Source organism: Salarias fasciatus (assembly GCF_902148845.1).
Source record: "Salarias fasciatus chromosome 23 unlocalized genomic scaffold, fSalaFa1.1 super_scaffold_20, whole genome shotgun sequence".
In the NCBI taxonomy this organism is placed as follows: Eukaryota; Metazoa; Chordata; class Actinopteri; order Blenniiformes; family Blenniidae; genus Salarias; species Salarias fasciatus.
Window position 1 is genome coordinate 1 of NW_021941230.1, and position 257500 is coordinate 257500.

The 257500-nt window shown below is 42.9% G+C and overlaps 8 protein-coding genes, 2 non-coding genes and 2 pseudogenes across 19 annotated transcripts; 9 read left to right on the forward strand and 3 right to left on the reverse strand.

Moving 5' to 3' along the window:
* Nucleotides 1-23333: 23333 nt before the first annotated feature.
* LOC115384197 (uncharacterized) lies at nt 23334-44185 on the forward strand. Of its 2 annotated transcripts, none has more exons than XM_030086500.1 (3): nt 23334-23401; nt 34079-34125; nt 42025-44185. In XM_030086500.1, the coding sequence occupies exons 2-3, from the start codon at nt 34118-34120 to the stop codon at nt 43604-43606; spliced, it is 1590 nt and encodes a 529-aa protein (XP_029942360.1). In that variant the 5' UTR covers nt 23334-23401; nt 34079-34117; the 3' UTR covers nt 43607-44185. The 2 variants fall into 2 exon arrangements, with proteins under 2 accessions (XP_029942360.1, XP_029942359.1); XM_030086499.1 differs by having other exon boundaries at nt 23339-23401; nt 34076-34125.
* LOC115384255 (putative nuclease HARBI1) lies at nt 27425-29964 on the forward strand (annotated as a pseudogene).
* Nucleotides 44186-71030: 26845 nt separating the features above from the next.
* Nucleotides 71031-80880, forward strand: LOC115384256 (uncharacterized; annotated as a pseudogene).
* An 11599-nt stretch (nt 80881-92479) lies between these two features.
* wbp4 (WW domain binding protein 4) lies at nt 92480-101886 on the reverse strand. The gene is made up of 11 exons (XM_030085991.1): nt 101765-101886; nt 101543-101615; nt 100052-100114; nt 99825-99951; nt 99538-99738; nt 96758-96843; nt 96597-96681; nt 95779-95951; nt 95592-95706; nt 94141-94306; nt 92480-92734 (listed from the first exon to the last, which is right to left on the reverse strand). Coding segments are annotated over exons 1-11 (1326 nt in total). The 5' UTR covers nt 101767-101886; the 3' UTR covers nt 92480-92499.
* A 505-nt stretch (nt 101887-102391) lies between these two features.
* On the forward strand, nt 102392-102463 carry trnae-uuc (transfer RNA glutamic acid (anticodon UUC)). The gene has a single exon. It is a non-coding gene; the product is annotated as a tRNA-Glu (tRNA).
* Nucleotides 102464-102700: 237 nt separating this feature from the next.
* On the forward strand, nt 102701-128852 carry LOC115383794 (glycerol kinase-like). Of its 2 annotated transcripts, XM_030085989.1 has the most exons (20): nt 102701-102886; nt 108258-108331; nt 108744-108850; nt 109026-109103; nt 109196-109275; nt 110424-110561; nt 112046-112155; nt 113837-113903; nt 115259-115276; nt 117758-117793; nt 117878-117945; nt 120440-120482; nt 120732-120812; nt 120907-120985; nt 122063-122159; nt 122231-122315; nt 122403-122523; nt 123815-123958; nt 124033-124119; nt 127152-128852. In XM_030085989.1, the coding sequence occupies exons 1-20, from the start codon at nt 102794-102796 to the stop codon at nt 127244-127246; spliced, it is 1701 nt and encodes a 566-aa protein (XP_029941849.1). In that variant the 5' UTR covers nt 102701-102793; the 3' UTR covers nt 127247-128852. The 2 variants fall into 2 exon arrangements, with proteins under 2 accessions (XP_029941849.1, XP_029941850.1); XM_030085990.1 differs by lacking the exon at nt 115259-115276.
* Nucleotides 128853-130028: 1176 nt separating this feature from the next.
* On the forward strand, nt 130029-140186 carry LOC115383799 (NF-kappa-B inhibitor zeta-like). Of its 2 annotated transcripts, none has more exons than XM_030085996.1 (10): nt 130029-130084; nt 130582-130642; nt 131950-132038; nt 132123-132397; nt 133784-133889; nt 133965-134111; nt 134712-134775; nt 134845-135014; nt 135848-135958; nt 140100-140186. In XM_030085996.1, exons 3-10 carry the CDS (start codon nt 131979-131981, stop codon nt 140184-140186), a joined length of 1020 nt encoding a protein of 339 aa, XP_029941856.1. In that variant the 5' UTR covers nt 130029-130084; nt 130582-130642; nt 131950-131978. The 2 variants fall into 2 exon arrangements, with proteins under 2 accessions (XP_029941856.1, XP_029941855.1); XM_030085995.1 differs by lacking the exon at nt 140100-140186 and adding an exon at nt 137744-138024.
* LOC115383800 (protein jagunal homolog 1-B-like) lies at nt 140054-146723 on the reverse strand. Its single transcript, XM_030085997.1, has 4 exons — nt 146620-146723; nt 146364-146458; nt 141481-141553; nt 140054-140518 (listed from the first exon to the last, which is right to left on the reverse strand). Exons 2-4 carry the CDS (start codon nt 146450-146452, stop codon nt 140138-140140), a joined length of 543 nt encoding a protein of 180 aa, XP_029941857.1. The 5' UTR covers nt 146453-146458; nt 146620-146723; the 3' UTR covers nt 140054-140137.
* Nucleotides 146724-146916: 193 nt separating this feature from the next.
* trnai-aau (transfer RNA isoleucine (anticodon AAU)) lies at nt 146917-146990 on the forward strand. Its single transcript has one exon. It is a non-coding gene; the product is annotated as a tRNA-Ile (tRNA).
* Nucleotides 146991-153140: 6150 nt separating this feature from the next.
* On the forward strand, nt 153141-185407 carry LOC115383791 (FERM, ARHGEF and pleckstrin domain-containing protein 1-like). Of its 2 annotated transcripts, none has more exons than XM_030085983.1 (26): nt 153141-153277; nt 162254-162358; nt 163283-163325; nt 163428-163506; nt 164817-164914; nt 165581-165695; nt 166005-166152; nt 166885-166980; nt 167049-167215; nt 167293-167361; nt 167466-167535; nt 168190-168337; nt 175527-175627; nt 175703-175792; nt 176858-176991; nt 177791-177872; nt 178016-178256; nt 178885-179015; nt 179245-179313; nt 179446-179535; nt 180069-180151; nt 180420-180526; nt 180606-180745; nt 181732-181839; nt 181918-182069; nt 184594-185407. In XM_030085983.1, the coding sequence occupies exons 1-26, from the start codon at nt 153242-153244 to the stop codon at nt 184667-184669; spliced, it is 2778 nt and encodes a 925-aa protein (XP_029941843.1). In that variant the 5' UTR covers nt 153141-153241; the 3' UTR covers nt 184670-185407. The 2 variants fall into 2 exon arrangements, with proteins under 2 accessions (XP_029941843.1, XP_029941842.1); XM_030085982.1 differs by having other exon boundaries at nt 167052-167215; nt 167466-167574.
* A 1513-nt stretch (nt 185408-186920) lies between these two features.
* LOC115383801 (gamma-glutamylaminecyclotransferase B) lies at nt 186921-190636 on the reverse strand. Its single transcript, XM_030085999.1, has 2 exons — nt 190550-190636; nt 186921-187918 (listed from the first exon to the last, which is right to left on the reverse strand). Exon 2 carries the CDS (start codon nt 187876-187878, stop codon nt 187423-187425), a length of 456 nt encoding a protein of 151 aa, XP_029941859.1. The 5' UTR covers nt 187879-187918; nt 190550-190636; the 3' UTR covers nt 186921-187422.
* Nucleotides 190637-192645: 2009 nt separating this feature from the next.
* LOC115383797 (ADP-ribosylation factor-like protein 13B) lies at nt 192646-207322 on the forward strand. Of its 6 annotated transcripts, none has more exons than XR_003930749.1 (10): nt 192646-193074; nt 196861-196931; nt 197010-197259; nt 198138-198243; nt 198321-198523; nt 199635-199749; nt 201082-201184; nt 201274-201384; nt 204905-205068; nt 206161-207322. XR_003930749.1 is itself a non-coding variant. In XM_030085993.1 (10 exons), exons 1-10 carry the CDS (start codon nt 193016-193018, stop codon nt 206172-206174), a joined length of 1101 nt encoding a protein of 366 aa, XP_029941853.1. In that variant the 5' UTR covers nt 192646-193015; the 3' UTR covers nt 206175-207322. The 6 variants fall into 6 exon arrangements, 3 of the variants coding, with proteins under 3 accessions (XP_029941853.1, XP_029941852.1, XP_029941854.1); XR_003930750.1 differs by having other exon boundaries at nt 206348-207322; XR_003930751.1 differs by having other exon boundaries at nt 206226-206303.
* The last annotated feature ends 50178 nt before the right edge of the window (nt 207323-257500 follow it).

Here is a 257500-nt window from a genome sequence, read left to right on the forward strand (position 1 = left end):
TTTTATTTTGAAGGGGTGTGAGGCTTTTATTTTGATAGTCATGTGTGCTCCAATTTAGCAAACACCAATATATCCATCTTGCTCCGTCACAAACATCCATTTACATGACTTGACCTCATTATGTTGTAAATGGGCTTTTATTTTGAAGGAATTATGACCTTCTATTTTAGAAACATAATACAGGCTTCCACTAACACAGTTTAACACGAAATTATGAAGCTGCTTTGTTAAAAATGTCATTTTTTGCAAAAAAGTGACTTTTATTTTGATAGTCATGTGTGCTCCACTTTTGCAAAAAGTGCAAGTCAAAGTCTCCCTATGCACAAGTGCATGAGGCTTCACCTGTCTCCGTTTCTTACCCCCATGCCACACAGTCACTGTGAGTAGTGAAAGCTGCAGTGGGGGGGGGGCGGGGGGTGTGAGACCTGTGTTCAACACACTACCCCATTCTATATATGCTGAGCAACTGGTTAGAAGGCAGTATGTACTATTTTCAAGGTGTTCGGTATGACCCGGCCGGGACGCGAACTCACAACCTTGTGGTTGGGAGGCGGATGCTCTACCACTCAGCCATCACTCCGGCAGAGAAGTAAGTGATTCCACTAACACTATTCAATACAATACAATCCACTTTATTTCTATGGCACATTTAACCAACAGATGCTTCCAAAGTGCTGCACAGCAGAATAAAAACTACAATGGGATATAAAACTGAGAAATAAATCCATCAGAACAAAAAGAAAATTCAAAGATAAGTAAAAAAAAAAAGAAAAGAAAAAAAACCTGTTGAACCTGAAATTATGAACATGAATTATGAACATGCTTTGTTAAAAACGTCATTTTTTGCAAACATGTGAGTTATTTTGAAGGGGTGTGAGGCTTTTATTTTGATAGTCATGTGTTCTTTGCTTTCACGAACACCAATATATCCATTTGAGTGTCAGAGTAGCGTTATTCCATACATCCCATTGTCTGTCTGTGCATCCACGTATCCATCCATCCATCATTTATCCACCAACTTAAAGACTGATTTCAGGTGTATGGTGTGTATCAGGTGACATTTCTGCAGGGTGACATCTGTTTAGATCATTCCAATGTGTTTCAAGTGTTGCTTCCTCAGTGGCTTGCTGCTGCAGGGGCACTGTTGCTTCAGTCATGTGTGATTTGTGGTCACGGTGCGCCATCTACTGTGGAAAGCCGGTACAACATGCAGAATGTTTTACAGCAGCTCTCAGATCAGCCCAGAGCAGCTGCTATGCCCATATATGGCTTAAGTAGGTCACATGATGTTAGAGTGTGACTCGGCAGACACACAGTTTCTCTTTGGTCAAAACAGCTGGGGAAATGCATTTCCGTGGACCAAAGTGAGCAAACAATGTCAGAAAGTGACAGGAAATTTAGTTGTCTTTCACTGTAGAGCTTTTCAGAGCAGTCAGACTTATAGTTTTGAAACGGGAGGCTTAATTGATGAAGAAGGTGAGATTTTTGAGCAAAATTTGAGCAAAATTTTGAGCAGAAAGTGTGAATGACGGACTTCCTGTTGCATTTAGGTCATAGGCACGAGTGAGAAAGTTGTAGATCTCGATGAGACGAACGCGTGCATATGTTTCTTTTCTCTGTACCACACTGTGAAGGGTGAAACAGTCCATATTAGTGGTTTTTGAGTGAAAAGTGTTTTGAGGCACATTTGATTTGACAGGGAATAACGGACTTCCTGTTGGATTTAGGTATAGGTATGTCTCTTGGTAAATTGTAGAGCTCGATGAGACGAACTCATCCATGTTGATTTTATTTCTCTGCGACATTCGTGCGGGTCGCACTGTCCATTGTAGTGTTGCAAGTGCGTTTTCAGACTTCAAACTTTAAGGGTTAATAAAATCCACACCCTGAGACTTTTGAAAAAGTTTTGAACATCGTCGGAAGAGAAGCTTGTCTTCTATTATTTGGCACCACCCTGACGTCTCCACGACAAGCGGTCTCGGAGCAGATAATTTTTAAATGAGGAGTCATTTTTGCCAAATTTTACACTGAAAGGGAAATAGCGGACTTCCTGTTGTATTTACGTGAAAATTAGCAAGGTCGTTATTTATAGATCTCGAGGAGACGAACGCGTGAGTGGTGATTTGATCTCTCTACGACATTCCTGTGGGCCGTGATGGCTATTTTACTGTTTCTAGGTGGCGCTAGAGAGCGAATGGGGTTATGGGGTTAATTTTTTCATTTTATCAAAGGTACCACCGGTCCAGATGTGCGTGTCAAATTTGATGAGTTTTCATGCATGTTTAGGGGGTCAAATTAATGCTCGAGCGCGACAGTAAAATAATAATAATAATTAAAGCCGCAAGCGGCATTGGACGGGACCTCGCCCTCTGGCAAGGTGGCCCGACTGAGGTCGTCCTCGTACCTTGATGACCGAAGTCCAAGTCACTGGGAACCTTGCTCCTCCATAGACTTCCAGCACCCTCTCACCCACTAACATGGAGTTGTTAGCATCCCCCATCCACTGACGTGGAGCTTTTAGCATCTGTCATCCGCTAACATGTAGCTGTTAGCATCCTCCATCTGCTAACAGGTAGCTGTTAGCATCTCTCATCCGCTAGCAAGTAGCTGTTAGCATCTCTCATCCGCTAGCAAGTAGCTGTTAGCATCTCCCATCCACTCACATGTAGCTGTTAGCATCTCCCATCCGCTAACATGTAGCTGTTAGCATATCTCATCTGCTAGCATGTAGCTGTTAGCATCTCCCGTCCGCTCACATGTAGCTGTTAGCATCTGTCATCCGCTAACATGTAGCTGTTAGCATCTCCCATCCGCTAACAGGTAGCTGTTAGCATCTCCCATCCGCTAACAGGTAGCTGTTAGCATCTCCTACCCACTAACATGTAGCTGTTAGCATCTGTCATCCGCTAACATGTAGCTGTTAGCATCTCCCATCCGCTAACATGTAGCTGTTAGCATCTCCCATCCGCTAATATGTAGCTGTTAGCATCTCGTATCTCTCACCCGCTAGCATGTAGCTGTTAGCATCTCTCACCCGCTAGCATGTAGCTGTTAGCATCTGTCACCCGCTAGCATGTAGCTGTTAGCATCTCTCACCTGCTAGCATGTAGCTGTTAGCATCTCTCACCCGCTAGCATGTAGCTGTTAGCATCTCTCACCCGCTAGCATGTAGCTGTTAGCATCTTCCATCCGCTAACATGTAGCTGTTAGCATCTCTCATCCGCTAGCATGTAGCTGTTAGCATCTCCCATCCGCTAACATGTAGCTGTTAGCATCTTCTATCCGCTAGCATGTAGCTGTTAGCATCTCTCACCCGCTAGCATGTAGCTGTTAGCATCTTCCATCCGCTAACATGTAGCTGTTAGCATCTCCCATCCGCTAGCATGTAGCTGTTAGCATCTTCCATCCGCTAACATGTAGCTGTTAGCATCTCTCATCCGCTAGCATGTAGCTGTTATCATCTCCCATCCGCTAACATGTAGCTGTTAGCATCTCCCATCCGCTAACATGTAGCTGTTAGCATCTCCCATCCACTAACATGTAGCTGTTAGCATCTATCATCTGATTCAGCAGGGGCCACGGCAATGGATTGCAGTCCGGGAAGCTCCATTGCCGTGGCCCCCGCTGAATCGGTTGGATTTAAATAACTTCTGAAGGAATCCAAGCTGCACCATGTTTGTCTGAGTGAGTATATGAGCAGGCACACACCTGTAAATAAGGTCCAGGTATCAAAAAAACCGGACTTGCCCTTTAACACTGTTGAATTTGAAATTATCCCTGTGCTTTGTTAAAAATGTCATATTTTGCAAAAATATGGGGTGTGAGGCTCTTATTTTGATAGTCATGTCTGCTCCACTATGTCAAACACCAATATATCCATTTGAGTGTCAGAGTAGCGTTATTCCATACATCCCATTGTCTGTCTGTGCATCCACGTATCCAGCCATCCATCATTTATCCACCAACTTAAAGACTGATTTCAGGTGTATGGTGTGTGTCAGGTGATATTTCTGCAGGGTGACAGCTGTTTGGACCATTCCAATGTGTTTCAAGTGTTGCTTCCTCAGTGGCTTGCTGCTGCAGGGGCACTGTTGCTTCAGTCATGTGTGATTTGTGGTCACGGAGCGCCATCTACTGTGAAAAGCAGGTACAACATGCAGAATGTTTTACAGCTGGTCCCAGATCAGCCTATGCCCATATATGGCTTAAGTAGGTCACATGATGTTAGAGTGTGACTCGGCAGACACACAGTTTCTCTTTGGTCAAAACAGCTGGGGAAATGCATTTCCGTGGACCAAAGTGAGCAAACAATGTCAGAAAGTGATAGGCAATTTAGTTGTCTTTCACTGTAGAGCTTTTCAGAGCAGTCAGACTTATAGTTTTGAAACGGGAGGCTTAATTGATGAAGAAGGTGAGATTTTTGAGCAAAATTTGAGCAAAATTTTGAGCAGAAAGTGTGAATGACGGACTTCCTGTTGCATTTAGGTCATAGGCACGAGTGAGAAAGTTGTAGATCTCGATGAGACGAACGCGTGCATATGTTTCTTTTCTCTGTACCACACTGTGAAGGGTGAAACAGTCCATATTAGTGGTTTTTGAGTGAAAAGTGTTTTGAGGCACATTTGATTTGACAGGAAATAACGGACTTCCTGTTGGATTTAGGTATAGGTATGTCTCTTAGTAAATTGTAGAGCTCGATGAGACGAACTCATCCATGTTGATTTTATTTCTCTGCGACATTCGTGCGGGTCGCACTGTCCATTGTAGTGTTGCAAGTGCGTTTTCAGACTTCAAACTTTAAGGGTTAATAAAATCCACACCGTGAGACTTTTGAAAAAGTTTTTATCAACTTTGTGAGAGACACTTGTCCTCTTTTATTTGGCACCACCCTGACGTCTCCACGACAAGCAGTCTCGGAGCAGATAATTTTTAAAGGAGGAGTCATTTTCGGCTGATTTTCATCAAAATTTGACATATAACTTGAAATAGCGGACTTCCTGTTGGATTTAGCATAAAAATATCAGATCCTTTTTTGTAGATCTCAAGGAGACGAACGCATGAGAGTTGGTTTGATCTCTCTGCGACATTCCTGCGAGTTACGGTGGGCTTTTTTCACATTTCTAGGTGGCGCTAGAGAGCGGATGGAGATATGGGGTTAATTTTTCCATTTTATCAAATTTTTCACCAGTCTGCATGTGCCTGTCAAATTTGGTGAGTTTTCATGCATGTTTAGGGAGTGAAATTTGCCGTCAAACAGGTGGTGACGATAATAATAATAATAATAATAATAAGAAACGAACGAAGAACAATAGAGGCCTTGCCCTCAGGCAAGGTGGCCTCAGTTCTGAGGCCACCTCGCCCTCGGGCTCGGTCCCTAATAATAAGAAGAAGAAACAAACGAACGAAGAACAATAGAGGCCTTGCCCTCAGGCAAGGTGGCCTCAGTTGAGGCCACCTCGCCCTCGGGCTCGGTCCCTAATTAAAGCCGCAAGCGGCATTGGTCGGGACCGAGCCTCCTTGCTGGCCCACGCCTGAGACGTCCAACCCCTATCATGCGAATTATTAGCATCTCCCATCCACTAACATGGAGTAGTTAGCATCTCCCATCCCCTAACATGGAGTAGTTAGCATCTCCCATCCACTAACATGGAGTAGTTAGCATCTCCAATCCACTAACATGGAGTAGCTAGCATCTCCCATCCACTAACATGGAGTAGTTAGCATCTCCCATCCACTAACATGGAGTAGTTAGCATCTCCCATCCACTAACATGGAGTAGTTAGCATCTCCCATCCACTAACATGGAGTAGTTAGCATCTCCCATCCACTAACATTGAGTAGTTAGCATCTCCCATCCACTAACATTGAGTAGGCAGCATCTCCCATCCACTAACATTGAGTTGCAAGCAGCTCCCATCCACTAACAATGAGTTGTTAGCATCTCCCATCCACTAACATGGAGTAGTTAGCATGTCCCATCCACTAACATGGAGTAGTTAGCATCTCCCATCCACTAACATTGAGTAGTTAGCGTCTGCCATCCACTTACATGGAGTTGTTAGCTTCTCCCAGCTGCTTTTGACAGTCACTGAATGAAGGCAATCAGTGGCAGAGTTTGATTGACAGCTGCTGTCAGCTGTGTAACTGCAATGTATGCCCATATATGGTCATTTCAGTTAGAGTGGAGAGAGGAGAAAATAAAAGTCTTTTTTGGGGAAACAACTGCTCCTTGTTCCTTTGCTGTTTGGCATAACTGAACAAAAAATATCACGTTTGATAGGAAAATTTGTTGTCTTTCAGTTGGTGAGGCTTTCAGAGCAGTCAGACTTTTAGTTTGGACACCAGAGGCCTCAGCTTGTGAGAACCGCGAGATTTTTCCCCATCCGGCTCCATTATAACTGAGAGCAAAAAAAATGCAAGGCGCACACCAACTTATACCTGTGAAAACATACATATATCATGAAATTTTCCCCACTTATGTTACATCATCTTGTTCGGGAGAACCTGCTGGAACTTTGCGTGTGCTCGGTTTGTTGATAGGAGTTACGGTTTAGCCGCAGTCACCACTTGTTCGAGGTGCTGAAAAAAGGCGACTTTTTTCCTTTTTTCCCCATTATAACGGATGAGGGCCGGAGAAAGGCAGGATTTCAGACTTCCAACTTTGAACGCTAATAAAATCCACACCGTTAGACTTTTGACAAAGTTGTTCACAACTTTTGTAGAGAAATTTGTCCTCTTTCACGTCGCGTGACTCTTATATCTGTACGACAAACGGTCTCGGAGGAGATAATTTTTTCGTGAGGAGTGATTTTGAGCAAAATTTTACTTTGAAAGGGAAATAGCAGACTTCCTGTTGGATTTAGGCCAGGGGTGTCAGCACGTGAAATGTAGATCATGATGAGACGAACGTGTGAGTGTTGGTTTGATCTCTCTACGACATTCCTGCGGGCCGTAGCGACTGTTTTAGGCGTTTTTGGGGATATAGGTGGCGCTAGAGAGCAGATGTTGTTTTTTTTTCCATTTTATAAAATTTTTCGCCGGTCCCGATGTGCGTGCCAAATTTGGTGAGTTTTCGTGCATGTTTAGGGGGTCAAATTTGAGGTCAAAGGCGCGGGGAGTATAATAATAATAATAGCTAAGAAGAAAAAAAAAGAAACGAACGAATAACAATAGAGACCTTGCCCTACGGGCAAGGTGGCCTGCGGCCACCTTGCCCTCCGGGGCTCGGTCCCTACTTAAAGCCGCAAGCGGCATTGGTCGGGACCGAGCCTCCCCGCCGGCCAGCGACTGAGACGTCCACCCACTAACATGAAGCTGTTAGAATCTGTCTTCCATTAACACAGAGTTGTTAGCATGTCCCATCCACTAACATGGAATTGTTAGCATCTCCCATCCACTAACATGGAGTAGTTAGCATCTCCCATCCACTAACATGGAGTAGCTGGCATCTCCCATCCACTGAAATGGAGTAGTTTGCATCTCCCATCCACTAACATGGAGTAGCTAGCATCTCCCATCCACTAACATGGAGTAGTTAGCATCTCCCATCCACTAACATGGAGTAGTTAGCATCTCCCATCCACTAACATGGAGTAGTTAGCATCTCCAATACACTAACATGGAGCTGTTAGCATCTCCCATCCACTAACATGGAGTTGTTAGCATCTGTCATCCACTAACATGGAGTAGTTAGCCTCTGCCATCCACTAACATGGAGTAGCTAGCATCTCCCATCCACTAACATGGAGTAGTTAGCATCTCCCATCCACTAACATGGAGTAGTTAGCATGTCACATCCACTAACATGGAGAAGTTAGCATCTCCCATCCACTAACATGGAGCTGTTAGCATCTGTCTTCCACTAACATGGAGTAGTTAGCATCTCCCATCCACTAACATGGAGTAGTTAGCATCTCCCATCCACTAACATTGAGTTATTAGCATCTCCCATCCACTAACATGGAGTTCTTAGCATGTTCCATCCATTAACATGGAGCTGGTGGCATCAGTCATCCACTAACATTGAGTTGTTAGCATGTTCCATCCACTAACATGGAGTTGTTAGCTTCTCCCATCTGCTTTTGAGAGTCACTGAATGAAGGCAATCAGTGGCAGTTTGATTGACAGCTGCTGTCAGCTGTGTAACTGCAATGCATGCCCATATATGGTAATGTGAGCTAGAGTGGAGAGAGGAGAAAATAAAAGTCTTTTTTGGGGAAACAACTGCTCCTTGTTCCTTTGCTGTTTGGCAAAACTGAACAAAAATTTCACGTTTGATAGGAAAATTTATTGTCTTTCAGTTGGTGAGGCTTTCAGAGCAGTCAGACTTTTAGTTTGGACCCCAGAGGCCTCAGTTTGTGAGAAGCGCGAGATTTTTCCCCATCCGGCTCCATTATAACTGAGAGCAGAAAAAATGCAGAGCGCACACCTTTTCTTACCTGTGTAAACGTACATATATCATCATATTTTCCCCACTTATTTTACATCATCTTGTTCGGGAGAACCTGCTGGAACTTTGCGTATGCTCGGTTTGTTGATAGGAGTCACGGTTTAGCCGCAGTCGCCACTTGTTCGAGGTGCTGAAAAAAGGCGACTTTTTTCCTTTTTTCCCCATTATAACGGATGAGGGCCGGAGCAAGGCAGGATTTCAGACTTCCAACTTTGAACGCTAATAAAATCCACACCGTTAGACTTTTGACAAAGTTGTTCACAACTTTTGTAGCGAAAATTGTCCTCTTTCACGTCGCGTGAATCTTATGTTTGTACGACAAACGGTCTCGGAGGAGATAATTTTTTCGTGAAGAGTGATTTTGAGCAAAATTTTACTTTGAAAGGGAAATAGCGGACTTCCTGTTTGATTTAGGTCAGGGGTGTCAGCGCGTGAATTTTAGATCTCAATGAGACGAACGCGTGAGTGTTAGTTTGATCTCTCTACGACATTCCTGCGGGCCGTAGCGACTGTTTTAGACGTTTTTCGGGATATAGGTGGCGCTAGAGAGCTGATGGTTTTCGTTTTTGTATTTTATAAAATTTTTCGCCGGTCATGATGTGCGTGCCAAATTTGGTGAGTTTTCGTGCATGTTCAGGGGGTCAAATTGGCGTTTATTTGGTAGGTCAGTATAATAATGAAGAACGAGAACGAGAAACAAACGAATAACAATAGAGACCTTGCCCTACGGGCAAGGTGGCCTGCGGCCACCTTGCCCTCCGGGGCTCGGTCCCTAATTAAAGCCGCAAGCGGCATTGGTCGGGACCGAGCCTCCGCGCCAGCCCACGACTGAGACGTCCATACACTAACATGGGAGTTGTTAGCATCTGTCATCCACTAAAATGGAGTTGTTAGGATGCCCAGTCCACTAACATGGAGCTGTTAGCATCTGTCATCCACTGACATGGAGTTTTTAGCATGTCCCATTCACTAACATGTAGCAGTTAGCATCTGTAATCCACTAACATGGAGTTGTTAGCATCTCCCATCCACTAACATGGAGTTGTTAGCATCTCCCATCCACTAACATGGAATTGTTAGCATCTTCCATCCGCTAACATGGAGTAGTTAGCATCTCCCATCCACTAACATTGAGTAGTTAGCATCTCCCATCCACGAACATTGAGTAATTAGCATCTCCCATCCACAAACATGGAGTAGTTAGCATGTCCCATCCACTAACATGGAGTAGTTAGCATGTCCCATCCACTAACATTGAGTAGTTAGCGTCTGCCATCCACTTACATGGAGTTGTTAGCATCTCCCATCCACTAACATGGAGTAGTTAGCATCTCCCATCCACTAACATGGAGCTGTTAGCATCTCCCATCCACTAACATGGAGTAGTTAGCATCTCCCATCCACTAAAATGGAGTAGTTAGCATCGCCCATCCACTAACATGGAGTGGTTAGCATGTTCCATCCATTAACATGGAGCTGGTGGCATCAGTCATCCACTAACATGGAGTTGTTAGCTTCTCCCATCCACTAACATGGAGTAGTTAGCATCTCCCATCCACTAACATGGAATTGTTAGCATCTTCCATCCACTAACATGGAGTAGTTAGCATCTCCCATCCACTCACATTGAGTAGTTAGCATCTCCCATCCACTAACATGGAATTGTTAGCATCTTCCATCCGCTAACATGGAGTAGTAAGCATCTCCCATCCACTAACAATGAGTTGTTAGCATCTCCCATCCACTAACATGGAGTAGTTAGCATGTCCCATCCACTAACATGGAGTATTTAGCATGTCCCATCCACTAACATTGAGTAGTTAGCGTCTGCCATCCACTTACATGGAGTAGTTAGCATCTCCCATCCACTAACATGGAGTAGTTAGCATCTCCCATCCACTAACATGGAGCTGTTAGCATCTCCCATCCACTAACATGGAGTAGTTAGCATCTCCCATCTACTAACATGGAGTAGTTATCATCTCCCATCCACTAACATGGAGTAGTTAGCATCTCCCATCTACTAACATGGAGTAGTTAGCGTCTCCCATCCACTAACATTGAGTTGTTAGCATGTTCCATCCATTAACATGGAGCTGGTGGCATCAGTCATCCACTAACATGGAGTTGTTAGCTTCTCCCAGCTGCTTTTGACAGTCACTGAATGAAGGCAATCAGTGGCAGAGTTTGATTGACAGCTGCTGTCAGCTGTGTAACTGCACTGTATGCCCATATATGGTCATTTCAGTTAGAGTGGAGAGAGGAGAAAATAAAAGTCTTTTTTGGGGAAACAACTGGTCCTTGTTCCTTTGCTGTTTGGCAAAACTGAACAAAAAATATCACGTTTGATAGGAAAATTTGTTGTCTTTCAGTTGGTGAGTCTTTCAGAGCAGTCAGATGTTTAGTTTGGACCGTAGAGGCCTCAGTTTGTGAGAAGCGCGAGATTTTTCCCCATCCGGCTCCATTATAACTGAGAACAAAAAAAATGCAGAGCGCACACCTTTTCTTACCTGTGTAAACGTACATATATCATAATATTTTCCCCACTTATGTTACATCATCTTGTTCGGGAGAACCTGCTGGAACTTTCCATGTGCTCGGTTTGTTGATAGGAGTTACGGTTTAGCCGCAGTCGCCACTTGTTTGAGGTGCTGAAAAAAGGCGACTTTTTTCCTTTTTTCCCCATTATAACGGATGAGGGCCGGAGCAAGGCAGGATTTCTGACTTCCAACTTTGTACGCTAATAAAATCCACACCGTCAGACTTTTGACAAAGTTGTTCACAACTTTTGTAGAGAAATTTGTCCGCTTTCACGTCGTGTGACTCTTATGTCTGTGCGACAAACGGTCTCGGAGGAGATAATTTTTTCGTGAGGAGTGATTTTGATCAAAATTTTACTTTGAAAGGGAAATAGCGGACTTCCTGTTGGATTTAGGTCAGGCGTGTGAGCGCGTGAAATGTAGATCTTGATGAGACGAACGCGTCAACGTTGGTTTGATCTCTCTACGACATTCCTGCGGGCCGTAGCGTCTGTTTTAGACGTTTTTCGGGATCTAGGTGGCGCTAGAGAGCAGATGCTGTTTTTTTTTCCATTTTATCGAATTTTTCGCCGTTCCGGATGTGTGTGCCAAATTTGGTGAGTTTTCGTGCATGTTTAGGGGGTCAAATTGGCGTTTATTTGGGCGTTAGTATAATAATAGAGGAGAACGAGAACGACAAACGAACGAAAAACAATAGAGACCTTGCCCTACGGGCATGGTGGCCTGCGGCCACCATGCCCTCCGGGGCTCGGTCCCTAATAATATAGAAGAACGAGAATAAGAACGACAAACGAACGAATAACAATAGAGACCTTGCCCTACGGGCAAGGTGGCCTGCGGCCACCTTGCCCTCCGGGGCTCGGTCCCTAATAATAGAGAACGAGGAGGAGGAGGAGAACGACAAACGAACGAAGAACAATAGAGACCTTGCCCTCCGGGCATGGTGGCCTGCGGCCACCATGCCCTCCGGGCTCGGTGGCCTGCGGCCACCATGCCCTCCGGGCTCGGTCCCTAAATATAGAAGGAGAACGAGAACGACAAACGAACGAAATACAATAGAGACCTTGCCCTACGGCCACCTTGCCCTCCGGGGCTCGGTCCCTAATAAGGAGCGCAAATATGGCAAAAATGAAAGTGAAACTTAAATGGCGTGTTTTGCCAGTGCAATGTTTTGGCCCGATTGGCATCTTCAGGTGTTAAAAACACGGAAAATAAAGTAAATTTCCCTTCAACACACAATCTGGCTTAATAAAGTACCATAAAGTACCGTAAAACGCCAAATAATGGCCGGGGCGTTTATTTGTTGCAATTATGAACAGGCCCGGGCATTTATTTGGGACCAGGCTTCTGTTTGGGACAGATGTTTAAATCACAGAAACCCTGCTTGGCAAAAATATCCCATAAACACCAGTAAGGAACTAAAAAAACATAAAAAGTATACTGGTATATAAGGTCACTACTACAAGGACAAATGATGAAGAATAATGGCCAGATTCTGGATATACTTCAGCAACAAGTCAAATAAACATGGCACATATCAGCAAATGTCCATTAAAAACAAAAAAACAAAATCACAACAGCAACCTGGGTGTGGTAAATCAACAAAGCAACTGGCAGAACAGGCTGCTGCCAGACCAAGTCCATATCATCCTCTCAATCCTCCTCCTGATCATCCTTGTCACTTTCCGCACCCTCCTCTTCCTCCTCCTCATCATCATCATCCTCAACTAGCAGTTCATTGTTGAACTCTTCCTCCTCATCTTCCTCCTGCTGCTCGGCCTCTTCGCCTTCCTCCTGTTTTCCTCTGCCCTGAGCCAGCATCTCTCTCCCTGCTGCACATGGCTCTCAGTCTTTGAAACAGTGAATCAGGTGGTCCTCACTGCCGTGAGCCGCCACTGTCAGGCCACACACCTTTAAGCACAACACCGGTATTCCACAAATTAATATATTACACCCCACAGACTAATAATAAAGAGATCTCAATCTCTCACACACAAACACACACACACACACACACACACACACACACACACACACACACACACACACACACACACACACACACATACCTTGAAGGATTTTTTTTTCACCATCTCCGTATCCAACTCCTCCCAAGCTTCAAGCACCCAGGTGACCAGTAAGCAATGAGCTGGGGCTCTCAGAGTTCCTCCTGCACTGTAGGTCTTATCCGCATCACCGGCCATCCAGGTGTCGTAGGATTCATGCAGACTGGCTTTGAAGGGCTGATTCCAAACAATGTCGGGTGCCTGGATATATTTTGTGCATCCCCCCGGTATCACAGCTGTAGTCATGTTGTAGCCCTGCTTGAGCTCCCTTTTGGTGGCATCAGTACGAAGTTGAATTTCCCCACAACTTTCACAACTGTCATTCAATGCAGCCATTTTTAGAGGACGCTATCACCACTCCACTGATGTTTTGCATTGCCTTAACTTCCCTGATGCCTCCTTTGAAAACCACTTAGGGCTTCAGCTTCGTCCCGTCCACTTTCGCTGCCAGCACCACAGTCAAGTGGCTCTTCTCGTGGCCGGTAGTTTTCAGTGGTACACTGCGCATGCCTCATGTCTCCACAGCAGTTGACCCGACCATGTCAGACCTTACCGCAGTTTCATCCATCGCTATGATGCCTTTCTTCGGTATCTCCATTGTATCGAGACGAGCAGACGCTGTTTCTAAGTGACTCCAGACAAAACAGAGTGGCCTTCACACTGTGTTCCTGAGAACTTCGAAAACAAAGCATTATTCCATATCACTAATGTTTTTAAATGTCGTCTGAAAACTCACTCATTCTGTTCAGCGTTTGACGTTTAGCCCCTTTTAGAACTGTGTGTTTCTTAAAGTGTTTTTACTTATTTATTTAATGTTACTCTGTTAAGCACCTTGTGCTCCTTTTGGCGGTTGGAAGACGCTTTATAAATAAAATTTGATTGATTGATTGATCATGGATTGTGCTTCTACTGTGGGGAGCCCGACCATGTCCATAACAGATGTCCCAACCGGCCAAGAAATGGCCTGCCATTGGTGTTAGGGGGGATGGCGTGCCCAGAGAGCCAAGACCCCCTTATGAAAGTTCTGATGCCTGTCACGCTATCATGTGGGTCTGTGGAAGTGCAGTGCAGGGCTCTGGTAGACTCGGGAGCAGAGGGGAACTTCATTTCCGAGGCGCTGGCGCAGAGGCTGGGGGTCGACTTTGATAGGTCTGCTCCAGTCAGACGTATCCTTAGTGCTTTTGGAACCCAGGTCGCCGTCGTTTGGTTCCGTATGGCCCCAGTAACCACAGGGAAGAAATCAGGTTCTTTGTGCTACCTCGGTCCACCAATACAGTGATCCTTGGGTACCCCTGGCTGCGACTCCATGACCCTGTCATCTTCTGGACCGGCGGCAGGGTAGTCTCTTGGAGACCGAGGTTGCCGGGCCAACTGCCTCCAGTAGGCAGGCTGCTCTTCATCCCGGCCCGTGATGTATCACCCAAGTACCCAGAACACCAAACCTGATGCCCTCTCACGACGATTCGCCGGTGAAGGAGAGGAGAGCAAGAAGGCTTCCGTGGGGGGACCACTGCCATGGCCCGTTATGGAGTCGGTGCGGGAGGCATTGGTCGCTGAGCCAGGTCCTGGGGAAGGACCTGCCAACAGGACTTTCGTCTCATCCAATGTCCGTAGCGAGGTGCTACATTGGCTACACTCAACCAAATCCGCCAGTCATCCCGGGGTCAGACGAATGCTGTCCCACCTGCAACGTCGGTTTTGGTGGCCAGGTATGTGGAGGGGTGTTAAGGATGGTGTCCATACCTGTCCCAAGTGTTCTGCAGGGAAGTTTTCGTCTGCCCCTCCCTCTGGTCCATTGCAGCCCCTTTGCCGTTCCTCTGAGGAGAATGCTTCAGAGGCGTGCTTCAGAGGCGTGCTTCAGAGGCGTGCTTCAGAGGCGCGCTCCAGCCTCGGGTTGTCGGGTGGGACAGCAGGTCAGACTATCCCTGCCCTCATCTGTGCAGATTCAACCCACGGTCCGCGCATCCCAGGTGAAGTCCCGCCTATCCAGTGAACTCGGCCCCTCTTCTGCTAACCGTCCTCAACCTCGATGGGTTGATGAGGGGCTCGTCTGACTGTGCGCTGTATCCTGGATGTCCGGCATCGTGGCAGGGACTTCCAGTACCTGATGGATTGGGGGAGCTGCGGCCCGGCGGAACGGCAGTGGATTCCACGTTCTCGCATCCCGAACAGAGAGTTGGTGGCTCGGTTCCACCGAGACCATCCTGAGAAGCCAGGAGGCGTCTCTTGGGGGGTGTGGGGGGGTACTGTCAGGACCATGGTCTGGCAGGCACAATGCAGTCTCAGTCTCCCTGGGTCCTGCTAAGTGCTGATTGCACTCACCTGGGGTCTGCCACTCTGCCTGCCTATATAAACCTCCCCCTGCCACCTGCTCCTTGCCGGATCGTTACCTTTCCAGACTCCCTTGCTGCTGCAGAGGGATCTGGCTGCTCTGCCAGGCAGAGAGGTTTTGTCTCGTCTTGCCTTGTCTCGCCACGCCTTGACCTTGTCAGGCCACAACCACGCCACGGCCACGACCACAACCACGACCTTGTCACAAGCCAACCTGTGATGCTGCTGCCAGGCTGCAGCCCTCGTGGTTTTCATCAATCATCAAGCCTGTTTCTGTCTCTCTGTGCTTGGGTCTAACGGCACACCGACCATGACATTTTCAAAATAAAAGTCAGATAAAGAAACATTTAGAACTTACAGCATTTCTGAATAACAAGTGACAATTCAATTCAATTCAAATAACTTTATTTATCCATTAGGAGCTTCATTTGTGCAGAGCATCAGTGTGTGTATAGTACAACATGCATTCAAAAGAGTCAGCCCCCATGCACACGAATACCCAACAATCAACCATCAGTTGATGCACCAGCACAATAGAAAATGTCATGGTCAATGAGTGGATGAATAAATAAATAAGTGCTGATAGAGGACAACTGATGAATGAGTGAATAAAAAGTAATGATAAAAAACTATAAAATACAGAATGTATATAAATAGATCAAAACAAACGCTTGTCATAGACTCGTGCAAACATATATGGAATAGGCTTTCCAGACGTGCACAACACAACAACTTTGATACGACAGCATCAATGGAGCCCCGTTTGGACGAGTCACTGTCAGGTTTGAGCCCAGTTGCAACCCTGAAATAGATAGGTAAGAGAGCATGCCAGTAAAATGAAACAGACAGAGACAGATATCAGTTTTACTCGTGAAGGGAGGAACAGCTGCTCCATCAGGGCAGCTTCCTTCATCTGAATGGACACATGACTGGTGTTAGGATTATCAACAGTATTTGCCACCACACCCCTGTTGAAAGTGTCTTTGGTGTTTCCAGGTGCAGGCCAGAAAATCCTAACACCAGTCATGGCGATACTCACATTATTATGTGTTTTTACTAGGGATGGGACGAGATCTCGTGTCACGAGATCCCGCGAGATCGCAATGCCACGAGATCCCGCGAGATCGAATGCCGCGAGATTAAGTACGTTTATATCAAGGCAAAAACTCTTTATTAACTGGAATATTGACGGAATGATACATTACAAGGCGCACAGCCATATAAACACGTGCAAACCCCTGAATGTGCTCATATTCATATTTAAAAATCCGGTCGAAAAGGACATGAAATACTGTTCTGCGCATGTTCTATCTGCAAGGAATCTTGGTCTTTTGAGTCCACAAACTACTTGTGATACAGTTTAATTGATACGACGTAAAGAAAATGTGCGGAAACGATCATTCAGTTCTTATCTTTTATTGAAAAAACGGTGCATCGCATCAATGAACATTTTACCACGTCTTACCGGCTCACACTCTGTTTCTAACAACATGCAGAGAGAGCCTGCAGCGGCTGCGGCGCCCTTCTTCCTCTGTGGTGTCTGTGTAAAATAAGGTTGAACATGCAAACAGCGCACCGAGTGGCATGGAGTGCAAATGCAGTCATGGCGTCGTCTGTGCGCCGCGGTTTGAATGGGAATAGGGGAACTCGGCGGCCGCCTCGGGCGCAGTGTAGAGCGGAGGGCAACGTGGCCGTACAAGGGGCACTCCGACCCGACACGCCATGTTCCGACGCTGCATGTGAGTACCGCCCCCCCCGTCTCGTGTCGTCTCGATCTCGTGGACTCAATCTCGCGAGACATCTCGTCCCGTCAAATTTGTGTCTCGTCCCACCCCTAGTTTTTACCATGTGTGAATGATGCTATATTTTACCCTCTGAGTGTAAATTATGAAGGTGCTGTGAAAATAATCATGTTGCAGAAAATCTAACTGAAGTTGTAAAGATGTGATTATAAGAATTTGGCATTCATCAATGATACACAGGAGAGAAATGTTGGAAAAATGCAGATATTATCATTGCTTCAGGCTTACGCTTTCTGATTTCTCCTGTCTGGAATATTTAACCCTTAAGGGCCCATGAATAAAGGCATAGAATGCCAATGCCCATATAGCGGGCATTAGTGGAAAACATTCCCATCAAGTGGGAAATCCTGCAAGCCTGTGTAACCAGAAAAGAATGTGTATTATCAGTTGTCACTGCCCACTGATATTAGTTTAGTTTATTATTATTATTTGGTCAGCAGATTGTAAATTAACATACAGAATTATGTCCAAAATACAAAACAATATCAATATCATTCATTGATCATCATCATCACCATCATCACCATCATCATTATCTGCGACCAAGGGTTTAGGCTGAAGTAAAAACTTATATTGCCTCACCCTTTTCATAAAGTAATGTAGCAGGAGGAGGCCCTCTCCTGGCTTGTAATAATTAACCAATCCCGCCAGGGGGAGCTGTGTATAAAAGAGGGCCATTCTCACTGGTGCAGCCTCTGCCGCTGAGTCTGGAGTAGACCCCGCCCCTGGGCTTCCTCACTTCCTGGTGTGAGCTGTGTGAGCCGTGCGAGCCGTGCAAGCTGTGTTTGCCTGCTGGGATCATTTCCCCCTGAATCTGGGTGTCAACTTGCTGCTGGAGGAGTGGCTGATGTGAAGCCACAGACTCCCCACCTCTCCTACTGGGTGATCAATTTGGATGCTTTTGGCCAGGAGTGGCCAGTTAAGCTGCAGTGGAACCTTCCAGCTGTTTTGTCCTTCCGAGTTGCTGCCACGACCAGTGTGGGCACACATAATTACGCCTGGTTTACCTCTGCTCCGTGGAGTCAGCCGTCTGCAGTTTGCTGCACTCCAAGCAACTGGCTGACCACCTGAACCGGGCTTGTACGCTGGTGGAACGCCAGGCGGAGGACAGCAGCGATCTGTTTGCTTTATTATCTTTTCTCTTTGATTTGATTACTTTTGTTTAAGACAGGTGTTGGTTTATTTTGTTGTTCTTTTGGTTATTGTTTCCTTAATTGTGTGTTCATTCTTTGTTATTTTCCATTTACTTTTGTTTTGTTTGGGGTGTGGCAGTTACAGGTTTGCATTTATTTATTTTACATGTGAGTTGTGGCTGCCCTCCCACTCGTGTTTAGTTCTTAATTCTTCTTTGTTTGGATGCATGAATGTGAGGGAAAACCCTTTTTAACTCCCCTTGTCTTTTTCCCTCCCTTCCAGAAGCTGAGCACGACGGTGGCGGCATCGGTGTCCCTGGGTGGTGGGTCTCCCTCCTGTGTGATGTGCTGTGCACCCCTCTTTGTTTGAGTGTGTTCACCTTTATTTTCAGCGAGTGAGAGTGTCCACGTGTGTCTGGGGTGATCCCTCCGAGGCCTTCATGCCCCCTACTACCCGTGTCCCTCTGGTAAGCCTCAGCTCCTGATTGGGCTCCCCCTCTTCCCCTTCTTTTAAGAGGAGTGAATGTGATTTTGAAATTTGACTATTTAATAAAGAGATTTTCTGTTGGCCAGAACCCACGTCTCCTGCTTCCTAAGTCACGAACCTGAGTGTCCTTACTTTTAGTTATTTCCTTGGGTGCAATTCCCAAGGTGGCGTTGTCCGGCTTCCGTTAATCTGATTCCTCTCGCCACAAACTTGGCGTTGTCGGCAGGACCACTTTTGGTTAGCAGAGACGTGTGTTCTGGTCTTTTTGGTTTTTTTTCTCTTTTGTGTTTCATCTTCCATATTCTGTGTGTATATCTTTGTTTGGAATTTACTGTTCTCTTTTTTTCGCTTCTTTAAGGACAGAACAGCTGCCGGGTTCCGGTGAGTCAGTTAGGGTGTAGTTATGGGGGAAGAACTGCAAGAATTGAGGGAGTTGGTTTCACAGTTAAGAGCAGACAATGAGAGGTTGCGACGGGAACAGGCTGCGGCTGCGCCTGGTCCTCGCTCTGCCTGTCACTCTGGTTTGGCACCACCTCCTCCCCCCTCCATTTCTAGTGCCCCTGTCACAGAAAGATGAGTTTTCGTACCTCGAGACAGAAAATGCCCCAGTTTCAGGGGAAGGTCAGGAATGGCGTTAAATGAGTGGATTGAGGAAGTCCAAGCCTGCATGAGGGCACGCCATTTATCCCCATCCGATCAGGCATTTTTTGTATTTGATCACCATGAAGGAGAGGCAAGGGAGGAAAAAAAGTACCGCCCCAGCGCAGAGAGGGATGATCCAGACAAGATTTTCGCTATTTTACAAGAACTGTATGGTTGCTCTGAGTCCTATGTAGCCCTACAGGAAGCATTTTTCTCATGGCAGCAACAGGAAGGGGAAACGCTCCAGGGGTTCTCCCTCGCTTTGATGAGCCTGATGGCGTCTGTGAAAGCATGTGCACCTGAAGGGGAAGTACCAAATTCTGAGGTTCTGCTGCGGGACCAGTTTGTGGAACATGTGATGGACGGTGCCCGGTGTCACCGGTGTCAACGGTGTCAGAGCTTCAGGAGATAAGGGAGATGTTGAGGCTCCAGCAAGAGCAGTTAAACACCCTCACTCAAAGCCTTGCTGCAGTACAGAACCCCCAGCCGCATCGTCCTCCACCTCGTCGGGGTCCCATTATATGCAGACGCTGCCAGCAGCCGGGTCACTATGCAAGTGATTGTGATAGTGTGCGTGTCCCTCGTACCCGGTCCTCTTCTCCTGCACCTCAAATGGCCAGAAGGCGTCCTGCTCAGGAGTCGGAAAACTAGCGCCCGCCGAATTGCAGAGCCACAGTTTGGGCGGGGCGGACACTGACACTTTTTGCTCTGACCATGTATCACACCAGGTGAATCTAATCAACCCTGCTCCTCAGCTTGTCTGTGGTACATGGTGAGGGCAAAAACATGGCATGGAGATGATTTGATCTGGCTCCATTCTCCCACCTCTGATTCACAATATCTATTCAGAACTCAAGGAGGAACTGCAAAAACTCCAAATCTGAGCAAACTTCCCAAACCCGCTCCGAGCGAAAACGTCTCACCGTACCCGATCCAAGATAAATACACCCAAACATCACATCCCACCAAGATAAAAACTCCCGATTCAAGAGAAAACCCTCCGAAACCCAAAAACCCTCACCCGCTCCACCAGCAGACTTCTTCACCAATTTCAAAGTAAAAGTATCTTGATTCAAGAAAAAAAATCTGCCAATGGAACAAGTGAAAACCCTCCCGATTCCAGAGAACCCCCCCCCCAAAACCAAGCCCCTCCGTCCCAATGAAATACAATACCCAAGCGAACCCATCCCAAACTAAGCAAAACGAGACATCACCCAAAACAAGTCTTAAAAAACCTGCCCAGATCCGGAGCCTCCGCAGTGTTCATAAAGACCAGGTGGTTACACAAACATTTTGGAACCTGTTATTCCTGGTATTTTTCAAGAATTATTTGTTTGTATCTATAGCTGGGCCGTTAACAGCGATGACATGATGCATTATCACGAGAGTCTTATTGCACGAGAAAAAAATTGTCGATGTTAATCTCATATGTCCTGTGCCCCAAGCCAGAGAATCACACCGCGCTCCAGCTGAGCGTCAAAAAAACACACACGCGCTTTTAGCGGTGAAACACGGTCCATTCCTCATTATTTGCCATATTGAACTCGGCCGAATGATCAGAAAAATCATGAGGAAAATGCTGGTATAAGGCACAAACTGAAATAAGGAGCACAAATATGAAGAAAATGAAACTTAAATCGTGTGTTTTGTCGGTGCAGCGTTTTGGCCAGCTGGGCGTTTTTCAGGCGCTGAAAACAGGCAAAATAAAGGACATTTCCCTTCAACACACAATCAGGCTTAATAAAGGTCAGTAGGAGGCAAAATTGGGCGTGACTGAATTTAGGCTGTCTTGGAGATAGGATGAAGTTTGAGGAAGTGAGCGCTCACAAGAAACTTCTATTTTTCATCTGCTCTTTTATTGGTGGTGTGTGTGTGTGTGTTGGGGGCAATCTTGGTAAAGACTTGGTATTTTAAGCTCTTATAAATCATATTTGATGAATTGTAAAATTATTTATGTAACACACATTTTGAATGGAATCGGCAGACTTCAATGAGCCAATTTAATCGCGATTAATCGCGATTAACTCCAGGATTGGAGTGTGATTAATCGCGATTAAAAACGTTAATCGTTGCCCAGCTCTATTTGTACCGCTTTTTTAAATATTTTCAGAGTTTTACATGTTTTTGTTCTATCATCTAGTTTATTCCAATTGGTTACTCCAATTACAGAGATACATCTCCGTTTCATATGGTAAGAAAGAAGCTTGGGGATGAGCAGCTCTTCGGAGATGAAGGAAGCTGCCCTGATGGAGCAGCTGTCCCTCCCTTCATGAGCAAAACTGATATCTGTCTCTGCTTGGTTGTTTTTGCTGGCGTGTTCTCTCATCTATCTGTTACCCCTTTCCCACTGGCCAAAAAACCCGCTAAAACCCGCTAACTATTGCCTCCTCATGGCAGTCGGAAAGCGTATTACCAGGTCGAAATCCTGGGTCGTTCGACCCTGCAATCGACCCGGTAATTTACCGGGTTTTTTTGTCCCAGCATTTTAGTTGGAGGGACACATCTGGGAAGTTACATGATGACGTCGACGCAGCGCAGCTACGTTAGCGTGCTAGTTGTTGTTTCTGGACACAGCGTGAGATTTCCTTCAAGATAGCGAGACCAGAGAGCTTCTCCTGATCCGTGGGGAAGAGGAGATTCGTCTATAGGCAACAGGGACTGTGTTCCGCTGCATTGTTTTCTTTCGTTTTGCTCCGACGCGCTGATGATGTCATCAACGTGGGACACTATCGGTGCGGGAAAACGCAGCATCGCGGCTCGCCAGCAGGCGGTGAGACGCGGGTCTGCAGCCAGTGGGAAAGGAGTCTTAAAAAAAAAAGCCGCTCGTTAGCGGGTCACAGACACGGGTCGACGCGCTAGTTGCAGTGGGAAAGCGGTATCTTTCAGGGTTGCAACTGGGATCAAACCTGATAGTGACTCGTCCAAGCGAGGCTCTATCAATGCCGTCGTATCAAAGTTGTGCTGAGCTCCGAAACTATTCAGAGTTGATCTAACTCAAATCTGCTTTTCTGAACTGGAAAACTCAGAGATTCCTGTCTCAGTGTCTCAGAGTGTCTCCGAGTCGGTCAACTCACAGTTCAGGGTGAGACTCAGCATTTGTTCAGCCTGCTTCATTAAGTGGACCTCAGAACATCTAGTAACTCTGGATGGAATGCTTTGACCTCCAGAACCTCTGAGAGGAGCCTGTTGGACCAGGATTTATCTGTCCACATTGAACAGATCTACAGAAACACATTTTTTAACCTGTGTGACGTTTCTACAAACAGGAATGAGTCAGAGAGACCATTTGATCATTGTGTGTGTGTGTGTGTGTGTGTGTGTGTGTGTGTGTGTGTGTGTGTGTCTGTGTGTGTGTGTGTGTGTGTGTGTGTGTGTGTGTGTGTGTGTGTGTGTGTGTCTGTGTGTGTGTGTGTGTGTGTGTGTGTGTGTGTGTGTGTGTGTGTGTGTGTGTGTGTGTGTGTTTGCGCGCGCGCGCGCAGGTTTTTGTATGGGGGCGTATGGGTCCTGGGGACATTTTGTCCCCACAACATAGGAAAACCAGGCCAAATGTCATTTGTGGGGACATTTCTTGGGTCCCTATGAAGGGAAACAGCATTTTCTTGACCATGTTGTTGTTACTGAAAAAAGTAAAAGTGCAAAAACATTTCTTTAGGGCTACGCTTTGTTTTGGTGTGGGTTAGGGTTAGGGTTAGGGTCAGGGTTAGGGGCTAGAAATGAATGGGAGTCAATGGAATGTCCCCAAAAGAGTGGGAAACCCAACACGTGTGTGTGTGTGTGTGTGTGTGTGTGTGTGTGTGTGTGTGTGTGTGTGTGTGTGTGTGTGTGTGTGTGCTTCTTTGAAAAGTCCAGTTTCTGTGAAATCACATGACCTCTGGTGTGTTTGGGTGGTGTGTATATAAAGCTTGTGAACATCCAGACAGCAGCTCATTCTGATCACAGCAGCAGCAGCAGGTGAGTCTCTCTACTTTTCTCCTTTGTTCTCCAGGATTTTTTCCACTCAGAAACTTTTAAAAAAACAACAAATGACCCAAATGATCAGAGACCAGGGGGGTATTGCACAAAACCAGGATAAGGGATTAAGCTGGTAAACTGTTGTTATCCTGTGGCGATCTTGTTGTTATCCTGTGGTGATCTTGTTGTTATCCTGTGGCGATCTTGTTGTTATCCTGTGGTGATCCTGGACAAAGTTATCCTCAAGTCGATTGTACAAAAGCTGGCCAAGTTTATCCCGGACCAGTCACCCTGTTGATTTATTCTCTGCAGCTCGCTGCTCCACAGCAGGCTGACTACCCAGGATAAGATCAAACTGCCATCAACAATGTGAGGAATGGGTGTGGTTTACAGCATTTCCTGGATTTTTCCACACATTACATCATTTAATCCTCCTGCAGCCAAATCTTACAACTGTAGTCGTTGCATTTGCAGGGTCTGGTTGACTTTCGTATTATTTTGTTGCTCAGATTATATGAAGACCAACATAACTTTCAACACAGACGTTTCAGAATCCTTTCTTTATTAATACAAGTCCTACAATAAAAGGTTCACAATTATTTTAAAGACAATGGAAAAAACCCCTTAATGAAATTGGTACTAAACCACACTGATGTAAAAAATAAAGAATAAAAAATAAAATAAAACAACCCTGAGGCTACACAATGAGTAAAATGAGAAACAAAGGAAAAATAAATGTCTCACACCACTGAAATGGACACAATATAACAGACAGCATATCATTTTGTCTTAACTGTCTCCTGAAAATAGGAAAATCGTCCTATTTCAGGACTCCAGCTTTAGGAGTGAAAGGGTCCCACATCATTCTGACTCCACTTTTTTAACAGCTAAAATCAGACAGAAATTCGTTCTCAGAAGAAACAAATTTATCACTTCATGTGATAATTGCTCCTTGGGCTACCCTTAAGTAACTTACCAGACTGCAGAATATTTTTATGTCTGGTTTTCACCTGCTGCAGGTTCTTTTCTAGCCGGACAGGTTTGTTCTTCATGACAGATGAGGGATGAAACAAAACACAGAATAAGAACAATTGATTCAATAGAGAACACGGACACAGAGTTGAAATTTTCTTCAATAAATATCCTAAATATTGGCAAAATGCTGTTTCCCGCGCATTTTCATTTATCCTGGATGTATTGAAACCAGGATAAGGGCTTAAGCCGGCAAACTGTTGTTATCCTGTGGCGATCTTGTGGTGATCCTGGACGAAGTTAGCGCCAAGTCGATTGCACAAAAGCTTTATCCCGGACCAGTCACCATGGTGATTTATTCTCTGCACCTCGCTGCTCCACAGCAGGCGAACTACCCAGGATAAGATCAAACTGCCGTCAACAATGTGAGGAATGGGTGTGGTTTACAGCATTTCCTGGAATTTTCCACACATTACATCATTTAATCCTCCTGCAGCCAAATCTTACAACTGAAGTCGTTGCATTTGCTGGTTGACTTCAGTATTATTTTGTTGCACAGATTATATGAAGACCAAAATAACTTTCAACACAGACACTGCAGAATCATGTCTTCATTAATACACGTCCTACAATAAAAAGTTCACAGTTATTGTAAAGAAAATGGAAAAAATAAAAAAACCTTACTAAAATTGGTACTAAACCATACTAATGTAAAAAAATTTAAAATACAACAACCCTGAGGCTACACAATGACTAAAATGAGAAACAAAGAAAAAATAAATGTATCACACCACTGAAATGGACTACAATATAGCAGACAGCATCATTTTGTCTTAACTGTGTCCTGAAAATAGGAAATCGACCCCACCTTTAGGAGGGAAAGTGCTCCCACATCATTCTGACTCAACTTTTTCACTGCAACAATCTTTCTATTGATTCATTCATTCGGTCGCATTATTGTCAGCCCTATACATTGGAATACCAATAAAGACAACTTGTCACATTGCTGCCAGAGGTTTGAGTAATATGTATACTAGGGGTGTAACAATACATGTATTTGTATTGAACCGTTTCGGTACGGGCCGTTCGGTTGGGTACAGGGCTGTGCACGGGTGAGTTCACGGGCCAGAGGGTTTTTTTTTTTTTTTTCCCGGCTCACAGGCCGGATGGTGCGTGTGTTTACGTTCTGCCGCTAGCAGGTGCAGCTACACCTGCAGCCATGACTGCTACTGCTAGCAGCTTCGTCCATGCTTCACATGTCCGCGTGGCGCATTGGTCCCTGGGACGTAATGTCGTGAATTTCTGTCCACGGACGTCCGCGCGCAGGACAGACTTTGTGACCGCGTTGCTCGTATGCGCACGTCGCGCCGGTACACGCATGCGCTAGAGCACCACAGCAAACTAACCATGACAGACGCTAACTTTGAAAAGTGAGTCTGTGAAGCAAACTGTGGTCTATTTCACCAAGCAGGTTGAAAAAACTCTGAGATTAATCCTGAACTCTGTGTTGATCTACTCTGAAATGGAAAACTCTGGGTTTTCGGTTACACAACAGCTGATTTGAGTTGGATTACTCAACTTCAAGTAGTTCCACCTGGAGTTGAGCATGTGCATGACAGCTATAAAAAGCCAGCATCAATGGAGCACCGATTTGACGAGTCACCATGGCAACAGAGAAGCGGAGAGCGACATGTGGAAGCTGGAACACATTTTTAGAAAAAAATGCAACGCCGCTGCAGCAGCGAAAGAGAGGGAGATGGCGTGGCAGAAAATTGCTGCCTGTGTCAATGCGTAAGTTTAAATTTAGTCCTTTATATCAGAATATTATTGAACATTAAATATTATTACAGGGAAACTGTTTGAATGGTCACCAGTTAAGGTATTTCATTTAGTTGTAATCCTGCGGGGAAGAAGCGCAGCAGCTAAAGATGAAATATAAAAACATTGTTCAAAAGACCTCGTCATAATCTCATTGAGGTTCATCATTTTAAGCATGTTTAACATTGTAAAGTAGCATAAATACTAAGTGGCTGATGGACTGTGCAGCTGTTTTATGTCACACATCATGTTATGTTAAATAATCCTATTTAATCGAATATTATTATCTATTATTTGAGTATAATATTTTAAAAATGTTATTGATACAAATATGTATTTTGTCTTTCATGTTCTTTTCTTCTTTTGGCCCAGATTGTGAAGGTTCTGTCTGCCTGCTGGAGCCCCTTCATGCTACAACCAACCTGAAACTGTCAGCAGGAAATACTCAGAATGTTTTTGCCAAATGTTAGTTTGGAAAAATATACGCAAATATACTGAAAGATGTTATTTATCCAGGATGAGGAGGATGAAACCATGTCTGCTGCCTTCACAGAGGATCCAGAAAGTCATATCGATCCAGATCCATATCCAGATGAAGAAGACCAAAACATCTCTGCGCGGTCTGTAAATAATCTCCCGACGAATATTCAGTTCTCGCTGCAGTAATGCCGCTCCTTCATCTGCAGGATCGCTGATAAAAGGACATGACATTTTGACAGCTACACAAAAACTCGCCAGCTGACTGAAAGAATGAGGAAATGGAACAGCGCGGGGCTCACCTATGGGGGGGGGGATGTGCGTGCCTCGGAGGGAATATGTCTGATTTAAGTAACGCTTAAGGCATAGCGCCCCCACGCTTCAATGGTGAGGACAAGTACTGCATGCAGGCCGGCATCTTTATTAAAGTGAAATAGTGATGCGCAAATCATCCATTAAAATTGGCCTAATTCTGTATACAATCCATTATTATGAACATACAAAATCAATAATAATAAATTAAAGGAAATACATGGGGGAAACAGCATTTTTCCAAGATTTAGAGCCCCCCCAAAATTTTACAAATCATGTTTTCAGGGGGGCTCATGTCTCATCAAGGGGGGCTGAGACCCCCCTGGCCCCCCATAGTTCGCACCCTGAGTGAAAGTATCTGACGCTCGGGCGCCGCCCCGAGATTCAGAAAAAGAAAAAAAAAGGCTAAATAAACTCTGATACTAAATGATAACGTACTGACAATGTATGTGCCTCATTTCTTATAAATAATCTGAAATAAAGGAGCAGATAAACAGTCTAGAGAGCCGGAAAAGCTTCTCGAGGATGTGTGGATGAGTGTGCCTGCATGGAACGAACACAGCTGAGCCCAAATGTAGCAGGAGAGAAGAGTGTTGGCATCGGTGATGTGCCGCAAAGCGGACACAGACACGCGGACATGGGAAGCAACAACAACAAGAACATTTAGGTTATGCATTTTGTTCCCTACTGTATCGAAACCGAACTGAACCGTGACCTCAGAACTGAGGTACGTATCGAACTGAGATTTTTGTGTATCGTCACACCCCTAATGTATACCACTGCATTTAATTGAATTGTTGGCTTTAACGATTGCTGGAGTTGCAAGGATGATTTCAATAGCGACTGACGAGGGCAACATAGTATATATAGGTCCAACTTCCTATTCACCTGTGACCTCTTCATGATGGCATGCCCTTTTGTGAAGGACGTACTGGATGAGGAAGCGCTCATCATCAGACGAGCCTTTCAACGAGAAAGACTGTTCAGGGACAGGTCAGACCCACTGGCATGTGATGAAGACTATCTCTTTGAGCGGTACAGATTTTCACGGGACGGACTCAAGTACCTGTGTAGGCTCCTCGGGCCTAAAATACAACATCGGACCGCTCGGAGCCATGCCCTGACTGTGCCACAGATGGTCTGTGTGACATTGAGGTTTCTCGCAAGTGGAAGTTTCCTGTACTCTGTTGGGGATGCAGAGAACCTCAATAAAGCAACTATTTGTCGCACAGTCAGACGCGTTTGCCTGGCCCTGAAGTCAGTCATCAACATCTTTGTCACCTTTCCTGGCCACAGAAGACTGCATTACATCAAGGAGGACTTCTACAAGATTGCAGGTAACATCAGTTGCAGCTTGCAAATATTGGTGCCAATTCGAGCAGTTACAGCTGGATACTGTTTTGTGTTACAGCTTTTCCTAATGTGATTGGTGCAGTGGACTGCAGACACATTAGAATTAACTCCCCTCAGGGGAACATGAGGGAGATTACATCAACAGGAAGTCATTCCACAGCATCAATGTTCAGGTAAGAGTAATCTGCAGCGAGTCCGACCTCTATAGATTGTTCAGTTTTTTGCCTAAAAGGATGTGAAGAGGTTACATGTCACCTTTTCAGATCAACTGCCTGATTAGCAATCTGGAGGCAAAGTGGCCTGGATCAGTCCACGACTCCAGAGTCTTCAGGGCTGGTCCAATCCACAGGACACTCTCACAAGGTAAGCCACGCGCTATATTTGCTAGCACCTTGGACATTATGAGTGTGTAAGTACATATAGTAAGAAGTTATGCATTTCATTATTAGGTGAATTCTCTGGGCTGCTGCTGGGAGACAAGGGCTACGCCTGCGAGTCATTCCTCCTGACTCCTCTTGCTGACCCCCAAACCCTACAACAGCAGGCCTACAATCACTCGCACAGCAGGACAAGGGCTCGCATTGAAATGACCTTTGGCCTCCTGAAGTCAAGACTTCAGTGCCTGCACCACCTGCGAGTGTCCCCACCCAGAGCATGCGACATCATTGCAGCATGCACAGTGCTGCACAACACAGCAGGCTTATGGAGGGAGAGGGCCCCGACTCCAGTGGCTGACGAGGTCTGGGAAGATGCTCCCATATTCCCGGACAACTGGCCGTGTTCTCAGGGAGCAATATATTGCCAATTTTTTTTCTTAGCCTTAAGTGCTATTGTGTATTGTGAATAAATGATCTTGTGTGGTCCGTTTTTTTTTCTGTCATTGGTAGTACACTGTGGAGTCAATTTCTTAAGTCCACATGTCCAAATCAGTTGGATACCACACATTCACAGTAAACGAGAACAGAAGAACATTTTTTTCCCAGTTTTTTTTTTTTTTCTCCATACAATTGGCTGCTGCACCTATATAAAAACATGACAGAGGGCACTGTATGTTTTTTTGACATTATAGCGGGTGGTGAACTGGGGCGTGCACACTGAGAATTCAAGTATGAACTTACACCAGAGCATCAGGAGGGGCCTACGACAGATCACCATTAGTCTAACCCACCACAAGACAACAAGGTAACTGGGTCCACAGGTAGAATGTGAAGAGGGAATAAAGATCAGTGTGATTATGCTGCAAATATGACCTCTGACCAATGACAAGGCCAGAAAGCAGGCCAGCGACCCCCAACACACACACACAGTCACACACAAAAAGCATTTCCAAATTTTATTTGTCTTTATTTATTTGCTCATGTTCTCAGGTGTCATTCTGGAGCTGAGAGTGAAAAAGTGAAAATGATTAACACACTCAATTTACAGATATAGTTACAGTGTGCACTGCTCTGTCTACTCACCCCCCGTTCCAGTGTCTCTATCTGTAACTCCAATTTTCTCTGCTTCCTTTTCCTAATGTCGGTGTCCAGATCCAGATTCCTCTTCTCCCTCTGAATTTGCACTTCTGCCAGCTCAACCTGTTTCTGCAGGTGTTTGGCATAGAGCACCTGGATAGTTTGGGAATTCTGTAGAAGAATTACCAATTAGCACAACAGGATATGTGTATCACAGAGATTTACTTCCACCTACAGTATACTTACAATGTTACCGGCTTGATTATGAGGTGGTGCAGTCTCTAGGTCCTGTAACAGATTTGTGTTGGCACTGCATCACCGACTTTCTATCCAGTTTGGACTACAGCAAAGTAGCTCCACTAACTTCAAATGATACCTCAAGCCTTCTGGAGTCCGCTGAGAGAGTCTCCTCATCTGCAGAGGTGCACTCAGCAGCTGCAGATGTGCCTTCCCCCTGCCACATGAGTCAACAGAACTCATATTTACATTTGAGGGGCCATGTAAGGCCTGTGATTTTGAGTGACATTTACTGTACTTACTGGATCATCTTCTGGTGGCTCCAGGAGCACAACTGTGTCCCCAGACACTACAAGTGAATTCAAAGTCAGACAGTATAAAACTGTCAAATGTGTTGAAACTGCTGAGGAACTGCAATATTACCTTTTAGGAAGGTGCAACTTTCTGGAGCAAATAGAGTCTGTCACAACCCCCCCCCCCCCCCCCCCCCCCCCCCCCCCCCCCCCGGATCCCCTCCACCACTGGCCTCCCTTTATTTATGTCAAGTGCTGCTCCTCTGCTGGGGTCAGGTCCTGGCTCGGTGGGCCACCCCCTGTGCTGGTTTTATATGTCTTCTTTTTCACGGCTAAAACGGTACATACATTCATTCTCAGGAGACAACACATTTAGCGCTTCATTTGACAATTGCTCTTTGGGCTACACTTAAGTAATAACTTACCAGACTGCAGAATATTTTTATGTCTGGTTTTCACCTGCTGCCAGGTTCTTTTCTGGTTTGTTCTTCATGACAGATGAGGGATGAAACAGAACACAATATGAGAACAATTGATTCACTAGATAACACGGACACAGACTTGAAATGTATTTGAACATAATTGTACTTCACATAACTGGAGTAACATGCACTTCTATGAGCCACATTTAAGAAAAACACCAGTACAGTATTTATTAGTGGACTTGAGAAGTCATCAGCTCCGCATTCTTGAACTGTAATGATGACAGTGTCTGTGGAGGACAATTTATTAATTCTACGTGTTGGCGCTACTTACGCATTGAGCCGGTCCGTTATTAACTGCCAGGCGTTTTCCCTCTCCTTTTTTGCGGCACTCGTGTTGCCTTTCTTCCGGATTATATGTTTCACTTCTTCATATAATTGAAGAAGCAGTACCTGCTCATCCCGCGTGAAGTAAGATGCATGTCCTTCGTCCATTTTCGATCTGTGATTCTGTGATCGATGTCGTGGTCTTCTTAAGAACGCCATGAACGCGCACTTATCCTGATGCTCAACACCTGGCTTGAGTGAGCCGCGTCTTTTTATCCTGGCTTGGCGAACGTGTAACCGATTAATCCGGGAAAACACCGACGAGGCTTACTCAAGCCGCGCATTTTCATTTATCCTGGATGTATTTATCCTACTTTTGTGCAATAGCCCCCTGGTGTCCATGGAAACCATCAAGCATTCAATCCAATACCATTTATGAAAAAAAAAATACTATAAAAGAAAAAGAAGAAGGTGCATGTTCTCCACGATAATAATGGTTTTCCTCCCTCAGTGTCAACAGCTGATGAAGGTTAGTTATTGACTGTAAAAGATGAGTTTATTTCTACCCACCAGTCAATTCATCCACTTTGTTGAGATAAATGTAATAAAAAGTGTAGTATCTATAGTTTATTGCAGGCCTGGCCTGAACCAATCCGGCGCCCTCTGCAAGGTTTTTGGTGGCGGCCCGTTACACTCACAACAAAGCTGATAGCTTTGTCTTTGACAATTCTTTATTATTTAGAGACAGAAAATTCTCAATCAGCACAGTTAACAAGAAAAATTCTAGAGAAATGTTACCAAAAAAAGGAAGAAATAAACGGATCTCTGAAACACAATATGAATACTTATAACATGAAGTGCAAATGATACAGAAAACCAGACATAAAGCTTCTTTCAGCAGCAGCCACTGGAACAGGAACAGTGGCAAAGAGTCTCAGAGCAGGTTGGGAGAAAGTTCTGCTATAATGAAAGTGTAGCTGAGGTGGAGGCAGGAGGAGGAGCGCTTGATTCTGAGGTGGAGCCAGGAGGAGGAGCGCTTGATTCTGAGGTGGAGCCAGGAGGAGGAGCGCTTGATTCTGAGGTGGAGCCAGGAGGAGGAGCGCTTGATTCTGAGGTGGAGCCAGGAGGAGGAGCGCTTGATTCTGAGGTGGAGCCAGGAGGAGGAGCGCTTGATTCTGAGGTGGAGCCAGGAGGAGCGCTTGATTCTGAGGTGGAGGCAGGAGGAGCGCTTGATTCTGAGGTGGAGGCAGGAGGAGCGCTTGATTCTGAGGTGGAGCCAGGAGGAGGAGCGCTTGATTCTGAGGTGGAGGCAGAAGGAGCGCTTGATTCTGAGGTGGAGCCAGGAGGAGCCTTGAATCTGCTGCATCACTGGTGGATTGTGTTGCTGAGGTGGAGGCAGTCGTGGTTGAATGTCCAGGGGGGGTTTAGAAACTTCAACAGTACGTCTGAAAAGAGTCTGTGACTCCACTGAGTATCTAATAATAAAAACACATCATTCCGAGCATAAAATGAAATGATAACATAAATAAAAAAACAAAGAGCTGCATGTGTGTTTTCCACTAGAGTGCACTCAGAATATACAAGGTCCTTGTTTCAGATTCGCAAACTGGATGTTTATTTGTTGTTTATTGTCATTACAGTGGAATGCTGAAAGGCAAAATGCAATGTGATAATAAACATCTGAGTGAATTCCAGCAGTGCTGATGTTCACAGCAGCATTCCTCTCCTGTGATGCTCTAAATTAATAATAATGATGAGCCTTAACAGCTCAGCTCTCAACTATTAGATATGGGGGGAAAAGTGACTATTAGCAGCCGGGCCAACGTTAGCTAACCAGACGGCAATAAAAATGTTAAGAATGAAAGAAAATATAAACACTGTCTGAAATGATATAATATAAATTTCTGTGAGGAAGGTAAGGTGGGAGAACCAGTAGTTACCCACATGATCTACATTATGTTCCATAAAAACAAGCCCGTCTAAAATAATGACTGGTATTAAAACCAGTGTTGGGCAAGTTACTTTTAAAAAGTAATTAGTTAAAATTACAAATTACTTCTCGCAAAAAGTAATTGAATTCGTAACTCAGTTACCTCATTGTAAAAGGAATTAGTTACTCAGCAAAGTAACTGACGTTATTTTTCATGTTCTATACATTACTAAAGACTATTCTTACAACATTCTATAACATTTATAACATCAAAGAGGTTTATGTCAACTGACTGAACAATAAAAACACTTTAAACAGTATTTTAGAACATTTGGTATTTATTTGAACTAAACTGCAGCCTGTTAAGAAAACACAAGTGTAAACCTCTGGCCATTAAGTGGTGCTAATCTCTGTAACTGTACATTAGTTACTGTGTACCAGAGTACCTGCAGTCAGAGTGTTCAGCTCGGCTCTGGTCACCTGGAGCGTTGCTCGTTTTAACAGAGCGACTCGTCTCCCTCCTGGCTGCATTTGGGCTCGAGGTGGGTTAGCATGGGGTTAGCATGGGGTTAGCATGGGGTTAGCATGGGGTTAGCAGCAAGTGTCATGCTAGCATGTGTTGATGTGAGGTGCTGCTGGAGGCAGACGTGGATAAAGTCTTCCAGTGAAGCTTCCAGTTTCAGAACGCTGCCTTTGAAGGTCTGAGGCTCGACGAGCTCCACGCCATTGTCTCTGTCTTGTTGTGTTTACCGGTCAGCGCTTGCAGCGAGTGAGACACGTGATCAGGGCATGATCCGCCCACCAGCCAATCATCATCGCGTCACAACCTTATGTTTTCAAGAAAGGTACACAGCACTTTCTGTGCAAGAGTTATTTGAAGAAAAAAAAACAGTCAAAGATCACACAGTGTTTTGTGAAAGTTTTTTTTTTTTTTTTTGCTGTGTTGTTAATTTATTCCATATTTCTGCTCAAACTGTTTACGGATCTTTCAGGGTTCCAACATGTGTCCCCACAATGCTCTGCTCAATCTACAACCTTAATTACTCATCTGATGCCGTCTTTCTTCTGTATGTTTACAGCAGTGTGACTGCAGTGAAGCATCAGGACATCACCTCAACACCATGGCATCGTGAGTATCCTGACCAATGAACACAACAAACATGAGACCTAAACCCTGAAGAGGGATAAACCAGTCCTGAATATCTGTTTCCTGGCTGACTGAGTCAGACATGTGTCATCCTTGGTAGTGGTGCTGTGAATCCTGTTAAAGCCTGTTATCAACTCAGTAACTCAGCTCAGGGTTCCACTGGTGATCAATATGTTCACAGGAAAGGAGTCTGGAGAAATCAGACCAATAACTAGTGATGGGCAGAAAAGCTGCACGAACAGCTGTCGTTATTTTCTGAAGCCACTGGATGGTGCTGACTGTTTGACAAGAAATGTTTGAGAACACACTTCAGAATCAAAATCAGAATAGTCTTTATTGTCATCGCAACAAGTTACCGAAGTTACAAGTTACAACGAAATTACTTGGGTTTTAAAGACGCCCAGGCAGCCAATTATGGCGCTCTGTCTTGAAAAAGAAACAGAGTTAAAGGTATACTGGAGGATCCTTAGAACCAATCAGAATTGTATGGTTCCAACTTATGATTGGGCAGTCGTAATGCCAATCAATGTGGGAACGCATTTGCGTGATGACGTGTCACGTGGAGTCGCCGCCTCTGTGCGCACGCTTGTCTTGAGCCGCGCATGCGCAGAACATTGTTTAGGAAGTGACATGCAGCAGGAGTGATCATCGCAGAAGCCGCAGAAGCGGCTTGTTCCCCTCGCGAACACCTTCGAACAGGGGCGGGTTGGCCATCGGGAGGTTCGGGAGGTTTCCCGAACGGCTGGTGTGTTCCCGGCCGGTGGGGTCTATTCCGGGCCGGCGGCCACAAGCACCCCCCCCGCCCACGCCCCCCACGGCCCGTGTGCGTGTCCGCTCTCGGGTTATTTTTGGATAAAACGGGTCTCCAAACGAAGCTCCCGGAGGATAGAAGAAAGGCCATAGAAAAGAAGGAAGAACCCGTGTTTTACTGGGAGATTCCTTTACGAGGTGGCGGACATTCAAAGCACAAAAGGGATTTAGGACTGATCACGACGGGGGAATGTTTCTGCTGGACAGGTAACATGCTTATTATCCCATTCTAATGTGTTTCTGTTGCATAAACACGTAAGAAACTACTTTACGGATCGTATTCTTATGGATGATTGGAAGAAGAGTCCGACATGATTACAAATGTGTTTTAATCCTATGCGGAAAGACGATGCTCCAGCTGCGCGGATGTAAACAGACTGACATGCGGCTGACGTGTGCGCTCCCACAGTCCTCATGTGGAGGGAGCCGCGCATGCACAGTGCTCCGAAAATGACAAATAGGCCATGTTGTACGAAATCGGCGGTGAATCCTTCAGCATACCTTTTATAGAAACTCAGACAGAAATTGGGGGAGGGGGGGAGGGGTGGTGGTTAAAAAAAAGATACATCAATTCAGATTACGGTTCCAAAAGGGAGTCGTGATTAGAAGTAAGAGACCAAAAAAAAAGCCAACCTGCACACAAACATAGCAAGACATGTAAGGCTAAATCCCATTTCACCCCTTAGCCCTTCCCCTTGGCCCTACCCCTCGTTTTGCGCGTTCACGTGGAGGGGTAGGAGTGTCCCACTTGTCATTATGACGGAGGGGTAGGGCCAAGAAAGAGGGCCAGTCACCCCTCCAAAAGGAGATTCTCGAGAGGCACACTCCAAACGGAGGGGTATCGGCCGATGGCGAGGGGCGCTTGTTCTTTCAGCCTAGATCATGCCTGGCGGGCGGGGTTAATTCACTTCCGCATTGGCGGGAGTGATCGTTTCCACACCCGCGCATTCCAGGCGCATTCCAAACACAACAGATAGACGATTATTTTCAATAAACTGGTTTCTTCAACACGGCCCGCCTGGAATGCGCGGGTGGGAAACGAGCGCCCCCGCCAATGCGGAAGTGAACTAACCCCACCCGCCACTGATGGTCCAGGCGAACAAAACAAGCGCCCCTCGCCACCGGCGCCACTGGATGACAGATTTCTCAGAAAGCCTTCCAAGATCGGCAAGATGGCGGCGTCCGCAACGAAAGACGTTCATAAATGTCAGTATTTTGTCAATTAATAAAGTTTTAAAATGTAAGAAAAACATTCTTCTTCGGCAGACAATTGTCGCATCTACCTACGTCATCGGCAGCGGCGACTACTGATGACGTACGTGATTGTCGGAAGGGTGTCCCAATTCGGAGGGGTTGACTTTCTCCCCTACCCCTTAGCACTCCGTTTCATAGGGGGAGGGCTAAGGGGTAGGGCCAAGGGGAAGGGCTAAGGGGTGAAATGGGATTCAGCCTAAGAGAAGTTGCTATCAGACTAGCAGATCAGCGGTCGCAGCTATACGTCATCACCACTCGTCGTCAGCAGAAAAGTGTGGTGGACACGTTGAGAGTGGGGGAGGAAGTGTGTGTGGCATGTATATGGCATTTCAGTTCATCAGTCTGTGTACGTGTGTGTGTGGTTTGGCCCGCCTCCCCTTTGTGCTCCAGCTCAGATGGTAATTGCCGGGACGGCCTTGAACGAATCAGTCCAAAGGTGAACTTGGGTTGCAGCTGAGAGTAAGAGAGGGAAGATAGAGAGAGCAATCAGTCTTGTCCTTAAATCTTCAGGGAGAATTGTTTAGTATTCGACGGGCGCCAAACACAATCAGAAGATATCTTGTTTTGGCGGAAGGAGCCGTTTGACCTTCCTTTGCTCGGTTCTCCACATTTCAGACAAAAGCTGGTTTTAACCCTCTCGGCGATGGTGACATCCAACTTGCGACTCAATCGTCTATAACCCAAATTGTCCACCTTTCGAAAGAGTTCGCACAAACGGTCAGTCTCAGCTTTTGCCTGTTGATTTGAAAAGACCGTCCTCCCTTGGACGTCTTTTGTGGGGGCGGTCCTCTTAGTCCTCCAGAGGATCACACTAGTCGCAGCACAAGCCAATCAGCAGCAGGCCGATCATCATAAATCCGAAAATGTAATAATCCACAATGACCTCGACGGACAGGGGTGCCAGGCATGTGACACCCCTCCACTTCTCCCGGGCGTCCATCACATACCCAGCATGCCGAGTCCCGTCCGGACAGGCAGGATCCCCGCTTCTCTGCTCTTTGTTGAAAAACTCGTATCAATTGCGTAGAGAGACCAGCTGATCAATTCCATGGTTGATATTTGGTTTGTTCAAAAAACCAAGTCAAGTGATTCCTCCAGTAAAACAGACGAGACAGAGAGCAGCAAGCAGAGACGATAGGGAGGGAGAAGCAAAGTAGGGAGCGATAGAAAAAGTGTCCGCCTCCTCCGAGAGCCAGCAAAGAAGCACTTTGCCTCAGCCTGTTTTTCAGCCTCCAGCTTAAAGCCAAGAGCACCATCTAGTGGCTTCAGGAAATACAGTGATTCATGAGGACCTGCCCATTACTCCCAATCACAAACCCTGCAAAGCAGCTTACTCTTCGCCATGTAGGAAACTACTGTCCAGACAGGAAGTCTTCAAACATCATCCCAGACCAACCCCTGATGCTCACTGGATGCGTTCTGGCTCTGGTCCGGACACTGCAGCTAATCCGTAGTCATTAAAATCAATGCTGTGGTGCACACCGGCTGCGGTCCGCCTCCGGTCCAGCTGCGGAGCCTCTACGGAGCTCCGGTCTCTTTCCGCAAAGATCCTATTTTTCCGCATGCCGGAGCCCTACCGCGTCAATTCAGACGGAAGCAAGTCGGGCGCCGGAAGGAAACACGATACGTGTTCCAAAATAAGTGACTTCAAGATAAATTCTGTGTCGTGTTTTTGCCTTAATATTCTATTTTTTACTTCTTCTGGTAGAATACAGAACAAACAACGTGATGTAGTCATTATACGCTTTAGAAGAATGAATGGTTTTGTTCTTCGTCACTGAAGGAAAGTCAAATGACTCCAAAATGGCTCAAAACAGCTCTGTGACCAGAGCAGCTCTGTGTTGCCAGATTGGGTGGGTGTGTTCCAAATCAAGCGTCTTTTTTGAACACGTCGGACGGGTTGATGAAATGATGTGTTTATGACAATTTTTTTTATTATACAAATATGGTTTTAACGTGCATTTTCAACCGAGATGGCGGTTTGGGCTGCTTTCTATTGAGTTAAACGGGTTTCAAATTGTTTACGGGGGAGAGAGACAGATCTGGCAACCTCCTCCAGCAGACTGCAAAGACACCGCAGGCGGTGTGAATCACAGTGCTGCGGTGTACCGGACCGGAGATGGACTGCATCCAGTGTGCATGAGGGGTAAAGCAACTCTGCTGCTGTAACTCAAACCTGGAAGGCCTCTGTGGATGTGTAACCTGGTGAAACTAGTGACATTAATAGTGACATTAATTAAATTGACAATATAAACATACATCACTCTGATTACTGTGTCCATTGTTTCCTGCTTAGACGTTTAGCGTGGAAATTTCTCAGTGTTCTTCATTCATTTAGATTTTAGTTTGGAGCAGAACTTCCTGTGTTCTTTATCGTAGAGTTTGGTTTAGAGCAGAAAGGTGGATTAATGAGTGGTGAATGTGGAGAACGCTGTGGAGAACCTGGATCCTCTAATGCAGGGGTCCCCAAACTTTTTCCTGCGAGGGCCACATAACTTTTCCCTTATCTGATGGGGGGCCGGGGTCAGTTTGAAAAAGTCCCACTTTATTATTAAATGCAAATGCACATACCATATTTTTCGCACTATAAGGTACACCACATTATAAGGCACACCGTAAATGTATATATATATATATATATATATATATATATATATATATATATATATATTTTTTTTTTTTTTTTTTTTTTATTATTACTTCTTACATATATAGGACTCACCGCATTATAAGGCCCAACAGCCTCACGGCAGTTCATGCTCCGAGTCAGGTAAATTAATCTACTGAATCCTGTCCAGGAGCAGCGCTCTGCACTGTTTTTTGTGTCCCACGTCACTCTTTTTAAACTAATACATTTCAATGAGAGTCGCCTGGCCATGCCCCCCTCACATTAAACGATGCATATACTGTTGTTTCTTTTATTCAGACGCTCAGATAACAGCCACCATTACTACCATTGCCCTGTTCACACTGAAGGTAACTTTAAAGAAGTGTGCAGCCACACTGCTGAACAGGAACATTCTGGAGACATGGCGATAGTGTCCAGTCCAGGATAAAAGGGGAGAAAAAAATTATCCACGTTCTGTATGAGCGAAATACATATTGCTGATCCAGGTGGTTCCATTCTCAGTGGAAATGTGTTCAATAGTGAGTAAAGCGACGTATCAAAGCCAGTTGGACTGAGGACGCTCCTCTGCACGGACATGCAGCGCAGCGCGGCCGCTCCCGGTGTCGCGGCGGGGCAGTCCAACAGCTCGGACCGACAACCGGCTGGTTTTTATTACCGTATTTTCTACAAAAAAGGTGCACTGTTGGTTTTTGAGAGAATTAATGTCACGGATGCGGGGTGGAAGGACCCAGGCGCAGGCAGCCAGGTGGGGAAAAAAGTCTTTATTTTCCAAAACAAGGGAATCCAGAACTCAAGGCAAATCGGGAACTCAGGAACACAGGAACAAAAAGGCAAATGGAGCGGAGGTGCAGGCAGGGACATGGAGGCACACAGATGGAGGCACACAGACAGACCCACAAGGAGCCGACAAGACACACCTGGAGCACGGGACTTAAAGAGACTTAAGGCAAGATTTGTGAAAAACTACACATGCATTTCCAGTTTATTCAATGCTAATGGGCCGTGAAGCATTAAAAACCTAAAATAACAGGCCAATCCTTGTATCTGTCTGTTGCCTTATACAGGCTGTGTGCCAAATAATTTGTTGCTGTTCGGGGTCCGAATTGACGCTGTATGCGCGTTGCCGAACAGGAAGAACATGGCCGCCGTGGACACGGACTCAAACACTGCTGGGATCAGGGGCGGGCAGTGTTGCCAACTTGGTGACTTTCTCGCTAAATCTGGCGACTTTCCAAAGCCTCTTGGTGACTTTTTTTTGGTCAAAAGCGACTAGCGACAAATTTAGCGACTTTTTCTGGTGCTGTGGAGATGTGACAGGACGTCTCCGCTGTTCTCAGCAAGCAGCGGATGCTGCGTGAGCCCCTCCCCCGTCCCAAAGCACTCACAGGCGGCCAGTCTCAGCGGCGCCCCCTGCTGCAGGCAGAGCAGAGAGGAGACCCACACCGCTCCTCCACACGTCAAATGAATCGCACGTGCGCAAATACGCCGCTGCTCACTTGCTGACAAACGAAGAATCAACAGAAGAAAGTTCATCTGCAGTTCTATTTGTAGTTTCATTTGTCCGCTCTCTCGGTATATTATATATTTGCTCCCGTCTGTGAATCGAAGCAGGAGCCCCCCCGCGCGCTCTACAAACAATCGCATAACTGCATCCACTCAGAGCCCACAAAAAACACCACGAAGAAAAAAAGGACTTTATCAGTGTTATCTCATGAGTCCAAAAAAAAAAAAAAAAAGACCGAAGCCGCAGGCACCCGAATAAATATTGGATATGCGTTTGATTCACGGAGGGAACTTCAGCTACATTTGGGAGTGAAAACGGATGCTGACAAAAATCACATAATATGCGCTGTGGTCTTGCAGTAAACCGCGACGTAGTAAACAGCAGGAGCATCCCTGGTGCAGCGCTGTGAAGCCGGACATTCTGTAAAATGTTTGTGCGCGCTCCCGTGCCGCCTTGGCTGGTGGCTGCAGTTCCCCACAGCACCTATCGCGGCAGCACTGAGGTACATTTTGTAAAGTTGCCTTAAGTCCCTTTAAATACATGGCAGGGCAGGTGAGGCACATTAAGGAGTAACGAGGCGGGAGAATATGAGGGCAGGTGACTTGACAGGAGAACAAGAGGAGCAGACAGGTGACCAGGCAGGAGAACATGAGGGCAGACAAACAGAACAGGACCCCAGTGCCTCCACGAGGACCCAGGGGCACAGGGCGTGACAATTAAAGGCTTTTAGGTGCCTTATAGTGCGGAAAATACAGTATATGAAAAAAATTGAAATGCTCTCTGGGGGCCGGACCAAATGTGGAGGCGGGCCGTAGTTTGGGGACCATTGCTCTAATGGAACAGAAATGCTAATCACTGAAGAGGGGCTATTAATTTAATTATTAAATTCTTATTACTCTTCCTGGGTTTGTTATTTGCACTAATGGATGTTCAACCGAGGATCTGAAATTTGATCTCAGCATTTAAAACTCCTCTGAGCTGCTGACAACAGACAGAACATAAATGCTCTTTAACTACTGAAGCTAATGCTAATCATCACTGACTGGACTGCTTGAAGGACTCTTCACACATTGCGACCTGATCGTTAGAATAACATAAATAAAACAATTTAAAGCCCAAACTTGTCTTAATAACTGCAGTTACAGAGTGGTAACTCACCTGGAGCCGTCGTCTCCTCTCAGCTCTTAATGACTCTTCTTCACTTGGTTCTGCTGCAGGGCCTCCCAGACTCTTCAGTACTTTTCTTTCACTTTATTTCTTGCTGTTTGTAACATTTTATGACTCTCTTCTTTCCACCTTTTCACAACAAAAACAAACAGACAGCCTCCATGTCCTCCACTTAGCTTGTTTCCTTCTGCTGAGCTGCAGACTGTTTTCCTCCTCCTGATTTCCCCGCCCACTGAGAACGGTTTCCATGGAGACAAACAAGGCGGGTGGAAACACAACCAAACCAAGTGGAGAGGAGTGGAGTGGGGCAGAGTAGGGTAGAGCAGAGTAGGGTAGGTGGGACTCTTCCTGTGGGTTTAGATGGTGTTTTCCTTCTTGGAGACATTGTCGGTCTTGTAGGTCGTTGTAGGTCTGGTTCTTGTGAGTTTATTACTTTTTGTTCATTTCACATGCATCATGGTAAATTAAATCTCAGTGACAGTTTGGGTTTTAATTTTCTATTTTTAATTTTTTGTAGCATCAGTAACGTCTCATCCAAATATGAAGACCTGGAGTCCAGAAGCATCCTGATCTCAGGAGGACGTCCCAAAATCTACCAGTTGAAACCCAGGAAAGAGAAGATTGGCACTGTGACCAGAATGACTGTTGGAGAGAAAAACCAGGACAGGCCCAATAAAACCATCCTGCTGGTTGGTGAAACAGGAACTGGAAAGTCTTCACTGATCGATGCTCTGTTCAACCACATGATGGGAGTGACCTGGGAGGATGAAGTCTGGTTCCAGCTGGTGGAGGAGGAGAAGAACTCTGATCAGACTGAGAGTCAGACCTCAGATGTTGTGGTGTACCAGATCTTTGGTTATGAAGGTAACGCTCCACCCTTCTCTCTGACCATCATTGATACTCCTGGATTTGGAGACATCAGAGGGATTGAACGTGACGCCATGATCAGTGAAAGACTGCTGGACGTGTTTCGAGCAGAGGACGGCGTGCGCAGCGTTCATGCTGTGGGTCTGGTGTTGAAGTCAAGTGAGAATCGTCTGAGTGATCGACTGTTGTATGTCTTCAACTCAGTGATGTCTCTGTTTGGAAAAGGCATGGAGAGAAACATTGTGGCTCTGATGACCCATTCAGATGGACTCACACCTCAAAATGCTCTGAAGGCTCTCAATAAAGCCAAAATCAAATTTGGGAGAAACAAGAAGAACCAGCCCACTCACTTCCTGTTTAACAACCTGCAGAAAAAGGAGAGAACAGAGGAAGAAGAATTCATTTTGGAAACTCCATGGAAAATCTCCAAGAGAGGGATGAACCAGTTCACTGCCTTCTTAGATGAAGTAACTCCTCAGACACTGGATGAAACTATCAGAGTCCTGAATGAACGTGCTCGTCTGGCAGCCTGCATCAAAAACCTGCAGGAGAGGATCCATCTGATAGAGCTGAAGAGAAGAGAGATCCAGCAGAAACAGGAAGCTGTGAGAGAATGTCAAGGAATGATGAGAGAGAATAAGAATTACAGCGGTCATGTAGAGGTGTCATACAAAATAAAAAAAGAGTTATCTGATGGAGGCTGGGGCTTCCTCAAGTATTCAGGAGCTGTCTGCTGCACTTCCTGTGAGGAGAACTGTCACTATCCATGCTCTGTGTCCTGGGCTGCAGGGTTTTGTGAGGTGATGAAATTAGGCCGCTGCACTGTTTGCAGTGGGAAGTGCCGTATATTGTCTCATGTCAAAGACAAATGGATATATGTCACTGAGTCAAAGAGAGTTCCATATACTAACAAAGAGATGTGTGAGGAGTATGAGAAGAACAAGTTGGCCGGAGATGTAGAAGAAGCCCTACTGGAGATGCTGAAAGACCAGGAGAAGAAGATGATGGAGGAGGAGAGGCCACTGCTGGATGAAGCCTACCAACATGTGATCAGTCTGGAGAAGATCGCCCTCAACGTCAACTCAGTGTCCACCTACGTCCACTATGACCTCCTGATCAAGAAAATGTCAGAGAGAGGAGACCAGGAGAAGGTCGAGAAGCTGAATGAGATGAAATATAAAGCGGACAAACAAACCAAGTCAGGAGCATCATATGTGCGCAATAAAATGTAGGAATGGAAAGACCGGTGCATGAAGTAAAAACAAGAGCTGAACGTCCTGGTTTTCAATTTACCGGACAAGCGTGTGATTTCCCAATCAAATATTATCTGGATTTATTGAGCTTAAATGCTGCAAAGTAAAGTACTGCATTACTCCCAGGATGGGGGGGGGGGGGGGGGGGGGGGGGGGTCAAACAGCGGAGTCCCGGACAGCTCCCCAATAATGACAGTTAGGATCCGCACCTGGACAACGACTATGACATTTGGGCTCTCACCCTTTCTCCTCTGAACTATTTTGTTTAGTAAAAAAGTCTTTAATTTTCGCCTGTTTCGACATGTGTCTCCCGCTGTATTGTTGTGCTGCGCGCTTTGTCGAGGTAATGAAACATGTGCTACAACTTTAGTTCCATCTGAAAAAAAGTTATGTTCCACATAAACCACGCCTATTCATAAAAGATCAGATTCAAGGTTTTATTGTTGTTGTTTTTTGATAAAATGATGTGGAAATGGGCCATTTTCACAGCTCCACTACTTCCTGAAATTAACTGTGCACATTCATTTCCTGTCTTGCATTATTGGCCATAATGATTAATCCAGGTGTGTCTTGTTGCAGCAGTCTAAACCAGACACACCTGGATTAATCAGTTTGGCCAATAATGCAAGACAGGAAATTAATGTGCACAGCTATTTTCAGGAAGTAGTGAAGCTGTGAAAATACCCCATTGCCTTTTTTAATTTAAACTTTGCTTGGAGGGAATATTCAAATAAAAATTGAGCTTGGAAGGAATATTTTTCACTGGACATTTTGACCGGCGGTGTTAAAATATGTCGGACTTCGGCAGATTTTACCAGTCAAAGTCCGGTAATTACCGGATAACGGAAACCCAGAAGTACATAGAAGAATTATAAATTATATACATGAGAAAGCAAAGGAGGCAGAGAGAAAGACATGCTGAAGCTGGAGGATTAGCCCTGAAGCTACCAAATGTGGTGAGGACTGGATAGGATGAATCATTGTTTAGGTTATATTGTCAATAGAGATTGAAAAAATAAGCGTTGTTTTTCAGTAACATTTTCTGCAACTTGATGGCAACTCCCTTGACCAATCGCACTTGAAGCAATTGAAGCATTTACTAATGGTTTCTTTCTTTCTTCTGTCTGTATTCTTACTTGTATTGTACGTCGCTTTGGACAAAAGCGTCTGCTAAATGAAATTGTAGAATTGTAGAATTGTAGTAACATGAGTTCACACTGGAAATTTCGTTTGATACTATTTTTTTTACTTTGATTTTTATCCTTTACTCCTTTATTTCTCAAAATTATAATGTAAGTTCATTTAATCACATATTATTTTATAATCCTGCTCATATATAATCCCAGGCATGCTGGCTGTTGTTTAACCAGTAAAGTATTGTTGTGTTTGTAATCCGACATTATCAGCTTTTGCACCAAGATTGCTTCTCTGCTCATAAAGTTGAACAGGATGCAGCTGTTGAAGTGAATATAACCTCACAAGTCGACATCCTGTCCTGATTGGTTGGTGTGAAGAACTCACCTGCAGATCCCACAAGGGTTGAGTGCATGAGTTTTTTGTTTGTTTGTTTGTTTTTTTTCAATGTGTGCCTTTGTTTTTTTGTGGAGAACTGAGGCTGAGGTTGGTTCCCTTGGTAACGAGACAGGAACTCATGCGTCAGATCAGTTAATGGACGGGAGAATATTAAAACCATGTCTTCCAGTGGCTCGCTCTCGTCCAGAGGCGGCCACCTGCTGGAGCTCTCTGAACTTTCAATCTGACAAAGAAAACATCTTTGAAGATTTCTGAAGCTGGAAAGAGTCAGCCTTTGAGGTTGATGACAATCAGACACACAAATTTAGATTAAAATCAGATTATCTGGAGCGGCGAAATCTGAACACTGCTTTCCTGAATGATCCAAATCCAAAATAATACAAGTCTGAAATTTAAGACGTGTAAGAACCAACACAAAATCAGTTCTCTTTGACTTTTTGTTCATTTATTCTGGTGTTTTACGTTTTTATCATAGTTTTTCTTGAATTATAACTTGTAATCCTTTCAGTGAATAAAACCCATAAAAAGTAAAAAGTTCTCTGGTGGAGTGGTGTTATTTCTCTGAGTCAGAGCTAGATAGGTATACGGGACAATACAAGGTTTCTTCAGAAGTAAGAGATGCTTCTTCAGCCCTGAGAGGTGAGACTTCAGCAGAACACACACCTCGACACAGAACTGATCCCACACACACACCACATGGACAGGGTAGGGAACCTGGAGTAGAACCCCTCACCAGGACCACCAAGAGGATCCAGAGTTCTGGGAGAAGCTTTATGTCCAGCTGGATGAATCAGAGGGGAGGAAATTCTTTAGTGTTGAAGTTTGTGGGACAGCCGCTCAGGCCCTCGCCGAACTCTTCAAGACTAGAATTGTACCTCAGTAGACCTTTGTTGTCTGACAGGTTTTCTCCATTGGTTCAGCTCATTTCTTGACACCAAACTTACATTTTCAAAACTCTGTGATCACTTGGCTAAATGGTCTTATGGTTCAGCTCAACACCAAAGTTCATGAGTAAAGCTCATCGCTTTCCCAAAGCTGTGCAGGAACAATGAGGAAATGTTCTAAAGAGAGTTGGGTTCCATCACCTGTGATCCTCCTGAGTTCTGCTCAGCTGGAGGTGAAGCCGCTTCACCACAGCCTGGAACCGCTGGTTCTGGATCTGGAACCACAGGGGAGGAGGGTCATCAAGGTCGAACCATGTTTGTCTTTAGAACCGTCTCTAAGTCTTTTAAATCTATCTTTAGAACAATCTCAAGAGTTTTAGAACCATCTTCAGAACCCTCTGGATGTTCTACCTGGATGTCCCTCCTGATGTGACGCTGGACTCCCAGGGCCTTCCGGAGCAGCCGGTTCTTCTCGGTGATGTCCCCCCTCCTCCATTCCACCTCCTCCCTCAGAACCTGGACCTCCCTGTGGGCCGTCAGAGCCCTCTCCAGGTCCTCCCTCAGGCCGCGGACCGCAGCTTTCTTCTCCGCTGCCCCCTGGTGGGCGGCCATCTTGGCCCGGTAGGCAGTGGTGGTGTTGTTGGGCTCCGGCTGGGAGGTGGCGGCAGTGGCTGTTTGCAGCCAAACGTTGCCCCCGGCGACGGAGAGGAGGCGGAGCCGGAGGGCAGAGCCACGGCGCCGCAGGACGTCCAGCTCCGCCTCCTCCAGGAGGAGATCCCTGCTGGTGACACTCAGCAGCTTCAGGCGCAAAGCATTCTGGGAAAACAGAAACTGACTGGTTTGTTTCTCCATAAACTTTATATAAAGGAGGGGTTTTATGCAAAATCCACTTTTTTGAGCTTTGTATAATGCTGTAGTGTCATTTCCCCATTAAAAAGACACATGGAGCTGTTTCCTGAACCATTCACGCATTGTTTAGCAATCCCTTAATCTCCCCCTGGCAGCCATGTTGAGCACTGAAACGCTCGGTGCTGCACAGCTCCACCAATGAAGCACAGCTCCGCCCATAATGCACAGCTCCACCCATAATGCACAGCTCCGCCCCAGCTCTGACGTAGTCTGTACAGCTCAGCTCCTCCTGCACAGCTGGCACTTGGGGCGGGGGAAATACACTGCAAATCGCTGAGATGAACGCTGTGAGGGGGGGCGTGTCACTAAGCTGAGGAGATTCTTAAAGAGACAGGGACTCATTTCCAGTCGTTCGAGGCATCCTGATGCAGAGGCAAATTTGATTTAAGTTTTTTTTGTCACATGCAGCTTTCACCCTCCAACTTTGGGCAAAGCTGTTGCTTGAGTGTAGATTGATACGAAAAGAGGTAAAAAATACGTAATACTCCTTTAAAAGAGTCAGAAGCAGGATCGGCGTTGGTATCGGTGCCAGAAGATATCGGTCATTAAAATAAAGGACATCAGTAAAAAAAGACCGTATCAGTATCGGCTGATATTGATGAATAAATTAAAAAATAAAATCTGTTTTGGTTGATATTGATCATTAAACTAAAGAACATCTGATGTCAGTATGGATCTGCTCAGTCAAACTGGTCTGATACCACCAGCCAATATTTCTCCCTCCAGTTCCGTTGTGTCTGTTGGTTCTCGTTGCTTTAAGTTGATCAAAGTTCTAAAAGCGGTTCTCGGTCAGTCATGGTTCTCAGATTTAGGAAAATAAAGGAATGAAGTGCTTTTTCATGTTTTCACTAAACTAAACCGTCACAGAGACGTGCTTGGTATTCGTATCAATATCAGTATCGATATCTGTGTCGGTATCGGTACGTCCCTCAGTCAGAACCAACCTGATCGTCGTTCAATGGATTTTCAATCTGGACTGAAAGTTCAGGATCTTCCTCAAAGCCTGAGGAGAGAGAGGAAAAAAAAAACCATTTGTAATATATCTTATGTCTTTAAAGGGGCTGTATCATACTTTTTTAGCTCGTCCAAACCCTATTATTGGCATTAACATGGTAATAGTTTATTTTTGGCGCTAAGGAAAAGTCATTTTGTGTTAAACAAAGGATTTTTGGAGGTTAATTCTGAAACTCGGTGGTTCAGAGTGCCTGCATCACTCTATCTCCATCCAGATGGTAATTGCTTTTTTAGCTGCAATCAGCATTATTCTAAAGATATATCTATCCCCAAATCCAGAAGGAACCATATCAAATTTTCCCAAATATAAATACTCAAACATGAGTGGGAGATTGACCTTCAGTACTTTATCCATTACCTTCTTAACCTCCTGCCAGTACCTGGCTATGGAGGGACAACTCCAGAACAAGTGGGCATGTCCAGCTCCCTCAGACATTAAAATACACAGATGGGCAGCAAACAAAAGGCAATTTGATATGTTGGGAAGCGTAGGGCGTGGAGGCATCTCAAGTGATTAAAACAGAGGAATATTCAAAGTTACCACTACACAAGCCTATTTGTTGTTATTTTGTGAAGACTTTGGACCGCCAGTCACCCAAAGTTGTAGCTATGCAAAAAGTGCTATAAAGTCCAGTGAATGTCTTCAAGGATAACTATGTACACGGCGTGGAGACTTACTGGAAGCAAACATACAACTAAATATTTAATATATTCAGTCCAATAAATCGAAGCAGATGTTGAGAATTTGGAGACTGTTTGACCTCTTGACATTTTGAGTATGTTATTTTTTTATTACTGGTTATTGTATCTTAATATCATGAATGAACAAAACAAACGGCGCATGCACGAATAGTGCGTCACGTGACATCAAGGTGGGGACAACGAAGAAGAAGAAGAGTTTCATTTGTTTTTTTTTTAATTCTCGATACACAACACATCAGAGGCCCAGAAGCAACACAGTGGCAGCCAGGATGTTCATATCCCGGTGCAGAAGGACACTAAACCACTGCGCAAGGATCCTGATCCCACTGTGGCTCAGTCAGCAATTAGGAGGTAGGGGTCTCGGCTAACACTGCTAGCTGATGCTAAACAGAAGTGTGCTTTGCATCATTGATAATTTCTCTAGTGTAGGCGGAAGAACGAAGGAAGATCCGAGTCTTAACAAAAGCTGTTTATGTTGTTTTATGTTGTGGTTAAATTGAGCATAAAGGGAGGTTAATACACTTTCCCTAAAGTCCCTAACGTCTACCTTGTAGTAAATAGCGTGTCTTTTTCACTGAAGTTGCCTAGATGTTGTACAAGCTCTCCCATATCACGTTGACTAGTTAGCTTCAGCCACAAATTTCAAAAGCTATTTACCTGCAGGCTGGAAACCATGGAGAGGAACCATGGTGGGCACGGACCAGGCTGACTGATGCTCCTACAGCAGATGGCCTGATTCAGGATCTCCGTGAATACACTGCTGAAGCACGGAGATCTTTCAATCAATCAATCAATCAATTTATTTTTGTATAGCCCACTATCACAACAACAGTCGCCTTTTTTGCCTTTTTTTAACTAACTCCATGCAATGGCATAAACCTTATCATCTAATCCAGTTGTTTTCCTTTTGATTTTGCTGCAGGTGATTCGGGCTGCCGGGCTCCACTTATTTTGACGGGTGGCTGCGGCCCCCCTCAGTATGAGATGTCAAGAGAACAGCTCAAATGTCTGAGGAGCTGTGGCTTCACAGCATCACAGATCTTAAAAGTGTGTCCACAGTGCGACGACGTCTCAGGTATGAAGCAGTCTTTCAGTGTTGCTGGTTATGCTGCCAAGAATTCTTCTGGGTGGTGTTTTGGAGGCACAACAATGCAGTGTGTGAAGTAGATCTAAACAGTACCGTCTAATCTGTGTTAATCTTTCAGAAAGGAGGATTGTCATCCACAATGGTATAGATGGTTTTAGCCACCTCATCGTCTTCCTCAAGGCCTCCGACAACAACGGGAGCTCCACTGTGATGGACAGCTTCCTCGGTGCCGTGTCCAAATACGGCGTGCCATCAAGGGTCCGACCTGACCACGAGGGAGAAGACAACGCCGTCTGCATGATGATGAACATCTTCAGTGGCTTTCACAGAGGCAGTGCTCTCCGTGGAAGGAGCCCCACAATCAGAGGACAGAGCGGCTGTGGGGTGGCCTGTGGAGAGGACTCAGCTACGTGGACTATGACCTCTTCAGCTTCCTGGAGAGCGAGGGAATAATGACGGTGGCCCTGAGGTCCAAAACACAACGGCAAATCAGAAAACACAACACAAAAAGAGAAAACACCACGGCAAAAGAGCATCAGTCGTCGCTGACTGGACGAAAGAACTGGTCCGTCCTTTGAACCGGAAAGACAATTCTGCTGTGCACCAGACAAGCAGGAAAGCAGCATGCTGCCATGTATTGTCGAAACTGTGGCAAAGCGCTTGAGGGAAAACCAGATTTCTGTAGTGAGTGTGGGCAAAGGCTGCAGGAAGACGGTGGGACACTCACGCACCACCTGCAAGTCAGTAAACAGATGTAACGTTAATGTTTATGTGAGGCTACTTTTGGACGGTGTAACGTTAGCTTACCAGAGCAAGTTAGCTAACTGTCAGTTTCCAGACCTTACTTGACAATTCCTTTGCGGGAGCTGCAGTACACACACACATACAGATATAATACGGTTATGGTCGACATGTTAAAGGGAAACTATGGAAGTCTGGTCGCTTTTCCGCTGTCTAGGTGCATTTGTTTACAACGAAACCAGCGAAAGATCAATCCATGCTGCGGTGGATAATGTTATATTATAGCCTTCATATACTATGATACGACGTGTGTATTTGTGTAACGTTAGTCTTAACAATCATGAACAAAAGATTGCGGGTTACAGACTGCGTTTTTGTCGCAGTCCTGCACTCATGTTGCAAGGGAGGTTTTCAGCCATGAGACGCCAGGTGGAAGGCAGAGGGCCTCTGTTCTCACTGTAACAAGTCACAAGTCATGTAGTTAACTATCAGTATCACAACTGCTGAGGAGCTTTGAATTAAGGTAGAAAATATATCATAGCCAAGGGAAAAATCCTGCACAGTTTCTCTTTTACGGTGTTAGGGATATACTTTAATTAGCACTACTACTATGGAATAATTGTATTAACTGTATATTAGGCCTTTCCTGAGAGAAGAACACCAAGGTTATAAGATGCTCTGCTAAGGTGTAAACATACCCACACGTTCCGGAGAAACCAACACACACTCACTAGTGTTCCAAAACATACCGGATAAGGATGTCAGCTCTTGGTTGGCAGCTGACATCAATACCAAATTGTCCAATTGCGAACAAAGTCCAGCCTATCTGTCGGGGCAGGCCCAGCCCAGAAGAACATGGAATAAAAACTCTGATTCATCAACAATCAGGATCCTTTCGGGGCGAAATACTTTGTATCTTTCCCTGTAAGGTCCAGCGCTGAACATTACATTTGGCTATACTTAAATAAATGGTAATAATCTGAAGTCAGTTGTTTTGGCATTCTTTATACCAAGCATAGAATAAAAGAACCGGGTGGAGTCAGCGGGACGGAAGTCCGGGCTCCAACAATTGGTGCCGTGACCCGGATTCTTCTTGGTATTAGGACATTCGGAACCACGATCTTTCCAGACGGGCCTGTCTTCACCACCCAACGACAAAGGAGCTCCAACAAAAGAGGTAAGCAGAAAGCCTTTTCTAAAGTTTCTGCCGGACTTCGGTCTGTTTGTCGTTTGGGCGGAGATCAGAGGTCCGGAAGAAAAATCCTAATATTCGTAAGCAACGACTTTTTAGTCCTTTCTCTCTATATAGCCACATGTAATGTATAAATCACATAAAACACACATAGGGAAAGTTAATAAGTGTCCGATCTAAATTCTAATTGGAAAACATAAGGACTCAAATGATTCTGGGAATCGGCCCTCTGTAAAAACGACGGGTGTCCGAAAATTCTTGGAAAATCCTAGTCTGGGACTAGGTAGACCTGGGACTTTACACGCCTGCAAATTTTAGAAAAGCCCTAGTCAGGGACTAGGTCGGTCTGAGACCGCCGGTGCGTATCACCGAAGACGTCTGGCCTGGGACGTGGGGTCGGGGACCCAAGGGAGTCAGGGACTCGCCTATAGAGAAGAAGAATAAAGAAGAAGTTAAGAGAATAAGTGAAGAGGAAATAAGGACACAGGGACATATTTTCATCTTTATTGTTTTTCACATCAGCTGTGGGGTGGTTCCTGTGCTCTGAAGTGAATTAAACCCTCGGGGCTCAGGCCCATTGCACGGGGGTCTCCAGGCACAGTTCTGTGGGGACATTGTGGTTGGTGATAGTGCAAAACAATAAATACGGGCATAATTTGAATTGGCTACCATAGGACACTGACTCTGAGTCTGTAGTAAAAGGGAGACCAGAGGGGTTGAGAGAAGGTTAGCAAGATTTCCCAGTTCTACGGGACTAAAAGTGGAAATACTCTCAAACCGGCGACTCGGGCCTGGGTCACACCCAGGTAGAAACAGAGCCCTCTGCCTCCCCGGCGCGGTGGACAGCGGGACCCCATGTCCCCCACTGTAGACCACATCAGACAACACGAGCAGTGTGTGTGGAACCCTTTATCGGCGTGGTGTGTATTTTCACTGAATCTGTGGCAGTAGGCCCAGGGGACACTGGTAGAGCAGATCCTCCTATTTTGACACTCACTCGGTTTCTGTATGGCGCTTAACCTCTTGGCTTGAGTCTATCGCCTCCCCAGACGTGGGGACATCGGTAGAGCAGAACCTCACTCCTTGACACTCATTTGATCGCAGTGCCGTTTGCCCTCTTAGTAGTGAGTCTATCACCTCCCTAGATGAAGAGGATACTGGGAGAACCGATCCTCATACCTTGACATTCACTCGGCCGCAGAAAGGCGTGTGACCTCTTGGCTTTTGAGTCTCTCACCTCCTCTGAATCAAAAACCACTGCTGGAAGCAGTTCAGTGTGTGTGTGGCAATCTTTGCCTAAATATGTTTTTGTGTAAAACTTAGGTTTAAAGGTTATTGACGGAGTGCAAATTAACTGAAAAACCTGTAGATACAGTATATGCGGCTCTGGAGCACAGGGTGCTCAGATAAAAGAGAAGTTAATGATAAAGTGTAAAATTCTGGTTAAAATAATCATAATCAAACAAATAAAATAGTTTTTTTTTTTTAGCCAAGCGACTATTAAAATTAGGTCAAAAGAACTCGTAAATTGTGTAACTTGGTAATTTACTTCACCTCGACAGCTGTAGAAGAGCGACAGAATGAAAGACAAAATTCTTAAGTGTTGGCAGGAACTGCCATCAGACAGCCTGGGAGGCCTGATGTTCAAAATTAATCTTAAACGAAACACCAGACTGACCAAGAAAGATCGGGGACCGGCGTTAGAACGTTTGACTGAAAGGGCAGAACAGCCTCAGACAGAGGGAGAGCTGGGAACATGAGAATGGCCGCGTCCAGAACCGCTAAGTATACAAAACCTGATGAAAATCAAAAAGGAAAAAAGAGAGAAGGGACTTTTCTTTTTGAGAGAGAGAGAGAGAGAGAGCAGACAGGCGGCTGGCAGTAAACATGCTCGAGCCGGCCTTGAGATAACGAACACACACACACACACACAGGTGGTGACCATCCAAGTGGCAACATTTAAACACTCACACTGACCCATACAGGAAGCTTGGACTGGATCTCACCTCGAGAAGATCAAGTAATTTTAATTTTCACGTTGGCAGTGAAATTCTATAACTTTAAAGTTTTCAGATTTGAGAGCATTGATCCAATATTTAAAATGACTCGCTTAAACCTCTCAATAGGTTAACTGTTTAGTAAAGAGACTCTAAAACTAGACATCAGGCCTTGAGTGACAATAATTAAGAATGAATGAATAAGAACACAAAACTGTCCTGGCAGCAGACCGGGCCATGATTGTTTAAAAGCCAAAGATTAAATATTTGTATAATTAACAACAGGTAACATAAAAACAAAATTTCTAACCAGACCTTACAGAGTTGGTGGCCACATAGAAGTCGTTTTAGAGAATTTGAAAATAGAAATAATCTAACTAAGTATAATGGAAAAAAATAAATAAAATAAATAAATAAAGGGAAATGAAATACTGCAAAAGTTATCACAATATGCAAATCTAGAAACAGACACCAGGTCAATAATTAAGGTCTTTCTCTTTCCAAAACCGTAGAAAAAGTTTTTATTCACCGATCAGATAAATCTGTTGCCAAACTCAAACTGCAGTGAAAATCAAAATAGACTCAGACCACAAAGATCCACTGCATCAATGGAGAGAAAAGATCATACCAAACTTTACTTATGGACAACTTTTCCTATAATACAGGCCGAGACAAAACTGACCCCTGACCCCCCAACCGACACAAGGGGGGTGTCAATCTCAGGAACCTTCACAACAACCAGCCCATACCAGCCCCCAAACCATCCCATGATGCCCTGGGGTGCCGAGGTCCTACAAGGGGGGAGAAGTAGCTGACTGTGTCCAACCCAAAATAATTCCCTGCTGTAGAATTGAACATAAACTGGAAAAATACTGGACTCCTCACTAACCTTACCCTCACTCTGGAACACCATACAGCACAATACACCAGCCACACACACCCTCAACACACACACCAGCTGTAATATTTTCCAGCAAAAAACAGAGCTATGGCCACTTTATAAAGAAATTAAAACACAAATGGGAGGTTATGAACTGGAGCAGACGTTTCTACTCTGATCTGACTGTCCTGTAAATCTGCTGATGAAGGTCGTGACAGCGACCATGAACGCACAAATAATCTGTTGAAGAAAAACACACTGACATTATTTTTCCTGATGGTAGAATCAGGCGGCGTCTCTGAGACAAAACATCCCATCAGCTGATACGAACAGCAGCTCAGCTCACACAGGCAGAGGTCAGAGATATGGTGGGACAGGCTGAGACATCCTGGTGAGACGCCTCTCCACGAGGCTTAGAAGAAATGGGAGCCGTGGAGGGAGAAAAGGCCTTCATCAAAATCAAACAAAAACTTCTTCTAGCCACTGAACTTGCAAACCCGGATCACAGCAAACCTTTCCACCTCGACCTGAAGCAGGACAACCGAGCTGCGTAAGGGGGGTGATGCCATCGCAAACTCCATTCAGAAAACAACTCATATAACGACGGGACATGAAACTTACGCACACACGAACCATGCAGTAACAAGTTTTATTACAAGCCAAAGAGCTTCACTTTTACCAGACAAGGAAGCTGAAGAGCGTTCTCCTTCTCCATCAGACTGACACTCGCTTTGAGGCAGCTGATAACACCTCCTCGGGGATAAAACAGAATGAACCACATGACCGCCAGCGAGTCACAGCAAGAATATCAAACACACACGACTCTGACCACAGAAGAAGTGATCAGACCTGATCTGACGTTATTGATGATGGACACAGTCACTGTTCTCCGCTGAACACCAAACAGTCATAGAAAAACTTGGATCCATTAGACGACTTTACACTCTGCTCCCCACAGAGCAGACTTGAGGATATTTATTTTATTCTGTCAGCATGAAGGACACAAGATTATAAGATGGAATTTAGAAAGCAGAAACTTCTCTGATCATTCACCAGCTTGCCTAAGAAAACTGTTTTGGATTCTGAATCCGAGCTTACATTAAAACAGCAATACTACAAATAAAACCTGAAATACAGACCTTTCTCCAGATTAATATCTGAAGAGAAGTTAACCAAATATACTCTGGATACATTAAAAGAAGTTATCAGAGGTAAACGGATCTCTCTTGGGACAGTATTTAAATAAAGAAAAAAAAAAAAAACAACTTAAAGAACTTAAAAATTACCCAAAAGGCCTGGGGAAAAATAACAGCGAGAAATAAGATCCTCAAGTAATGATTAGAATGAAAGAAGCTACAAATCAAAATGTGGACATGTATATTTTTTTTTAATCTTAGAACATTTCAATTCATTTGGGTTTTGTCGTAAAGATTGAGATAAACTTAAGGAGATGGCTTATTTGCTCACTGAACTGATAAATGAAAAATGATAGAGTGAGTATACTACACTAATTTGGGAGAAAAAAAAAATAAATGTAAAAAAAAAAAAAAAAAAAAAAAAAAAAAAAAAAAAAACCCAAAAACATAAATAGATTTTTTTTTTTTTTAAAAATGCAGCGAATAAATGTTACTAACAGCTGAAACACAAGTAGACCTTGATCACTAACAACATGAAATAAAACAATGAAAAACCTTCAAAGAGCTGCAGCACAACCAGGGACAGACAGTCGGATCAGGAAAAGAGCAGCACTCAGACACACAGCACACTCAGATCATGTTGTGATTTCATAACTAGTATCAGCTTCACCGTCTCGACATTCAGCCTAAACTGGAACAAGAACACAAAATTTACTGATACTTAATATGGTTTTTCAACTTAACTCATTTTTGGAGAAATATAGAAAAACAGAGGAACGTCTACAGACGTAAAAAATTGATTCTAAATCATCACTGGCTATCCAGCCACTGGTGTGAGCAGCAGCTCATGCTACCAAGACAGACTGCAGAAACAGGAAGTATTAAGACAGCCTTACTGATAAAACCATCCTGCATGATTTTTAATGAAAACTCCACAAAATCAGAGCAACAATTTCAGTTAAGTGAAAAGAGCAGATCTTGTTGGTGATGCAAATTAACTGAAAAACCTGTAGATACAGTATATGCGGCTCTGGAGCACAGGGTGCTCAGATAAAAGAGAAGTTAATGATAAAGTGTAAAATTCTGGTTAAAATAATCATAAAAAGGAAAAAAAATAATAATCATAAAATGGGAAAAATCAATCACCGGATCGGTAGAATCAGTAAATAATAGCAATACAAATCACATAGTTATTAGAGAACAGATCTTACTTGGAATGATTGGGAAACTACATATGATAATGTTAAGACTAAGATAATTTTTGGACACTTGTAATGATTAAAAATGATTAGCATTAAAGTCTTTAATATAAGTTTTAATTTCATATATTAACATTAGAAAATAGCTTGCATGCTTATTGTTTCATATAAACAAAATTGTGCAAATTGCTGGAGCTGTGATCTGTGGTAATTCAGGGTTCAAAGCTCCTGAAGGAAAGGTTTTCCGTCAGTACGGAGGTAGACGGGCCCAGATCAGTGAAGGGACGCTTGCTGTTTTTTCTCTTTTGTTTTTACCTTCTTATTTTTATCCTTTTAAATTTTTCTCTTTTCATCTTCTTTCCCTACACATGCATATTTACATACGCGTCCGGCAATGAAGAACGCTTGCTGCTCTTAACTGCCTTTTCAACACGCTGACACATAGTCGCAGATGTCTTGGGATGGTGAAGGATCCTGTCTGAGATCGGAATGTACCGAGAGGGGGCGGTGCTACGTCATAGAGGATTGATGACAGGCTATTTTACCTACCTCGGCATACACATTGCCACTCACACACACATACGCACTCACACACAATCACACACGTTCATTTTTTGGTGATATGATGAAATCATATCAAAGGGGGGAACTGTTAGGGATATACTTTAATTAGCACTACTACTATGGAATAATTGTATTAACTGTATATTAGGCCTTTCCTGAGAGAAGAACACCAAGGTTATAAGATGCTCTGCTAAGGTGTAAACATACCCACACGTTCCGGAGAAACCAACACACACTCACTAGTGTTCCAAAACATACCGGATAAGGATGTCAGCTCTTGGTTGGCAGCTGACATCAATACCAAATTGTCCAATTGCGAACAAAGTCCAGCCTATCTGTCGGGGCAGGCCCAGCCCAGAAGAACATGGAATAAAAACTCTGATTCATCAACAATCAGGATCCTTTCGGGGCGAAATACTTTGTATCTTTCCCTGTAAGGTCCAGCGCTGAACATTACATTTGGCTATACTTAAATAAATGGTAATAATCTGAAGTCAGTTGTTTTGGCATTCTTTATACCAAGCATAGAATAAAAGAACCGGGTGGAGTCAGCGGGACGGAAGTCCGGGCTCCAACAACGGGACAGTTTGTGTTTGTGCATATAAATTATAGACATGATAATACACGTTTTGTCACCTCGGGGTGGGGTGGGGGGCAGCAGGTTTTTCATGAATCTTGCCGTTTGGAGTGAAATATGTACCGATGCAGGTTATACAGTAGGCAGTGAAACTGAAGACAGATGAAGCATCTTCAGGGTTTAGCTTAGACATTTTCAGATAGTGTGTGTTGTTTTTAGATCTGTTCACTTTCTTGCTGCAGTTTGTATGTGTCACCAAAACTGCACCCCTGTTTTACAAAAGATGATGGCCCTCATTTATCAATCCGTCTTTCAAACGGGTGTATATCTGAGCGGTGAGCTCATCGTACGGTGGGGCTCGCGCGACATTACAGAAACTTCCGTACCTCGCTGATCTCAGCGTTTCAGTGATCGGGTGTTGATAAATACAGCAGCTGAATTTGGTTTGAAGACCATTGGGAAGGGCGGTGTTTTCCAGCTACAGCGTGGGAAAAGTGTTTGCCTTTCTACACTTCCTGACATCACTGCCGCTTGACGAGGCAGTGAGGAAAATGAGGGACTTCAACAAAGACCTGGATGAAGGACCTTTCCTCCTTCTTTATCCAGATGGCTCTGAAGTTATTAATGTCCCTGGAACACAAAGACCATTTACTCTAAAAGCATACAAGGAAGGGCTTGGCAAGTCATATCAGCGGATCACCATTTTTATCTGCCCGAAAAAAGATTTTGAGGAAGGTAAACTGTGTTTTTATGACCTGGTTGTGTCCGGTGCACAGATGCCTTGACTTGCTATAATGCTATATGTTGGTCAGTCATCACTTAAAGAATTATACTACATATTTTTTGCTTCAGTTTTAACAGAACATTACACCTAGTGTTATGTAAGATGCCTCTAGATCTTCTAATCCTCTGGATTAGACTCAAAGCCTTTGTCGTTTGACTTGCTTCATGAGGACACTGAAACGCCACTGAGTTCACAAATGAAACATGTCTGAAGTATGTATCAGAAATGTAATTGTTTTTACCATATAATCATCCCAAAGTAATGTGAAAAGTATTTCAGATTCACCAGAGTCTGGAATCATTTTTGAAGAGCTCATATAGACTTTGATGAAATGCTTGCTTTTGCAAAAGATCAGATGTTTTATGGCTTTTGCTTGTGTGTGACATGTTGACACACAAGGCCTTCATTTCAATGTAAATATTAATCTTTAATGAACTGGTTTTTAACAGGGTTTACTTCCCTTTCTGAAACAGAAAAAATATAGACTTTCCCTCAATTTTGTATCAATACTCAAACTGTTTTTTGAAAACGGCCCTTGGAATTTATTGTTTTCTCCCTACTGTGTATTCAGCATTCATGTTTGTATTCTGTTAAGTAGCTTGGAGTTATGGAAGCATTTTCTCTAGGTGTTAGCTGTCCCTTAAAGCAATTATGATAACCTTTATATTTTTCCTCGAAGACCATTGAGGAAAAGACCTTATTTATTTATATTATTGAAGTGTCAAGAGAATGCAGCAAAAGCAAAAAAGAGCAGAATTTACACAAGAGAATGTTGGGGAAAGCTTAATTGAGGTGAGCTTACTTTCATGTTTTTCAGTTGGAGGATTGTCAGACACATTTGACTCAGACCCTGAGATTGTGATAAAAACAACATCAAGAGAGTCTGATCTAGCTGATACACTGGTGAGAGTCATTTAAAACATGTTTGAGTGATCATTTTTGTGATTAACCTGTCCTCAACCTGTGTGGGTTTTTGACATCGGCCTACCAGTACTAAACAAATACTTGTATCTGAATTATGTCTTGACTACAGCCATTTGAACCTCACCACAAAGGCAGTCCTGTACACAAGGTTTAAGTAGTTGGTGTGTGTGTGTGTGTGTGTGTGTGTGTGTGTGTGTGTGTGTGTGTGTGTGTACCATAGAAAATTTTAATTTTACTGCAGGTACATACATATTTAGTCGCTATTGACATAACTTTGTAATTTGTTGTTCTTGTTACGTTTACTGTTCGCAAATGCATTGCTACGTCAATAAATCAATGTCTGTTTGGTTTTGCAAGTCACCAATATATTTTGAGTAAACTATGATTTATGCTTTTTTGCCCTCTCAGGAATGGTGCTGGGGGGTTGTCACTCTGTACTGAAGTACGTCAGGTAATGGAGTATTAGTTACATAGAGTCTCTCTATCTTCATCACTGTTCCATGACTTTAGGTATGAAACAAACAATAGCTAAATGTTTACATCGACACCATCAATGTAGCTGCTATATGGTCTAGTAAGACAACAATAAACTGACTTGATCCTCATCGGGAAATTCACTTCTGGCAGCTCATCTACCATTCAGTGAAGAATTATAAAGTCTGATGGCTGTGGGTACAAAATATCCTCTATCTCTCAGTCCTGCAGTGAAGAGAGACGAGCCGTCATCCACCATCTGTTATTGATGTTATGATTACATTTATACCTTCAGACCAAAGTCTATTGAAGTAAACTCATAATCACAGTATTATGTTTGCTGCAGTTGGGTGCTTTTAAGCTTTGCTTTTCATTCAGGGGGAGTGTAAAGCCACTTCAGATGGACTGTTAACTACAAGCCTTTTGTGAATGTGCCTGACTTAAGAAATGGAAAGGGTCTATGGAGAGTTAGATGATCGTAGATGCATCAAAGGTCACTTCAGATATCCTCTTCAAGGACAGAAGCTCATGTGAGAGACGTTACCTCAATACTTTAGCATGTTGCATTTTCTTTTCTTTCTTTCAGTCACTTAAATCATGCCATATATTTGCATCATGCAGTTTTTTGAATTGGCAATCGTACCACATTTCACTTAAATTTGCAAGAATAAAAGTAAACAGGGAAATGTGAATGAGAAAGTGTGTCCACTGAACGTCATCTCCAGGTCTTTATTATCTCACCTCCTTAAAGGGACAGTTGAATATTTTGGCAATTTTACTGATTGCATTAATCATCATCAGTCATATAAGCAGGTACATTCCGAGATGCACAGTGCTTTAAGAGCACACCTTGTCCATAAGAGCATTTGGAATAGCAGGATTGTGTATTTGATTAGTTTAGAGTGACCTGTACTGTCCAACTACATTGTATTCACTGAGCAGCTCGTATCTGTGCTTCAGGACTCTCAAAACAACAGGCATTGGTAATATACCTACTAGGGCATTAACGACTTCAGCTTTTTTCAAGTCGACTTATCCATCAGTAAAGTCGAGGTCAAGTCGACGAGTCGTGATGACGTCATCACATTGAGGGGGGAGCAACATGGACACACAGCTGTCCAGCAATGAGCAACTTGTAAAAATGTCACTGCAACGTAGCCGTGTACATTTTAACCCCAACAAAACAAAGGGTAACGCCGTGATTTCCTTTACATTTAAAGCAGCTGCAGCGTGTCCGCATATTTGAAAAAAAAAAAAAAAATTGCGTTGTCTTAATGAAATAAATACCAAAATAATCAAAAACCAATGGCTGCCAAAATTATAATTCAATATTGGTCTTGTCTGCATGGTTCACAGAACATTGGTTAGACAACAGTTTTAATGAGAAATAAATAGAAATTATACTTCAGAACCGCAAATAGGCACCAATCAGAAACCAACTTCAGCTTGCAACTTGTCTCAATAAAATAAATATCAAAAATAATCAAAACCCAATGGCTGTCGGAATTATAAGTCAGTACTGGTCTGGCTTACATGGTTCACAGAACGTTACTTAGAAAACAGTTTTCAACGTGAAATAAATTGAAATTAAATACTTCAGAACCGCAAATAGGCATCAATGAGAAACCAACTTCAGCTTGCAATAAAATTAAAGAAAATAGAACTCACCAGCCTCTAAAGATGAAGGGTAAAAAATAATCCTTATTGTTGTAATATCCTTAGATCACACTCAGTTTAGTAATCCTACTCTGGGTCACCTTCCCTCACAGTCTTGGGCTGCGCTTCATGTTTTCATCCACATGCTGGATGAAAGCTCCACGCTGTCAGGTGAGCGGCTGAGAGAAAGAATAACCTGTGACTTGTCGACTCCTCCAAATTTACGTCGACTTGTGTGACGGAAGTCGACTTTTCGACTAGTCGACATTTCTGTTGATGCCCTAGTACCTACTCATTGTTACTGCAACAGACAACTTTGCCAAAATGTTGAACTACCCCCTTTAAGTAATCCATAGATTTTGTTACATGTTGTCATTTTATTGAATATCCTGTTTCTCCCTTTCTTGACTTTCAGACCATACACTTGGATGAGGATCATACTTATCCAAGCACCTCCAGATGTCTTGGTGTCGAGAGCTCCTGTTACAGGTGTGTTTAGTGTAATTATATATAGATTGGTAGAGAAAATATCAGAAACATTATTGAGGAGTATAAACATTTCTCTCTTGACAAAGGCTAGATATTGAGTTAAGCTGGAAGAGCTCGTCAACAATGTCATTGGTTTGAGTGGATCTGTATTTATGTGTGTCTATAACTACATTGTGTGCATATAATGTCTTTCTTTTGCAGAGAGTACACCAACCTCTAGCACCTATCGTCACTGACGATGATGAAGGTGAAGTTCTCGTTCTAGAGGAAACTAAGGACAGGCCCTCAGAAGAATCTGAGTGAGTCACACAGACACAGGTAGAATATTAACGAGCTCTCCGCTCTGTCCAAAATGGAATTATACAAATGTGAGGACTCACTAAAGCGAAAACCAATCTGACATTCTCTGCCTGTAACTACTTGAATTAGGTTTTGTTAAGATGTGTCTTTGCAGAGAGTCCATTGGAATTGAGTTAATAAGAATAAGAAAACTTGCTCCTTCTTTTAGAGATGGACTTATCAGTGTCTCTCTTGTCAATTAGATGTCAGGGTATAGTCTGTGAATATGGAATGGAAGATTTTTGTTTAGTAAAGTAGCTACTGTGCTTTGAATCTGTTTTTAATGTCTAAAATAAGTTTCTCACTTTTTTCCAGACCCACAAGTGTGCAAGCCTCTGAAATAATTGCAAATTTGGCACTTGCAATTGACCACAAGAAAGTCAGCAGGTTCAACATATCGAGCTCTAATGTGTGGGATGGAGCTGCAAGAGGTTTTCGACGCAGCTCGTACTCAGAAAACAGTGACATCTGTGTGAAGTTCACGGATGATGCAGCGTCCTTTGAAGGAGGGTTGGACACAGGGGGGCCGAGACCAGAATTCCTCACACTTCTAATGAATCACCTGAGAAATCGTACCATCTTCGATGGACCTCCAAAAAGACGCTATCTTGTGTACAATCCCACAGGTGGGTTTTTTATCGTTATTTTAAAATGAGAAGTTTAAGATAATTTTCTTTGTTTTTTGTTTTAATCTTCCACTGATATAGACGGTAATTATGTATGATCATTTTGTACTTTCTATAACAGCCGTCAGGGAAGATGAGTGCTATCTTGCAGACTAGATGATTGCTGTGTCTGTCAAACAGGGGGACCTGCACCACATTTCCTCTCAGAGGACCTGGTCAAATACATCATAGTTTCAGCGCCACTGTCGAAGATGTACATGACGAGGAAATAGGGAGAGTTCTTGTAGAATAATTTTATAATATTCTTTACATCATGCTTATTATATTATGTTATTTACTATTGTTCATGTAATGCATGTCTCTGTTAGTTATAGTAGGCTAGTAGACACAGGCGTAGAAAAGACATGTATCCTTTTTCTGTTCGCCAGCCTGCCATGTTTCATTTTTACGGCAGCCTCTTGGCAGCTGGACAGTTTGTTTTTTCTAAAGTCAAGACTACAGGTCAATTGTCTCTCTGTCTCCCTCTGGTGTAAATGAGGCTCATTGGACAAGAAATGTGACACTATGATTTGTTGCACAACACCTGGCATTTGGGAAGACTTGATGGAGACTTGATGGAGGCTGAGAGGGCCTCCCAAGGGGTCACGGACCATGACCTTTGTAGGGAGGGGGGAACAATTGTGTCTGGACGAAGAGTCCATGGAGAGTTGACGAACTCCCAAGAAATAGTATAAATAGATGGAGCGGAGAGCGATCGGCGCGTCAGTTCTTTTGGTCAACCTGGCTGCCAGGAGGTTTTTTGTGGAATAAAGTCCTCCTTTTGCATTCTGACTCTGACTCTGCCTGATTTTTCTGAGAACTACGATGGAAGACTTCAAGAACCAAGAATGGATATACTTGAGGATTTTACGTTTTTTCTGGAATATATGTTTGTGGGGTTTTTTGCACCGTGACTGGCCTAGGATACTTTTTAAAATAAAATTCCACGACATATTATTGGCGAGCCAGCCAGGAGGAGTAACCGGAGATTGATTTTTATCTGTGGAGGAGGACTGATTCAGCACACTGTGGCCACAACAATTGGAGGTAAGCAGATTAATTTATTCTGCGTCTAAATTTTTTGTGTGCTTATGTCTGGTCTCTGCCCAGGTGAAATCTAAAACCGGATTAAATTAATCCAAAAGAACCTAGTTAAAGTTACAAAGTGATTTTTAAAGATAAAAAGAAAATTTAATTTAAAAGAAATTCAGAGGGGGAGTTCGGAATCAGAATGCAAAAAACGACCAAATTGCATAAGAGTAACGACCATGGTGCAGAAAGAGTCTGCTTGCTAAGGGTAAAAAGAGGCCGCTTGCATGCGCGGACTGTCTTCAGGCTGCTATGTGTCTTAACTTCTGAGGGGGAAGTGACACCGCGGCGAGAGAAGGGTAGGCTAAGTATAAGAGTAGGAGCCGCTTGAGGATAATTCTCCTAAGAGGGGAGTAAGCGCCAGTGTGGAGATGCGGATACCGCTAAGGGTTTGTTAGACAGGAACAACTGTAAATCAATACTTAAGATAAGGTTCTAAATTTTACACGGAGTAAAATGCATGCAAATTTGTTTGTTTGAATATTAAATACAAAACGCTATGTGTAACACACATTATTTACCCAATTAAATTAAAGAAAAGTTTAGATAAGTCTGAAATTTAAGTAGTTTAAATTCCTAGTGATCTGTATTAAAAAAGAGAATTTGCAGTTAAGTGATGTTTATTTGGAAATAATTAAGGTAACGATTACTCATAATTTTTATGTCTAAATGGTTGCCAAAGTTTTTCTAAGTAAATAGCGCTCTATACTTTCTTGATGCGAGTGTGTTGTTTCTGTGTAATTTAACCTTAGGGCTGAATGGGTAATCTCTGCCATAAATAACCTCCCAGGAGAGGGTATAAAACAGGAGACCCCAGGAGAGGGTCCCTTACGGACGGCCGGTCCAACCTATGAGAGGTTAATTTGTTGACTCAGCTGAGAGACTGGGCTGTCAAAGTGAACTCTGGGTCTGAAGGGTAGGTTGTAAACCAGTAAGCCTTCTAATAGAAGAAGAGAAAGTGTACACAAGAGACTCCAGGAGAGGGTCGAGCACGGATGGATCTGTCCCAACTGCGGTTACCGCCAAAGGTCAATTTGTCGGCTCAGCTGTGAGCTGGACCGTCAAAGCGAATTTTGGGGCTGAAAGGGTGGTTGTAAAACAAAAAGCCTTCTGACGCGGAGGAGGTAATTGTGGCTATGTCTAAGTAAGAGTGTGTAAAAAGAGCAAGTGAGTGTTAGAAAGATGTGAGGAAAGGAGAAGGGGTGACTGTGCGTGTGAGACTGTCTGTGAGAGTTTGAAGGAGAGCAGATGGTAAAATGAGCAGAAACTTTGGCCAAAAAAGTACATATGTAAATAAAATGTGCATGTAATCATAGGGTATTTTAGCAAAATGATATAAATAGTGTAAATAGACAGAAAAGGAAGACTGACTAAATTGAGAAGGTGGAAAAGTTACAGCAGGTTAAAGAGTCTTTTATTTAAATACTGCAGCTTATGTGACGTTAAAGTTTTTATTATGAGACGGGTATGGATAATTATAGATAGGAAATTGTATTGGGATGATGGCAGAAAATAATGGATCGAATTTAGAACCCTCTAGTACAGGGCTGCGTAAAAGAGTACGCTGAGAATAGAGTCAACCATGGGGGAGTGACTGCTAGTGAGAAGAGGCAGCAGTGATAAGGAGTATTTATTATTCTCCTGAGAACATAGGAGAGATATTGAGATGCATGAAATAACTTATTATTGGATACAATGTAGATATAAAAATGAAAACTGAAGTTGAATTGTGGCAAAATCGGCAGGAAATCATTCAGAAAACTGTGGCATTTGACCAGATGTGTTATTCTAACAAGTACAGGGGGAATTCCCCGACGTGCTCTGGACATGGGGATCAGGAGCCGCTGGAATGCAGGGGGGTTGGACGCGTTATCAGCGCAGCTGAAGTGAAGCACCATCAAGGCGAGCCACTTTGCTGCTAAGTAATCTATTACGGCACGGATTGGCAGTGAAATCCATGGTTGAATATCAGTCATTCCATGAAAGGGTAACAGGTTTTCCACAGATCGGTTCGTATCTCAGTTTAGGCTTACGGTTTTATTTCAGTATGTATTTTTGCATCCTGAGAAAAAAAAAGAGAGAGAAAAAGACTTTAAACGAAAGGTATTTTATTTTTTATTTTTTTGGAAGTTTTGAATGTAAATATATGAAGAAAAATACACAAATTTAAAATTAAAAATGCCTCGACAAACTTTTCCTTCTCGTTCTCCTCCACTCCTCCACTCGCCATGGCTTTCTGAAACGGGTGATTTGCGATCTGTAGGTGAGCGCTCCTCTTGCTCCTCTGGCTCAGATTTCACACATAGGCAGGAGGGGGGTGTGGAAGAGACAGTGATTGGACAGCTACTCGCAGGGAGGGGATTTCCTTAGCAGAGTGCTTATTTATGCAGGTAGACAGACAGAGATCTGTTCTGCAAGTAGGCGGCCAGCTGTAAGAAATTAATTAATTAAGCAACGACAGACCGTAGGTTATAGGCGAATTGATCTATGTATGGCGTACCGAAGGGTTAGGTTCAAGACCGAGAACGGCAGCATGCCTAATGATTATATTAGAGAACTAGTATTGAGAACAGCAGTTCTAAATAAAAAAAATGAATAATAAAGAAATAAATAATTTATTGTACTAATATAAACTATCCCCACAGACACAGAAGGGGGGATGACAAGAGAGCCAGCTGTGTGGAAAGAGTCAAGGGATTTAAAATGGATCAAGAGGACAACAGGAGGCACAGCTACTAATATGACAGCACCCAAAATTTGAAAAAGAAATTCTAAAATGTATAGAAAATAGAACAACAGAACTCCCGAAGGGGCAAAATGGCCTCGAGGAGTCTTTGATGAGAAATGTTGTGACGAAATGGCATCAAAGATCAAGCATTATGAAGATGAAGATTTCAGCAACAGAAGAGAAGAAGATCTGAGTAAAGAACTGACAAACAAATGGACAACAATGCAACTTGGAGAACAGAGCAAGCAAGTTGTGACAGTAAATCAAGAGCAAGGAATGCTGCAATGGTTTTGGCTGGACGGGGGGCGGAGACAGCTGACACCCACCAGGCCCACAGCTCCTAATAGCTCCACCCACCTATCAAATTCCAAGAAGAGGGATAAGAAGGGGGGCTACACAGCCAGCTGCCAAGCAGAGGAAAGACGCCTGCTGGAGAAGAAGAGACTCTGCAGACAGTGGAGACAGATGACATTCCAACCACGCTGCAATGAGTTCATCTGCAGTGGCTGCAGGAGGATCTGTAGATCTTGTATAGGCCTCTACAGCTATGCCTGACACTGTAGACCTGACTGAAGACCCATGGCATAAAAACCCCATGATCTTTCAAGATGGATGGAGCCAACAATGTTATGCCAACTACAAGCCAACATAATGTGCATACCAGATGGGGTATGTGGATTTCCCTGACAAGGAAATGGAAGAATCAAGCACTATGATGTGCCAACAACCAGAGGGGAAAAAAACAACAACCCTGATCTACTGGATCAGACTGATGAAGAACTTCATTCAACTCTCGAAGAAGACGAAGAGCTAATTCTCCAACAAGTGTCACTGGAAGTATGGTCAAGACATAAGACTGATGGGGACAGAGTCAAATCAGTGAAACCCATCCACTGCCTAACTGAAATTGGTACCCATTGAAGCAACAGGCAATCAAAGGCATTGAACCAACCATGAATAGGATTACTAGAAATGGGAGTGGTAGTTAAAACAAAAAGTTAATGTAACACACTAATCTTCCAATCAAGAAAAAAAAAACAATTCTACAGATGATAGGTTGGTTCATGATTTAGGAGCTGTCGTCGATGCTGTCGATGCTGATCCACATATGTTGTCCCTGATCCACATATGTTGTTGTTAAATGTTCCACCAGATACTAAATGGTATACGGCAATAGACCTTTGTTCTGCATTTTTCAGTATGCCAATAGATAAGGAGTCACAGTATCTTTTAGCTTTTACATATCAGAAACAACAATATACGTATACTAGACTTCCACAAGGTTATGTAGAAAGTCCATCAGTATTTGATAGAATACTAGCCTAAGACTTACAGCATATAGATGTTGCAAGCACAGTAATGCAGTATGTAGATGACATCGGAAAGAGAAACATAGCTCCATCAGATAGAGGCTGTAACTCAAGCTCTGCAGCCACAAACAGTAGGACAAATACTTTCCTTTCTGGGGATGACTGGATATAACCATCCATGGATAATTGACTATACTGGAAAAAGAAAAAAGAAAGGAAGAAAAAAAATGCTCCATTACGTGCACTGAAAAAGCTGCAGACCAATTAAATGTGAAAAAGGACCTGCAGTCGACACCAGTTCTAGGTAATGAAGTTATTCTTGATGCTCCTGAGCTCACAATCCAGCGGTGCGCCGCGGTGAATCCTGCCACTAAAATGGTAACTCCTGATGAGGGTATCCAATATGACTGTAGACAAGAAACAGACAACTCTATGAGGGTATATGATGACTTATATAACCAACCGATAACGGCTGATGTGACTTTAATTATGGATGGATCTTGTTTTAAGGATGCCATGGACAACCATGTGGGTTTTGCCATAATTGAACTAAAGCCAGATGGCACCTTTTTGAAATTATAAAGTACTAAATTGAGAAAACCATGCTCTGCCCAATTGGCAGAAATAAAGGCTTTTAGGACACCCATGCAGATGAAATTGCCAAACTCTTACAAGTAATGTTACTTTCGATGGCAGTTACAGTGATTGAATGCCCTGTCAATCAAAAGCCAAACAACTTAATAGCTAAAGGTAATCAACTGACTGATGAAGAGGAAAAAAGGCAGCAGGGGTAAGAATGTGCCCCATACTATTTGCAGTTGACTGTAAACCTTAACTATTCTATCTTTTCTTATAGCAGCACAGGACAAGGCAGTCCCACAGGAAAAAACGGTGTGGCTTAAACGGGGTGCAGCCATGAACACCCTGGATGGGCCGCAGCGGGGTTTGTGGAGGAGTTGTACTGAACATTTTGTCTTGCCACTGTCTCTGCTACGTTGTGCTATTAGGAATGCGCATGGTTAGGACCATTGCGCAAGGGGGGAAGTGTTAAGACGCTTAAGAGATGTTTGGTGGTCACAATTTCTGACACCCACAGTCGATCGAGTGCTGCATGAATGTGAAGTATGTGCTCAGTATAATACAAGGAAATCTTTTTCGGCACCTATTGCGCATATTCCTCCACCAGATGGTCCATTTCGTCATCTGATGATAGATTTTGTAGATATGACTCAAAGAATTGGATACATGTGATATATTCTTGTGGTAATATGTCGTTTCAGCAGATGGGTGGAAGAAGTACCAAACCATGCACTAGACAGTGGATCTGTAGCAAAGTTTTGTGTAGAGAGGTTTTCCGAAGGTTTAGTTTCCTGACACATGTAGTTCAGACAATGGATCCCACTTTGTGGTGGAGGTAATAAAACGTATTATGAAATACTTGGGATCAAGCAGAAGTTTGGATGTGTATAACCAACAGTCGCAGGGAATTTTGAAATCTAAGGTAATTGAGTTCATAGCGAACAGAGAGAACAAACTAAGATGTCTAAGAATGTTTTGCTAAGTGTTGTCAAACTAACTAAACTAACACACTAACCCATCTAACACTGCATGAAATATGTATAGAGAGACCCATGCATGTACCTTTTTTGAAGGGACTTTATGAAGGTCTATCTTGTGAACAGCTGAGAAGTTATGTTCAACAATTGTCCTGTATTTGTAAGGTGATTTTTCAACAGGTAAAAGGGGCCAAAGAAGATGGAGAGGCTGAAATCACACCATCTCTAGAATGAGTGCGACCTGGAGAGGGGGTATACATGAAAGGTTTCAGAGGGAATGGAACCAACTGAGATGAAAAGGTCCATTCAAAGTTGTCCTGACCAAGTTGCACTGCACTGGACATCGAGGGTAAGACTGTTTGTTTCTATTGAAACTACTGCTGCAGGGCTGACAGACTGCCCTCAAAGCATCAGCAGACACCACCTGAGCTGGAAGGGGAAGGTAATACCTCCACACAGGGAAGAGGCGGCTACAGGAAGGGAAAAGATGACGCCTCCCCTGCAGATTAGGCGCAGCGAGACAGAAATAAGATCATAAAGACTGATCTCCAAACAAAGTAGCAAAGAAACTAGGAGTAGAGGTTTGTTACCAAGTAGGCAAAGGAGTGATTCAGTTAGGATTCAACTAAGTTCGAAACAAATAGGCTCTGGAGATTTAGAGTCAGGAGAAGGACCATTAAGATATAGATTATGAAAAAGTTTAACACAACCAATAGGTTGTTGCGACCGTAAGGTTGCTATGCTACCTCATCACATAGTAGGTGGAGTGCTAGCTACTTCTGGAGAATTCCAGATAGGGGTAGTATGGAAAACAATGAAGAAAATGTTTATGGAAAGAAAAAAAAAAAGGTAACAATGTACCGATGGTGGATACCATTAGAAGAATGCTTAATGGGTTATTTGTCTTTATAGGGAAAATCATGGTGAAGGGCAATATTGACGGGAATACACTCCTGTTGGACAACATACCATCGATGACTCGAGATCAAACAGGGGAGAGGACGTCGGACAGTGTCTTCCAGCCGGAGCCTGCCCCATGGCAACTGACGATTGGGGATCTACAACCAGGACCCAGCAGACCTCGTCCACGAGAGTCCACCGGCGTGTACTGGGCTCTACCTCCATGCCGCTATCAGCCAGTGACTAGCTACCAGCATCCTTTTCCAATAAATGTCACCAGTACACAGGAGACCCTCTCCATACCTCCCCTCCCTTTATGCCGATGCAGGGATGTGCTCCATCGCGGGAGCAAGGAACGCCGATCACACACACGGGTCCCCAAACCCCTGAGAAGCCCAGGGAGACACCTTTCTCCCCAACCTATGACCCAATATCATCTGACGGCAGCGACGTCAGCAACAGCGACACCAATGCTCGCGTAGGATCCTGGTTTCTGAAAGTTTGTGTTTATACTCGGAAGGACCTTGCCACCATGCCTTTGAATGATGTACGAGAGATGATGAAAGATGTTCAGGTGTTGGAAGATACACCACATAGCTGTGTGCGTCAATACTTGCCACTCGCAAAAGATGATTTGCTCTTCGGCATTTCCGCTGGCAGCAGGAAGTGGTTCCCGCTGCACCCAATAATACCCCAAGCTTCACTGAGTAGTGTACTGCTGCTTGTATCCTTCTGTTGAGAAGGTTCAGTCAGGAGATTGATTGATAGTGGAAGGTTAACCGTTAGTAGTATAATCTCTGTATTAAGTTAGTCATATAATCTTAGTATTGATCATTTATGAGAGTGTGTATCATGTTATTAATCATTTTATGTAGATGATTTAGTATATCCATACGTGCGTGCTGAAACCACATAACCTTTTTGAAAAGGTGCAAGATGTGCCGCAGTTAAATACTGCCGTTACACGCTTACAGACAAATGCTTGTGTTTGCTATGAATAAGTAGTTGATTAGTTGTAGTGGTGTAGTATGAGACTTGTTAGTCTCAAAGGGGGGAAATGTAGAATAATTTTATAATATTCTTTACATCATGCTTATTATATTATGTTATTTACTATTGTTCATGTAATGCATGTCTCTGTTAGTTATAGTTGGCGAGTAGACGCAGGCGTAGAAAAGACATGTATCCTTTTTCTGTTCGCCAGCCTGCCATGTTTCATTTTTACGGCAGCCTCTTGGCAGCTGGACAGTTTGTTTTTTCTAAAGTCAAGACTACAGGTCAATTGTCTCTCTGTCTCCCTCTGGTGTAAATGAGGCTCATTGGACAAGAAATGTAACACCATGATTTGTTGCACAACACCTGGCATTTGGGAAGACTTGATGGAGACTTGATGGAGACTTGATGGAGACTTGATGGAGGCTGAGAGGGCCTCCCAAGGGGTCACGGACCATGACCTTTGTAGGGAGGGGGGAACAATTGTGTCTTGACGAAGAGTCCATGGAGAGTTGACGAACTCCCAAGAAATAGTATAAATAGATGGAGCGGAGAGCGATCGGCGCGTCAGTTCTTTTGGTCAACCTGGCTGCCAGGAGGTTTTTTGTGGAATAAAGTCCTCCTTTTGCATTCTGACTCTGACTCTGCCTGATTTTTCTGAGAACTACGATGGAAGACTTCAAGAACCAAGAATGGATATACTTGAAGATTTTACGTTTTTTCTGGAATATATGTTTGTGGGGTTTTTTGCACCGTGACTGGCCTAGGATACTTTTTTAAAATAAAATTCCACGACATTCTACATCAGGTAGAAAACTATTTGTACTCAAGGAAGGAATTTAGAGGACAACTGAAAATTATTTCTTTAATTGAAAGTAAGACTCGACTCAAGAGATGATAAGTTGTACTTATTTAAAGGGACAGATCTGAACTTATTCCAATGAGATGTAAAAGTCATTTCATCTTTTTTTTATGCTAGATGTGTATCCATCAAGGATGAGAGTAAGCAAGCATGGGTGTTTTGGGGTTGGCCTTCTAACGAATGCCTTTTCAATAGGTCCAGGAAGCAGAATCGGAGGAGTCTTTGCAAAATCTAATTTTGCAAAACAGCACAACGTTCCAAACAGCTGGATGCTTCCGACATGTCAAAGCTTGTGAGAAGCATAAACTCATGGAGGAGTACCTCAGATGGTACATCGCAGACCGCAACCACGTTGCCATTCAACGGTCATATTTAAAACCTTTTTTTTTCTTTGCTAAGAATCATCAAAAATGTAATAGTTTAGTCTTTGAACTAATCCAACATTCAGCCAGTATTACCAGTTGCATCTCACTGTAGCCCCTAACACACTGTGACACAGCGCCACCAGCTACTTTGAAATAGCAGCATTGAGGAGCAAATCTTCAGTTGCTAGGATCTCTTTTTGTCCCCTTCAGGGAAATGCTGGACAAAACATTTTAATGTATTGAACAATAGCAGCTAATTTTAGGTTCCATCACTTTAATGATCCACAAACTACATGTAAGTGCTTTGTTTAGCACACTTGTGTTTCTTACAATGTGAAAGCAAGATTTTTAGGGGAGAAGTCCAACTCATGATGATCTCGCCGTTTCTGACATCACAGCTAATTTCTGTACAGAATGAAATGTCTGTGTGATCCCATATAAACAATCTGCTACCTCTAGGCATGAGATTATACAATCAGAATTTATGTCAAAATATATTCAATTGTGAAAAAAAGCCACCGCCCATCTGTGGACAAGATTCTTCTGAGAGGTGCTTGAGCTGAACTTAGACACAAAAAAAAAACAAAAACAGCAACCGCACACTGTGCAATCATTATTTCGGTGACCTCCTTCAGGCATAAACGTCAAGTGACAGCTTGCATAAAGTAAAGTGATGATTGCACAGCGTAGTGCGTATGCGGTTGCTGTTTTTCTTTTAAAAATATATTGTGAGTATATTTGCACAAATTGTTGCTGTATGTTTGATAGTGTTGCTTTCTGTCAGACCTGATAAACCACACCTACGTCTTACACAATGAACAGATTACCTGAACAGATTCAAAGATGGACTGGAGTTGTTGGCTTCCCTCCAGCAGCATCCTGACGTGCTCGCTCCTCTTCTATGCTCTTCTGCCAAGGCCCTGACTGCTGCAGAGATAGAACGTCTGTTCAGCACAAAGGAAAGCAACAGATGGCAGAGAGAGGCCAAAGTAATCAGATATTTTGGGCTGATTTTCTACTGGACTGTGAAGGTTTGTCATACAGTCACGGAAAACAACACTTGTACAAATGTTTCTTTAACAGCGTCTCTACATGTAGGGTACTCATTTCATTCCAGTTTTTTTTTTTTAAATACCAACACAAACACAAGTCATTCTACTTAATGAGACTCTGATAAGGTGATCTCCTGAAACACATCAGGTTTTATAGGAGGATTATAAAGAACACTGCTGACATTAAACATTGACGTCATCCCACCGGAATTGCTGTATAAACTCCTAAGTTAAAATCTTCATCTTGTGTTGTTTAGGAATGAATATGAACATGTTTTCTTTGCCTTATTCAAGATCTGGAAACACTTACATTGTTTTGTTATTTTGACTAGTTTTCATTTTCTGCCAATAAACGCTCTAAATTTCAGTATTTCCATTTAAAACGTTGTCAGTAGTTCAGAGAATAAAACAGCAGTGTTCATTTCACTCAAACACCCACCTGTAAACAGTAAAACCAGAGAAACTCATCATTTTCAAGTGGTCTCTTATTTTGTTCCATGACTGTACATTATATGAATTGTATAGAGCAGTCATGTGTAAGTTTTAGTTTCTTTAATGAAATATAAAGTCAATGAGTCTCTTTGTATTTTTAGATCATGCAGTGTCAAACAATGCACCATTACAATGTTGACCTTGTGTTTTCAGATAAAGCGATGGCTGTGTCCCTCCAAGATGAGCTGATGTTTTGCCACTGGCTTGTCTGCACTGCCACCAGCGGGAATAACTCCTCCTCCAAGTATCCAGTTTTTAAATGATTCGCCATTTCCAATGGCAACCACATGTTCGACCACACTCAAGCTCCCACTGCTCGACTCCTGTAGTGTCTTTAAGACAATATGGAGTTTGGCATCCGAAATGCGCCAGGCTCTGGGTGTTTTTAGTTGCCAAAGGGGCTTTCATTAAGAGTGATTTGAGCTGCAGATTGATTTAGACTTTGTTTTATGTATTTTTTGTCTTTCAGCCATGTTGGCATCAGTTACTGTCCTGCCTCTCTTGTTAAAAGGCCATTTGGAACGTGTCATGTATTACAGTTTTTCACAATTGCTAAAACACTAAACCCCATTGCCTGAACCAAACTCTCAGTGACCTAAACTCATTTTTCGAATCAAACATTCTTTTGGCAAAAACTTAAACACTGTTCAGGTCCTATGCTCAATTTTCAAAACCGATCTGCTCTTTTTTGCAAAACCTCAGACACATTCTCAGTCACTAAACACATTTCACAACATTTTTGCAAAATTGTACTCACTGGCAGCAAAATGTGAACACAACTCCAACACAGCTGTCATCTTTTACACACAACAACTCAAAACTGAACACACATATTTCTAATGATGTGATCAGACCAAGTGTGCACAAAGACAAGATGCTGGGGACTGAATCTCCAGGACCGTGACCATGCAGTAGTGTGCTTTTGTTTTGTTTGTTTTGTATTTATTTTTTGTTATGACGGTCAATTTAGATATCACTTTGACTTAGATGGGTTTTTTTTTTCTAAATGCATTTCAAATACGTAAAATAAAAATTTTCTGTGCACTACACACTCTGAAAACTGCTAGGTTACTGTAAAAATAACCCAGATTGAGTGGAATTGCTGACCCAGCGCTGGGCCCAAAAGGGACCGAGCCAAAGCTGGGTTATTTCTACCCAGCAGCCGTTTGGGTTGAAGAGTTGACCCTGATGCTGGGTCAAGATTTATCAGCAGGTCTGGGAAAGTTACTTTATAGTAAAAATGTAAACCCTCAGAATTCAGAAACACGTGCCCTCTGCCATGCCAGGCTGTCAAACCCTCCACTGGAAGCCAGCTGGGGTTCAGTGCAGTTCATTGACATGTAGAGGAAAAGATTTGAACTAACAACCGCTAGACAACCACTCTACCAACTGAGCCAAAGTCACACATGAGTACAAGGAGAGGGATGTCATACGTCTTTTCCTTCTTAGCCATTGCAATAATCCTCTGTGAAAACACAGGACTCCAGTTTTCTGTTGCGTTTGTTGCCAGAAGTCTCCAGATGCAAGAAGGAGCTGCAGGAGTGTTCAAAATGGTGATTTTGTTCAAATCATCAACTCACTCTGCTGGGTCGACACAATTCATCTAATTTGGGGCAAAAGTGACCCAATCTGCACAAAATCTAGGGCTACCCAGGAAATGTGTTGGGAAAATAACCCAACAGGTTTCAGAGTGTGGACTGCTGCTGTGTCCTCAGTTATTTCATGTAGAGTCTAATGAACGATCTGAGGTGAACATGTTTTTACTTGCTGTGTGTGAGATCTGAACGCATAGTGTGGTTTTGATCACAAGAGAACTGGTTTTGAGGCGATAATTCGATTTTGACAGAAATGTCTGAGGTTTTTGTGAATGTAGTGTGGATTTTTGGATTTGTGTTTAAGGTTTTGAGAAAATGGATGGAGGTTTCAAGAAATGTGTTTTAGCAATTGTGAAAAACTGTAAAGTAATTGTTCACCAGTGTGAGTGCTTCTGTACGTTCTTCAAACCTGTGCAGTCAGCTACTTGCATATCTTATCCATAAATATCTCAGAGCGGTGTCCTCATTTTGTTAATTATTTTTGCTGTTTGCTGTTTTTTACAGCTCTATGTACATTTCTATGAAAACTTTGAAGAAGGGAGGGGGGTTGTTTAGAAGGTGGGTGAGGGTGGAGTGACAGTGGGTAGGCGGGTGTGAGAAGGCTGAGGGGGGAAGACGGTGGGCTTGGGGTCGAGGGAAGGGAGAGGGTGGAAAAATGTGGGTAGTAGATAGGAGGTTCAGCAGAGACGAGGGAGGGGGGACAAGGGCGGGAAGTTTAAGGTGGGTGTGGGAGATGGAGGTGTTTTAGGTTATTTATTTATTGTTAGATGTGCAAATGATTTTAAATTGGATTTGCTATATTCTAACAAGGGATGGAGAGCGTTGCGTTGCTGAATGAATGTGGTGTGTGGACGGTTGGGTTTGAGCCAACGGGGGACAGAGGATGGAAATTAGCCACGGCTACAATCCTGTGTTTTGTAAAGTCTGTGCACAACATTGGACACTTGCTTTAATTTTAAAATGCATTGTCCCTTTTCAAATAAATAAAATACAAATAAAAATACAAAACACTAAATAAGGAAAATATTGTCTTAATATGTCCGTGTGTAACATGTAATGAATTAAATGCGGCAAAGAAAGTAAAGATTTCGCAACTTCCGGTTAACTGTCTGCACTAAAACAACATCGAGTCCTCTCGCTGCTTTTAACTGTTCTTTTTGGTGATTTTAACATGTTTGGCATCATTACGCTGTCCGTGGAGCCACAACTACTGGGGAAAGATGAAACTTTCTCTCTCTCAGAATTGTTTGGAGCGGAAAGATCAGATCTGAACGCTGCGGACCAGCTTTTAAACTCCACCCGCCTCGTCTAAAGAAGAAGACCTCCGCTGCTGGCTCAAGCCACTCCACTTAAAAAAGCCACCAAAGCGTCCGGATGTGTTCTCCTGTCATTTTGTGGACCTGCATCCCTCACCACTTCATCCCTCACCACTTCATCCCTCTTCAGAGAAACGCTGGGCTACAAGGCTGAGTTAAAGAAGCCACGACGGAAGCTGGAGAGACACGCAGGTAAGTAATCATATGTTAAATAACAGCTGTTGCTGTTAAAGTTGGGATAATAAACACTGTAAATGATAGCGTTATGATTATCCTTGGTTTGTGTAGATAATTGTCAAAAACATCAGGGCTCCTCATGGCGATGTAAACACCATAGACATTGGATAAAGTAAACAGCTTGATGGGTCACTGTCAGCGCAGCTCCAGCCATTCTACCAAAGTTCTGTTTCCTCTAAAGACCCAGCTCTGCCGTCAGCAAGGTAAAAAGATCCTCTCTGTTGTTCTGAAGCGTTGTTATGACTGCGGTTTGGTCTGAATCAGTTTTTCATCGCTCCAGGAATCAGCATTAGCTTGTGACAGGGTGAATAACAGTAAACCACAGGAGCTGTTTCAGAAATGACAACAACCTCCGTTTACATGTTGGATAACACTGGACCGATGCAGAGTGATACAGGAGAGTGATGCAGCAGAGTGATGCAGCAGAGTGATACAGCAGAGTGATACAGGAGAGTGATGCAGCAGAGTGATACAGCAGAGTGATGCAGCAGAGTGATACAGGAGAGTGATGCAGCAGAGTGATACAGCAGAGTGATGCAGGAGAGTGATACATCAGAGTGATACAGCAGAGTGGTACAGCAGAGTGATGCAGCAGTGATACCGCAGAGTGATGCAGCAGAGTGATACAGGAGAGTGATGCAGCAGAGTGATACAGGAGAGTGATACCGCAGAGTGATGCAGCAGAGTGATACAGCAGAGTGATACAGGAGAGTGATACAGCAGAGTGATGCAGGAGAGTGATACAGCAGAGTGATACAGCAGAGTGATGCAGGAGAGTGATGCAGCAGAGTGATGCAGCAGAGTGATACAGCAGAGTGATACAGGAGAGTGATGCAGCAGAGTGATGCAGCAGAGTGACGCAGCAGAGTGACGCAGCAGAGTGATACAGGAGAGCGATGCAGCAGAGTGATGCAGCATAGTGATACAGCAGAGTGATACAGGAGAGTGATGCAGCAGAGTGACGCAGCAGAGTGACACAGGAGAGTGATGCAGCAGAGTGATGCAGCAGAGTGATGCAGCAGAGTGATACAGGAGAGTGATGCAGCAGAGTGATACAGCAGAGTGATACAGGAGAGTGATGCAGCAGAGTGATGCAGCAGAGTGACGCAGCAGAGTGATACAGCAGAGTGACGCAGCAGAGTGATACAGGAGAGCGATGCAGCAGAGTGATGCAGCATAGTGATACAGCAGAGTGATACAGGAGAGTGATGCAGCAGAGTGACGCAGCAGAGTGACACAGGAGAGTGATGCAGCAGAGTGATACAGGAGAGTGATGCAGCAGAGTGATGCAGCAGAGTGACGCAGCAGAGTGATACAGGAGAGTGATGCAGCAGAGTGATGCAGCAGAGTGATGCAGCAGAGTGATACAGGAGAGTGATACAGCAGAGTGATGCAGCAGAGTGATACAGGAGAGTGATACAGCAGAGTGATGCAGCAGAGTGATACAGCAGAGTGATGCAGCAGTGTGTCCTCCCAGGCAGAGACTCAGCCACAACTTCCACTAGCACAATGGTGACTATGACAATATCTATGTCAAAACAAACCAAAACAAAAATAATAATAATAGTAAAAGTCAAATGTATTCATATTTCCTTATTTATTTCAAATTAAATGAAGTGGACTTCTGTTGGCTGTTAGTGAAAGTTATCTTACTAAAGTAAAAAGATAAAACTGAAGTGCAATTTTACTGTAACATACAATTTCATTATTGTCCATCCCAAGAGTAACTGGATTACAGACATACTGTTTTGTGCAAACATCCATACATCACACAAGAAGATGCACTCAACCTTTTAACACACCTTTTCCGTCTATATATTGTTTCCATCCCACCAGGTAGGAAACGTGATCATTGACAGAACATTTACTAAATATTTAGGTGGGAATAAAATAAATTTCATGTTATTTGGGGACTTGTCTGATACGGTGTTTCTGTAACACCATACCTGAAATATACCCATCATTCTTTTTCCTCAGATGCATCAACCAGTGCTGGGAGTGAAAGTCCTGCAGCCAGACGGCGAGCTCCAGGCTGAACCTTCTGCCTCCTGCCTTCCTCTGTCAGACCAGGACCGAGCTGGAAGTCCTGTTCTCTACCAGACATTCCAGGGTCATCCAGCAACAGTGTTCAGCAGCATCCCAGCTGCATCCAACACTCTGACGCTCTGACCATCTCTCCCTCGTCTACACTGCTCTCCTTCTGGACACTTTCAACCTTTTGGCAGATCAACTAACAAAAGACCACGTCATCACCTTCCAGCTGGATGTCCGAGACCAGATCCTGAAGACACTCCTGAAGCTCCGGCAGACCCCTGTGCAGGAGGACCTGCTGAGAGGTTCGGCGTGTCACAGTCTGGATCAGCAGGATCATCTCAGCATGGCTGGACATCATGGAGGAGTTGAGGTCTGACATTGTGTGGCTGCTCTGAGAGACCATTGATGCTACGATGCCACAGTGTTTTAAAGAGCATCACCCAACAACCACCTGTGTGACTGACTGTTCTGAGCCGGCTCTTCAGAAACCACACAACCTGGACTCTAGGGGGGCGTCTTACAGTCATTACTGTGGTCAGAATAACATCAAGCACCTTGTGGCGATTGCTCCCTGTGGCCTGATCATGTTTATCTCTGCGGCACATGGAGGTAAACGCAGTGATAAGTTCATCACTTCAGACTGTGACTTCCTGGACTGCCTGCGCCCTGGTGATGCTGTCATGGCCGACCGGGGATTCGTCATCTCAGATCTGCTGCATGAACGCCGGGTGAATCTCGTCATCCCAGCCTTCACCAAGACAGGGAGGCAACTTTCTTCGGAGGACACAGCCCACACCAGGTGAACTGCAAATGTTGGAGTTCATGTAGAGCGGGTCATTCGCCGTCTGAAAAACCACAAAATCCTCTCTCAAACTGTGCCAATAAACCTGGCACACAAACTGGATAAAGTCCTGAGAGTCTGCAGCTCTGTCCAATCTACGGGGAGAAATTATCCATGGAAATGAAAAAGAAGACTAGCTTGAAAGTAAGGTGTGGGTGGGTGTGTGTTGTGTACATTTTGTAAAGTATTCTGATATCTGTACACTATAAACTGCATTCTGAAGTCTTGTATGGTGAGTCCTGCTGTGAAGCACTGATGTTTGAGCTGTAGCATTGTCTTTTACTATCATGATGCTGCACCGCCTGCTTCACCGTCTTCAGAGTGACTGTGCTTTAAAATCTGTCTGATCGTCTGACAAACTGTCCGGAACCGTTGGACCCATAAAGGACAGTTTTGATTTCTCTTGTTCACAATTTGAACTTTAATGTTTGACCTTTGACATTTAAACTGCACCATCTACTGGACTGTTCAAGAATCGCCAAGTCAGTAAAATACCACTGCTTTCTGACTGCTTCGTGATCTTTCAATAATTCATTAATACATTACTACATTATGACAGGAAGCAACAAGGAATAGAGAACATTTAAATCGATAGCTTTGCTTTAAATTTGAGAGAAAAAAAAACTAGACTCATAAAAAGGCCTTCATTCGAAGAACTATTTTTATCATATTTAATTAAACTATAAACAATTACCTTCCCAGTACCTTCCATTTGTAAAAGGGGCTGAAACAACTGATTAAATTAATCCAATCTATGGAAGTATTTATGATTAATTGTGGAGAATAGACTCGCTCTTCATCATAACATCAGCTGAAACCAGGCTTATGTCCAAAACGTTGGGAGGAAGAGGAGCCATTAAAGAAAATCTTCTCTACCTGACAAAGCAAAGTATTAAATTACACCTGGTCCACCTGAATAATGTGTAAACAAGGCCAAGCATTCCAATACTCATATTTTCAGGATTTTCCCTGACATCTATTGTGCCCCTTCTAATGGTTCCTGTCAAAAACAAACCACTGGTCGTGAACAAAGTATTAACTTTTCTTAACTGAGTAACAAGTACAAATACAGCAACAATAAATGTAGTGCAAAGTATCAGGTTTAAAGTTCTACTGAAGTAAAGGATCAATTTTCAAAAATATTTCATGAGGAAAAAGCTATTTCACACAGATTCAAGATTTTAGAATTCAACCCAGATTAAAATCGTGTCTAAACCAGGAATAACACCGACTCTAAACCAGGACTTTACAATGGCTGAACCAGGACGAACCACAGACCTCATCTTGTACGGTACATAAATATGTTGAAAATGATTTTCCTTTGAAGCCATTAAACAACGCAGTGCAGTAAAATGATCAGATACAGGCTTTAAAATGTAATAACAAGAAATACAAGGTGACCAACATAAAATGTACTGGAAAAGGAATTTTTTACTCGTTACTTGTACTTTTGCTTTTTACCTCCCACCGCTTCATATCAACACGCACACCTGCACACCCACAGCTTCAGATACCAGCACGAACTATAACAATACACAACGCTCTCAAAGCACCAAGCGACCTTCCTGCTGCTCAGCAGCAACAAAGGGAAGGAAAGATTTGAAATAAAAATACTTGAGACGAGCACAGATACAGAAATCCTCATCAAAAGGAAGATGGAGAATGGCCTGCTGGGAGGGGCTCCAGATCAGAAGCCTGCATCCTCTCAGCCCCGTGCAGAACAGGCCAAGCTGAACCTGCAGGAAGAAACCCTGGGGACCCTTCTCCTGAAGCTGGGGGATCCATCCACCTGTTTCAAGTCGTCCCTGCGGCTCACAGAAAGGGACTCAAGAGTCTCATTGTCCTTGAGGAAGGGGCGTTTCACCTCCAGGAGGTCTCCAGACTCCAGACCTCCATCTGGACTTGCTGACAGCCGGGGCTGCTGGGTACACAGCTCAGTCCCTTCACGCTGAGCAGGATGTCCACACTCCTCCAGCCTCTTGACAGCCAAAGTCTCCTTCTTGGAGCTCCTCTTGTGTGTGACAGACCAGGGTAGGGGTAGACGTACCTTGTTGGGTTGAGCATCTCCACTAAAGCTGTCAGAAGGCTGATGGTGGGCGAAGGAGACGTCTCTGACCTGCTCTGGCTCGATGTTCCGCTGTGTCCCTTCATTCCACTGCCTCTGCTGCTCAGTGCAGGATGAAACCAGTGAGGCCACTGGACACTGTATCCTCCACCGAACAAACAAAGCATATTTTACTGTGCTCATGGCAAATACATGATTTGTTTGTTTGTTTGTTTTAAGGAATACTGTACCTTAATATGCAGTTTTCAGGCTTAAAAGTGATTAGACTGAATGAACTTAAGATGCCTGTATACAGCTGTTTGTGGCATTTTTTTTGATTGCTATAAAAAAGGTGCATTTTAAAAGGCACCAAGGCCAATTTGTGATGTGAGTTCAGTGTACTTACCAGCTGTTAACCACAAGCTATGTGTACAAACAAATAGAGGTTCACTTTATTGGGAGATAGTTATAGTTGCAGACACTTACCTTAAACTGTAGATTAGTATGGAACTGAGTTTGTTGTCTGAACGTTACAATGGCATGTTTACTTACCTGCCATTACTTACCTTACTCCATGGTATCAATCAGAGGTTAGACAACATACTCACAAAAGGTCGTCAGTTCAGTAGCTGCTACTGTTCCAGAAAGAGCAAAAACCAAGTTATCTGTTCCAGGACAAAATAAACAGTGCATAAAAGGAAATAGTTATGAATTAAACTGAACAACTGCAGCATAAAATCCTTGTTTAGAGAAAAATTAAACAGTCTTGAAATTAGGGGTGCAGCAGTTAACCGGTTTTACTTTTAACCCCGGTTTTAAATGTCACGGTTATATAACCGCAGACGTTCGGCAACACCGGTTATTTCCGCCCACAACAGTCCGTCAATTTAGACTCCCGTGTGGCGCAAAATGCAGCCAAAATGCTCCCTTTTCCTCTCTCTTTCTCACTTTGTTTCCTACTTAGCGGGCGGACCACAACAGCACACAGATGTATGAGAACAGACCACAGACAAGTAGACTAGGAGATACAGAGAGAAAAAGAGAAACAGTGTTTGCAAAACGCATTAAAATAGACGGGAACCTTTGTTTGTGTCACAGACAGGAGCTGCAGCCCACGAAGCTTGGGAGAAACGAGCTCAGCTAACCGGGCTCTGTGCTCTATGCTAACGTAGCCACCATGGCTAGTGGAATGAGCTAATGGCAGACGTCGCTGAGCAGGCAGATGAAACTCAATCCGACAAAAGTGACCGCAATTTTACCGCATAAAATGGCATAAAACACTGCATGTTCAGTGTTTACTGCCGAAAAAAAGTTTGGGGGGGGGGGGGGGGGGGCAGCACATGGTGCTGTGGTGCTAAAGCTGCTAACGCTTCCCGTGTTCGATCGTCGGAGAGTTTTTTTTTCTTCTTCTTTTTCTCGGTTGTCCGGGCGCTGCACAATTTAGCACGGGCAGGGCCCCGGACTGAAAAGGCCTCGCGGAAACCCTGATATGTATTTGCATAATCAAGAATTTTGCTCGCGTTTTTCTGGAGCTTCTAATAATAATAATAAACATAAAACGGTAAAACTGTGGTTTTTTTCTCACACTATAACCGTACACCAAAATTTGAAACCGTTGCACCCCTACTTGAAATGTATTTCTTATGTGCCTGTCCTATTCTACTAATAAAACATTTTTTTGTTTTTTAATGAGCTAATGTAACCCAATACATTGACAGAAAAATAACTAGCAAGATTTTTGCAGTCAGCACAAATCAGGCCTCCTGGAGCAACATAAACCATGAAACGGGTAGGCTGTCAATGGTTTTAGCTGTTGTGTCTCGCTGTATGTGTTTATGTATAACATTTATAGATAATTAATGTAGAGTCCTGAAAACGTCCAAAAATCTGTAACATCGTATATTCATTAATCAAATTAAGTTTTTTTCAAATCAACATACCTTCCATAATATGGCTGCAGCGTGACTGCAGGACCGTCCCAACCCAGCAACACAGGAGTGGTCTCCACCACTCCATCAGCTGTCACCAACACCCACGCCATGTGTGGGGAGGCACAAGCCTGACTCGGGCTGACATTAGCTTTAAGCAGTGGTGGGCCGTCAGGGCCTGCAAAGCCTTCTCTGCTGGCCTAAAAAGTATCTGAATTAAAGACTGATGTAAATTATATTTTGTCCATAAATAATTAATAAATGATTCCAAACGGTATGTTCCAGTTCCTTTCATAGTTTTCCCGTGGTTGCGCTGCTTCCAGACATGTTTTTTTCATATTAAATCATTTAACCAATCAGATTTCAGGCATCATCTGTTGCGAGGGTAAAAGAAATCTGCCTGAGGCCTTCACAGTCTGTTCTGATAGCCCAGTAAAGTAAAGTAAAGCGTCAAACAGACAGCTGCTTCAACCAATCAGAATTCGAGTTGGCGACTCAGCGCCTTCTCGCTAGCTACACTAACAACAGCAGATCCAGGCCCTCTGATTTACATTCACCAAGAGATACAGTAGGGGGCGGTATGCACCTAAGTCGCTGGTCGCCACCCGCAATTATTCCAAAGAAGAAGAAGAAGAAGAAGAAGAAGAAGAAGAAGAAGAAGAAGAAGAAGACCTGAAGAGAAATAAAACTTATGCCAGAAATACCACAGGAGAAGCTGGACTTTCAGCCCTGGCTTTATGGAACTGAAACACACGGATAATCTATATGACAGAGCAGTTGAACTCTTTTTGAGGAAGGAAAGGAGGATGTATTTTGTTTACAAACAATCGGGATTTTGGTGAGTAAAATGTTCCTCTTTTCCTAAATAATATTGCTGTTTTATTAAGTTGTTGATGCTCATTGTATGTGCACAGATGTAGTAGGAGAATTGTGCACTTCAGCAAAGGCATTTATTCTGGCTGCACAAGTATCTATCTGCTGTGCAACAATTCTTTATATGCATATCAGTTTAATAAGATATTTTTATAGACATAAAATAGTTATTGAGAGGATTGGTTTGGATTGGTTCAGGCAGATCTGTTCTGAAGGCCTTAGTGTGAAATGCACGGTCCGCCACTGGCTTTAAGGAATGTATATTCCCGTTCTTGATGTGAGAAAACAGAGGCGACTTTACCGCTGTCCAAATACTGATATTCTTCAGTGCTCTTATAATTCCTCATAGCTGAGCCATCCACGCCAAGAGACAACACGAAATGGTTGAAAATATCGCTATACATGACCTGTGACCACTTGTTCATGTCATCCCCCCACTCTGTAATAAGTCGCGGATGAGGCAGACTCCATCCATTTCTGTTTTTTAAAGAGGTTTTCGTTTCTTCCCACATCACTTTCTCAGTTGAAAACACCACCACTACTGTGCTACCGGAAGTGCTACTCAAAACAGGAAGTCCCGCCCCTTGGAAAATGGGCGGGGCTGAATAAGGTAAATACCAACATGTACAACTGTTCAAATACATCCCAGTTTAGGCTATACCACAACACCTTGCATTTTTTGTAATGTATATGATGATCATTACTACCTGTGAGGCAAGACATACAGTTCATTGGGAATCCCTCCTGGACATGATGCGTGTGTGCTTGGTGGAATCCGGTGCTTGTTCCATAGGTTCACACACTCATCCAGGTCTTGCTGTAAGCACTTGTGTCCGTGGCTGCCATTGAAGACTCCAGAGTCTCTTAGGTCTCCAAACAAGTTCATCCAAATCTGAGACCTGGGGATGCATTATGATAAATAATATATATACATACAATGGGGGAAATAAGTATTGAACGCATTAACTGTTTTGTCATTACATTTATTTCCAAAGATGCAATTCATGTGACATTTCTTCCAGACACTGGTATTAACTCAAATAATCCACACATGAAAAGAAATCACAACATTCAAATCCATAAATAGTGATTATGTGGAATTAAGTGCAATAACACAGGAAAAAAGTATTGAACACACTATCTGAGACTCGTTTAATACTTTGTGGAGAAGCCTTTGTTTGCAATGACTGCTTCCAGACGCTTGTTGTATGTATGAACTAATCGCCCACACTGCTCAGGTGTGATTTTTGCCCATTCCTCCGCACAGATTGTCTTCAAATCCTGAATATTCTTTGGTGCCCTCTGGTGAACCCTTATCTTTAGTTCTTTCCACAAATGTTCGATCGGATTTAAGTCAGGTGATTGACTGGGCCATTCTAACACATTGATTTTCTTTTTTTTTAAACCATTCGAGAGTCAACTTTGCCGTGTGCTTCGGATTGTTGTCCTGTTGAAAGGTCCAGCCCCGTCTCATCTTCATCATCCTGGTGGATGGCAGGAGGTTCATCTCAAGAATTTGCCGATAGATGTTTCCATTCATTGCTCCTTCAATTATATGAAGTCTGCCAGTACCACGAGATGAGAAACAACCCCATGCCATGATGTTTCCACCACCAAACTTCACTGTTGGTATAGTGTTATTTGGGTGATGTGCAGTGCCATTTCTCCTCCAAACATGGTGTGTAGTATGACAGCCAAAAAGTTCAATTTTGGTCTCATCTGACCAGACAACATTCTCCCAGTATTCCACAGGCTTATCCAGATGCTGTTTAGCAAACTTTAGACGAGCTTCAACATGCCTTTTTTTGAGGAACAGAGTCTTGCGGGCTGAGCGTCCATAGAGGCCATGGCGGTGGAGTGCATTGCCTATCGTTTTCTCTGTAACACTTGTACCTGCTGCCTCCATGTCTTGCTGGAGTGCTTTCCGGGTGGTCCTTGGCTCTTTGAGAACTCTTCTGACCATCTTTCTGACTCCCTGGTCAGAAATCTTGCGAGGAGCTCCTGTGCGCGGCCTGTTGATGATAAGGTGATGCTTCTTCCACTTGCGGATAATGGCCCCAACGGTGCTTACTGGAATACTCAGATTCTTTGAGATAAGTCTGTAACCAGTTCCATTCTGATGCTGAGCAACAATCAGGCTGCGAAGGTCTTGAGAGAGCTCCTTGCTTTTACCCATCATGAGATGTGTCTTGTTTGACTACTTGGTGAAAAAACAACCTGTTTATAGGGCCATCAATTAGCACTAACCCAGCTGATGTTGGTTTGCACTTATAGGAAGTACAAAGACTAATTACTTTCAGGTGTGAGATGGTATGGTGCCTTTCCTTGACAAACTATACAGCTTTCCCATGCTGTGTTCAATACTTATTTCCCCCATTGTATATATATATATATATATATATATATATATATATATATATATATATATATATATATATATATATATATATATATATATATATTATTTATCATAATGCATCCCCAGGTGTGTATATATATATATATATATATATATATATATATATATATATATATATATATATATATATATATATATATATATATATAATAATGTGCTTTTACAAGAGCTCAAAGAAGCTTACATACAAATAACACTTTAAATGTGGACACATCTTAACAAAAGCATCATAGAGAAATCATAATGTATAACATATGATTATCACAACAGTAGTGAATCAGTAACTTTGAGAAAGATCTGGCTTCCAATGCAGAGGTGGAAGTAATTAATTACAAATGCAAAATCAGATTACTGTAATTAAGTAGTTTTTTGGGAGTTACTTGTACTTTTATGAGTAGATTTTCAAGTCTGTACTTTTACTTAAAGGGGACGTTGATCAGTGAAACTCTTTTTTAAACCTGTAAACACTATTAGTCTGATACCAATGTGAAACAACACCAAAGTGTCGAGTAATGCGGTTCATGTCTTTGCCCGCAAGCCCTGAAAACAGTTCTGCCTGTTTCACTGAGTTTTTTTCAAGCCGGACCGTTGTGACGTAGATGTGATCCGGGCTTCCTTATATGGTCATGCTCAGACCCGGCCCTGCCTTCTCTGTGCCTGGTGTGTGTGTGTTGGTGTTAGTTCCAGAGAACATGGCTCCCAGAAAATGTTTATTTGGATATCCTGGAAAGGCAGTTTTATTTGGCTTTCCTGAAGACGAATCGCCAGGCAGCAGTGGAAATTATTTCTTTTTCCGGGTCAGAAGAAGACAAATCCTCCAGTCTTTGTCTGCCGACGGCATTTTGCATGGCACTGTTTTGCAAGCGGTAAGTTATTACTTTTCAGTGTCCTGTGTTTATTCTGTGTTAGCTATAAAAGTTATTTTAGATGGTAAGGTTGGGTGCTCGAAGAAATCATCAGCTGATCGGGGAATAGTGCAAAAAAGTTACAATTACCACCAACGTCCGAAATTAACAGCCTCAAACGGCAGATGAATTTTCTGTTTGGCGAGTAAATAGCAGGGTTATCTGCCACACGGGGCAAGCGGGTGAATGTTTTCTATCATAATAATAATAACAGTAAGCGTTTTGGGACGCAAAGTGTGGGATCACTACAAGTTGAAACGAAAACATAGTGCAGCATGTCTGTGGTGCATCGGAGCTATCCTAGCATAACAGCACAGTATGCTACACCAGGACGTAGCATGTTTATTATCAGAGCAGCGTCGCTGCAGCAGGTCAGTGAAAATACAATCGTCTCATAAGGGTTTCTGCCAGACCTTTTCAGTCCGGGCGCCCGGCCCGCGCTAAATTCTGCAGCGCCCGGACAACTGACAGGAAAAAAATAAATTAAAAAAAATGGCGCTGCGTCTGCGGCTAATTAGCAGTTGCGCAACTCGGAGCAGCAGCAGCGACGGCCACTTGGACACTCCGTGTGAGCAGTGCACTGCTCGGCATCGCTCCCCCGCGCTCGGTAACGCACGTTCCCCCCTGGCTAAACTTTTATCCTGCAGGAAACACTGTAGGCGCAAATAAATATTTTTACAATCAGCTGTTTACACGTCTGAGTCACAGAGGAGAGCCAGCAGTCGTCACCAACTGTCTTTGAATGTGCCACACCGCCGAGGAGGTCCTTGAACGCAACGCGAAATTAAATGGAAGTGATTACACAGAAGAGGCACAATATGTTTAAAAGTTAAGGCTGGATTTCTGAAGAATGTGCCATTTCACAAACAGCTGTTATGGCAACAGTTATCTCCACTTCCGTACTGGCAAAGTGGGTGTGACCAATCACAGTGAGTGGGATGTGCACATGGATGAGACTGGGATGGAGTCAACTGAACAGAGTGTTTTCAGAGGAAGGAGGAAAAGCAAGGAAGAGGCGCAGTAAAAGACACAGATCTAAGAAGCTTTCAGTGCCGTTTATCCTGTATAGGTCTTCTAGGGGGGCTAGAAATTAAATACGAATGAGCAAAACCGGCCGATCAACATCCCCTTTAAATAGCCTTCATACAGCACATACCTCATCATTTGTGGTGCTCATGTTTTGAAAACACGTCTTTCCGGTTCAAAGGACGGACCAGTTCTTTCGTCCAATCAGCGACGACTGATGTCACCCGTTTTCCGTTTTCTCTTTTTGTGTTGTGTTTTCTGATTTGGCGTTGTGTGTTGTGTTTTCTCTTTTGCGTTTGTGTTTTGCACCTCAGGGCCACCGTATATAATGGACATGGACAATGAAAGACACACGTTTGCTCTCCACTATGTGGTCCTCCCAAGACTGAACAGGGAACTCGCAAGCTTCGTGGACCAGTGGAACCACCAGATCTTCGTTCAAGGCTGCCTGGAACGGCAGGGCCAGACCTCTACTGCCATGCAGAGTGTGTTTGGAGAAGGACAAGAGGGACCTGCTGAAGGACGAGGAACTGGTACTGGGAGGGTGGACTGGCCAGAGAGAGTCACCGTTCCTCCAAACCAGTTCATTCTGACCGATGCAGACCTTCAGGAACTCCGCACCGGATGGGATCCACTGGCAGATCTAGGAATGGAAACACTCCGTGCCGTCGTGTCATTCGGAGACTCGGTGACTGTTTAGAACAGGGTGCTCACACTTTTTCAGCATGTAAGCTACTTCTAAAATGACCAAGTCGAAATGATCTACCCACCACAAAGATGCAAAACATCTAATTATTTTCAAATGTGTTGAGGAGTCTTTGTATATACAGTGTATGTTGATGTAAAGGATAGCACATGGATGTAGCGACTGGCTCAAGCAAAGACAAGTCTTGAAAGCGTTTGTCAAACTCTGACAGACAGCTGTCGATCTACTCCGTGTAGCGTGCGCTGTCAAGTTGCTCACAGGCCATCTCTTGCGTCTCCAGCTCTGACGCCAGGTTCTGGAAGTTTACCAAATCATGGCGCTGCAGCTTTGAGGAGAAATGTTGCATCTTTGGTTTGGAGGCGTCAACAGAGCTGATCATATTGGTCACCGTTGTGCCTTTTCCTTGCAGCTCAAGATCAAGATCATTCTACAAGTTTGTCAGATCGGTTAAAAACGGCACGTCTAACAGCCACTGGCTATCATTTAGTTGCGTGTGTTCTGCATGTCCAGATACACGATACACCGCTCAGCGTGGTCGCAGTCAGCCTTCTCCAGATGTGCACGGACTAACCGTCTTTGAACAGAACGGGCAATCTTCGTTGCCACATCCATGTTGTTGGTGGATTATGCAATGGTAACTCAAAAAGTCTGGGAACGCATCGTCCTGCCTGCACACGCCCACCCATTGCAGGGGCTCCATCTGTGGCGATAGACACCAGTTTGTGCACTGGGAGCTGAGTTTTCTCGATGAAGTCTGAAATATGTCCTCTGCTCGCGGCTGTTCTTTCATGGGAAGTACTGTTAATAGCTCTTCTTTAGCAGTGATATCACTAAACACCATACGAATTAAAACGCGCATCTGGGCTGTGTCACTCACATCAGTAGATTTACACAGCTGCAGCGAGAAACACTCAGAATCTCCGACGTCCTTCCACATTTGCCGCATTAAATCCTCAGCCACGGCTTCACGGCTTCACAGGCCTCAACTGGAACGATGCTTCGGTGGCGGCTTTCACTTTTGATGTATGTTGTGTGAAAAATGACTGCTGGGATTTTATTTCCTTCACCTTTCTCTTTCTCTGCTCGCTTTTCGGCGGGAAGTCGGTGTCGCGTTTTCCATGAACAGTCCGAAAACACCGCTCCACACTTCCCTTCTTTGGTATTGCGATGGTAGACCGGCAGATGAGGCAAAAGCACTTTGAAAAATTTCCTCTGGAATTTTCTGGTTTTATTTTATTCAAATTTTTTTTGTTTTTTTAATTTTTATTCATTAAATTTTCTAGTTGTAAGTTGTATAATGTCACATCCCGGTCCTCCGCTCTCAAGCTCCTTTCCGCTTCCTCTTTCTGTTGGTTAATTCGATCTAAAGTTGTACACAGACTAGAGCGCTCATTCCCAGGGCCAGCAGGATTTTGAAAATCGCTCCGTCTCTGTGGAAATTAAGAAAAATTCTATACCTGTTTCCATGGAAACAGGGCAGAACAACTTTTAAAAAGTACCCTGACTTATTTTCCATGGAGGCGAAGTAAATGCAATCTTTCCAAAAACTTGGATTCCACCTACATAGTAAATGGAAGAAATTTTTTTTGAAAACACTCCGCCTCCATGGAAACAGGGTGAAATTGCAACTTTTTGAAAACAGTCTCCATGAAAATGGGATAAGACGCAACTTTTTGAAAAACACTGCATCTCCGTGGAAACGGGGTAAAATGCTAATTTGTGAAAACGCTCCGTCTCCATGGAAACAGCACCAAACAACTTTTTGCGTGTCAGTGTGTAGTTATTTCTCTCGTCTCCCCCTACAGGCGGTCTGATAAACAACACCGTTCTTTTAGAAAATCTCTTTATTTCTCGGTCAGTTGTCGTCGTCTCGCTGCCGCAGCCTCCTGCCTCTGCCGTTGAGCGCCCGGCTCTTCCTGAAGGTTGCCGGCTCCCCGCCGCCGGCCGGCCCCGCCCCCTCCTCCTCCTCCTCCTGGTTGCCTAGCGACGTGATGACTCGCTCCTTGAAGCGGGGCCGGGGCTCCGGCGGCAGGGCGGGGGGGCCGGGGGGCGGCTCCGCTGCCGGGGGCAGCTGCAGGTCCACGCTGGAGCTGATTAATCACAATTAATCAAGATTAATCACACTATTAAAACCTAGGTACTAAGAAAATACAGAATATCCATCGTTAATTGCAATTAACTGCAAAATATCCATATTTAATTGTAAAAATTTACAGAATATTCCGTTATTTGCAATTAATCACAGGAAATCCATAATTAATCACAAAAAATCCATAATTAATCACAGAATACCCATAGGCGATCGCAATTAATCAGAGACTATTAATTTTTAATCACAGAAAATCCATGTTTAATCAATTAATTGCATAATATAAAGTTACTTCCAATAAGTTGCAGAATATCCTAATTTAATGGGAATTAATCACATAATATTAATAGTTAATCACATAAAATCACACAACATCAATTTACTTCAGAGTTAAAAGCAATTAATTGCCTAATATACATATTTAATTGCAATTAATCACAATATCATAGCTACGTCTGATTAATTGCAGAGTATCCAAACGTATTAACAATTAATCACAGAATATCAAGTTACTTCTGATTAATCACAGGATATCCAGAGTTAAAAGTAATTAATTACATAATATCCATATTTTATTGTAATTAATTGCAGAATATCAATAGTTACTTGCAATTCGTCACAGAAAAATTCATGCTTCATCACAATTAATCAGAGCATCCATAGTTAATTGCAATGAATTGCAGAATATTCATATTTAATCATGGAATATCCACATTTGATCAATTATTTGCAGAATATCAATAGTTCACTCTGATTAATAACAGAATATCCACAGTTAATAACAATTAATCACATGATATGAAGTTAATTCTGTCAAATCACAGGATATCCAGAGTTAAATGTAATCAATTGCATAATATCCATAATTAACTGCAGAATATCAAGTGACTTTGGATTAATAGCAGCACATCCTAATTTGATAGCAATTAATCACTTATCAAATATGTCATATTTATCAAAATATAACATGAATCATATAATATCGATATTTAATCACAAAATGTTCATAGTTTGATTTATCAGAGAAAATCCATAAATTGCAGACTTTCCATTAATTACTTCTGATTCATCACAGAAAATCCATTAATTAATCACACCATCACAGAATATTAATAGTTCAGATTAATCACATGAAATCCATAACTAACGGAAAATAATAGCAAAATATACATAGTAAACTCAGAATACTTTTTTTACTAATACTAATCTTGATTAATCTCAAAACATCCGTAGTTAACTGTGATTAATCTCAGAATCTAAACAGTTAAAAGTGTTGTGTTAATAGGATTAATTATGGAGGTCTGTCAGTCTGATTGATTGAATTTAAACCCACTTCCTGTTTGGACTGATGAATAAACACGCTATTGAACATGAGGTTAACGAAGCAGAGGGTGTTCAGGGACTCACTATGGATCCTTCTCCTCCTTGATCTTCTCCCAGGCTCCGTACGGGTTGACGGTTCGACGCCGCTTCACCTGAATCTTCACCTCTGGCTCCTTCACCTCCGTCTGTCCAGGATCTGCTGCTGAGCTCTGGACCGAGGCCTGCTCTGGAGGGTTCTGCTCTGAGTCCGCTGGGGGGAATATATCGATACATCAATACATCACCATACTCTGTGAACCGATATGTAGGGGCCACATGTACATATTTATGTTAAATATTCAGTTCAAGATTTGATGTTATTGGAACAGGGAAAACTGTGTTTTGAATTCTTATTTGAATGATCATTAAGTATAAGTTTTATTTTAGGAGAATTACAGCACATAATGTATGTTTATGGAGTAATTTAAGTAGGATGAATATATTGTGTCTTTTGCTTTAAGAGGTTTGTCCTAGTTGTGACGCTGTAGTTTCGGTGCTGAGCCACTAGGGGAGGCTGGAGTCTCACAGTTTTCTGACCGTGAACCGAGGACTGTTTATCCATACCATGTTGAACTAGGTGAATATAAGAAATGGAAAAGAACTTTTTTGCGTTATGGAATTATGTATCATTGGTTTATTATTTTTTGTGCAAATAAACCTGTAAAAAGCTCATCACTGAAAGCAGCTTTTCTTTGGATGAAGACGCGTCAGCCACAGACTCCAGGATCACAACAGAGATAGGCTTTTATTGGGAAAACCTACACGATGTATCAATATATCACAATACTCTGTAACCTGATAGATCAATATATCACCTGATATATATAACCTGATAGATCAACACATCAATGTATCTCAACAGTTTGTAACCTGATTAATCAACATATAAATATGTCAATATTTCGATATATCAATATGTCAATATATCAATATTTATAATAATAATAATAATAATAATAATAATAATAATAATAATAATAATAATAATAATGCATTGGTTTTATATCACGCTTTTCTGGACACTCAAAGACGTTTTACATTGCATTATTCATTCACACCATACTGGGTGGTGGTAAACTACTACTGTAGCCACAGCTGCCAATCTGCGCCATCAGCCCCTCCAACCACCACCAACCATTCACTCTCACACTACTTTCATACTAGGCAAGGTGGGTGAAGTGTCTTGCCCAAGGACACAAAGACAGTTTTACGCCTGCGGGAGCGGGGATCGAACCGCCAACCTTCGACGACCCGCTCTACCATCTGAGCGACTGTCGATTTCAGGATCTTGTCTTATTGACACCAGTATAGTGATTCATATCCATCAATATTTCAATATATTAATATTTAAATATATCAATAGTTCAATATATAAATATACCAATGTAGCAATATTTAAATATGTCAATATTTCAATCAGTATATCAGGATGTTGTCTTACTGACAGCAGTATAACGATCCATATCATCTCATGAGGTCGCTGTCGTCTCTCTCACCTCTCGTCTCTTCTTCTTTGGTGGTGTCGGCGCTGACCAGATCGCCTGCTTTTCCCCCCTCCTCTTCTTCTTCTTCTTCTTGTTTTCCTGCCTCCTCGGTTTCAGCCTTTCTCTTCTGGAACAGACAGTAACAGTCACAGTAACCACCAGGTGACCTCCTCCTGACCTCCAGGCTCCTCCTCCTCACCCTGAAGCTGATTTTGGGAGCGCTGCTCTGCTGGACGGACTCGTCGGGGACTTCCTGGTTTTCCACGGGTAGCCCCGCCCCCTGCCCAGGGAGCTCCGCCCCCTCCGGGAGCGTCCCCGGAGGAAGAGGCTCCTCGCCGGAGGGGAAGCCAGGAGGCTTCTCCCAGCTGGATTCTGATTGGACCAGAAGATTCACAGCCAGTCAGTACATTAATGGACAATAAATAATAACAAATATCACAAATAAATATAATTATAATAATAACAGAATATATATAACATTGCTATAAATACTTCAGTATTAAAAAAATAAATCTAACAGAATATAAAATATCGAAATATAAATGCATAAGTATATAAATATCTCAAATCTAATATGATAAACAAAATAGAATACAACATATATAAATATAAACGCATAAGTATATACATATATAAAATCTAATAATGAATAAATAAAACATATATAAATACAAATACATATATCATATATAAATATAAATACACATGATATAAATATCTAAAATCTTATGGAATGCATAAATATCCAAATATATAAAATATAATAAATAAAATATAAATGTTTAAATATAAATACGCAAATATATACATATATAATCTACTATAATAAATAAATATAAATTAAATATAATAAATATAATTATATACAGTAAGTATATCAAACATATAAATACACAAATATCCAAATATGTAAAATGTAATAATACAAAAGAAATGACAGAATAGAAAATACATACATATCTACAATAACATATGATAAATAAATTAATTAATTAATAAATTAAAAAAGGGCTCCACCTCCAGTCTGGGTGTTGTAGTAGTAGGTGTAGCCTTCAGGACTGACGGCCTCCATCCAGGGAGAGCCCGAGGAGCCAGCGGAGCTCTGGAGAGGAAACAACACCGTGAGGCGGCTGTAGGAAACAACCGGGAGACGTTACGGTGCAGACCGCGGTACGGACCGCCCCCTGCTGGTACTGCTGGAACTGCTGGTTCTGCTGGTTCACCACGGATCTGATGGAGCCCTCCGGTCGGTCCCAGCGAGACTCTGAGGAGAGAGAGAGAGAGAGAGAGAGAGAGAGAGAGAGAGAGAGAGAGAGAGAGAGAGAATGTTTCTGCTGTTTCCATGGAAACAGACGCTTTCAAAACTTTTCTGAAACAATGCGTCTTATCTAGGCATGTGTCGATATGAACATTTGATATCACGATATCGGTGGCCCAAAATATCACGATTCCCGATATTATCACGATATTGGTGCGCTGATTTTAATACTATTGAAACTGCCCAAAAACACTCAAATCTATCAACATCTGTCAACAACACTGTGAATTTTAACACGCCTGAGCACATTTTGATAGAGGGAAAAAATGAAACTTTTACTCTTGCCTATTTTTTTTTCCAGATTCCATATTGAAAAACACCATGATAACAATGAAGCAGGCATAAAGCTGCTACTGACTGCATTCAGCAGCTCCTGGACTACAACTGGACCAGGTTTCATGAGATCAGCACAAAGCACACAGATTTTATAGTGTTGAGTTTGGATAGTACCAGGAGAACCCTTCATTTGGCCATGTGGAGACCAACCTGTACCAAACTATAATAAATGGGTTTATAACTTATTTGAAAGGAATGTGAATTTAAAATACTTTTAATTCCCACTACAGGAGTCTGTATATATGCAATACAGCCTTTGGCTCTGATATTTAGCCACTATATTATCTGTGTCTGCACAGTTTTTGTGCAGAAACTTATAATTGTGCACAGTATTGTGGACAGTATAAAATACTTTTTAATAAATGACTGAGCCATAACATTTAGTTTCCAACTGAAATATATTTATAATAATAAAATCTATACAAAAATAGCTAATTATATAACAGGGAAAACAGAAAAAAATCCCCTTTGCAACATGTAAACACATCAAGAAAAAAAACTAAAACAATGTGCAATGAGCTGTAGAAACGCACAATGAAGATAAATGTGCATGTTTCCGAATAAAAATTTGCCAAATATCTCAGAAACAATCACTTATTGCCATTCGCGTGTGTCTCGCTCTGCAGTGCGCACTGCTGCGTCTTAGAACCAAGATGGCGGCAGCGCTCGTGCGGTTACGCTAAAAGAAGTCTCCCAGCTGGATGATGCCTCAGTCACGTGTATCATATCGGCTGAATGCTCGCTCGACGCAGAATGTCAACAAACTTTATTTAAACTCCAAAGATTAACGACAAGCCCACAAGATGGCGACAGTAACATTCAGGCGCATGACGCGCTGTCACTACTGCAGAGGATTACGAAGTTAATTTTGGTCAGAGGAGAGCCTGGATAGATGGAAAATGACCACAAACGGTAAGGAAATAAAACATGTGTTTGGTGCGAACTGTGTGAGAAACGTGCAATCTGAGGCGCTGGCTGTGAAATGTAAAGATCGGTTTTGGGTTTGTTTTGCTGCTGACGGGAGGCGGTCGGCTCAGAGAAGATTCTGCCTGGTGTCGCCGTAAAGAGCAGCTTTTCTAGTTTCATATGAGGCCCAATATGTTGGGGTGGAGCAGACGGATCTCTGATTCTGTTGCGTTTTGTGTCGGGAGGTGCGCTGAGGGGGGCGGTACAGTGTCCGTTGGGCCGAACGCGTTAAAGCCTTGTTTTTATCATCCTGGCATAAAATCACTTCAGGGGTTTTCTATGGATGTGGGACTTTTGTGGTGGTTTGTTGTACATTTTGCTGCAGAGGATTTGACACTTTGGGTAAAATCAATAGCTGTTTGTTTCAGTAACGGGCTCGTCTCCAAATGAAACAGACGATATCTTGTAGATGACGTGATATGATCATCTCGGCTGTGCAATCTCTTAAATCGCAATTATATCGTAAATTGGCACATCTCTAGTCTTATCTTGAATCAAATCTTCCATTTCCACGGCAACAGACATCATATTCAATACACTACATTTTTCGACGTGTCTTCACCTGAAACTTTTCTGCCGTTTCCATGGAAACGAACACAGTTTTCAAAATATTCCTTTATAAACGCAAAACTTTTCTCTGCCTCTTCCTGAAACATTTCTGCCATTTCCATGGAAACAGACACCATTTTCAAAACATTTCTCTGGAAAGGCAAAACTTTTCTGAAACAACACGTCTTCATTTGAAAATTTTCAGCCGTTTCCATGGAAACAGGCCTCATTTTTAAACCATTTGTGTAAGAGATGTTTGTGCCAGTGGGAGCGCTCGATTTGCTCACCCACACTGCGGCAGGCGGCGTTAGTTTCACTCTTCTTTCTACCCCTGCGCAGTCCAGGCGGGTGGTGTTACTGTATCTATATGCGATATTCTCTGTTATTCAATGGCGTTACTTCCACCTCATGCATTTGTGGGAGCGCTCGTTTTCCACACCCGCGCATCCAGGTGGGAGGTGTTTATTTACCTATATGTTTGCACTGTTCGCCATTCAATGAAGTATTTTCGACGAACTTAATTTGTTCATTATTACAGTTTCACTGCTTGGTGAACACGGGCACCCGAGAATAAAAGCAATCCTGAAGAGCAATAATCCTGCTCCTGTGTTCGTACCGACGCCCGTCTTGAATGCTGGATCAATCCCACAGAAGCGCACCTTACACCCTCTGTCTCCCCTACACCATTCCTTTAGAAACAAATCTTTTCTCCACCTACTTCCTGAAACATGCCCGCTGTTTCCATGGAAACGGACATCCTTTTCCAAACCTGCAGCGTCCTGGCCTCACCTCCCGTCCGGGTGTTGTAGTAGTACAGGTGTCCCTCGTCCGACTGTCCCTCCACCCACACCTCCTCCTCCTCCTCCTTCTTCTTCCTCTTCTCCTCTTTCTTCTTCTTCGGCTTCTTCTCCTGTGGTGGCGGCGGCGCCGTCTCCTCCGCCGGCGGCGTCTCCTCCTCCTTCTCTGGCGCCAAAATCGGTGAACTCAACCCTGACACACACACACACACACACACACAGTTATTAAAACTCATTTTTAAAAAGTGTCACCCTCCTCCTCCTCGTTCGATTGCCCACCTCGGGCCTCCATCTCCATCCTCTTCAGGTCCTCCTCGTACGCCTTCATGGCCGCCTCCTCCATGGCGGCGAACTGTTTACACATCCGCCGCTCCTGCTTGGCCTTGTCCACGCTCTTCTTTTTAATCTGCAGAAGAAGAAGAGAGATACCGGTGGCACAGCCGGCCAATCAGAGGCCGGCGCCGCCTTTATCTCCGCCGCCAGTCGTCAGATCCGTGCCAGCTCACCTCGGAGATCTTCGCCGCCACGTTCTCTTTATGGTTCTTCCCTCGCTCATGGAACTCTATGCTCTGAAGACATTGAAAATAAATATGCTTATACATTTGTTAATTTAAAAAAAAAAAAAAAGTATATATATATATATATATATATATATATATATATATATATACATATATATATATATATATATATATATATATATATATATATTTATTTATATTATGTCTGGTTCTACTTACAGGATTAAATACTATTCAAAAATAGATAAAAAAAGATATAATTTAAAAAATAAAATGTATACATTTTATATCAAAAAAGTATAGAATTTCTGGTTCTACGAAAAAAATTGAATTTCTGGCTTTACTTACAATTTTAAATGGTATTCAGAAATAGATTTTTAAAAAAGGATTAAAAAAATATAACACTTATACATTTTATATAAAAAAATTACTGGTTCTACTTTAAGGTTTCAAAAAAATAATATGTATACATTTTTTATTTAAATAAAAATAGAATTTGTAGTTATACTTACAGGTTTGAATGCTACTAAAAATAGATTTAAAAAATTAAAAAAATAATATTTATCGATTTTTATTTCAAAACATAATTTCTTGTTCTGTTTATTAAAAATATAATAAATAATAATAATAAAAAAAAATCAGCATAGCCAGAAAAAATGTGGATCTATTGTGAAAACATTCATGATTATCACATGAAGTGAACACTAATTTTAGAAATAAATGTAATTGAAATAATTATTTGAACTTTATACATTAAAATATTGTATAAATATATATATATATATATATATATATATATATATATATATATACATATATATATATATATATATATATATATATATATATATATATATATATATATATGTATAGTATAATTTCAGGTTCTGCTTGCAGGTTTAAATGCTATTAAAAAAAAATATTATATTGATTATGTCTCACATCAGTTCTGCCGTCCCTGCTGATATCGACCAACACCAATGTTCTTATCGGACAAACCGGTCAACAGAAGATGCTGTGATCAAAACCTTAATGCTTTAATACTGCTCTGCCCCAAAAACTGGTCAACACACTGATCAGCCTGGGCCTGGCGGCTCACTGGGTGTGACTTTCTAACATGACTTTCTAACACGGGACACCACAGGGATGCGTCCTGGGCCCCCTCCTGTTCTCCCGCCTCCCATTTGATAGTGATAATAAAGATCTATCTTTTTTTAAATACAATAAAAAAAAATAAATAAAAAAAACAACTTAAATTTAATGGTTAAAAATGAAGAAGCAAAAAGAAATTTCACTTCCGGTTGTACAAATATTCTTTAAATTGCTCAACATGTAACATCATCTCACAGATGAGGAGAATTTCTGTTATTTTATTAAATAAGTGTTTTGAAATGAAAAAAAAAATCAAATAATTATTCAAATTTTACCCATATTCTATGAAGAGATAAAAAAAAAATAATTTCTGGTTGTACTTACAGGTTTGTTGTCTGCAATCCAGCATTTGCAGTACTGGCAAAACTTCCGGGGTTGAGATTTCCAGTAATCCGCCCTTATAAAATAAGAAAACAAAGAAATTAATACACATTAGGGAAGCTAATGCTAAGCTAACGCGGCTAACTCGAAGGTTTTCTTCATAAACGGAGCGCGCGCGTTACGTAAAACGAGGGTGAACACGCGGGAGGGTGGATCGTTACTTACATTTTGCGTGTTTGGAGTCAAGAAAGGAGGAGGTTTTTATATAAAATCCGGGCTAAAGGGGGAAGTTTCCCCTCATTTCAAGAACCACAACACGGTCCGACGCTGATGACGTCACGGCAGTCGCAGCCTGATGACGCTTTAATTCGGCTTAAATAAAGTAAAACGCAGAAAAGCAGTAAATTATTACTCCAAACATTCATTTTATAAAAATAACAAGACGAATAATAGGTTTAATTGTTAAAAATGACACAATAAAAAGAAATTTCCCTTTGGGTGGACAAATATTTCTGAAATTGCTCAAAATGGAAAAGTTTGTGATAATATCTGAGACATGAAGAGAAATATCAGTGACAATTTCTGTTTTTTATGAAATAATCGGTTCCTGTCGGTTGAGTTATGGAATATATTCATCTGTAAAAATAAAAAGACGATATAAAGATAGGATATAAATTAAAAAATCCAACATGGATGGCAAAAATTGAAAATAAAATATAGCTTTATCCACACAGTTTGGAAACATTCATGATTATGGCATAGAAACAATCATAATTTCGCCCAAGTAAATTTTCGATATGGTCGGTTCGCACTCATTATTTAAGCTGAAGTTTCCACCAGAAAGCGCCATCGTCCCATATGGTCTAGCGGTTAGGATTCCTGGTTTTCACCCAGGCGGCCCGGGTTCGACTCCCGGTATGGGAACTTGCCTTTTTCTTTCATCTCAAATTTTCTCACATTCTCACATTTTATTTAATTAATTTATTTAATATTTTCTCATATATTATTATTTTCATTACATCATCATCATTGTTATTATTATTACTAAAATATTCAATAATAATTCACAGGTCTCCTCTGTGTTTATTTCAGGAACGCTGCCAGGTCTTCATGTCGCTATCGTGGTGACGTCATCACCGCGCGACGCATGCTCCGGTCCCAGCTCGACTTTGCTGAGCCGTGAACCCTGAACCCCCGCTCCGGTCGCTACCGGTCCGGTGTGCCGGTTCTGGTCTTGGTCTCGGTCCCGGGCTCATGAACGGCGGCATGGCCGCGTCCTCCAACCGGATCACGCTGGGCCCGCTGGTGGCCGCCATCGACCAGGGGACCAGCTCCACACGGTTCCTGGTAGGAGCAGCGGGGGGGCGGCAGGGAGGGTGGTCGAGGGGGGTCCGGGGCTCTATGTGCTGAGGGAAGTGGGTCAGTGTGGACAACTAGATCAGCAGAACCAGGCTGGGTTCTGTTTGATGTGAGAACACAGTCAGGGTTCTGTTTACTATGAGAACTGGACCAGGTTCTGTTTTAGAACCGTATCAGGGTCTGTGTTAGCACTAGACCAGGTTGTATTTCCCTTCAGAACCAGACCAGGGTCTTCATGCTGTTTCCTGTGGAACAGTCAGAAGCTACAGTGTTGTAACCTGTAGACCGACTGTAGCTTCAGACTGTAGCCTGACTATAGACTGACTGCAGCTTCTGGCTGTAGCGTTTAACTGTAGACTGACTGTAGTTTTTGGCTGTAGACCAACTGTAGCTTCTGACTGTAGCTTCTGTTTGTAGCCTGACTGCAGACTGACTGTAGCTTCTGACTGTAGCTTTCGACCGTAGACTGACTGTAGCTTCTGTTTGTAGCCTGACTGCAGACTGACTGTAGCTTCTGACTGTAGCTTTCGACTGTAGCCTGACTGTAGCTTCTGGCTGTAGCGTCTAACTGCAGACCGACTGTAGCTTTTGACGGTAGACCAACTGGACCTTCTGTTTGTAGCCTGACTGCAGACTGACTATAGCTTCTGACTGTAGCTTTCGACTGTAGCCTGACTGTAGCTTCTGGCTGTAGCCTGACCGTAGCTTTCGACCGTAGACTGACTGTAGCTTCTGGCTGTAGCGTCTAACTGCAGACCGACTGTAGCTTTCGACGGTAGACCAACTGGAGCTTCTGTTTGTAGCCTGACTGCAGACTGACTGTAGCTTCTGACTGTAGCTTTCGACTGTAGCCTGACTGTAGCTTCTGGCTGTAGCATCTAACTGCAGACCGACTGTAGCTGTCGACGGTAGACCAACTGTAGCTTCTGTTTGTAGCCTGACTGCAGACTGACTGCAGCATGTGACATTGGTTTCAGACTGTGGACTGACTGTAGCTTCCGACTGCAGACTGACTTGCCTTTATTTTCTGTGGAACAGTCAGAAGCTGCAATGTTCATTCATTCATTCATTCATTCATTCATTTTCTACCTCTTCTCCCTTTCGGGGTTGCGGTTGGCTGGAGCCGATCCTACCTGCTGTGGGTGAAGGCGGGGTCACTCTGGACAGGTCGCCAGTCTGTCGCAGGGCTGACACATATACAGACACACAACCATTCACTCACGCATTGACACCTAGGGCCAATTTAGGGTGACCAATTAACCTGACATGCGTGTTTTTGGACCGTGGGAGGAAGCTGGAGAACCTGGAGAGAACCCACGCACACACGGGGAGAACATGCTAGCCTCGTGAACCAGACCCGCTCACTCCTCGTCCTCATTTGGATGTGGAGTTAAGCTCAGTCTGGATAGGAGCCCATAGAAACTTCTTGCAGGGGGCGTCGGTTACTCCTTTGACTGACAGCACACTTCAGCCAATCAGAGCTTCAAAACAAATACATCATCAAAATGCGTTCGCTTCTCTAAGGGTTAGCATTAGCTCATTAGCTCCAGCTTCTCTACACACAAAGACACGCGAAAATGTCTTTTCCTGTTAGAAGCTCTCCAGGCCAGACTCCTCCTCTTGCTTTATTGTTGTAATGCTTGGTATTTTGGCTAGAACTTTACTGATTGCAGCTTTCTACGGAGCCCCTAAAGGGACATGGAGGGAAAAAAAATATTTATGGGTGAAAAAAAAGATGAACTTTTGCGAGATCTCGCAAAGATTGTTTTTTTTTTTTTTTTTAAGTAGCGTCAATGAGCCAGAAGTAAAACAGAAACACAAAGATGGAGGAACACACACATCACCCGTGGGAGAAGTTTATTGATTTTTATTTTGGTGTCGGCCGTATCAGTACCTGATCCGTACCCGGAACACGATCCGTACCAGACGCTTCGGCGCATGTGCCCGCATCATCGCGGCATGATTTACGGCGAGACAGCTCGTTACGGCAACTCTACTGGGACAAACATTAAGTTTAAAGTTTAGCAAAATTACATACTTAATGAAATGATCTGTGTGTGTGTGTGTGTGTGTGTGTGTGTGTAGTTTAGAAAGAGACATTTATCCTATTATCTCACACAGAAATGATCATTTAAACCTCTTATATTGAAAATGCAATCAAACTAAACTCTTAACGGTGAAACAAAGCCAGGCAATTTTATTTGTGAAGCCCATTTTTACAAATAATTTGTCTGAAATCGCTTTACACAGCATCATAACAACATCCTCGGCCCTTGTACCCTCACATCCATTGAGATAAAACTCCCTAGAAAACTCTCAACCAGGAATAATGGAAGAAAGCTCAGTGTGAGCAGAGGAGAGCTCCCCCTGCAGGACGGGCAGACCATCAGCAGATGTGACAGACAAGAAAACAGTTTACAGCACAGAGTATTAAAACATGGAGACTGCCGAGAGGAGCTGAAGAAGGCAGGTTTTGGAGAGAGGGAAGGAGGGAGAACACGCCAAATGAAGACTATAATATAATATAATATTAGCATCCTCAGTCACTGTCATGGATGGAATACATTATGAAAATTATTTATTACACAGTAATTTTATTTCAAAGGTTAACAATTAACATTAATTGTGAAAAGAAGCTTTAAAAAGAATGTAATCTTAATAGACTGTTGAATTGGAAGCTTTCACTGTGTGTGACAACACACACTTCAGTTCAGCTAAATGTAGCTGTGATGAATGGAGCCTCTCTGGACAGTGAAGTCTGAGCCTCTGCAGTCCTCCTGCAGGCAGAGTCCCGTTCTCCAGGGCCTGGTCCCTGGCTCTCCGGGGCCTGGTCCCTGGTCCCTGGCTCTCCGGGGCCTGGTCCCTGGCTCTCCGGGGCCTGGTCCCTGGCTCTCCGGGGTCTGGTCCCTGGCTCTCTGGGGCCTGGTCCCTGGCTCTCCGGGGCCTGGTACCTGGCTCTCCGGGGCCTGGTCCCTGGCTCTCCAGGGCCTGGTACCTGGCTCTCCGGGGCCTGGTCCCTGGCTCTCCGGGGTCTGGTCCCTGGCTCTCTGGGGCCTGGTCCCTGGCTCTCCGGGGCCTGGTCCCTGGCTCTCTGGGGCCTGGTCCCTGGCTCTCCGGGGCCTGGTCCCTGGCTCTCCACACTTTGACTTTGTACATTATCAGACAGATGTGACGTTACACCAACACAGATTCAACAGTAAACATCTGACACACAACAGTTGCGTAATTTCATCACATCACACTGTTACACAGACCAGAGAAAAATCTTTTCGCTGCAGTTATTTTTAATTACATTTGATTACACTCAACTCCAGTGTGCAGAGAACAAATCCATAGACAACAAAATGTAATTTGCATGTATGAATAAGAGAAGGAATTTATTTCAAACATTTAAAAAATCAATTGAAAAACAAAGAACAGAATACAAACAAAAAGGAATGAAAAGGAGCAAGGAATAATAAAACTTATTCAATTTCTATGTAATATTATTTAGCAGTGTAGTATTGTAAGGCTGTCTCAGGTTGTGGATAAAGGATGCTGTAGTCAAAATGTTGAAACTCTGAGTATTCTTGTACTGAGTCGTGGTCTTTGAGGCCCAGATGCTGGGGAGGGGAAGGACTCCCACTGGAAGCAGGGCTCCAGGACTCCAACCAGAGCCAAGCTGTTCCTGGTCTTGGTCTTATTTAGTTCCAACACAGAAAACACACTGCATCTGCATTGGAGTGGACCAGGACCAGGACCAGGACCAGGACCCTGTGATGGTGGCAAACTTCTGGGACATGTTTAGCCCCATCATCTATGAAGACTGGACACAGAACAGAGGGAATCAGCTCTTAAATGTGACTGTTTTCTTGTTTTCCTTTCACTGAATCAGCAAACAACAAAGCTGTTCCAGTTCTGTGGTCCTGAGGCTCTGCTGATCTTGATAAAACCTGTTCCCTCTTTCCTCCTGCTACTGGCCCTGTCTCATCAAACCTAATGTTGGTTTATTAATTAAAGCTACAGGAGTGAACCAGTGACTGTCTCCTAACAGGTTAATATCACAAGCAAGTGTGTTGTAATTCCCCTTTTTTAACATGTGAAAACAAATCGTTAACAAGTGACCAGAAAACTGTCCTTAAGTTCTACACATAGACATGAATGAATGCAGAGTAACTGTAGAGATATGTCTGTCTAGTTTTATTTGACCACATTTCAGCTTGCAAACGAACTCATAAGAACAACAGCTGTATCCCATAACTAACAATAGTGAATCCTGCTCTGGAGTCCCTGATTGATCAGCATCGATACAGACCAGATGGTAGCAAGGAGCAGGCTGGGAGGACGGAGTGAAGCAGCTTCACTGATGAAGCATGGAACCCTCCGAAGAGTGTCCACAAAGCGCTCAAAACGCCTTAAAATGTTCTCACAACAGACATAAACGAATTAGAAAATGTAATTATAACTTTAAGAGAATAAATACTGAAAACACACAAACCTGACGGCGTTAGTTCATCTCTTCACGGCCTCTGAGACCAAACTAATCGAGCGCGAGTTCACAGGCTGAACAGTTAGAACACAGATCACAAAAAAAACAGGAAAAAACATTGTGAGATCTCGCAAAAGTTCATCCTTTTTTTTTTTCACCCAACACTATTTTTTTCCCTCCATGTCCCTTTAGGGCAGGGGTGGGGAACCCTGGTCCTGGAGGGCCGCAAACCTGCATGTTTTCCATGTCTCCCTGCTTCAACACACCTGAATCGAATCAAGATTCATGGCCAAGTCCAGCAGAAAGCCAGATAACGAGCCTCATTGCAATCAGCTGTGTTGAAGCAGGGAGACATGGAAAACATGCAGGGCTGCGGCCCTCCAGGACCAGGGTTCCCCACCCCTGCTTTAGGGGCTCCGTAGCTTTCAGACGATGGTTAAAGTTAAAGTCCGTCATCTCCGCTACGCGCAGCGATAGCGTCACTTCCGGTTTATCCGCCGGAATTCACCAAAAAAAATTGGAAAAACAAAAAGCGGCGACGCTGATTGGCTCGGCCGTTTCACGACCGAGTGAAATCCCCTTCTATGGGCTCCGACCCAGACTGAGCTCACCTCCAAAATCCAAACGGATGAGGAGTGGGCGGGGCTGGTTTATCAGGCAAGGGAACATGCAGCCTCCACACAGAAAGGCCCCGAGCCCCAGCCGGTGTTAGAACCAAGGACCTTCTTGCTGTGAGGCACAAACACTAACCACTGTGCCACCGTGTGGCTCCAGGGTTTCATCCTGTAATGCTCTAGACCGACTGGAGCTTCTGACTGTAGACTGACTATAGACTGACTGTACAGTAAAGCTTCTGACTGCAGCCTGACGTCCGGTTGTTTCCTTCTCCAGGTGTTCAACTCCAAGACGGCGGAGCTGCTGAGCCACCACCAGGTGGAGATCAGACAGAGCTTCCCTAAGGAGGGGTGAGTGGACCGCCATGGAGACGGGCGTCATTTTCAGAACGCCAGACTTCCCTGAAACAAAGCGTCTGAACAGGAATCGTTTCCATGGAAACGGTCGCTTTCAAGAAACTTTTTACTGAAACCATCCCGTCGCCGCTCTCCCTGTCTCCATGGAAACGGTGAATCTCCTTTCTCCCCATTGCCCTGGAAACGATGCGTCTCTCCCCTCTGTCTGTCTCCATGGAAACGGGGCTCTCCTCACTCCCCTTGTCTCCATGGAAACGGGGCTCTCCTCACTCCCCTTGTCTCCATGGAAACGGGGCTCTCCCCTGTCTTTATCACCATTGAAATGGGGCTCTCTCCTCTCTCTATTTCCATGGAAACGGGGATCTCCCCTCTCCCCGTCGCCATGGAAACGCTGCCACCCCCCCAGGTGGGTGGAGGAGGACCCCCGGGAGATCCTGCAGTCGGTGTACGAGTGTATGGAGCGGACCTGCGAGAAGCTGACCCAGCTCAACATCGACATCTCCAACATCAAAGGTACCGCCCGCCTCCACGTTCTCCACGTTCTCCACGTTCTCCACGTTCTCCACGTTCTCCGCGTTCTCCACGTTCTCCACGTTCTCCGCGTTCTCCTCGTTCTCCACGTTCTCCACGTTCTCCGCGTTCTCTACGTTCACCGCGTTCTCTACGTTCACCGCCTCTGTCTCCACAGCTATCGGAGTGACCAATCAGAGGGAGACCACGCTGGTGTGGGACAGGCGGACCGGCGAGCCGCTCTACAACGCCATCGGTACGCCACCGGGACGTTCTCCCCCCCACCACCACCAGGGGGAGCGTTCTCCAGAGAACCTGACCCAACGCTCTGTTCCGTGTGTCCCTCAGTGTGGCTGGACCTGAGGACTCAGTCCACCGTGGAGCGGCTCATCAGCAAGACTCCGGGGAGGAACAAGAACCACCTCAAGGTAATTTGGCACCAGCTTCAGGGGGTTTAAAAGGTCTTTTAATTTGAAAAAAAAAAAAAAAACAAAAACACAGCAATAAATCACTTTTTTGTTTAAAAAGTACATAAAGAAAGAAAAAAATATATAAAAAACTTTCAAAATAAGAGTTCCATATTAAACATTGCTTGCTTTTACCATTAAAATGCAAAAACAAAAACAAACAAACAAAAGAAAACAGAAAATAAGAGCTTTGGATTCAGTATATTTTACTGTTAATATTAAAATGCAAAAACAAAAAAAGATACAACTTTCAAAATAAGAAGTTTGGATTAAATGTGTTTTACTTTTAGCATAAAAACGTAAAAAAATATTTCAAATGAAGAGTTTTGGATTAAATATGTTTTACTTCTAACATTACAATGCAAAAAAAAACTTTCAAAATAAAAGGTATTGTTTAAATATGTTTTACTTTTAATATCAAAATAAAAAAAAAGTCTGTCACAATAAGTTTTGGATTGAGTGTGTTTTACTTTTACCACTAAAATGTGAAAAAAAAAATCAAAATAAGAGCTTTGAAATAAATGTTTGACTTAACATTAAAATGGTAAAAAGTCTTCCAAAATAAAAGCATCAGATTAAATATTTTTTACTTTTAGCATCAAAATGTGAAAAACAACTTTCAATAAAGAGCTTTGGATAAAAAATGTTTTACTTTTTGCAATAAAATGTTACATGTAAAAGATATTTGAGCTAAAGCGAGATTTAAACCAATGAAAGTCAGTCTCTTTCAAAATAAAGTACTTAAAATGACATTTTAACTTCAGGTCTTTTATTTTGTATCTAATCTGAATTAGATTTAAAAAGCAGAACCAATAATATTCATCCATTTATCAGCAGTAAATACTGATATACGGATGAAAAATGATGATATTCAATGAAGCGACTTTTTGAAAATGTTTGGACCCGTCTCCATGGAAACTGATGCAAAATGCAACTTTTTAAAAATGCTTCGACAACATTTTTTTAAAATGTTGCACTCAAAAGCTCAACTCTTTCCTTCATTCCTCCTCGAACAGTCTGAAAGTTGGTGTCAAATTACAGCCACACTGCTTTAACTGAGCTGTCCTTTAACCCCGCCCCCTCCTCCCCCTTGGCCCCGCCCCCTCCAGCATAAGACGGGCCTCCCCATCAGCACCTACTTCAGTGCGGTGAAGCTCCGTTGGCTGCTGGACAACGTCCCCGAGGTCCGGGAGGCCGTGGAATCGAACCGGGCTCTGTTTGGAACCGTGGACTCCTGGCTCATCTGGGTGAGTGGAGCACAGCGCCCCCTGGCTGCTGCAGGGGGGACTGCTAATGCAGTACGGGGCCATATTATCATACTGCTGTTGGTCTAAACAGTGATATCGGTGAATTTTAGCATCAGTATCGTTCCACACATTGACATCGTATCGGTCCAGGTGTTAATATTAATATTGGTCGAGACGTTGGTATCGGTTCAAAACATTGATATCTGCCATTTTTTTTACCACTGTCAGTTTTACATATTGATATCAGAAGTTTTTTAACATCAGTATCGGTTCAATACATCGATATCGGTGATTGTTTTAACTGTGGTATCTGTCCAGAACTTGATATCGGTCATTTTTGACATTGATATCAGTTCAAAACATTGTTATCGGTAATTTTCAACATCAGTATTGGTTTAAACATTGATATTGGTCCTTTTTTACATCAGTATCAGTTCAAAACACATTGATATTGGCCATTTTTAACCTAAATAATACTTCTAAACATCAATATCAGATTTTTTTTTACATCAGTATGAGGTTCACAATATTGATATCGGTCGTTTTTAAACATCAGTATCGGTTCTAAACATTGATATTTGTCATTTTTAACATCTTGGTATTGATCCAGCTGTTGATATCGGTATTGGACGTCAGTATTGGCTCACAGCACTGATATCAGTCATTTTTAACAGCAGTATCGGTTCTTTATCAGTACAGAGGTCGATATTAGCAGCATCGGCCCAGATTTCTGTATCATTCATGACATCTGTATCGGTATCGGTTCAGACATCGATAACGGTATTGTTTCTGATGTGGGTATCGGTCTCAGTATCGGTCATTTTTAACATCAGTATCAGTACAATATCGGGCATTTTGAACACATGAGCATCAGCATCACATATTGGTAACTTTCTTCCATCAGCCTGATATCGCCATTTTTAATATATCAGTCATTTTTTAATATTTGGTTTCAGAAATTTGGAATCAATCAGTATCGTTCTTAAACTGAACATTTATAAACTTATCAGTATCATTTTCATATCAGTGAGCTTTGGTACATGTCAACCGATATCAGTATCAGTACAAGACATACGTAGATATCGGTAAAGATCTTGATGTTGGTATCGGTCCAGATGCTGATTCCAGTATCGGTCCACACGTCAATATCGGTATCAGTCTGATATCAGTCCAGATGTTTACGTTGGTGTCCTTCCACATGTTGGTATCCGGTATCTGTCAAACTTTATCGATATTGGTCCAGACGTCAATGGAAGTATTGCCCCAGACGTCGATATCAGTATCGGTTCGGACATCAGTCGTGGTATCAGTCTCAGCATCGATGTGATATCAGTCATTTTTAACATCAATATCGACTCAAAACGGTGATATTTGTTATTTTTGACATGGTGTTAGTGATGCAGACATTGATATCGGTATCGGTATCAGTCCAGGCTTCATCTGTATGCTTCCTTGTGCTGATATCGGCCGTGGCATCTGTCCAGTGTCTGACCGGCGGGGCATGCGGCGGCGTCCACTGCACCGACGTGACCAACGCCAGCAGGACCATGCTGTTCAACATCCACACCCTGAACTGGGACCCCGAGCTCTGCAGGTACCGCCCGTCTCCATGGCAACCGTCTCCATGGCAACCGACGGCAGACACAACACAAAACACCTGAACGACGCTAGACAGTGAAACCTGGAGTGCCACTTTTTGAAAATGTTGGGAGTCTGAGGAAGATGGCAGCCCTCTCTCTCCTTACTTGACCTCCTGACCTCCCAGGTCACAGTTTGTAAATCCAGCCAGACTTCCTGTCAATCAAACTTTGAAGATACACTGTAAAAAATGGCCGCCTAAATACAAGGTATTAACACTAAATGAGAGAAAATAACTGTTAAAGCTAATGAAATAATCAAATTTTAATCTTGATATAAGAATTTTAAATCAAGCATTAAACCTCTCTGTCTTAAATTGATCCAAGATCAAGTGAGATGAACAGGACCAATCAATTTTGAGTTTTTGCAGTGTATAAATTCTAAATTTATGGATTTATGTGAGTTTATTTAATGAGTTGAGACTTATGGCTACAAAAATGAGACATTTGGAAGAAAACAAGTGTCAAAATAAAAGTATTGGTGTAGAAATGTAAGAAAATGTTCAATAATTGTTGAATAAAAACGACAAACAAGAACAAAAAAAATTGTCGCCGAAATACAAGATATCAGTAAAGAAGAGCAGTCTTAAAATTATCGAAATAATCAAATTTTAATCTTTATATAATAATTTAACTCTCACTCTCTGAAATTGATCTTAATTTTGACTGAAAACAAGACAAATGAACTTGGTAAGATTTAGATTTTTTGCAGTGTAGAATCTTACAAAGCAAAATTTAAAACTTGATTTGAGTGAAAATGTCTGAATTTACTTGATTTATGTTTGTATTTCAGCAAAAGTTTTCTAAAATCAAGCCAGTTTCCTCTTGTTCTTGCTCTGTTTCTTAAGATACTTTTATCTTGAAATATGCAAAAAAAAATTGTCTTAATGTTGTGAGTATTTTTAGTGGATTTATCTGACAACACATGGGAAAAAAAATCAATCACACCTCGCAAAAACATCATTTCCTCCGAGACCGTTTGTCGTAGAGACGTCGGAGTACCACCGCATGAAACAGGAGAAGTTCCTCCACAAACATCTAGAAGAACTGTTAAATATGTCACACGGTGTATATTTTAATAGCCGGCAAATTTCAATTCCCAAATCCTGCCTTGCTCCGAAGCTCATCCGCTACTGGGAAAAATATGAAAAAAATCACCTTGAACAAGTGGCAATTGTGACTAAATCGTGACTCCTATCAACAAACCGAGCACATGGGAGGAATCCCAAGTTTCTTCTGAACACAATGATGTAACATATGTGGGGTAAATTTCAAATTAAATGTCTGTTTTCTCAAAAGAGAGAAGGTGTGCACTCTGCTCTTCTCTGCCATTTTTCTGTCAGTTATGATGGAGCCGGATGGGAAAAATCTCGTGCTTTTCACAAATTGACGCCTCTGGTGTCAAAACTAAAACTCTGACACTTTTAAAAAGCTCACAGACTGAAAGACGACAGATTTTCCTGTCAGAATTCATATTTATTTCCAACATTTGGCCAAAAATTGTGACATTTCAGAGCAGTTTTCTCCCAGAGAGAAGAGTTTAGTTTTTCTGCTGAGTCACTCTGGGGTCATGTGACTCTCATGACCATATATGGAAGCAAAGTGATGATGTCATCCACAGCTTGCCCCTCCCACCAGGTACTTCGGCGTTCCCATGGAGATCCTGCCTCGAGTGAGGAGCTCTTCAGAGATCTACGGCCTCATGGTGAGAACCCTCTAGAACCCCTCAGAACACTTCAGAACCCTTTAGAAAATCTAGAACTCTTCAGAACTGTCTAGAACCCTTTAAAAGCATCTAGAATCTACAACCATTACGAACCACCTAGAACCCTTTAGAGCATTGAGAACCCTTTAAAACCGTCTAGAACCCTTTACAACATGTAGAACCTGTCAGAACATCTAGAACCTTTTATATCTAGAACCATTTGCAACTGTCTAGAACCCTTAAGAACCATCTAGAACACTTTGCAACATTGAGAACTCTTTAAAACTGCATAGAACCCTTTGGAATTCTTAAAAGATCTAGAACCTTTTAGAACATCTAGACCCCTTTACAACTGTCTAGAACTTTTTAGAACTGTCTAGAACTCTATAGAACCTCGAGAAATCTTTGGAACATCTAGATCTAGAACAGTGTAGAACCCTTTGGAAAATCAAGAACCCTTTAGACCATCTAGAACCTTTAGTAATTCTTAGAACATCTAGAACCTATTAGAATGTCTAGAACCCTTCAGAACTGTCTAGAATCTACAACCATTACGAACCACCTAGAACCCTTTAGAACAATGAGAACTCATCTAGAACCCTTTACAACATGTAGAACCTATTGGAACATCGAGAACATTTTATGTCTAGAACCCTTTGCAACTGTCTAGAACTGTTTAAAATCATCTAGAACTACCTCAAACCCTTAAGAACCATCTAGAACACTCAACAACATTGAGAACTCTTTAACATCATCCAGAACCCTTGGGAAGTCTTAAAACATCGAGAACATTTTAGAATGTCTAAAACCTTTTAGAATGTCTAGAACCCTTTACGACTGTCTAGAACCCCTTAAAGCCATCTAGAATCGTTTAGAGACCTTGAGAACATGTAGAACACTTAACAACATTGAAAACCCTTCAAAACCGCCTAGAACCCTTTGGAAATCTTTGAAAAAACCTAGAAACCGTAAGAACATATACAAAATGTCCTAAAACCCTTTAGAACTTAGAAATCTTTGGAAAATCTAGAACCCTCCACAACATCTAGAACTAGGACAGTCTGGAACCCTTTAGACAATTGAGAACCCTTTAAAACAGTCTAGAACCCTTTAGAATGTCCAGAATTCTTTCCAACTGTCTAGAACCCTTTAAACAGAGAGAACCCTCTAGAACAGTCTAGAACCCTTTTGAACATCGAGACTCCTTTTGAACCATCTAGAACTTCTGGAACCCTTTCCAGCCATCTGGAATCCTGTAGAACTGTCTAGAACCGTGTCGAACCCAGGCTGTTCTGAACGTTCTCTCAGACGTTCTCCTGCCGTGTTCTCTCTCTCCTCTCTCTCTCTTTGCTCAGAAAATCAGTTCTAGTCTGGTAAGTGAGAACGTTCTCCCATCATGCACTGCTCCTCCCAGACGTTCCCTCACTGCTTCTGTGGTGGCCCGCACGTTCTCCACGTTCTCCGCGTTCCCCACCCCTCCTCTGATCTAGAACCGCTTCTACAAAGCAGGTTCTGGATGACAGCCTGCTTTCTAGAACCGCTTCTGTTATCTAGAACCGCTCTAGATAACGCCAGGTTCTCTTATCGAGAACCTCCACCGGTTCTCCATCAGACGTCTTCACAGACAGATGTGGACTTAGGGGGCGGAGCTTCAACATCTGGAAACAAATATGGTCATCAGTCAGAATCGACAGAATCCTCAGAGTCGCATTTAGGAGTCAATATTTATTCAGTAAAAAATAAATATTAGTGAACATTTATTAAAAAAAAGTTAAACAAATTAAAAAATAGATATTATTGAATATTTAATCAATATGAAATTTTAAACAAATGAAAAAATAAGTGTTAGTGAAAATTTATTAGATGTTAAATATTACACCAATGAAAAGTTAATAAATATAATTGAATATTTATTAAATATTAAACAAATGAATAAATACATGAATAAATAAATACATATTGATGAATGTTTATTAAATAATAAATATCAAATAAATAAATAAATATTAGTGAATATTTATTAAATGATAAATATTAAAAACAAATGAATGAACAAATAAATAAATATTGGTGAATATTTTTTAAATATTGAATATTATGAGCCACAGATAAAGTAGAACATGGAGAAAGACTTGGAAGCTTTGCTTTTTATCAATGTAGATATAATACAGTCACCCTGAATTCTCTTTTTCTCAGTGTCTCTGAATGGGCCATTTTCACAGCTCCACTACTTCCTGAAATTAACTGTGCACATTCATTTCCTGTCTTGCATTATTGGCCAACATGATTAATCCAGGTGTGTCTTGTTGCAGCAGTCTAAACCACACACACCTGGATTAATCAGTTTGGCCAATAATGCAAGACAGGAAATGAATGTGCACAGCTATTTTCAGGAAGTAGTGAAGCTGTGAAAATACCCCATTGTGCCCCTAAACCCCCCCCCCCCCCCCCCCCCCCCCCCCCCACCTGACCTCAATCACCCAATCATCAACTAATAATGGTACAAACATTCAGATTCATCTTTAATTTTATTTTTGTTTGTTTTCTTTCTTTTCCCAGATGAATTAAATTGAGAATACCTGTCAAATGATGTGTTGAAACAATATGAGAACAGTAACTGTACAACTGCATACCAAAAGTGTAGTTACACTCAACTAATTAAAATGTGATGAACTGATTAACAGAGGATCCACAGCAGAGGCGTCATTTACGTAGGGTTGGTGGGTTATGAAAACCCACGGGCCCTGTTGGGGTGAAATCCTGTACCACCACCACACTGCTGAGGATTTTTGTTTGTTTGTTTAAATCCGAGGCGGAATGAGCAGCAGCTGCTTCTCTCCAGCCAGAGGCACCGCTACTGGCTCGGGCCCCGAGCTGAAGGGGGCCCCGAGCTGAAGGGGGTCCAGAGGGACGGCTAACATCAGTCAATTTCAATGACAAATTGAAGGCGCTACACTAGACGCTGCAACGACAACGTGTCGAAAATCCCTCGCATGGGGCCCTTTTCCGAATACTCACCGGTTAGTTGCTCGAAGGGGGCCGGCGGAGAAGACGGCGGATATCAGCGACACAACTTGAAACCGCCCGGACACATTACAATGACACGTCTTGAACCTACCTAATGGGGCCCGACTACTACCCGGCGAGCTTCAACGTGCAGTCAGTGTTGCTAAACACACTTTTTTCGGGTTAGGATAGAGCGTCTCGCTGTCGTTGTCGGCCACCGCCGACATGTTTAGTTCACTCGTGACGCTCGCTAACTGGGAGCCCCGCTAGCTCGGAGCTGTGCCGCTACCACTGCTGCTGTGTTTATATGCGAGGGGAGGGGGAGACGCTGGGGTGCTGCAGGAGGGAGGCGAGGCAGGGCGGAAGAACAGGAGCGGATTTTGAAAATACACTTCAACACGTTTCAAGTGGCACTAGATCCTCTTTACGATATTATCATAGGCGCATTTTGAACACGATATTGAAATTTCCTTTTTTTAATACCACGATTATCGTCAATACCGGTTTACCGCGACAGCCCTAAATGGAACATTACAGTTTAACCAGTGTTCATGACAGCATGTACTATCTTTTTGAAGTGAAAGCCCTAAATTCCTTCAAAATAAAAGCCCTTTGACAACACTAGATGGTGGGCGGGGTCCCGATCGATGCTGCTCGCAGCAATATTTCCACATTTTTTTCACAAAATCCAAGTGTCCGTATTTTCAGTAGAACTTTTTGATCAGGATTCAGTGTTTCCGATGTCGGGGCTCCGGGTGACGACCTTTCCCTCTGACGCCAGGGTGACCTTTGACCTTTGACCCGTGCTCACCTCACCAGCTCACGTCTTCGTTCTTTGACTGTTTCAGAAATCCGGGGCTCTGTCCGGGATCCCCATCTCCGGGGTGAGTCCGTCAACCGCCGCACAGTCTGCACCGCTGTAACCCGACACCCCTGACCTCTGACCCCTCTGACCTCTGACCTCTCAGTGTCTGGGAGACCAGTCTGCGGCGCTGGTGGGACAGATGTGCTTCCAGGACGGGCAGGCCAAGAACACGTGAGTGGAGGAAGTATCGGCTCCGGTATCGGTGTCAGCATCAACAGATAGAAAGATCTTTATTGTCAGTATAAAAACTTGTTAGTCAACAGGATGAACAGTGAAATATTTCTCTGATGGCCCTCCTCAGGTCGTGTAGGCCTGCTGGTCCCCAGATCTGAAAGCTGAGTGGCGTGCTCTGAGCAGGGCCGCCAGGTCCCTGTTGAGCCACAGCTTTTGATTGGGCAGCACTTTAACGGTCTTTGTCTGTGTCACACACTCAGCGCAGAAGTTGATGTGCTTCAGCACAGCTGATGTGTTTCCTTCCAGGTCTGACCCCTCAGCAAAAACCTCCCAGTCTGTGGTGTCGAAGCAGTCCTGCAGGGCTTGCTTTCAAGTTGACTCGGGGACGCGAAGGCAGCTAACAACGAGCGGAGCGCGGTGCGACAGCTTCTCCAGCTGGAGCTGCTGCTGGGTGGAGGCTGTGTCAGGCAGAGCTGGTTTACAGCAGCAGTACGGGATCTACAAGAGATCAGTCGCCATAGAAACACCCCGACAAGCTGGAGGGAGAGACGCTGAAGCTAGCACCGATGCTAATGCTAGCTAGCGAGCTACCGCTAGCAGTTCACAAGCTAGCATGAGGGATTTTATATACAACAAATCACAGAAATGTGAAAAGACACTTAGTGAACATACCATCAAGTTAACAGCTGAAACGAACCTTTAGTCTGATAACTAGTGGAACGTCTTTGATTTAATGGGATGATGAGGGGCTGTATTTCAATGGAGACAGAGCCCTCTAGTGGTCATATAGCGCAACTGCAGTAGAAAAAAATAAATCTATGAAGTCACGTGTGATCGGTTCCACGTCGGTTAGAAGTCCCGGTTACACATATATAAAAAAATTGTAAACGTTGACTCCCCCTAGAAAGAAGTAACTGAAGCCGTTACTTATTAGCTTGCTAAAGACATGGTTCCCATTAAAACTGTGCTAAAAGGCTATTTGGTGCGTTTAGTTTGTGTGTTACAAAAGTTCACTCTATTGCTGTTCATTACTTTTTATGTTTGGGTTCATTGCACATTTTGATTAGAAAAAACACTACTATTTAAATCAAAGCCAGTTTCTTTGGGTTAAATTATATATTTTTTTTCTTTTAGGATTTCACATGTTTAAATACATTTTATACGTTTTATATGTTTAACATTGGGGGAAAAAATTGTCGAACTTGCAAATTAGTCTGGAAGAATCAATAGAATATAGAATAGAATAAAAAATAGAATAGCAGATCAAATGATTTTAAAAAATCGTGATCTGATATTTTTGCCATATCGCCCACCCCTAGTCTGAAGTGGCCTCCTCTGTCCACACTTTGACTGTCTGTGAGGTTGGTTTCTCTCTGCAGTCAAGTGTCTTGTATGCTGGGATCAGGGCCAGAGACATGTGGTCAGAGAGACCAGCTGAGGCAGTGGTCTGCCTCTGCAGGCCTGTGGGACGCTGCAGTAGACCTGATCCACAGTATTTGTCTCTCTTGTGGGGAAGTTCGCATATTTGTGGAATTTGGGCAGCGCAGACTTCAGGTTGGAGCGATTAAAGTCTCCCGCCACTGTAACGATGCTGTCCGGCTGGGCCGCTAGGTGTAGGCTAATGCTATATAATGCAATAATTAGCATCGGTATCTATCTTGGTATCGACATTAAAATTCGTTTGAGCGTCGGTATTGGTATCGGCATCTCTGTTGGTGTCAGTATCTGTATCAGCGTCAGTATCAATATCCTGTATAGACATCAGTATCAGCATCAGTATCCGTATTGGTATCGGCATCTCTGTTGGTGTCAGTATCTGTAACAGTTTCAGCGTCAGTATCAATATCCTGTATAGACATCAATATCAGTACCAGCATCAGTATCCGTATTGGTATCAGCATCCATATTCATGTTGGCATCAATATCTGTATCAGTATTGGCATCAGTATTGATATTGGTATTGATATCACATCAGTATGTGTATTGTTATCACTATCCGTATTGCTGTCAGTGGTGTCAGCAAAAGTACTGGTATCAGCATCAGTATCTGTATAAGCATCAGTGGTATTGGCATCCGTCTGCATTGGAAACCGTTTCCATAGCAGCATCTCCATTGGTATCGACATCTGTATCTGTGACGCTCTCCATATTGATGTGTCAGCATCCTTATTGCCATCAGCTGTTTTTCAACTTCTAAGTATTGGTCCAAAATCAGTATCAGTATGGTATCAGTCATTTTCTAAAAGCATGTCAGTATCAGTATCTGCTCAGTCAGACTGGTCCGATACCAGCAGCCGATATTTCTCCCTCTAGTTCCGTTGTGTTTGTTTGCTTCTCGTTGCATTAAGTTGATCAGCATTCTATAATTTTTTTCTGGGTCAGTCCTGGTTCTCAGATGTTTTCACAACAGAAACTTGTTTTATACTGATATCGGTGTCAGTATCGTTCCAGATGTCTGGTTGTGTCTGACTGCTGTCTGGGTGTTTTCCAGGTACGGAACCGGCTGTTTCCTCCTCAGGAACACCGGATCCAAGGTAAACGAATGATGATGTCATGTCTTCCCCTGAGGCCATGTTTCCATGGCAACGAGTGACAACACACAACAATCAAATGTGTTTCCATGACAACAGTGCTCAGAGTCCTGTGATTTTACAACTTTTTTAAATGCTCCGTCGTCATGGTAACAAGAGGAAACATAGCCATTGTTGTCAGAATGTTGCCGTGGCAACATGGTCCCTCTCTCTGACCCGTTGCCATGGTAACGCCCCCCCTCTCCCCTCCAGCCGGTGATGTCGGACCACGGCCTCCTCACCACGGTGGCCTACAAGCTGGGCCGGGACAAGCCGGCCTGCTACGCTCTGGAGGTACCGCAGCGACCTTTGACCCCTGAACCCTCCTCAGGGTTCTAGTGGAACCTCCTGACGGTTCTCCCGGTTCTCCCCCCCTCCCCCCCACCAGGGCTCGGTGGCCATCGCCGGAGCCGTGGTGCGCTGGCTGCAGGACAACCTGGGAATCATCGGCTCCTCCGAAGAACTCGGTCTGTACCGATACCGGGGCCGATACTGCTGTGTGTGCATGTTGGGCTTAGTGATGCTTAATAAGCACTGATATCGGTACACAGTATCGATGCTTAGTATAAGCATGCTGGTAAAGATTAGTATTGGTTTTGATACTAGGTATTGGCACATAGGTCAAGTTCACAACTAGTATTGGTACTTGGTATCGTCAAGTATCTAAAGGTTAGTTCTGGTATCGGTCCTGGTATCTGTATTTGATATCTGTAGTAGCAGGAGGTCAGTCCTGGTATTGCTACTGGTATCATTACTTTTTACCTGCAGTAGCGGTCTGTCCTGGTATCGGTACCTGGTGCCTTTACTAGCTAAAGGTCTGTTCTGGTATCGGTACCTGGTACCTTTACTAGCTAAAAGTCTGTTCTGGTATTGGTACCTGGTACCTTTACTAGCTAAAAGTCTGTTCTGGTATTGGTACTAGTATCGGTACTTGGCTCCTCTAGTTGCTAAATCCCTGTCTCGGTATCGGCTGTGGTATGGGTACCTTTACTAGTTAAAGGTCTGTTCTGGTATCGGTACCTGGTACCTTTACTAGCTAAAGGTCTGTTCTGGTATCGGTACCTGGTACCTTTACTAGCTAAAGGTCTGTTCTGGTATTGGTACTAGTATCGGTACTTGGCTCCTCTAGTTGCTAAATCCCTGTCTCGGTATCGGCTGTGGTATGGGTACCTTTACTAGTTAAAGGTCTGTTCTGGTATCGGTACCTGGTACCTTTCCTAGCTAAAGGTCTGTTCTGGTATCGGTACCTGGTACCTTTACTAGCTAAAGGTCTGTTCTGGTATTGGTACTAGTATCGGTACTTGGCTCCTCTAGTTGCTAAATCCCTGTCTCGGGATCGGCTGTGGTATGGGTACTTTGCACCTATAGTAGCTGAAGTTTAGTAGTGGTATCGGCACTGGTATGTGGTATCTTAAGTAAAAAGAGGTTATTACTGATATCAGTACTGGTATCAGTACTTCAGACCTGCAATAGCTAAAGAGCTCCCCTGGTATCGGTACCAATATCTGTCCCAGCCACACTGACGCCCCTCCCCCTCCCTCCAGAGCAGTGTGCCGCCTCTGTCGGAACCTCGTACGGCTGTTACTTCGTCCCGGCGTTCTCCGGCCTCTACGCTCCGTACTGGGAACCCAGCGCCAGAGGGTGAGAACCCCCCCTCCTCTTCTAGAACCCCCCCCCCAGAACCCCCCTCCCTCACGTTCTCCGTGTTCTAGGATAATCTGCGGCCTGACCCAGTTCACCAACAAGAACCACGTGGCGTTCGCCGCCCTGGAGGCCGTGTGCTTCCAGACCCGAGAGGTCGGTTCGGTTCTCCGGTGGTTCTCCTCCTCGTTCTCCTCCTCGTTTTCGGGCGACGTTCTCACGGTTCTCCGGGTTCTCGTGCAGATCCTGGACGCCATGAACCAGGACAGTGGCATCCCGCTGAGCCAGCTGCAGGTGGACGGCGGCATGACGTCCAACCGGCTGCTGATGCAGCTGCAGGCCGACATCCTCTGCATCCCCGTCGGTGAGACAGACAGAGAGAGAGAGAGCCCGGTTTCCACGGCAACAGGGACACTAGCTGAGTTTTATTGTCAGGAAAAGTTTCACAAAGCGTATGAAAAAGTTTGCAAAGTGACGTTTTGAAAACGATGTCAGTTTCCATGGAGATAACAGAATCCTGTTTCCATGGAAACAGGCACTGACTGTTTTCAAAAAGTTGTGTTTTCACTCCGTTTAGATGCAGATTAAGTTTCAGTATTTTCAAAAAAAAAAAATTTTTTTTATTAGAGACAACTTTTTCTAAAAAGTTGTGCTTTCCACTGTTGGCATGGAGACAGTCGAGCATTTTCAAAAAGTTGCACTCTCCCATTTCCTTGGAGATTCTTTTAAAAAAACTTGCATTTTTCCTCAGACAGCTTTTTCTAAATAGTTGCACTTTCCCATTGCCTTGGAGATCAATTTTGAGCATTTTAAAAAAAAGTTGCTCTTCCCCGTCTTCCACACAGAGTTTCAGTAGCTTTAAAAAGTTTCATTTTCCCTCATGTCTTAAGAAATGGAGAGTTTTTCAAAAAGCTGCGTTTTCTTCATTTTCTTGGAGATGGAGCGTTTTCCAAAAGCAGCAGACCTGCCAGCCTGCGCGCATTTTAGAAAATAGAACCTTTTACATTTTCACACTAGCAATATCGAGTAAAGAAAATTTCAATAAATTGAATAAATTTATAATTTTTTTTTACTTCTTAAATTTGCTTTAAAATATTTAAAATATATATATATATATATATATATATAAAAAAACAACTTTTTGTCTATTTTTCTCAATTTTTTACTCTCCTGTAATTTAAATCTCTTCTGGATCAAATATCAAAGAGAGAAATGAGCCAATCAGAGGCCGCCTTAGAGGAGTTCTCTCTCGACCAATCAAATCGCTGGTTATGAAGCGACAAAAGAAAACAGGAAGTGAAGAAAAAAGCTGGATTTTTGTGTTAAATTCAGTGGAATGAAGTTAGTTTGAAGCTGAGTCAAAAAAAGAAGATATTGAAACTGAGAAAGCCTCAACACGGTGTTTCAGATGAAGTGGTGTCCGTGTTAACTGGTGACCCACTTCCTGGTGGTGGCAGCTCTGAGAGCTGCTGCAGCAGGGAGCTGGGCACCGATTAACAGGGAGACCAGTTCATACAGAACACCAGCTCCAGGTTTAATGTATAACGTTCTCATGTCGTTCTCCTGGTGCTCCTGACGTTCTCCTGACGTTCTCCGGGTTCTCCTGACGTTCTCCTGACGTTCTCCGGGTTCTCCTGACGTTCTCCGGGTTCCAGTGAAGCCCTCCATGCCGGAGACCACGGCTCTGGGCGCCGCCATGGCAGCAGGAGCGGCGGAGGGCGTCTCCGTCTGGAGCCTCCGGTCTGAGGACCTGAATGAAGCCACCTGCGACAAGTTTGAGCCCCAGATCAACCCTGAGGGTGAGCAGACACACCGCACACTACACACACCATATACACACTGTGTTAAAGTGTGTGTTTGGATGTGTGTGCAGAGAGCGAGCTCCGGTACGCCCGCTGGAAGAAAGCCGTCCAGAAGTCCATGAACTGGGAGACGACGGAACCGCTGAGCAACGGGAACGGTGGGAGAACCTGGAGAACACACACACACACACACACACACACACACACACACACACACACACATCTGTGGATCATAAATACCATAAACTTTTAATTATTGGTCCAAAAATATTGATTTTAATTAAAAACTGAACAGATTTTTTTTTTAAATTAAATAAAAAAAACAAATACTTTTTAATTATTAGAAAAAAAAATTAAATATAATAAAAAAAATAATACATAGTAAATACTTTTTAATTGTTAGTAAAAAAAACAATATTAAAAATTATAAAAACAAATAACACAAATATTTTTTAATTATTAGAAAAAAACATTAAATATTTTAAAAGCAAATAAAACAAATACTTTTTGATTATTAGTAAAAAAGTATATTACATTTTATAAAAAAACACAAAAACATAATAGTTTTTAATTATTAGTAAAAACAATATTAAATATAAAAAATAAATAAAACATAATACTTTTTAATTATTAGTAAAAAAGAATATTAAATATTATTTAAAAAACAAATAGAACATAATACATACCTTTTAATTATTAGTAGAAAAACAATATTGAATATTATAAAAAAAACATACTAAATACTTTTTTAATTACTAGTAAAAAAAAAACAATATTAAATATTGGCCACAAAATTATAATTATTGGTTAAAAAATTAATTTTGCCATTAATCATTGCTCAAAAATAATCTCCCCCCTGACCTGCCACCTTATCGTGGTGGGGGAGTTTGAGAGCCCGCATGATCCTAGGAGCTATGTTGCCGGGGGGGCTTTATGTCCCCTAGTAGGGTCTCACGTGGCAAACAGGTCCTGGGTGACGGGCCAAACTGAGAGCAGTTCGAAAGCCCTTATGAGAAAGAATACAACCAAGGTTGTGACGTGGCCCGGCATGGCGCAGCCGGGGCCCCACCCTGGAGCCAGGCCTGGGATATGGGCTTGTAAGCGAGCGCCTGGTGGCCGGGCCTTTGCCCGCGGGGTCCGGCCGGGCTCAGCCCGAAGGGACGACGTGGGCCGACCCTCCGGTGGACCCACCACCCACCGAGGGAACCGCAGGGGCCGGGTGCAGTGTGGATTGGGTGGCAGCCGACGGCAGGGTGCCCGGCGACCCGACCCCCGGATACAGAGACTAGCCTCTGGATTGGCAGACCGGGGGTGGTGGTCCCCCTGTTTAAAAAGGGGGACCGGAGGGTGTGCTCCAACTATAGGGGGATCACACTCCTCAGCCTCCCTGGGAAAGTCTATTTCAGGGTACTGGAGAGGAGGATCCGACCGATAGTCGAACCTCGGATCCAGGAGGAACAATGCGGTTTTCGTCCTGGTCTTGGAACACTGGACCAGCTCTATACCCTCCATAGGGTGCTCGAGGACTCGTGGGAGTTTGCCCAACCAGTCCACAGGTGTTTTGTGGACTTGACAAAGGCATTCGACCGCGTCCCTCGTGGCTCCTTATGGGCGGTGCTCTGGGAATATGGAGTCCGGGGCCCCTTGTTAAGGGCCGTCCGGTCTTTGTATGACTGGAGTAGGAGTCTGGTCCACATTGCCGGCAGTCAGTCGGACCTGTTCCCGGTGCATGTTGGACTCCGGCAGGGCTGCCCTTTGTCACCGGTTCTGTTTATAATTTTCATGGACAGAATTTCTAGGTGCAGCCAGGGGCCGGAGGGGTCCGGTTCAGGAACCACAGGATTTCATCTCTGCTTTTTGCAGATGATGTTGTCCTGTTGGCTTCATCGAACCAGGACCTACAGCATGCACTGGGGCGGTTCGCAGCCAAGTGTGAAGCCACAGGAATGAGGATCAGCACCTCCAAATCCGTTTAAAAAGTTAGTTTAAACAACCATATTAAATATAAAAAACAAATAAAACATAATAAATAATTTTTAATTATTAGTAAAAAAAATACATAATATAAAAACAAACACTTTTTAATTATTAATAAAAAAATATTAAATATTAAAAAAATACTTAATTATTAATAAAAAACTATATTAAATGTTATAAAAATAGTAAATACTTTTTACTTATTAGTAAAAAAACAATCTTAAATATAAAAACAAATTAAACATGATACATACTTTTTAATTGTTTGTAAAAAAATTAAATGATATAAAAACAAACCAACGTAAGTACTTTTTAATTATTAGTTTAAAAAGCATATTAAATATTATAAAAATAAATAAAACATAATAAATAATTTTTAATTATTAGTAAAAAATGATATTAAATATTTGAAGAAACAAATAAAAATAAGTACTTTTTAATTATTAAAAATCGATATTAAATGTTATAAAAACCAATAAAACAAATACTTTTGAATTATTAGTAAAAAAAATTAAACATATACAAAACAAACATAAATGCTTTTTAATTATTAGTGCAAAGCAATATTAAATATTAAAAAACAAATAAAACATAACTACTTTTTAATTATTAATTAAAACAATATTAAATATTAAATAAACAAATAAAACATAAATACTTTTTAATTCGTAAAAAAAATATTAAATATTGGCCACTATATGATAATTATTGGTTAAAAAATTAATTTTGTCATTAAATATTAATCATTCCTCAAAAATATTATGTACTTTAAAAAAATGTTTATTTTTAAAAATAGTTTTTTGTGAAAAAAATAAATATATGCAAAAACATAAAATAAATAATTATTTTTGTTGTAAGAAATACTAGATATTGGTCTTTAATCAAATATTATTAAGTTTTAGTAATTATTAGCCAGTAACATTATTTCTCACCACTAAATATTTATTCTTCCCCATTAAATACAGATTTTTGACCAATAAGTTTTAAATTTTCACCAGTAAATATTCATTTCTGATGACTAAATATTCATTTTAGACCACTAAATATTGATTTTTCAAAAACAAATATTGATTTTTGACTAGTAAATATTTGTTTAACCACTAAATACTCATTTTTGACCAATAAATATTAATTTAAGGACATTACATTGAAGCTTTTGACCAGTAGTTGCTAATGTTTGGCGTGGAGTGTGACGTTCTGTGGTTCCCCGCAGGAGAAGCCAGCATCTTCAGCAGCGTTCCTCTGGGCTTCTACATCATGGGCAGCATGCTGATGCTCATCGGGGCCAAGTTCCTCCAGCCCTCCTGAGCGATGACATCACTTCCTGGTTCCTGACCAATGGAACGTTCTCCAGAGAGCCTCTGAACGGACTTATGATTTGTGCATGAATTGTTCTTTTTTTTTTTTTTTTTTTTTAACTTTCTGGGTTTGTTTGTGTGGAGAAACTCACGTCTGGTTTCATGAATATTCATTTTCTAATTTGCATATTTTGGACACAAATCATTTCCTACATTTATATTTATTTGTCAATAAGTGTTTGCCAAAGTTTACAGTAATATTCACTGGCCCCTAATAATATTTAACTGACTAAAATTAAATTTTTAGTGGTGACAAATCAATATTCACTGACTTCTAATTCATATTTAGTGACCAATATTTACCATGTATGGACCTGAAATATATATGTAATGGACACTAAATATTGTTTTAGTAGCCACTGATTAATATACATTGTTAATATTCACTGGCCAAATTATTTTGGAGCCAAAAATGTGTTTATTAGCCACAAATATATATGTATTTGCCTCAAATTAGCATATTTAGTGGTCACTAATCGATATGCATCGCCAGGAATCAATATTTCGTGACCATTCATTAATATTCATTGCCCAGAAATGAATAGTTTGGGTTACCAAATATTCATTGGCAGTTATATTACTATTCAGTGGCCATTAATTAATATTAATTGGCTGCTAATTGATGTTTAGAGGTCACTAATTAATATTAATTGGGCATAAATTAATATTAAGTGGTCACACATGAATATTTATTTGCTACAAATTAATGTTTAGTAGTTACCAAAGTTCATCATCAATAATTTGTGGTCATTCATAAATATTCATTAGTAAATAATTCATATTTTTGTGTCATCAATTAATGTGCATTAACACTAATTGACATTTGGTAGCCACTAATTGAAATACACGAGTCCTAGCGTATTTTGGGATCTATAAATAATATTGATAAAACACTAATTAATAAGCATTGGCCTCTGATTGATTTGTGGCCACAAATTAATATTTATTGGAGAAAAATTAATATTCATTACATTCATATTTAGTGGTCGCCAATTAATATCTATTGGTCACTAATATTTAGTGGCTACAGATTAATTTTCACTGGCCAGAGATATATATGAATTGGCTGCTAATTTACATTTTGGAGAAACTAATTAATATTCATTGGACAAAAATTAATATTAATATGCTGCTAATTGTATATTCATTGGCCATTAGTTGATATTCAGTTCTCTGAAACATGTTTATCAGTCATAAATAAACACTTAGTGGCCACAGGTGATGAGTCGATGAGTTAGCCAGCTGTCAGGGTGGAGTAGCTTCAAGATGTGAGCTTCTGGTCTGGGGTCTGTAGTTTGAATCTGAACATCAGAGAGATTAATTTGCACTAAGAGATTCACTCAAAGGGAGGCTCCTTGTTGTTGTTTATTGTTGTTGTTTTTTTTTCTAAACTAATACTGTTGGATTTTCATTCTAATGTGTTGTAACATTTCCGTCTGCATGTGACACTGTAGTTTCTCTGACTGTACCGCCGACGACCGGCTGTCCGGGTCAATAAAGGATCAGTAATCCCCGTTTACACCAAACTACAGGCGGAGGGGTTTCAATAAAGTCACGTTTCAGTAATTCGATGTTAGCTCCGCCCATCTTTTATATACAGTCTGGGGATGAAGTCACGTTAGCTCCGCCCAGCTTTTACATACAGTCTATAGATGACATCACATTAGCTCCGCCCATCTTTTATATATACAGTCAATAGATGACATTACGTTAGCTCCGCCCATTGTTGATATGCAGTCTATAGATGATGTCATGTTAGCTCCGCACATATTTTATATACAGTCTATGATTATGTCACATTAGCTCCGCCCATCTTTTAGACACAGTGACGTCACTCTGGTGCCAGGAAGTCCTCCTGGCTACTGTCTGTTCTCATTGGAACATTGGCCTCTAAAAATTATTTTTTTGGCCACTGAATATATATGTATATATGTATATATATATATATACATATATATATATATATATATATATATATATATATATATATATATATATATATATATAGTGGTCATATATTTTTTTATATTTTATATATATATATATATATATATATTTTTTTTTTTTTTTTCCAACTGTAATAATACCATAAACTTTAGCCATTAAATATCAATTTTTGGGTTGTAAATATTATGTTTTTTTTGCCATTAAATGATCATTTTCTTTTTTTTTTTACTTTTTGAAATGTAAATGTAATTTCTTAATTTGGACAATAGAAACAACTGGAAAAGCAGGAAATGCTAAAGGGAGCCGGTCACCAGTTAACAAGGAAACCAGTTCATTTGAAACACCGTATTGACAGCTTTATGAGAGGTTTCAGCAACGGGAAGGACACACACACACACACACACACACACACACACACACACACACACACACACACACACACACAGACACAGCCACTGCGACAGAAACAACTTGTTCTTTTGAAACAAAGTTTAAAACTTAAAAACTCCACAGGACATTTAGCCGGGGTGGGCGGGGCTTAAAAACCTCATGGTCACATGACCTCAACCAGGAAGCTTCGGACAATGACATCAGTTTCCATGGAAACGCCACAAACCCTGAAAGCCATGCCGTTTTTTTCTTTTTTTCTAGCTTTGAAGTGAAAAAAAAATCTGATTCACAGACTGAAACAGGAAAAATCAAATCCAGGCTTTTATTTTGAAGAGGACAGCCAGCTTCCTGCTGGCAGGTGAGTCACCTGTGAACCAGGAAGTGACGGTCAGACAGTCAGGCTCCACTCCCTGTCCCAACAGGCTCTACCACTTCTGAGGAATCGAACCAGGTAACCACAGCTCCTGCTGCCGCTCTGCTGCTCTGAGTGTGTGTCTGAGTTTAGAAGTGTGTGTTTTAGTGTGAAGGTATTTATGAGTGTGTTTTCTGTGTTTTGTGTGTGTGTGTGTGTGTGTGTGGGTGGGTGGGTGTACTAGGGGTTGTGTTTGTGTGTTACTGTGCGTTTGTGTCGTGACTGTGTGGGTGTAGTTGTGTATATGTGTTGCATTTGTGTGTTTTGTGTGTGTTTTTGTGTGTGTATGTGCTCCCGTTTGTATATGTGAGTGTGTGTGTGTGAGTGTTTTGTTGTGTTTGTATGTATATGTGTGAGTGTATTTGTGTTCTTGTGTGTGTGTGTGTGTGTGTGTGTGTTTTGATTTGATTGTATGTTTTCAGTGTGTTCATGTTAGTGAGTTAATGTGTGCTTCAGTGTGTTTTACTGTGTGTGTGTGTGTGTGTGTGTGTGTGTGTGTGTGTGTGTTACTGTGTTCATCGCTGTCTGTCTTTCAGCCATGTTGGATTGTGGGCGGAGCTTAGAGTGACGGTTCTACTGGATCTACTGAGACACTGGGTCAGTCTGTCTAATCCTGGCTTAATCTCCACTTAATCCTGGTTTTAATCTGGACTTAATCCTGACTTAATCTGGATTTAATCTTGATTTAATCCTGACTTTAATCTCGACCTAATCCTGGCTTTATTCTGGAATTAATCTGTTTATATTCTGCCTTCAATTTGGATTAAATCTGGATTTAATCCTGACTTTAATCTGGACTTTAATCTGGGTTTAAGATGTTTCTTTTCAGGTTTCAATCTGGATTTAATCTGAACTTGTTCCTGTCTTTAATCTGGACTTAATCCTGATTCTAAACTGGGTTTAATGTGTTTCTATGGTGTTTCTCTACTTGTTGATCAGAGTTAAAGGAATGAGGAAGTTCATCAGTGAACATTAACTCCAGCTCTTATTCTGAAAAGCTTCACTCACACTGAAGTCAAACAGAACAACAAGCCCACGTTTTATCTGCTGGAGCTTTTATTCCGAAATGTTTTAATTGATTTAAATTTTATAGTGAAAGGTTTTAGTTGGTTTAACCTTTATTCTGAAAGTTTATAGCTACTTTAGCCTTTATGCAGATTTTTTTAAATCTGTTTTGACCTTTACTCTGAAGGTTCTTATCAGTTTAACCTTTGTTCTAACAGATCTTTTCTGCTTTAGCCTTTATTCTGAACATTTTAGATAGTTTTATACTTTATTCTGAAATGTTAAGCTTCTTTAATGTCTATTCTGAAAGTTTTTAGCGGTTTTGAACTTTATTTTGAAACTTTATGATGTTTTAAAATTTATTTGGAAAGTTTTAAGCTACTTTACCCTTTATTCTAACTATTTGAATTGATTTAACTTTTATTCTAAAGGTTTTAGCTGTTTTAACCTTTATTATGAATGTTTTTTTTTACCTATTCCAACCTTTATTTTGAAAGTTTTTAGCTGTTTTAGCCTTTATTTTGAAAGCTTTTAGCTGTTTTAACCTTTATTCTGAAAGATTTTTACCTATTTCAACCTTTATTTTGAAAGTTTTTAGCTGTTTTAACCTTTATTCTGAACGTTTTTTACCTGTTCCAACCTGTATTTTGAAAGTTTTCACCTGTTTTAACCTTTATTTTGAAAGCTTTTAGCTGTTTAAACCTTTATTCTGAAGGTTTTTTTTTTCTATTTCAACCTTTATTTTGAAAGTTCTTGGCTGTTCCAGTCCTTGTTCTATCAGAGTCCGCTTTTCTGGCCTTTATTGTGAAAGGTTCTCCGTGTGTTGTGATGTATAACGATAGAACCAAACCCTGGAGAGAGAACCTCATGTTCTTCCCTGATGGTTCTCCTCTCTGCAGCCTGGAGAACGGTTCTGCCTGGAACCAGCATGCAGGCCGGTCTGAGGAGGAACACGGTGAAGGATCTGCTCATCATGAAGCGCCAGCAGGTAGAACCGTGGAACCGGAGAACCCGCCGAGTCTTTAGAACCGCCCCGTTCCTCACGTTCTGCTGGGAACCCTCTATCTTCCAGAAGAGAACCTGTTCTCCGGACGAGCAGCGCGGAACCAAACAGCCCAGGTTCCAGTGGAACCTCGACGCCTTCGGCTCTCCGGACGGAACCCGTGACGTTCCTCCTCCACCTCTTCACCACCTGCAGAACGCTGATCCCCCCTGCGGTTCCCCCGGTTCCTCCTCCGGTTCCCAGGAGAACATGAGTCTGTTCCACTGGCAGGTCCAGCAGGCGGAGCGCAGGGTGAAGCTTCTAACGGCGGAACAGCTCAGCGACCAGGACGAGGACGGAGACACGTAGGTTCTGCTGGAGAGGATCTAGAACCACACTCATCTAGAACCACACTCATCTAGAACCAGAGTGAGCGGTGGTGGTTATGTAGAACCAGACTCATCTAGAAGTAGACTGATCTAGAACCAGAGTGATGTGGAGGTTATCTAGAACCAGACTTAGAAGTGTTGGTTATCTAGAACCAGACTGATCTAGAACCAAACCGAAAGGTGGAGATTATCCGGAGTCAGAGTAATCTAGAACCAGAGTGAGACATGATCTAGAACCAGACTGACAGGTGTGGAGACAATATGGGACCAGACTTATCTAGAACAAGGCTGAGGTGGAGACGTTCTAGAACCAGACTGCTCTAGAACCAAACTGACAGGTGGAGATTACCTAGAACCAGATCAAGAGGTGGACGATCCAGAACCGGACTTATCTAGAACCAGACTGATTTGGAGACATTCTCTAACCAGACTGACAGGTGGCTTTTATCTAGTACCGGATTGAGCTATAACCAAATTTGCAGATGGTTATTACCTAGAACCAAACTGATGGGTTGAGATTATCTAGAACCAGGCTGATCCAGAACCAGACCAAGAGGTGGTAATTACCTAGAACCAGACATAGAATTGGAGACGTTCTAGAACCAGAGTCAGAGGTATTCTTGAACTAAGTAATCTAGAACCAGACTGAGAGCCGGTGGTTATCTAGGGCCAGACTGATATGTCAAGATTATCTAAAACCAGAATGACCTAAAACCAGAGTTGCATGTAGAGATTATCTAGAACCAGACTTAGCAGTGTTGGCTATCTAGAACCACACTGATGAGTCAAGAGTATCTAGATCCAGACTGATCTAGAACTAGACGGGGAGGTGGAGATTATCCAGAACCGACTGAGGTGTAGACATTCTAGATCCAGACAGAGACGTAGAGCGTATCTAGAACCAGTTTGATCTAGAACCAGACTGACAGGTGTTGGCGATCTAGAACTGGACTTCTCTAGAACCAGACTGATCTAGAACCATACTGTCAGGTGTTGGTCATCTAGAACCAGACTGATACATCAAGATTATCTAGATCCAGAGAGATCTAGAACTGGACTGGGACTTGGATGTTATCGAGAACCAGACTTATCCAGAACCACACTGACAGGTGCAGATTATCTAGAACCAGACTTATCTAGAACCAAGCTGAGAGGTGGAGATGATCTAGAACCAGACTGAAACGTCAGGATTATCTAGATCCAGGCTAATCTAGAACCAGACTGATAGATTGTGTTTATCTAGAACCAGACTGACAGGTGGAGAGGATCTAGAACCAGACTGCTCTAGAACCAGACTATGAGGTGGATATTATCTAAACCAGACTGAGAAGACCCTCCAGACCATTCTCCTGTGTCCTCCAGGTTCCTGCACATCGCGGTGGCTCAGGGGAAGCGTTCTCTGTCCTACGCTCTGGCCAGCCGGATGTCTCAGACCGGTTCTCTGGACCTGAAGGAACACAACGGACAGGTTCTGCTGTTCCACCGCATCCCGGTTCCTCTCTCTATGTTCTGGGTTCTAAAGCGGAACCTCTCCCGGTTCTAGACGGCGCTGCAGATCGCCGCCGCCTCCGACCAGAACCTGATCGCCGGAGACCTGCTGAGACACGGAGCCCGCCTCGGAACCCGGGACCAGTGGGGCAGAACCGAGTTCCACGTGTGTGCCGAGAAGGGCCACCTGGCCACCCTGCAGGTAGAACCTAGAACCCAGAACCTAGAACCCAGTGCCTGGCCACGATGCAGGTAGAACCTAGAACCAGAACCTACAACGCAGAACCTGGAACCCAGAACCTGGCCCTGCTGCAGGTAGAACCCAGAACCTAGAACCCAGAAACAGGCCATGCTGCAGGTAGAATCTAGAACCAGAATGCAGAACCTGGAACCCAGAACCTGGCCACACTGCAAGTAGAACCTAGAACCAGCATGTAGGAGCCTACAACCTAAAATCCAGAAACCAGAAGGTAGAAACCTAGGACATAGAACCTAGGAACCAACAGATCAGAACCTAGAATCCAAGAACCTTCTGGTAGGAACCTAGAACCCATGAACCTGCAGGTAGGAACTTAGAACCTAGAACCCAGAACCGTCAAGTAGGAACCTAGAACCTACAGGTAGGAGCCTAGAACCCAGGAACCAACAAGTTAGAACTCAGAACCTAGAGCGCAGAACCCAGCAGGTAGGAGCCTAGAACGCTTGATGTCTCTGGCCGTGGTTCTCAACCCATGGTCCTCGGACCGGGTGCGTCCCGTCCTACAGCGTGAAATGTAGTGACAGCCTGCGTCTCCCCGTCCAGAGCATCTACAGGTTCCTGACGGAGAACCGACAGCAGGCGGATGTGGACATGGTGAACTTTGAAGGTCAGTGGAGGTCGGGCGGAGAACCCGGAGAACGTTGACGGAACGGTTCTAACAGCTCCGTCTGTCCAGGTCTGACCCCGCTACACTCGGCCGTGCTGTCGCACAACGCCGTCCTGAGAGAGCACAGAACCCTGAAGGAACCCTGCCAGTTCATGAGCCGCCAGCTGGAGAACCGCAGGAACCGCCACCGCGACTGCGTCCGCACGCTGTTGCTCATGGGCGCCAACTGTGGGGCACAGGTGAGGACGATGGGGGGTTTCCATGACAACAACGCTAGGAGTTGTTAGAGATGCTTCCTTAGAACGGTTCTCAAGGTGGAACCTTTTGACAATGTTCTGACTGTTTTCATGGAAAGGGGCTGAAATGCCAGATTTTTAAATTACACCGTCTCCATGGTAACACAAAAAAAATGCTGTCTTCATTTCCATGGTAACAAAACCCCCCAAAACACCCTGACTCTGCCTCCATGGGAACAGTCGGAAAAATCCATGGTAACACAAAAAGAAAACATTCAGACTCCGTTTCCATGGTAACAGAAACATTTTCTGGCTTTGTCCCCATGGTAACCAAAAAAAACCCAAAACTGATCTGTTTCTATGGCAACGGAAAGAAAAAACACTGACTTCATCTCCATGGCTAAAACAAAAAAAAAAAGCAGTGACTCCATCTCCATGGTAACAAGAAAAAAACCCCACCCTGTCTCCATGGTAACAAAAAAAATGTCTGGCTTCATTTCCATGGTAACAAAAGAAGTTCTTATTTTGTCTCCATGGAAACAGTAACATTCTAAGTCTCCATGGAAATAGTAGAAAAAGCCACTTTTTGAAAACATTGCAACTCCATCTTAATGGTAACAATGAAAACCCTCTGACTCTGTCTCCATGGAAACAAGAAAAACAGCTTTATGAAAACCTCCCGACTCTTGCCATGGCAACAGAGGAAAACACAACTTCTCTGAAACACTGTCACTGTTCCTGGTCTGATTGTTCCTGTTTACAGTATATTGTTTCCTTCCTGCTGTTTCCGTGGATGTTCTTGAGGTGTTGCCATGGTAACGCTGCTGTTCCTCCAGGACCTGAAGAGCGGTCGCACTGTTCTCCACATGGCGGCGGAGGAGGGGAACCTGGAGCTGCTGGAGGTTCTCCTGCAGGCTTCCTCAGCCTGGGCTGCCGTCAACAGCAAGGTGGGCCTGACGCCACGGCGACCGTCTGTCAACAACAGTTAGGGAGTACCGATACCAATCTGCCTAGGCCTGATATTTACTGATATATAAGATAAAGAAAGATTGATATCAACATTGATCTGGTACAAATGAGAGATGGGACCGGTATTGTTATTGATCCTGATACCAATTACCGATACTGCTACTAGTAGTACACTGTTACTGATGCTGTTATTGATTGCATTACCGATACTGTTACCGATACTGTTATTGATTCCGATACCGCTTCCAATAAATACCATTGTCGATACTGTTACCGATACAGTTATAGATACCAATACTGGTATTGATTCCGATGCCATTACCGATACCAATATTGATACAACTAGTGATACTGTTACTGATCCCAATGCTGTTATTGATACCAAAACTGATACCAATATCATTATCGGACTGATATTATGTTAAAAAAAAAAAAAAAAATTGATACAAAATACTGATATTTTAAAAAGATTGCTGTGATGCAGTTAGCAAAACCATTACAGACACTGTTACCCATACCATTAATTCCATTACTGATACCGTTGCCAATACTGTTATTGATTCCATTACTGATACCGTTGTTGAGTCAAATAGTTACTGATATCGATACCAATATTATAGGACCAGAACAGATATATAAAAAAAGATACAAAATCCAATTAGTGATACCATTACAGATACTGTTACGACATCGATATTGATTGCGATACCATTACTGTTGATCGATATCATTACTAATTCCTTTACCGATACTGTTACCGGTACCGTTATTGATACTGATACTGTAAAGGCCCGTCCATGCTTCACATGTCCGCGTGGGTGCGCGTTGCGCGTTGGTCCGCGTGACGTAAAAATCGTCATGAATTCCTGTCCGCTAGGGTCCGCGCGGACCGATCCGCGGACGTCCGCGCAGCAGCCAGAAATTGAGACCGCGTTGCGCATTGCGCGCAGGTCGCGGAAGTGTGCGCCTGCGCCAGAGCACCATAGCAAACAAAACATGACGGTAAACGTGAAAGTAGACGGAGCTCCAGCCTGATGGCTCCACTTAAAGACACGGAAAGAGTGAAAAACTCGTGGAAAGAGAGAGAGACTGTCTGGAGGGAGGAGAAGGTCTGCAGACAGAAGTGAAAAAGTAACTAATCGCTCCGGCGCCGCCCCCGCGATTCAGAAACAGAAAAAAAAGGCTAAATAAACTTTAATACTTAAAGATAATGTACTGACAATGTATGTGCTTAATTTTCTCTAAATAATCCGTAATAAGGAGCAGATAAACAGTCTGTAGAGCCGGAAAAGCTTCTCGAGGCTGCGTGGATCACCGCGCCTGCATGAGACGCGCACAGCTGAGCTCAAAATGTAGCATGGGAGAAAGCGCGTCCGCATCGGTGGTGCGCGGACCTTCCAAAGCGGACGCGGAAACGCGTACATGTGAAGCATGGACGGGCCTTTACCGACACATTACGAATACTGATACCGATACTGTTACCGGTACCATGACAGATACTGATACCGATACTGTTACCAGTACCATTACGGATACTGATACCGAAACTGTTACCGGTATTGACACTGATACTGTTAGTGCTACTGTTATTGACACAGATACAGATAGTGTTACCGATACCGTCGCAGATCATTTTCACCAATACCCTTACCGATACTGTTACTGATACCATTACCATGAATAATACTAATATGGCTACTTATAGCGTGACTGTTATTGTTACCGATACTGATACCGATACTGATACCTCCCTCCCCCTGTAGACGTTCAGTGGGAACTCCCCGCTCCACTGCTGCTGCTCGCTGTCTCCGCCCCGGCCGGAGGTCGTGACCTTCCTGCTGCGGCGCGGCGCCGACCCCGGAGCCCGGAACTCCGAGAACGAGGTCCCGGCCCAGCTGGTCCCTGAGGGCCCGGCGGGGGACCCGGTCCGGAGGATGCTCGGGGGGAACCAGGGGTAGAGAACCAGAGAACCACGACAGAGAACACCGTCAGTCAGACGGTCTGCTTTACTCATCTGCCAGGCGGCAGATGTTCGTTGTTTCAGTGAAACACACTGTTCATTACTGAGTAATGATACAGCGGGGGGCGGGGCTTAGGGGAGGGCGGGGCTTAGGGGAGGAGGGGCGGGACTAGGGATTACTGGGGATACGTATTAAAGGGGAAGAAGGGTTCGATTTTCATGGGGGAGGGGCTTAGCATTGATGAGGGGGAGGGGCTTAGTGTCCACGATGGGGTGGGGCTAGAGAGTCATAGGCAGGGGCTAGGTGTTGATGGGAGGGGCTATATATATTCATGGAGGAGGAGCTATGTATCAAAGGGGTGGGACTAAAGGACCTGTGGGTTTTAAAGGGTTTGAACACTTTTTAATTTTTTTTAATTAGTTGATATTTTTGAGTTGAGTTGATATTTTGTTGATGTAAGATTGAAAAAAAAAAAAAACTACTCAGTGTTACTTTTTGAAAAATCTATCTTGGCAGTAATGGGATGAGGTTCAACTGTTTGGAAATGCTTCACAGATAACGGGAAATACAACTTTTTGAAAAACACTTTCTCCGACTCAATTTTTTAAAAGCAAGGTTTTAATAAAAAACAGTTGCATTGTGGGTGTTTTTCCTCCCTGGCAACACGGCGTTGAGGCTAACGCTAGTTAGCTAACTTTTGCTTTGGCTGATTTTGTCCAGATTGAAGCTTCTTCTGGGCCAGTTGGCGCCCACAGGCCTTATATTTTACACCCCTGATTGATCTAGATAGTAAATATTCATTAATGCAGGAAAAACTTTACATTTTTATTTTAATTCAAGAAGTGTAAAAAAACAAAAAACAAAACAAAAAAAAAAAAAACACTTGATGATTTGGGTTGTCTTGTTTTTTTGTAAATTTCTAAACTTTCAAATGAAAAGCTTGTTTGTTCTAAAGGTTAGTCCTGGTATTGGTACTTGGTATCTGTACCATCAGTGGGTAAGTCATGACATATTGATTCATTTGATTGAAAATTCCAACATTTTATTTTCTGTAAATGTTTTCAGACTTTCAAAATAAAAGCATTTATTCACCTTCTAACCAGCCTGAAGTGTTTTGTCTTAAAATAAAATGTAAACAAAAATAAATGATTATATCTCTATTAATCCAGTTCATGAAAGCTGTAGTCCTGCTGTAGTCAAGTTGCCAGCCGGATAAAGGTTAGTACTGATATTGGTACTTGGTATCTGTACACAGCTGTAGCTTAATACTGGTATAAGTACTTGGTATCTACGTGACTAAAGTTTGGAAATGGTATCAGTGCTCTGTATCATCAAGCAGCTAATGGTTACTTCTGATATCGATACTCAGTATCTGTACATCACTAAAGATTAGTACTTGTATTGGTACTCTGTATGTGTACATAGATAAAGGTTTGTAATGGTATCGTTACTCTATCATCGAGTAGCAAAAGGTTAGTACTGATATCAGTAACCTGTGTCTGTACATCACGCAAGGTTTGAACTAGTATTGGTGATCAGTACCTGTACATAGGTAAATGTTTGCACCAGTGTCAGTAATCGGTATCTGTACATAGGCAATGGTTTGGACTGGTATTGGTACTCAGTATCAACATAGCTAATGGTTAGAACTGCTTTCGGCACTTGGTATCTGTACGTACCTCAAGTTTGGCGATGGTATCGTACTCTATATCAAGTAGCTAAAGCTTAGTACTGATATCGGTTCCCAGTATCTGTACATAGGGAAAAGTTCATACTAGTATTGGTACACAGTATCTGTGCATAGGTAAAGGCTTGTGCTGGTATCGTAACTCAGTACTTGTACATAGACAAAGGTTTGTACTTGTGTCAGTACTCGGTATCTGTACATAGGTAACGATTCGTACTGGTATCGGGATTCGGTATCTGTACATAGCTGTAGGTTTGTCATGGTATCGTACTCGTTATCACAGCTATAGGTTTGTAATGGTATCAGTACTTGATATCCGTACTTGGGTAAAGGTTTGTACTGGTATCGGTACTCGGTATCTGTACCATCAGGTGATAAATCATGACATATAGAATTATTTGATTAGAAAAATCCAACATTTTATTTCCTGAAAATGTTTTCAGATTTTTTTTTTTTTTTTTATTATTCCAGTCCATCAAAGCATTAGAACCAGGGTTCTGGGTCGGGTTCTACTTCTTCTTGCCGTCGTGCCACTGGTCCAGCAGCCTCTTGCTGTAGTAGATCTGCCAGCCGTGCAGCTGGGCGGCGATGATGACGGCCAGGTAGAGGACGGACACGGCGGGGAAGCCGAGCAGGAGGCGGCCGTCGGCGACGCCTTGCCGCAGCAGGCGTGTGGCGGCCGGCAGCATCTCGGCGGCGCCGTACATGAGCGGCGCGGCGCCCAGCAGGCCGCCGCCCATCACCGACGCCACCAGGTAGCCCGTGTGGTTCCGCCGCAGCGACAGCAGGTTGAGGGCGGTGGGGGCGGCGCTCAGCAGGTACGGGTACTGCCACCAGTAGGGGGGGCACACCAGGCGGGGGGGCAGCAGCTGCAGGGCGCCCGCTATCACCTGGAGGGAGGGAGGGGGGAGTTAGTGGGAGCGGCTCGGCTAACATGATAACAGCCGTATAATAGCTATATGCTAATGGCTAACAGCAAAAAGTGGTATGGTAATGGCTAGCAGTCGAATGCATAAACAGCAATATTTTAACGGCTAAAAGCTAACAATCGTGTGCTACCAGCTAATAGTCGAATGCTAACAGCTCCATGCTAAAAGCTAATAGTCGTTTGCTAACAGACAACAATAGCATGCTAACAGCTAACACTCGTATGCTAACAGATAACAGCTAACAGTTGTATGCGAATTAGCTGCATGCTAATGGCTAAAGGCTATTAGTGAATGGATAACAGGTAACAGTCGTATGCTAATGACTAACAGCTAACAGTCGTATGCTAACAGCTAGCAGTCATATGGTAACAGACAACAGTTGTATACCAACAGATAACAGCTAACAATCATATGCTAATGGCTAACAGCTAACAGTCATATGCTAACAGCTACATGCTAATGGCTAAAAGATATAGGTGAATTGATAACAGGCAACAGTTGTATGGTAATGACTAAGCTAACAGTCGTATGCTAATAACTAACAGCTAACGGTGGTATGCTAACAGATAACAGTTAATAGCCGTATACCAAAAGTTGCATGCTAATATATGATGCCAAAAAGCCATATGGTAACAGCTAACAGTCCTATGCGAAGAGCTAACAATGGTATGCTAACAGTGTTATGCTAAAGCTTACAGAATTAACTAGTCGTGATCTGTAAGAATTCAGCTTTAACACTGTAGTAGTCTGGCTGTGTGCTGACTGCTAACAGCTTTATGCTAACAGCTAACAGTTGTATGCTAATGACCAACAGAATTAAAGCAAAAAACAGGTCAAAACCACTGTAACAGCAGGTTGTCTGGCCGTACGCTAAATGCTAGCGCTCCAATGTGATTCCCCATAGACATTAGCCCGGAGCTAACCTGAACAACCATCAGCAGCCACAGAACCGCATGAGCCGCATTCAGCTTCCGGATCTCCGACTTCAGGGCAGCGCTGGGGGGAGGGGGACGAGTCGTATGAGAAAAAAAAAAAAATCTGTGATTAGAAAGCTTGAGGTCAAAAGTTGAACAATTACAAAAAAGTAACGCTAAAAAAAAAAAAAAAAAAAAAAAAATATATATATATATATACACACACATACACACATACATGTGTATTAAAAGTCAGTAAAATAAATAAAGATGTAAATGAAGGACAGTGTTGCCAAATGTGAAAAGTAATTTGTTGAACAGCTTTCTGCCGAAAACACAAAAAAACTTCCAGAAATGAATGGAAAAAGAAAGTTACGCCAGAAAATATCTAAAAAAATATATTGCATAAAACATAAGAAAAAGTAAAAAAAAAAAAAAATAAAGTAAAAAAAAGTCTTACAGAAAAGTATGCAATAAAACTGTTTTTGGGAGAAAAGTTTTATTTCATGTTTTCATGCTGGCCTCTTTATGAAGCAGCAGCTGGAGTGGGCGGGGCTAAATTCACTACTTCCTGTTTACACAATATATAAAAGATTTATTTCACAAAATGTAAGAGAGTAAAGACAAAAACGAAAAAAATCATAAAGTTCTCCCCAAAAGAAGCATGCAAAAATAGGTAAAAAATAAAATAACCTGCAGTCGTCTTGATTTTTAGACAAAAATTCTATATTTTGATGCTCAGATCGTCAGATTTGATTGTTTTTACCCACTAACTGACAGGGAAGCTGCTCAATAAGTCAACATTCGTTCAGGTTAACAAGGTTAGTCTGACTTTTTTTTCAAGCTAACAAATAAAATTTAAAGATATTTTCTTCCCATATTTTTCTTCACCGTCTCCTGGACTTCTTCACGGTCTGATCTAGAAGTAAATAAACCACAAGACTGAAGCTCATCTGAGGAGTAAAGTCCAACTGTTCAAATTATGCCATAATGTTGTTAAAAAAAAAAAAAAATTGAAAAGGTCTTTTTTAAAAAGCTATGCCAAAAAAACAAACCAAAAAAAAAACAAACAAACAAAAGGCCAAAAGTGTGGCCAACTTTTTTTTTTCTTTAATAATATAAATTAGGAAAAGAAAGGCCAAAAATACTTATGCAAACAAAGCTAAAAAAAAAAAAACAAAAAAAAAACAATGAATGGCAAAAAAAAAGAAGCTAAAACATGTTAACAAGAAAAACAGCAACACCAAAAAAAAAAAAAAAAAAAAAAAAAAAAACGGAAAAAAGCCGAGAAGTAAAAACAAAAACAAAACAAAAAAAGAAGAAAGTTATGCCAAAAAAACTAAAAGCCCCAAACCGCCAAAACACTGTTAAAAAAGTTTGGCCAACTTTGGTTTTGTTTTTTTAATAATACTAATCATGAAATGAAAAAAAAAAGCCCAAAAATGTTTTAGGTAAAAAATGTGAAAAAAGTAATTACGCCAAAAAAAAAAAAAAAAAAAAAAAAGAAAAGAAAAGTAGAACAGCAACAACAAAAATGGAGAAAAGTCACTAAGTACAAAAGAAAAAGAAAAAGTTATGCCATGCTCTGGGGCTATAATTTGAGGGGATGTGGTAACTTTAAGATTAAAGCAGCGCGGGCCATTAGAAAGAGCTTCTGTCTGTATGTGGAGTTCAACTTTGGAATCAGCTGGGACCAGAACTTAAACAATGTTCAAATATTCATCTGTTCAAATCCAGATTTAAAAATATTGTACTCTCAAGATACAGAGGTTTTGTGTTGGGCTAATTCATAAATGTGTTCTTAATCATCAATTATTTAAGCTAATAATGGGAAGTATGCATTATTATCACTATTATCAAGATGACATATATATATATATATATATATATATATATATATATATATATATATATATATATATATATAAAACGCTATCTATATCTATCTATAATGCAGTTACTTAGATGTTATTTGGTACGATTAAAATAGAATGTTATATGTATTATATAAGACTATTTTACTAGATTACTGGTCAATTATAGTATCTAATATTCAGTCATATATTGGTGGTATTATTATTATTATTACTACTACTACTGCTACATGTGTCACTACAATTATATCATCAACATATGATACTTGATATTACTATTACAACAACTACTATTACATCTTAATAAAGCACAATACTTTGATATTGTGTTATTATATCTATTATCAATGTATAACATGTTATTTTACTTTGCAAACACAAAATCGATACAGTAAGTGATAATGGTGCTAATCTTAAAGGGCAACTCCGGTTTTTTGACACCTGGACCTTATTTCTAGGTGTGTGCATGCTCATATACTCACTCAGACAAACATCGTGCAGCTCGGAGTCCTTCAGAAGTGATTTAGATCCAAACGATGTAGCCGCACTAGCGGGGGTGCCACAGCAATGGAGCGTTAGCGCGGGACATAGTCTCTGCACAGTCGCTCATTTCGGCTGTATTTTTCCTCCATCGGCGCTGGGTTGCCTTTCGGTCGGAAGGGGGGCCTCCGGCGGTGTCCCGCGGCCTGGTTCGGAGCGCGCATCCGCCGGGCGGCGGAGATCTGGATTCTCCCGGCGAGGAGAGAGCTCCGGCCATCGCGCGTCCCGCGGCCGGCGTGGAGCGCGCATCCGCCGGGAAGCGGAGATATGCTTCCTCCCGGCGAGGAGAGACATCCAGCGGCCGCGTGTGAGCCGTGCGTCTTCGCGGGTGTCCGGAGCCTCTGTGGAGCAGCTGAGGGCCGTTTTCCAACTCGGCCCCTGGAAGTCAGACGCCGGGGCACCGTGACAGCCGAGGCCGACTCAAAGTGCCTCTCTGCTGGGGAGAGGAGCGCCGCAACGTTCCCATCCGAGCTAATTGTGGCTAAGTTAGCGAAAACTGTCAGCTCTTCAGCTGACCCACCTGAAGACGGTAGACGAGCTGACTTTATGATAACACTGGCGATGGATGAAGAAATACAGCCGAAATGAGCGACTTTGCAGAGATTATGTCCCGCGCTGAAGCTCCGTTGCTGTGGCACCCCCGCTAGTGCGGCTACATCGTTTGGATCTAAATAACTTCTGAAGGACTCCGAGCTGCACGATGTTTGTCTGAGTGAGTATATGAGCATGCACACACCTAGAAATAAGGTCCAGGTGTCAAAAAACCGGAGTTGCCCTTTAAACAAATACATAATATTACACTCAACAAATCTCTAGTATAGGGCAGGCAAGGGGGGCTCTGCTGCTGGGAGGCCACCACCGTCGAGCAGTAGACTCCCAGTTCTTGTCTTTTTAATGCACAGTACAGACACTTCCAAAGGGTGGTCCTGTTGCCTGAGGACTGACCCCCTCTGGCAGCAGGTCCATATAACACCATGCTTAAATTAAAGTTAAATATAAACTATTAGCACCATTGATTACAATTACTGGGGATATCCTTCTATATGTTGATATGTGTTGATGATGTGATAGGGGCAGTGGTACTGATAATGGTAATATGTATGTTTATGTGTATGGGTGTTTGTGTATATGCATGTATGTGTATGTGTGTATATGCATGTGTGTATGTATGTATATGTGTATATATATGTATGTGTATGTGTTTGTATGTATATATATGTATGTATGTGGCTATATATGTATATGTGTATGTATGTGGGTATATATGTATGTGTATGTGTGTGTATATATATACATATATACTATTAGCACTTAATTCATTATTATTGCAACCTAAAGATGTTTAGGAAGACAAGGGGTGGGAGTTAACAAGTTATCTTCATCCCACTCCTTTTCAAGGCAGTCATCAAATTTGAAAACAACATATGTCTAGTTCTTAATTGTAAATATTGTTGTTGGGGTTTTGTTTGTCTTTGTTGTTTCTTTTTTTTATAATTATTTTTTTTCTTCTTCTTTTTCATTTTTTATATTGCTTCTGTATAATCTGTTTTTTTTTTCTGCCCAGTGAGGGGAATTTTGTGTTAGTTATTGTACAATATATTTTGTGTTGCTTTTTCTGTACCTCGAATAAATGTATTCATATTCAACACAGGGCTGCCCGGGGATGCCCGTCTGTAAATCATGGCAGGGAAAGAAAAATCCGCTGATGCCGACACAAGTAAAAAAAAAAAAAAAAAACTCAAATATCAACTGTTCAAGTAAAAAAACGCTTTGCCAAAACATGGAAAAAAAGCCAAACAATGTTTTAATGCCCAAAAAATAATAAAAATCATGCCAAAAAATGAAAAAGTAATGCCTGAAAAGTAAAAAAAACAAAAAAAAAACAAACAAACTAAGCTATTTATGCCAAAAAAATGTTAAAAAGCCAAAGAACGTCCAAAAAATGTTAAAAAAGAAAAAAAAAATAACAGCTAGGCTAAAAACGGAAAAAAGGCTACAAAATCACAACAAATCATGTCAAAAATGAAAAAAAAATCCCGACACAGCAATGCCAACTACTGTGCCCACTATGAAAAAAACAAGCATAAAATCCAATAAAAGGGGAAAAAGGCAAAAAACAAAAAAAATACCAAATAGATAAATAGATAAATAAATAAAATAAAATAAATAAATAAATATCAGCTGCTGACAAATTAATCTGCTGGAGCTGCTTTAATATTGACGCTGTTCTGAAGCTTTATTAAACTGAATTAAAATAAGAAAAACAGCTTTAATTAAAAGAAAAATTGGGGGGGGGGGGGGGGGGGGGGGGGAGCCATAAAGTAAAGAAAGTCATTCCAAAATATAAAATAAAATAAAATAACTGAAATGAAAAAGCAGCTGCTGTCGGTCTGCCTGCTCCTCTCCCCTCTCCACAGCGTTTACTCCAGCATTCCTCCTGCTTCCGGGTGAATTAAAGCTCAATAACCGGACCGGTACCTCATCTGGTAGTGCGCCGCCACGCGCTCCCGGTGCTGGAAGTCGCTGCCGTCCGTCCCCGCCGCCCGCGGTCCCGCTCTGGAGGCCATGCGGCTCTGAGGAGGTCACACACGGACACGTTTCTGTCCCGGTCCCGGTTCAGCTGCACCGGCTGCTGCTAGCAGGCTAGCAGGCTAACGCTACCTTCCTCCTCCTCCTCCTCCTCCGTTACCGGTTACCGGGTCAAAACACACACCGTGCTGTTCTTAAAACTCACCTTTTATTCAGTCGGGGTCTGAAAAAAGCGCTAAAATGAGAGAAAGTGCAGGTTTTCTGCGGCTGCAGCTGCAGGACGGACCGGAAGTATAAACAGGGGGGCGGGGCTGAGGTGGAGTGACGTGTCGTGTTGTGATTGGTCCGTTTTTATCACTTCCTTACTGACTTCTGCGGTTCACCTGCTTTGATCTATTAATGATTAATGAGTTTGACTCCTTTATTTTCTCAAACCATAAAGATTTCGACGATAGTTACTGTTTGATGGAACATGATGACGTCATCGCCTCTGCAGCGTCACGGCCGGTTAGCTCAGTTGGTTAGAGCGTGGTGCTAATAACGCCAAGGTCGCGGGTTCGATCCCCGTACGGGCCAAGCTACCTTTTCTTATTTACATGTTCTGATCACTGTAAAAATAAAATAATAACAAATGAAACAAACCAAAAAAACACTAAAAACCCCCAGCGATAACATCATTCAAAAAGATAGAAATTATGAAAAAAATAGAATAAAATAATATTAAAATGTTTAAACAATAATTAAAGAACCTTAAACACTTAAAAAAACACATAATTAAAATAAAAAAAAAACTTTTTTTAAAAATTATTATTCCAATCTTCAAAAAAGAAACTTTTTTGCATTTGTTGCAGAATTTTTTTTCATGTTGATTTGAGTTACAGTACAATATTGACAAGAATCAATATTCAATATTTATTGATTCTCTTCTGTTTTTTTCGACTTTAAATGTAATTTAGCGACAAATCATTTCCATATTATTCATGTAGATGAAGAATATTTTTAACAATTGTGATCAAACTTTGACACACAGTCATATGATCAGATGATAAATGTTCACCTACCTATTGTCTTCTGGAATTAAAGTATTTGATTCCACTTTTGCAGTCAAAGATAGAGTATTAATTTTAGCTCAGAGGTAAAGTGAGAACGACTTATTTATACATGTATACATTTATTTATTTTAAGAAACTTTATCTTAAAAGATTAAGGTTTTTATGGTGTCACTTTTTTGTTTTGGGAATATTTATTTGGTTCTTTTAATGAAAATATTTCTAAAAATTATGGTTTTATTATTATTATTATATCTTATTCATTTTAATTAAAACTTATTTCTAAAGTTGGACTTCTTATTTTCTAAATATTAATTTATTTATCTTTTTTGTCAAGTTGGAGGTTTGTTGAAATGTATTTATTGACTTATTTATTTATTCATTCATTTTAGGACATTTTATTTTAAAAGCTTGATGATTTTTTATTGTTGTTTATAATTGTTTCACTTTTATTTTTGTACTTTTCATTTATTTATTTGTTTTTTTAAATAAAACTCATTTCTAAAGATGAAGGCTTTTCAATTTTTATTAAGAAAACTTTATTTATAAAGCTGGATTTTTTTTAAATATTTATTTTTGTACACATTCATTCATTCATTCATTCATTCATTCATTCATTCATTCATTCAATTTAATTCATGAAGAAAATTATATCTGGTAGTGATTCCCTGCAGTACCGCAGTTTGTCCATCAGGAGCCGCTGTGGAGTCTGGAGGAGGCGGTGTGTGTGCGTGTGTGTGTGTGTGTGTGTGTGTGTGTGTGTGTGTGTGTGTGTGTGTGTGTGTGTGTGTGTGTGTGTGTGTGTGTGTGTGTGTGTGTGTGTGTATCTCTCTCATTGTTCCTCGGCTCCTCTCAGGACGCGGTTCGTTCCAATGGCCGCTGCGCGCGACGCGTCCGAGCTGAGAGGAGCGGGACGCTAGAACCCAGAACCGGAACCAGAACCCGGAACCCCAGAACCAGGACCCGGACCCGGACCCGGAGCGCAGAGCCGGGGACACAGGGCGGAGACCCCTCTGATCCTGGAGGAGCAGGAAGACCGGAGAACCAGGAAAAGCGGGGTGAGCGAAAAATCCAACACGCCGTCCCGGGTGGACACGTCGCCGGCGCGCGCGCTCGTGCACGTGCGCGAGGACCTCGGTCCGGGTCTTCCCTGATCCGGATCTTCACTCTTTTCTGCTCACATTCTTGAAGTTTGATCTGCTCGTGCACGCACGCACACATATACAGACGGACACGCGCGCTCGCACGCGCACGCAGCAGGTTGCCTCAGACGTGCCTTAAAGGATTTACTCTGCTAACCTACATTTCCTTAAATAGCGGCGGCGGCGCGTACACGTGCGTGCGTGTGACGCGTGCACGTGCGGGTGCGTGCCCTCCTTCCTTGAACCTCTTCCCTGATCCTGGTGTCTTGATCCCTGTCGGCCAATCAGAACTCAGCAATAATGATAATAATAACTGGGTGGGCGTTTCCGTGACGACAGGAATCGCACCATCAACCCCTGGAGGGGCGTTACCATGGCGACACAGGCGTCGACATCATGGTGTTATCACCGTTTGAGTCAAATCAGAACGGTTTTTAACAGTAAAACTAGCCACTATCGTTAGCCTGTCCAATTACCCACAATGCAATAGTGAGAGGAGCACTTTATTTTGAAATTCACTAGATTTATATTAGAATGATTTCACAATATCACTTTTAATTTGAAAGTTGTTCTTGATGTCATTGCTAGCACTAGTTTATCCAATTACCCACAATGCAGCAGTGACAGGAGTTTATTTCAAAATTTACTAGATTTTGCAACATTAGAATTGTTCCACAATATCTAAAAGAATGTTGCAATATCTTTTATTCTGAAAATTGATAGCGTTATTTTATCCAATTTCCCACAATGCAACAGTGAGAGGAGGGCTTAATTTTGGAATTACTTGACTTTACAACTTTAAAATAATGTTGCCATCACTTTTAATTTGAAGGTTTTCCTTGACATCGTTGCTCGCAATAGTTTATGCAATTACCCACAATGCAACAGTGAGAAGAGGAGTTTATTTTGAAATTTACTGATTTTGCAATTTTAAAATTGTTCCCTGATATTTAAATTAATGCTGAAGCAACTTTTAATTTGAAAGTTTTTCTTGACGTCATCACTAATGTTACTGTATCCAGTTACCCACAATGCAACAGCTATTGTAGTTAATTTGGAATTTACTAGATTTTGCATCAAATGCTTCCACAATGTCTAAATTTGTGGACTTGCTGAAATAGCTTTAATTTTAAAGTTTTTTTTCGACGTCATTGCTGGCATCAGTGTGTCAAATTACCCACAATCCAACAGCCAGAGGAGGAGTTTATTTTGAAATGTACCATATTTTACCACAATAACATAGTTCCACAATATCTAAAAAAATTGCTACAATAACTTTTATTTGAGAATTTTTCTTGACATCACTTTCAGTGTTGGTGTACATGATTACCCATTATGCAACAGTGAGAGGAGGGGTTCATTTTCAAATTTACTATATTTTTCAAAATTAAAATTGTTGCAATTTTCTACTATATTTAAAATAATGTTGCAATAACTTTTAATTTGGAAGTGTTCTTGATGTCATTGCTAACATTCATGTATCCGATTACCCACAATGCAACAGGAAGAGTTTATTTTGATCTTTCACATGATTTTACATTAAAACTGTTGCAAGTTTTGCAATTTTTCCACCAAAATTTAAAATAATGCAATTACAACTTTTGATTTGAAAGTTTTTTTTCCTGATGCTAGCTACTTCATAGCTAACTAGCATTAGCCTCAAATGGCACAGTTTTTATTAAAAAAACAAACAAAGTAACCCAGATGTTGAAGACATTTATTTTGACATTTCAATGTAGTTTACGGCATCAAACAAACTTTATCGTTGTAAATGAAGCAATTTTTCCACAATAAGAGTTTATTTTTTAAAAAACTGTCAACATTTGCAACAAAAAAAAAAACAAACTTTTAAGCTAACAGCATATACAAAAATGTTAGGTCAGATTGATTTTCTTTTATTTTGAAAAGATTGTTAAAAAATGGCATTAAAAAAAATATTTGAAAGTCATGGAAGCTAGCTGCCTCAATACTAGCTAGCATTAGCATTTTTTTAAAACCATCATTAGAAACAACATTAAGTCAACACTGTAGTCCAGCCTGTTAGCATTAGCCTGTTAGCATTAGCATCAGGTCTGCTAGCCGTGTTGTCGTTCTCCTGGACTCTGATTGGCCGCCCGGCTCTCTGAGGGTCTGTTTTGAAACGTGGGAGCAGAACGGCCTCCTGGGAAAAAAAAAGAGAAAGCTCCACAGAGGCTTCTTTCTTTCTTCCTTTGTGCCTCTGAGCAGCTCGCTCTGTATTCCTCTCACGCTCAACACTCGCCGCCGCCAAGCCTTCAGCTGAGGCCCGTCCTCAACAACTGGGCCTGATGGACGGGGGGGTTCAACAAGTTCCCATGGGTCAGACAGTTTTCAAAAAGTTGCTGTTCCGCATTTCTATGGAAAAAAAGTAGATTTTCCCCATTCCTATGGAGTTGGACCATTTTCAAAAAGTTGCACTGTCTCCTCTTCCAGAGAAATGAAGTTACAAGTTTTTCCCACTTCCATCAACACAAAGTTAGAATGTTTTTAAAAAGTTGCACTTTCTCTTTTTTTTTTTTCATCGAGATGGATTTGGAGTGTTTTCAAAATGTTGCTTTTTCTCCCTTTCCTTGGAGTTGAAGCTTTCTTAAAAAGTTGATTCTGCATCAATTCCACATCATCAGAACATAAAAAAAAAAAAAAAAGTTTTCCTCAGTTTCCACTGAGTTGGAGCATTTTCCAAAAGTTTCAGTTTTTTCCCACTTCCATCAAGGCGGAGTTGGAATTGTTTTCAAAAAGTTTGTTTCCATCTTTTTCAAGGACACCGAATTGAATGTTTCCAAAAAGTTGCAGTTTTTCCTGCTTCCATTAAGATGGAGCTGAAGCATTTTCAAAAAGTTGCACTTTCATGAAACTGGAGTCGGAACACTTTCAAAAGTTGTGAATTCCCCCGTTTCCATGGAGATGGAGTGTTTTTCAAAAGTTGCTCTCTTCTTGTTACACAGCTTACAGTCAGGGCATTATCAAAAAGCTGCATTTTCCTGAGTGCCATGGAGACGGAGTGTTTTCAAAAAGTTGCGTTTACTTTGCTAACAGTGAACTCTGGTGTGTGTGTGTGTATGTGTTTCTGTGTGCTCATTTGTGTGTTGCTGTGCGCGTGTGTGTGTGTGTTTCTATTAGTGTGTGTGTGTCTAAATGTATGTGTGTGCTTCTGTTTGTGTATCTAGCTGTGACTATCAGTGTGTGTCTATATGTGTGTGTCTGTATAAATGAATGAATTAATGAACACATGTATATTGATACATTTATGTGTGTGTGTCTATATGTTTCTCTATATGTGTGTCTGTACATGCGTGTGTGTGTGTGTGTGTGTGTCTTTCAGTGTGTTTCTGTTTTCCAGTCACATCCAGGTGAAGATGCCCCTCCCCCTCCTCCTCATTGGCCCCTCCCCCTCCAGACAGTGACTCAGTGACATCATCACCCAGGAATTCCTCTGAAGTTCTTTCCAGACGGGGGCAACACCCGTCTACACCGTTACCCCCCCCCCCCCCACCACACACACACCATCCACCCCCCCACCACACACACACACACACACACACACACACACACACACACACACACCGTGCACACTGTCTCCCCCCCTACACCGTCTCCCTCCGCCTGTGACTGTCTCAGCTGTCTGCTTGTTACAGTCACCCTTCAGCGCTCCAGCTCCGTTTCCATGGAAACGGGGTAAACGCAACTTTTTGAAAGTGTTCAAACTCTATCTCCATGGAAACACAGAGAACGGAACTTTTCGAAAGCAGTCCGATTCTATCTATATAAAAACATTTAAAACGCAACTTTTTGAAAGTGTTCCCAACTCCGAGAAAACAAGGAAAACACTTTTTGAAAGCCTTCTGACTCCGTCTCCATGGAAACTGTGAAAAATACACTCCATCGTCATCACAGTGCAACTTTTTGAAAATATTCTAGGACCTGTTTCATGAGAAAAAAACCCAACTTTTTGAAACCCTGAAACCCGGTGTTGATGTGCTGCAGTTGAGGTAACGTTGACTCCCTCAGGCTCTCATCTGCTCCTCCAACACAAACAGGAAGTGCTTCTATTTCTGCAACTCCGTCTCCATGGAAACGGGGAAATGCCACTTTTTGAAAGTTGTCCAATTCCGTCTATATGGAAACTTTTTTTTTCAGTATTTCAACTCCGTCTCCATGGAACGGGGGAAAACACAACTTTTTGAAAACTGTCAAACTCTGTCTCCATGGAAACTGGGGAAAGTGTTACTGCTTGAAAGCTGTCTGACTCTGTTTCCATGGAAACTGGAAAAAAGCAGCTTTCTCTCAATGCAGTAACTCCATGTTTGTGACAGCGCAACTTTTTGAAATCTTCAAACGGGTGGAAAGCTGCTGCGGTCGTGGTAACGTTGAGTCCCTCAGGCTCTCATCTGCTGCTCAACACAAACAGGAAGTGCTGCTATTTGTGGATCTTCTAAATCCGCCGCTGTGTTCTCTCTCTCTGTGTGTTTCAGACATGGTGGAGCCGGGGGGAGGGGCTGGGGGCGGGCCGGGCCAGCGTCTGGGGGCGGGGCTCGGCCTGGGGGGCGTGTCCACCCTGGAGCCCGGCCTGAGGCCCCCCAGCCAGCCGCCGGGGCCCCGGGTGGCGCTGAAGGTGCAGATGCTGGACGACTCTGTGGAAAGCTTCCAGCTGGCGGTGAGTCAGCGCGATGCCTTCAGGCTCAGTAGGAATTCCCAGCTTCTTCTCCTCAGCTCGGCTCTCCAGATGTTTTTTTTTCACTCCAGCTGTGTCTGAAACCCCAGGTGTTCCCTTCACCTGACCTCTGACCCAGGAAGTGGCCGCGGCGCCAGCTTCCTGTCCGAGCTTCACAGTGCTGCCTCTTGTTCCACCAGATCTCCCAGCATGCTCTCTGCTCTGCTGTCATGTGCGGAAGCGTGGAGCTGAAAGCCTTCAGAAAAGCGCCCCGCCGAGGTTCTGAACGGTTTTTTGTGGCGATTGTTGAGGAACGTCCGGCGCCGAGGGGGCAGTGGCAGCAGATTTCTGGGTGACCGATTAACCCGTTACACCCGTCCGAGCTCGGCTGACAGCGAGGACAGTTTAAAAGTTTAACTTTTAAAAACTGCTTCATGGAAACACTTTGAAAAGTTTGTTTCTGTGCAAGTTGTGTTGTTGCCCGGTGTTGTGGATGAAGTGGTCCTCATGTTACCTGGTGACAGGCTTGATTTTGCCTCCCTTGTTGAGCTCACCGATGAAACTTTTTGGATTAAATGACGACTATCACATCACACTCCATGACAGTGAAGCCAGATTTACTCTAAAACAGGAAAAAAAAAAAAAATCGAGTACCGCAGCTTTAACTGTTGAATTCAGCAATTAACCAGAACTAAACAATTTCCATGATTAATAGTGATCAACTATGGAAATCCAGCGATTAATCAAGGTAGTCTTTGGAAATCGAGCAATTAATCACGCTCAACCCTGGAAATTCAGCGATTAATCACAATCAAATATGGAAATCCACTGATTAATCACGATCACTGATGGGAAGCCATCGATTAATGACAATCAACTATGGAAAGCCAGTGATTAATCATGATTATTTACGGAAAGCCAGCAATTAATCATGATCAACTATGGAAAGCCAGTGATTAATCATGATTTTTTTATGGAAAGCCAGTGATTAATCACGATCAACTATGGAAAGCCAGTGATTTTTCAAGATTAACTTTGGAAGTTTAGTGATTCGTTGCAGCTAACTGTGAAAAATTCTGCAGTTAATCTTGGTTAGTTATGAAAACATCAGTGATTAATCTTCATTAACTACTTGATAAACTTTATATATAATCTCGGTGATTAATCGCGATTATTAAAATGAGTGTTTTGACGGCCCTGACATGGTTTGTAAAACCCATCGCCGTGGAAACGCCGCACTCCTCAAACAAAACAAAGCGTTGCCATGGAAACCCAGAGTAAACACAGTGAAGCCTTCAGATCAAAGTCTGACTCCTGTCCGGAGGCACACTGTTGTTTTATTGTAGTTTTATTGTTGTATTTTCTCCACCCTGAACTGGAAACAGCCTCAGTACAGCTTGAGCTGTTAGCATCAGCATTAGCATTAGCTTCAGTGTTAGCGGTATTATAAGCTTCTGCGTACCGGCGCTGTTAGCTTCAGCGTTAGCATTAGCATCAGCAGCAGTGATGGAGGATTGAGAATCACTGATCAATAATTCAAGACGTTTCAATGTTCTGTCTCCATGGAAACGGAGACACTGCAACTTTTTGAAAATGCTCTTTTCTTTGGAAACAGGAAAACAAATTTCTGAATGTTTTTTTTTTTTTTTGAATCAGGGAAAACAACTTTTTAACAATGTTCTGTCTCCATGGAAATTAGCAAAGTGCAACTGCTTGAAAATGTTATTTTTCTTTGGAAACAGGAAAATACAACTTTTTGAAAATCCTCTTTTTCTTTTGAAACAGAAAAATTCAACTTTTTTAACAGAAAAATGCAACTTTTTTAAAAAGTTTGTTTGGGCAATGTGTAACTTTTTGAAAACATCCCCATAGAGACATGGACAACACGAGTTGTTCAAAAGCTGCAACTAAAACTCAAACAGACACAAACACAAAAAAAGAAAAAAAGAAAAAAAAACAGCATTTCTGCCTTGTGAAGGTGTGTAATTTGATTCTAAAAACAGCCACCGGAGGCGGGGCTGACTCGGTTTGATCCCTGGGCTGCAGCAGCAGCAGCAGAGTGGACTCGGCCTGCCTTGCTCAGAGGAAGTGTGCCGGTTATATAACGCCTCATTCCTGTGGTCAGAGAACTGAGAGACGCTGAGCTCTGATCTGTAGAAGATCCGTCAGCATCCAGTCACTGTGAGATCAGTTCATCCAGCTGTTTAACGCTCCGGGCTCTGCTCCGCTGCACTGAGAGCAACATCTGGACCGATACCGACACCGATACCGTGATGAAAAGTTCTTTTATTTCCCTAAATCTGAGAACCAGGACTGACCCAGAACCGCTTTTAGAACCAACAAACACAACAAAACTACAGGGAGAAATATCGGCTGCTGGTATCGGACCAGATTGACTGAGCAGTTCCCCAAACTGATATGCTATTAGAGAATGACTGATATTACACTGACAGCGATATTTTGAAAAATGACGATACCATTATTTTGAAAAATTACCGATATCAGATCGATACTGATGTTAAAAAAAAATACTGATATTAATATTTTGAAAAAGACAGATATTACACAGATATCAATATTTTGAAAAATTACCCATGTCTGATTGATACCGATATTTTAAAAATGACCGATATCAATGTTTTAAAAAATTACCAATGTAAATATTTTAAAAACAAACCAATATCAGACCGATACCATTATTTAGAAAGAGTTACTGATATTAGACTGATACCATAAAAAAAAAAAGATTGACATCAGACACGAACAATACAAAAAAAAGATCAATTTCAGACGACACCAATTTTTAAAAAATGGCTATTATTGGACTGATATTGATATTAAAATAAATAAAATAAATAAATAAATAAAAACAATAGTAGACTTATACCGATATTTTGAAACATAACTTTGAAAAATGAAAATAACCATGCAACATTGAGACACACACACACACAGACACACACACACACACACACACACACACACACACACACACACACAGAGCTGCTGCTGGTGTGTTGTCTGGTTGTTAATCCGCCTGTTGTTTACATCACAGTTTTTTGAGGATTATCTTGTAGCGGTAACACTGAGGACGACTGACACTTTCCTCTGTTGATTTCTGACAGCTCCGCTTGGTAGATTTTCCATTGTCCCTAAAGATTCAGCAACAATGCCAAAATCTCATTGTATCTTTAGTATTTGCGTTGTAGTTTCCTCATTGACACTGCAGCTTTAACACTGTCTGAACTGTTGTGTTTACTCTGGAGCCTTCGTCTTTCCGTTGTAGTTTTGGTATCTACAGTGTAAAGCTTGAGTTCACGGTGTATCTTTTATATTTGTGGTACAACTTCAGCATTACGGTTGTAGTTTTTTGTATTTCTGTTGCAAATTGAGCATTATGGCTGTAGCTTTTGCAGTTGCACTACAGCTTGATGATTATGACTGTAGTTTTTGTTTTTGCATTGTAACTTCTGTATTTGTGTTGTGGCTTGAGCATGACGGTTGTAGTTGTTGTATTTACCTTGTAGTGTTTGTATTTGTGCTACAGCTTGAACATTACGGTTGTAGCTTTACTATTTATGTTAGAGCTTCAGAATCATGGTTGCAGCTCTTGTTTTTCATTGTAGCTTTTGCAGTTGCGTTGCAGCACGTACATTGCTGTTGTAGCTTTTCCCGTTGTATTACACCTTCAACATGACAGCTGTAGCTCTCGCATTTGTTCCACTCCAGCATTATGGTTGTACTTTTTTTGTTACGTTGTAGTTTTTCTATTTGTGTTACAATTGAATATGATGGTTGGAGTTTTTTCATTTGTTTGCTCCAGTTGTGCATTACGGTTATAGTTTTTGTATTTGTGTTACATCTTGATAGTTACAGGTGTATTTTTTGTATTTAGATTGTACTTTTTATATTTGTGTTACAGCTAGAGAATTATAGCTGTTGCTTTTTTTTTTACATCGTAGCTTTTCTAGTTGTGTTACAACTGAAGCATTATAGTTGTAGCTTTTGTATTTGTGTTGCAGCGTCAGAATTATGGTTGTAGATTTTTGTATTGACTGTAGCTTTGGCAGTTATGTTGCAGCTTGAGCTTTATGGCTGTAGCTTTTGTTTTGACATTGTAGCTTTTCTAGTTTTCTTACAACTTGATCATTACAATTGTAGTTTTTGTTTTTCCGCTACATCTTGAACGTTACCATTGTAGTTTTTGTATTTATGTTACATCTTGAGCATTACGGTTGTAGTTTTTGTATTCATGTTACATCTTGAGCATGATGGTTGTAGTTTTTGTATTTGTGTTACATCTTGAGTGTTACGGTTGTAGCTTTCCCCATTGTGTTGAAGTTTGACCATGATGGTTGTAGTTTTTTGTTTGTTCCACTTGCGCATTACGGTTGTAGTTTTTGTGTTTGTGTTACATCTTGAGTGTTACAGTGGTAGCTTTTGTGTTACATCTTGAGTGTTACAGTTGTAGCTTTCCCCATTGTGTTGAAGTTTGACCATGATGGTTGTAGTTTTTTGTTTGTTCCACTTGCGCATTACGGTTGTAGTTTTGTGTTTGTGTTACATCTTGAGTGTTACGGTGGTAGCGTTTGTGTTACATCTTGAGTGTTACGGTTGTAGCTTTCCCCATTGTGTTGAAGTTTGACCATGATGGTTGTAGTTTTTTGTTTGTTCCACTTGCGCATTACGGTTGTAGTTTTTGTGTTTGTGTTACATCTTGAGTGTTACGGTGGTAGCGTTTGTGTTACATCTTGAGTGTTACGGTTGTAGCTTTCCCCATTGTGTTGAAGTTTGACCATGATGGTTGTAGTTTTTTGTTTGTTCCACTTGCACATTATGGTTGTAGTGTTTGTGTTTGTTTTGTGTGTTTACATCTTGAGCGTGACGGTTGTATCTTTCATCTTGGTGTTGCATGTTGAGCATCACATCTATCTCCGGCTGTCTCCGGTTGTGAATCCTCCCCCCCCCCCCCCCCCCCCCCCCCCCCCCCTACAGTCGTTCGCTCCCTCTAAACTCTTTGGTAACGTTGTGAATCTTGTCCTCCGGGGTCGTCGGGGGCGACGGAGCGGCGCTGTAGCCAGATTTACAGTCCTCATTATTTCAGAACGACCCCGTCGCCGCTACAGGCGGCTCTAATTGCTTTCTTTAACGGCGCCTGTTTCCCCCTCGGCCGCCCCTTTAATTGTCTGGAGCATCTCCAGATTTCCCAGAATTCTTTGCTGCGGGGCCAACATGCTGTTTGGTCAACAGATTGTGATGTGTGTGTGTGTGTGTGTGTGTGTGTGTGTGTGTGTGTGTGTGTGTGTGTGTGTGTGTGGTGTGTGTGTGTGTGTGGTGTGTGTGTGTGTGTGTGTGTGTGTGTGTATGTGCGCATGCGTGCATGCGTGCAGCTTCAGTAGGTTAAGCCGTTTAACCTAATCTGCGAGGGACACTGTGATTGGTGGAGGGCGATCAGGAGGCGGGGCCTCTCCCAGCTGGTGCTTTTCAGGCTTCTGGGAGTTTTTTTTTCTGAAAGAGGAGAAATGAAACAATAAAAACCTGCAGATAAAACCAATAAAAGCAGGAGGAGATTGCTGTTTTATGACCTGCTATAAAGCTGCAGTTTGAATGTCTCTATGGGGGAAAGATAAGATTTTCAAAGTAAGAGTTTAAAGGATGATCAGCAGGAGACTGATCACTACTTCCTGGTTCCTATAGTCTATCACTACTTCCTGGTTCCTATAGTCTATCACTACTTCCTGGTTCATTTCACTTTTCTTTCACCACTTTCTGGTTCCGTCACTACCTCCTGGTTTCCATAGCAACTTCCTTGTTCTCGTCACTGCTTCCTGATTCCTGTCACTGGTTCCTGTAGTCTGTCACTACTTCCTAATTCCCATCACTACTTCCTGGTTCCCATCACTGCTTCCTGGTTCCCATCACTGCTTCCTGGTTCCCATCACTACTTCCTGGTTCTCTCACTCCTTCCAGGTTCTGTCACTACTTCCTGGTTCCCATCACTGCTTCCTGGTTCTGTCACCACTTCCTGGTTCTGTCACTACTTCCTGGTTCTGCCACTACTTCCTGGTTCTGTCACTACTTCCTGATTCCTGTCACTACTTCCTGGTCCCCATCACTACTTCCTGGTTCCCATCACTGCTTCCTGGTTCCCCTCACTACTTCCTGGTTCCCCTCACTACTTCCTGGTTCCCCTCACTACTTCCTGGTTCCCGTCACTACTTCCTGGTTCCCGTCACTACTTCCTGGTTCCGTCACTACTTCCTGGTCTTACCTATTACACTTTTATTAATTATCCAGTTGACCCATTTAAGGTGAGAATCATGGGGGGATTATGACATCATTGAAAAATGTCCGCCTGCATTAATCTCTAATGAATCCCTGCTCAGTGTATTTCAGTTCTTCTCTTCCTGATGCATCTTTTAGGTTCAGAAATGGCAGCTTTTAACTTTTTCTTTCCTTGTTTAAACATCAATGTGTTAGAAACTGGAGCGCAGTCTTCCCTCTGGGGTCACTAAAGGTCAAATATCTGAACCTCCAGAACAGAAAAGCTCTGCTCTGAGCTCCGGAAATGAAAAAAACTCCTCCGACTCCTCAGACTCTGAGAATGACAGAGTCTGGAGGAGAGACGGCATCTGAGGAATGTGGGGGGAGGGGGGGTGGAGGGGGCGGGGCCAGATGATAAGAGCTCTCAGCAGTGGGGGGGCTGAACGCCCGCGGGGGGGAAACCAGACGGGGGAATCTTCTTTATTGCGAAGCCGTGGAGGGATTGAAACCGCAGAGCGTGTGGCGTCTTGCTGCGGGGCTCTGAGGCAGCAGAGCAAACAGACGGATCGGGTTTCAGAGAAGAGAAGAAGAGGATGGCTGAGAGACAGCAGCTTTACAACATGTTTACAGCGAGATTCTCACTTTGTTTACGCCATAGTCTTCCAATGTTTACATCATGTTTACATCTAATTCTTACGGTGTTTACATCATGTTTACGCCATCTTTCCATCATATTCTTATGGTGTTTACATGAATTTCTTGCCATGTTTACATCATTTTGGTTGCAATCTTTACATGATGTTTATGCCATATTTACCTCGTGTTCTCACACTATTTACATCATGTTTACATCTTATTCTCATGCTATTTACATCAAGTTTACATCTTATTCTCACAATATTTACATCATGTTTACATCTTATTCTCACAATATTTACATCAATTGTATGCCATGTTTACGTCTTTTTCGTTGCAATCTTTAGATGATGTTTACGCTGTATTTACCTCATATTCTCACAATGTTTACACCATGTTTACTTGATGTTTACACCATGTTTACCACATCATATTCTCATGCTGTTTACATCCCATATGTGTGATTTTTATGACTTGTTTACATCACATTTACACCATGTGTTTAAATCAATATCTATATCACATTTATGTCACATTCTCCTTATGTTTACATCATATTTACTCAATGTTTACATCATAATCTGACAGTGCAACATGTTTACACCATGTTTACCTTATGTTCTTGCTATGTTTATGTCACATTTACATGATGTTTATGTCATGTTTACTCCATTTTGTCCCATGAGTGACCTCAGGAAGCGATGACATCATCAACTATCATGACATCATGACTTTCTGCAACTTTTTACATCATTAAATCAAACATTAAAAACCGAAATCTTAACTTTCAGATTTGATCCTTGAGGTTATTCATTCATTCATTCATTCATTCATTCATTCATTCATTTCATCATCTTTTCCCACTTCCTGGTTTGAGGAGGCGGGGCTTCCAGCCGACCAATCAGCTACATGTATATACCTCGTAGCTACAGTCAGAAACAGACCGACTGTCTTCTATTTTGAAATAAGCCACAGTCTAGAAAATCCCACATCCTGAGGCGGACCTTGAACGCCGCATATATGAATGAATGGAGAAGATTACTGACACACACACCCCTCTAATCTCAAGGTGTATATTTAGCCTGGAGGTGGAGGAATGTTCTGCGGCTCCCTGGAGAACCAAACATTAACTTTTACAGTTTGAGCCCAGAGGAAAGTTTAACTTCTGAAAGAGGAAAAGATCAGAATAGAACCGGAGGAGGAGAACCGGTCGGTTCTCGTTGCTTTAAGTTCTAAAAATGGTGCTAGGTCAGTCCTGGTTCTCAGATTTAGACAACTAGAGGAATGAAGGTACATTTTCATGTTTTCAGTCAACTAAACCATTACAGAAACCTGTTTTTAGACTGATATCGGTATCAGTATCATTCCAAATGTTATCTATGTTGGCATCAGTGTTGGCATCGGTATCGGCATTGGAATCAGTATGGGTCCAGATGTTGATATCAGTACTCGGTATCATTCCATTTGTTATTGGTACCAGTGTCAGTATCTATATCGGCATCAGTATCGGTCCAGATGTTATTGGATTCGGTGTCAGTATCAGTATTGGCATCAGTGTCAGTCCAGGTGTTGACATTGATAGTAGTTTCAACTTCAGTAATGGTCCATATGTTGATACCAGTATCAAGCAGTACCAGTGTCATTCTAGATGTTATTGGTACCATTATCTGTACCATTATCGGTCCAGATGTTGAATTTGATGAGTTTTGGCATCAGTGTCAGTCGAGATGTTTATATCGGTACCAGTATCTGTCCAGATGCCTTTGCCGGTATCAGTATAGGTATCAGTGTTGGTCCAGCTTTTGATATCTGTCTGGATGTTGATATCGGTACCAGTATCGGTCCATATGTTGATTTTGATGAGTTTTGGCATCAGTACCAGTCGAGGTGTTTATATCGGTAGCAGTATCTGTCCACATGTCTATGCCAGTATCAGTATAGGTATCAGTGTTGGTCCAGCTTTTGATACCAGTCTGGATGTTAATATCAGTACCAGTATTGGTGCAGATGTTGATATTGGTGTTAGTATTGTTCCAGGTGTTGATCTGAGCTTAATGTTCTGTCTCCTCTCCTCTGCAGCACCGAGCTCCTGGTAAGGTTCTGTTCGACCTGGTCTGTGTTCACCTCAACCTGACGGAGGGGGATTACTTTGGACTGGAGTACCAGGACCACCGCAAGATGACGGTACGATGCTGCACCGCCTCTGAGCTGAAATACTAGATCTAGAGCTGGTTAGACTGACTGACTGGATTCAGAGGGAAGTAGGAACAGATACTGTGTACCGACACCAGTACTAACATTTAGCTGTGTACAGATATTGAGCACCGATACCAGTGCTAACATTTAGGTACTGATACCAGCACAAACCTCTCACTATGTACAGATACTGACTACCGATACTACAGTATTAAACTTTAACCTGTGTACAAATGTTTTAATACCACTCTTAATGTACAGCTCCATACAGATACCTAGTGTCGATACCAGTAATAATCTAGTTATGCACAGAAACTGAGTACCAATACCAGTACCCCTTAGTGATGTACAAATCTTGAGTACTGATACCAATACTAATCTTTAGCTACATACTGATACCATTTACCAATACCACTACTAACCTTTCACTATGTACAGATAAGGAGTACTGATACCAGTGGCAACTTTTTACTTTATAGAGATACTGAGTCACGGTACCAGCACTAACCTTTAGCTACGTACATATGCTGAGTACTGATACCAGTACGAACGTTTCACCATGTACAGATACTGAGAGCCGATATCAGGATTGATCTTTAGCAACGTACAGACCCTGAGTATCGATGCTATGACTAACTTTTTGCTTTGTACTGATACCAAGTGCCAATACCAGTTGTCCCCTATAGCTACGTACAGATACCGAGTGCCAATACCATTTCTAATCTTTACTTACATAAAGATGCCTTGTTCCGATACCAGTGCTGTCCTCTACCTACGTAGAGATATTAAGTACCAACACCAGTAGCTACTATAGTTGCTGAGTACCGATACCAGTAGTCCCCTTTAGCTGTGTACAGATACAAAGTACCGATACCAGTAGCTACTGCTGACACTGAGCCCTCTGTCCTGCAGGTGTGGCTGGATCTCCTCAAACCGGCTCTGAAGCAGATCAGACGTGAGTTTCTCCTCATGTTCTCTTCTGTCACGGTGGAACTGCCCTGATCCGGTTCTCCTGGTGGAACCGCCCTGATCCGGTTCTCCTCATGTTCTCCTGCAGGACCGAAGAACACCATCCTTCGCTTCGTGGTGAAGTTCTTCCCTCCGGACCACACGCAGCTGACGGAGGAGCTGACGCGGTACGGCTCAGAACGTCTCAGAAATGGGAAACCCAATGAGATCAGTCCGGTCAGAAGGCACTGATACTGATACCGATATATGATCTGATATTGGTATTGACTCTGATCCAAGAAATTTAAGAATTAATGCTTGTCATGAAATAGTTTACATGCTGAGTGCAGAGTTCTGTAGGCTACATGCTACATGCTAAGATCTGTAGGATACATGCTACATGTTAAGTGCTGAGTTGTGTAGGCTACATGCTAAGTGCTACATGCTAAATGCTAAGGTGTATAGCTACATGCTACATGCTAAATACCAAGATCTGTAGACTACATGCTACCTGCTAAGTGCTACATACTAAATGCTATGTTCTATAGACTACATGCTACATGTTATGTGCTAAGTTCTGTAAGCTACATCCTACATGTTAAGTAATGAGTTCCCTAGGCTACATGCTGCATGCCAAGTGCTACATGCTAAATGCTAAGGTGTATAGCTACATGCTAAATACTAAATACTAAGATCTGTAGGCTCCATGCTAAGTGCTACATGCAAGTGCTAAGTTCCATCGACTACATCCTACATGTTAAGTGCTGAGTTCTGTAGGCTACATGCTACATGCTAAGTGCTACATGCTAAATGCTAAGGTGTATAGACTACATGCTACATGTTATGTGCTAAGTTCTGTAAGCTGCATCCTGTATGTTAAGTAATGAGTTCCCTAGGCTACATGCTGCATGCTAAGTGCTACATGCTAAATGCTAAGGTGTATAGCTACATGCTAAATACTAAATACTAAGATCTGTAGGCTACAAGCTAAGTGCTACATGCTAAATGCTAAGTTCCATAGACTTCATCCTACATGTTAAGTGCTGAGTTCTGTAGGCTACATGCTACATGCTAAATACTAAATACTAAGATCTGCAGACTACATGCTTCTTACTAAGTGCCACATTCAAAATGCTATAAAATACTTGCGAGATACCACAGGCTACATGCCACCTTCTGGTATCGGTATTCAGTATCTGTACATCCTCACTGAAAATCAGTCCCTCCATAAACCACCTGGGATTTGAACCGAGGTTCCAGATCTGTTCCAACCACATCATTTTGTCCCCTCACTGACCTTTAACCTTTTCCCATGGTGCACAGCTTCTCCCTGCTGCTCAGCTGGAGCCAAACAGGAAGTGACTGTTTATTGACTTCAGTTGTCTGTTTCTGCTGCGGCTTCAAAGATGATTTCAGTTTTTATTGATCCAGATCAGTTTATTTCTTATCCCTCTCTGACCTCTGACCTCTGACCCCTCTGCCCTCTGCCCCCCTCCAGGTACCTGTTTGCCCTGCAGGTCAAGCGGGACCTGGCCTGCGGACGCCTCATCTGTAACGACTCCAGCGCCGCGCTGATGGTTTCCCACATCATCCAGTGTGAGTCTCCGAGTATCGGCTTCAGACTGAGGGCGGTATTGGTACAACAGGCTGACGCTAGTATCGGCTCCAGACTGAGACCGATATCTCTACAGCAGGCTGATGCTGGTATTGGCTCTCGACTGAGACCGGTATCGGTACACCAGACTGATGCTGGTATCGGCTCCAGACTGAGATCGGTGTCGGTACAGCAGACTGAAGCTGGTATCGGCTCCAGACTGAGACCAGATGCAGTTTGTGACTGGGTTCTAGTGGGTTCTAGCAGTGATTCTAACATTGGGCTCTTGTGGGTTCTAATATTTACTTCCTAAGGGTGGTGGTGTGTCTAGTAATGGGTTCTACTTGAATCTAATAGAGGGTTCTGGTAGGGGGTTCTAATGGGTTCTAATAGTGGGTTCTAGTGGGTTCTAGTCATGGGCTGTAAAGGTCTGAAGGGTTCTACTAAACACCACTCTGGTCCATCGTCACCCCCCCCCTCGTTGCCCCCTGCTGGTCTGGAGTGGGTCCAGCAGGAGGCGGTCGTCATGGAAACCAGCTGCTGCTAACAGATGGAGCAGCTCTCAGAACCTGCTTCTTTCACCTCGTGTCGACCTTGAGTTGTCATTGCTTCATGTTAACTGCCCCCCTTGTTGCCCCCCCTGTTGCCCCCCCTGTTGCCCCCCCCAGCGGAGACGGGGGACCTGGACGAGGCGGGCAGCTTCCAGCACCTCCTGCATCATAAATACCATCCAGACCAGGAGCAGCTGAGGGAGCAGATCCAGGAGTGTCAGCGGGACCGAGTGTGAGTCTGGAGCACAACTACACAACCACACAACTACACAACACTACAGTGTGAGTCTGATTGACGCTACAACACAACTACACTACTACAATACAACAACAGTACAACAACACGACAACATTAAAACAACACAATGCTACAACACAACACTACAACAACACACTACAAAAGCACAACAACAACACAACACGACAATACAACAACACACATACAAACTATGACACTGAACACACTGTGTGTGTGTGTGTGTGTGTGTGTGTGTGTGTGTGTGTGTGTGTGTGTGTGTGTGTGTGTGTGTGCCTTGCTCAGAGGCCAGACCCCGGCGGAGTCGGACTACCAGCTGCTGGAGGTGGCCCGCCGTCTGGACCTGTACGGAGTCCGACTGCACCCGGCCACGGACCGGGAAGGAACCCAGCTCAGCCTGGCAGTGGAGCACTCCGGGGTCCTGGTCCTGCAGGTAGACCCCCCTAGACCCAGTCCTGGTCCTGCAGGAAGACTCTCTAGACCCCCTAGACCCAGTCCTGGTCCTGCAGGTAGACCCACTAGACCCAGTCCTGGTCCTGCAGGTAGACCCCTCCATTCAACTTATTGAAAACATTATGACTCTGTCTCCATGGAAACGGGGTAGAAAGTAAAGTTTCCTGGAGGTTCCTAAAGGTCCCTGAAAGTATCTGAAGGTCCTTGAAGGTCTCTGAGGATCTTTCAAGGGTCCTGAAGGTCCCTAAAGGTGCCTAATGGTTTCTAAATTTACCGAAGGTTCATAAAAGTCATAAAGGTCCCTACAGGTCTCTGCAGGTTCCTAACAATCCCGAAACGTCTCTGTAAGCCTCCAAAGGTCGCTAGAGGTCTCTGTAGGCCTCCAAAGGTCCCTAGAGGTCTCTGAAGGTCTCTGCAGGTCCCTAAAGGTCTCTGTAGGTCTCCAAAGGTCCCTGCAGGTCCCTAAAGGTCTCTGAAGGTCCTGAAAGGTCTCTTTCAGTCTTTAAATGTCGCTAAGTGTCCCGGCAGGTCCTTAAAGATTCCTGAAGATTCATAAAAGTCTGTAAAGGTTCCTAAAGGTATCTGAAGGTCTTTGTAGGTCCCTAAAATTTTCCAAAGGGCTCTGCAGGTCCTTAAAGGTCTGTAAGGTCCCTGCAGGTCCCTACAGGTCTGTAAGGTCCCTGCAGGTCCCTGAGGGTCTCTGTGTTCTCAGGGCTCCACCAGGATCAACTCCTTCAACTGGTCCAAGATTCGCAAGCTGAGCTTCAAGAGGAAACGTTTCCTGATCAAGCTGCGCTCCGACCCGGTGGTGAGTCCCGGTTCTTCTGGTTCTACCCCCCCTCCGGTTCCCTATCTAACTCCCCCCCCCCCCCCCAGCAGAACCCGCACCACGACACGCTGGAGTTCTCCATGGCGACCCGCGACTCCTGCAAGAACTTCTGGAAGATCTGCGTGGAACACCACGCCTTCTTCCGCCTGCTGGAGGAACCCAAACCCCGGCCCAGGACCATCCTGTTCTCCAGAGGATCCTCCTTCCGCTTCAGGTTCCACCGCCGCTCTGGAACCTTCTCCGGGTTCCACCCCACCTTCTCTAACATGTTCCCCCTCCCCCGCCCCGCAGCGGCCGCACCCAGAAGCAGGTCATCGACCACGTCAAGGACTCCGACCTCAAGAGGGTTCCCTTCCAGAGGTGAGGTTCCGTCAGAGAACCCGGGGGAGAACCCGACAAAGAACCCGGCGGAGAACCCGGGGGAGAACCCGACGGGTCGCTGACGATTCTGTCTGCTCTTCCAGGAAACACAGCAAGGTTCTGTCTCACAGCGGAACGCCGCAGACGTTCTGCAGAACACAGCAACCAGCACAGGTCAGGACCCTGAGTCCGACTGAACAGGAACAATACCAGGTACCGATACTGAGGAATGGAGTGAGTAATGATACCGGGTACTGGTATTGAGGAGAGAGTTGGTACTGATACCACGTACTGATACTGAGGAGTTGGTATCGATACTGAGGAGAGAATGAGTGATAATATCAGGTACCGATAGTGAGGAGTGAGTACCGATACCAGGTTCTGATAGTGGGGAACTAGTAATGATACCGGGTATTGATATTGAGGAGTTAGTACAGATACTGGGTATCGATACTGAGGAGTTAGTACTGATACGGGTATCGATACTGAGGAGAGAGTGAGTAATAATATCAGGTACCGATAGTGAGGAGTGAGTACTGATACCAGGTACTGATACTGAGGAGAGTTGGTACTGATACCAAGTATTGATACTGAAGAGTTTGTACAGATAATGGGTATCGATACTGAGGAGCGCGTTGGCACTAATATCAGTCAAAGGTGTCAGAATTGAGTAGTTAAACATCAGTACTGATACTGGTATCACGGGTATTGGTACTGAGGAGATAGACATTACAACCAGTATCGGTCCTCAGTATCAGTACTCCTGGTATCGGGCCATATCTACTGTAACCCTCCAGAGGTTCTCTGAGGTTCTGGGTTCCTCCTCAGGTCTCAGACCAGCCGGACGCCACCCCCTCTGTCCAGCCCAGCGTCAACGGCACCGCCGATGCCCCGGCTCTGGCTCCGCCCACCAACGGCTTCCACCACCCGGACCCGGACCCGGACCCGGCTCCCCAGCAGAACCTCCTGAACCCAGGTCCCGCCTCCCGGGGCAGCAGCTCGCCCATCCCCTACATCGACTGTAGCGACATCGACAGCGAGTGTGACGTCACCAGGCGGGCGGCCCGTCGTCAAGGCGACCGGCCGCCCGACGCCCCCGGGCTCTTCGGCGGTTCCGCTAACGGGTTCTACCACACCAACCAGCAGGGCATGATGGGAAACAGGAAGTGTAGCACTGAAGGGGCGGGGCCGTTCCGGCTACTGGACGACATCATCATCACCCAGGGTGGGCGGGGCTACGGGAATCGAACCGGGTACCCCCGTTACACCGCCGACCCGGCGTGCTACAACCCGATCGGCTACAGCCGCACGCCGCCGCCGCCGCTGCACTACGTCAAACCTTACAACAACAGCCGCTACGCCCCCGGCTGTGGCTCCGCCCCTACCGAGCGCCGGGGCGTCGTCGCCAACGGCAACAGCCGCTTCGGCAACCGCGGCAACCTGAGCCTGACGCTGGACGGCTCCACCAGCAGCGGCAGCGACAGCAGCGACAGCGAGTCGGATAGCGGAGGAGGGGGCGGGGCTAATACCGGAGGGGGCGTGGCTTACGGTCGGCCGTTAATGTTCGGGAACCCGGTCGCGGTGGGCGCCGTGCGGGCCGGGTCGGGAGGGATGATGTCGTTCGGCCGGCTGGAGCTGGAGGAGGGAGGGGGCGGGGCCGGGGAGGGGGCGGGGCCACGGGGGAGGTACCTGGGAGGGGGAGGGGTGTTCAGCTGCTGAGGGGGGGAGGGGCTTCACACTGAGGTCTCTGGTCCTGGTCCCAGACCTGGTTTCAGTGGAGCTGTGGTCTGGTCCCTTTAGTGCCAGTGTTTCAGATCATCTGGTTCCTGTGCTAACTGGTGGCCCACTGCCTGCTGTTCCTTTCAGTTTATATACAATACAGGAAGTGGGCCATCAGTTAACAGGGGAACGATTTTGTCTGAAACACCACATTCCCTGCTGTATCAGGGAGGACGATCTGCTCCATGTGCTTCACACAGCGCAGTGCATCCTGGGTAATTGAGGGAGTTTCATCACTGTAACCTGTGGCTAGCCACAATCAGGCTAAAGGGGCGGGACTTCCGCTCCCTGTCTGAACCAATCAGCAGGCAGGGATCCCCCTCAGTGTGAAAGCCATCCAGACTCGAACCGTATTTTTCTAGCTGGGAGGTCAAAGGTCGTAGCGATGGACCAAGTGCCATAACCTGAGAACTACGCGTTTTACAGCAGTAGAAGAAGAAGCAGTAGCTTGTTGTGTTTGTTGTTGCCGTGGCGATTTGAGCCTTCTAGATTGTTTGTGTTGGGATTGTAGGGGCTAGTTTTTAAAATTTAACAAAACAAGTGTTTTAAAAAGAAGTAAAGTGACTAAAAGTTCCACCCGACGCTCCTTTACACAAGTTTTCAAGTGAAAACGGATCGTTTTAACGTATTAACAACTTCCGCCGAAAAGTTGTCTGTTTCCATGGAGACAGAGTGGAAGTGTTTTCAAAAAGTTGCATTGTCTACAGAGTCAGTATTTCAACAAGTTGCATTTTCTCATTTTCACAGATTGACGAGAATTTTCAAAAAGTTGTGAATATCCTGTTTCCATGGAGACAGAATGGAAACATTTTCAAAAAGTAGCATTTTCTTGTTTACCCAGATTGGCAGCATTTTGAAAAAGTTGTGCTTTCCCCTGTTAACATGGAGACACTTGCAGAATTTAGAAAAAGTTGCATTCACTTCTGTTTCCACCAGGACAAATCTGACATTTTCAAAAAGTTGCATTTTGTAATTTCCATAGTCAGTCTTTGTAAAACTTCTAAAAAGTTGTCCTTTCCCACATTTCAATGGAAATGGAGTTGAAGAGTTTTCAAAAAGTTGCATTTCAACTCTTTCCATGCAGACAGAGTTTCAGCCTTTTGAAAAACTTTCATCCGTGGAGGCAAAACTTACAAAAAGTTGCGCTTTCCTGTTTCCACACAGGCAGATTTAAATCATTTTCAAAAAGTTGCACTTTCCCCAAATTTTTGCTTTTCTCCTCATTTCCATGGTGTTGGAGCATTTTCAAAAAGTGGCACACTATGCTGTTCCGTCCTTCACTTGAAAACGTTGCATCGTGGTTCCGTCCAGAACCTCCGGGTTCTCTGTGGTGTTCTAGAAGGGTTTGGAACCGGGGACCGTTCGGTACAGCGTGGTGGAAGTTGTTAAAAGTCGATTGGTACGTAGAGGAGCTGTGACCATTAAACACTGCATGGCCTGGCTGTGGCTCCGCCCCCTCACTGCTTTGACCCCTCCCCCTCTCTGCTTTGGCCCTTCACTGCCTTGGCTCCTCCCACTCACTGCTTTGGCCCCGCCCCCTGCTCTGCATGAACTCTTTATTTTCACTGCACTTCATGAAGAAGCTTCTGATGATGTCATCATTTCCTGACGACATCTTTCTGGACAGTTCCACCCTCTGTTTTAGTGGTGACGGACCATTTTCAAAAAGTTGTGCTTCCATACAATGACATTTTCATAAAGTTGCTCTTTTGAAAAGTAGCATTTAGGCCCGTATCCATGGTGACGGAGCAGTTTTAACAGTATTTTCACTGATTTCTACTGTGACTGAATTGTTTTCAAAAAGTTGTTTTCCCTTATTTACACTAAGGCGTTTTCAAAAAGCTACTTTTTCACAGATTTCCATGGTGACAGAGCGTTTCCAAGAAGTCGTTCCCCCCATTCCCATGGAGTTGAAGGATTTTCAGAAAGTTGCGTTACAGCCTCGGAATGTTTTTAAAAAAGTTGCACTTTCAAAAAGTTGCGTTCCTCCATCTTTCATGACTATGGAGTTTCAGCATTTTCTAAAGGTTATTTTTCCCTATTTACACAATTTTTTTTAGCCTTTTCAAAAAGTTACATTTTCAAAAAGTTGCGCTCTCTCCCGTTTCCATGGATACAGAATCTATTTTCTGTGTTTAATCAGTGTTGCCATGGAAACCGTTTCCCCTGGATGATGTCGTCATTCTGTTAAAGCAGAGAAATGTGGTGAAAGTTTTTGTAAAGATGTGAAAGTTTGTGAGTTTGTGTCGTGGACGTGGAGAGGAGAACGTTCTGCTGAAGAACTATTAGAACAAATTAATTTAACATCTTTATTATTGTTTATTCACTTGATTCTGTTTTTCACTTTGTTTCCTGTTTCTGTTTCACTTTTCGTGGTTTTTCTGTCAGGGATGCACCGAGTACCCACTGATACCCATACTGATACCGATATTTACATCTTCACTGATACCGATACTGTTACTGATACTCATACTGATACCAATACTTACACCCATGTTGATACCCATACTGATACCGATACCCATAGCCAATACGATATCTCTGCTATACCTATACTGTTACCGATATTGATACTGATACGTTACCGAAATGATACCGATATCTCTCCTATATCTATATTGATACTGATATTTCATACCCATACTGATACCTGATATTTGTGATATATCCTGACTGATACTGATACCGATACCTATATCTCTACTGTACCCATGCTGATACTGATATGCAAATCTCGGGCAGAGACGATGCCAATACCAATATTTCTACTCAAGCCAATACTGATATATGCGCTACATCCAATATTGATAATTCTGCCATAATCTAAACCTTTGTTAAAGCCAAGACCGATATTTCTGGTACAATCGATGCTGATACCGATATCTGTGGTTTGGCAAATATCAATATTTCTGCTATTACCAGTATCTCTGCTATAGCCAGTATGGATATTTCTACTATAGATGATACCGATACCTCTTTTAGAGCCAATACCAATATTTCTGCTATATCCGATATCGATATTTCTGGTATAGCCAATACTGTTGCCAATACCAATATTTCAAATATAGCCAAAACCGATATTTCTTCTGTTACCGATATTTCTGCTACAGATGATACCGATAGCGATATCTTTGACAAAGCCAAAACGGATATTTCTGCTGTAGCCAACACTGATACCAGTGCCGATATTCTTGCTCTAGTCAGTACTGATACTGATGCCGATACACCAATATCTCTGTCACGATACCAGGATACCTGGTACACTTTAGCTGAGGTGAGAGCTAGCTGGACATGCTAATGCTACATGCTAATGCTGTAGGCGAATGCTGCACAGCATGAGTCTTGCTTCCTGCTTTTCAATGACATCATGTGATATCATGATGACATCATTGGTGCCGGTGCATAGTATCGACCGTATACTCGATATCGGAATCAGTATCGGTGCATCCCTGCTCTGCCTGCCGCTGCATGCTCTCTCTCTCTCTCTCTCTCTCTCTCTCTCTCTCTCTCTCTCTCTCTCTCTCTCTCTCTCTCTCTCTCTCTCTCTCTCTCTCTCTCTCTCTCTCTCTCTCTCTCTCTCTCTCTCTCCTCTCTCTCTCTCTCTCTCTCTCTCTCTCTCTCTCCCTCCCTCCCACCGGCTGTTGTTGTTCTGCTTGTTGTTGTATCCTGCACTTGTTTGTTTTTCATCTAACTCTTCCAATAAACACAGAGAAAAGGACTGGTCGCTTTCCTGAAGCTCTAGTTTGTAGATATGTTGTGCTTTTATTTTGAAAGTCCGGCGCTTTGGGAGAGTTTTGGTGTTTTGGACTCTGGAAAGTCGGCAAGTATCCGGTTACCTCGGCGATAGTTAGAGACTTCCATCCTTCCATCGCTGCAGTTCTGATCACTTCCATTGAATGAGATGCTTTTAACCCTTTAAGGCCCAGATCATGACTTTAACTTTGAAATAGAGAAATGTAAAATTAATTAACTTAAATTAAATTAATTCAATAAAGTTTTTAATTAACAAAAATAAATTAATTATTTAAAGTAAAAAATAAAAATTCAGTTCAGTTCATTTCAGTTTATTTGGACAAAGAAAAACAATTGAAAAAATAAAAAAATAAAATGAAATAAATAAAATAAATTTAAAAAAATGAAGTTTAGTTTAATTTTATTTTATTTTCAAATTCAAATTTGAGGGAGAAATGTAGACATAATCTTTTAAATTCATAGGAATTAATAAATAAGTTCAAATAAAAAAAAGACATAAAATTGATGAAAAAAGCACAGTGACAGCACTTCCTGAAATACATATAATTATATGTAAAAAACAAAACAAAACACACAATTCTAAATAAAAAAAATAAATACAAATGAAAAAACAATGATCTTGGAGATAAAGAAAATTATTTTTAAACCAAAGTAGAATAAAAAATGTCACAGTAAGAAGAATGTAATATATAATCGTTCCATAAATTAATAAAATTAGTATTAAAAGTGAATAAATAAATGGAATTTTCTCTGATTGAATTGAATGCATTTAAAGTTAAAAATAGAAATACGTTAAGTATTAAAAATGAATATTTAGAAACCGTTCAGCAAATATTTAAAAAGTGCAAAGAAATAATGAATCAAATATCAGAATGGAAGATTAAAGATAAATAAACCCTTCTATAATTAAAAAATTAAAAATAAAAAATCTAAAAAAAAAAAAAAATTAAAATACACAATTCAATAAGGATGCATACAAATAATAAAAAGCTACTTGGATAATAAAAAAAACAATTTTAAAGAATAGTAATAAATGTAAATATAAATAATCACAATGAACTATTAAATAATAACAATGCAAATAAAAATATAAGTAAGAACAGAAAATTATTTTTTAATAAAATCAAAAATTCAGCAAAGCAAAAGTTCAAAATCTAAATCTCCATTTCAACATCAAGAGTAAATCATCACTATTTTTCCCACAATTTTTTTTCTTTTTAAATTCCTCAAATATTTAGTAATTTATAAAACAAGACGTTTGACAGATTTTAGGATGAAATCAGAAGAGAAAAGATCAATAACTCTGGATTTGAAGGGTTAAAAGTTGATAAATGAACTCACCTCCATCGGTCATTGAAGAACTAACCTCATCTAGAGCTCCAGTAGATTAGAACCATCCCAGTGGGTTCTAGAGTAGAGGAGAATGGTTCTAGAGGGTTCTAGAGTAGCTCAGTCTGATGTAGAGAATCTTCATCATCTTCATCTTCATCTTCATCACTGATTTTCTCATTTCAAGTCTTTAAAACAGGAAGGAGAAAATCTGGAGTGATACTGATGTCTATCACCAATGCTAGCATATAAAAAATAAATTAAATACCGGCCAATATATACAAAATGGTTTTATTTATTCTCTCTTTTTTTTTTTTAGTAATACGAGTATCATAATTTCAATATGTTAAACAAAATGGCCAACATCAGACCGATACCAATATGACCAATATTGGGCCTATACTGATGTGTGAATATTGACTGATATCAGACCCGCATCGATATTGGTCTGATTGGTATCATATTGGTATATGGTTAAAACAGTGGCTGATATTGGACCGATACCAAGATGGTCGATATCAGACCGATACCTGATTGTAAAACGTTACCCATATCTGTAAAAAATGGCTGATATTGCACCAATACTGATGTTACAAATGGCCTATATTAGTCCAATACCGATGTTAAGAATGGCTGATATTGGACAGATACCGATGTTGAAAATGGCCGATATCGGACCGATACCAATTTTAAAAATGGCTGATATTGGACCGATACTGATGTTAAAAATGGTTGATATCTGACTGATACTTGTGGAAAATTACCCATATCTGACCGATGGCAATATTTGAAAACAATGACTGATATCGGACAGATACCAAAGTTAAAAATGGCTGATATCGCAATAATATCGATATTGAAAATGGTCGATATTGGACTGATACTGATGTGTAAAATGGCCGATATCGGATCGAGATCGATGCTAAAAGTTTTTGATATCGGAGCGATGCCGTATAAATTATTATATTATATAATATATTGGCTGATACCAGACCGATACCAATGTTAAAAACGACCAATATTGAACCAATAATGATGTTAAAAGTGGACAATATCAGACTGATACTGATGTTAAAAGTGGCCGATATCAGAGATATCAGACCAACATCGATATCAAAATGGCCGATATCCGACCCATGCTGATATTAGAAATGGCCGGTATTGGTCCGATACTGATACCGATATCGATATCAGCTCCATCCAGCCTTCTAAACCTTGAAATGAGATCATCCATTAAGCCCCTTTAACTTTCTAAAACTTGTCCAGATGTTTTTCTCATATCTGCCTCCCCCCTCCCCCCCCAGGCCCCACGGAGGCTCCGCCCCCTCCGTCCCCCCTCACCAGCCCCCTGCTGACCGAGGCCGGCTACATCCGCAACGAGGACGAGGAGGAGGCCCGCAGGAAGGTGGGGTCGTGTGTAGGTCATGGGGGGGTCAGAGGTCAGGGGTCACAGGGGTCTCATGGTTTCGTCTGTTTCCAGAAGTTTCCCACCAATAAGGCCTACTTCATCGCCAAGGAGCTGCTGAGCACCGAGAGAACCTTCATCAAGGACCTGGAGGTGGTTACCAAGGTAACGGAGCAGGGGGCGGGGTCAGAGGGTAGCCACGCCCACATGAGGAGGAGCTCAGACAGAAAAATCCAAAGGATTTTTTTGAAAAATTAGATGGAAAATTGTTGAAAAAATTTTGACAAAAGTAAGATTTATGAAACCATTAAAATTTGCAATATATATAAATATATATATAAATATAAATATATATATATAAATTAAATCATAAGAAATTTGAAAAAAATAATAAGAAAAAAACTTCTAAAATACTAAGATTTTTTTGGGGGGGGAAATGAAGTAAAGTAAAAAATAAAGAATTACAACTTTGTAAAAATGATATTAAAAAAATACCTATATATTTCCACAATCTATATTTAGATTTTTGGAAGCTAAAAAGTTCAGAAAAATGTGAAGGACTTTTTAAAATACAGAAAAAGTGTTGAAAAAAATTTGAAAAATGAAAGATGGATGAAAACATTAAAATTATCAAAAAATAAATAAACAAAAACTAACACAAAACGGTTCAAATCACAAGTAATGTGAAAAAAAATAAAACACCAAGACTTTTTTTTAAATCCAGAAAAGTTTTCAAAATGAAAAAAAAAAAAAAATCAACTTTTTAAAAACGAAAATGAAAAAACAAAAATTATTTCCACAAACCTTTTTTTTTTTAAATACTGGAAGCTGTTGCTGAACTTTTTTTTAAAAAAGGCTTTAAAAATTGAAATATGAAAAGTAGCTACAATTTAGTTTAAAAATGGGGGGAAATGTTAAAATGTTTTAAAGGAGTTACAGCTACTCTCATGTAAAAAAATGTTTGAAAACAGAGTCAGTGGTTTCCAAAAAGTTGGTCTTTCTCCCGTTTCCATGGTGTCAGGCCTTTCAAAAAGTTGCCCCTCCCCCATTCCAAGACAGTCAGTCCTTTCCAAAACAACAAACGTCTTCCCCCAATTCAATGAAGCGTTTTCAAAAAGTTGCATTTCCTCCCATTTCCAAGTTGATGGAGTGCGCACTTGCAGTTTTGTCCCCCACGATGTTTTTGTTTTAAAAAGTGTCCACCTGTCCCCTCCCCCTCCCCTCCTCCAGTCCTTCCCGGTCGCCGTGGCGACAGACGAGTCGTTCCCAGACTCGGTGAAGACCCTGCTGTCCTCCCACTATGACCCGGTGCTGGAGTTCCACAGAGGGTTCCTCAGGGAGATGGAGCAGCGCCTGGCTCTGTGGTAGGAGACCCTACCCACAATGCACCTCTTCTCAGCGCTGGATGATGTCGATGTTATACAATGATTTAATTGTAAAAGTGATGTCGTTGTTGTTGTTTTACAATGACGTCATTGTTGGGATTGATTCATTTTTAAGATGATGTCATTATGGGAATTATTTATTTTGAAGATTATGTCATTGTTAAGATGATTTCATTTTTGGGATGATATTGTTGGGATTATATGAGCTTTAGGATGATTTCGTTTTTGGGATGATGTCATTGATGGGATTATTTAATTGGAAGGGTGATGATGTCATTGTTGGGTCTATTTCATTTTTGGGATGATGTCATTTTGGGGATTATTTATTTTTCAGGATGATGTCATTTTGGGATTATTTTAGTTTTAGGATGATTTCATTTTTGGCATGATGTCATTGTTGGGATTATTTAATTGTAAGGGTGATGTCATTGTTGGGATTATTTAATTTTTAAGGGGATGTCATTTTGGGATTCTTTTAGTTTTAGGATGGTGTCATTGTTGTGATTATTTCGTTTTTATGATAATGTCATTCTCGGGATTAATACATTTTTCAGGATTATGTCGTTGTTCGGATTAATTAATTCTTAGGATTATATTATTGGTGTGATGATTAAATTTTTAGTATGATGTCATATGGATTATTTCATTTTATGGATGATGCCGTTGTTGGGATTAATACGTTTTAAGAAAGATATCATTGTGGGGATGAGTTCATTTTTTAGATGATGTCATTACTGGGATTATTTAATTATTTGTATGATGTCATTGTGTCTCCCAGGGAGGGTCGCTCTAATGCTCACATTATAGGAGAACACCAACGGATCGGGGACGTTCTCCTGAAGAACATCCAGGGTCTGAAGGTAAACCTGACCTCGGTCCTCTGGGTGGGCGGAGCCTCTCTCCACTCACTGACCTCTGGGTGGGCGGAGCCTCTCTGCTCAGTGACCTCTCAGTGGGCGGAGCCTCTCTGCTCACTAACCTCTGGGTGGTGTCCCCTCCTCAGCAGCAGTTGACGGTTCACCTCCAGAAGCACCCGGAGTGCCTGGTGGAGCTGGAGCGCTGCTGCCGGAGCAGCCGGCGGGCCGAGGCGCTGTGCCGGGAGCTGGAGCAGCAGCGGGTCTGCTACCTGAACCTCAACACCTTCCTGCTGCGGCCGCTGCACCGCCTGCTGCACTACAGGCTGCTGCTGGAGCGGCTCTGCAAGCACTACGCCCCCACGCACCAGGACTTCAGGGACTGCAGAGGTATGCTAATGCCAATGCTAATGCTAAAGCACTACGCCCCCACGCACCCGGACTTCAGGGACTGCAGAGGAATGCTAATGCTAATGCTAAAGCACTATGCCCCCACACACCCAGACTTCAGGGACTGCAGAGGTACGCTAAAGCTAATGCAAATGCTAAATCACTACGCGCCCACGCACCCGGACTTCAGGGACTGCAGAGGTGAGGCTAATGCTAATGCTAATGCTAAAGCACTACGCGCCCACGCACCCGGACTTCAGGGACTGCAGAGGTGAGGCTAATGCTAATGCTAATGCTAAAGCACTGCGCGCCCATGCACCAGGACTTCAGATACTGCAGAGGTGAGGCTAATGCTAAAGGCTAATGCTACGCACCAGGACTTCAGGCGCTGCAGAGATGAGGTTAATGCTAATGCTAAAGACTAATGCTATCCACCAGGACTTCAGGGACTGTCGAGATGAAGCCACATTCTAGATGCTACACGCTAACTTTTGTATTTCCACCCTCCACCGATCCTCTAGCCTTTGCCCTGTGGCCCCCAGCCCTACTCTAACCTCTGACGTCTGCCCTGCGCCCCCCCCAGCCCTCCTCTGACCTCTGACCTCTGCCCTGTGCCCTCTGCCCCCAGCCGCCCTGGCCGACGTGTCGGAGCTGGTGCAGCAGCTGCAGGGCTCCATGGTGAAGATGGAGAACCTGCAGAAACTGCTGGAGCTGCAGAGGGAGCTGAGTGGAGCCGACAACCTGGTGGCTCCTGGCAGGGTGAGGGGATGCTCTGTTACCATGGCAACCAGAATATACACACCACTGTCTGTCCATGATGACTAGAGCTAGAAACCACTGTTTCCATGACGATCTCACGCTATAGACCACTCTGTTTCCATGACGACCAGACATGGTCAAAATGTGAAACTTCTGAAAGGAAACATGAAACTATTCTGAAATGAAATGTGAAACTTGTTGAAGGTGTGTTGTCGTGGTGTGTCTGCAGGAGTTCATCCGGCTGGGCTGTCTCTCCAAGCTGTCTGGGAAGGGGCTGCAGCAGAGGATGTTCTTCCTGGTACGCTCCTCACTGAACACCTGGAGAACCTGCAGAACCAGAACCAAGTTCCCCAGGGTTCTGGTCCTCCAGGTTCCTCCTGGTCCTCCAGGTTCTCCTTCAGAACGTTGTGTTCTCTCTCTCTCTCCCCAGTTCAGTGACGTTCTGCTCTACACCAGTCGGGGGATGACGTCATCCAACCAGTTCAAGGTTCACGGGCAGCTGCCGCTGTTCGGGATGTCGGTACGAAACCCTGCACAACCCACGACCCAGAACCAAGAACCCAGAATCTAAAACCCTGAACCCTGACTCCAAAACCCCACAACCTAGAAACCAGAACCCTGAACCCAGAAAACAGAACACAGAACATAGAACCAACAACCCAGAAACCTGAACCCACAATCCCAAACCCTGAATCCTGAATCCTGAACCCATAAACCTGAACCCTGCACCCAGAAACCTGAACCCTGAACCTAGAACCCAGAAACATGAACGCAGAACCCAGAATTCCACAACCGAAAAACCAGAACCCTGACCCAAGAAACCTGAACCCTGATTCCAGAACCCAAAACCCCACAATCTAGAGACCAGAACACTGAACATAGAATCTAGAACCCTGAACCCACAACCCAGAACCCTGAACCCAGAACCCTGAATCCTGAACCCAGAAACCAGAACCCTGAACCCACAATCCTGAAGCCTGAACCCAGAACCCAGAACTCACAACCTAGAACCCTGACCCCTGACCCCTGACCCCGGGCTCTTCCTGGTTGCAGGTCCGGGAGAGCGAGGAGGAGTGGGGCGTTCCTCACTGCTTCACTCTGATTGGTCAGAAGCAGACGGTGGTGGCAGCGGCCAGGTGAGCCGCCCGGTGACACTTCTCAAAACAACAAGGAAGTTCAGTTTTTATTTGTTGGCGGGCGGAGTCAGTGAAGGTGGAACTTTTTGAAAAAGTTCCCATTCAGTCACAACATAGACAGGTGGAAGTGTTCTCTGTCTCCATGGAGAAGTGCAACAAACATAATTTTCAAGCTGTTGCCATGGCAACAGGAAAGTGTGAATCTGTGGGGTTTTTTTATTGTGAAGGCTAGAGGTTAAAGGTTAAAGGTCACTTCCTGTGCCTCCAGCTGTGCGGAGGAGCTGGACCTCTGGCTGGATGACCTCCGCATGGCCGTCGACCTCGCTGAGCAAGGCAGCGTCTCCGAACTCACACCGCCGCCCGCCGACCGCAGCAGTGGGTTTTCAACTCTCCACCTCCACCCCTCCTCCTGGTGAACTCTGACCCCCTGACCTCTGACCTCTCACCCCCACAGAGCCCTCAGAGGAGGAGCCTGAGGAGGAGTTGAGCACCTCGCGCTCCGGTCACCGCAGCAACAGCAGCAGCAGCACGGTGCAGGTCTGCTGGCACCGCAGCACCGGCCTGTCCATGGTGGACTGCAGCCTGGCCGTGGAGGTGATGACGTCACCACATCTGGACCCATACTGATACCGATATCAGCATACTGACTGAAACTGATATGGATACCAATGCCTGGACTGTACCTATACCGATGCTGATATCAGCAAACTGACTGATACTAATATAGATACCAACACCTGGACCATATCCATACTGATGCCGATATCACCATACTGACTGATACTAATATAGATACCAACACCTGGGCCGGTACCCATACTGATGCTGATATCACCATACTGACTGATACTGATACCGATACCAACACCTGGGCTGGTACCCATACTGATGCCGATATCAGCATACTGACTGATACTAATATAGATGCTAACACTTGGACCGGCATTCATATTGATGCCGATATCAGCATACTGATTAATACTGATACCGACATCAACATCTGAACCGATACTGATACCAATAGCAGCGTCTTGTCTGATAGCAGTATCAACATCAACATCTGGACTGATACTGGCACCATTAGCATCTGGACTGATACTAATATCAACATCTGGACAGATACTGATAACAGTATCGATACCTGGACCGACACGATACTAATGTTGAAATCTGGACTGATACTGCTATTGATATCAATATTTGGACCAATACTGATACCAATATTAACATCTGGACTGATACTGATGTTGATATTGTTTGAACAGAAACAGCAAGCTTACATGATGAAAACATGTAAATTACTGATATTGATGTTACAACACTATCGATACCGACGTTCATAATTATCTATACTGATCTTAAAAAGTTACTGATACTGATGTTACTGATTCTAACACATTAAGGATACTGATTAAAAAAGAAAAAAAAACATACTAATGTTTCAAAATTACTGCTACCATATTAAAAAATACCACTATCAGGCTGATACTGATACCAGAGCCGATATCTCCTCCTTCTCCTGTGCTGTTATTGAAGCTGTGATTGGCTGATTGGTTCGGTTCTCCGGTTCTCGCTCTCAGAACCAGCTGTCGGGGAACCTGCTGAGGAAGTTCAAGAACAGCTCCGGCTGGCAGAAGCTCTGGGTCGTCTTCACCAACTTCAGCCTGTTCTTCTACAAGACGCACCAGGTGGGAGAACGCCACAGAACATCACCCGCCGGGCTCAGTAATGATGACGTCATCGCTAACTGTGTGTCTGGTCTCCAGGACGACGCCCCGCTGGCCAGCCTCCCGCTGCTGGGCTACTCCGTCAGCATTCCGTCGGAGGCGGAGAACATCAACAAGGACTACGTCTTCAAGCTGCAGTTCAAGGCCCACGTGTACTACTTCAGGTCCGAGAGCGAGTACGCCTTCCTCAGGTGAGAACCTGATCTAGAACCCAGAGCCAGTACGCCTTCCACAGGTCAGAACCTGACCTAGAACCAGAACTCAAAGCAAGGATGAGTATTGATGTGTAGATACTGTATGAAAGAGTTCTGATATTGAGTACTGATACAGGGTATCAATACCAGGACTGATTTGTAGATACTGAATGTAACAGAATACTGATACTGAATACGGATACTGGCTACTGATACTAGGCCTGATGTGTAGATACTTGATGACACTGAGTACTGATAGAGTACCGATACCAGGACTGATGTGTAGATACTGGACGATACTTGGCACTTATACTGGGCACTGATACCAGGACTGATGTGTAGATACTGGACAATACTGAGTACTGATACCAGGACTGATGTGTAGATACTGGACAATACTGAGTACCAATACCAGGACTGATATGTGAATACTGGACAATACTGAGTACTGATACCAGGACTGATGTGTAGATACTGGATGATACTGAGTACCGATACCAGGAGTGACATGTAGATACTGGACGATACTTAGTATTGATAGTGGGTACTGATACCAGGACTAATTTGCAGATACTGGACAATACTGAGTACTGATACTGAGTACCGATACCAGGACTGATGTGTAGATACTGGACAATACTGAGTACCAATACCAGGACTGATATGTGAATACTGGACAATACTGAGTACTGATACCAGGACTGATGTGTAGATACTGGATGATACTGAGTACCGATACCAGGAGTGACATGTAGATACTGGACGATACTTAGTATTGATAGTGGGTACTGATACCAGGACTAATTTGCAGATACTGGACAATACTGAGTACTGATACTCAGTACCGATTCTAGGGCTGATATGTGAATACTGGATGATACTGAGTACCGATACCAGGACTGACATGTATATACTGGACAATACTGAGTAAGGATACCAGGACTGATGTGTAGATAGTAGAAAATACCGAGTACTGATACTGAGTACCGATACCAGAACTGATGTGCAGATAGTAGATAATACCGAGTACTGATACTGAGTACCGATACCAGAACTGATGTGTAGATAGCAGATGATACTGAATACCGATTGCAGGACTAACCTTGAGTTACTTAATCAGACTCAGTATTGGTCTTGATGTCGGTTTTGGTATCAGGCTTGATATCAGTCTCAGTATCGTTCCTGTTCTAAGTATAGTTGTAGATCAGGGGTCGGCAACCTTTTTGTCATGGAGTGCCAGTTTAAAATGTTCTCATCAATGTGTGTGCCATTATCAAATTAAACGCAAGTTACAAAATCCAAAAGGATTTCCAACATACCTGGAAATTTATTCCATTCAGGTAAAGCACATACAATCATATCTTTAAAAAAAAAATTTCTGTTGTTAACTCCAAAAAGTGCTTTCATAAACTTTGTGTTTTGTGCTCTGCATGCCGATGTTACGAATTAACTGGTGCCCGTGTTAACTTGTGACCAATAGATGAATGAGACTTGAAGTCGATACAGCGAACGTCGGTTTTCTACAGTTACAGTGAATGTATAAGTTTAAAGTGTTTTTTGAGTCTTACTTTAACAGCTGCTGTTATCAGCATGTGTTTACACAGAAGTCCGCCGTCACTCGTTAACACGGAAACCAGTTAATCCTTAACACCGGCGGGGCGATCGCTTGTATTCTGCTATGGAGCTCTTTAAACAGCGCGATTTGCCTCCATCTCTCCTCTCCAGTTTTTTTTTCTCTCTTGGTTTTTATTAAAAAAAAAAGTTTTTCTGCTTGTTTTTGACTGTCCTGTTTCCCGTTTACTGTGCACGTCGGCACGTCACTACGTACGGGGGCGCGCATGCGGAGCAAATAATGTCCCGTTTTTTTCTGCTCCGCTGTCAGGCAGCTTTTATATGAGACACGGAGCAGATTATCGATAGGTGTACACCACCTCGTACAATCGGCTCCGAAATACAATCCGCTCAGAGTGAAGCGGATCCGCTCGGCGTTCACATGACACATCCGCTCTGCCCTATAAGCCATTATATGGGTCGCATGTAAACGTGCCCAGTGTTAGTGCCACGCGTGCCACGGGTGGCGTGCCAAGGGTTGCCGACCCCTGTTGTAGAGTATCATGTTGTTGTCTCACCACTGTTGTAGATATCAGTCCAGGTATTGTTCTTTCTCTCAGTTTTGTTCTATATATTGGTTTCAGTATCGTTCCTGGTCTCAATACTGTTCTTGATGTCACTCTCAGCATCATTGTTGGTCTCAGTATCTCTCTAGATATCATTCCCAGTATCGTTCCTGGTCTCCGTACTCTTCCAGATATTGGTCCCGGTATCCTTCTTTGTCTTAGGAGTGTTCTAGATATCGGCCCTGGAATCGTTCTTTGCCTCAACACTGTTCTAGATATCGGCCCTGGTATCGTTCTTTGTCTCAGCACTGTTCTAGATATCAGCGCCGGTATTGTTCTTTGTCTCAGTATTGTTCTCGATATCGGCCCCGGTATCGTTCCCTCACCCCTCCCTCTCTCTGCAGGTGGATGGAGGTGATCCGCAGCGCCACCTGCTCCTCCAGCCGTTCTCCATCCGTCAGCAGGAAGGATGTTTACTGAGCGGATCACAACTCTTCTTCCTGTCGTCTACAAATCGCCACATGAATTTAAATCTTCAGTATTTTCTACTTTTGTCACTTTTTTCTTCATCGGTACGAAAACAGAACCGAAACTGAAGGAAGGTTTTACTTGAACTGGATCCAGGTTCAACCAATCAGCTCGTTAGAGACTCTTAATGACGTCATCATTAACTGGAACATGATGATGTCATCAGAACTTCAAAGCTCGTTAAGAGGAAAACCAGAAATCACCTCGTTATAAAGTCTTAATGAGCTCGTTATCTCCTTTTAACCTGAACTTAAGAACAATACCCAGGTTCCCCCTGTTCTCTTGATTCTCCATGATTAACGACTTCTCACATTCTCACATGGTTCTCTGCTTTAATGAGCTCTGATCCTTTAACGAGCTGCTCGCCTCGTTAAGAGACTAACAAGCTCTCAGGTTCTAACGATCTCGTTTATCTTGACATATTTCTTTATTTAACGAGCTTTGAACTTTTAACGAGGTCGTTAGATGAAAACCCAGAAATAATTTCTTCTGTCATTTAACGAGCTAGCCTAATGAGCTAGCTTAGCGAGCTACCACGTTCAGTAAATCCTTCCTTCGTCACCCGTCGCCTTGTGAGAACAGTGTTCTCCGTCAGTATTCTGCCACACTGTGAACCAATCAGCCGCCAGAGATTCTCCTGCTTCACTTTTTCTTTTTCTACTTTAAATAAAGATGAGAATAAAACGTGGAGAGTTGTTGTTGTTGTTGTTGTTTATTGGAGACAGAACAGAAATCAGAAGGTAGAACATGAAAACCACAGAGGAGAACATTTATTGATCTTTAACTTGACAGTTTGTCTGTATGCGGATGATGAAAATGTTTCTATTTTTGCAAAAAACTTGAGAAAAAAAATCAACATCAATGGAGTGTTGCATTCTGGGTATTCTGACAAACAGCAGAGCTTTGAGGCTAATGAGGAACTAGCTGTAAATTTCTTCACAAATAAGTTTTTTAATTTTTTACAAGTTTGATCTCGAGTTATTTTTCGTAATGTTTGATCATTTTAATCTCATTTTTTTTCTTTTTTTTAATTTTTGACAATCTTGGTCTATTTTTTTTACAATTTTAATGTCAAAACATTTTTATTGTAAATTTTGGACAAATTTGGTATTTATTTTTTTTACAATTTTTTAAAATAGTTTTACCCTACTGATGATGTTGTTTATATAGTAATCCTGCTATATATATATAATTTATTATTTTTTGAAAATTTTTATCTTTATGGAATTTTGTATTTTTCTTGTTTTGTTTTTTTAAAAAAAAAAAAAAAAAAAAAAGATGTATATTTTTTTTAAAATTTTGCTCTCCAATATATTTTTTTAATGTTTGACAGTTTTGGACATGAAGTAATATTTTTTGGCCTAAAATATATTTTTTTTTTACAATTTTGCTCTCGAAATATTTATTTACTTATTTATTCATTTATTTATTGAACAATTTTGCTGATAAATCAATTTTTTTGTGTTTTTTTGTAAAAACATGTCAAGCATTCCGGCTGGATTGGAGCCTGCTTTGGGCCAGTTTTGGTCCACGGGCCTTATGTTGGACCACCCCGACCAGCCTCAAATCCCAAATCTCCGCTGTCAAGTTTCTTTTACAGCAAAAATTGCCCAAAAAGTTGCACCAAAGCACCAGAGTTTCCCTGAGAGGTGAGAATCACAGCTTCTGTTTGCGGTCAGTGGGAATGTGGAGTCATGGAGTTTGTTCAAGTTTGTTCTGAGATGTTGCCGTGGCAACCGGAGACATCACAAGACGTCCCCCGCATGACTTTTGGGTGAATTGTTTCGGAGATGTCCAGCTTAAACGATTTGCCTGAAAGTCATGGCAACGTCTCTGTCGGTCCTGGAGATGGTAAGCTGGACGTCTACGTAGAACGTTTGAGCTAGATGTCTCTATCTGTCAGAGACAGAGACATCTGTCTACGTCACCAGAGATGTGTGTAGGAAATGTTGCCATGACGACCTGAGACGCGTGGAGATGTTGCTATAACAACGAGCAGAGACGTCTGGAGACGACTAGAAGATGTGTTGCCATGACAACCAGAGACGTATGGAGACGTCCAGAGGAGATGTTGCCATGACAACCACAGATGTCTAAAGGAGACGTTGCCATGACAACCAGAGACGCCTGGAGGAGACGATGCCATGACAACAACCAGAGATGTCCAGAGGAGATGTTGCCATGACAATCAAAGATGTCTAGAGGAGATGTTGCCATGACAACCAGAGAGGTCTCGAGGAGACGTTGCCATGACAACCAGAGAGGTCTAGAGGAGACGTTCCCATGACTACCAGAGATGTCCAGAGGAGATGTTGCCATGACAATCAGAGACGTCTAGAGGAGATGTTGCCATGACAACCAGAGAGGTCTAGAGGAGACGTTGCCATGACAATCAGAGAGGTCTAGAGGAGACGTTCCCTTGACAATCAGAGATGTCCAGAGGAGACGTTGCCATGACAATCAGAGAGGTCTACAGGAGACGTTGCCATGACAACCAGAGAGGTCTAGAGGAGACATCTCTAACTACCAGAGCCGTTGTCATGACTACGGAGTGTCAGGTGAGGGTGTGGAGTGGTCTAGGAACTGTACGTCCCTTTACAAGCTCATTAGCATAAATCAAGCTAGCAGCATAATCATCATAATCTAAGACTGTTAGCATCTTTCTTTAAACATTACATCATCCGCCCTAAGCCCCGCCCACTCCATCAGTGCCGGTCCTCCGGGTAGCAGTACTTCAAGCCGTGGTCCCCGTCCGCGTCGTAGGACTCGAAGCGCTGCAGTGCCGGCCACTCGGGTTTGAAGGTGGTGGTGGTGTAGATGAAGGCCTCCATCCTGCCGCCGACCTTTAACCCCTCTGACCCCGCCCCCGTGACCTCCAGCTCCACCGGGTGGCGTTGGTAGCGGGCGGGGACGCCCTCAAAGTCGTCCAGGAATTCCAGCATGGAGGCGTCGATGCGGTAGAGCTCGCCGTGGATCCGGTTCCCGTCGCCCGGCAGGTTGAGCAGGAAGGGGATGTTGTACTCGGTGGCGATGATCAGGGGGAAGCGCTGAACTGTCAGCGCCGGCGCCACAAAGACCGCCGAGCCGTGGGCCGGGTCCAGCAGCCGGTGGTGGTTCGGCTGGCCCCGCTTCAGGGTGCCGTACACGAAGAGCAGGGTCATTGGGTCAGAGGTCAGAGGGCAGAGGTCAGACTGCAGAGAGCTGGAGGGGAGAGGAGGAGAGATGTCAAGACCAGGACCAGAGCAAGACCAAGACCAGGACCAGAGGCGAGAGACCTGAGACCGAATCAAGACCAGGATAGAGTATGGAAAGACCAGGACCAGACCAAGACTTTCTAGATCAGACCAAGACCAAGACCAAGACAAGACTGGACCAAGACTTTCTAGACCAGACCAAGATCAGACCAAGATCAGACCAAGACCAGACCAAGACCAGACCAAGACCAGACCAAGACTTTCAAGACCAAACCAAAACCACGACCAGACCAAGACCAGGCCAAAACAAGTCCAAACTGGTCTGGATTACTTAGATGGAAAAATGATCTCAATTATAGCAGAATATATTGCCAAGCCTGTTTGTTATATCTTTAACCTGAATTTAAAGGAGTGTATTTTATTCTTGGAAACTGGCTAAAGTCATCCCTCTACCTAAAGATAATAAACTGGCTCTGAATGGCGCTAATAGCAGACCTATTAGCATGCTGCCTGTTCTGAGCAAGATAATGAAAAAGCTTATATTTGCACAAATTTCACAATATTTTATGAATTTTAATCTCTTCTCTGATTCTCAGCATGCTTTTAAAGATTGCCATTCTACCTCCACTGCACTTGTCCATATGACTGATGACTGGCTGTGTAAACTTGATGCAAACAACTATGTAGGTATGGTATTCTTAGATTTCAGCGCAGTCTTTGATTTGATAGACCACAACCTGCTGTTAGACAAACTGTCTGTATATGGATTTTCTGGTTGCTCCCTTAAGTGGTTTAGGAGCTATTTAACGAATCGATCACAGTCTGTTTACTTTAATGTTAGCTTTTCTTCAGTCCTAGGGCTAGACTGTGGAGTTCCACAGGGTAGCTGCCTTGGTCCTCTGTGTTTTTCGATTTTTACAAATGATCTTCCTCTTATTTTAAAAGAATCCTCTGTAGCTATGTATGCCGATGACTCTACTATATACTACGGTACGGAGAACCTGCACATCTTAAACAATACGCTTCAATGTGGTTTAGACCAGGTATTTGAATGGGTAAAACAAAGTGCATGAGCCTATCTTCTAGAAAGCAATCAATGAATAGAAACTTCTTGTCACTCGTTGTAAATAATATACCCCTGGAGCAGGTGCATAAGTTTGATCTCTTGGGCATATCCATTGATGAAAACTTGAGCTGGACTAGTCACGTTGATAAGATTGTGAGGAAAATGGGTGTAGCGCTTTCTAATATTAGACGTTGTGCCAACTTCATGACAGACGCATCGGTCAATTATGTCACCCAGTCTTTAGTCTTATAGCATTTGGATTATTGCTCAGTCTTATGGTCGGGTACCACACAAAAGATATTCAGAAGCTACAGGTTATGCAAAACAAAGCTGCACGAATGGTTCTCCGGTGCCCATTTCGAACACATAAACTATATGCATCATAGTCTTTCTTGACTATATGTGGAGAAGAGGTTACAGAACAATCTTGTTAATTTTCTTCAGAATGTACGGATAAAAATGAAACCAAGGCCTCTCTTTGATAAAATTACGTATGTTCATCAACGCCATAACCATCTGACCAGGCGCCATATGGCAAAACTTATATGGCTCCCTAAGGCTCAAACAGGGGCAACGCAGAGAACAGTGATTTATAGGGCAGCTAATTTGTGGAACAATCTACCTTCTGCCGTAAGAAATGAGAACAACACAAAAAGGTTTAAAATCATGGTGGCTAAAATTTTTAAAACGTGATTTAATTGTTGGTGCACTTTTAGTGTTGTTTGATGTTTTAATCATTTTACTGTCTTTTACATTCTACTTTAATTCTGTATATGTTTTCTCGTACCTATTTATCTGTATTCTACTGACTAATGTTTTTATGTATAGCTTTTTATGATTGTTTACTCTATGTACTCTCTTCACTATCTTTGACTTTTATTCTTGTGTACTATCAAATTTTATGACTGTTTAAGTAGGCATGGACCCCAGGAAGATTAGATGTCACCCTGGTGGCAACTAATGGGGATCCATTCACAAATAAACAAATAATCCTGAGACTGAATCTAGACCAGGACCAGACTAAGACCAAGACCTGGACTTTAAGGGACTGAGACCGAATCAAGACCAGGACTTTAAGGGGTGGAGATTAAGTGGAGACCAAGACCAGATTCTCCAGAGACCAGGTCCTGCAGGGTCCAGTCTGGACTCTGGAATCTGGGCTCATCTGCAGATTATTACTTTAATAGCTCATTTATTACTTTAATAGCTGATTTATGATCTGCTGTTAAATATTGATCTGATCCGTCCAGAGGTCACCTCACTGTCTTCACACAACCCGAACATTTACACTTCACATGTAGCTTTTAGAAAACACACTATTTAATATATCTTCAATAAAATGCACGGATTAAGCAAATGTCATATTAATATTAATATTTCTACCATTTGATTGAACGACATCATTCAGAATGAATTTCTTTTCATCACTATAATAAGTCATTATTCTCTAAAAGTCCTCCTCAGTATCAACAAAACCAGAATAAAGTTAAAAAGTGTCACTATGAGGAGTTTTAAAAAGTTTTCTGCGGCAGAAACGTGAGAATAAACAGAGAGCCGGAGCCTCGCGCTCACCTGACAGCCGCTTCCGTGAGTTCAGCCGGTCTGTGACGTCACCGCGCATGCGTGGAGACGTGAGGCTGCAGTGGAGAGATACAACCAGCAGAGGGCGACAGAGACAGTTAGAGCAAACGTGTTATTTATTCAGGCTTTTAAGTTTAATTCAGACTTTTTCTACATTTAGATTCACTTTTATCTATTTTCTAAAATTATTTAATTGCTTTATTGTCCGTAATTCTCACTAATAATCTTACTTATAATTAGTTGAAACGTGAGGAAGGTGGTGAATTTAAAAAAAAGTCAATCTCTTTTAAAAGAAAACTGATATTTAAAACTATAAATGAGGCTGAATGACAGGAGAGAAGACTAGTAGAGAGAATGAAAGAAGCTTCATGAAGGAAGACGAGGAAATAAAACAAAAGTTCTGAGAGCTCGTAAAAGAAGGAACAATAATTCCATTAATCTTTTTTTCTGTTGTTTTTCTTTTCTTTTCTTTTTTTTTTTTTTTTACAGTTTTTGTCTTATATTTTTCTCCCACCTGAAAAGGTGGAAAATTAAACTTTTCTTTCTTCCCCTCTTTTTCCTATATTTTCTATTAATTTGCGCCATTTTTCATTGTTACTCTTTCTCCTTTTCCTTTATCATATTATTTCTTTGGTTTCCATTTCTTCTTTATTTTTATTTTATTTTATTTTTTTCCCTTTTCATCTTCCTATTTTTTACCTCCTTCTGTTATTTCTGTTCTTGTTGTTTTGTTTTCTCCTTTTTATCTTTTTTTCCATATTTTTTAGACTTGTTCACTCTTGAAAAAAATGTTCCCCTTTTTCTTTTTTCAGTCCTCTTTTTCTTTCCTTTTTCCTTTATTTTTTATGTGTTATTTTCATTTTCCTGTGTGCAATTCCTTATGTTTCAGATTTTGTTTATCCACTTTTTTTATTTTTCCCTTTTTCTTAAATATTTTTCATCTTGTCTTACTTTCTCGTTTTTTCATCATTTTTTAAAAATACACCCATATCAGTAGTTTTAATCTTGTTGTTTGTTTGTTTTTCCACTATTCTATTTTCTCATTCCTTTATTTATTCATATTTCACTCTGGGCTTCATTTAGAATTCATGTTGTCACTCTTTGGCCTTTTCAGCTGTTTTGGAGCTTTTTTTTTATCTAAAAAAAGTGTAAACTTGTATTAAACTTGTGGTTGACGGTCTTTATTCCAGCTGCAGTTCCCCTGTCTCACCACTAGATGTCTTCAATGAGGCTGAATGACAGGAGAGAAGATTATCAGAGAATAAAAGAAGCTTCAATAATGAAGACAAGGAAATAAATCCCAGGAAATTAATTAAAGATGAAGAAGAAAAGAGAGGAACAATGATTTTTTTTCTCCCTTAATCTTTGTTTTTCCTTTTCAGTTTTCTTCCTTCTCTTCTTTGTTTTTTCTATATTTTCTTCATTTAACTTCGTTTTTTTCTGTTTATGTTTCTCTTTTCCTTTTTTGTTTTTCTTCTTTCTTCCTTTCTTTTTTATTCCGTTTTTATTTTTCCCTTTTTCATCTCCCCATTTTCTCTCTCCGTTCACTGTCTTTTATTTTTTTCATTTTTTTTCCTTTTTCCAATTTTTCTATATTTTTGTATCTCTTTTTTATACTGTTTTCTTCCTTTTCTTTTTATTCCTTCATGCTTTCCCCTTTTCTTTCCTCCATTTTTTTATTTTAATGTCACTATTTAATTTTCTTCATTTTTCCCTTTATTTTTTTAGTCTTCTGTCTTTCTTCTTTCATTTTTTTGTCATTTTTTTATTTTTAATCTTTTTTTTTAACTATTTTTGGTTATTTTTCTGTTCTTTTCCTATTTGTTTCTCTCCTTTTTTCTTTCTCGTCTTTAAAAAACATGTAATCACTTTTAATGTTTTTACATTTATCTTCTTATTCCTTCAACACATTTAAATATTTGTTTTTAATCGTTACTTATTTTTAATCGACTTCCAATTCTTTATAAAAAAAAATATATACTTTTTTTGTTTTTATAAAAAAAAAAAATAAACGTCTATTTTCACCTTTCGACGTCGCTTTCTTTTCATCCAGCACGTCCTCCGACGTCACCACGCCAGTTACGTCATCACGTCGCAGCCTAGCAGCGGAGCAGACGGCGTAAACAAAGCAGGCAGCTAATTATCGGCTAACGGGGCTACAAGCTAAGCGGCTTTTTCCTTCCCCGTTTACCGGACTTTACGGTTAAATACCTCAACCGGAAGCGGTTTTTAGGGAAGAGCTCGAGTCCCGTTAGTCGTTACATAGCCTCACGTGAGCCGCGAGACCGGAAAAGGAGCCGAATCGACCGTCCCGTTATTCCCCGTTAGCATCGTTAGCATTAGCCTCATTAGCCCCATTAGCTCCGGTGACTTTTCTCTCAAACCCTCCGCCGATGGGCCTCGGTGGGTTTTTAACGGGGGACCGCGCGCTGCTGGGATGAACCGGAGCCTCGGGAGATGTTCAGCCTGATGGCGAACTGCTGCGACTGGATGAAGCGCTGGCGAGAGCCCGCCAGGTGGGATTAAAATCTACCTGTCCGATGATAATCTGACACAAATGAACCCAAACACCGGAATAAAACTACCGGTCTGAGCGCAAGAAGTCTGGATTACAGCAGAAAAGCATTAAATCTGCTGATCTGCAGGGATTATCCTGCTTTATTATCAAATAATCCATTAATATCACATGATTTTATGCAGTTTTCTCATCAAAACATCCCTAAATATTACTGTACTTTTCCAGAAGTGTGTTAATCTACAAGCCAGGAAGATATTTATTGCCTATTTTAAGTATATTTCAACCTGCCAGATAGTTTAATGCATAAATGTATTAAACCTGCTGATCTGGAGGGATTATCCTACATAATTACCAAATAATCCCTTAATATCATGTGATTTTATAGTTTCCTGACGAAAGAAATAAAAAGTCCTTTTTTTTCTTCAAATTTTTAGTATTTAAATTAATTTATGTACAATCCAGGAATATAATGTCTTTATGTGTATTTTTTTTTACCTATTTTAAGTATATCTAAACATGAGAGACTGAAGCATAAAAGCATTAAATCTGCTGATCTGAGGGGGATTATCCTGCATAATTCTCTAATAATCCCTTAATATGAGGTGATTTTACACCTGACCAAAAAAAAAAAAAAGCTATTTTTTAAATATATATTAATAGGATTTTTTAATCTATAATCCAGGATAAATTATATATATACACACACACATAAAAACATTAAATATGTTGATGTGACAGGATTATCCTGCATGTTTAGGAAATAATCCCTTCATATTGTATGCAGTTTCCTGACAAAAGAATAGCTCAAAATTACTATACTTTTTTTTCAAATATGTTTTGATCTGATAATTTAATCTACTTTCCAGCAGTATACTTTCTTTTTTTATTTTAAATATATTTTTCTCTCGTTTAAGCACACACCAGATTGATTAACGTATAAAAGCGTTCAATCTGGTGATCTGAAGGGATTATCCTGCATAATTATTAAATGATCCCTCAAATTGAAGCGATTTTATGCAGTTTCCTGTCAATAAAACTAAAAATGACTGAATTTTCCACAAATATGTGGTAATCAGATTATTTGATCCACAATCCAGGAAGATATTTATATTTTTTTAAGTTACAATATATTTTAGCTCGTTCAGTGGTATTTCAAAACACCTAATCAAGAATTCACATATTCCGTTTAAACAATAAAGTAAAATGTATTGATGTTTCAAATTTTTAGTTCAATTTATGAACTAAGATGATAATTCAAAGATTTCAGAGCGTCGCTCTCGTTACTATTATGTGATTTGAGTAGGGAGGGATGACATGTCGACATCAGTATCTGATTTTCATTTAATGATCAGTTACCAACAAATAAATGAATTTTATTGGACTTTATTTTAAAATTAAATTACACTTTTTTTTAAGTTTAGTTTTTTTCCATCCTTAATTTTTTTTTTATTTTGGAAAATGAAGAAATTAGTCATTCATGATTTTTTAACTTCATAAAATAATTGTATTATTTTATTAAATATTATATTATTTTTTTTATTTTATTTTTTAATTCATTTTATGGATTTATTGGCATCATATTTTTTGTATAGTTAATGTATTTTTATATTCAGTATTATTTTGGTGTCCATTTAATGTATTTTTAAAATTGTTTTTAAATATATTTTAACAAATTTATTTGACTGATTTCGTGTAATTCAGAATTTATCTTTGGGAAGTTTTGTTTGTATTTTTAACGATAGTTTCTTATGATATTTTTCTTTCTGGCCTTTCTTTTTTGAAATAGAAAGTAAAATAAACGAAAAATAAATTGAATTAATATAACATTAATTCTACTACTAATAGTAGTAATTGATATTATAATAACAATGATAACAACATGGAAAATAAATATTTTTGTTTTTTATTTTGTTAATTTCATTTAGTTTTATTTTAATTTTTTTTCTGTAAATAAACATATAGAAAAACAACTTAATTCTAATTATTTTATTTATTACATGTTATTCATGTTTATTATATAACTATTTGTATTTTGAGTCATACAATTAATCAATTAATTTATAAATGTTAAATATAAACCTAAAATCAGTATTTGACTTATTTTTTTTCCAAAATATATAATTTAATTATTTGCATTAGTTGTATTATTAATTTGCTAATGATAATAATAATGATAGTAATAATAATAATAATAATAATAATAATAAGAAGAAGAAGAAGAAGAAGTAAATATTTACTTACTTTTTTATATTTCTTTATTTATTTATAAATAAATAAATCCATATAGAGAGTAGTTCCTCTCAGGTCTTGTTATGGGTCATATCAGTCGTTCCTCCTCCTCACCTGGAAAATGTGATCCTGGATTAAGCCTCTAATCCTGCTGTAATCCCAGACCGGCTGGCTTCACCGCTCCTTTGTTTGTTTGTTTGTTTGTTGTTTGCTGTTGTTGTTGTGGTGTGATGGAAGCCAGCTGGCTCCAGAAGACGGTCCGCTGGATCGTTCGCCTCATTTCCTTAAGGAGAAAGTGTCAAAGTTAAGTATCTGAGGGGTTCTGGGAGGCAGCGTCTCCATGGAGATGGAGGCAGAGAGCGCCCCGTTTCCATGGAGACGGAGTCGAGCTGTTTAGGAGAGGTCGTTCTGCCACGTTTCTGTGAAGATGGAGCTTTTGAGGAAGTTTTGTTTTCATGGTTTCCATGGAGACGAGTTTGGAAAGTTTTCAAAAAGTTGTGTTTCTTCTGTTCCGGCATTAATCATGAGAGGAGAGCAAGTTTTGGGATTTTTGAAAAACTGGAATCTTGGATGTACGGAGAGCGACAGGTTCATTCTGACTTGATATAATTTCATGTATTATTTTTATTTATTTGACATTGAATTCATTTTTTATTTATGTCTATATTCATCATCAAATTATTATTATTAATTTTATTATTAAAATTTAACGTATTTAATATCTTCTTTATTGGTTAATTATTTTTTTATCATTTGTTCAGTATTTGAATTCATTTATTTAATTTATTTCTAATTATTATTTTCTCAACCATTTGTAGTTATTTATTTTATTTATTTTGTTTATCTCTTGTTATTGTTATTTATAATTAGTGAAGATAATTTAAATAAGATAAAAGTTTTATTGTTCATCATTTAACTGTTTTTAATAATTAATAAACTATTTTATTCATTGCTTAATTTATTTCTGATTAATTTTGCTATTGGTGATTTTTACTATACATTAAACAAAAGCATTGATTTTGTTGTTTTATCTTATTTATTACATTATTTATTTTGTCACTTTATTTTACTATAATTTTTCAAATAATATAATTAATCATTTTCAATTAATATTATTCATTTATCACTTACTTGTATAATTAGGTTTTCCAAATTAGCATTTATTTAGTTTTTGAGAAATTATTTAATTCATTTTACTCTTCTTTTTTTTATCATATTTGTTTTTACAATATATTTACTATCTTTGTAATCTATCATTTAATGTTTTTCAATAATATTTCATTTAATGTAATTAAATTTATTTTTTGTATCTCATCTAATTTTGATATATTTTTTTTCTAATTTTATTTAATTGTATTAATTTTGATTGTATTTTATTTTATTTTATTTTATTTTATTTTATTTTATTTTATTTTATTTTGTTTTATTTTATTGTGTAAGCCCTCCCCAGCGCTCCATGTGTTTCCTGTTCTCACTGCGCCCTGAGCTGACTCACCCCTTCAGATTAAGTGTGGGATTACTCCTGGGATTACTGACCTCTGCCCCCCCCCTACAGGAAAGTGACCCTGGTGATGGTGGGGCTGGACAACGCCGGCAAGACGGCGACGGTGCGAGGAATCCAGGGGGGTCAGTAGAGCCTTCCTCCCTCTTCATCATCCTCAGTATAACCCCGCTGCTGTACTGACAGAGGCTTTTATTGTGAAGAGAACCCGCAGGACGTGGCCCCCACCGTGGGCTTCTCCAAGGTGGACCTGAAGCAGGGCCGGTTCGAGGTGACCATCTTCGACCTGGGGGGCGGGAAGCGGATCCGCGGCATCTGGAAGAACTACTACTCGGAGTCGCACGGCGTGGTGTTCGTGGTGGACTCCAGCGACGCCCAGCGGCTGCAGGAGACCCGCGACGCCATGGCCGACGTGCTGCAGCACCCCCGCATCGCCGGCAAGCCCGTGCTGGTGTGAGTGGGAGACCCCGACACTCAGGGACTGTACTGTATGGGCTCAGTCATGGAGAGTTCTGTTTGGGTCTGTTTCCATGGAGACCATGCAACAGAGTTCTGTTTACTACTGTTTCCATGGAGACAGAGAAGAGCGTTTCCCTTCATTTCCATGGAGACAGAGGGGAGCATTTCCCTTCGTTTCCATGGAAGTGGAGGAGAATGCTATTTGTTTCCATGGAGATGGAGGAGAACGTTTTTCTTCATTTCCATGGAGAAGTAGGAGTGTTTCTCTTCGTTTCCATGGAGATGGAGGCAGGGCGTTTCCCTTCGTAGCCATGGAGGCTGAGCATGTTCGTTCGTTGCCATGGACATGGAGGAGAGCATTTCCCTTCGTTTCCATGGAGATGGAGGCAGAGCGGTTTCCTTCGTTGCCGTGGATACAGAGGAGAGTGTTTGCCTTTGTTTCCATAGAGATGGAGAAGAGTGTTTTCTCTCGTTTCCATGGAGACGGAGGCAGAGCGTTCTCCTTCGTTGCCATGCAGACGGCCGAGAGTGTTTGCCTTGGTTTCTATGGAGAAGGAGAAGATTGTTTTCCCTTGTTTCCATGGAGACGGAGGCAGTGTTTTCTACTTTTTTTACTCATTTCATGGATTATTAGCAGTCTTGTTTGCTGTCTTAGCATTTTCAAAAAGTTGTGTTTTCCACCGTTTATACTCAGATGAATCTTTTTCAACAAGTTTTGTCCCGTATCCAAAAATTCAGATGGAATTAGATCATTCTGAAAGAGCTTTTTTTCCCTTCTATTTCCATGAAAATTAATAAGTTTTTCAAGAAACCTGTTTATTTTTTTGTCAGCTGTTTTTAAAGTGTCACCACTGTCCCCCCCCCCCCCCCAGGCTGGCCAACAAGCAGGACCGGGACGGCGCTCTGGCCGAGGCCGACATCATCGAGCGTCTGTCCCTGGAGAAGCTGGTCAACGACAACAAGTGTCTCTGCCAGATCGTGAGTCTGACCCCTAACCCCTGACCTCTGACCCCCGGTGTCTAGTGACCCCCCCTGACCTCTGACCCCTTCTGCAGGAGCCCTGCTCGGCGGCCCTGGGCTGTGGGAAGAAGCTGGATAAGTCCATCAAGAAGGGCCTGAGCTGGCTGCTGGGCAGCATCGCCCGCGACTACGACGCCATCGCCCTGAGAGTGCTCAACGACACGACGGAGCAGAGGGAGCGGGAGGCCCGCGACCGCAAGGAGAGGGCGGAGCGGGTCCGGAGGATCCGGGAGGAGAGGTGGGGGGGGGGGGGGGGGGGGGTCCCTGATATCAGCTATTTATTTTTTTTTATAGTGTCATCTTTTTTTATTATATGGTTTCACTTTTTTCATTTTTTTTCATTTTTTTTTTACAGAACCCAGTAAGTTGTCTTTTTTTCTAACATAGCTGTATCACTTCTTTTAAGTATCGACTTGTTTTTTTTTAATTTGACCCAGCATAATTATTATTTTTTGTTAACATAGCCATATTGTTCCAGTTCCTTGTGTGTGTGTGTGTGTGTGTGTGTGTGTGTGTGTGTGTGTGTGTGTGTGTGTGTGTGTGTGTGTGTGTGTGCGTGTGTGTGTGTGTGTTTAAATACATAGCTATAGCTGAATTATTGGTCCAGTATTTTTTTTGTACAATTTATTTACTTATTTATTATTACTAATTCAGTTTAATAAAATGTAATTAATTTATTATTGATTTATTTATTTGCTTTTTTATATTATTTTTTTCTCTTTTATTTGTTTGATAGCTGTTTTGGCCCAGCATCTTTTTTTTTTTTTTTTTTCAAAATTGATGTGTTCCAGTATTGTTTATCATTATTATTTTTTTATTTCTTTATTTTTTGTAATAGTACTATTGTCCTGGTGTCATGGTTTTATTTTATTTCTTTTAAACATAGCTGTGTGCGACCAGCCTGGTGTCTTCACATATGTACATTCTTTATTTCCATATCAGTATAAGTGTAAAACGTATCCTTCATATTGTTCTGTTTTAAAAAAATAATTCCTAATATCAGCTCTATGAATCCACCTTTTAGCTTCAGATCCAAAAACTTCATGTAGAAACAGACGAGTGGCAAATTACCTTAAATTTGAAGTAAAGCATCTCAGAAGTTGTTGAAACAAGTATTTCTCAGTGGAAATGTATTTATTACAATACGTTTTTATTTTTTTCTATAAATTTTTAATTTATTTATGATTTATTTTAATATTTATTTTATTCTATTTTCTTTATTTTTTTTTCTTAGTTTAATTATTAATTGTTTATTTTATTTATTATGTATTTATTAATTTATTTTTTTCCATGGATACGGGGAAATATCAGGAGCATTGACCGCTGTGTGTTTGGTCTCGACCAATCAGGGAGCGGCAGGAGCGTCTGGAGGCGGAGCGTGAAGGGCGGGACGTTCCGGAGGAGGAGGCGGAGCCGGAGGACTTCCAGAGTCCCTTCCAGCCAATCGGAGACGTGGTGGCCGAGGTGAGGACGAGGACCGCCCCGTTTCCGTGGAAACAGAGGAGCTGCTGATACAATCTGGTTTCCTTGGAGGCAGAGGAAACGCTGAAAACCATGGAGTCAGCTTGAGCCCCGTTTCCGTGGAAACGGAGGAGACACTGAAAACCATTTGGTCAGCTGATGCTTCGTCTCCATGGAGACGGAGTCGAAGCATTTTCAAAAAGTTATGATTCCTCCAGTTTACACAGAAACAGATTGTTTTCAACAAGTTGCGTGTTGCCCAAGTTTCATGGAGACACAGCTGAAGCGTTTTCGAAAAGTTGCGTGATCCCGTATCATGGAGACGGAGTCAAAGAATTGTTTTAAAAAATAGCATTTGGTCACATATCTACGAAGATAGAGTATTTCAAAAAGTTGCGCGTTGCCCCATTTTCACGGAGCCAGAGTCCATTCAGAGCAGGAATGTTTTCAAAAAGTTGCATTTTCACATGTTTTCATTAAGACAGAATGCAGGTGTTTTTGAGAAGTTGTGTTTTGTCCCATTTCCACAGAAACAGGGTGTTTTTGAAAAGTTGCATGTTGCCCTATTTTTAGGGAAACACAGTTAATGCATTTTCAAAAAGTTGTGATTCGTCCAGTATCCACTCAGATGAAAGGTTTGCAAAAAATTTACTTGTCCAATTTTCTTAAAAGACAGAGTCGTAGCATTTTCAAAAAGTTGCGTTTTGCCAATTAACACAAAGACAAAACTCAAATGTTTTTGAAAAGTTGCATTTTCTCCTGTTTCCACTGAGGTGAAAGGTTTTCAAAAATATACTGTACTTGTCCAATTTTCATTCAAGACAGAGTGATAGCATTTTCGAAAAGTTGCGTTTTTTTGCACATTTCTACAAAGCCACTCCTGTAACATGTTTGAGAAGTTGCCTTATCTCCTGTTTCCACAGAGATGGAGTGTTTTCAATAATGTATTTGTCTCACTTTCATGAAAAAAATGGAGTCAGCATTTTCAAAAAGTTGCGTTTAGCCCTTTCCATAAAGACATAGCTGGGAACTTTTTAAAAAAAAGTTGCATTTTCTCCCATTTTCACAGAGGTGACGTGAAAACTTTTTGAGAAAATTGTGTCTTTGTAAAAGTTTATTTCCCCTGTTTCCATAGAAACTTTTTTTTTCAAAAAGTTGCACCTTGAGAGGCATACCCACACCAAGGCCTATATCATATTACACTTTTTTAATAAGTTTTCTTTCCGGTCACTCCGATCACCGTTGTCCTGTCAGCCACCCCCGAACGCCTCTAAAAGTCCCACACTGTCCCCGGGAACAGTTGTTGAAAACGCCCATCCTCCTGTTCTCCTCCAGAATGAGGAGAAGGAGAAGTCCAGACTGGGCCGTCTCCATGACGACGGCGAGGACGACGCCCAGGAGGACGAGCAGCCACCGGACGACACCCGGCAGAGCTCCGGTAAACCCCTCCCCCCCATTTCGGGAATCGCACCCTCACCCATTTCAACAACTTTCCCCCCCATTTCTGACTGTGAATGTTCTCCTCAGCTGATTCCTCTGCCGTCGAACAAGGCGGGAAGAAGAGCGGCAAGCTGCAGCTGAAGAGGAAGCACCGGGTGGATCCTCTGAGGGTGGAGGAGAAGGCCCCGCCCCCCCCGGGTCAGTCTCACGCTCCTTATATGGTCGTAGCAGTCAGTCAATCAAACTTTATTTACAAGGCAGCTTCTGACATTAGAAAACAAGGCAGTGGATGTCCTCTATGTCAATATACCGCAATATGACACCTATGTGTATTATATCATGATGCTTCATGTCACAATGTATTGACAAACGTATTGTGATATATCATGATCCCATACATATTGATATATAATTATTTTTATATATATATTTTAATCTGTATTGTGATTCAACAATATCATAATATATTGCAATATTTTATATTGTCTACTTTAAAAGTCCAAGGAAATTCCAGTATTGAGCTTTGGAACCGACGTCACCGCGCAATGCATTATGGGACGACGGCGCCATTTTGAAGGGGTAGAGAAATCAAAACAAACTATGACAACACTTGAAAATGCAAAAGAAAAGAGTTGCTACCACGACCGATTGCGTCCGGATGCACAATTAGGATACCTCGTTCTTACGCCATCTCAGGACAGGTCTGACATCGTGTACGCAAGTTTGACTCAGTGTGGATTTACGGTGTAGTGCAGAAAAAACCTGGCGGAGCGTGAAAAGCACATCTCAAACACGCCGTAAAGCAGAAGCAGCAGATAATCAGTGCAGATTAAAAAGTGAAAGAATAAAAAATAAAATAATGCCCTTACAGAACATCTAATAATATCCCCTCTTGTGGTATTAATGAAGGATTTTTAACTTTCAATAACTTCGCTGAGTCCATCCTGCCACGGAGAGGAGCTGTTTTAACAGTGCGCAAAGACGCTGCTGCTGCGGAGCAGCTTCAGACCCACTGCTGTTTAGCCCCGAAAAGATGGGACTTTATTTTGGCAGTTTTAAACAATATTGCACTGGGTGATAGAGTTACTTTTGATGCGCCTGCGCCATGAGAGGAGCCGACGTGGAAACCAGCAGAGCCCCGACTGGCTGGATTGAGGAGACAGGACCTGAAGAACCGCTACTGAAATGTAAATAAACTCTAAAGTTTAGCAAATTATTAATTTACTCAGTGGTGTGAAGCCAGCAGCCCAGAAAATAACATATCAGCTAAAGGGAGATAAAATACAGACAGAGGATGTTTAGTCAAACATTTTATTAAGACTTCTATTCTTTAATTTAAGCTGCACCGACAGCGGGTGGCACGCGCCGCCCTCGGTGGCCTGAGTCCCGGGTCCACTCGGTCCCGTGTCCTGCTCGGTCTGGGTCCTGCTCGGCACCGGTCCAGTGCTGGGTGTGTCTCGGTGGGACCGTCCCGCTGTGGGGAGCAGACCTGGCCACGGTGCCGCTGTCTGGCTCTGAGACATAATTAAACGAAACAATAAAACTCTGAGCTGTGTAACGTCAGTCAGCCTCATTATTTGTAACATCAGGGTTAAATTAACGGATCTATAATCTGTTCAGACCTCAGCCGGGTCTGTTCGTCCAGGTGACGCTGTTCATCGCTGCTGCAAGCTTCCTCCAGACAGCGTTTCCCTTTTCTCCTTTAATTCCCGTTTTAATTCTTCCAAAGAGCTCCTCCTGATTTACCTCCACCTGAAAGGTGATGCTATGATTGTGGAAAAACTCACTAAAATGTCAGTCTGACTGCAGGATGGGGAGTGGCAGCAGGAGGGCTTTGTTTAGAATAATTAATTAGCCATGTGCTCTTAGCGTAGCTTGTTTAACTGACAGAGTAATTTATGACAGAGTAACTTATTCATTACCAATACCAAGAACTTACCAGAATGAAAATGTATGGAACATATCAAGAGATATCTTGGGATGACATCGAACTTTATGTCCACACGTCTAACAGCAGCGATCCAGGCAAGCCGCTGCCTTTTAGTAACATAATACGGTGCTTCCAAGCGGGAAAACCAAAAAAAGAGAGCCCATTATCTATTTTTTTTGCCCTTCCGGTCAGGCCAGTGAGCCTTACAACCAGCAACACAGCAGTTTAGAACCATTTTTGTCATTACTTTTCCAACTTCTAATGGGTTTGCACTGCAGCGCGTTTGTAGTACCCCTTCAAAATGGCGGATAAACATTAAAAATGGCTCCGCCCCGTTTTTGTGACATCACGCTCCAAAGCTCAATAGTTAAACTGTAGAGTGCAACACAATAACTATCATGATATAATGCAGTATATCATGATATATTGTGATATATTAGACTGTATCATGACATATTGCTATATATCATCATATATTGTGATTTATTGCAGTATATCACGATATATTGCTGTATATCACTATACATCATAGTGCATTATTTTGCAATATATCATGATGTATTTTGATATATTAGACTATATCATGACATATTGCTATATATCATCATATATTGTGATTTATTGCAGTATATCACGATACATCATAGTGCATTATCTTGCAATATATCATGATGTGTTGCAATATGTCATGATATACTGCAATATATCTATATATACCATTGCAGTATCTTGCTATATATTACAATATATCGTATTGCGCTATCTTGCAATATATCACAATATGTCATATTGCAGTATCTTGCAGTATATCACAGTATACCATAATGTAATGTGATATATGACAATATAACATGATATAATGTAATGTATAACAATGTATCATGATATAATGCAATATATTGTAACATATCATGATATAATGCAATATGTCATTATTTTGATATGATGAAATATATTGTAATATATCATATTGCAGTACCTTGCAATATATAACAATGTATCATGATATAATGCAATATATTGTAATATATCATGATATCATGCAATATATTGTAATATATCCTGATATAATGCAATATATCATAATATATCATGATATAATGCAATATATCATAATATATCATATCATGCAATATATTGTAATATATCATGATATAATGCAATATATCATAATATATCATGATTTAATGAAATATATTGTAATATATCATATTGCAGTACCTTGCAATATATAACAATGTATCATATAATGCAATATATTGTAATATATCTTGATATAATGCAATATATCATAATATATCATGATATAATGCAATATATTGTAATATATCATGATATAATGCAATATATCATAATATATCATGATATAATGCAATACATCATTGTATTTTGCAGTATATCATGATATAATGTAATACATCACAACATATCATGATATATCTGTTACAGAATTCCCCAGTCCGGGATCAATAAAGTAACACTCTACTCTCTCTACAATATATCACAATATATCATATAGCAGCACTATCATGATATATCGCGGGGAAAATGTATCGCCATATCCATAAGTATCATGATATATTTTGGAGTTAAGGACGTCAGTGTTTTTTCTAGAGGTGTAGCTGGAACTTCTTTGAGATTTGAAGTCTTTTTTCCGTCAGCGTTGCACTCAGCAGCCACTAGAGGGCCCTGTCTAGTAGTGACCAATCAGAATGTGACTGCATTTGACAGTGTATCAGTTTACAATGTTTTCTATTGTTTTGACCTCATTGTTCACATCCTCCACAGATGGTTCATCAAGTGGATCCAGTTTGTTGTGGTGACAGTTTTGAAGCGTCTGTTTCCAGGAGTGACGTTGTGGTTGTTGTGGTTGTTGTTTCCAGTGGGATGGGCCACGCCCAAAGCCTCCAGGCTGCCTAAGCTGGAGCCTCTGGGGGACTCCAGACACTCGGGTAAACGGGCGTCGCCACGACCGCCGTACAGCGCCGCATCGTCACTGTCAACATCTGTCACCGTCACACTGTCACTGTCAACAACTGTCAACAGCTGTCACCATATTATGACGTCTAACCCCGCGCGTATGAAAACCCTAATCGCTCACAGTTGCACGACTCTCTGCGCTCGGTGTGTTGAGTTTTGGCGCTCTGGGGGCGGGCTTTGCGTGGAAGCCCCTCCTCCTTTCTGATTGGTCGCTCTGAACGTCTATTGTCTTCATCAAAATAGCAGCCACTATTCTACCATTCTGCTGTGTAGAATATGAGCAATAACCCTGGACGTTATGAGTGAAAGTGTAAAAAAAGAAAAAGAATTAGAGACCAAAATTATCAAAAAAAAAATAAATAAAATTCAGGACCAAATTTATCCATTAAAAAGGAACAACAAAAATAGTAATTGAACAAAAATGTCAAAAATAAAAAAAAAATGATAACAATTTGAGACTGAAATTGTAAAAAATTGAAAAAGAATCAGACACCGAAATTATCAAAAATATTAAAAAAAACACAGCCCGCCCCAGAGTGCCAAAACTCAGCGCCACCGCCGCTGAGAGTGCACACGTGCACGGAGAGTGGTTTAACTGTGCACGATTATGATTTTTGTGCATGTGGAATTTTGCCACCGCATCGACGCCATGTTGGTTTGCCGTCACTCGGGCTCGTTCACGGAAAGGTCTGGACTTTCACTATAAGAGAGCATTTTATTGAAAGGTTCTAGTGAAAAATGACCAAAAACACTGTTGCATCGTGGGTGTTTTTGAACTAGCGCGGTCAGGGAAAAGGCGTTCTCTGTTTCCATGGAGACGGAGTCGGAACGTTCTCTACACTTTTCCCAAACGAGCCCAAACTCATCGCCGCGTCGTCTGTCTGTTACTCACTTCCTTTTTCTCACTTCCTGTTCTTTATTTCCTGTTTCTCATTTCTTGTTTCTCACTTCCTGTTTCTCACTTCCTGTTGTTTACTTCCTGCTTCTCACTTCCTGTTTCTCTCCTGCATGTTTGTATGGACTCTAACATCATCTTCATCCTCCTCATCATCCTCTTCTTCCAGGTGTTTCCCGCTAACGTCACCCGACACCTTCTCCCCTCCCCCTCCCCCTCCCCCCTCCCCTCCAGACTTTGACAGGAAGCCCCTCCCCCCTCTGGCCAACCGACCGCGGCCCAACGGCGACGCCCACGACGTGGTGCTTTAGAAAGCCGCCGGCCAATCAAAAGCTCTGTTTCTCTTCTGTCTCAAGCGGGCGGCGTGTGATTGGACGGCGGAGGACCGGGACCGAGGCGATGACATCACCAGGACTCCGCTCCTCTGCAAGGATCCAGTGATTGTGAAGCAGCAGCTTTAGAGAACTGTGGGTTTTTTTTAAATGTTGTACAGAGCTGGAGGCCCCGTTTCCATGACGACCGAACGTTTAGCGCTTTTTACACTTTTCAAAAAGTTTCATTTTCCCCCGTTTTCATAGAAACTGAGTGGGAGCAATTTTAAAAAGTTGCATTTGGGAAACGACTTGGAGCATTTTCAAAAACTTGTGCTGTCGTCTCTTTTCATAGAAACGGAGTCGGAGCGTTTTCATAAAGTTCCGCCTCTCCTGTTTTCAAGGACTCTGAGTGGCGGCATTTTCCAAAAGTTGTGCTCTCACCTGTGTTCATGGAAACGATCTGCATTTTCCAAAAGTTGTGCTTTCAACTGTTTCCATGGAAACTGAGTCGGGACATTTTCAAGAAGTTGTGCTTTCCCCAGGTTCTAAGAAGATGGGCTTGAAGCATTTTCAAAAAGTTACTTTCTGCTATTTAGACAAAAATGGAGTTTAAGAAGTTTGAAAAAGTTGTAATTTCCCCCGTCTCCATAGAACCTGGCTCATTTTCAAAATGTTTTTCCCTGTTTCCATGGAAACTGAGTTGTAGCATTTTCAAAAAGTTGCACTTTCACCTGTTTACATAGAACCTCAGTTTGATCCTTTCGAGAAAGTTACGCTTTCACCTGTTTTTTTTATAGAAAGTGAGTTGGACCATTTTCAAAAAGTTGCACTTTCACCTGTTACCATAGACTGCAAGAGTGTTATCAAAAAGTTGTGCTTTCACTTGCTTTCATAGTATCTGAGTTGGACCGCTTTCAAAAAGTTGCACTTTCACCCGTTGCCATGGAAACGGGGCCGGGCCGCCATGTTTCTTTTCTACAGAGTCGAGTTTTATAACAACAACAAATAAACATCTTTTCAATACGACGACTCTTTGTTTATTTTTCACTTTCCAAAAAAATCTACAAATCAACACAATTTTTTTTTTCTTTTTAAATTGCAGATGAAAAGTTGTCCGACTGTTCACTTTAGGAATTTTTACTGTTAATGCTTTACTTATTTATTTATTTATTTTAATTTTTGAAAGTGTTTAATTGTTTTTTTATGTTATCGTTTATAAAATTGATTAATAGAAAGAAATAATTCAACAAAATCCTTCAAAGTAAATAATGTAAATAATTTTATATTTCATAAATTAGAAAAATAAAACAAATGATGGAAAAAAATACAAATAAAATTTGTAATAGATAAATACATAACGATAAATAGAAAAGGCAGATTTAATTAATAAATCAAAATTTTAATTATTACATAAATATTTTATAAAATTTTCATTGCAAAATACTTTTGAAAAAACTTAAATATTTTCAACATCTTTCACCTTTAATTTGGATGTAAAAAAATGACAATTTTAACCAGAAATTAATCCCATTTTAAAACCACAGGCATAGATATGACTATAGATATGCATCGATGAAGATAGGCTAGAGATTATCAATTATATTATTTTGTTCATAATAAATAATATATTATTTTTATATGATAATAAATTGATTAAAATATAAATATTATTAAATATGACAGATTATTGTTAAAAAGCTGACTATAGATTAATTTTACATTATTATGGTTGCCGCTACAAGCATAGATATATAACCATAGATATACATAGATTAGTTTTTATAATTATATTAGAGATTACAGATTATTATTATTATTATTATATTACAGAATTATCCTCGTAATAAATGTCTGTATTTCCACTGGATGTATTTTATTTTGAAGGTCTCAGCTGATCAGACAGCAGCTCTATTTCAGTAGCCATCGGTCTATGCTTGTAGCTCCTGCTGAGTGATGTAATGTTCCAGATGTTGCTTCTGTGTCGTCATGGAGACGACCTGTCACCTCTTCCCGGAAGTGCCTTGCTTTGGGGTCACCAATCCTGATCGATCCTGGGATCAGCAGCAGGATTCTCTGGAGGCGTTCTACCATCTGGCCAGCAGAGGGCAGTGTTGCTCCACTGAGCTAAAGGCTCCTCAGCAGCCTGGGATTCGAACCAGCAGGGAAAATCTGCTGCATGAGGAAAGAGAACGGGTCAGGTCAGGTCAGGATGAGCTGAGGAGCAGAATAGAAACAAAAAAACAGGTTTAAAATGGTTTAATTCTGGATTTAAAGACGAAATTATGGGGATAAATCAGATTACAGAGCTATAATCTCAGAATTTTAAGATAAAGTAACATTCTAGAGCTGTAAAGTTAGAATTCTAAGAATGAAGTGAGGTTATAGAGATATAATCTCAGCATTAAAATAATGAAGTCGCATTGTAGAGCTATAACTTCAGAATTCTAAAATAAAGTGAAAATATGGATGTTTAACCTCATAATTCCAGAACCAAACAAGAGCTCCCTCCTGAGATTTGTTCTGCTTTCAGAAACAAAGACACTTTAGAGATTCCAGCTCAGCAAGCAGACTTTAAACCCATAATTTGGTCATCATAGCTCTATGATCTGAATTGTGAAAAAGTTGCCTTTTTACAAAACTCGAGCGTGTTTGAATGAGTGAGGCTCAACAGAGATAGAGCGTTTTCCAAAAGTTACATTTTCCTGGAAGTCTGAGCATTTTCAAGAACTTGTTTCCACGGAGATGGAGTATTTTCAAAACGTTCCACCTTGCAATCCTTTTCCAAAAAGTTGCACTTACAGTGTCTCTTGGCACCATCGTCATGGCAACAGGCCCCCAAAAGCCTATAGAAGTTTTCTGTAGTTAGTAGAAATGGTTGCCGTGGCTACAGAGTGACATCATGGCCTGATGACATCACTCAGAGGTTCCACTTCTCTAAAACTCTTTGAATATCTCCTGCTTTATAGCCGCAGACAGAATCATTAAAGGGAATGAAGCACATTTCTGTTAATTTCTAGATGTTAAAGTGTTTAAGGGCAGATTTTATAGAAAGACTTTAACCTTTAGAGAAGAAGGAACCCCGGAATCTGAATAAGTCAATCTGAAACTGAAGCCATGGATTCTTTCCTTCCAATGATTCCTCTCTGTATGAATGAGCTTCAACAAAGTTACTACAAAGTCCAGACACTGGTTGAAACTTCCTGGTTCCTGTAGTCCATCACTACTTCCTGGTTCCTGTAGTCCATCACTACTTCCTGGTTCCTGTAGTCCATCAGTACTTGCTGGTTCCTGGGGTCCTTCGCTACTTCCTGGTTCCTGGAGTCCATCTCTACTTCCTGGTTCCTGTCGTCCATCATTACTTCCTGGTTCCTGTAGTCCGACACTACTTCCTGGTTCCTGTAGTCCATCATTACTTCCTGGTTCCTGTAGCTCATCACTACTTCCTCTTTCCTGTCGTCCATCACTACTTCCTGGTTCCTGTAGTCCATCGCTACTTCCTGGTTCGACTCATCAATCTTTAGGTGCGTTTGACATGAGAAAGCCAGAGGCAGACTTTTGAGACTTTTTAGCCGCCCCGCCCAGATTTGGCCCGGCGTCACTGACACGTAGGACCTACGTAGGGCAGTGACTGTGAACACCCCCCACTGTGGGAGTCATGACAAACACAAACATGGGAGAACATAGGGTTGTCCGAGTTGGAGGCTAACTTATAACTCCGCCCCACGGCTGCGCCGTCTACTTCGTCTAGCTGTGTCTGCCTCTGGCTTTGCCATCGTGAACGCACCTATTACTTCCTAGTTCCAGTCATCCATCACTACTTCCTGGTTCCTGCATTGCATCACTACTTCCAGATTTCCTTTAACTCATCACTACTTCCTGGTTCCTGTAGTCCATCACTACTTCCTGGTTTTGTCGCTACTTCCTCGTTCCATCAATACTTCCTGGTTCCTGCTCAGAACTATACTAAGAAAAGTACTAACAATGGTTCTAGAGGAAAGTTCTAGGGAAGGGACCATGAAGTTTTCTTTGAAATGTATAAACACACACACACACACACACACACACACACACACACACACACACACACACACACATAGATAGAATATAACAAATTAAATCCACATCAACTCTTTGGACGCTGGACCTGGTCCAACGAAGCCTTCTGATTGGACGAGGGCAGCTGTGACGTCGTGACGTCTCCAGGAAGTAAACAGTGTTTTTTAAAAAAAAATGTCATAATTGTTGTGGTTTCTTTACATCCAGTTCTTCTAAAACTGCCGTTGAATAAACCGTCTCCATAACAGTCCATCCGCCATCTTGGATTATGACATCATCACGGAGCAGAACCGCTGGAATAAATTTGCATCTCATTTACATAGAGTTCAGTTTAATTCTGATTAAAGCTTTTAGGTGTTTCCGTGGTGATTACAGCAGAATGAACCTTTATTCTGGTTTAAACAGGATTAAAAAGTTGCACAGAGTGAAAAGACGTTTAGGCTGGAGGAGTGATTTCCTCCCTGGGGGGTCAGAGAACCTCCTCCCCGCAGGGGGCGTTGGTCTTCAGGCTGATTGTCTTTTCACCTGTTTCTTCCTCTCTTGTTGTTTTGACACAAGTGCAGCAATTACATCGGTAGAGCCTGGAGTGTGTGTGTGTGTGTGTGTGTGTGTGTGTGTGTGTGTGTGTGTGTGTGTCTTGGGGGGGTGTTTCTGGTCTCAAGAGTTCAGGGATGAGTGGAGACATTTCAAGGATTCAAGGACAGAAGGTTGATTTACAGCAGGATGGAAGAGGAGGAGGAGGGGGAGGGGGAGGGTCACTGGAGGAGACCAGGAAGGAAGCTAAGAAGGATGCTAGGAAGCATATTAGGAAGGTCACTAGGAAGTGTACTAGGAAGCATACTAGGAAGGATACTTGGAAGGCTAGTAGGAAGCGTACCCAGAAGAATACTAGGAACGATATTCTGAAAGACACTAGGAAGAATACTAGGAAGGATACTTGGAAGGATAGTAGGAAGTGTTCTAAGAAGCATGCTAGGCATACTTTCTACCCAGAGTTCCCAGAGTTCTTCAGCACTCCATGTTTTAAATAGAATAATGTGAAAGCTGGAGCTGTGTGGGCGGAGAGGCGACCCGCGACACTGGAGAACAAAAACCCAAAACTCCACACCAGCAGTAGGAGTGTGAGCGGCTGGAGAGCCACGGTTCAACTCCTCGGTGATAGAATGCTGGATTATATTTTTTCACTTTGATGAATTCATCAGTTTAGTAACAATCTGAGTTGATTTAGCGTTCAGTTTTACAGTGGCGGGTTGTAGAATAAGCTCAAATACGAAGAGATGAAAAAAGGCCTGGATGCAATTCAGTCAAGAATGAGGAGGGAAACAGATACCAACAGCAACTTCAGCCATGTACAGATACCAAGGACCGATACCAGCAGTAAATTTTAACCATGGACAGATACTGAGGACCAATACCAGCAGTAAACATTAGTCATGAACAGATACTGGGGACCAATATTAGTAAACTTTAGCCATGTACAGATACTGGGGACCGATATTAATAAGGTTTAGCCATGTACAGATATTGGGGACTGATACCAGTAGTAACGTTTAGACATGTACAGATACTGGGGACTGATACCAGTAGTAACGTTTAGACATGTACAGATACTGGGGACTGATGCCAGCAGTAAAGTTTAGCCATGTACAGATACTGAGGACCAATGCCAACGGTAAACATTAGTCATGAACAGATACTGGGGACCGATAACAGCGGTAAACTTTAGCTTTGTACTGATGCCGAGTACTGATACCAGGTTTAACCTTCGCTGATGCATCGATACTGAGGACCAATTCCAGAGGTAACCTTCCATAATAACAATACCGAGGAAGTAACCTGTAGCAATGTACCGATACTTATGGCCAATACCAGAGGTAGCCCTTACCACTGTAGCGATGCCGAACACCAATACCAGCAGTAACTTTTAACCAAGGACCTATACCAAGGACCAATACCACAGGTAACCTTCACCTATGTACAGATACCAAGGACCGACAGCAGAAGTAAACTGTACAGTTGCAGTAGCGCCATCTGGTGGCTCTGGTTCACTCCACATCACCAGGCTCCTGACTTCGGTGGAAGTGTTCAGACAGTGCAATGTTGATTTGTGAGAAAATGAAAGGATTTTAATAAGCATTTGGCTAAAGGTTACTACTGGTATCGGTCCTCAGTATCAGCACATAGGTAAAATTTACTCCTGGTATTGGTCCTCGGTAGTGGTAGATAGCTGCAGTTTACCTCTGGTATCAGCCCTCAGTATCAGTACATAACAAAAGTTTAACACTAGTATTGGTTCTCAGTATCAGTACAAGGGTAAACGTTACAACTGGTATCAGTTCCCGGTATTGGTACAAAGCTTAAGTTTACTGCTGGTTTCGGTCCTTAGTATCAGTAAAGGGCTAAAAGTTACCTGTGGTATCGGTATCGGTTCTCGGTATCTGTACATTGATAAAGGTACATTGATAGCACTGGTATCGGTACTTGGTATAAATATAGACGTAGTGGTTAGTACTGGTATCGGCAACTCAGTATCAGTACATAGTTAAATGGTATTACTGGTATTAGGTCCTTCGTATCAGCACATAGTGACAAGTCAGTACTGGTATCGGTCTTCAGTATCAGTATGTAGCTGAAGGTTAGTCCTGATAGTAGTATCGACCTTTTCTAAACCAGTATCTGTACCTCTCTAACCCTGCAGGAAGCATCTCTCTATAAATGAATCAAATCCTGAGCGGCTGCTGGACCCCCGGGGGAGCAGTGTTTGTGTGTGTGTGTGTGTGTGTGTGTGTGTGTGTGTGTGTGTGTGTGTGGGTGTGTGTGGGTGTGTGTGTGTGTGTGTGTGTGTGTGTGTGTGTGTGAGGTGGTGACATTTTGCTGTTATTTAGCGGGCTCCAGACTGAAGCCTTCTTTATCTGCCAGCCTGACGTTCAGAAGGTCGTCTCCCTCCAGCAGAGAACAGACTCATTAAAATCAGTCAGCGTCACGTCGGCACGTGCAGCAGGAGCCCCGGTTCAACCCCCGGCACTAACACTCAGGATCTCAAGACAGAGCCAGTTCAGTCAGACTGGATCCACATTTGGTGGATCAACACGGAAAACGGAGAGACAATGAGTTAAAACGAGTCAAAGAGGGAAGATTTTTATTTATTTAACAAGAGGGAGAAATTTCGGCTGGTGGTATCGGGCCAGGTTGACTGAGATGATACCGATACTGATATACTTTAAAGAAAATATCACAGATATCATAGCGACACCATTATTTTGAAAACAGACCAATACCAGGATGATACTCCCACCTAATGTCATGATACTGTATTGCTAAAAGAGTTATTCAGCTGATACCGGTTTTCTCTTGAAGTATTGCTGTTTGTATGCGTGTCAGTATCGGTATCAGTATCAGTATCAATATCAGCATTAGTATCAGTGTCAGTCTCGGTATCAGTCTTGGTATCGGCATTGGTATCAGTGTCAATATTGGTATCGGTATCGGTATCAGTATCAGCTTTGGTATCACTTTTGAAATCAGTATCAGTCCTGCTATCAGTATTGGTATCAGTATCAGTATCGATACCCTTATCAGTATTTGTATCTGAACCACTATAGGTATTGGTATTCATATCAGTGTTGGTATCAACAGTATCAGATATCGGTGTTGGTATCAGTGTTGGGATCTGTACCTATGGCAGTATCGGTATTGGTTGGTATCGATACCTGTATCAGTACTGGTAAAAGTATCAGTGTACGTATCAGTATCGGTATCAGTGTTAACAACTATACTTGTAACAGTATTGGTATTGGTATCAGTATTGGTTTTGGTATCGATACCTGTATCATTACTGTTATCAGTATCAGTATCAGTACCCATTTCAGTGTTGATATCAGTGTTGGTCTCTTTAACAGTATCAGTATTGATATCGTTACCAGTAACAATGTTGGTATCAGTATTAGTTGGTATCCTTGTTGGTAATGGTACAAGGATCAGCATCAGTACTAATATTATTGGTACTGGTATCAGTATCAGTACCAAATGCAGTATTGGTGTTGGTGTCTGTAACAGTATCAGTATCAGTAGTGACATCAGGACAAGTATCAGTTCCCATATCCGTACCAGTATCAGTCCTGGTATTGATACCAGTATCGGTATCAGTATCAATATCTGTATCAGTATCAATATCAGCATTAGTATCGATGTCAGTCGTGGTATTGGTATTGATACCAGCATCAAGATTTGTATCGGTACCAGTACCAGTATAAATATCAATACCGGTATCTGTACAGTGCTTCCAGGTGGACATTCAGTCTAAATTTTCAACATGTCAACAGGAACTTTCACAATAAAACTAATCTAAAGAAGAGAAGATGAATCTGTTTTCTTCCATTGTATGAAGACATCACTGCTCAGTGTGTGTGTGTGTGTGTGTGTGGAGTCTGTGAGTGATTGTTCTCTTGACCTCAATGCCTTTCTGAAAATTGCTTTTTCTCTGCTTCTTTCTGTTTTTTTCTATCTTTGTTCTGATCTCCAGGACAAAGAGCTGCCGAGTGTCGACTCAGCATCCGTCATCCAGAGCGGAGTGACGGAGGGTCAAAGGTCAAGCAGGAAGTCGAGTGACGGAGGAGAAACACTGCTGACAGTCAGAGAAAAAGAAAAAAACTGAATTTAGACTTATTACGGCATAACTGAAAAGAATAAAAATAAATTTATACAGTATTTCCAACATATATACGTTGCTTGTGTCAATGTTTTTTATATAAATTGTCATTTTTTATTGATTTTATTGTTGAATGATTTCAACCTGTTTCCAGAGACAAATCATTTCCATAAAGTTGCATTACTAAAGCACTTTTGAGAACATTTCTGACTTTGAAAAGATGCATTTTACCCATTTATATGAAAACAACTTGAAGAAATGTAGATTTTAGAAACTGCACAATGTTCCGTCATGTTAGTGTTCCGTTCTAAATCATTAGAAATATTTTTTCAGCTTTTTCCAAAAGTTACACTTTCTCTATTTATATATTTTTTTAATAATTGTAATTTAAAAAAAAAGTTTTAACAACAGTAATAAAGGTACAGTAATAAATAATATATTTAAAAAGATGTTCATATTTGTTAAAGATTTTTTTCTCCTTTTGTTGTTTTGAAAATATTTTTTGAACTTTTCTATATGACCTTCTTCTTGGATTTGCTTTATTTTCATTGTGAAGAACTAAGGAAGATTTTTTTTTAAATATTTTTTCTTAGTTAATTTTAAGAATTTGTGGTTTGAAAATTTTCAAAGAAATTCTTTGGATTTCTTTTTATCAATAATTTGACATGTAAAGCATTAAAATACATTTTTTGACATTTTTTCAACACAGTTATCAGTATTTTAACAATGCATTTTGAACTTTTTTGAGTATACACAGCTTTTTGCCATTTTTAGGATAAATTTTTGAAATAAATTATTTTCCATGTTTTTGATTTATAATAATATAGTTTAAACGTTTTTAAAACACATTTTTGATATTCTTAAATAGTTTTTTATTTTAATACATTTTAGACATTTTTAGTGATACTTTTTGAAAATACATTTTTGTTGTTGTAGCTGAAAATAAATCTATTTGTTTTCTGAAATCATTTGTAATCACTTCTATGAACAGTGACACAGTTGTCCAGATTCATTGTCCGCAGATTTATTGACTCATTATTACGACATTTTGAACATATTTTAAAAGAAATTTTTTTTTAACAATAAATTTTAGAATTTTTTTCTTGGATGTATTTTTGACATTTTTCAAATAAATTCAAATCTTTGTTAACAATACATTCTTGTAAAAAAATAAAATAAAATAAATTACAAAAACAATACATTCAATCATTTTTATTAGTAATTGTTGTCATTAAAATTATTATTGTTGAAAATAAAAGGAATTATGTTTTCAAAAATGTTTTCTGATCAGGTTTGTGAACAGTGATGAAGAGCCGTCCAGATTCAGCGTCCTCCGCCGGCTGCCAACAGACAGCATGACGGGGGTTTGACAACCTGCCCCCCCTCCGCCCCCCCAGAGGAGCCCCGCTGCCTGCTGGGTAATGGAGATGGATGGTTCCTGCTCCAGCAGACGGCCTCCTGCCAGCCTCCATCACTCTCTGCTACATAGAGGAGGAGTGCGCACGAGAGTGTGCACGGACGGCTCTGTTCGAGAGGACGAGGCCATTAGCATAACTCATGCTGGCAAGGATGGAGAGAGGACACACACACACACACACACACACACACACACACACACACACACACACACACACACACACACACACACACACACACACACACACACACACAGATGCTACAGGTGATTTGCAGTCAATGTTTGATGTGATGAAGATGAGAAACTGAATCGACAGCAAATTAAAGGTGTAACGAGGAACATGACATCACTCAATGTACAGGAAACAGGAAGTAGAGACAGAATCAGAAAGTAGTGATGGAACCAGGAAGCAGAGACACAACCAGGAAGTAATGATGGACTGCAGGATCCAGGAAGTAGTGACAGAACCAGGAAATACTGGCAGAACCAGGAAGTAGTGACAGAACCAGGAAGTACTGGCAGAACCAGGAAATACTAGCAGAACCAGGAAGTACTGGCAGGATCAGGAAACACTAGCAGAACCAGGAAGTACTGGCAGAACCAGGAAGTAGTGACAGAACCAGGAAGTAGTGACAGAACCAGGAAATAATGGCAGAACCAGGAAGTACTGGCAGAACCAGGAAGTAGTGACAGAACCAGGAAGTACTGGAAGAACCATGAAATACTAGTAGAACCAGGAAGTAGTGACAGAACGAGGAAGTAGTGACAGAACCAGGAAGTACTGGCAGAACCAGGAAGTAGTGACAGAACCAGGAAATACTGGCAAAACCGGGAAGTAGTGACAGAACCAGGAAGTACTGGCATAACCGGGAAGTAGTGACAGAACCAGGAAATACTGGCAGAACCAGGAAGTAGCGACAGAACCAGGAAATACTGGCAGAACTGGGAAGTAGTAGAACCAGGAAGTACTGGCATAACCAGGAAGTAGAGACAGAACCAGGAAATACTGGCAGAACCAGGAAGTAGTGACAGAACCAGGTAGTACTAGCAGAACCAGGAAGTCGTGAAAGAACCAGGAAGTAGTGACAGAAACAGGAAATACTGGCAGAACCAGGAAGTAGTGACAGAATCAGGAAGTAGTGACAGAACCAGGAAATAATGGCAGAACCAGGAAGTACTGGCAGAACCAGGAAGAAGTGACAGAACCAGGAAGTACTGGAAGAACCATGAAATACTAGTAGAACCAGGAAGTAGTGACAGAACGAGGAAGTAGTGACAGAACCAGGAAGTACTGGCAGAACCAGGAAGTAGTGACAGAACCAGGAAATACTGGCAAAACCGGGAAGTAGTGACAGAACCAGGAAGTACTGGCATAACCGGGAAGTAGTGACAGAACCAGGAAATACTGGCAGAACCAGGAAGTAGCGACAGAACCAGGAAATACTGGCAGAACTGGGAAGTAGTGACAGAACCAGGAAGTACTGGCATAACCAGGAAGTAGAGACAGAACCAGGAAATACTGGCAGAACCAGGAAGTAGTGACAGAACCAGGTAGTACTAGCAGAACCAGGAAGTCGTGAAAGAACCAGGAAGTAGTGACAGAAACAGGAAATACTGGCAGAACCAGGAAGTAGTGACAGAACCAGGAATAGAACCAGGAAGTAGTGACAGAACCAGGAAATACTGGCAGAACCAGGAAGTAGTGACAGAACCAGGAATAGAACCAGGAATACTGGCAGAACCAGGAAGTAGTGACAGAACCAGGAATACTGGCAGAACCAGGAAGTCCTGGCAGAACCAGGAAGTAGTGACAGAACCAGGAAGTACTGGCAGAACCAGGAAGTAGTGACAGAACCTGGAAATACTGGCAGAACCAGGAAGTAGTGACAGAACCAGGAATAGAACCAGGAATACTGGCAGAACCAGGAAGTAGTGACAGAACCAGGAATACTGGCAGAACCAGGAAGTACTGGCAGAACCAGGAAGTAGTGACAGAACCAGGAAGTACTGGCAGAACCAGGAAGTAGTGACAGAACCAGGAAATACTGGCAAAACCAGGAAGTAGTGACAGAACCAGGAAGTAGTGACAGAACCAGGAAGTACTGGCATAACCGGGAAGTACTGACAGAACCAGGAATACTGGCAGAACCGGGAAGTACTGGCAGAACCAGGAAGTAGTGACAGAACCAGGAAGTAGTGACAGAACCAGGAAATACTGGCAAAACCCGGAAGTAGTGACAGAACCAGGAAATACTGGCAGAACCACGAAGTAGTGACAGAACCAGGTAGTACTAGCAGAACCAGGAAGTCATGATAGAACCAGGAAGTAGTGACAGAACCAGGAAATACTGGCAGAACCAGGAAGTAGTGACAGAACCAGGAAGTACTGGCATAACCAGGAAGTACTGACGGAACCAGGAAATACTGGCAAAACCAGGAAGTAGTGACAGAACCAGGAAGTAGTGACAGAACCAGGAAATACTGGCAAAACCAGGAAGTAGTGACAGAACCAGGAAATACTGGCAAAACCAGGAAGTAGTGACAGAACCAGGAAGTACTGGCAGAACCAGGAAGTAGTGACAGAACCAGGAAGTAGTGACAGAACCAGGAAATACTGGCAAAACCAGGAAGTAGTGACAGAACCAGGAAATACTGGCAGAACCAGGAATAGAACCAGGAAGTAGTGACAGAACCAGGAAATACTGGCAGAACCAGGAAGTAGTGACAGAACCAGGAATAGAACCAGGAATACTGGCAGAACCAGGAAGTAGTGACAGAACCAGGAATAGAACCAGGAATACTTGCAGAACCAGGAAGTAGTGACAGAACCAGGAAGTACTGGCATAACCAGGAAGTACTGACGGAACCAGGAAATACTGGCAAAACCAGGAAGTAGTGACAGAACCAGGAAGTAGTGACAGAACCAGGAAATACTGGCAAAACCAGGAAGTAGTGACAGAACCAGGAAGTAGTGACAGAACCAGGAAATGCTGGCAGAACTGGGAAGTAGTAGAACCAGGAAGTACTGGCATAACCAGGAAGTAGAGACAGAACCAGGAAATACTGGCAGAACCAGGAAGTAGTGACAGAACCAGGTAGTACTAGCAGAACCAGGAAGTCGTGAAAGAACCAGGAAGTAGTGACAGAAACAGGAAATACTGGCAGAACCAGGAAGTAGTGACAGAATCAGGAAGTAGTGACAGAACCAGGAAATAATGGCAGAACCAGGAAGTACTGGCAGAACCAGGAAGAAGTGACAGAACCAGGAAGTACTGGAAGAACCATGAAATACTAGTAGAACCAGGAAGTAGTGACAGAACGAGGAAGTAGTGACAGAACCAGGAAGTACTGGCAGAACCAGGAAGTAGTGACAGAACCAGGAAATACTGGCAAAACCGGGAAGTAGTGACAGAACCAGGAAGTACTGGCATAACCGGGAAGTAGTGACAGAACCAGGAAATACTGGCAGAACCAGGAAGTAGCGACAGAACCAGGAAATACTGGCAGAACTGGGAAGTAGTGACAGAACCAGGAAGTACTGGCATAACCAGGAAGTAGAGACAGAACCAGGAAATACTGGCAGAACCAGGAAGTAGTGACAGAACCAGGTAGTACTAGCAGAACCAGGAAGTCGTGAAAGAACCAGGAAGTAGTGACAGAAACAGGAAATACTGGCAGAACCAGGAAGTAGTGACAGAACCAGGAATAGAACCAGGAAGTAGTGACAGAACCAGGAAATACTGGCAGAACCAGGAAGTAGTGACAGAACCAGGAATAGAACCAGGAATACTGGCAGAACCAGGAAGTAGTGACAGAACCAGGAATACTGGCAGAACCAGGAAGTACTGGCAGAACCAGGAAGTAGTGACAGAACCAGGAAATACTGGCAGAACCAGGAAGTAGTGACAGAACCAGCAATAGAACCAGGAATACTGGCAGAACCAGGAAGTAGTGACAGAACCAGGAATACTGGCAGAACCAGGAAGTACTGGCAGAACCAGGAAGTAGTGACAGAACCAGGAAGTACTGGCAGAACCAGGAAGTAGTGACAGAACCAGGAAATACTGGCAAAACCAGGAAGTAGTGACAGAACCAGGAAGTAGTGACAGAACCAGGAAGTACTGGCATAACCGGGAAGTACTGACAGAACCAGGAATACTGGCAGAACCGGGAAGTACTGGCAGAACCAGGAAGTAGTGACAGAACCAGGAAGTAGTGACAGAACCAGGAAATACTGGCAAAACCCGGAAGTAGTGACAGAACCAGGAAATACTGGCAGAACCACGAAGTAGTGACAGAACCAGGTAGTACTAGCAGAACCAGGAAGTCATGATAGAACCAGGAAGTAGTGACAGAACCAGGAAATACTGGCAGAACCAGGAAGTAGTGACAGAACCAGGAAGTACTGGCATAACCAGGAAGTACTGACGGAACAAGGAAATACTGGCAAAACCAGGAAGTAGTGACAGAACCAGGAAGTAGTGACAGAACCAGGAAATACTGGCAAAACCAGGAAGTAGTGACAGAACCAGGAAGTACTGGCAGAACCAGGAAGTAGTGACAGAACCAGGAAATACTGGCAAAACCAGGAAGTAGTGACAGAACCAGGAAATACTGGCAGAACCAGGAATAGAACCAGGAAGTAGTGACAGAACCAGGAAATACTGGCAGAACCAGGAAGTAGTGACAGAACCAGGAATAGAACCAGGAATACTGGCAGAACCAGGAAGTAGTGACAGAACCAGGAATACTGGCAGAACCAGGAAGTACTGGCAGAACCAGGAAGTAGTGACAGAACCAGGAAGTACTGGCAGAACCAGGAAGTAGTGACAGAACCAGGAAATACTGGCAAAACCAGGAAGTAGTGACAGAACCAGGAAGTAGTGACAGAACCAGGAAGTACTGGCATAACCGGGAAGTACTGACAGAACCAGGAATACTGGCAGAACCGGGAAGTACTGGCAGAACCAGGAAGTAGTGACAGAACCAGGAAGTAGTGACAGAACCAGGAAATACTGGCAAAACCCGGAAGTAGTGACAGAACCAGGAAATACTGGCAGAACCACGAAGTAGTGACAGAACCAGGTAGTACTAGCAGAACCAGGAAGTCATGATAGAACCAGGAAGTAGTGACAGAACCAGGAAATACTGGCAGAACCAGGAAGTAGTGACAGAACCAGGAAGTACTGGCATAACCAGGAAGTACTGACGGAACCAGGAAATACTGGCAAAACCAGGAAGTAGTGACAGAACCAGGAAGTAGTGACAGAACCAGGAAATACTGGCAAAACCAGGAAGTAGTGACAGAACCAGGAAGTACTGGCAGAACCAGGAAGTAGTGACAGAACCAGGAAATACTGGCAAAACCAGGAAGTAGTGACAGAACCAGGAAATACTGGCAGAACCAGGAATAGAACCAGGAAGTAGTGACAGAACCAGGAAATACTGGCAGAACCAGGAAGTAGTGACAGAACCAGGAATAGAACCAGGAATACTGGCAGAACCAGGAAGTAGTGACAGAACCAGGAATAGAACCAGGAATACTTGCAGAACCAGGAAGTAGTGACAGAACCAGGAAGTACTGGCATAACCAGGAAGTACTGACGGAACCAGGAAATACTGGCAAAACCAGGAAGTAGTGACAGAACCAGGAAGTAGTGACAGAACCAGGAAATACTGGCAAAACCAGGAAGTAGTGACAGAACCAGGAAGTAGTGACAGAACCAGGAAATGCTGGCAGAACTGGGAAGTAGTGACAGAACCAGGAAGTACTGGCATAACCAGGAAGTAGTGACAGAACCAGGAAGTACTGGCATAACCAGGAAGTAGTGACAGAACCAGGAAGTAGTGACAGAACCAGGAAGTACTGGCATAACCAGAAAGTAGTGACAGAACCAGGAAGTACTGGCATAACCAGGAAGTACTGACGGAACCAGGAAATACTGGCAAAACCAGGAAGTAGTGACAGAACCAGGAAGTAGTGACAGAACCAGGAATAGAACCAGGAATACTGGCAGAACCAGGAAGTAGTGACAGAACCAGGAATAGAACCAGGAAATACTGACAGAACCAGGAAGTAGTGACAGAACCAGGAATAGAACCAGGAATACTTGCAGAACCAGGAAGTAGTGACAGAACCAGGAATAGAACCAGGAATACTTGCAGAACCAGGAAGTAGTGACAGAACCAGGAAGTACTGGCAGAACCATGAAATACTAGCAGAACCAGGAAGTAGTGACAGAATCAGGAAGTAGTGACAGAACCTGGAAATACTGGCAGAACCAGGAAGTAGTGACAGAACCAGGTAGTACTAGCAGAACCAGGAAGTAGTGGCAGAACCATGAAATACTAGCAGAACCAGGAAGTAGTGACAGAACCAGGAAGTAGTGACAGAACCAGGAATACTGGCAGAACCAGGAAGTACTGGCAGAACCAGGAAGTAGTGACAGAACCAGGAAGTACTGGCAGAACCAGGAAGTAGTGACAGAACCAGGAAATACTGGCAGAACCAGGAAGTAGTGACAGAACCAGGAATAGAACCAGGAATACTGGCAGAACCAGGAAGTAGTGACAGAACCAGGAATACTGGCAGAACCAGGAAGTACTGGCAGAACCAGGAAGTAGTGACAGAACCAGGAAGTACTGGCAGAACCAGGAAGTAGTGACAGAACCAGGAAATACTGGCAAAACCAGGAAGTAGTGACAGAACCAGGAAGTAGTGACAGAACCAGGAAGTACTGGCATAACCGGGAAGTACTGACAGAACCAGGAATACTGGCAGAACCGGGAAGTACTGGCAGAACCAGGAAGTAGTGACAGAACCAGGAAGTAGTGACAGAACCAGGAAATACTGGCAAAACCCGGAAGTAGTGACAGAACCAGGAAATACTGGCAGAACCAGGAAGTAGTGACAGAACCAGGTAGTACTAGCAGAACCAGGAAGTCATGATAGAACCAGGAAGTAGTGACAGAACCAGGAAATACTGGCAGAACCAGGAAGTAGTGACAGAACCAGGAAGTACTGACGGAACCAGGAAATACTGGCAAAACCAGGAAGTAGTGACAGAACCAGGAAGTAGTGGCAGAACCAGGAAGTAGTGACAGAACCAGGAAGTAGTGACAGAACCAGGAAATACTGGCAAAACCAGGAAGTAGTGACAGAACCAGGAAATACTGGCAGAACCAGGAATAGAACCAGGAAGTAGTGACAGAACCAGGAAATACTGGCAGAACCAGGAAGTAGTGACAGAACCAGGAATAGAACCAGGAATACTGGCAGAACCAGGAAGTAGTGACAGAACCAGGAATAGAACCAGGAATACTTGCAGAACCAGGAAGTAGTGACAGAACCAGGAAGTACTGGCATAACCAGGAAGTACTGACGGAACCAGGAAATACTGGCAAAAACAGGAAGTAGTGACAGAACCAGGAAATACTGGCAAAACCAGGAACTAGTGACAGAACCAGGAAGTAGTGACAGAACCAGGAAATGCTGGCAGAACCGGGAAGTAGTGACAGTACCAGGAAGTACTGGCATAACCAGGAAGTAGTGACAGAACCAGGAAGTACTGGCATAACCAGGAAGTAGTGACAGAACCAGGAAGTAGTGACAGAACCAGGAAGTACTGGCATAACCAGGAAGTAGTGACAGAACCAGGAAATACTGGCAAAACCAGGAAGTAGTGACAGAACCAGGAAGTAGTGACAGAACCAGGAATAGAACCAGGAAGTAGTGACAGAACCAGGAAGTACTGGCATAACCAGGAAGTAGTGACAGAACCAGGAAGTACTGGCATAACCAGGAAGTAGTGACAGAACCAGGAAGTACTGGCATAACCAGGATGTAGTGACAGAACCAGGAAGTACTGGCAAAACCAGGAAGTACTGGCATAACCAGGAAGTAGTGACAGAACCAGGAAGTACTGGCAGAACCAGGAAGTAGTGACAGAACCAGGAAATACTGGCAAAACCAGGAAGTAGTGACAGAACCAGGAAGTAGTGACAGAACCAGGAAATACTGGCAAAACCAGGAAGTAGTGACAGAACCAGGAAGTACTGGCAGAACCAGGAAGTAGTGACAGAACCAGGAATAGAACCAGGAAATACTGGCAGAACCAGGAAGTAGTGACAGAGCCAGGAATAGAACCAGGAATACTGGCAGAACCAGGAAGTACTGGCAGAACCAGGAAGTAGCGACAGAACCAGGAATTAATGGCAGAACCGGGAAGTACTGGCAGAACCAGGAAGTACTGGCAGAACCATGAAATACTAGTAGTACCAGGAAGTACTGGCAGAACCAGGAATAGAACCAGGAAATAATGGCAGAACCGGGAAGTACTGGCAGAACCAGGAAGTACTGGCAGAACCAGGAAATACTAGTAGTACCAGGAAGTACTGGCAGAACCAGGAATACTGGCAGAACCAGGAAGTAGTGACAGAACCAGGAAATACTGGCAGAACCAGGAATAGAACCAGGAAGTAGTGACAGAACCAGGAAATACTGACAGAACCAGGAAGTAGTGACAGAACCAGGAATAGAACCAGGAATACTGGCAGAACCAGGAAGTAGTGACAGAACCAGGAAGTACTGGCAGAACCATGAAATACTAGCAGAACCAGGAAGTAGTGACAGAATCAGGAAGTAGTGACAGAACCTGGAAATACTGGCAGAACCAGGAAGTAGTGACAGAACCAGGTAGTACTAGCAGAACCAGGAAGTAGTGACAGAACCAGGAAGTACTGGCAGAACTGGGAAGTAGTGACAGAACCAGGAAGTACTGGCATAACCAGGAAGTAGTGACAGAACCAGGAAATACTGGCAGAACTGGGAAGTAGTGACAGAACCAGGAAGTAGTGACAGAAACAGGAAATACTGGCAGAACCAGGAAGTAGTGACAGAACCAGGTAGTACTAGCAGAACCAGGAAGTAGTGACAGAACCAGGAAATAATGGCAGAACTAGGAAGTACTGGCAGAACCAGGAAGTAGTGACAGAACCAGGAAATACTGGCAGAACTGGGAAGTAGTGACAGAACCAGGAAGTAGTGACAGAACCAGGAAATACTGGCAGAACCAGGTAGTAGTAGCAGAACCAGGAAGTAGTGACAGAACCAGGAAGTACTGGCAGAACCATGAAATACTAGCAGAACCAGGAAGTAGTGACAGAACCAGGAAATACTGGCAGAACTGGTAAGTAGTGACAGAACCAGGAAGTACTGGCATAACCAGGAAGTAGTGACAGAACCAGGAAATACTGGCAGAACTGGGAAGTACTGACAGAACCAGGAAGTAGTGGCAGAACCAGGAAGTAGTGACAGAACCAGGAAGTAGTGACAGAACCAGGAAATACTGGCAGAACCAGGAAGTAGTGACAGAACCAGGAAATACTGGCAGAACTGGGAAGTAGTGACAGAACCAGGAAGTAGTGACAGAACCAGGAAATACTGGCAGAACCAGGAAGTAGTGACAGAACCAGGTAGTACTAGCAGAACCACAAAGTCGTGATCGAACCAGGAAGTAGTGACAGAACCAGGGAATACTGGCAGAACCAGGAAGTAGTGACAGAACCAGGAAATACTGGCAGAACTGGGAAGTAGTGACAGAACCAGGAAGTAGTGACAGAACCAGGAAATACTGGCAGAACCAGGAAGTAGTGACAGAACCAGGAATAGAACCAGGAAGTAGTGACAGAACCAGGAAATACTGGCAGAACCAGGAAGTAGTGACAGAACCAGGAATAGAACCAGGAATACTGGCAGAACCAGGAAGTAGTGACAGAACCAGGAAGTAGTGGCAGAACCAGGAAGTAGTGAAAGAACCAGGAAATACTGGCAGAACCAGAAAGTAGTGACAGAACCAGGAAGTAGTGACAGAACCAGGAAATACTGGCAGAACCAGGAAGTAGTGACAGAACCAGGTAGTACTACCAGAACCACGAAGTCATGATAGAACCAGGAAGTAGTGACAGAACCAGGGAATACTGTCAGAATCAGGAAGTAGTGACAGAACCAGGAATAGAACCAGGAATACTGGCAGAACCAGGAAGTAGTGACAGAACCAGGAATACTGGCAGAACCAGGAAGTAGTGGCAGAACCAGGAAGTAGTGACAGAACCAGGAAATAATGGCAGAACCGGGAAGTACTGGCAGAACCAGGAAGTACTGGCAGAACCAGGAAATACTAGTAGTACCAGGAAGTACTGGCAGAACCAGGAATACTGGCAGAACCAGGAAGTAGTGACAGAACCAGGAATACTGGCAGAACCAGGAAGTAGTGGCAGAACCAGGAAGTAGTGACAGAACCAGGAAATACTGGCAGAACCAGGAAGTAGAGACAGAACCAGGAATAGAACCAGGAATACTGGCAGAACCAGGAAGTAGTGACAGAACCAGGAAATACTGGCAGAACCAGGAAATAGTGATGGATGAGAGCAGGGGTGTCATACTCATAAACACGGTGGGCCAAATTTTTAAAATGAGACAATATCGCGGGCCAACCGAGACATTTATTGAAAAACTGGACCCAAAGAAGTTCAAACAAGATGGAACAAAGAAAGCTTGATAAAACCTAATATTGCAACATTGAATTTCAAATTAAATAAATGAACAAACAAAAAACATCAATGGCATTCATTCATGGGATACAGTCAAATAACAATGCTTTTTTTCATTGATGCGCTATTGTAGCCCCTTTCCTTTCCTTTTTTTGATTGACAGGTAACTGTCAGGCGTATAGACTGATTCCTCCCGGTTCCATCGCAGCGGCGCAGCACACCAGACACATTTACCGGTATTGTTTTCAGCGTGAGAAATACCAAGGCCCTCATTTATCAAACAGCCGTACGTCCATATGAAAGACAGGTTTGGCATTTACCAATATGATCGTGATCATTCAGAAAGAAGAACTCTCACCACAGCTCTGACGTCTTGCAGCAAGCTTCAGTCAGGGTGGATCTGCGGTGCAGCACTGAAAAACCTGGAGGAGCATGAAAATAATTGTAAAGCAAACCTCAAACATGTCATGAAGCACATGCAGCACATATTCAGGAGATATTAAAAAGTAAAAGAATAAAAAGTACAATAATGGCCTACAGAATATCTAATAACCCCCCCCTTGCCGCTGCTGTCTGACTCTGAGAAACAATTAAACCAAACAATAAAACTCTGAGGTGTACATTGTGACTCAGCCTCATTATTTGTAATATCAGGGTTAAATTAACGGACCGATAATCTGTTCAGACCTCAGCCGGTGTCCATTCGTCCAGGCGACGCTGCTCACTGCTGCCGTGAACAGCTTCCTCCAGACTGCGTTTTTCTATTTCCCAGTAAGTTAAATCCAGTTTTTATTCTTCTGAAGAGCTCCTCCTGAGTTACCTCCACCTCAGACCTGATAGGATCCATTTCCAGCTCCCAAAATTATCTGTTTTCTCCAAAATTGCTCCTTTTCCATGTTGGCAGGGCTTCAGAACTTTGAATATTTCAGGGCGTAACACGTTAATGACGATCAAATTCAGCCGCTGCATTTATAAACACCCGATCATTCAAACGCTGAAATTCGGCGAGGTACAGAAGTTTCTGTAATGCCACGCGAGCCCCGTCGTACGATGAGCTCACCGCTCAGACATACACCCGTTTGGAAGATCGCTTGATAAATGAGGGCCAATGTCTCTTTGGGAAACAACTGCTCCCCAATCCATTTCCTTTGGACAACAGTGAGTGAAAATAATCTTATTTGATAGGAATATGAGTTGTCTTTCAGTTGGTGAGGCTTTCAGAGCAGTCAGACTTTTAGTTTGGACCGTAGAGGCCTCAGTTTGTGAGAAGCGCAAGATTTTTCCCCATCCGGCTCCATTATAACTGAGTAAAACAAGGCAGAGCGCACACCTTTTTGTCTGTCGCAAAAACAGACATATATCATGAAATTTTCCCCACTTATGTTATATCATCTTGTTCGGAAGGAGCTTGTGACGCTTCACATGTGCTCGATAGGAGTCACGGTTTAGCCACACTCGACACTTGTTCCAGGTGCTGGAAATGAGTGATTTCTTTCATCTTTCCCCATTATAACGGATGAGGCCAGGAGTAAGGCAGGGTTTCAGACTTCCAACTTTGAATGCTAATAAAATCCACACCGTGTGACTTTTGACAAAGCTTTTAATAAGTTTTGTAGAGAAACTTCTCCTCTATCAGGTCGCGTTACTCTAACATCTCTACGACAAACAGTCTCAGAGGAAGTAATCCTTTCGTGAGGAGTGATTTTAGGTAGAATTTTACTTTGAAAGGGAAATCGCAGACTTCCTGTTGGATTTAGGTCAGAGATGTGAATCCATGAATTTTAGATCCTGACGAGATGAACGCGTGAGTATTGGTTTCATCACTCCACGACATTCCTGCGGGCCGTAGTGAACATTTTAGTGTTTCTAGGTGGCGCTAGAGAGCAGATGGGGCTAATTTTTCCATTTTATAACATTTTTCGCTGGTCCTGTCAAGGGTTTGTGGGTAAGAGATGTCTGGGGAGCAGGATTTCAGTGTATAAGATGGAACAAGCAGGTGAATCAGTCTGGCTTAGCCTGAGTCCATCTGCACAACAGAACAGCTCCTGTTGCCATGGCAACCGGCCTGTTGTGATGACATCACAGAGCCTTCAGGGTGAGAATCACTGACTCAGTTCATTCAGCTCTTTACAGACTGACTCTTTACAGCAGAGAACATGGAGTTCCCTCTCGACCCGGTTTGTCCCTCTGACCCTCAGGACCGTTCAGGATCTGAGCAAGGTGTGGACCTGGTGTGTCCTCTGGCGTGTTTGTTGTTTATACTGTTGGTGGCTATTCTGTTTGCTCTTTCAGGTCCGTTGTATCTTTTACTGTATGTTCTGGTGGTAAGACTGCTATCTGTACTGATTGGGGCAATGTTCTGGATGCATGACCTGAAATTAAAAGAGAAACTAAAAGAAAGATGTAAGGGAATGTGTAAGTGAGTAAAGAAGTTTTGTTTTGTTTTTTCTAAGAAGAAGAAAGAGGTGAAAGGTCACAGTCCATGACTCCACAAAAGAGAAACTGATCTAAAGAGAGAACATTAAGTATTAAAGCAGCAGAGACTTGAACTGAAGAAGGGAGAGAGTCAGAGCTCCAGAGATCAGCTGGTAGGGAGTTCCATGGCGCCGTGGTGGGCAGGGGGCGCTGTGAGGTGGAAGGAGGAGAATCTGAGGCAGAGGTCAGAGGTCAGAGGGTTCTGGAGCCACCAGGCTAGAGAGAGTGACTGGAAGATGGACAGAAGGGCTTGGCAGGACATCTGCTGCTGGTGGAGTTAATATGCGATGAGGGGGGGGGGGGTTGGTTGGTTGATTGTTGGATGGTTGGTTGGTTGGTTGATTGGTTGGTGGGTGGGGGGGTTGGGTGGTTGGTTGGCTGGATGGATGGTTAGTTGGGGGGTGAGTTAAAAACAAACAAACAAAAACAGAAATATTAGTATTTAATAACAGTCATTGACAATAGTCTTTAGTAAACATATCAGTGTTAAGAATATATTAAAAATAACAATACTAGGAATTAAAACAAAATATTATTAAAAATCTATTGACAATAGTGACAAAAAGTAAATAAGTAAATAACATGAACAAAAAATTGTAAAAAAAAAAAAAAAGGTATTGAAAATATAGTAACAATGATAATAAAAAGTAATAAAAAGTAAAAAAAAAATAATCATGATAAAAAAGAAATTTAATTGTAATGCACTTTAAATATCAAAAATCTCAATATGCTAAAGAGCTGACTTCTCTATCAAAATAAAGAGTCATGGCTGCTGTTGGAGTTATTATGGGATGGGGTGATGCAGGGTGATGAGGGTGATGTGGTGGGATGGGGGGTGATGGGGTTGTTGGTTGGTTGGTTGATTGGATGGTTGTTGGTTGGTTGGTTGGTTGTTGGTTGTTGGTTGGTTGGTTGATTGGTTGCTGGGTTGGTTGGTTGATTGGATGGTTGTTGGTTGGTTGGTTGGTTGGTTGGTTGGTTGGTTGTTGGATGGTTGGTTGGTTGTTGGATGGTTGGTTGGTTGGTTGATTGGGGGGGGTGGGTTAGATTCTTCAGTATTTCTGGTCAGGTGTTCACTCTGTCAAAAAACAAAAATATTACTATTTAAAAATATCAGCAATAGTCATTAGTAAACATTATATTAGTGTTAAGAATATATTAAAAATAACAATACTAGGAATTAAAACAAAAATATTATTAAAAAATCTATTGACAGTAGTGACAAAAAGTAAATAAGTAAATAGCATTAACAAAGATTTGTAAAAAAAAAAAAAGTTATTGAAAATATAGTAACAATGATAATAAAAAGTAATAAAAAGTAAAAAAAAATAAATAGCAATAATAATTATGATAAAAATAGAAATGCAATTGTAATGCACTTTAAATATCAAAAATCTCAATATGCTAAAGAGCTGACTTTTCTTTCAAAATAAAGTGTCATGGAGACCTAATTAATTCAATCTCCAGGTCTAATACAGTTTTCTAAAAGAGCGTTTTTACTGGAACATTTTTTATTTATTTTATTATTTTTATTTAATTCGGAAAAAGAATTCTTTGTATTTAAATATATTGGCCATAAAAATAATAATAATGATAATAATAATAATAATAATAATGATGATAATAATAATAATAATAATAATAATAATAATAATCTCCCCTCTGACCTGCCACCTTGTTGTGGTGGGGGAGTTTGAGAGCCCGCATGATCCCAGGAGCTATGTTGTCCGGGGCTTTATGCCCCCTAGTAGGGTCTCCCATGGCAAACAGGTCCTGGGTGACGGGCCACACCAAGAGCAGGTCAACAGCTGCTATGAATACAGAACAATCGAGGTCCGTTACGTCGCCCGGTATGGCGCAGCCGGGGCCCCACCCTGGAGCCAGACCTGGGGTTGGGGCTCGTAAGCGAGCACCTGGTGGCCAGGTCTTTGCCCATGGGGCCCGGCCGGGCTCAGCCCGAAGGGGCGACGTGGGCCTGACCTCCGGTGGACCCACCACCCACCGAGGGAACTGTAGGGGCCGGGTGCAATGTGGAATCCAATTCGGTGTTCTGACTAGAAGACCATGTTGGATACAGACAGAGGAGTGTACCTGCTCTTGAGTTTCTGTCCATTGGTCTGCTGTAAGGTTTATTTCCAGGCATCCTTGATACGATCTAATGAAGCTGTGCACTCTACCTGTAAAAGACTATTACATATTTTGGAAATGGACCCTTTCTTAAAAGGGTTTAACAAAATATGATCCACCGGATTTTCTTGGGGTTGATTGGGAAAGGATGAAAATGTAGCTTTTATGAAACTACGTATTTGTAAGTATTTATAAAAGTCGTTGTTTTCAATTTTAAATGGCCGTTGTAGTTGCTCAAATGTTGGAAAAGATTTATTGATGAACAAATCTTTAATTACCTGTATGCCTTTAAAGTCGCATTCTTGAAATATTTTACCTGAGAGCAGACTTAGTGCTTGATTACCGGTAAGTATGGTTGAAATTCACCTTTGGGCCATTTTCCCCTCAACGTTTTCATGACTTTTTGTAGACCGGTGTCTTTCTGCAACTGTCCACAGTGGCTCTGTAGAAGGATACCAGCAGCTTCTATTCCAGATAGTTTTTCCTGAGCACTCTCTGGGCCTTCCCCACCACTGCTCTCAGTCCACATCCTTGGGGGGAGCCAGTGCTCAGTGTTAGGGTGGAAGAAACGTGATGGCCGAGTTTTACAGACTGTTTGAGAGAAAGTCCATAATCCAGAGGCAGATGGAGGAGGAGAGCCCTCGGTGAGAGAGTTTCTCCACTAGGATCTCCAGGATAATGGTATTAAAAGCCGAGCTGAAGTCTAGAGCCTCCGCTCTCAAACTGTGGTACGCATACCACTGGCAGTATGTGAGCTCCCTCTAGTGGTACGCGGGGGAATCACAGAAATGTATATATTCTTTGAAGATCAGTTAAAAGTCAGAACTTTCAGAAACAAATAATACCACCAAAATACATAATAATTTCAAATTAAAACACATCAAATCCACTGTAATTCACATTCAGTTTTTCTCTTCTAATATAATGTGTTGGACTGCGACGTGGTCACGTTCAGTCACGTAGTAGTCATCGACGACTAAACTAGCTTAGCTTCACCGTCATGAGCGTGCAGAGGTGAAACGAGAGGTCCGAAAACTCTACAAAGGTGGCTCCAAACAGGAGCTTTCAGGAAAAGAAGTGCAGAACAGGAGGAGAATACAACTAGCAGCCCTGCTGGAACTGAGGTTGACGACACTGAAGCGAACACGAGGCTATCAGGAGGCTAATTAAGCAGCACAGCTGAAGCGTCACCGACATCTGCTAACGTTAGCAGCAAACGACGCTGCATGAGTGCACGTGTGTGAGCAGAGGGAGGGAGAGAGGGAGTGTGAGGATGTAAGTGAAAGGGGGAGTTGCCCCTTTGAGTGTGTGACAATTCTAGTGTTCTGCCTGATGTTTGGGACACCAGCCTCTCAAAGCACTTCATGGTTACAGGCGTCAGTGCAACAGGCCTGTAGTCGTTGAGGCTGTCCACCACTGACTTCTGGGGGATGGGGGTGATGGTGGAGGTTTTGAGGCAGGATGGAATGGCGGCCTTTGACAGGGGCTGGTTGAAGAGTGCGGTGAAGACCCCTGTCGGCCAGTCAGCACAGTCCCTGAGTACCTGCCCTGGAACTCCATCCGGACCGGCCGCCTTTCTGGGGCTTACAGTTCTCAGCACACGTCTCACTTCCCGTTCCTGAAGTGTCAGTGTGCTGTCGCTGGGGGCTGGGGGGTGTGGTGTTACTGCTGGGGGTCTACCAGCTTCAAAGCGGGAAAAAAAGTGGTTCAAATCCTCTTCCAGTGAGGCATCTGCCCCAGCAGTTGTAGCCTCTGTATTTTGTTAAACGCTGTAGTCCCTGCCACATCCTCCTCGAGTCGTTGCCAGTGAAGTGGTCCTCAGTCTTCTCTCATATGTTGTCTTGGCAGCCTTAATGCATCTCCTCAGGTCAGCCCTGGCCGTGCTGTTAAAGGGCCTCATCTCCTGACCTGAAGACGGTGTCACAATGTTTGAGGAGAATTCGGACTTTGCTGGTCATCCATGGTTTCTGCTTTGGAAAGACCCTGATTTTTTTTATTGACTGTAACAATGTCCATGCAGTTTTTAACGGAGGAGAGTACAGTGTCAGTGTTCTCCTGGAGGTCGTGGTGTTCAAATACCTCCCAGCAAGTCCGGTGAAAGCAGTCCTGCAGCTGAGAGCGAGCTCCCTCAGGCCATGTTTGTATTGTCCTTGTCACCGGCTTTGTTTTCCTCCGGAGGGGGGTGTATGAGCGGGTGAGGGACAGACAGAGGTGGTCAGATCCAGCCAGGTGGGGGAGGGGGGCAGCCCTGTATGCATGTTTGATGCTACTGTAAACTTGATCCAGTGTTTTCTCCCCTCTTGTTGCACAGTCCTCGTGTTGAATGAACTCAGTGAGCACAGTCTTCAGGCACGCCTGGTTGAAGGTTAGGTCACAATCAGAGCTCCGTCGGGGTGAGCAAGCTGCTGTTTGTTGATAGCAGCGAGCAGGAGGCTAAGTGCTGTGCTAACGTAAACCCACGTTCACACTGTTTTGCGTCAAAAATTGCGACAATGCGAGAAGTTGAACACGCGTCAATTTTGAGGTCCGGCGCTGATCAACGCCGGGCCCCAAAGGAGGATGCGTTTTGACACGGTGCGTTGACGCGTCACGTCTGTGGTGGGAAGGCGGGGCTTCCGGCCTTATTTCCTGTGTTAGCTTAGCACCATGGCTAACCCTGTTGAGTGAGTGGCTTGGCTTTATTTGCTTCATAAAGCCGGACGACGGCGCTGTCGGCGGGCAGTACGCCGTGCCTGGGTGCATGATGTCATCCACAGACGGTCAGAGTTTGGCGAGTTTCACCATTTGCTCCAGGAGCTGCTCCAGGATGAGTGTCGCTTTCCTCGGTCCCGCTCCCTGACCTACGTCACCATAGACACGCTCTCTGATTGGTTTGCCGCAAAATCGCAACGCGTCAAAAGTTCTGATTTTTTGCGCCCGATGCGCCGCGAAAATGCGTCTCGTGGTTTCCCCTTTTGTTTTCAAATGTATTTGGATGGAAAATCGCAGCAAGCATTTGGCGGTGTGAACACAGCTTTAGCATCCGGTGAGATGTAGACAGTGACGACAGCTCTCTCTGAAGATGGAAGGGTCTGCAGGATACTGCTAGCATCTCTATATCGGTTGAATAATCCTGCTGTTGTTGCACCACTCGTTATGCACGTATGCACAGAGCCCCCCTCCCCTGCTCTTACCAGGGCTCCGTCTCCATCTTGCCGGTATAGCGTGCGGCTAGCTAGCTGGACTGCAGAGTCGGAGACCCGCGGGTGAAGCCACGTCTCCGTGATGACAAGGACACTGCAGTTCCGGACGAAGCTGTTGGTAGCGATCTGTAGCTCCAGTTCATCCATTTTGTGGGTGATGGATCTGGCGTTGGTCAGGAAGATACTCTGGAATGGTGGTCTGTGCGGTGGTCTGTGCAGTCGCTTTCTTAGCCTAGCACCTAGGCCCGACCGGCAGCCCTGCTTCTGCTTCCGCTCCCTCCGGCGTCTCCGCCGCTTGGTGGGCGGACCGACCATCTACAGAGATCCTGGTGCTCTCTGGAGGTCTCTCAGTATATTGTGTGTATTGTTAAAGTTGAATCGTATCCCCATTGAGTCTTAGTCCCACGTTGACCAGTTCCTGGTGGCTGTACATATTATTGGCTGGGTGTGTGTATGACAGAAAAGGTAAAAAAACCAAGACGGTAAAGAAGACTAAAGAAACAACTGGAGAGCCAGAAGCTGCTGCACACGTGCTCACCACCATCTTGACGCAGCATGTTTAGTTTGGTAGTGATGGACTACAGGAACCAGGAAGTAGTGATGGACTACAGGAACCAGGAAGTAGTGAGAGACTACAGGAACCAGGAAGTAGTGATGGACTACAGCAGGGGTGGGGAACCCTGGTCCTGGAGGGCCGCAAACCTGCATGTTTTCCATGTCTCCCTGCTTCAACACAGCTGATTGAAATGAGGCTCGTTATCTGGCTTTCTGCTGGACTTGGCCATGAATCTTGATTTGATTCAGGTGTGTTGAAGCAGGGAGACATGGAAAACACGCAGGTTTGCGGCCCTCCAGGACCAGGGTTCCCCACCCCTGGACTACAGGAACCAGGAAGTAATGATGGAATACAGGAACCAGGAAGTAGTGATGGACTACAGGAACCAGGAAGTAGTGATGGATTACAGGAACCAGGAAGTAGCGATGGACTACAGGAAGCAGGAAGTAGTGATGAATACAGGAACCAGGAAGTAGTGATGGAATACAGGAACCAGGAAGTAGTGATGGAATACAGGAACCAGGAAGTAGTGATGGACTACAGGAACCAGGAAGTAGTGATGGATTACAGGAACCAGGAAGTTGTGATGGACTACAGGAACCAGGAAGTAGTGATGGACCCTAGGAACCAGGAAGTAGTGATGGAATACAGGAACCAGGAAGTACTGATGGACTACAGGAACCAGGAAGTAGTGATGGAATACAGGAACCAGGAAGTAGTGAGCGACCCTAGGAACCACGAAGGACCCACTGAGCAAAAAGACGTTGAATCAACGTCTTTTTAAGGTCATTGTTGGACGTCCCAGCAAGGTCCCCACAAGGTACAGAATGTAACGCCAGATGACGTCTTTTTTTTACGTAATTTCGACGTCGGGTATCGACATCATCAGGACCTTCAGACAAGGGCCATAAAAAAGAGGGGAAAATATAATTTAAATTCACCAAAATCTAATCACCGGGTTTGCACTCCGAGTTTTAGGCATATTCCTTCAGTCACTTCAGCATTTCATTACAGACGGGTGACACACGAGATTGGAACTCACGACTTACTGTTCAGCGATCCTCAACCTTACCTGTTGAGCAGTTAATTTATTGAGTATTTCATCAGTAAACGGGAGGGTGACCACTATTTTACGGAAAACTACTTCTCCTGAAATACAGTGCAATACACACGAAATAAAGTGGTGGTTTTAAAAATGTTTGTTTTCTGTTTCTCCAAAGTTCACAATTTGATGAAAATACGAACTAAATTTAACCGCTTGGGCGGCTCTTTTATTAGACATAATTCTATCTTTACGAGACAATGAAAACAAACAGACTCAAAGAAAAAGAAATACAAGGCGGGGGTTAACATTCACATAAACACTTTTTCAGGGGTAAATTATTATTATTTATACTGCTTACTATGCATAAAGTCCCATTGTAGAAGGTGACATGCTTGCCAAGGTTATTTTCCTATTACTTCATTTGAATCAATCACCAGCAGATGCTAACTGGAAATGCATAAAGACGGCATCAAACCTGCTGACAAGCCAAAATTCACAGGTACAGGAAACTACGATCATAATCCAATTCTTTTTAAACAGACTTTATTGCAAAAACTTCACAGTACTCAAAATACCGGACCAGTGACGAATCTGCAGCTAACTCTTCCTCCGCATCCGCTGTGCCAGCATGCTATGGTGCTGCTCGCCCTCAAAAGGGACTGTGACCGGCCAGTCCAAGGTGGCTCCAGACTACCGTCGGTCCACAAAACAGGAATCAGGGTTGCCCGACAACCGCTGGACGAGCGATCAAGGGAAAAACACTTAATTAGCCCGACAGCAGCGTCTCCAGCTCCTTGGCTTTCGCAGTAAAGTGTACACATCTGACACACCTCCACTTCTGGTTTCACTCAGTCAAGTTAATATACACTATGGCAGGGGCGGACTTACCATTAGGCGAAACTAGACAGTTGCCTAGGGCCTCAAGTTCCTGGGGGCCCCATAAAACTCCTCATACACTTATGGTTAATAAACTTATTACTTATTTGTACACATTAATTATGTTTTGATTGAAATCCTATCCCTAAAATGCCAGCAGAATGCTTATTGTATTATGTGTGTCTCGGGGCCCCCCCTTCAGTCTCCACTACATTGGATCAGTCCATCTTACTGCGCATGTGCAGAGAGGATCCAGGAAGACAGCAGCAAAACATACGAAAACAAACGGCGCGAAGACAAGAGAAGAGCAGAGAAGAGAAAAGAAAAAGACGATGAAAAGAAGCTACCCCAGCGGTGCTGAAAAAAGGAGGAATAAAGGAGGAAAGCAGAAAGCTGCTCTCAAAATGCCCCAAAGTGACCACATACTTCACTGGGGCAGCGGCGAGCAGCAGCAACCCACCACGGCCCCAAGCCAAGTTGTCCCTGACCTCGCTGGCCCCAAGCCAAGTCGGCCCCCGATCAACTCGGTCCCAAGTAACTGTTCCAATGGAACAGAGCACATTTAGAGCAGCTGCACGTTGTTTTTATTTTTTTAATCCTAGTGAACGTCTGTGTGCGTCTCTGCAATCAGCGCATGGTGCGTTCAGGAGCGTCTGAATGTTAATTACTACTGAAAATAACCAGGGTTACAATGGCTACATGTGAAGGATTTGTGTGAGTCCCCAACCTCCCCCCCCCCCCCCCACCCCCCACCCCCTCCACCCCCGTCCCCACCTAAACTGATGCCTATGTGCAGATGGTTTTAATGAGACAGATGTTGCAACTGAGGCTTTAGTGAAACTGAGGCTTTACTGTTCATGGTATTTATCATGTTCAAACTTAGTATGAATCAAAATAAAATAAAATACAAATACAATCAAAATAAAATACAATATCCACAACAACCAGCAAGTGTAACGGCGACGTCAACACCTGTTTGGGAGGGTCAGCTGTCGACGTGTGGAGAAGAGCAACTCGTGAGTGTGTGTTGTCTTCTCATTTGAGAGGGCCCCATTCCTGCCTTTGCCTTGGGCCCCAAATTTGTTAAATCCACCACTGCACTATGGCAGTCAATAAGTGAACACAGACACAGAACTTCCTGTCTGTCGCCCTTCAAAATAAAACAAAAATAAAATACATCAAAACCCATTTCATACATAATACGTCATTCATCATCTCGTTCAGATGGTAAACATTTTTAATCAAGGAACATAAAGTTTCCCCGACTTTCAAATGTTCAATCGCATGTAAACGTCGATATTGGGTCCTAATTTAGACGTCCAGATCTTTAACATCAGCTAGACGTCGAAATTGGGTAATAATAAGACGTCCAAATACCGCACCTATTTTGGACGTCCAAAATAGGTCTATAATTGGTCTTGGACGGACGGACGCAACATGGACATGATCTGGACGTCCATACGACGTCCAATGTTTAAGGGGTAGCGATGGACTACAGGAACCAGGAAGTAGTGAGAGACTACAGGAACCAGGAAGTAGTGAGAGACTACAGGAACCAGGAAGTAGTGATGGACTACAGGGGTTGCGAAAATTGCTCCAACTCCATGTAGGTGGAATGCTCAACTTTTGGAAAGCAATATAAATTTAATCTCCTTAGGAAATGGAGGGAAACACAACTCGTTGAGGATCGATCCCAAAGTGTAACTTTTCATAAATGTTCAAAATTTATATAAACAATGGAAAATGCAAACTTGTGAATGGACAGAACATTTTGTAGATGTTTAGACAAAACACTCAAGAGTTCATCTCCGTGAAGACGATGGACAACATGCTCACTCCGCCCTTTTCTCTGGCTCCAAAAATCCAAGATAGCGCCTCCAACATGGCTCCCATCTTAATTATAATCTTTTTTTTTTTTTAAATTGGTTCATGCAAATTCCTATTTTATTTTGAAAGTGAAGGGGAAACATCTATTTTGTAAATGCAGCCGGAGTCTAATGTTTTTTTCTTATTTTTTTTTTTTTATTATTATTGGTTTATATAAATTTTATTTTATTTTGAAAGTGGAGGGGCGACATCTGTTTTGTAAATGCTGCTGGAGTCTCATTTTTTTTTTTTTTTTTTACTTGCTAAATTGAAAATTCGCCTCCCTTCTGGACAAATTGCCCCCCTTTCAAAGAAAATTGTAGAAATTAGACGGCGCCGGCTGCGCTTTTTAAAAGCTGACAGACGCCTGAAGCGAGGCTGTTATTAGTGTCACTTTCCTCTGAGAGGAGCGGCGCCTTTCTGCTGCTCTGTGCCGCTTTTGAGTCAAACCAAATCCAAGAGAGAAAACCCAACATGAAGGAGGTGAGATTTTTTTTGTGTGTTTTTCAGAGAACCAATAAAAAAAGTGCCGGATTTGAATAGTCCTGTTGTTGAGAGGCTTGTTGAACATCAACAAAGAGAAAGCAGCGTGACAAGGTGGGAGAAAAAAATGGCATCTTGAGACAAGTTTTAATAGAAACATGTTGTTTTTTTAATGATTAGCATTGCTAACCGTGCTAGCATGTTAGCATTAGCATTGTTTGTGTTAATAATAAACACAACAGAAGGAATAAACACCACATTAGAGCTTCTGGACTGATCAGCTTCCTGACAGGCTGCTGTTCAGGAAGCATCGTTTAGATAGTTCAGAAGTTTTTTGTTTTTTTGGTTTTTTTTAATAGGATTGTTAATATATAACTTTTTTTATGAATAGGATTTTTAATATAGTACTGAAGTATTTTTAACAGGATTGTTAATGTAGAACCTAAGGTTTTTTATATATATATAAATAGGGTTTTTAATATATTACCGATTTTTTAAAATAGAATTGTTATTATAGGAGTTAAGTTTTTTTGAATAGGATTGTTAATATATAACTTTTTTTATGAATAGGATTTTTAATATAGTGCTTAAGTATTTTTTTAAACAGGATTGTTAATATAGAACCTAAGGGTTTTTTTTTTAAATAAATAGGGTTTTTAATATAGTACTTAAGTATTTTTTAAAAGGATTGTTAATATAGAACCTAAGGGTTTATTTTTTTTTTAATAAATAGGGTTTTTAATATAGTACTGATTGTTTTAAATAGAATTGTTAATATAGGAGTTAATTTTTTTTTTAAATAGGATTGTTGATTTAGGACTTTTTAAGTGTTTTTTGAATGGGATTGGTAGTATAGAATCTAAGTGTTGTTTTTTATATAAACAGGATTGTTATGATAGTAGGCTACACTTTTTTATATATATAAATAGGACATTTAAAATAGGACTGTATTTTTTTTAAAAAGATTGTTAAATTAGTGCTTAACATTTTAAATTTAAGTGAAATTGTTGATGCATTTACTTTCTTTTTTTTTTTAAATATTATTGTTAAGTATATATTTTCCAGTTTCTCGCCTGTGACCAGAGTAACCTTCCTCCTCCTCCTCCTCTTCCTCCATCAGGAGTTTGTTTTGCCTCCAGCTCATCATTTATTTCCAGCCGTCAGTCAGACTGACAGGAATCACTTCATCCATGAACGCAGGAAAGAAAATGAGGAGTTTTCCTGACAGGTAAATGTGACACTGAGGCTCTTTTCTCCACAGCAGGTTGTTAAAAACATGTTCAGGGTTTCACTAACTGGAGGCTTTTCTCTGTGACAAGTTTATGAAAAATAGTTTTTATCTGTTGCCTGATTGAAACATCCACAACATGCAGTTTTCAAGACTCTGTTAAATTAGACATAATATTGTTACTGAGCTTTTGTTGTTATTAAGAGATGTGATGAGATCAATTTCTATTTTTAAGTTGAATTTTCACACTAATAAGACATTATTTCTGTTAATTTCAGCGTTTTGTCATTAATATGACGTGGTTATTTACTTAAAATGACAAGTTTTCAAAAACCACCACATTATAAACTCGCTCTGTGGAACAGTCTGGAGACAGAAGACAGAAATAAAACAAAGTAGCAACATAAATCTGTTTGAAAAAGGTACAAAAAATATTTCTTAATAAGTATATGGAAGAGGAAGTCTGGAACTGTGGATGATAATGACAAATGGTGTTGAGTATCATACATATAGTGGAAATTGATATATTGTTGTTATACTGTAGTTATAATTATTCTGTTATATAGTATATATTTATGGGGATAACTATATGGTATGTGTGGGTATATATTATGTATTTATAGGGATATCTGCACGGTATATGTAAACATATATTATATTATGTGATGTCCTATGATGTATGATTTTAAAACTTAACAGTTAAAAAGGGGTAGGAATCTCTAGAAAGTTTTGACTTCTTCCTACTCCTTTTTTCGAACTATGCTGTTATGTTGTTGTTTTTTCTTTTCTCTTTGATTTGCATTAACTTTCTTATCTTTTTTTTCTTTCTTCACTTTATACATGTTTGAAAAATAAACAAATTCATTCATTCATAAAAACACAACTCCTCATTTATAACATGAACACAATGGGGTATTTTCACAGCTTCACTACTTCCTGAAAATAGCTCTGCACATTCATTTCCTGTCTTGCATTATTGGCCAAACTGATTAATCCAGGTGTGTCTGGTTTAGACTGCTGCAACAAGACACACCTGGATTAATCATTTTGGCCAATAATGCAAGACAGGAAATGAATGTGCACAGCTATTTTCAGGAAGTGGTGGAGCTGTGAAAATGGCCCATTTTGTTAGAATCATAAAATTAGCTACTGACGTCATTATAGCAGTAAAACACTTGTTAACAACCAGGAATAACTTTGTTATAATGAAAAAAATGGAGAGAAAATGACCTCATTATAATGAGATAACAACAGAAGCACACTGCAAAAATTATTTTTTTAAATTAAGATAATTTTTCTAAGAAAAAAGTAAAAAAAAAAAAAATGCCAATAGAAGATGTGAAAATTGTCTTCATTTCAGAAAACTTCTCAGAAATTATTTTGCTGCAGTAGAATTTTTAAGTGAATGTATCTTAATTCAGGTCAAATGAGACATTTTCACTCAAAACAAGTTCAAAAAACTTGGCAAGATTGTGATTTTTTGCAGTGTACCTTGTTATAATCTTAAAACGACCTCGTTATAATAAGTTACTGAGCTCATTAGAACATTAAACTTTGTTAATAAACAGAAAACTGCTTAGTTATAATAATAAAAATAAGAAAGGCTTGTCAATATAATGAGGCAATGATGTCGTTGTAATCAATAAACGGCCTCGTTAAGAACTTGATTTAATGACATCACCACCTCGTTGTGAAAAGAATCTCGTTATGATGTCATAACGAGATAACGCCATCATTGGAACCAGAAGGGTATAATAAAAACATCTCTGTTATGAGATCATGTTGCGAAAACAACCTCGTTATAGAAGGTAAACAACCTCGTTAGAACAACACAGTGTGATTTTCATGTGAAAACAAGCTTCTTATAATCACAGAACTACTTGATTTTAATCACAAAACGACCCGGTTATAACATCAACAAAAACTTGATATCGACTTCATTAAAAAAAAAAAAAAACCTTGTTAGAACCAGAAAGTAGCTCATTATATGACGGAAGCCTCACATAAAATCAACCTACGATCTGCTAAAACCACAAAATCAGGTCAATACAATAAAAAAAACACTTTGTCAAATAAAGATGTCAAAAACACAAAATTTTCTAGTTATCAGACCAAAACACCCTCCTTATAATGAGAAAAGTAAAATAACCTCGTTACAAGAACAAAACAACCTTATAATGAGATAAAAACCTCATGTTAATGTGAAACAAACCTTGTTATATCAACACAAGGACCTTATTATAATCAGAAAACATCAATCACATGGAAGCATCCAGGTTAGAACCTACCAGCTGCTAGAACCACAAAAGGAGCTCCGTATACAATAAATGACTTTGACAAAATAACAAAACGACCTTGTTATAGCAACAAAACAACCTGTTTTTGGAAAGTGTGAAAACAACAAAAATACTTTGTTAAAAATCAACCTTGTTGTAACAACAGAACCGCTTGATTATAATCTTAAAACCACCTTGTTAAATAAGTTAATGAGCTCATTAGAACATCAAAAACCTTTGTTAATAAACGGAAAACTGCGGAGTTACAATAATAAAAGCGAGAACCATTACCTCATCATAATGAGGTAATGATTTCATTATAATCAATAAACGGCCTCGTTAAGCAGAACTTGCTTCAATGACATCACCACCTCGTTATATAAAGTATCTCGTTATGATCAAAAACAGCCTAATTTTAATGAAAAAATGACGTCATTAGAACCAGAAAAGTTCCTGATTATAATAAAAACATCTTGTTGTGAGATCGTGTTGAGAAATCGACCTTGTTGAAAGTGCTTGAATTCAATAGGTTAATGATCTCGTTCTAACATCAACAAATCTTTAATAACCAGGAAACTGCTTCCTTATGTTGACAACACAACCAGAAAAGCGGATTGTTATATAAAGAAAAGTCTGCACTAAACGTCCTTGTTTTTACCTGCAAACCACAAAATTCAGTCATTATACTAAAAAACAACCCTGTGAGATAAAGATGTTTTCATAATAACAACATTCTGCTGTTCTAACATGATGGCAACCTGATTATGAGATCAAAACAACCCCACTGTAATGAGAAAAGTAACTAAAAAGTAACTCGACAAAACAAAATAATGAAACTGTTAAACTGTAACCATTTTTAAAATAAGAAAAGAAACTCATTTTGATGTGAAAACAGCCGTGTTATGACAACTGAGACACCTTGTTAGAATCAGAAAACGTCACAGGGAAACTGATCAAACCACATTCTATTCAAAGCAGACCTTGTTCTGATGAGGTTCATGTCCGGTGTGATGCGGGCGACAGCCAGATCTACCAGGAAGCCTGCTGGTTAGCGCCTCTACTGCGGAGCCCGGAGGACGTTAACGCCTGGACGGCTCTGGACTTCCTGGAGTTTAATGAGGAAGAGACCGAGGTGATGCTGTCTGGTCCCGGTGACTCCCGTCAACCTCCACCTGCCGACCTCCAGGGTCCAGTTCTGAGTTTTCATCTGGTGCTTTCATGAGTTTAATGACAGATCTAAGAGATGTTTTTTTCTGATACACGTTACGTCGTGGTTAACCTTGCACCTTGTCCCCAGAGGAGAGCTTCAACATGCTGCTACGTGTCCTTTAACTGAGCATTTTATTGTGTGTGTGTGTGTGTGTGTGTGTTCCATTGCTAAAACCTCTGATAAAGCCGTCAACACGGTGTTTCAAATGAACTGGTTTCCTTGTTACCTGGTGACTGACTTCCTTTAGCACTTCCTGCTGCTGCTGCTAGTAGCAGCGGTTGTTGAAATCAGACTCATTAAAGGTCTGACACAGCTTTTTGTCTGGTTTTTAACATCTATCAGCAACAAGGGACGAGAAAGAAACCCAGTCGCCAGTTAACAGGGAAACCAGTGATTCCAAAACACCGGCTCCGCTCCGGTTTCGCGACACTCCTCCTCCGCTAGTTAGCTGCTGCGTTCAGGTGACTGGAACTGCTGCGGAAAATTGAAACTCGGGTGCTCACATGAAGGAAGCTGGACTCAGGAGACACTCAGGAGACACTCAGGAGACACACAGGAGACACACAGGAGTCCCTCAGGAGACACTGCACATGTGAAGGCGACTGTGGACAGTGATTGTAAACTCGATTGACAGATCAGCGCAGTGGTTCAGTCCAGCCTCCTCCACCTCAGGAAGCTGGCCAAAAGTCAAATCTATTCTCGCACATCAGCTGATCGGAGGCCGCTGTGTCTTTGTGCGTCACTTTGTGTCAGCTGCAGTTGTTTTTTAAAGTGCTATATGAATAAAGTTGAGTGGAGTTGAACGGGAAAAAACATTTTCTTAAACCAAAACATAGACATATACACAGACAGTTCAACCACTGTAAAGACAAACTCAGCTGACATTATGAGTGACTGTTGGGAAACTGATCAGCTTGAGGGGCAGGGGGGGGGGCAGGAGGGGCAGGAGGGTTACAGACAGTCCAGGACTCCAGAGGAGACACAGAGAGAGAGAGAGGAGAGAGAGAGGAGAGAGAAAGGAGAGAGAGAGGAGAGAGGAGAGAGAGAGAGAGAGGGGAGAGAGAGTTTTGAGTTTTAAAAAACCCTTTATTACTCAGTATAGTGCACTACAGTACTATATTCAGTCAAAAAGCCAAAAACAGCTCAAAGATTCGTAAAAACAAACACAGGCAATCAATCCCTTAAAAAAGAATGTCCAGCTGTCCGTCTCCTCCCACCCGACACAGAACCTCCCTCACAGCCCACAAACCACAGAAGGTCTGCACATCGTCCATCAGGTGGAAGAACGCAAACTCGACTTTCAGCCTGGACCGAATCAGGCCTTTCAAAACGTGAACCAGGCCTGTGCTGCCGGACCCTTGGGCCTGGTTCTTACGGGTCAACCACACGGCCAGCTTGGCCGAGGCAGAGAGGAAGTTCAGCAGGCAGTGCACGGCCTTTTTCCTGGCTGAATATCTGGGGCCAAAAATTAACACTGGGAAGGAGAAAGTTTCCCCGAGGGCAAGAAACCAGGATCTTAAGATGGAAAAAAGAGGAGGCAGCTGCGAACACTCTGTGAACAAGTGTTGCAGCGTTTCCGGTTGGTTGCAGAACCCGCACTCCTCTCCCACCCCAGACTCCATGTGTGCTCTGTGTCTGTTTGTAGCGATCGCCCCATGCACCACCCTCCACTGGAGGTCCGCTGCCCGCTTCTCAACAGGCAGCTTGTACAGGGTCCGCCAGCTGCCCTTCGGAGAAGAGTCTGGACCAAAGAACCCGGCCCACCTGGACTCCCTGACCACAGACAGAGTCTGGAGGTTCAGGACCTTCACACAGGTTCTGTACAGGTCTTTCTTGGTTGCCTCCTTGAACCTGTCCAGGTTTGTCCCTCTGAAGGACAGTAGCAGGCCCTCCTCCTCCCGCCATCCGCCCACCGCCGGGCTGACAGACAGCGGAGGGAAACCATACTCGCCCTCCTCACTCCTGTGCTGGATGACAGTCCGGTCCATGAGAAAGCCCCTCAGAGGCTGCGGCAGGGCCTCACAGACCTCCTTCACCACCCTCTGGATCAGCCTGAGGGAGGTGATGCCGCTCCTGTCCCGTAGCTCCTCTGCAGACCCAGATGTCGTCTTCAGCAGGTGGCCCAGTTTGGTGCATCCTGCTTCCCTCAGGCTGAAACGCAGTCCTGCAGATTCCAGTGATCGAGTCCGGATTAGTCCATTTGCAAACAGCGGCTCATGCAGCACCCACATGCCTGGAGTCTCACCAGCCACCCGGGTATGGTCCAGGGTCCTCCAGGCCTGCAGCACAGAGCTGTAGAACGGCGTAAGCCCGGTCAGGTCCAGGCTCCCCGGGTCCAGCAGGAAGAGCTGCTTATCATAGATCAGCCGTCCGGCTCTCCTGAGCAGCAGACGGGCCGTAGCCAACCAGCTGGGACCACAGTCATAGAGGAGTCTCTGAGTGGCCTGGAGGCGAAAGCCGCTGACTTTCGACTGGATGTGGACCAGACCCTGGCCTCCTTCAGCCAGCGGTAGATAGAGGGCCGCCGCTCTGATCCAGTGGTGTCCCGACCAGAAGAAGTCCAGGATGGTCCTCTGGATGTCCTCCACCAGGCCTCTGGGCGGAGTCACAGCAACCAGCCTGTGCCAGAGCATCGAGGCAACCAAGTTGTTGGCAACCAGAACTCTCCCCCTATACGACAACTGGGGCAGCAGCCATTTCCATTTAGACAACCTCGCACACACCTTGTCCTTCACTCCCTCCCAGTTCTTCATAAGGAACCTGTCTGTGCCCAGAAAAACACCCAACACCTTCATTCCTTCCCTCCCCCACTGCAACCCTCCAGGAAGACTGGGCACTGCCTGCTCCCTCCACCCTCCGAGTAGCAGCGCCCCGCTCTTAGCCCAGTTCACGTGGGCTGAGGTGGCCCTTTCATACAGTGAAAGTGCTTCCTGCAGACACCTGACATCCTCCTGGCTACTGACAAAGATGTTAATGTCGTCTGCATAAGCAGAAATAGCCGGAGGACGCTCGATGCTGCAGGGCCCAGAAGAAAACAACCCGCTGAGCCGCTCCCTCAGTCTGCACAGCATCGGCTCGATGGCCAGGCTGTACAGCTGTCCAGAGATGGGACAGCCCTGCCTGATCCCCTGCTGGACAGGAACTGGACGACTCAGCCCCGCCCCCACCTTCACCAAACACTGCGCACCGTGATACAAGAGACCAACCCACGACACAAAACCTTGACCAAAACCAAAAGCCCGAAGTGCAGAAAACAAATAAGAGTGATCGACCCGGTCAAAAGCCTTCTCTTGATCCAGCGACACAATGCCACAGTCCAGATTAAACAAAGTAGACACATCTATCACGTCTCTAATTAAGAAAATACTGTCCATGGTCGTTCTCCCTGGAATGCAGTAACTCTGATCAGGGTCCACAATACTGCCCAGGACCTCCCGTAGTCTGTTGGAGAGAGCTCTGGACAGGATCTTATAGTCCGTGCAGAGCAGGACCACAGGCCTCCAGTTTTTTAAAAGAGTTAAGTCTCCTTTCTTTGGGAGCAGGGACAGTACAGCTCTCCTGCAGGACATTGGGAGAGATCCAGACTGCAGACCCTCCAGCAGTACACTGTGAAGGTCCTGTCCCAGAACCCTCCAGAACCTTTTAAAGAAGTCAGTAGAGAGCCCGTCGATCCCCGGTGCTCGTCCCGAGGACATCTGACCCACAGCTTCCGTCAGCTCTTCAAGAGTCAGCTCACCGTCCAAAGAAGCCCTCTCATCCCGACTGAGCTGTGGGAGACCCTCCAGAAGCTCCTCCCGACACTCCAGGTCACAGTCCTCTGCCCCGAACAGCTGTGAGTAAAAATCCACAGCGAGGCCCCTCATCTCAGCTGGATCTGATGTAATCCTCCCACCTGGAAGCTGAAGGCAGGACATCTTCTTCTTCTGGGCCGCCAACCTCTCCAGGTTGAAGAAGAAGGCGCTCGGGGCATCCATATCCTTCAGCTGGAGATGCCGAGACCTCACCAGTGCTCCTTTCACCCTCTCCTGTAAGAAGGAGCTCAGCAGGGGGGAGGAGTACTGCTGGCAAAAAACCCGAATCTGGGCTTTACCAACCTCCCACCACAGCTTCAGTGAACCCAGCTGATCCTTTTTCCCCTGCCATTGTCTCCAGAAGGTCTGAAAGCTCTGGCAGAAGACCTGGTCCTGGAGCAGTTTATTATTGAAGTGCCAGTACGATGAGATCCTCTCGGTGGGAGAGAGGATCAGCTGTGAGGTAACGAGGTGGTGGTCTGTGAAGCCCACTGGACTGATGGTGCAGTGCACCAGTTGTGAGGTGAGGGTTTTGGAGATGTAGATCCGGTCCAGCCTGGCAGCACTGACCCTGTTGTTGCTGACCCGGACCCAGGTGTACTGTCTGGATCTGCCGTGCTTCACCCTGTAAGTGTCCACTAGGTCCAGCTGGGAGATGACGGAGGTCAGGGTGCGGGCGGATTGTGGGTGGGGCTCCTCACCGATCCGGTCAATACAGAAATCTGCGGTGCAGTTAAAGTCCCCTCCGACCACCAGCTGGTCCTGCTGGTGAGTCATTAGCTGGTCTTTTAAAATATTGAAAAAAGAAATTCTATCAGCTCCAATAGTTGGAGCGTAGACGTTAACAAAACAAAAAAGTGTTCATGATTTCTGCTCTGACCACCAGCAGCCGGCCGTGCACCACCTCCTCACGGGACAGAATGTTCGCATTAGCAGAATCTTTGAACAGCACAGCCACTCCAGCACTGGAGCTTGACCCATGGCTGAAGGTGCAGGAGCCCCCCCACCACAAAGTCCAGTCACTCTCATCAGAGGGGGAGGTGTGGAGAAACAAGACGTCCACCCTCTTCTGGTTGGATGTTTCCGTAATCAGAGCTCTTTTCTGCCTGTCTCTACCACCGTTAATGTTCAGCGAGCCGATGGTGAGACTGCTCATAGAGAGGAGAGAGAGAGACAGACAGCAGAGGGACAGGAGACAGTATGAAGAGAGACACACCCTGTGACGCATGATCATTTATTTCTTAGTCCTTTTAACTGTTGTCCTGCCGGCTTTCCGGAGTGCCGTTATGTGTTTTTTGAGACGGAAGCGCTTCTTCTCTTCAAGGAGGTCGAAACCAACCTGCTTCTTCAAAACATTCACAGTCCTAATGAATTTCTCCACGCTGTCAAAGTAGTCGGTCACCTTCACCTGTTTCTTATGAGAAGTGTTGTCCATGAAGCTGTTAATCTCTTCCAGAGTGTAGATGTCATTCTTATCTAAAGCCTCAGCAACGGAGGAGATGTCAGACTCCTCTCCTTCCTCCTCCATCTCCTCCTCCTCTCCTGCACAGGACGCCTGAGTCGCCTCAACCACGTCCTCTCCAGCTTCCTCACTGAGGACCCCCCCACCTGACTGGCCCCCACCTGACTGTCTTTCACCCGAGTCCGCCGCAGAAGCTGACTGGGAGATTTCCTCCTGCACCTCCTCGACCGGGGAGCCCCCGACAGGCGCGATCCCCGCGTCAGCGCTGCGCGCCTCCGCGGGCTCCCCGTCGGCACCGCGCGCCCCAGCGGGCCCCGCGTCCGCGGGCCCCCCATCGGCACCGCGTGCCTCAGCGGCAGCCTCCGCGGGGCGCCGTGCTCCACCTGCAGCAGCAGCCCCCCGCTGTGCAGCGTGCGGACAGGAGACACGTTTATGGCCCACATCTCCACACTCAAAGCACTTCATGTGTCCAGAGCTGTAGACCATGTAGGACCCGTCTCCATATCGGACCCGGAAGGAGACCTCCAGGGTCTGGGACGGAGAGTCCAGAAACATGAACACCTGCCTCCTCAGTGAGTTCACGTGTCCGATTTTAGAATTCTTGCAACCTAAGTTTACTTTTTAGAAGCCGCTTGCAAGTTTACCGAACCTCCGGAGCTCCTTGTGCTCCAGCTGCTCGTCCTTGATGAACGGCGGCACTCCGGACACGGTGATCCGGGTGGAGGGGACCGACAGCGGGGAGACCTGGACAAACATTTCCCGGATGAAAACCCCGCTCTCGATGAGCTGAAACACCCGAGCCTCACTTTTCATAAACACCACCACTCCTTCATTCATCCTGGAGGCATACAGCAGGTTGTCATAGCCCACCTGCGCCCCCAGGGCCAGCAGAACCTCCTCCACCGACACCTGGTCCGGCGGAACCAGACGGATTCCCTGGCGGAGGGACGGAGCCGGCGGCTCGGCGGCCGCCGCCATTCCTCCCCGAACCCCCGGCAACACCCTTACCGGTGAGCCGGTCCTCAGTCGGACACGCTAGGAAACAGTAAAAAGACTCTTACCTGATCAGCAGAGAACAACAGGAAAGAAAACACCCGAAAAACAGGTTGAAAATCCCGCCACGCTCTCACAACCTCCACCTCCACCACCACACGCTCACGCTCACGCATGCGCACGAGAGAGAGAGAGAGAGAGAGAGAGAGAGAGATTTTGATTTTTAAAACACACTTTATTCACATTTCAAAAAAAACCTTTACATTTCCATAACCATTCTCATGTTCACAAATTGTTAAGGCAGTTCACATATCAGGTCTCAGACTCCTCCATAGCTTAAAGCCTCCATCATTGTCAGCAAACAGAATCTTACACATGAGAAAGAGTCACGGGAACTCGTTTTCTTTTTGTTCTTTTAACCCTTTTCTCACTTTCTGCACCAGTTTCTTTAGTCTGTATTTCTCCCGATCAGTCAGCTCCCCGCTTCCGGTGTACTTTATGTTGACTCCTCCAAAATAAACAAAATCCTCCAGATCAGAAAAACAGTCCTCCACCTTAACACCTTTTTTATTCTTGGTTTTGTCCAAGAATCTCTTCATTGCTATTGTCCCATACGTACCCTCCTGGATCTCCTCTGCCAATAAGTCCCAGTTATAATCTCCACCCTCCTCCAGAGAGTCTCTGGTCCTTCCTCCACCCTCTTCAGCTGAGCTGTGATCAGTCCCAGTCTCCTGAGAACTCACCAGCTTCCTTTTATTTGACTTGACCCTCTTTCCTTTAGCTCCGCCCACTTCTTTCTGTTTGCGTTTGTCTCGCAGCACCATCCTGCTGCTCCCCTCCTCCTCCATCTCCACATCCACCCTCACTCCATCGGTCAAAGGTTGCTCCGACTCCTCCTGGCCTCCAGTTAGAACTCCACCTTCCTGAGAGTCCAGACCAGCAGCTCCACCCACAGGACCCTCCTGAGAGAGAGGCTGCTCCACCTCTGCTCCACCTCCACCAGTCTGCTCCCCATCTTTTGCTTTCACCTCCACCTCCTTCTTCTGCTCCAAGTCTCTCTCCATGCTGTTCTTCTTGTTCACCTCCTCCTCCGCTCCTGTCGTCTTCGCCGCCTCCTCCGCCACTGATTTCCTCTCCGTCACCTCCTCCACCGCTCTTCTCTCCCCCTTCACCACCTCCTCCAGCAGCCTCCTCCTCCGCTCCACTCCTCTCTCCTCCATCACCTCCTCCAGCAGCGTCCCCCTCAGGACAGGTCATCCTCAGGTGTCTCTCCTGTCCACACCTGAAGCATCTCAGGTTGTCTGTGGTGGCGAACATGGTGTAGTGGAAGCCCTCCATGGTGACTGTGAAGCTCAGGTTTAATTCCCGGTTGTTATTCTTCAACACCATGAAGAGCTGTCTTCTGTAACTCACAATATGGTGGAATTCAGGATCTTTGCAGCCAGAGGACAGCTTCCTCAGAGGAGACACCACCTTTCCAAACCTGGACAGGGTGTTAATAATGTCCACGTCTCTGATATAAGGAGGAACGTTGCCCAGGAGGACTCTTCTAGCCGGTGTGGTCAGAGCCATGACAGGAACCAGCAGGTCTCTGATCACCACACCAGCTGAGATGACAGTGTTAGCCTTTTCCTCCTCAGCCACAAACATTACCACAGCCCCGTTCATCCTGGCAGCGGAGACGATGTTAGCAGCTCCAATAATCCCTGCCACAGCCTGGACACACTCCTCCACCGAGCAGGAGACGTCAGGTTTCATCCTGAAACCATGCTTCCTGGTTAGCCTGGTGAAGTCCATGGTGCTAACAGCTAGCGCCCTGCTAGCAGCACCACGGACCCACCAGACCAGGAACAAGTCCACAGAAGCTCTCAGAAGCCAAGCCTCACTCCACACAGCTCACTGAGCTGCAGGAGGGGCTGGAAGTGCTTTAAACAGGTGAGAAAAAGTCTCAAAAACTCACTTTGTCCGGTCAGACTCTCACAGCCACTCTGCAACCTCACCAACACCTCCCACTCCCAGCATGCACCGAGAGAGAGACAGAGCGAGGGCAGGGATGGAGTGGAATTTGGGGGGGTGGGTGAAGGGGGGGACTGGGGGGGACTGGGGTGAAGTGGGGGGATGGGGTGAGGTGGGGTGATATGGGGTGAGGTGGGGGGATGTGGGGTGATATGGGGTGATATGCGGTGAGGTGGGGTGAGGTGGGGGGATGGGGTGATGTGGGGTGAGGTGGGGGGATGGGGTGATGTGGGGTGAGGTGGGGGGATGGGGTGAGGTGGGGGATGTGGGGTGAGGTGGGGGATGTGGGGTGAAGTGGGGGGATGGGGGAGTTTCAGTGATGATCAGTGGAGCAGAGTTCTGAACCAGCTGCAGGTTATGATGGACTGTTGAGGGAGGGAGTTGTCGTTGTGGGTGGGGAGTTGTTGTTGTGGGGGGGGGGGGTGGGCACACACAGTTCATGCCTCTAAAGAAGAAAGGAGTGATGCCTCCAGAAGAGAAAGTGAGGAAAAGAGAGAAATCAGGATGACTGTCTTCTATCAACATCAATAAAAAGCAAAGCTTCCAAGTCTTTTCTCCGTGTTCCAGTTAATCTGTGTCTCACTGATCGGTCCCACAGAGACCCTGTCCCCCCAGCAGAGCAGCTGATCCACAGAGACCCTGTCCCCCCAGCAGAGCAGCTGATCTGTTTCAAACCCCGCCCTCAAACGGGCATCGTCCAATCACACCTCCTAGCAACCGTTACTATGTAAATAAAGCTGCTAGCAGCGTTGTTCTGGACCGAGCCCCCCTGCTGGGCCGACTGAGACCAGCCTCCTCCCTTACTGACTGCTGACTGACTGCTGGTTTTAATAGAGGCTTTAGAGAGTCTCTGAATGAAGGAAGTGACTGTCAGAGTTTGATTGACAGCATGATGTCATCACTCTACGCCCATATATGGCCAGAAAAAATCTGTCTCTCTTCGTACGTACTTTGGCCCGGATGATCTCACGGAAGACTGACTGCACTGCCCATCCCCCACCGGGATCAACACGACTGCAAAAAGTAGCCCAAACTCAAAGGGGGGTTGACTTTGGCTACTTGGGAAGGTCGCACGAGTCCGAGACCCGGCGCAGTAATGGAGCGCGGGGTCAGGATGCGTGGACTCGGTTTTCAACCTTCTAGCTCAAAGTAGTCCGATCAGGTTCATTAGGCCTTTTTTTGTATTCATGGTTTGGTTTGGATTCATATACACAGGCCAGTGGTAGGAAAAATAACCACTGGCCTGTGTATATGAATCCAAACCACTTCTAGCTCAAAGCGTTTGTGAACTAAGAAAAAAAAGGGTCTTAAAGCTTGACCTCTCAGCCAATTAGGGTTGACCTTTGGGACTTGGGAAGGTCGCAGGTGCATGACACCCGGCACACTGGTCGCACGTGACGACACGACACACATACTCAAATTCCAGCCTTCTTGCTCAAAGCGCTGTTGAAATATTGAAGATAATTGGCGTTCCCTCCTTCAGATTCTAACTTTGAACTGCTCCAGGTCAGAAGGGGCTACTGTAGGAATCGGCCTCTATTTGGGCCCCGCGAAGCCCCCCGTGACCCCGGAGACCCCAGAGACCCCAGAGTCTGGTTTCTCCTCCAGCAGCCGGGCGGTCCGGCAGCCGTCGTCGTCCTGGTCTGGGATCGATAAGACACGCTCTTCATCTGTGTCTGAGCTGATCCTCCGTCTTCTTGGTTTCTTTGATGGAATCTGAAGCTTTCAGCGGTGATCAGTGTCTGTGGTGCAGAGTGACTCCTCAGGGTTTCCACGACCTGGACGGAGGAGCTGTCTGCCGGCTGCTAGCTGACTCACTGCTGGCTGCTAGCTGCTGGCTGCTGGCTGCTGGCTGCTAGCTGACTCACTGCTAGCTGCTAGCTGACTTGCTGCTAGCTGACTCACTGCTAGCTGCTAGCTGACTCGCTGCTGGCTGCTAGCTGCTAGCTGCTGGCTGCTAGCTGCTAGCTGACTCACTGCTAGCTGCTAGCTGCTGGCTGCTGGCTGCTAGCTGACTCACTGCTAGCTGCTGGCTGCTAGCTGCGAGCTGACTCACTGCTAGCTGCTGGCTGCTAGCTGCTAGCTGACTCACTGCTAGCTGCTAGCTGACTCACTGCTAGCTGCCGGCTGCTAGCTGCTAGCTGACTCACTGCTAGCTGCTAGCTGACTCACTGCTAGCTGCTGGCTGCTAGCCGACTCACTGCTAGCTGCTAGCTGACTTGCTGCTAGTTGACTCACTGCTAGCTGCTAGCTGCTGCCTGCTAGCTGCTAGCTGACTTGCTGCTAGTTGACTCACTGCTAGCTGCTAGCTGACTCACTTCTAGCTGCTAGCTGCTAGCTGCTGGCTACTAGCTGCTAGCTGCTGGCTACTAGCTGCTAGCTGCTGGCTGCTAGCTGACTCACTGCTAGCTGCTAGCTGCTGGCTACTAGCTGCTAGCAGCAGCAGCAGCAGGAAGCAGCTGCACAGCACTGTGGGGTCCTGCTGGTGGAGGAAGCTCCAGGCTTCTGGCTGAGCCTCCCTGGAACAGTCCAGCTAGAAGGAGACCTGCTGAGACCAGGTCTACACCAGGACCAGGTCTAGACCAGGACCAGGTCTAGACCAGGACCAGGTCATACTGAATTGTAAATCAATATTTTTGAGGATTTTACTGTAATTGTAACTTATTCTTAGTGAGCAATGACCTTTATTTTGACGGAGTTTTATTTTGAAAGGTATGAATTGCTAGTTGCTAAAAATCAGTGGCCGTTTCTCAATTCTTAGTCCGCGAGTGCGCACTCGTGGACTTGGAGAGTACACACCTGTTAGTCGGACTTCGAGTCCAGACTTTTGACGAGGCGAGAACGCATCGAAGTTAATGTGCAATTGGAACATGCGGACTTGATGACTTCATCGCGTGTCTACAGCCAATATCTGATAGTTTTCATTCATTCATACCTTAAAACATTGATCAAAAAGCAACATAAGATGAGAGTTTATAGCGAGGCCAGTGATCAGGAAGTATTAGAGGAAGAGAGTAGTTGGTGTAGAACAAGTTTATAAAGCAACTCGCTGCATTAAATATTGGAAAAAGGTTAAAATGACAATACAGGATGGTCTACACAGAAAAATGTGGCACATAAATGCTGTGTGTAATACAGTGTTACTCTTACTTCTAGCCTACCTGCCCTCCTAAACAGCTTTTCAATTAGTGTTTAACTACTTGGAGCTGAGCTCAGAAGAAAAGCAGGCGATCAGACGTTTCTACAAACACAATTATTTCACTTTGTTTTACTGCCTGTCATACCTGTGTGCCTTCTGTCCTCCGTCTGCTCCGGTCTTCATGATGCACTGATTTACATGAGTCTAATATACATTATATAGTTAAACACATTATCACTATTCAGTTCTCTCTTCAGTAAATACATCGTGTTGCAAAGAGAGAGATTAATCATAAACAGATGTATAACAAAAGAAGTCAGGAGTTCAAGGAAAATGTATTAAACTTCAACAGAACCTTCAAGAATAAAAGCAAAAACAAGTGGAAACATTAAGAAAAGTTTAAAAAATGACATGTTTTTAAAAGTTCTACAGTTCTTTCTTTTATTTACCAGGAACAACAACAACAATATGCACAGGTCAATGATAAGGTGGTGATGTGACTCCAGTCTTCAGGGGTTCCTGGGAGAACAGATCCTACAGATTCTGCTCCAGGAAAAATCCCCTGGATGGAGTCAGGAGCTCCGGTCTGGTTCTGCAGGGTTCTGGACCGTCCTCAGTGTTGAGGATGAGCTGATGAACCTCATCTCAGTGATCCACTTCCAGACAGGAGCAGGTGGAGGAACCTGGAGCTTTGCACTCCTGGTCTTCAGGCATTTCTCCATCCTGGTGGAGTCTGTTGATGGAGCCACATCAGAATTCCTCCTCCTGCAGAACCACAGATACATATGTTACCTAAACAGAGAGTTTTTCCCTCCATCACACTGCAGGGTGTTTGTGACACCAAAGAGAGGTGTACTGAGGCCTATATTGACAACCTGGGATGCGATGAGGCCCTGGTCCTGCTCAGATCCACCATGAACCAGCTGGTCCTGTCTCCACCAGCTGGGTTCTGCTGGGTGGAGGTTCAGACTCAGACCTGCAGACCCAGGAGCCTTTATGACTCCAGACTGATAACCTGCTGGAAGGAAGAAGCTTTATCTCAATAATCAGAAACACAAACATGAACACAGTAAATTCTAACCATAACATCACAATTTGTCAATCACAGGGAGCCTCTCTGGTGTCATTCAAAGTACAGAACCAGGTCTGACACCTTGGATCAGGCCTTCAGATTATGCCTCTTATATTTGTAGCTTGTTTGGCGTCACAGCCGACCCTGCAGACGTCCCAAAGTCTCTGAGGAGGACATTAAAAAAAAAAAAAAGAATCACACTCTACCAACTCAATATTCGTGTGAATAATTCATACGTGCAATAACTGAAGCATGGAAAAACAAACCTCCCTCCATCCACATCTGGCTGCAGATCACCACTGGACCAGGTTCTGCAGTAGTAGCTTACCACCACCGCGTATGGTGTGAATGAATAATGCAATGTAAAGCGTCTTTGAGTGTCCTGAATAGCGCTATATAAAACCAATGCATTATTATTATTATTATTATTATTATTATTATTATTATTATTAAAGTTAAATTAAACAGCTTTAAAAGTGAACTTTTCTTTCAGCTGAGCAGATTTACTTTTTACTTTTTCTTTTTTTCTTTTGGTATCTTTCACTGTCAATGCTTGTATTATATTAATACTGCTCCTTTTCTTTGTTCTTATTTATTCTTACTGTGAAATGTTGTACTCTCTTGATATGTTTTTATGTAAATGGGACTACGGATGGAAATTAGCATCAAGCTACAGTACGGCATGTTGACATGTTTCAGCATGTTCATTAATGTGCACTGTCCCAT

What these genes read in the sequence shown, in the direction of transcription:
- LOC115383797 (XM_030085992.1), top strand. Translation starts at nt 193,016, where the DNA reads ATGTTCAGCCTGATGGCGAACTGCTGCGACTGGATGAAGCGCTGGCGA. An exon ending in GCCGGCAAGCCCGTGCTGGT is followed by an intron (nt 197,260 to 198,137) that starts GTGAGTGGGAGA and finishes CCCCCCCCCCAG; the next exon opens with GCTGGCCAACAAGCAGGACC. An exon ending in TCGGAGACGTGGTGGCCGAG is followed by an intron (nt 199,750 to 201,081) that starts GTGAGGACGAGG and finishes GTTCTCCTCCAG; the next exon opens with AATGAGGAGAAGGAGAAGTC.
- LOC115383799 (XM_030085995.1), top strand. Translation starts at nt 131,979, where the DNA reads ATGCAGGCCGGTCTGAGGAGGAACACGGTGAAGGATCTGCTCATCATG. An exon ending in TGAAGGAACACAACGGACAG is followed by an intron (nt 133,890 to 133,964) that starts GTTCTGCTGTTC and finishes TCCCGGTTCTAG; the next exon opens with ACGGCGCTGCAGATCGCCGC. An exon ending in GGGCTGCCGTCAACAGCAAG is followed by an intron (nt 135,959 to 137,743) that starts GTGGGCCTGACG and finishes CTCCCCCTGTAG; the next exon opens with ACGTTCAGTGGGAACTCCCC.
- LOC115383791 (XM_030085982.1), top strand. Translation starts at nt 153,242, where the DNA reads ATGCTGGACGACTCTGTGGAAAGCTTCCAGCTGGCG. An exon ending in CTGAACAGGAACAATACCAG is followed by an intron (nt 167,575 to 168,189) that starts GTACCGATACTG and finishes GTTCCTCCTCAG; the next exon opens with GTCTCAGACCAGCCGGACGC. An exon ending in ACGGTGGTGGCAGCGGCCAG is followed by an intron (nt 180,152 to 180,419) that starts GTGAGCCGCCCG and finishes CTGTGCCTCCAG; the next exon opens with CTGTGCGGAGGAGCTGGACC.
- wbp4 (XM_030085991.1), bottom strand. An exon ending in CTACAACACCCAGACTGGAG is followed by an intron (nt 95,952 to 96,596) that starts GTGGAGCCCTTT and finishes TGGTCCAATCAG; the next exon opens with AATCCAGCTGGGAGAAGCCT. An exon ending in CTCCCAAAATCAGCTTCAGG is followed by an intron (nt 95,707 to 95,778) that starts GTGAGGAGGAGG and finishes TGTCTGTTCCAG; the next exon opens with AAGAGAAAGGCTGAAACCGA.
- LOC115383800 (XM_030085997.1), bottom strand. Translation starts at nt 146,452, where the DNA reads ATGGCCTCCAGAGCGGGACCGCGGGCGGCGGGGACGGACGGCAGCGAC. An exon ending in GCGGCGCACTACCAGATGAG is followed by an intron (nt 141,554 to 146,363) that starts GTACCGGTCCGG and finishes CCCTCCCCCCAG; the next exon opens with CGCTGCCCTGAAGTCGGAGA. An exon ending in GGCTGCTGATGGTTGTTCAG is followed by an intron (nt 140,519 to 141,480) that starts GTTAGCTCCGGG and finishes CCCTCCCTCCAG; the next exon opens with GTGATAGCGGGCGCCCTGCA.
- LOC115383801 (XM_030085999.1), bottom strand. Translation starts at nt 187,878, where the DNA reads ATGACCCTGCTCTTCGTGTACGGCACCCTGAAGCGGGGCCAGCCGAAC.
- LOC115383794 (XM_030085989.1), top strand. Translation starts at nt 102,794, where the DNA reads ATGAACGGCGGCATGGCCGCGTCCTCCAACCGGATCACGCTGGGCCCG. An exon ending in TGGGACCCCGAGCTCTGCAG is followed by an intron (nt 112,156 to 113,836) that starts GTACCGCCCGTC and finishes CCCTCCCACCAG; the next exon opens with GTACTTCGGCGTTCCCATGG. An exon ending in CGGCCTGCTACGCTCTGGAG is followed by an intron (nt 120,813 to 120,906) that starts GTACCGCAGCGA and finishes CCCCCCCACCAG; the next exon opens with GGCTCGGTGGCCATCGCCGG.